The sequence below is a fragment of the Mugil cephalus genome, chromosome 4 (assembly GCF_022458985.1).
Source record: "Mugil cephalus isolate CIBA_MC_2020 chromosome 4, CIBA_Mcephalus_1.1, whole genome shotgun sequence".
Classification (NCBI taxonomy): Eukaryota; Metazoa; Chordata; class Actinopteri; order Mugiliformes; family Mugilidae; genus Mugil; species Mugil cephalus.
This window is the reverse complement of record NC_061773.1, coordinates 2,309,507-2,574,091: the sequence shown is the minus strand read 5'-3', so window position 1 is coordinate 2,574,091 and position 264,585 is coordinate 2,309,507. Positions and strand designations below refer to the sequence as shown.

The window sequence follows — 264,585 nt, the reverse complement described above, 5'->3', positions numbered from 1 at the left end:
CTGTCAAAAAAGACACAGCGTCAACTAGTGTTTGGATGGTGCAGTTAAATGGCTTGCGGCATTGGCAACATGCGTACGTTACTGCGTCTATGTCCCACAGTAATCTAAACGCGCCTTAACAGTTCCTCAAAAGTGAAGCCAAAGCTTCAAGTAGAGCTCCCCCTGGTGACTGGCTGCAGTATAGGTCACAAGCTCCACCCCCTCTGTGTTAGAACGGTTTCCGTCATTGATATTGCAGACTGTTCTCCAGGAATTCTATGTGTGACGTTGCAAAGGGTTCATCCATCTGTATATACAGTTCACGATTGTCAACTTCTTTATGAGGCATTATGTATACTGTCGAGAAAACATGCAATGTGGTAGCTCCTGAAGCACTAGAATGCATATCAGCACCTGAGAGCACCATACATACGTGGTATTCTATTTTTCACATAGTATTTATCAGAGCTTAAGTAGCTAACCTATGAGGAAAAACTGTGGCTGTGGCTGTTGGTTTTGCCAGTGGAAACTGAGTCACATGATTTGTGGAATGTAGCAGCTTGGCCTGCAGTGTTCAGATACACACAGAGTCTGGATAGAGGTGGTCGAATGTTAGGGCTGTTTTTGTCAGGGCTGAATTCAACCTGTTGATTCAGGAAGAGAGATATTTATAGGGCTGAAAACCTGCTTTTATTGCAGGAAATCTTTAAGTAGCAGTCAGAGCTATTGCATACTGTAGCAGCTGTTTTCCAAGCAGATGGAGAGAGGGGCAGGCTCAGGCTCAAGTCCAAAATGACTTGATGTGTATAATAATCTGAGGACTTTCCAAGAACGGCCTGTTCTGTCATCCGCAAAGTGTTTTGGATGATTGAACTGTTTAGTTTAAAGGAGTCGCACATGAGTGTCAGTCAGAAATGTTCCCAGAGGAAGTGCAGCCAAAGGAATACTAATAGTTACCCCGATGTTTACAGACAGCTTTTTAATCTGTTTCACTGCAGCAACAAGATGATACAGCTTCCTCTGAGCACTGTGTACATCTATGTCCTGCATGATGTGCCCACTTTTTTCTTTCATGAGTAAATTCAAGATCCAAAGCTTTGGACGCTCATCCTGGCAAAACTCATGTTTGTGCCCAACTAACAGATAACTGACTCGTTAATCACTGACTCGTTAATCATCTTAATCATTGTAGAAATGACATTAGTAGTAATCAATCACAGGAAGGAACATGACTTAAAACAATGCAGAGTGTTTATGGGAATAAAACAGAGGGATTTAGTGTATAAACTGAGAGCAGATGGAATGTGAAAACACAGTCTCCACTCCAGTAGGCTCCCATCAATACACACACAGAGCACACAATACAGAGTTAAGCTTTTCCTGCTTTAGTATAGGATGCTGGAAATCACTTTGTTTATCTATGAATTCATGAGGAAGAAATTTATGACATAATGTTGGGAAAGATTGCTTCCTGCTAATGTCTGCTTCCCGTCTGTCTAAGCCTAATCAAATTAATGAATTTAAAAAAAATGCCACACTGCACATATGCCAATCAACCATAACATTATGACCACTGACATGTGATGTTAATGACATCTCGTGACAATTCAGCGTTCTACTGGGAAACGTTTGGACCTGGGATTCATTCATGTGGATGTTATTTAGACATGTAGCACCCCCCAGACCAGACCAGACACTCCCACCTCATAGTAATGACACTCCTTGATGGCAGCATCCATCCCCAGCAGGATGCAGCCTGACACAGACACAAAAACACAACTCAAAATAACATGAAGAACAGCACAAGGTGTTGACCTGGCCTCCAAATTTACTAGATCCCTAAAATACGGCTGGTGTGGGATGATCCACAGAGGCCCCTCCCCTCAACCCCAAAGCCCCCACTAACAACATCCTGTTACCAGACACCACAGGACACCCTCAGAAGACCTATGTCCATCCTCTGATGAGACACAACTGTTTTGGAGGCACTAGGAAGAGCTACACAATATAAGGAAGATGGTCATAATGTTATGCCTTATTGGTGTACATTGAACTGTTCACAGTCCCATGTGTTATAACAGACACTGAGCACCATTAGTTACTGTGGACCCCAAAAGCAGCTAAACTTTTCCTCCTCTTCCATCTCCTTCTTATTTTTTTTAATGCCTCTCTACCAGGCCATTCTAGAGCAGGGGGCTCCACCCATACGAGTTGCAGCTTCTTCTGGTTAAAAGCTAAAACATTTTGCTTGCCACCTTCTATGTAGTGTTTTCTCTGGTTGTGATGCTGGTGATGTTTCTGATCGCTAGTGACGCATAATAAATCAAATTTATTGAATTACTGTTTTTGGAGTTAACTGAAAGAAACCACCTGTGGACGCTTTCAAATCAAAGCTCCTCCATCATGCACTAAATTAAACATCCTCCGGCACAGACAGGCTTCAGCTCACACAGTTTACACCCGAGGTTTGATGAGCTGCAGGCTTTGTTTTTTCAGGGATGGCATTCTTCAGAGACTATGAAAAATGCATAAAGATGTATTGTGTGCATTATAGCCTTTTTTTCATCTGAAGTCACAGCCTGACAGTCTTTTCATTCTTCTTTTCAATTTAATCAGTTATAACAATGTTAGCTAAACTAATGTTAGCATACCATCAATGGAATCATTTTAAAGCAGTGAAAGCTAATCCTGATCCAACACTCACTTTCACTCTGAGAAATCCAATACTTGGCAGACCCGCTATGCCTTCACTTGGACTCAAGGTTCTGACTTAACTTCAGAAGCCACTTAGGTTTTTAACATTTTTAATGCATACGGATGCAAGACTGGAAGACTGAAGATGTTTGCACAGATGGATTCCTTTATAGACAAAAAAAAAAGAAAAAAGAGAGAGGTCGTGCCCATGTGCCTTTATAAGCTATAAGTAGTACTGGTGCAGTTCAGCAGTGTGTGTGTTTGTGTGTCTGTGTGTGTGTGTGTGTGTGTGTGTGTGTGTGTGTGTGTGTGTGTGTGTGGTTGCTCATATTGTGTTGGCTAAGCTGCATGTGTTTCACATATGAGGGTGCGTCGGTCCTTTGGTTAAATAAAGAACGTCTGCTATAGATTCCATAAGAGGTCGAAACCCTCCTCTCACACGCAACGCACATACTTTATACATACTGTTCAATGGTCAGTCTCACACCTTTGATCACTCTGAGACACCTCCCTCACATCTTACTGTTTAGTGAGAAAGACAAGTCATTTAGGGAAATAAAGTAGAAATAGGAACAAAATATAGAAAAATACTCCCTCATCTGTCTAAACACAGTCCTGTGAATATTTCGCAGTGAAATGTCCCAGCCGGGCATCAACCAGTCCCGTGGAAAAAACCTCAGGAACTCGAGTTGTAAGCAGTCCCTTCCAGTATCATGACAAACTGTGTGGTATCACAAATCACAAATAAACAAAATCCTTTTCCATCACTTTTATGTTTGATATCAAGAACCATTCCAAATAATAAAAAATAAAAGATGTGATAGTTAAATGCCAAATTTGGCATTTGAACAAAAGAAAGTGTTGCTTGTTTCCTTGTCTAAGGATGGTGGCCTCAGTAAAAGATTTTGTGAAGATTATATCTACCTTGCCATATTATTAGGACCCACTACTGTAAGCCAGAGGCCTTCCCTATTTTTTAAGCTTTGTTTGAATATTCATTACTGCTAGAAGCCGAGGATTGTGAGCCTCCTGTCATGTAATGTGTACAGTTGTTCCAGGTGTCGTATGACTTTATTAAGGAGTAAAAACCCTCCTCAGGCTTGAAGGGAAAGACAAGACAGCATAGTCAGCATCTGTGTGTGTGAGTGTTTGTATGTGGCTGTCTAATAAGAGGCCTGCAGGTCTTAGTCTTGCTTGTAAACAGGCCTGTAAATGTAACTCACAGCTTCCTCAGCCATCGAGCCAAAACCACTAAAGCATCACAAGTCTGCACTGGGATAGAGCCAACCTCCTCAGTACAAGCAGACTCCTAACATAGCTGGGAGGTACCAACATGTCTGTGTATTATGGGTCAGTTTGAGTCACTTGGTCAATCAGACTATGCATTAGTGTTGTCTGACACATGTCTCAGCATCAGAAAAAACACAAATTAGCAGACGAGTTACCAGCAGTGTAGCCTGCAGCATAGTGGCAATCTTCTTCTTTGTCTTAAGACAATGGAGGACAATGATAATCTCCTCTGTTTTAGTCTGTAAAGTTGAGGGACTGGTCAAAAATATACTTGTTTGAGACTTTTCTCTAATCTTTTAATTTTTCCTCATAAAATCTGATGTATTTTGTTGCCTCTACAAGGAGCCCAGTTTCAACATGGCCACCATGTCCCCTCACAAAATCACACAGGCCCGTAAAAAAGTACTTTTCCAGTTTAGCCTCGACCCTGGATCTCGACCTTTGAATGGAAGGACAAGAATATCAACTGCAAGAATGAACCAACATCACTCTTGAACCTCACCAACACTCTGCTGTCTGAAATCCATGCAGTAAGTCACGCAGTCCAATTCATGAAACCACAGCTACCTTAAGTTGGCAGTCAAACATGTATCCCTTCTTTTCTCCCTCTGCTGCAGATGTGGATGGATTCTCTGCTACACAGACGAGAAGAGGAGCTGCTTTGTCTCAGCCTTTGGTCTCTGTGAATTCAATTAATTTTCATAAACACCAATAATTTCACTCAGCCAATAAAGCGGTGGTGAAGGGCACATTCCACTCATAAAGTTAACATCAGCTTTGTAACTAAAGTGAAGTTTGCTCAAGCTCTAGCTACTGTATGACATTAAAAAGTATCACTGTCTGATGTTTTTGACAAAGCTACTAATAGCTGGCATCAAATGTAATTTTTGGCATCAGGGTAATTGCACAACACATCATATCCAGTATATGAAGCAATACTAAGCAATTCTGTATTGGGATTGACTTATGTCCAACATTCCCTCCCTTTACCACTCTTATGATGCTGGGGTTGTGGCACACTAAGCCAGTGTTTTTTGCCAGCAGTTGTTTGCCAGTCTCTGACTATCTGAGGGTCTAGTTTTTGCTGTGTGTCACTAGCTGGAACCCTCTGGGCAGACACAGCATTTTGATTTATCAGCAGAGAGCGATGGTGATAGAGACCACCCTGATTGGCTTAACAGCTTAACAACCCATATCAAGGAAGTCACACAAGTAAATTAAAGTTTGTAGGGTACACTTCTTGTTCTTTGTCTTCATCTCACCTGAACAGAAAAATGCACAAATGTTTTCACGAACTGTAGAATAACAAGAGATATCAGAGCTGTATGCCAGTTTGTGGTTCCTTCCTCAGCCTGCAGCCACAAGAACCCCCGTCCACAGATGTTTTGTAGTGGAATATTGCTCTGGAATCCCTCTGTTGCACACTGATAATGCTTTAGCGAAGATCTGCTATGCCAATCAAACTTTTAGGCATGCTTCATGCAATGAAGGACATGAGATATTTTTTCTCCATTGGTTGAAACACAGCATATAATGAAATTCAAATGGTGTATAATCAGACTCATATTCTGATAGCTAGTTTTGTGTAGCTTCCAGGATAATTGTAGCCCTTCTAGTTTCCACTTTTGAATAATGAATACAAATTACCTGCTGGTATGATAGTATCACCACTGACAGAAGAAATAAATAAAATCATCTTGTCACAACAACAGCACAAGGTGTTGACCTGGCCTCTAATTTCACAAGATCCCAAACAGATCAAGTGTCTGTGGGATGATCCACAGAGTCCCCTCCCCTCAACCCATAGGACCCAAAGACCCCCACTAACAACTCCCTGTTACCAGACACTAAAACCTCGTAGCAGTGAATTCAATTCTAATGAGAATCAAAAGATTTGACACTTCTAGAAATGTTTTGTACTGATAGAAAGTGAGTGTCTGTATACAGAGGGGATGTGATAAGAGAGGTAGAGAGACCTCTGCAGCTCTTAACGTTGACACAGCGAAGAGCTTCCTAGCAGACTGTTTTCACTGGCAGTTTCCATGGCAGAGTTCAGAGGAAAGGAACGGCCAGAGCTTTAATGATCCTACCAGCTAGAGTTTTATTCAGTCTTCAATGCTTGTAACAATAATCTCTTGACTATGAAAAGAAGAAACATGAATTACTGTTGTTCCTACAATTTAATGAATAAGAACTCACATCGTCTGTTTAAATTTCACAGTAAGTCACATACTCCTTTGGAGCAGATTGTTATGTCAACCATTTTTAACATCAGTTCTTAGATATATTTTCACTTAACTTTATCTTCATTGAGGTTCTCAAAGCCACAAGCTTGTGGTGGTCTCTTAGTGGCCATTACTGATTATTTATTACTATAATAAGAACAATGATGGCCTTGAGAAGCACCTTCACTTAGTGGTTCACAACTACCATTTATGTACTGGGCAAATATAGGCTATACAGTGCACCCTCATGCAGCATAAATTCCAAACCAGAAGACGATTCCTGAAAAACTTACGCATCTGTATATTCCTCCTTGAGCTGGAGACACCTAGTGAGGATTCAATAATACAAGCACCGTGCCATATTTCAAATGTGGTTCCTTTTAAAATACGGCTGTTGATGCCCTATAAATCTTGCTTTCATTTTGGATCGGTGCTCCATGGCTCTGAAAAGGAGGAATGTGGTACAACAGTGGTCCCCAACCCCTGGGCCGCGGACTGGTACCGGTCCATGGGTCAATTGGTATCAGGCCGCACAGAAAGAATACATAACTCACACAAATTCACATCCATTTTATTTAGTATCTGATTCTGAACAAAATTATCGTATTCTCTCCCTCATATCTGTCTATGATTCACTCTTGACACAGGTCAAGATGCTTGCCTCAGTCACATGGCTACCTTTTTAACGGGGCTGCTCCCTCTGGTAGCACATAATCCATTACCGCTTAATTAAAACCCCCAAGCTAGCAAATGAACAAAAAACAAACGTCTTTAGAAAGTTTCTTTGCGCAGGGCAATGTCTCCCATCACCCCTAGATGGGACCGTCTCGTTGCAGAGAAACAAGCTCAGGGCTCCCACTGATATAGTGTTATGGTGAGTTGTATTTTCCATGCACATTATATTTGTTTTTGTGATGTATCTTATGTTGAAGGCATGTTTAACCTTTACTATTTTGATCAGAGAGTGTGGGGCTGAGAGACCGTTACTCATGTTAGGATGTTGACGCGATGTTACAAGGACGCTGCTAATAAAGTTGCAGTAAATGCCACTGGAGCTCCAGGGACACCATACAAACTCAAGTAGCCGTTTTAATACTCTTTGTTTGGTGTTCCTTTAGTGTGTCAGAGCTGCAGTGACCATGTTGGTGGACATGGTCACCGATGTATTTTGAGGGGTGGGGCTTAACTGGAAGCAAAAGATCTCAAACACTATAGCTTGTAAACGGCAGTTAGCATATGGAATGGTTTTGGGAAGAATGGACGAGGAAAACGTATATTTTAGAGAATATAGTAATACACTCACTCTTTGAGACGTGAGTGTTATTTTAAAAAGTTGACTGACTGATGGGACTATATTCACCGACCCCTACACTCACTGGGTGACGATTTGACCAAGGGAGGACACAGAGGGGACGAAGTCTGGTCTGTCTTTATCAAGAGAAGCCTCTCTAACAAAGATATTACAAGAAGTGGAACCACTGTGGAGGGTAAAGTACTAAATGCAACTTCTGCTTGGACACCAATGGATCTAATGTTACAGTAACTCGCAGTTAACATTAACGTGTAACAATAATCCCCCAAATAATGATTAACTCAACTTAATTTGTAAGAACTGCCCACCATGTAATTGCCAGACATTTACAGTACCTAACTGAGAAACCCAGCATCTACACGAAAGAAAAATTATGGTTAGCATTAGCATTAACACGTGACAAGAAACCCCTAAATAAGGCTTAACTTAATGTAATTTCAGTCACGATGTAATCTAACCCATAACGTTTTCCAGGCTGACGCATTACATATTAATCTGACCTGATATAAGAGTGTGCATTGTTGATTGTCTGATTGAAAAAATTCCCCTCCATAATGTTAAGCATTTTAACTGGTTTATAATTGGTTTGATAACCCACGTGTACTCCAGCTCCTCCCACCATCCAAAGACATGTTTGCTAGTTTGATTGGGGATTCTGAATTGGCTGTAGGTGTGAGTGTGGTAGCATATCAGCCAGCTGAGTTAGGCTCCAGGACTTATTTGTGTTTTCTCAAACTGAAGTTCACTGAGCCCAGCCACCAGGACACTGTACTTGTTGCTAGTACTGCATGTCTCATCTCATCTCATCTTCTACAATCGAACTCACTAGGGTCGTGGGGGTTGCTGGAGCCTATCCCAGCTGTCAGCCGAGAGGCAGGGTACACCCTGGACAGGTCGCCAGCCTATTATCACCAGTTAGCCTAACAAGACCTTCTCACTGGGAGGCATCAGTGCTAACCACGAGCTGCTGTGCCACCCTAGCGCTACATGTAACAATGGAAAAAATATTGGTCAAAGTAAATAAGTAAAGTTCTATCATCATGGAAAGTGACTAAGTACACTTCTCGGACTGTTCCTTTAATAATGTGGTTCATATTGTGTTTACAGCCTTTCAGCGGCAACATGGAACCAGTGAGTTTATTCCTCCAACTTGTCTCCTTCCACCATGACTTCAGAAGTATTCGGCAGACTACTGGCTGGTCGTCACTGGAAGAAGTTCATGTAGACTTTTATGGTTTATTCTCACCCGTCAATGGGGCTCTGTGTGTACGACGCCTGTTTCTGTTAAAAGTGGGTCCAGACATAACACAATCTGATCAGACCATCAAACACACTCACAGCATTTTGAAGACATGGTGTCACCTGGAAAATACAGCAGTGAATTTAGTAATGGTACATGGCAGAGAGAGAGAGAACACGTAGTACAGACCATGTTATGTGGTGGTAAGTATCTGTATCCCAGTGTTACACACTTCATCTCCAGGAAAACCATCTGAAGGAAGCATATGATTTAAAAGTCATCAAAGTCATAAATTTTATTGTTGCTTTTAACAAACTTCCAATTTGTCGTTTCCCACAAATTAATCAATGTCGTTTTATGAGTTGTTTTATGAGTTATATGAATATCTATTTATGTATCATTGGACAGTTTTATCTCTTGAAGCCTATTTGAATGAAAACCTATCCTGTGTTAACCTATGTTATGTACAATATATATACAAAGTGTAAATTCAATAACAAGTTATCAAAAACAGACATTGTTTTGTTTTAATGGTCCACAAACCAAAACTGTTTGGGCTCCTTGTTGTATGCAACAGCAAGGAAATCTAAAATTCAGTATTACACATTAAGTATTACTTACACATTACTTACACATTTTGCTCTCTATCGCCATGCAGGCAATATAAACTGAAGCAAACCATCATCATTTTCACCATTCCCTGTTTCAAAAGAACACACCCTTTATATTTACTGCTTGAGCTTTTTTCTAATTATACAGCTCACAATTCTGATTTAGTGTTTCGTAATTATGAGGAAACCCCCTCAGCTCAGAAATGTTCGCCACATACACCAACAGGCACAAACCACTGACAGGAGAAGTAAATAACACTGACCACCTTTTTACAATACAATGTTCTGCTGGGACTGCTAAAACTTTTGGATCTGGTATTCATTCACATGGATGTTACTTAAACATGTAGCACCCACCTAGACCAGGCCAGACACCCCCACTCCACAGTAGTGACACTCCTTGATGACAGCAGCCATCCCCGGCAGGATGCAGCCTGACACAGACACACACACAAAAAAAACTCAGAAAACATGAAGAACAGCACAAATTTACCACAGGACACCCTCTGAAGACCCATGTCCATTCTCTGATGAGTCACAACTGTTTTGGAGGCACAAAGGAGACCTACACTGTATTAGGAGGTGGTCATAATGTTTTGCCGGTCGGTGTATCTTGTAACCATGGGAAAATAGAAGAAGTCGCAATAATGAGCGCTCTAGGTCATTATTATTAGGAAGCACTGTTATTATGAGAAAAGCAACACAAGATTATAACAGTAGTCATTGTTTGTGAGGGTCATTCTTCCATCCCTCATGGTCGGTGAGATGACGCAGATGGTATTTGTTTTGGTATTTCATGTGGCAGGAAATTATAACTCACTTTGGTTTTGCAGACAAACACACTCTCTGATCCACCTCAGACTGTAGCAGCTATAAATATATCTATTAACTCTACGTCAGCTGTAGTCACCTGCTGCATAAATGCAGAGATATGAATGTTACAATTATACGACACTGAATTACAGTTGTAGATTTTTTTATTATTATTATTTTTTTAAATATACACTTCCAAGTATTGCATAGCACTCAAAGAAATCTCAGGTTTTTACCACTATCGGCAATACCTCCATTTTTTGCCACTGACGTCTTTATCTGTCTACACAGGGTTGGAACACAGCCACCAGCTCTACTCATTTGGAAACTTCCTCCAAAACAAACTGTGAGATGATGTTATGATAAAGCACAGGCCTGAGAACCAGAGCACACCAGCGGTACACACAAGTGTAAAGTCAAATCCTTTAATGTATCAGTGAAGACCAAATATCCCAGTATCAAGAAAGAGTCACACTGGACTGTACATTGGGTTTTTTACACTTTACATACTACACTATTATTATTATTATTTGGGGGCTGTCGCTGACATGTCATTGCTGATGCTGATGTCCTCATATGACTCATTTTTTCCATGTATATCTTACACAATGATCTGCTTAATGTAGTTACATTTCAGGTGCCATGTGAACCAGCTTATTGTTCCATATTTAAGATAAGACAAGTACACGGTATATGAAAAGCTATTTTATTTCTCTGTTTTAATGTACATAACAAATTTCATGGCAAGGATCATGAACATCAATCTTCAAGTACCAACATTTTATTTAAACAAGGTTTACAAATGTGTTAATACTTTAATGTCTCAAGTAAAACATGTTTTCTTGCCCAGCTGCGTTGCTGTTGAACATTGTCCAGCTAACCGAGTCAGATTCTGTCACGGAGAAGCTACTGGATTTTACCATTCGGGCATGTTTTCCCTTTCCCCCGACACAGCTCATTGTAACCAGAGCTGAGTATTCAGTGAGGTCAGCAATGAGACGCTGTGCTTGTTTGTTAATAACACACAGATGTAGCAGACTGATGAGGCAGAACTTGGAAAGGATGGAAATATGAGGGAGAGACAGTCATGGGACTGCACTGCTTTGAGAACAGTTTTGATCATTTCTTTTTGCATTGACCTAAAATCAGACTGGTTTAGTGTTGAGTTCAGCCTCTGATGATAAGTTTACTCCGGTGTCCTCTGGTCTTGATTGTTTGACTTTCCAGTCACAAGCTGGAGATCTTGTATATTTATTTCTAAATATTTCAAATGTAAATACTTTGAATCACTCGCAGGCAGAAAACCCAGTCGGGGGGTAGCTGCTGGTAGGACATTTTGTTTCCATCCAGTCGTAAGATCTTGATCCTGGAATAGGACTGAGGTCCCACCTCTCTGCATAAACTGGGCACACTGAACTCTACAGTGAACAGAGAAAAACAGACAAGAATATTTTGTTTTAAAGCTTGTACATTTACCAATGTGATGTCAACCTGGCTATTGTTGTATTTCTAAGAGGCTGTATATACTGAAACAGTCTAGAGGTCTTTAGTTACTCATTGTGTAGCATATATAAATCCTGTTCAAATAAGGTGAAACACTGCAGTCTTGTTATGAGATTTGTCAAATCAAAGGTGCTTTGTGCACTCTGCAAATGTCCCTCTTCCTCTCATAGAGTCTGCATTTACCATTAGACAGGTGCTGTGGTGAAAACGGAGGCAAAGGAAACCACAACACCCCCTCCCGCTTTTTCTCTGACATTTCAGTCATAGAGTTTCTCTCAGCTCAGGGCCTTGGCACACAGGAACGGCGGTAGCTGAGGGCTGCTAGTTAGACGATGAGGTGTATGTTATTGTGGAAGTGTTCTGCTGCCTGTCTGTCTGTCTCGCTCGTGCACTGTCTGCTGCATCATAGATCGAGAAACAAGAGCATACTTTCACTCTGCCAGAAGTCGTGAACCAGAACTGAACACCAGCTCACAGCTGCTGGTTGGTCATGTCAGTCATAGTTTGGCTCCTGGGTAAAGTCTTGCTGCACCATGATATAAGTCCCCTCGGTCAAAGTGATGGCGAGCAGCCAGGGAGAGGAAAGGGGAGACTGAAGGGGGGAACAGTGTGTGCTTCTGGTTCATCTGGCACTCTTACTTCTGAATCCATCACAGATGTTCTCATACCACTCTCCTCGCCTCTTTGCTAACCTACTTTCCCCACATCCATCCAACCAATATTCCCTCCCTGATTCTCTCCTCCGCCTTCTCCTCACTTCTTTTCTTTCCATGTCCCTCCTCTGCCTTTCACTTGCTGCTCAAATGTAACCCCTCCCACATCCGTCATGCAACGACGAGGTTTGGATGTGTTCCAAGAGGCTGCTTCTGTGAAGGTTTCCTGTCACATTTTCCACATTTCTTCTTCTGCATAGCAGGATTGTTTCTTACACTTCCCCAGGTGTTCAGCCACATAACTCACTAACTATGAAAGGTAAAATGCATGAATGTGTGCACATGTGTGAGAAATTAGGTAAATAGTATACTTGCACGTGTTTTCTTTCTGTAGCTGCCCCTCACCTTTTATTTCATTGGCCTCCAGGTATAGGTACTGCAGAGTGGTGGGCACTGTGGGAATTTTGGTCAGTTTGTTATAAGAAAGATCCAGCTCCACCAAGCTGGAGTGGTTGAAGGCCTGTGGGTGGATACTAAGGTTCTTCAGGCCACAGTGACTCAAACGAAGGTACTTGAGGTTGAAAAATCCCTCAAAACTGTTCTCAGCCAGTCCAGAGAGAGAGTTGTTTGACAGATAGAGCTGCTGGATGGAGGGCGGTAGAGGCCTGGGTATGGTTGAAAACAAATTTCCACTGAGGTCCAGCAGGTTCAGACTGACCAGGCCTAGAAGACAACAAGAAGACATCCACACACTCATTCACAAATGATCAGTACTGTACATAATAATCCAACAGTTTTAACTTTCTAAACCAACTAAATGTATTCCCTGCTATTTTAACCAAAAATGTTTTATTGGCTGTATTTTATATACACCATTCATCCATAACATTATGACGGCAGAAGTAAATAACGTTGGCCATCTTGTGACATTTTAGTGTTTTCAAATTTTTAGACCTGGTATTCATTCATGTGGATGTTTCTTAGACATGTAGCACCCACCTAGACCAGACCAGACACCCCCACCTCATAGTAATGACACTCCTTGATGGCAGCAGACATCCCCAGTAGGATGCAGCCTGACACAGAGCTTTTTCACATATTTTAAGTAATTATATTATATTATTATTATAAGTAATTATTATATAGTTTATAGTTATTATAATTAATCACATCACCATTGACTATGACACAAATAGACAGTTGGTTCATCATTTTCCATCCTTAGTTCTGCAAGTACAAAGAAAGAAAGAGACACTTTACACCACCTTTGAGGTCTCCCTCTGTGATGATTTGCAGTTTGTTTCCCTGTAGCAGGAGCAGCGTCAGGTTGTGCAGGTTCTGGAAGGCTCCTGGGGTGATGCTGCTGATTTGGTTGTGGGCCAGTCGTAGCTGCTTGAGTCCGGCTGGTAAATCACTCGGCACCAAAGTCAGTTGGTTGTGGTTGGCAAAAAGGTAAAGCAACTGGGTCTGGTTCTGTAAAGCTGCCTGCTCCAGTGTGTCACTCTGCAGTTTGTTGTTATCCAGGATGAGCCAACGAAGGCTGGTAATGTTGGCCAGGTCAGAAGAGGATAGGGAGGAGATGTTGTTTCCCTGGGAATACATAGTAAAGTGTAGTGTAGATTAACTACTGTGTGAAAGGTACCATGTGAACAGTAAATGGAAAACCACTGTGGGTTTGTGGCTGACCACTGTAAAGATAACACATGCTCAGTGTCCGTGTCTGTGTTTTCCCACCTGTAGAAACAAGTATTCAGTTCGGTCTGGCAGGTGGTCAGGGATGTGCACCAGGCCTCTGTGGTCACAGTAGAGCGCTGTGGGCCACTGGATGGGGCAGTCACACTGTTGAGGGCAGGCCTCTGGGTTATTAGCCCTGAACCAGGCTGGATCCATTCGGCCCTGCAGACTCAGCACACTGGGCTCACCCAGCAGGCGGTTAATCCACAGAGGAATGCCTCCATAGTCTGCGTCAACCACAACGGTGGTCGTGGCAGAACCAAAACCACATAGTAGCACCAACATGGCATAGTGCAAGAGAGCCATGGAGACAACTGGTGTGATGACAATCCTGTAGAATAAATGTTAAGGCAAATCTGAGATTTTACAAGTGGCAATCACAACACTGGTGAAAGTCGTATCTTGTCTTTTGAGGTTTTTTTAAGGGACTTGGTGGCATCTCTGATTTCCAAGGGTGTCTTGACTCGGATTTGGGAACAACATGTTTTTAAAACCTGGGACCATTGAGGTTGAGGTTGAGGTCTGATGTGGGTATTTAGTATTTATTCCCCAGATGTTACCTCTGTTTCTGGATTGCAAGAAAATGAAGCATATTTGTCACTGGGTGAGAGGCAGGGTACATCTTGGAGAAGGCTCCAGTCTATCACTGGGCTAACACAGACAGATATCCATTTACACTCACACCTACAGCCACTTTAGAATCACCAATGAACCTAACAAGCATGTCTTTGGATGGTGGGAAAAAGCCGGAGTTGAACATATTTCAACATTTACAGTTTTGTGGTAAGTAAACTTGCTGGGAAAGATTAGATGGAGACCCGCAGGTGACAGGTTGTGTAGCAGGATAACCAACTTCCATCACTGTGCCGAAGCATAAAGTCAGATCACAGTTGCTCACAGAAAAATGGAAAAAGGCCAATTATTGTCTGGCTAGAATTCTGAGAAATAATTTCCATTTGCTGTTATCGCCAGTAAATACAGTTGCTGCCTTCAAACAGTTTTCAACCTGTTTTGAGATTTTGAGAAACTTCAGATTTGTTTGTTGAAATGGTGTACATTGCCTACTGAAGGTGTAACTGGTTCCATATACAGCTTCATGCATATCTGTAGATGTTTAGTTTTGTCAAATCTGTCTCTGAATGAAAGTGCATCATGGTAAACTCCTGGAGTGACTCTTTAAGTAGTGACTTGGACTTTAAAGAATTTTTGAATATGAAAATGAAAAACTGAGGTAAAACTACATCGTTGAGGTTTGTGTCTATTAAGCAAACTCAGTTAAATGGAAATGCAGTGGATAGATACATTTTTCTTTTGCATGTGTGGTTACAGTAACAATCAAAAACATTTGCACAGAAACACACGCGCACACCAATTTACTGTATAACACACCAATTTGTCAGAAGTATTTGCATCATCAGGAAGTTTGACTGTTGACTGCAAAGTTAAATCTGGCTTTTCTCATTCACTGTTCTGTCTATCTATCTGTCTATAGTGCAGCAGCAGCAGGCTGTTGCCAAGAGATTACTGTAATTCAACAACCACACGTTGTGGTTTTGATCATTTCCAGTTTTGCCTGCCTTGCACTAAGAGGAAATTGAAGCAGACAAGAAACAAACAGCAAACTGGCACTTACCTGTTTGATCAGACGTGACACAACGTAGGCAGGTTGTCTTAAATCCCCAGTGAAACCCTCAGGAGCTGCACAGGAGTGTGTGTCAGTCTACCTGCATTTGGTTGTGTGTGTGTGTGTGTGTGTGTTTTCCAGCTACCAGCGACGGTTGCCTACTCTCTGATACATTCCTTTTCTTCAAACGCTGCCCACATCCCAGACCCCAGACCTCCTCCATAATCTTCCCTAACTCATTTCTTCCTTTCCCCTTCTCGCAGCCTAGCTGAACACATTTGGTGGAAACATGTTTGCTTGCACAGTGGTGATGCACACACACAAAAATAGACTGAAAGAAGTAGAAAGAAACGAGTTGCAGCTGGATTTGAATTGCGTTGGCTCAGTGTTTCATGAAATTTGATATTTTTTTGATCGGTATTCAAGTTTATCTTCTTATGTGCGCGTGAATATCTGTACGGCTGAGTGGAGGGTAGGTGTTCTGCCTGGAGGCGCTAGAGGAACAAAGTACCTGGGGAGCCAAGGAGACCATTCAGTGTGTATGCGTGTGTCTGTCTGAATGTGGGTGTGCATGTGTGTGCGTCTGTCCAGAGGAGAGGAAAACGATTCCAGATTCCTTCCCTAAATCGGAGGGGAGCACTGTGTGAAGAGAGGAGAAAGAGGCTGGGGAGGGAACAAGATGGAAAAATAGGGGTAATTATTTCCTGATCAGAGCTTGTAAAGAGCTCCCTCTAGGAAACCTAAAAAGAATCTCACCCACGGTGGAGTTAAAATTTATGATGAGAACTTTTCAGAACTTCTTTTTTGAGAGGGCAAGGAGCATTTTCTTTCCACCAAAGACTACAAAAGAACATGTGCTTCACTTTCTGCATGTCTTGAATGCAGCTGCAGCATTTTATGTTACAGTTCATAGCTGTGCAGACCAGTATCATACATTACATGCATGTGTGTTCCAGGTGCAGATTTCAGTGAGACCAAGTTGTTAATGGCAAGTTTCCTAAAATGTCAGAAAAATGTCAATTCGTCCCATAGTTACTAGTTACTAGTTAATTTCAATCATTCTTTCTGAGTGAATAGTAAAGATATTATTTCATAACAAGGGAGAGAAATAAAATCATCACATCATCACATTTTACCACTGGACACTGGTGGTGATGACATGAAGGTCTGGATGGGATGAGGAGAGGACTACTGATGAAGACTAGAGGTGAAGACAGTGGAGGAGTGCTGCAGCAGATTTGAACTGAAATGACAGCTGACACCAGTGGATGGAAACATATTTAAAGTTTCACAGCAATAAGTGGCTGATTGCAATGAGGGCTGGTTAGAGAAACAGCAAGAGATAGAGAGTTATGAATAAGTGAGGATAAAGATGGTCTTCCTCAAATACCAGGACTGGCACTAAAGGTAATTCCAGTAGCTCATCAGTGGGATTTATCATCAGTGCACCATGGATATCTGTATCAAATATTATGGCCATGCCAATCGACACATTATTTCTTTTAAAAGTACAGAACATAGCATTGATTTATTATTTGAGATTATTAATTCTGGCCCAAAGTGGTGAACTGCTAGACTATCAACATACGCCGATCAGGCATAACCTTCTGAGGGTGTCCTGTGGTGTCTGGTAACAGGATGTTGTTAGTGGGGGCCTTTGGGTCATATGGGTTAAGGGGAGGGGCCTCTGTGGATCATCCCACAGATACTTGATCAGTTTGGGATCTAGTTTATTTGGAGGCCAGGTCAACACCTGTTCCTAAAGTGTGTGTGTGTGTGTGTGTGTGTGTGTGTGTGTGTGTGTGTGTGTGTGTGTGTGTGTGCGTGTGTGTGTGTGTGAGAGGCTGCATTCTGTTGGGGATGGCTGCTGCCATCAAGGAGTGTCATTACTATGAGGTGGGGGTGTCTGGTCTGGTCTAGGTGGGTGCTACATGTCTAGGTAACATCCATAGTGAATGCCAGGTCCAAAAAATTCCCAGAAGAACAATGAATTGTGTCCTGTCAGTGGTTTTAATATTGTGTGTGATCGGATTTTACATTTCTTCTCTTTCTTGTATGCAGTTTCTGGTTAATAGATGTTGTGTTCCAAATTTAGTTTCTTGTGTACGTTGAATGTTTCTCAAACAAATAAGAGATGAAACAATGCGTCAAAAGCAATTTGCAAGCTCCTCACATCATCCTACACACTGTGTGTTCTGCTGTGTCTCCATCTGGTCATAAACTGGAAAAGGGAAAGGCCTGTTTCCTCCTACTGTTGGCTCTGCTCCAGGGTAACTCCTGTACTCCTGCACGTTGTTTTATATTTTATGTATTCACTGTAGACATTCTTTACAATATGAATAATGTTATTTCTGTCATAAGAAGTGAAGGAACAGGCTCTTAATGCTTAAATCTGAGGATGTAGAACGTATAAACAAAACTCATTTTGCACTTGATCAATGTCCAAGATCTAACACTAAGAAACATCTTCTGTTCAGTATTTGTGGCTAAACAAATGAGGAATTCATTTTTCCGTGAAATCAGTGTGTAAAGAATACACATGGAAATTTGTGTTCAGAAACACTTTTGTGGATCAGAGGCTAGTTAGCATTTATGGACTGGTTTATGACCTTGTGTGCTAAAAACAGCCTCTGTGGCAACCCTGATTATAGTCCAATCCAGGGGCTAGGGACTGTGAAACAATTATTTTAAAGATGCTAAACAGCCCCAGTTACGTAAGAGTAACTGCAGAATCTGGTGATAACTATTCACTGGTGATATAAAATAATGAATTACTGCTCTCAAGATGTCTCATTGATGCTTGCATAACAGTTTCTCATAAATATAAAACACTTTACAGTGTTTGAGTTATGAGTTTGTATATTTAAACTTTTAAAAGAGTATGCTTGGTCTAAAGGTGAGAGTAAGACAAGCAGACATTATGATTAGGGTGAGTATTTTGGAAATGAATGAAAAACCGATGAGCATGATTTTTAATTAATTAATTAATTTATTTTGCAGTTTCTTTCCCAGTAACATCTTACTAAATGGATGCGTGTCCTCCCTCTGTGACTGCGTGTGAACCATCCATCCCTCAGCATTTCCAGTGACTTACACTAGAGGGCCCCATTCCCTCATTAATCAACAGCACACACCTTCTTATCTTATGGGATATGGGCAACACAATAACACATATATAATATCATAGACCGATTTTTTAGCTAGTCCCCATAGCATCATCTCTATGCTTTTTTCTTTTTAACCCATGTTCTTTCTCCGAGTGCTGAATTTCACTTCAGACTTCTCTCTTGCTACCCATGGCTGGGGACACTGCAGCTGCATGCATTTGAGACCACTGTGTCAGTGTGAGTTTAAGGTCCCTCTTTTCAGTTTATCACAGGAGATTTCAAACTGCACTACTTTGCAAAGAAGACGCCACAATTTATCTCAGACCCATGATTAAAACACCCTTACATAAAAAGCTGTAGTATGAGAAAAAGATGAGACGCTTGACGTGGTGTAATCTTGAACATCTGTGTGAGATTTGCGTGTGTGTGTGTGTGTGTGTGTGTGTACATAGACATCTGCTTTCTATTGCTTGGTTCTTCTGCCCCCGTGGCCTGGGGCACCATGGTTCAAGTTACCTTCAGCAGCCACATTGTCCAAGGACCACTAAGACAATCTTTTCATAAACTCTTATCTGTTCAGATTCTCTGTATTACTAAAGTATTGGTGCATCTTCTTCATTGACAAGTGTTTTATAGCATGCGTAACATTGCGAAGGAGGGAAAAATGACAGCATATAGTCAATGAGCAGGGCATGCTTACTTCATAAAGGCTGTTGATGTGTTGCTAGTTTCAGGGTGTGTGTATGTGTGTACTTGCATAAATCACTCTGTGGAGGTAAAAGTCTCACAAGGTTCTCCACTGGCTTCTGGTTAAGGTTTGTAAAAGCTGGGTAAGGCATGTAAAGGTTACGGTTAAGGTCAAAGTCCAGGAAATGAGTGGTGGACTGAGGCTGCTGTGTGTCAAGAACTGTTTGTGATTCTAATTTTATTGATTGTTTCTCTTCAGCATTTAGTCGTTGTAAATTGTGATGCCTTCACATGGTGTTCACAAAAAAAAAAAAAAAAAAAAAAGATTACTCTTGCGGTATTCACAACCTCCTAAGTGGAAGTTTTTAACAAGGTCAGAGTTCACAAGTTGTGTACGTGACTTTCCAGGGTGTGACCACAAACTCATGAGTTCTCTCCGTGCACACAACCTACTTTGGTAACAAGCAACAGGTTTCCAACATCTCATCTCACTTAACTGGGCTTTTTTTATTATTGCAAATGTATTATTGCCTTTTATGAATGTGTATGACAGTCACTTTAGAGAACATCTGAATGCCATAAACAGATAATTGGCACTGCACTGGTTCCTGGAATACTGCTGGCCAAATGCTCCATAGCGTGGAGAGTTTGTGACATCCTTGTTATTAGTTGTATCTAGGCCTGGTTCTTCTTCTGGAGCTGAGTGCCACAGAGCAGAGCAGATTCCCAGGATTCCTGTGAAGAGTTCACAGCCAGAGCTGAAAGGGTTAGATCCTCTGATCTTGTGATCCCTGCCCAGCGCTGCTGTGGGGGGAGATGAGTTTGCAACTACCCAAAGTCTAGTGCGGCCTCTTACTTTGAAGTCTAAGTATCCATTTATGTCAACCTAATTACTTCTGTCCTTTTTATTCCTCTCCCTTTGACATCTCCTCGTGCCATTTGTTTATGCTGATACCTTATCTTTCTGTCCCATGCGCAATCAACTTTATCTGACTAAAAATCTCGTAAAAAAATGAGCAGATCTGTGAAGTTGGATGAAGAATTAACAGGCTCGTAAGGCCGTAAGTGAGGGATAAAGAGTTGAAGTTCAAGCAGGTTCAAGTCACTCTGACCCTAATACCCCCTCTTATCCGTTTAGAGAGACATTAAGATGCTTTGAAAAAAAATGTCTGTTGAGTGTTTTGCATGGCTGGGCAGTACACTGAAATATCTGCTTAGCTGCATCTGGTGTCCACAGACGCCTACGGAAACACAGTCCTCCAGTGTGGACATCTGGTAGTTCCTTTCTTCCTTTTTCTGTTTAAAAACCTTTATTGTCAGACTACAGACGCAATGGCTACAGTAAGAAACACTTCATGGCATGTGTGAATCACACAACCACGCAGACGTTTTCATTCTGTTGATCCACAGGCCCTTTAATAATGACAAGTGTTGACAGGGCTGGTCTTTGATCATGAACCAAGATGGTTGACATTTATTCTGTTAGAAGTCAAAAAGTGATACCACTCTTGCATATGTTCAAGCCATAACTCACTTTGTTTTGCTCAGCTTAGAATAATTAGTGGAAACAAGGCAGTGAGGCCTAGTCACACATTCTCACAGAAAAACTTCAGGCCTATAAGTTATTGATGTTTTCTTTATTTTATAAAGCCAGCTTTCAATTGCCATGACTGAGGTGTGTTGACCACCAAACTGCTACAAAAGTCACTCTGAGTGTAAGAAAGAAAGGATGGGTGAAATGCAGAAAAAGAATTTTCCCATGACAATTCAATAAATGAACATACAGTCGCTGGGAGAGAGGGAAGATAAAAGAGAGAACTGGTTCAGATGGAACTCAAGTTGGAGGAAAGGTAGAGAGATACAGAGGCAGGAAGAGGCCCACGTTAAGCCCAGACAGACAACACATGAAGCCTGTCACACATGTTTTCATTTAACCCTTTACAAGATGTTAGGTTGTCGGAGAGGAACAAAGAGATCCCCCTGATTATTAAACTCTGCCTGGCACAGGGACAAAGGCTAAATACCACGAGAATGATTTGTATATCTTTGTATATATTGATTTATTCTCCTACATCTGCATGTTGTTGTTATTTTTTTCCACACAGAAGTCTCACAAAGCTGTGTGTTGATAAATGCGATAAAGGACAGTGTTACAAACTCCTGCACATTTACTCCACCTGATCCCAAACAATGGACAATGAAGTGTGACTTACAACCTCCAGATTGCTATAAAATGCTGCCTTTTATTTGTTTTTGTTTTTTTCCCCACAGACTTTATATTGTATTGACCATAATAAGAACTGCTGGAACTCTCATATTTACTTTCTCACCGTGCACAAAGTGTGATGCATTTTTTTGTTTGTTTGTTTGTTTGTTTTGCAGAAATACTTAAAAGAAAATAATTAATTTCTCCTAATGTCTAAAATTTCAAAATTCAAGAATGCGTAACACACATCTTCTCCCTCTGCCTACATACGCCTTAGCTCATGTTAAATCTTGAGTCAGTGTTTCTGATCCCTGAGGTGCTTTAACAGTAACTAATGATGTGGGCCATTGTTTCATTTTTATTTATTTATTTTTTTTTTATTTTTTATTTTACCACCACAAAGTACAGTGAGTAAAAGGGCTCAATAGCAAATGTGCAAATGCGTTTAATATGGTGAAGAAAGGTGAACGCAAATGTGCACACAGACAGGGCCAAGCCCTCACAGCCGCAGCATCTCACATCAGTCACGCTGGTCAAAAAGAGGCTCCAGAGTGGCGAGTGGAGAGTGGGGTGCACTGGTGGGCCATTCCTCAACCAACACAATGGGGAGCAGGCGACTGGACAAGGGGGTGGAAGCAATCAAAAGCACAGGAAGAGAAAGAGGGGTGGAGAGGGGGCTGGCACAACAGAAGGGAGAGCAGGGAGGGAAGGAAAGTCATTTTTGTCAGAGTCCTCCAGTCCTGAGCACACTCTGAGAAATAAAGAGAGAGAGAGGGCACAAAGAGGGCCAGTCTTTCTGATCAGGTAGGTCTGTGTGTGTCTGTGTGTGCATACGTGTGTGTGAACATGTATCTGTCTATAAAACCTTAAAGGAGGAGAATGAATGATGTGATGATAGTCAGATAGAGGTTTTTTCAGGTAGAGGGTAATTATTGAATATTTTCCCTCAATTACCGGACAACAATGAGAAGCATCTACAAGACTTGCATTCAAGGCAGGTCTTTCCTTGCTCCCCATGGAATAAGACCCTCAGGAATGTGCCTCTCTGTGGGCAGTTACATTTCCAAAACAACATCACACTGCACTTGAAGTTCAACTGATCATTTAAAATCAGTAGAATAATGGAGAGGTTAAGTTTGAGTGTTCCTGGAATTCCTGAAAGACAACAGCTTGTTATCTAAAAGTGAGATACAGAGTTGTGCTTTGTTGTTGTGCTGAAATTAATTCTGCAAAATTAATGCTTAATCTATATACAGTATCATAGTATGGTAGAGAGGACTTTCAGTAACACATTAATGTATGCTGAGTTTTATGTGTGGAAATTGTGGAAAAAAATAATGCTGTTTTCTGTTTTGTCCTTTACGCCACCGTCTGTCTGTGTTACAGTGAAGATTTGTGTGACCATGCATCTGGTGGCTGTCTTCCTCTTGTCTGCCCTGCTTCCACTCTCTCTCTCCCATGGGAACGACCCGTTAGGCTGGCTGTATGGCCGATGGAGCCACAAATACTCGCTTGCTTCCCTGCAGGCATCCTCCTCAGGAGGGGAGTGTCCTGAGGAGTGTGACTGCCCCCCCACCTTCCCTATTGCCATGTACTGTGATGGGCGGGGCCTGACTGCCATGCCAACCATCCCGTCCCGCATCAAATACTTGTACCTCCAAAACAATGCCATCACGACTGTACCCGATGCAGCTATGGCCAACGCAACTAGTTTGGTGTGGCTCATGCTGCATCACAACCAGCTGACATCTGAAGGCATTGGCAAGAAGGTAAAGCCACATCCACTCAGGCCATTGTGAAAAAAATTGCAGGTTTGATGATGCTTTGTTTTCTGTCTACATATACTTAAGTGATTTAAACATATTTGGGTAAAGTAATGATAAACATAAACAGTGAGGGAGACAGCAACAGCTAGATTCAAGCGACAGATTTTGAAGTCTATTTTATTTGTCATCTTTAGACAAAATGGTAATAGTGTATATCTCACTTTAGACCAATTAAATTAAGTTTATATGTGTAGAAGAAAGTGTAGTTGGATATCAGCCCGACGTACTCACTATGTCCTTGCTTAAGGTTGGATCATACATAACAAACAGGTAAGAAGGAAGCATACACAAGAATTTTGTCCATACATTATGGACAATTTTATTTTTCTAAACACTTAATTATTGTACAGTATTTCAGCAGGAGAAGATTAATTTATTTTTACTTAGAGGACAAAATCTGGGCATTCACATAAGCCTCTCCTATAAAATATGAAAGTGGTACAGGACATACAACTACGAGTTAATTTATCTAAGGACTAAATTGTGATTAGCTGTGTATGACTAATCTGAAGCGGAGTAACCAAACTTACAAATGACAATACTTATTTAAACATGTCTGATATGAAGTATATGCTTTAAATTGTTAATTTTTATTTTTATTTTTTATTTTTTTTAAGTTTTTGTGGATCTTTTTGACTGAGTGTCAGTTGGTACACGGTAATTTCAGTTTGGAGCCAGTAACCATTCTCCTCAGGTTCTGGCACCTGTCAACACAACAAGATGAAATGTTGATGACATGAAGTGTCTAGCCACTTGTTTTGCCTCCAGCTAACCACTGTGATGTAGTCATGATGTAGGACGTACTGGCACTGCTAAAACCACACTCTGCACCCAGTATAAGATGCACGTTTGCTTAGCTTGTCTGTGCTGTCTTGTCTGTGTTTTTTTTTTTTTTTTTTTTTTTGAGGAAACCAACGGAGGCAAAAACTCTAATCTATATGCTTTTTAGGGTGTGGGGGCTATTTTATGTAATGGAATGAGCTATTAGAGCGCTCAGTGTCCTTCTACCCAGACTTGCACACGCTTATTATCACTTTGAACACCAACATGCATTTTCTCTCACCCTTATTTTATTACACGCACACATGCATTGTCCTCTTGACTTGATTTTTAAATTTACTCGACCGCCCATGCAACTTAATGCACAGTGCAGATTTGATAGTGATAAAAACAGCATTCATGCACAAACATAATCATAACCTGTAGAGGCACCTTTGTCTTTTTTTTTTTTTTTTTTTAATAAATACTCCAAATACTCCATCATTGCACATGCTAATTCTGCTAATGAAATGTCAATACAAACTTGCTTATTTGGCATTATTTCACTCAATGGCTTGATGCTACTATGTTGGCCTGAGGCCAAGGGAAACCAACGGTGGCTGGCTTCCCATGGCAAAAGTCCTAGCCAATCACAGGCAAGTAGAGTTATGACAGTAGCCCCACCTGATTGGTTCTTTTTTTTTCACCAAGAGATGCCAACTCTTCTTGGCTTCCCTTCAGACAACAGTGCAGTGCCATATTTGGTGACGTAACATTTAGACGGGCGCTGTTTTACACATCGTAAAATCCTCAATAATTAGAGAAATAAGAAAGAGACAAAATAACACACAGAGAAGTTGTGTTGAGAACTATTAGAAAGAGTGTTTTTTGGCCTTGGCTTCCAGGAGAAAAAACCACTTAATGAAATCTAGCAACAAGGGTCTTTTATTATTGGTTTCATTGTGGTTGGTTTTACTACTATGAAAATGTTAAGTAATTCTCCACTTAAACTTGTAGGTGTTTCTGAAGTTGGAGGGACTCGAGCGTTTGTATCTACAGCACAACAACTTGACCAGCATTCCTGCAAACCTTCCTCGCTCTCTGCGAGATCTGAGAATCAACCATAACAAAATTGAAAAGGTAATGTTTAACACACTTTTATATCCATGTACCATGTCTTAGTTGCATAACAGGAGATAAATTACACTTTAACCCTTTATAGGGCACTCATTAAAATACCAGGAACTTCAAAAATTTCCACTCTAGGATGTCATTTCCAGGGCATAAGAAGACTTTTTTACTTTGTGACATTTTCTGAAACTCAGTCAATCAAATTTTATTTATATAGCACTTCTCATACATAAAAGATGCAGCACAAAGTGCTTTACAGTAAAAAAACAAACACCCCTAACTCCCCATACCCTAGACCCCCATTCATGCAAACACATACACACAAACACACAGCATACTACACATATGCATAGTCCCCAAGCATACAGAGGTGAGGTCAGGACCTTGCAGACCATATCTGACCTGGAAATGTTGCCTTGATGTTCACTGGTTGGCTGGGAGAAAACCATCTCACCAGCAGACCGAGAGGCAGGAATGCAAAAAACATGTGTGCTGAAGTTACCAAATACGCCTCCTCAGCTGATAAAGTGTTAAAATGATGGCAACTGTTGCCCAGGTGACACCTGCAGAACTCGAGGGAATGGATAACCTCACCATCCTGTATCTCCACGATAACGCGATCTCAGACATAGGGTCGTCACTGAAGGCTCTGAAATCCCTCACTCTGCTTGACATCAGTGGCAACAAGTTGACCAAGGTAATTGGTAAGAAGGTGTGTGTGTGATGCCCCATGAAGCAAACATCAGTGACAACATTCTTTTCATAAAATGTCCCAGATCCCGGATGGTCTCCCTGAATATCTGCACCAGCTCTACCTGGAGTTCAACTCCATTGACTCTCTACCTGAGGGCTTCTTGGGCCGTTTCACTCAGCTGCAGTATGTGAGGATGGCCCACAACCAGCTAACAGACAAGGGAATCCCTCCTAACACCTTTAATGTGACTGGGCTGGTGGAGCTGGACCTGAGCTTCAACAAGCTGGAGCGAATCCCATCCATCAGCACCACACTGCAACATCTTTATCTGCAAGCCAACCAGATCAAAGGTAAGAAGATTTCATTGAGTCACTGTTTCACATCAGAGGTTTCACGATCCAGATGTCATGGTTTAAAACCTCTCAATCAGCCATTGTGGAGTTGTTTAGTGGAGGTCTGGTTTTTTTTAGCAGTTACAAACAAGTTTTTTTCCAACTTTTGGTTCTGACTTTGATTGCAGCTATTCATTGCTACAATAAAGTCACAAAATCACAAAACATTACAAAAATATTTACGAATTTAGTGTAAAGTCACTGGAGTAGTTACTGTAAAGCTGTTAGATTTACACAGAATTAACTTCATTAGGCCCTTCTTGTCTGTCCTTAATCTGCAGAGTTCACTCTGGGTAGCTTCTGCAGTGTAGTGGACGTGACAAATTTCTCCAAACTGCAAACCCTGCGACTGGATGGGAACGAGATCAGCCGCCTGGACATCCCTTCAGAGTCAGCCCTTTGCCTGCGCCAGGCTTCCTCCATCGAGGTCTGACCACGCACACCACACAGCTTGCTGCAATCTGCTCTCAAGGCTTAATTTACAACATACACCAACAGTGTAGCACATTTTTTTTTTTTGTGACTAGTGTCAAAACCTAATTACAGAGAGGCGATGGTTTGGTTTACTGCTGACTGATCAGCTTATATGAGCTATTATCCATCAAATAACAGCACATAAGCTCAATAAAGTGTTCCAGCCACACATGGCCTTTCTTGGACCCTGATCCTACTTATACTTTGCTACGAGGATCAATGACCTTTATAACCAATGTTTGTAGTTTGAGGCTATTCTTTTTCTGTGTTTGTCTTCTTGCCTTTTTTTATTTTGTCTCATAAAATGATGATTTCTTTTTTAATATGTATAATCTGAATTATGTTGCTTCATAACAGAATCAGATAGGACACTATAACACTTTATGATGATGTTTGCTGCATGTAAATATCCTACTGCAGTCGGACACGTTATTTTGTCTTGGTGTTAACAATGCTGTGGCTGCTTGTTCCTGCTTCCTCTTTGCACGGTAGTGTCAACTTTCCTCTGAGAAAATATGACGTGAAAAAATCTTTCCATCCTGTATGCATTGAATATTATACAGACAAAGGGTTTTTTGTTTACGAGCCTGTTGTAGAATAAATAAAGGTTGGGATTTAAAGGGAAAAAGATATCTGCATGTTTTTGTCTTATTCATGATGAGTCATAGATCACTAGTCCTACTCTAATCTGTGGTTCAATGATTTTACCATTTTTTTTCACCATTTTTTGAATGACACAGCAAATTGTTGTGGAAATTTACAGTATTTTGAATTATATATATACATAACTCATTCTGAATAATATCTTTTACTATTTGCATCAACAGCTGCCCATTGACTGTGACTTATCTCTTTATGACCTGTAAGCGTGATGTGTGTTTGTTTATGTGAATAATGATGCACTGCTGTATCAGGGCCAAACTCTGTATGTGTCACCTGATTAGGACACAGGATGTCTATATTTATCATTTTTCACTATATCCTTGCATTGTGTCATTACGCATGAGGAATATTTTAGTGGTTAGCTTGTGGTCAAATGTCATCTGCCATAATAGCTAAGGACACACACTGAAAAGCATCAAGCCGCCACAGCTGCAATGACAACACCATGCACACATTAAGTCCCAAGGCTGTCAGAGAAACAAGCAGCACAGGGTAATTCTATTCACTCACTGCTGAAAACATACAGGCTAGGGAATGATTAAAAGGAGGATCTGTGTACAAATAGGGGTAAAACTCAGCTAACATAATTTGAGATGAGCTAGGCCGCTCTTTGTAACATGGTTGACGCTGAAAATCTGAACAAAGAGTAAAAAAGTGTCAAACTAACCCTCAGATAAATCAGTCATTAACCGGACTCGATTTGTTGAACACGTCCTAACGTTTAAAACCAGAGAGTAAATTAACCATTTTCTGTATAGAAACTCGAAAACACTGGACTGGATAAATGCCTTTACTATGCTACCAATTATATCCATTGCCAACAAAGTGGACATACACTGATCAGGCATAACATTATGAGCACCTTCCTAATATTGTGTAGGTCTCCCTTGTGCCTCCAAAACAGGTGTGACTCATTAGAGAATGGACATGGGTCTTCTGAGGGTGTCCTGTGGTGTCTGGTAACACAATGTTGTTAGTGGGGGCTTTGGGGTTGAGGGGAGGGGCCTCTGTGGATCATCCCACAGATACTTGATCAGTTTGGGATCTAGTGAATCTGAGGGCCAGGTCAACACCTTGTGCTGTTCTTCATGTTTTTGAGTTGATCCTAAGCCATTTCTGTGTGTGTGTGTGTGTGTGTGTGTGTGTGTGTCAGGCTGCATCCTGCTGGGGATGGTTGCCGTCATCAAGGAGTGTCATTGCTATGGAGTGGGTGTGCCTAGTCTGGTCTATGTAACATCCATATTTTACATAATACCAGGTGAATACCAGGTCCAAAATTTTCCCACTTAAACATTGTAGATGATCAATGTTATTTACTTCCCCTGGTCATAATGTTGTGACTGACTGGTAAATACACCAAGTTACCTAGCTCACTGACTAAAATGAGGCTGTAATAATTTTGAAAACATGTGTTGGTACAACACGGTACAATTCAACAACAGGACAGACCACAGACTCTGAAATTAAAAACAAAAAAACAAAAAAAAGTTGAATCCACAGGTCTCTCAAATGTTTTAAACAAATGCTAAATACCACAGCCTTTAACGAAGATAAGATTTAGTACAGGACTGTTACATTGCATGCATCTGTTTCTACTCATGTACATAATTTATTAGTTGATTAAACATGAATATTGGAGGATAAACCATTAATAACACTACTTGTAACAATCTAATTACTGCAGAGTGTTTTTTTTTTATATCCATCACTCTTTGTCACTTGACAGGGTTGTGGTCACAAGGCTGTGATTACAGGGGATAGAGACACATGCACGCCAGCAGAATACAGTGGTCATTATTAGCTGATGTCAGTGACCAAAATGAGTCCAGTGCACCATCCATCACATCGGCGGTATTAGGGAGTAGTAATGATGAACAGTTTACTGGTGTAGAGTCACTCACCTGAGTCACAATCACACCACTCAGCACTGAGCGACTCTCCCAGCTCCAGAGTTCCTTCTCTCAATCGGTGAAAACGACATAACGATATTAAGGGGAGGCTGAGGAGAGGACTCGAGTCACCGTGTAGGTCTATTTTACAACATGACATTTTAGGGATGGAAATATTCAGAAACATGATTATCATAAAGAAACACTCAAGAGATAAGGATGAGAATATGTAGGTGAGTCATTATCAATCACTAATGTTATCAGAAGGGAAACTTCCACTCTACTAATGTACATTATGTTCCTGTTTAATAAGACAATATTCAGACTCAACCATGTCAAGGGGGAGGATCCAGGAAGGTGATTGGCCGGGAAACATTCCTCACTTATCTTTGGAGGGGGTGGGGGGACTTTATAAGTAACCCGAGGGAATGATTTGAATTGCTTGTGCAGACCTTAAACACCCAGGTGAACAGACATGAGGAAGTACGGCTGGAAAACTGTCAAGGATTTGATTTTCAAAAATTCTGCCGTGGTTGAACAGGTAGGATTCTACTAGATACTTCACCACTTTACTAAAAACAACTTCTCCTTTGTACTTCAGATCACAACTTTAATTTTTGTAGTAGTAAGTTTTTTAAGTTCTCTGTTTTAATGGTAAGATATTTTGAAAGTTGTGTCGCGTGATCGACTGCTACAGTATAAAGATAAAGATAATCTTAATTAAGCAAAGCGAGTAAATTATGATGGAGATTCTCTTTAAAGACTGAGCAGGTGTTTCTGCTCCCCTATACCAGAAATATCTTACCAGTACTTCATTACAATCATTGTTCAGAAAGTGACTCCTCTGATTAAAAGTTATTTTTCTGAACACATTACATAACTGTGAACATAACTTGACTTCTCAATGAGCAGGACCCAGGTGTGAACAATGGGGATGAGAATACTGAGCGAGGGAACTGGAACAGCAAGAAGGAGTATATGCTCTCTATGATTGGCTATGCTGTTGGTCTGGGAAATATCTGGAGATTTCCATATCTGGCCTACAAAAATGGAGGGGGTAACTACATTAGTATTTGCTGTCCAACACAAAACATCACATAAAAAAAAAAAAAAAAATCTCATCTATAACATGTCCCTGGTCTTCACGATCATTCATTCTGGGCAGGTGCCTTTCTCATCCCCTACTTTCTGATGTTGTTTGTGGCTGGGATTCCTCTTTTCTTCCTGGAAAGTGCCCTCGGCCAATTTAGCAGCCAAGGTCCCGTCAATGTATGGAATGCTGTGCCGTTAATGCAAGGTAAGAATCTATTCAAGCTCTCGCGGTTAATGGTTAATGGTCAACTGTGTATCACGGACCCTCTAACCCTATGGTTTTGTGGTTAGCTAGTTCATTTTAATCACATGAATATATGTTGCCAACATTGCCGTGTTGTACCAGTATTAGTAGAAGCTATTAGTTAAGGTACAGGAGGTTGATAGATAACCACCACACAGACAGCAAACTAGATTCTAATTTGGTTTGTCATAAAAATAATATTGTCTTTTATCCTCCCTCTGCCTCTCCAGGTGTTGGTGTGGCCATGGTCATGGTGACTGTCATAATATCGATTTACTATAACGTCATCATCGCCTACAGTCTGTACTACATGTTTGCTTCCATGCAGTCTGTTCTTCCGTGGTCTGGCTGCTTCAGCTGGTCTAACAGCAACTGCAGCGACACACATGCAGGTACTTATATCATTCCACATTAAAAACTGTGTTGATCAAATCTGCTGCTTGTTAGAAGCTGAAAAGCTTTTCTTTTAGGCTGAGTTGTCAGGATCACAATATTTGATCGAAATGAGAAAATTAGAATGTATTCATCCATCTCACTCTTAGATTCGATTATTTTGGAGAGATTAAAACAACCATTTCAGGTCAATTCAGTGATTTACAACTTCTCCTCTTCTAGGGCATTGTAATGGAACCAATTTTACGATGGCAAACTCGACTCAGGACAACCACACTTGCCCTTCATCCAACTCGATGCAGAGTCCGAGTGAGCAGTACTGGGAGTAAGAATCACAAACTCATGCAAACAAGCACAAACAAGCACCCTTGTCATGTTGCCATGTACAGATATCTGCCCTTTCCTCCTTCTCAGTGTTGTGGTTCTGCAGAGATCCAGTGGTCTAGATGAAACAGGAACAATAGTTTGGCACTTGGCCCTCTGTCTGCTGCTGAGCTCCATAATTGTGTCTGCAGCACTCATCAAGGGCATCAAGTCATCTGGAAAAGTAAGTGCACCTCACATTAGCTTCTCACACTTTGTCTAACAACAGGGATTGTGTACAAATATATGAAAATATTTCTTACAAAAACAAACACTGGATATAACTGCAGTCAAAATGTTTGAAAATATGGTACTTAGTTGCCTCGTGAAGGTAAAAGGCAAGTTATATTCCTCATCACTATCTGTCTTGCCATCAGTTATGTGAATGTGTCAGACGCATTAGGCCGTCCGACACTTATCGCAAATCTAGTATCTTATGCTCGCTGTCTGGTCTGTGATTAAAAGAATAAATAAAATTCATAGATTACTTGGAGATCTCACAGTAATCAGCCCAGCACCCAATGATACCAGACCAGTAACAGCCATAACCACTGCCAAAAAGACTATACTCAGTAACTGGAAAACAAGACTCAAACTTGGCACATCACACTGGTTAAACATCCTCACAGAATACATTTCTATGGAAAAACTCTCAGCCACTCTCCAAGACTAAACTCATTACTTTGAAGCAACCTGGACCCGTCTTCTTCTCAGAGCCTTACATTTACTGCCTGTCTGCGAATACCCTCAACCTCCCTAGCATTGTCTTAAAAACATTAACCTTCTTATTATCATCTATGTATTTGTCATACATTTCTTTTTCAATTGTTTATTGTTTATTATTATTATTTTTTCTATTCTGCATAAGGTTTTTCCCATAAACCACACACACTTCACTTACCCACACACTCAAGCGACAGTATTGCTTCTATTGTACTGACTGATACCACTTTTTTTGCCCTTTTAGTTGTGTTACTATCAATATCCTTTTTAATTTATTTTTTTTTTTTGCTGTTATGCTCTTGTTCCCTGTTGTTGTCTACTGTTGACTTTTTTTTAATCTTGTTTGTATTATTCGTATAGCACTTCACTCCTTTCCATGTCATGTTTAATGGTTGGAAATGAAAAAATAAATAAATATATCATAGAGCACATTGAGCCCACAAACCAGTCATCCATAATAATTTATTTGGAGTAGCATGCAGGACTGTATCTTTTTTTTTTCCAGGTAACCAGGAGACACTCTGTGGGTTAACTGGCTTTGGTCAAGAAATATTCCAGCAGGGAAATAATAAATGGTTTGAGAACAGATTAACTGGGTAGTTTTAGTTTAATGAGTGATTTTAAAGTTCGCTGTGTGGTCTCTGGCTGTTGCCATCTTGACCTGACTCCCATTTTTTTACCAGCTAATTCAAAAGTAGTGGATGAGCTGAGCATGTGAGATGGAGGGGTCACACAGCCAGCAATTTGTGAACTGTGTATGCACAGTTCACTCAGAGCAGACCTTGCGCTTAATTGTCCATAACTTTGAGCCTTGGTATAATTTAAACTTGCGAACATTTCTGCTGTTAAACTGGGAATTTAAACATTAAAGTCCGCGGGCTGATTCACACCTGTCCACAGGCTCCAGTGGTCAGTTCATTAACTAGTTTTGGCACTTCAGCATTGGCTTCATATTTCAGCACTGCAAATTGCAGCTTAATAGAAACATGGAAAACTGCTTCGTTTAACTTCATATGTATGAATATTAGAGTGAGCCCTTTTATTCCTTTTAACAAGATCATAACGTGCACCTTTCACAATTATTTTGTCTTTGCTTGTGTCTTTCCAGGTTGTGTATTTCACAGCCACATTCCCTTACGTGGTGATTGTGATCCTGCTGATCCGAGGTGTGACACTAGAGGGAGCTGGAGATGGGATTGAGTTCTACATAGGTTCCAGGTCCAACCTGACTAAGCTGACTGAAGTGCAGGTAGAGGGTTGTCGCTGTTCAAGAACAACACGTTACACTACTACTCTGAGTCTGCGAAAATTAAATACTTGGTTGATTAAAAGCCTGTCTGCTCGTTTTTAGGTGTGGAAAGATGCTGCAACTCAGACCTTCTACTCTCTCTCTATTGGCTGGGGCGGAGTCATGACTCTTGCTTCCTATAACAACTTTCACAACAATGTGTTCAAGGACTCATTTGCTATAACACTCACTAATGCCGGTAAGAGCTTGACTAACAACATTAATCACAGAAAGATGAAAGATAATATTTAACTAAGTCCATCTTTTTCCAGGGACCAGTGTGTTGGCAGGCTTTGCCATATTTTCCATCCTGGGTCATATGGCTAGAGTCTACAATATACCCGTTGATGAGGTGGTGAAAGAAGGTTAGACAGACAAAACATGATGGCACCAGTTAGCAGAAATATGGAAGACCACCATCTCACCTGTGATGTCTCTCTTTGTGCAGGATTTGGCCTGGCATTCATTGCCTATCCAGATGCTCTGTCTAAGCTTCCCATTTCCCCGCTGTGGTCCATTTTGTTTTTCTTCATGCTTCTGACTGTTGGCCTCGATTCGCAGTTTGCAGGAATAGGTCAGATCTCAAGCTTCCCTTGAACGTTGTGTTTACAGAGCATTGCTGTTAGACTGTACAGTATCCTGAAACCTCTCCTCTCTTCATTAGAGGTGGTCACCACCTGCCTACTTGATACTTTCCCTAAATTCTTCAAATCCAAGCATGCCATATTGACTCTAGCAACGACCTCCATCCTCTATCTCTTGGGCTTGCCATGTATCACAGAGGTGAGTCTGATTTAGTTAAGTCAAAAACTAAATTGCACAACTTATATACAGCACAGTAAATATCATACAATGTATATATCTGTGTGTGTGTGTGTGTGTGTGTGTGTGTGTGTGTGTGTGTGTGTGTGTGTGTGTGTGTGTGTGTGTGAATTAGGCAGGAATATACTGGCTGACACTAATGGACCAGTTTGTTGCCAACTGGGTGCTGCTATTTTTGTCTCTCGTGGAGCTCATTGGTGTCTCCTACATTTACGGTAAATATGAAAATTGGAGGTGCATGCATATAAATTGACCAGTGACCCTAAAGTCCAGTTTATGCATATTATTCTTACACTTGACAGGATGCAACCGTTTCATTAAAGACATTGAGATGATGCTTGGAAAAAAGCATTACACTTTTTGGTTGTGGTGGAGAGCGTGTTGGTTCTTCATCAGCCCCTGCATCATAGTGGTGAGTACAACCCCACATGATCTTTTTGTTTCTTCAGCTTTAAGTGATTGCTGAAATCTTATCTTTATCATACAAAACAGCCGTAGGCGTTTTTGAGTGTACTTGAACTTAAGGCATGTCGGGCAGTGTCATATTTTTCTGAGTGCACATGGTGATGAGTTCCAAACAATCAATAATTTTTCATGTCCTCAAAGGGCAGAGCCGCTGACCCTGCATTTTATGTCACTGTTGTCTAGGTGATCTTGGTGTGGTCTGTGATAAACTTTGTCCCTCCCGCCTATGGAGAAATCCAGTACCCTACATGGGGTTTGGCTCTAGGCTGGTGCATGATTGCGTTCATCCTTATCTGGATCCCTCTTGTTGCTGTTTATAAGTTAACAAAAGCAAGGGGAAACATCTGGAAGGTGTGTACGAGTTTGTGGATGAAAAGATTTGTGTCATTCTATGTTATACAAATGTTCACAGTTTAGATTTTTCCCTCAACTGCAGGAATCCACTCCCAGTACAATAAATAATTTTTTTTTTTCAAATTCTCACTTTTTACATTCTGCAGCGTGTGAAGTCTGTGTGCTCTCCATCTGAAGAATGGCATCCCTACCTGGAAGTCCACCGGGGGGAGCGCTACTCAGCAGAACGCTGCCAACGTAGGCACAACCATGAAAAGAAACCAGAAGTTAATGTAAACGTGATCACCAGCACCTGTCTTTAATATTATTATTATTTTTTATGTGTTTACCTGTTGTTGTTGAATGCCTGGTTCTGAAAGTTAAAGCTACATTAAATGTGTTTTGACCTCTAGGAGGCAGAGAGTGACCTAAATAAAAATAAAAACTGACAGAAGGTTACAAACTTATTAATGCATCCAATTGCAATATCCCTCCTTTATTGTGCTAATCTAATATTCATTTATTTTGTAATTGTGGTTTATTCTACAGTCTGTTTACACAAAAAGAAAGATACTAGTTGAAATGCTACAACTACTGCTGTGATGTATTTTTATTTTTTGTGTACTTTTATTTATAAAATGCACATTGTTTTATGTATAATAGGACTTGGTTATGCCTTAAATTCAGGTAACGTAAGTAATACATTAGCTTTTTATATACTTCTTTGTCTTTTTAATGTAAAATGTGGTTGTTTTTTTCTGTAGCAGTGATTGTGTGTCTGTCATAATCATGCTTGTCTCTATGTGCAAATTTTGTTTCTCGTCCTAATGCAATAAAAACCCTTTCACTAACAAGGACCACACCTTAAATGATGCAATTAAATGTGTTGGTAGGCAGGTGGTAGGACAAATGGAGGGATGAAAAGGGTTAAAAAAATAAGGCACGAAAAGAGGTAGAGTAGATGGGACTGAAAGGGATGAAATGAGGACAGATGCAAGGTATGAAAATGGATTGATGAGAGGAGTGAAAGGGAGTTGAGGGGATGGGATGAAAATGAGGAAAGTGTACACCGGTTCCTGTAATCAAAGGTGGAAATGGGGTACAAGAGGCTGCATGAGAGGGACAGGGAGGGTGGTGGTTGAGAGCTGAGACGAGAAATGAGGGTTAGGTTAATAAAGGAAAGCTCAGGATATAGAATGATATGGGGCATGGTCTAGTTTCTTAACCTAAGTTATAATAACTTTATTTCAATGTCTTATTGGTAATTAATTAAATTAACATGGATGAAGTAAACAAAAACATCATATGATGATTCAGATCATAAACTGGTCTTTTATATGGACTAAATTGACCCAAATGTGCTACATAATCTTGCAGCTATTCTTTAATTTGCATCTGCGTCTCAGTTTCTCCTAACCACAGTGTGCATTGTTTTATGTTGCTGTCTTACTTAATAACTAGGTGTCAGTTTGAAGCTTTAAAGAAAAGAAAGAGAAACCACAAATGAACATAAAATTATACACTGTATATAATATAACTTACCACATGACAACTACACTTTTCACAACGTCACATTAGGACTTCACCAAATCCTTTAGTGAAATACGGAAAAAAGAAAAAAAAACTTCACAAGACTTCAAGGTCACTTTAGACTAAATGTCTAAAGTGGGTGCGTGTGCATGAGTATATTTGTATGTGGATGTGGAATTGATATGCAAGATGGGGGAAGGAAGTGTATGTTTTTCTCTAAGAAGGGCCATCATAATTGTATGCTGCATGTGGACATGCAGTGACAGTAAAAGTCTCGTGATACTGATTCTGGTTCTGAAGGAGGCACAGCTCTGACAAAAGCTGAAAAGCCAGATAAATGGATAGTTTCCAGATGTCTTAGACTTACAGCAGATAGACTTTACAGATCCACATTGAAATTACTTGGTCACAGTAAATCAGTTACGCATAAAAAAGAAAACCGCAAGTGAAATGTAAAGAAGGTAAAGTTAAATAATAAAAATAATAATAATAACAATAATAATAAAAATAATAAAATAAAATGTACAACATATGAACAAATGTACAAGAAATACAGACAGAAGTTAACATGGATAACATGAAGTTATCTATCACAAAGGTAGTTAGTTGTTGTACAGTTCGCTTGAGAATGGTAGGTAAAACATCCTGTAGTATTTACGGAATCAGTTTGCCTATTATGTTTCCAGTCTTTTGGATCAGTTTGTCAATCCTATATATGTGTGTGTGAGATTGTACATACAAACATTTAACCAATGTTTCTCCTTAAACTGCAAGTCTTCTTCTGAATAGACAGTCTCTATGTAACATCCTTTCGTATGTAAAAGTCTCACACTCACAAAAGCTGTGGTATTCACCGTTTGCTTTCAGACTTGAAGTATGACTTAACTGTGCAAACCTGATCAGGTGATTTTTTCCTCAAGCCTTGTTTTAACCACCAGACACGTTCACTGCATATTGTGTGAGTCACAGCAGCAGTGGTGTCAGAGACACGAAAGGACAACCGACATATAGTCCAAACACCGCAAGAGCTTCGCTGGATGCAGTGTAAGTTTTTTTTTTGTTTGTTTTTTGTTTGTTTTTTTGACTGAAATTAAGAATGCAGAATCCACTTGGACACAACTGTTTTTTTTTGTTTGTTTGTTTTTGTTTTGTTTTGTTTTGTTTTGTTTTTGTTTTTGTTTTTTAACTCTGATATACTTCACCCCTGCTTGCAGATGTTATGACAGCAGGCAAAAAACCCCCAAAAAACTAATACTTAAATTTGTAACCTTTTCCACTGGGTCTGCTGCCATAGTAACCACTCTACTACGTTAGCTTTTCTACTGTGAGTTATTCTTGTTTTTTAACCCTTATAGTGTGTTAGAAAGCTTCCAGCCCAAAGTTGTCAAAAAAACAAAAAACAAACAATGTGTATATATCTTTTTATACATCTGTGTGCCCATAGATGATATAAAATGTCAACATACTGTGAGAAAAGTGTTGCCATGGGATTAGGTGTCCAAAGGGGAGACAGGTGCATTGGAATGTAGAGGGAATGGTATGAGACGGGGTGTGATGTGGTAGGGTGACGTTGGAGAGTGTAAAGTGAGTGAGCAAATTTGATCCACAGAGCAACCTAAAACATCTTCTATGATCTACGGTTGCATGCAACTAAATTTACTAAAATTGTGAAACATTTATTTCAGGAATATCAGGAATCCTTGTCCCAATAAAACAAGAAAAAAAATGTGTACACTTTGTTAGAATAACAATGTGTGCAGTATGTTTAAGTCACATGAGTTACATAATCTTAATATGCCACTGGTGTTTACTGCTGTAAAGTTACCTTGATTCTAAACCCTCCCCTTCTTTTTTAAGGACAAATCATTAGAAGCTGCTGAAAAAAAAATGCCAAACTGTGACTCAAAGTCTCCCAAGGATCCACCAGCTGGTCAGGTAAGAGTGCTGACGTCTGTTTTGTCTTAATCTTCACTATGTTAAACTCCATCTTTTATAGAACTGATGTCTTGCCTGTGTCTTTTGCACAACAGGTGGTTACATTTAAAACAGCCAAAGTAAACGTGTCTGGCAGGCTTTAAACTTTGATCTAAACAACCTGCTGCCAACATCATTACGATGCCATTTGGATTGTCTCCACTTCTTCAGAAATAAGTTACTATGATGCGTCATCATTCTTTGGTGTTAGGCAAAACGTTAACAGACGTTTGTGTAAATGTTTGCAGACAGTTTTGCCTTGAGTGACTGCATACACCTTTCATTTGCTGAACACCCTCCATTCCCTCAGTCCCCCACACTCTCCACTGTGTAAATACAACGGTGACAGTTTTTATTCTCATTTGCTTCTGTGCATTTTTTGAATCTTGACTCCAGACCAGTTCTTCATCACAAAGAGGTTGTGGGCCGGGAATTGTCAGGCTGTTTTCTCTATCAGTCGCTAGCTACACTAAGTGCTTCCTAGATTTCAAATCTTGTCAGAATCTTTATCTCACGATAGATAAACATAGATAATTTGTCCATTCACTGTCCAGCATTTTTTTTTAAAGTGGTTCTTTTTCCAAAAATGACCAAAGACAGCTTTTCAGGTGGCACAACCAACCATCTGGTGCATGTCATAGCAATACACAAAAGGAAAAGACAAGACTTGCAGGTTGCGAGTGGCACAACATGCAAGTTTCTTCTTGTGCATAACTTTGCATAATATTTTGTGTCTCACCTGAGATGTCCTTGAGGTGTCCTTTGTACCTTAGCATCTCATGACATACCTTACCCAGTTGAGCAGGTGCCCTGTTAACTGAGGCTCTAGTCTGCATTTCATTTGTATAGGTATGCTTTGGCTATAATAATAATATATAATAATATAATAATAATAATAATAATAATAATAATAATAATAATAATAATAATAATAGTAATAATAATAATAATAACAGCGACCGATATTGCAGAAAACAGTTAGCACATAACCAGTGTCATAATGTAGGAGAAAGGAAATGTAATTCCTGAGTGGACTAGTTGTAATGTTTTTATTCCAGCTGTTTGAATACACATGTGCATATAATAACATTTGAAACTCTCGCTCCCTGTGCTCTTGACCAGGAATCTCTTGTGGATGGTGCAGTGAAGTCTGAGCGTGGAAACTGGACCAACAAGACAGAGTACATACTCACTATGACTGCCTATGCAGTTGGTCTGGGAAATATCTGGAGGTTTCCATACTTAGCTTACAGGAATGGAGGAGGTATTTATGTGGCATCAGTGTTTAGAGGCACACATTTGATAACAGTGTTCCAGGTATTCACAACAGCTTGTTTTCATCCCTATGAACAGCTGCCTTTCTCATCCCCTATTTCCTGACATTGTTTTTGTGTGGAATTCCACTTTACTTCATGGAAAGTGCAGTCGGTCAGTTCTGCAGCCAAGGTCCCTTAAACATGTGGAGAGCAGTGCCAATACTTCAGGGTAAGTCTGAAAGAAATCATTGTTGAGGACCCCATGCTTCTACCCAAAACATGAAATAGAAGCCTGTTTTGAGTTGTACTATTTTTAGTGTAAAAAGAAGTTTTATATTTTTTTGATGGATGGATAAATTAGTTGTTATTGCACATAATGGCAGGAGATATCTCATTTCGTTATTGCTTTGTAATTTATTAAAACTGAATTATAACCTTTATCTTCTACAGGAGTTGGCATAGGCATAATTACATTGAACGCAATAACTGCAATTTACTACAACGTCATCATCGCCTACAGCCTCTTCTACCTCTTTGCCTCCATGCAGTCTACTCTGCCGTGGTCCAGCTGCTCTAGTTGGGCTGACAGCCACTGCAGCAGCACGCCTATAGGTGCTCCTCCGCTCCGTCACCTTTATTCCATTTGCACTGATATTTCAGGTCAAGCCACTCACTGGTCACGTCTCCTCCTGTAGTGTATTGTAATGTAAGCGGCATTCTGATGACTAACTGGACTCAGGAAAACCAAACTTGTCCTTCATCCGACATGATCACAGTTCCAGTGCAGAGTCCGAGTGAGCAGTACTGGGAGTATGAATCGCACACTTTAATGCAAACAAGCACAAATCCACATTTATCGTATCGCAGTGTCTTTACAGATGTTTCTTCTTCTTCTCAGTCGTGTGGCTCTGCAGAGATCCAGTGGTCTAGATGAAACAGGATCAATAGTTTGGCACTTAGCTCTCTGTCTGCTGCTGAGCTCCACCCTTGTCGCTTCTGTTCTCATGTACGGAATCAAGATATCAGGCAAAGCAAGTCAAGTTTATTCTTTTTGTGAGATTTGTTTTGTTCCATTTTGTGAAGACATGTGTTATGGTTCACATCTTTTTTGGCATTTTACTGAGGTTAGCTCATAGGTTCAGTGTATGAATGTGTGACATGTGTCTCTGCAGGTTGTGTATTTCACTGCAACATTCCCTTTTTTGGTGATTCTGATCCTGTTGATCAGAGGTGTGACACTAGAGGGAGCTGAAGAAGGCATCGCTTTCTACATTGGCTCCAAGTCTAATTTCACCAAACTGACTGAGGCCCAGGTAACCCAGACATAACTTCTCACAACCCTCTATGGTCCAAACTCACTTCTTGTTTCTAGATAGGGCCCTCCATAGAGTGTCTAAAAGATAACAAGATAAATAACTCAAGATCTTGAGAAAACAGAGGAAATTAAATTGTTATCACATGAAAACAATACGTGAACTCCTGGCTGCTTAGGACTTCCGTAGGAAATAAAGTAATGTGCACGCCATGGAAACTTACAGAAAGCTGTGCAATGGGCATTGGATTTAATACGTAAAAAAAAAAAATTAAAAACAAAAAAAAAAAAAATCACCCAACAATTGTTCAAACATTTCCATCCTAGATCCACAAGAAACCCACAAGCATTCCCACCCTTGTGGCTTGTTGACAATGTAGATTATTTTTTACATTATATCACCTCTCCTCTTTCTCTTTTCTAAACGTGTGTTTTAGATCTGGACGGATGCAGCGAGTCAGACTTTTTATTCTCTCTCTATTGCTTGGGGTGGAGTCGTGACCCTTTCGTCCTATAACAACTTCCACAACCAAATGGTGCTTTGGGACTCAGTTGCTCTTAGCTTCATTAACCATGGTATAAACACACCTCATTGCTTATCTGTTGTGTAAATATTGAAGCCACTTTGTGTACATTTTGACAACCAGTATTCCAGTGACTTGTTCATGGGTGTTTCTTTTATTTTGTAGGCCATTAGGAAATAGTTTCTGTTTGAAATCATTTAAAGCATTATACTGTATGTCTAAGCTAATTAGTCTGTTTGGCTATTTCCATCTCCTTTTAGGGACCAGTGTGTTTGCAGGCTTTGCTATCTTTTCAGTTTTGGGACATATGGCTCACAACAGTGGAAAGCCTGTAGACGAAGTGGTGGATGACGGTCAGACATCATTAACACCACTTTGTTTTAATTCAAAAGTCCTCTGTGTGTTCTCTGATGTCAGTTGTATCCATTCTTTCTTTTCAGGGTTTGCTCTTGCTTTCATTGCATATCCAGAGGCTCTGGCCACACTTCCCGTTGCCCCAGTGTGGTCCGTTTTGTTCTTCTTAATGCTTTTGATTGTTGGTCTGGACTCTCAATTTACATTCATAGGTGAAATTCATCTTCAGTCATAAGTGCCCACATATATATATATAGAGAGATATCAAACAACCATACTGTTAATTAAGAATCCCTGTTGACCAGCATCATTGACTGTTATCTCTTTATTTGTCATTAGAGGTGATCATGACCACCCTGATGGATTCCTTCCCTGTCTTCAAATCCAAACGTCCCTTATTGTGCATTGGTGTGTGTATCATCGTCTTTCTTCTGGGTCTTCCATGTGTGACAGCGGTATGGTAGGACTCCTGAAATTGATTGAACTACAGATTTCAATCTTTACCCTGCTCACCTGCAATATTTGTGTGTCCGAGGAAGGCAGGAATATACTGGGTAACTCTAATCGACCACTATTGTTCCACCTTTGTGGCTCTTATTTTGGCCTTCCTGGAGATCGTTGGTTTCTGCTACATATATGGTAAATATAAATGTCACAGTGATATGTATGTAACGCTCTCTATGTATGCCTAAAGTAGGATACAGCCACCTGGGTTCTCTTATGCAAAGTACAGCATCTGTACTCATTTACAGTTCACCAGTGGTGAGTAGAGTAAACTGGTACTCAAGTTAAAGTGTTTCTTGTATTTGTAATAATCATTACTCAAGTAGAAGTAAAAGTACTTATAAAAAGTACTTGAGTAAGAGTAAAAAAGAATCTCCAAAAAAACTACTCAAGTAATGAGTAACTTATTGTACATTTCGTTAAGCACCATCAGACAGCAAGGCTAAAACGTATTGAAGTGTACTGTTTTTTGAAATGTATTGACTCTTTAAAGCAGTCTGAGTTGTGCATGTACAATGCACAACCTGAGCAAACATAAAACTGTAAAAATGTGTATTTTCAAAACATCTAAAGCATTTGAACAACAGGCCACACGAAGATAGTGAACACAAAGATAACTCACTGTATATTTAGCAGAGTTTTGGCAAAAAAAAAAGAAAAAAAAAGTATATCTCATGATCTCATAATGTTAACATTTGATGTGATAGATGTGATTTCTCTCTATCATAATATTATTTATTATAGCTCATGTTTAAGACTTTTTTGTACCATAGTTGTGAGTTGTGATAATTATTTTTAAAATAATTTTGACTTAGCTTCACTAACTAACAGTCGTTGTCTTAAAGTTACTTACCATCATGTGCTTTCTGAAATTAGGTTGCACTATGGCTATTATTTTTAGACATTTAGACAAGGCAGATGTGGCCTCAATGCTGGGCCAGGGATGAATATGTTCCCCTGAAGGTGAAGCAGGTGCGTTGGTCCTCGGCCATTAGCTTCAACTACTATTGATTAGGAGGGGGATGGTGGAAGAACATTTTTTTTGGGGAAAAAAAAAATCACGATAGATAAACACAGATAATTTGTCCACTCACTGTCCAGTATTTTTTTTTTAAACTCCAGACAATAACGCATTCTTTCAGTTTTGCATGGATTCTACTGCATTTAACTATGCCAAGGTTTAATTAATGTGAAGGAAGATTGCTTTTTGCTGCTTTCACTTGAACTTGTTCTTGTCATGCACAACAGGTATTAATCGTTTGATTAAAGACATCGAGATGATGATTGAAAAACAGAGCTTCTACTTCTGGTTGTGGTGGAAAGCTAGTTGGCTCGTCATCACCCCATTTATTATACTGGTGAATATATAATTTTTTTTCTGCATTTTTTTTTTTCAACATTGTTGCGTTGTTGCAAAATGCAACAAATCCATCAACATATTTCAACTCTTACCCCTCAACTTACAAAGCGGGTATTGTATACCAAAAAACTGTAACCATTTTAGTTTGTTTTGTCCTGTAGTGTGAGAGAAAGGTGATATAGAAAAATATATTTGAGCAAAAAGTATGAAATTAGGTAACTTAAAACTAATGAATGAACATGTAGGTTTACCAAAATGATAATAGAAGGGCGGCACAGCGGCCCTTTCTGGGTGGAGTTTGCATGTTGTCCCTGTGTCTGCGTGGGTTTTCTGTGGGTACTCTGGCTTCCTCCCACCTCCAAAAGCATGCTCGTTAGGTTAATTGGTGACCCTAAATGGACCCTAGGTGTTTGTCTCTGTGTTAGCCCTGCGATAGGCTGGTGACCTGTCCAGAGTGTACCCTCCCTCAGCTGGGATAGGTTCCAGCAACCCCTGTTATGCTGCGGTTATGTAATGGTTGTATGATTGGTAAAACAATGTTGTAGTTCCCACATAATGAGAGTGAAATTAATTTAATTTGTCATTACATCTTGCAGACATACATTATGTTGTGTGGCATAGTTTGTATTAGGTCAACAAGTGTTTTAAGTACCAATTTCTTTTTTATGTTTGGCACGTTAGGCACAGATATACCACATTCAAGAGCTCTGTTTTCTGTAAACTGCTCTGTATGCCTGCACAGATATGACTCCATGCTCTGTTGGCTCTAGGGGATCTTCGTATGGTCTATGGTGACTTATACAGACCCAACATATGCAGATATCGAGTACCCCTCCTGGGGTTTGGCTCTTGGATGGTGCATGATTGCATTCGTCCTCGTCTGGATCCCTGTTGTTGCTGTGTATAAGATCACAAAAGCGGAGGGAAACCTCTGGAAGGTTTGTTTTTCATGTTTTCTAATAGAGTTAGTATATATTTGTTTGTTTTAAATTTTAGGCTGCTTTGTCTTACAAAATTTTAATTGCACTATACTTTCTACAGCGCTTCCTGTTATTGTGTAATCCCTCTGAGAAATGGCATCCCTACTTGGAAATCAACAGAGGGGAACGCTACTCAGAAGAAAAATGCTGCCAAAAAATTATATTAACAGACAATAAGAAAATGGGTTCATGAAAAAAGATTTTACATTGATATAAGTTTATGTTGACAATAATTCTGCAGCCAAACTGAAATCATTCTGCTCAGAGACTCCAACTTAACTATTAACCTGTACATTAAATAAAGTCATCCAATGATTTATAAGTGTTTACAGGCCTCAAAAACACAAAAATGCTTATCAATGTGAAGCTTTTGACATGCAGAGAATGGTTCTACTGGCTGTGCATCTTTGAATTTGTGGTGAATAGAGATTTTTCACAACTCTATTGACAACACTGAAACTATGCTATAAAAGACCAAGATGGACTGAGACAGAATCATTTTTAGGGTTTTTAAACAGTTTTGTCCACATCTGCTTTGAAAGACATTTTGTCATTTTGCTACTGTTAAAGCTCATGCTGGGCAAACATGTGCGGAAAGAACATATTTATTCAAATCAGAGAACAACGATCATATCAAGTTTTTACTTGGTTATTAATACAAATATTTATTGTGTGGTTATGAAAACGGTTTCCGGCTGCCACCCTAGTTTCATTTGGTTTGGTTATTTGGTTATAAGTTATGCCCTTATTTGCATTTTTAAGCACAGTATTGCAGTTGCAGTCAGAGGAATTGACTGCTACTGTCATGGTAGGCATTTGTAAAGCCTTTCTTTATTGATTTCAGTGTAACTATCTTTTTTTAAAGATAGATTTTTTCTTTTTTTTAAATGTCCCTAGGCCTAATTGAAGTTCTGTGTCTGCAGTTGGAAGTTTGTCTTGTTTGTTGTGTTTTTAACTCCACCATCACCAAATCAACTCATTGTGAAAGACTTTAAGATCTAACTGTAACAGACTCTGTCAACATTCAGATGGTAATTAACAAACATGTTGGCTTTGTGTGCTAAAGAGCTCATAATTTCTCCAAGAGCTCCACCTGGTAGAGAGCAGACATTAAACAAATATCCAGACTACTGAGGGTTCCTCCTTTGTTCTGTTCGATGATCGTTTTATCACCCTTCTCTTTAAATGTACCTCATTAAGTCTATATTTGTTCCATTAATAATAAAAAAGATTTTATCCAAAGTAGTGCTGTCTGCATGTGTTTCAGTGGGAATATGTGCTGTAGGTGTGTCTGTTTTATATATTTTGTGCTTCTTCATTCTTCAAATATCTTCTATTAAATCTTCTATTAAACCAAAATGGCAGTGTAGCTGTATGCAGCAGCTCGAGACTTGAGACTTTTTATGTTCAGATTTGAGTTTTTGTTTGTGTTTTCGCCCGCATTTGAGACTTGAAGCCTTAATCCTGTACAGAATGGCTGTACAGTGGGATATTGGTAACAACCTCTGAACTTCATGCACCCCCGAAACTGGATTATATTCAACCAGAAATGCAGTGGACCACAACGCCCCCTCTGCGGTTTAGGTGATGAAGGACACAACGTAAACAAAAGCAGGGCATGCAGAGTGGGCTGTGTACTAGGCTACATGCTAACCCACACAGACCAGCTCTCCCCAGTCTGCTCTTCACTGATGCTGGGTCACTCGCCAATAAACTGGACAGGATTTGACTGAGGATCGTGTCATGTAAGGCGGGCAGCTGTGTGGTGATTTTCACTGAGACCTTGTTGGATAACAGCATCCCCGTTGCAGCAGCTGAGCTAGCAGGACGCTCTCTGTTCTGGGTCGTCAGGACTGCAGCTTCATTCAAGACCAAAGACGGAGGTTTGGGACTGTACATCCACAACTCACGGTGTACAGTTATGAACATAATAAGATCTTTTTGCTCCTCCGATTTAGAATGTGCTTATATAGAGCATGTATAGCGATATCCCACATTTATTCAACGATCATGGCAATCTGTTATCCGCAAGCTGCATCTGATGAGAAGAGGAGATTCAGCAGCATATTAAGCACTGTGCGAGACCAGTGATTTATTCTAATATCAGCAGCCTTTTGAAAGAGCATTAAAACTGCATTAAAACTGAAAGCATTTAAAAAATACACCCAGGCTGTCAATGGTTTGCCTGCAATGTACGTGATGACGTATTAGACAGAGGAAAGGACAGACATGCACCCGGGACTCCTGGCAATGTGAAAGTGCACCAAAGGCGAGTTGACCCGGGTCTGAAAATGCCAGCGTTTTCGATGTGAAAGGGGTATATCAGACCTGCAGAGTTCCAAGCTACATTTACTGTTGTGGTCTCATCAACCTGCCTAGTCTACATGGCCTCCTGCATCCACTCATACCTGGAGGAACACTTCTCACAACCTGCCCATGATTCTTCTTATACTCTTAAACTATAACATAAGATCATCAGCTATATCTTGTATTATTAGATTGATTCAACATGTTTCCTTCAGCTCGATTTATGTATCTATGACAGGAATTTGTTTATCGCGTTTCTCTTGCTATTCTTTTCGCTCTATCTTCTCTGTTTCCACCTGACTGACTTTTGGAAGATGGGTTCCTCCATATGAGTTGGGTTCTGCTCAGGTTTTTTCCTGTTAAAAGGGAGTTCTTCCTTGCCACTGTAGCATTCAGGCTTCCTCTGGAGGTTTCAGGTCAGTTTTTGTAAAGCGCCTTGAGACAATTTGTATTGTTTTTGACGCTAAATAAATTAAATGGAATTGAATTGGACTGACTCCTGTGCCATCCATCCCACAAACATGGTTGTGTAATTTGCAGACAACACCACCACGGTAAGTCTCATATCCAACAATGACGAGACCTACTACAGAGTACAGATCCAGAATCTGACACAGTGGTGTTCCGGGAATAACCTTCTCCTGAACATCAGCAAGACCAAGGAGGCTATAGTGGATTACAGGAGGTACAGGAAGACTGAACATGCTCCTCTATGCATACATGGGGAGGTGGTGAAGCGTGTGAATAGCATAAAGTTCCAGGGCATCCACATTTCCTCTGACCTATCCTGGACTGAGAACACCTCACACCTGGTGAGGAAGGCCCAACAACAGCTCTTCTTTCTCAGGAAGTTGAAGCGAACTGGACTTTGTTCACAGCTGCTCACAAACTTCTACAGGGCCACAATTGAGAGCATTCTGTGTCTCAGTGAGACAGTGTGGTATGGGAGCTGCACAGCAAAAAACATGATGTCTTGCACGTTTCTGCCAACCATAATGATGGATCCAGAACTTTCAGTGAATGGAACTGCAACTTTTTGAATTGAGGCCTCAGGGTGAAACAGAAAAATACAGAACCTATGTCGTTCCTTTTTTTCAGTGTTTCAGATGTCATCGGCTCACCCCTCACTGTTCTAACCCCCAACGTCAGTGGCGGACTACAGGCTTATGACAGAGCTGCATCAGATATTGACCCTTGTTGCTTCGCCACTACGATGAGGTAAAAAGGATTAAGGACTGTAATCTAGAATGTATGTGTGTATACGGCGTGCAGGGTTAATGTGCTTGCTCCGCCTCTTCTCCTTCTTTTTTTGGCCAAGTTTTGTAGCAGAAAGAGCACCGCGCATAGGCCAGGAATGTGTACTACAGCCTTTCTACAACTGTATGCAGTTTTGCAGTGGATCAACCTTCACAGAGAATTTCTCGAAAGCAGAAAAAAGAAAAAAAATAATTTTTTTTTTTGCTAAGTGTTAACGCAGCCTAAAACAAACACAGCCAGACTCAGGCAGTATGTTTACATGCACGTGAAAAAACAAATTGCAACAACGTAAGTGCATGTAAACACGTTACTCCGACTAAAATCGGAGTTCTCCTTATCCCATTAAGACACCCGGATAATGCGATTTGATAAGTATACAACTTAATCGGACTACAATCAGATAACATGAAACATCGAAGAAAACCGATCGCAGAAGAAGACGGTCAACAGAGCCGGTAGAAGAACCGTCTGAGGGATAGCGCATATCTTACCTGCACCATAAGAAGCGTGCAAATTACGTAGGAGGTTAAAAGAGCTGTACTATTATCCTTCTGGTTGTTTGAAATACCGGTCTGACGCGTGAATGACTCTTTATTATTTATTATATGACGTAATAGGTCAACCGGAAAAATGGACCATATCAATGTGGTATTATCCCGCAGAAAAGACACATATTGCCAACTAGTGTGGAGGAGGAGGACATGTTCCCATCAGTTATTCGATTTTCTTCCGCTGCATGTAAACTGGGACAAAGACTCTAGTCAGAAAGCTCGATTAAGCTCTGCATATAAAACGCACTGAGGGACAGCTTCTTCCCCAGAGCTGTGAAAGCAATCGCCCCCCACCATATTGAAAGACTGACATCCCATCCCCCTACAGAACACATGCACCCTCCCCCCTCCAGCCACACACACTCACCTTCTCACATAAACGCATACCCCTGCTGACAATCAAACAAACCATCAGTCCTCCAATGGAAGGCAATCACATACAACATTTCATGGACTTGCACTAAGCTTCACTTTATGTACATTGCATTATTTCACTGTAAATATTTTTTTTTTCTATGGGTGTTCATATTTTCGTAAGTGTTATATTTAAATGACACTTACATGTTTGCCTTTAAGCCTGGAGTCTCTCATTTTGTCTGTCATTATGTTCTCGTACTGACAATAAAGACTCTTGATTCTTGATATTTACATAGCATTTATTCTAAAGATGTCATGATTTTATCTGCGATTGTGACTATGTTACTATCTGCAGTCTATGTTGCTCCGTAAAAAAAGTGAACATATCAATGCAAAAGTTTGATTGTTCAATTTTGAAAGGTAGGTAACTATCATAGCTTCATGCTGCATTGCTGGGTTGTGGTTTTGTAACTTTACTGAATATGGACATAAACAAACCAGAGCTTCAAACTTGCTTTAAATACTATTTTTATTCAGGTCAGGACAGCGACAGGTGTTACAGAGCTGTTCTTGAAGTGACCTTGTTGGATGGTTCACATTAATATTGATGATTGACTCAGCCCATGACTGATGAGAACAAGAAGTGTAGAGTTTAACTGTGAACTGTTTATGACCAGTTGCAGCACTTGCAGCTGTCATCAAACACCAGGCCAGCAGCACAGTGCTGGGTGTAGGTCTTTCCTTGGTCGCAGTCATAGAAATGGTTCTTGTTGGTTGCATCAGGATAGAGTCCGTTAGCCTTGCCAGTACAGAAGCCAGAGCCTGCACTGCCACCACTGCTGCCGCCACCACCACTGGGCTGGGGCTGAGGTTGAGGTTGATGCGGGGGCTGGCGGGTTGGCTGGACTGGAGGGAGTGGTTGAGTGCGGGGACTGCAGGCTGGAGAGAGAAATTACATTAATTAAAATATGGAACCAGCCTCAAGATGTTTATTAATGAAGAATACGTGGTTCAGGCATACTAGTTCCAGTTCCCAGTCCACTCTTGATAGTGTTGATCAGGGGGTATGCTCCCTGCCCACAGAAAGTGCCACTGAAGTCATCCAGATCCAAACTCCACACCATAGCTCCACCGAAACCACTCTGCTTCAGCCACTGAATCTACACAGCAGAGCAGACACAAAACCAAGTGTTTAATGAGCTTTGCTTAATTTGCTTAATCAGCAACATTTATGACAAGTATTTAAATATCTAAACACGACTTCATACCTTAGTCTGGAAGCTCTTAACATTGTCATATCCAACCCAGGTTCCCTGGTTGTAGGCATAAGGCACACTTTGAGGGGCATCCCAAGCCTGTGTGGCTCCTTGCTTCAGGAAAGTGCAGATCTGATGGGAGGGAGAGATTTTAAGTACTACACACATACATTACATTCACACACAGATTCGGACAAAATGAAGTACATACCTCATAGTATGACCAGAAGCCTGCCTGACGGGTGAAAGTTCCTGCAGATCCAGGTCCACTGGCGGGAGCTCCCACAGCGGTGTCAGAGGAAGCCAGACGGAAGGTGTGACCGTAGGTGGGGAAACCAACCAGCAGTTTCTCAGCTGGTGCACCGTTGCTCTTCCAGTAGTTCATAGCGTAATCCTTGGGGGGAAAAAAGAGCACAGACTGGTAAGAACATCCGCTTTTTATTTATTTATTTTTTTTACTCATTTACAGAATATTATATTTAACATATATAGAGAATGATCCTGACACTAACCACATTGAAGTAGATCATAGATCCCTGATCAGCAGGGCCCTTGTAGAGAGGGCTGTTCTGTCCAACATTGTGCTCCCAGGAACCGTGGAAGTCATAGGTCATAACGTGGAAGTAGTCCAGCACACTGCCAAACACACAAGAGGATTAATGTTCAGTACAGACCACTATCTAACAAAAGAGAGAATGCATGCACTCCATGTACTTACGCTCCAATCTGGGAAATCTGATATCCAGAGTCAATGGTTCCCTTTCCAGCGGAGACAGCAGCAGTCAACATTAGACGAGGACGGTTAGTCTTCTTACCCTCTGCCTCAAAGGCACTCATCATCTCCTACGAATTATGGAGAAGAGAGTCAATGTATGATCATAGCTGATATGTCCCCAATCAGCCTGTTCTCTGGTTTGTGTCATAGCCAATACTACAGTATAACCTAAATTCACATGCACTTGTCTGTTGTCAAAAACCTGACGAACCTGGACCAGGATGGTGTAGCGCTCCTTATCCTCAGGTGGGGAGCCACGAGAGCCAGGGTACTCCCAGTCGATGTCCAGACCATCAAACTGGTACTGACGCAGAAAGGAGATCACACTGTTGATGAAAGTCTGACGATTGGCAGCAGAGGAAACCATGGCTGTGAACCTACGAACAAAAAGACCAGGAATTTCTACCTATGCTACAATGTTCTCTTGGTGAAAGTGTTGACCCTCAGTGCATTACTACTTACTTCTGAGTTCCAAAGTTCCACCCACCAATGGCCAGCAGAGTCTTCAGGTTGCTGTTCCTGTAAGCAGTTACAACATATATGTTCTGTTATCTGTTATCCTCTTACAGAGTTTGTCCATATGCTTCTTTTGTGCATCCCTCTATCACTATCAGCAGTACTAACTGGTTCTTAAGGCCTTGGAACTGTCCGTAGAGTTTCTCATCGTCCCACTCGTAGGTCTTGATCATGTTGTTGTCCATTCCAGCAAAGGCATAGATGAGATGGTCACAGAGACATGGGTCAATGTTGGTGGGAAAATACTTTCCTGCACCAGGACGGTACTGTCCCCAGTTAGTGAAATAACAGGAGAGGATGTAGGATGATCCTGTAACAGAATGAACAATTCTTACATTATGCCACCTCATAAAATGCATCACCAACAGAGGAGTAAATAAAATGTGTTAAATAAAATGTGTACTTACCAAGCTGTGCATGCAGCAGGAGAGCCAATCCTGCAAATATTAGAGACAGGATTAGAAAGGGTGAAGAGATGCAAGGTGAACCACATAATCATCCATGTAAATAAATATTTTCTGTGGAAATGTCTAGTCTTAGACGTTTTTCAGAGAAAGAAGATCAACTTACCGATGCAGATTAGTAGCTTGCCCATGTTGTCTCTGTACAACATACTAAGGACCTGCAGAAGCTTTTATAGTCCTCAGTTGTTCTGCATATCTCTAAACTTTGTTTGATGTAGTTTGACTACTCAGCGAAAGTGAGAAGTCAAACTCATTCAGTTGTTTGGTCAAGACAGGGGTTTCACAGGATTTACTGAAAGCATCGATAACCTTCAAGTGCCCTTTGATAATGATATGATATGATGAAGTTAGATGTTTCCAAGGATACTTTTGTTTAAACCTCCATAGTGTCTGATCTTCCCAAACACTCCTTTTTAATCTTTTTACCTCTAACGCTTACCTGTGTATTCATATGTCAAGTGTCTTTAATCAGGTTTAGTCTTTCTGATGAGGGGTGGGATGAACTTCACAGACGCAGCCAAATTTGAGTTGCATCATTTAACATTTGCACAAGTTGTCTGATAGTGATGTTTGCTTTGCTGACCTTAAGTTCTCTACACCATGCCTTATCGTCCGTAGACATGGTTTAATATCAGTTAAAAACCTTAGACTGCAAATTTAAATGGAAAAAAGGCTTTTGTCCTCTCCTGTCCTTGTAAGCAGATCAGTTGTTTAATGATTAGAGTGTAATGTGGATTCTGTAATAATTGGTTTTACAGTTTTATTTTATTTTTTTTCCAAATCTTCATTGACTGACACTGACTGGTAATGTATAAATGATGCAAATGCTGTAAATACACAGATCAGGCATAACATAATGACCATGGACTTAATGTGGTGTAGGTCCCCTTTGTGCCTCCAAAACAGTTGTGTCTCATCAGAGAATGGGCATGGGCTTTCTGAAGGTGTCCTGTGGTGTCTGGTAACATAACGTTGTTAGTGGGGGCCTTTAGTGTGTCAGGCTGCTGGGGATGGCTGCTGCCATCAAGACTGTCATTCCTATAGGTTGGGGGGTGTCTGGTCTAGGTGGGTGGTACATGTCTAAGTGACTTCCACATGAATGCCAGGTCCAAACGTTTCCCAGGAGAACATTGGATTGTTGCAAGATGGTCAATGTTATTTAGGTCTCCTGTCAATGGAGCAGCAGAGAGTAGCTGCTCTGGAACTGCTTCGAATGCTTCACCCACTCATTTTCCAACCTGGGCATAGACCCATCCTTCCAGTCCCATGCATGTTTAATCATCAGGTGTTTGATGTGTGCTCAACTAAGCCTGATAATGTTCTATGTATATTATAATGTAATCAAAAAAAAAAAAAAAAAAAAAACGACAGGAACTGCTGAGTTCAAAAGTAAAGATAAGCACTCAATGTCAAGGCTAACATGCGTCTATGTGGGAGGTATAATGTTTACCATGTACACCATCATAGTTTAGTGTGTTGAGGCGCTTACAGTTGCAAATATGGCATAAATCTAAATATTTAACTTGCTGGTGGCACCACTGTAATTTAAAAGCCATGTAGTCACTGAGATTCTGGGATCTCTGATGTCTGCAAACCATCTGGAAGTTTCTGTATGTCAAAACTATTTTCCGATAATAGCACCGAAGGATAATGCACCAGAGCTTTTCACTATGTAAGTTAAAGTTATGCGCCAAAAAGCAAAGAGATCGGAGCTTTTGTTAGACTCTGCCCTTCTGACATCACTACATATGTTCATAAACAGTTTATTCAATAGCAGCTGAGCGACTTCAGCCTGGACTGAAGAGGTGGGCTGGCTGACTTTGTGATACCGAGATGTTTACACAAAATCATCGCAGAGCCAGTGGGTGCAGCGTGGATCATTGTACTGCAGGTTTCCACACAATGTTACAAAATGACTTTTCCTAAAACAGCACATTATTATTGCCAAGAAATTCAGGCAATCTCTGCACCAGACTGTAGTTCAGTTTCATTCCACCAATACTTAAATCTATATAAATTGTCACTGTAGTTTTTTGTGGCTACATCATTGTTGCATCATTGCTCAGACTCAATGGCATTTTTTTGAGGGTCCCAAAAAATGTTTTTGTTGTGTCCTTCTTTGAAAGAGGAGAATTTTCTTGTTTGTGGTTAATTTAAAACAAATTTAAAGCATGGTGTTACTCTTATATAGTTGTTGAGTGATGTAGTTGGAGAGAAATATAAATGGGATGAGTGGATGTTTGGTCAGTATTTAAAAATAATTTCCAACATGTTCATGGTTGCTTTGTGAAAACATGAGCACAGTTTCAAATGCAGTAACAACTCTCACCACCAGAGAGCACTAATAAACTGCGTTTTAGTTAGGACCTATTTTGTCTACCATGTTCCATGTACAACAGACTATTTATCCTGGGATCAGTTGAGTCTCCCACGTGAGATTATTTGCTCTTTAAAATAGTCCGGATATTTAAGCTAATGGAACAAAATGTGTTAACAGCATTTTGTTCTTTTTCATTCTTTTTCTGTAGAGGGAAATTGCATTGAACGAATTGAACCGCAAACCTAACTCATCTCTCTGCCTCTCTCACCATGGCAACTATGCTCAGGGAGCCAGCTGATTAACACAAACCTGTTGCCATCTCCCACGCAATACACACAGCCAAATAATGCACACAGACACAGACACAGCCACACACACAGACACACACTAATGCGTGTCACATGAAATTCAAGATTTACCATTATTAATAATGTTGTCTTTTAATTTAGAGAACACAGGATGAAGACACTAAAAATGAGTCTGTCTGCTCTGGCGTATGCAGGACGTGTATTACATTGGGGAGCAGGTGTGATGAAGCTGCACAAATAGTAGTTGCAGAATGTGTGTTTCCTTGTGCACTTCTCACATTATGTAAGACTACATATTTGAAGCAGAAGGAGAAAATGGTATAAACAATGCTCCGTATGTTTTCCTTATCAGTTTGAGCCTTAAGAATTTTATAGCACATCCAACCTATAAATTTTAAAAAACAAAAAACAAACAAACAAACAAAAAAAAAGAAGAAGAAGAAGAAAGAAAGTAAATGTGAGCAGCACTCAGTGTTCAGCTCTGTCCATCCATCTCTGCTCCCCTTCTCTTTCACCGGCCTCTGGCTTCTCAACAACCCGTTGCTATTAGATACTGCTGAGCTTGTCACCATGGCATCAAGTGCTCAATCATTTTGTCTCTGCCATGTTTCTATCAGTTTTTTTTTTTTTTTTTTTGCATGCACAAACCCACCCTACAAACACCTTGTCTATGCACCATAGACTGTAACGACATACGTGACATGAATGTTCACATTTCGTGCACACAATGAAGTTAACATACAGAGAAAGAGGAAAGGTGAGGCAGAGAATGAAGAATTAAAGGAGTGAAAGGACAGTGAGGCAGAAGTATAGGCAGAGCTGATTTTCTTTCTCTGATATAAGCTACAACCCCTCCAGTGTTTCCATGGCAACCCCCCCACCTCCCCTTTCAGCAAGCTACCACTTATCCTTGCTGCCTTTCACTCAGCAAGGCATGTGGGTGTGTGTGTGCTTTTGTGTGTGGGCTCTTGAAAGAATCGAACAAATGAAGGGGAGAGACATAAGAGAGACAAATGTGATATGTACAGACATACATACAGTGTACAGTTAAGCTCAGAAATATGGAGAGTGACATGATTTGGGCTCCGAATGCAACCACATTGGATTTGAAAAGAAACAACTGACATTCTATGGAAAAGCAGACTTTCAGGTTTAATTCAAGTGGTTAAACAAAATTATCTATGAAACCATATATAGCTTATATATATGAAACAGTAAGGAATAGCAATCATTTTAAACAAAATCTCCTCATTTCAGAGTCAGGAAGTAATTGGACAAATTAACATGAATAAAATGTTCATTTTTTAAGTATTGTTGAGAATCCTTCTGCTCAATGACTGCCTGAAGTCTGGAAACTATGGACATCACCAAACGCTGGGTTTTCTTCTTTGATGCTTTGCCAGGCCTTTACTACAGCTGTCTTCGGTTCTTGCTTGTTTGTTAGTATTTCTGCCTTAAGTTTTGTCTTTTTTTGCAAGTGAAATGCATGCTCGATTGGTTTGAAATCTGGTCTAGGGATGTATACCGAGTACCGGCATTGTTTGGTACCTGGACAAATTATACTGTTAACGTTACTTTTTGAACATCTAACTATCTACCTAACTGTCGCGTAATCATAACACTACCACCATCAATAGGTGATGATGCAGCGCCTAGTCAACTGATCACGTCCACAGAAAGGTCTAAGTCAGGCATGACCAAATGGCGGACCACGATCTGTTCTTCTCAGACCCAATGATGGTTCTGCTCAGACCTAATTAAATTCTAATATTAAGACCTAAACATCCGTGTACTCACAAAAAGAAGTATTTGGTATTTGAATTACCGTAACTCACCAATAAAATTCAAAGTGTGGCTGAACATTGGGAAGTTGCACTTTCTGGAAAAAAGCTGCCATTAGGGTAATGCTGATGCACTGCTGCTGATGGTTGCAGGTTGAGGAGTGACACATGATCACAGAGCCCCAGGAAGAGATAGTTGTTTGTAGGAATTTGTTGGTAAAAATTAAGTTAGTCATACACTTGAGATGTCATGAAGGTCTTCCAGACAAAAACACAGCTTCTCAGTGTTCAGCTATACTTTGAAAATTGTCAATAGCGCAAACAACTGTGAGTTATGGTAATTCAAAATCAGTGTGCTTTGACGGATCCTTCAGGCTTTAAATGGTTGATAAAAAGATAATTCATTCCTGCATGCGCTGCTAATCTTGTTTATACGTCAGGAGTCTGTCATCAATGGCCAAGCCAATCAAATCGATTGTAGTTCTATAAGTTCAGACTTACTGGTATGATAAAAGTACAGGCTATTACTTTGAAAACACTTGGAATTTGACAATAAATGATATAGAAATGTACATATGTTGTTGATTTTATTTACATCAGGGTACACTATTTCGAGTGATATTAGATTCGGACCTTCGCTGGGAGGAAATTTTAATAACTGGACCTCTTTGAATCTTAATTGAATACCCCTGGTCTAAAGTGTGGGCCCACTATATCAAAGTTGACAAAGATTTGTCTCGATGTAACATTTGTCTAAAACAAGTTTCGTCCGAGGGAGATAACACCAGCAGCATCATGAAGCACTTGCAGCGCACTCATAAAATAAAACTGAAGGAGTGGGCTGTCTTTGACTGCTTAGACGTGGCAAAAGTTTGTCCGCCAAACGATACTGAGTGTAGTGCTGTGCCATCGGCACCCGGCTTCTTGTCTGAATCTTTTATCACCTTGTAATGTCTTTAGTGTTAACTCTAAATTACATTGTAGTATCAATAAGAGTATTGATAAATATCGGTATCGATAAGGAGTATCTGTATTGGTATCGATAACATCATAACGATATACATCCCTACTGGTGATTGACTCAGACATTGCAGAATATTTCACTTCTTTGCCTTAAAAACTCTTGGGTTGATGGGCTGGGTGTGTTTTGGGTCATTAACATCTGTACTGTGAAGCGCTACAAAGTCTGTAAACTTAGATACTGATACATCTACTTCCTGGAGAATGTTCTTCACTAGGGATAATGTTGTGAAGGGTATTTCCTTTGCCATGGAAAGGATCTGTAGACATCCAGGCCTTTTTGAGATACAGAGCTCACCAGTGCACTCTTTTTTTCTCAATATGTACCAAGCCGATGATGCGGCCAATCTGAACATTTCCACTATCTTTCTGGTGGATTTTGTCTTTTTTCAGCCTAAGGATAGTCTTTTTCACTTCCATTGAGATCTCCTGCATGTTGTGGGTTCAGAGCTTCCAACTACAACAGTTTCCATATGCAAATCCCATCAACTCCAGACCATTTCCCTGCTTAAATGGTGAAGGTTTAGCCTATAGCCCATTCAGCCCATGTAATAGCTGAGGGGGCTACATATTAAAGAGCTTTAATTCCTAAAGCCCTCATATTACACCTGAGAGTCTGTAGTTTAAGCCCATATTGATTATCTAATTGTATCTACAAACTTTAACACTGGGTGGAGTTTTCATGTTCTCCCTGTGCCTGTGTGCGTGTGTTTTCTCTAGGGACTCTGGTTTCCTCTCACCTCCAAAGACATGCTTTTTAGATCGATAGGTGATTCTAAATTGATCCTAGGTGTGAGTGTGAGTGTGAATGGGTGTTTGCCTGCGTTAGCTCTGTGATAGGCTGGTGACCTGCCCAGGGTGTACCCTGCCTTTTGCCCGATGACAGCAGGGATAGGCTCCAGCAAACCCCTCGACCCTAGTGAGGATCAGCGGTAGTAGAAGATGACATGAGATGAGTTGAGACTTCGCTGTTCTTTCCTTTTTTTCACCCATAATCACAGTGCATTCTACAGTACAGTTACCGTACGCCCACTGATATAAACAACCATCCTTTCTACTTCAGCAAAAGTGAACTCAACAAGGAAAGCACACAATGAAGGCAAACACCAAAGAGTATATCTGTGTTTTTCACCATAAAGGAAATATTTTAAAATGAAACGGAACCACAGTCACAAAGTGTCAGCTGCCCCAAAACTGAACTCCCACGCCACTGTTTAAGAATCACATTAGAGAAACAGCTTTAACTTTAATGACACAGGTCCTGGTTTTCACAATGCAAAATTTAAAAGCCACAAAACCATACTCATGTTTGTGTTCAAACTGTAGGGTCTGTTTACCTCACTCACCTCAGGCTGTGTTTCTATCCTGCCACCATCTATTCATTTAACGACTACTAGTAGAACTACAAAAAACATGTGCATCCTTACGCATGTTTCTCACAGCTGACAGGCTGGGAGTACAATTTGACTCACAAAGGTGTTTCAGACTTTTTAAAAATAATATCTACAAATTGATTGCATATAAATATAATGTCTTCTCGACCATTGTTGAATATATTTGCATATTTATCTTGCATATTTTGTGTTTATAGTGCACTACATTGCATTGTGATTGTTCCTGATGCTAATGCTAACAATAATATTGCTGCAAAAAGTTTAAGCTTACACTGCACTGTACCATTGCACCTGTAATAAATAACATTGGCTGGTTATCCAAAACTCTGATAAGACATTACCAGTCAAATGTTTGGACACACCTTCTCATTCAATGTATTTTCTTTATTTGCACTACTTTCTACACTGTATACACACACACGTATCTGGTTGTGTTTAGTTGGACCATCATTTCTTTTTCAACAGGACAATGACCCCATGGGCTATTTGACCAAGAAGGAGTATGTTGGAGTGCTGCTCCAGATGACATTGCCTCCACAGTCACCTGTTCTAAATCTAGGCCGGGTGGTTTTGGATGAGATTGACCACAGAGTAAATGCTAAAGGGACAACAAATGCTCAGAACCTCTGGGAACTCCTTTAAGACTGGTGGAAAACCATTTCCGGTGACTACCTTATGAGCTCATTGAGAGAATGCCAAGAGTGTGCAAAGAAGTAATCAAGGCAAAGGGTGGCTATTTTGAAGAATCTAATATGTAAAACATGTTTTGAGTTGTTTCACACTTTTTTGTTTACTTCATAATTCAATAAAAGTTCATTCATAGTTTTGATGCCTTCAGTAAAAATCTACAATGTAAATAGTCATGTAAAAAAGAAAAACCATTAAATGAGACTGGTAGTGTATGCATTCTCGGAATCCACAAATAAATTGCAAATAACATAGTTGTGGGTGCTCTGATCATACGGATATGATATTTGTATGCGTCAGGATTGAGTCATGATAGTGTTAGGAGTCATTGGGACTTGTGCTCCTGTGGTAACGCAGATAAGAATGAACATACTGTGTCTATTTTTGCATCTGGATATGCAACAGCGTCATTTGAAGTCATGTTTTTTGATTAATTAATTTAAAATAGTAATCAGCTCATGTTCAGTTCAACGCCTCAAGAAATAAAGCGTCACAATGCTTCACTGTGTTCGTCAGTCACTCACCCACAAACACCAACAAATTGTTTGTCAGTTAAAAAGAGGATTCTGATGTTTCATTGACCTATCATCAGCCCTTTCTTTGAGCAGGCTGTAGTGACAATTTGTTGTGTAGTTCTTATGAAGACAAAAGACAAAGGACAAAGCCCTACACCAATCAGACACTACATTATGACCACCTACTTAATACTGTGTAGGTCTCCTTTGTGCCTGAAAGACAGTTGTGACTCATCAGAGAATGAACACGGGTCTTCTGAGGGTGTCCTGTGGTGTCTGAAAACAGGATGTTGTTCTAGGGGGTCTTTGGGTCCTATGAAGGGAGGGGCCTCTGTGGATCATCCCACATATACGTGATCAGTTTGGGATCTAGTGAATTTGGAGGCCAGATCAACACCTTGTGCTGTTCTTTTTTTTTTTCTAGGTGTGTGTGTGTGTGTGTGTGTGTGTGTGTGTGTGTGTGTGTGTGTGTGTGTGTGTGGCTGAGGATGGCTGCTGCCATCAAGGAGTGTCATTGCTATGGGGTGGGGGTGTCTGGTCTGGTCTAGGTGGGTGCTACATGTCTAAGTAACATCCCCATGAATGAATGCCAGGTCCAAAGGTTTCCTAGTTGAACACTGAACTGTCACAAGATGGTCAATGTTATTTACTTCTCCTGTCAGTGGTCGTGCTGTTATATGTGTATATTATGAGACGAGTGTGAAACACTAATCTGCCATGCTGTTTATGTTGCACTGTTTAGGTTTAGGTTTTCAAGACACAATTATTCTCAGCTTTCCAATGCAATTGCAATCACAGAAACTGATGAGCAGTGTCTTTTACTTCCAAGATAATTCCCACAGTGGATTATGTACTCCGCTGCATTCATGCTTTATATATTTTGTCACTGCTGTATTGAAAGATCCCATATAGTAAAGGTTCTGTTTCTCCACTTCCTTCTTTATTTATAAGCAATGACTTATTCCTTGCAGCGTTTCGGCACTATTATTGAAAATATACATTCGGCAGTGAGTCCGACAGCCTCTCAGTGTCTGCAACCAGACTGGACTAAATTGCCAGGCTTCCATACATAAATTACCACCACCTGTCAATGTGACATTAACCTGAAGCTCTTAAAGGAGATGTTCTGCCTTTAAATTACACAGAAACAGGGGACGCAGACACTGCTGAAGTAGTTATTAAATCTGTCAAAGTTGTCTAAACATGATTCAAGCATGCAACCAGAAATCATGTTTCACAGTTTGACAGCAACGAGACCGAACTCTAAACAAGAGGAGAATCAGCAGTAGTGCTGATTTTTTAATGTATACCTCTATTCCTCTCCCCTCTATGAGCAGGTTTTTATTATGCAGACGATTAAAGTTTAAACGCTATAAAGAGCCAAAGAAAACAAAAACACAAAAATAACACGTTATAACTAACACAAGAGGCTTTCTATCTGCTCATGAAAAGAGAAAGAAGGAGAGAGTGAGGCAGGCAATAGAAAGAGAGGAGGAGAGACGAGAGGAACAGAAGCGCTGCTGCAGAACACACCTCATCCCCTCTTTAGCTGGAGGGAGAGAAAGAGAGAGAGAGATTCAGTCTGTGCCAATTTCCTCTTCAGCTTCAGTGACAGAGAGGGCGAGTTAGGGAAGTGATATTTCAGGAATCTTAAAAGATCAGCAAACGTGTGACTGAGAAGGAGAGGAGGAAGAAAACATCCGGGGCATGTGAAGAATTTGCCAAGAACGGGTGAAGACAAATGGAGAAAAGGAAGACATGACAGAGAGAGATGTAGTCGGTGCTTCTGTTGCGGTAAGATACGTGATTTAATTCGACGGTAGATTTGTTAGGACGTTGCAGCACTCACAGAGACATGTAGCCGGTCATGCACACATGCAGCTGTTGGTGCACATTCACTCTGAGAGGAGGTAGTATTGATTCAATCGTGACGGTAGCAGGTGCGTTTGTTTAAAGCCTTAGGGCTTCTGTTGGCAGAGCAAGAAAATAAATCATGAGCTTGTGCATGCTGGAACAGATTCAGTCGCAGAGCAATGCGTCTCTGTTTTGTTTATTTGTTCATTAGTTGTTTTGTCTGCATCCAGCACCTCTATCTCTGTTATACCCTCTTTACTGCTCTCTAAATCCTCCCTCTCACTCTATTCCGCCCTGTTGCAGTGCTTCCCTGTGTCATAGCCGAACAGCACAGACAAACCTTATGTAAAGGACTATTTCATGTCTCTTTTCCTTATGCTGTTTGGATTTCCTTCATGCACCTTGGTTCTCTGCCCGGCTCTGTTAAAAACTTGTTCAGTCTGGGCGTGAACGTGACTGATCTGTGTTTTTATTCACATTCTAATTTGTTCATCTGAAAACTTAAGCTCCCTCTGTTCTTGATAATTGTACAAGGTACAGACCTCCATGTGGCCAATTACCTCAAACCTAAACCAAAACCAGAACCGTAGAACCGTACTCAAAGTACTCTGAACAAGTAGATTTTTTAAGTAAAATCAGATGTAACGTTAGTTAATTGTGTCAAATCTCAAATGTATCTGTCTACAAGCTAATGGTTTGCGTGTGTGTCTGTTTTTAAGCTTTTTTGAAGCCTGTTTGTTTTCACTCTTTTGTTGCATGTATTAAATGTCTGTTACATTTTCAAGTCATTAAACCACTCAATAGAAGAGTATTGATCACAAACAGAAAGTTGGATGCTGAGTTTGTTCTGGGGGGGGGGGGGGGGGGCAACACACAGAGAATGTAAATGCTTCAATTTGTATGTCTGACAGATCTCACCTCCTCAGCATCGCACTTCATCACTAGCGTTGAGCTTTCCGAAACAGTATCACATATTAGAGTGATTTTTGACTGATGATCCAAAGCTTTTCTCTAAAGTCATGAATTGAACCCCCATGTGACTTCCTGTTTTGGGGACCTGTCTGAAAACAGAACAGGGCAATGTCTGCTTTTTAATTAAAAATGAAATAAAATCAGTGTTTTCAGTATTTTAATAATAGATCCTTAGATTATAAAAAAGTGACATAAGAGTCTTGGGGAAAAAGTTCTATGAGTTCTTATGAATCCAGAAAGGTCTGGATAGAGTTAGAGTCAGGAAGAAGCAAACTCACAGGATCTCTGTAGCCTGCTCCTACTAGCATATAAACTCTTGAATTAGAGAGAATGTGTTCTGTCCATTGGATATGTTACCTTGGTACAACTGATCACATTGCAATGAACTGATTAACTTGACTGACTGATTGAGACTGAGGGCGGTGCCATCTTATGTCTTTGGAGAGACAGAGTCTGCGCAGCAGAGGGTCCGAGACAGTGGAGCCATATCAATGACTCACTCACATTTCCGTTTAATTAATACTACACTCTGCTCTACCTCCAGTCACAAGGACATGTTGAATTACACACTGTACTTATTTATTTATTTATTTCTCACACAGTCCTACAGGATCGCTTCACAGTGCGGTTGGCATGGCAACTTGTAGTCATCATGATGTCACATCCTGTTTCTATAGCATCAAATAATTAACTAAAACTAAACTTGTCAGACAAATTGACTCCTGAATATGCATCATTATTACATTAACACATCCCAGCCACTAACATGGAGGCTGTATACTCTGGCAAGTCACCAGGGGGATCTATTTGCTTTGGCTTGTCTTTTGAGGAGCTGCTCTGCCATTGATATACATACTGTCTATGCTTCAAGCAGAATCACTGCTGTCAAAGGTGCTATGAGTGGACCCACAACTAATTTATAGTAAGACACTTATTAGTGAAATGAGTTTGGATCTGGTTGTGCAAGGTAAATACCAGCTGAACACTTGGAATAGAGATTTTATAGGAGCTAGAGACAAAAGCTAAAACAAAAATGGAAATGTAGTTCATTATATAGCTAGAGATGGTCACACTTTCTATTTGGATCAATGCTGTCCTTATGCAACACGGAGCATCTATAGGTTTTAGATTAAAGTCAGTGCGCTGTAGTTATTTTTTCATGACCCATCCTTGCTGTGGATAATATATCAGTTTTTGTGCAAACACATATGAGGAACAGTCTGTGGGGTAATAACAACTACTGAGTGCAAAAGTATTCTCTATTCATCCATATTCAAAACACAGAGACAGTTATGAAAGTAGTCAGTGAGTCACACAGATTTATTCTATGAGCAGATTATACATCAATACACTGTTCTGCTTTCCTGAAACTGCCCAAAACAAGCTTTTGAGAGCAAACGATAAAAATGGAGGCCATCAAAATTCAATGATGAATCCATTATTGAGCAGGTTGCTTGAGAGATGAGAGAGTGGAGATGAAAGTGAATGGCTGATGGAAGAGTGAGAAGAACCCCGGGAGGTGGGAACTGTTCCAGTGTGTTTACTGCTACAGCTCAAACATTAAACTGACTTACACAGAGCACCCAAACCAAAAGTCACACAACTTCGCCCATTTTTTTTTTCTTTTTTCTTTTTTGGTGCACATACATTTAAAACTACACAGAGTTTGGAATGTCTCATCATCCACATAAATATCCTGGATGGAATCTATCACGAACCAACATGAACACAAGTCACTGCAAAGCCTCCAAAGTTGCACATTACTTCCTGTTAGTCACGTAGACTGTACGCCTGTTTTAGCCCACCAGCTGGCAAGATGGAACAACTTTACAAGAGTCAGGGAAGGTTATGAGTTTATCCTATAATTGTACAAAACTTCATTACAGAAATGTCACAGACGGAAGATGCTGTGCAATTTTTTATAGAACAAAAGCTAATTTATGATAGTTTTGTTTTGTCTGCAAAGTGTCTAACACCATTTTACAAGTTAAGACCCTTTGAAAAACAATGCAATTACTCATTTGTGTTATTTCAGTTCATACTTGGTGCAAAAAAAAGAGAGAGAAATAAACTCTTTTTCTGAAAGCATTTCTAACGGCACCAGTTCTCATAGCTACACTGGCACAAAGTGGTTAAAGACCTGCCAGCATGTTGTTTCTTAGAGAACTTGCCACAATTCTTCTGCAGATTCAAGCTGCCTCAGTGTCCTCTTTCTCCTCATTTAATCTCAGACTGACTACAAGATGTTGAGGTCAGAGCTCCGCAGGGGTCAGAACATCAGTTGCAGGATTCCTCAATCTTCTTGTTGATGATAAATCTTTATGGCTGCACGTCTGGGTTCATTTCTGTGGTGCAGAATAAATTGCACTGCTGCCTGATTGTGTTGCATGGTGGATACAAACATAAACATTCAAAGTCTTCCACGCACTTCAGAACGTGTCTTCAGTCCCAGTCAGTGGTGCTGTGCCCGTGTTCTTATCAACTGATACACAGGCTGGACCAAAACGAATCCCAAAGTAAATCTCAAAAGGCTGAGACAGAGTGAGGTTGGGAGATTTGTTTCCATGGAAACTATGCGGCAAGCCTCGCAGGGCTTCTCAGCGTGTGCAAGTGTGTTTGTGTCTCTGAATATGCATTTGATTCTTAATAATAATAAAAAAAATGTTTTCTTTTATTAGCTTTTAATTAGAACTTCAGTGTAACTCCAGTGGTTTTCACAGAACATTTTGGAAACATCTAGAATGCAAAGGGCAGAAAATCTTCACTCTCCAAAAGAGTCTATATGATAATGTTTATGATTTAATCAAAATGTCTGTTTGCCCATATAATTCAAATCATGTGCATTCTACAACCAATAAGTTAAGTTGTGTGTACTAAAATGATACTGAACACACATTTTTTGTGCAGCTACCTGAAAATGACATTATTATGGTCAGTTCTGAAAAATAAATGTTGGTTATTGTCAAAGGATCACACTGATCAAACTTTCTGATCAAAGGAACTTGCATCAAAGGAACCACATCTTGTGTATCTGTCAACTGCAGGATGCAGCAGCTGCTTTACATCCAAAGCCTCTCAGTAAATGTATGATTTAAGGTGATGCTCATAGTTTACATCATGTTGCATCGCTAACTCTCACAAACATCTTTTTGCTTGTGATAGTGGTTATACAGGCTGCAACTTTACTGTTTTGATTCACTTTCACAGCTCTCATGGGCGTAATTTTCACCACAGCAGGCAGGAGCTTTCAGCAAAGACTCCTTAAAAATGAAAGCCTTCCTGCCTTGCACCAAACATCAAAGTTAGCAATTAGCAGGTGAGAACAGTTAGTTACAGTTATTAGCTAAGACCAAAAATAGAGCTAAAGGGAGTCAGTCGGAAAGAGCAATGAATGCTTTGCTGCTCCGTATCTGCAACACTAAATCTGCTGCTTATTTTATTATGAAAAAAAAAAAGAACCTGACCTCCTTTGATTACTGAAATTGTTGAGAACAGCTTGCTTTATTGGTCAGCTAATTACTGGAATGATTTGACTGTTAGTGTGAGGGTTCTGTACCATGAATACTGAGCAGTATTCTGGTTATGAGTCTACTGACTGCTTTAAATGCTGATGTAACTCTGGTGTATGTGCCTTAATATAAAAGATCCTTGGGGTCTTTTTAACTGTTACATAATGAACAAGATTTACAGGACTCAGGACACAGGCAATGAATATGAAGAATGTGATTGAAATATTTACCTACATGCCACATGATTTCATCACTTGTGTGCATATTTGCCTATTCTCCCTTGGGCAGATTAGCAGCATTGTCTTTCTATTGTCTTCCTCCAGTGCTGTCTCGCTTTTCATTCCCTCATTTAAAAAAACAAAACAAAAAAACAAACAAAAAACATTTTTTTTTTTTTACGTCTGCATCTAACTGTAGAAATGGACAGAATAGTCAGTGAAATCTCTTTTTGGAAAAGAGGTGCCCCCCGCCCCCCTTCTGCCTGTCTGCTGCAGAGTGTTTATGAGTCTATCCTTGAAAACTCCCATGACCTTGCTGTAGCATCATTTGTAACACCGCCATGTATTATATCTTCACACACTTCACTTGGTCTGGGAAATGATGATGGATAATGAGTAAAGATGTGTTTGTATCCAAATGACACATTCAGCTGTTTCCTTTCTCTAAATCTCTTTCTTTTTTTCTTGTGTTTCCAGCAAAACAGTGAGCCATTGCACCCCAAGCCATGAGTCCTCCACCTGCTGCCAGGACATGAGATCGATGGTGTCACAGTAAAGGCCATCACTGACCTGCGTCATTCTGTTGTCCCTGTTCTACCACTTCACCTGAAGTCACACAATAAAAAAAAATCACTCTGTGTATTGTAGAACGTTAACAAAGTCAGGAATGGGAAGATACACATTCCTTTTTTTATTTCTGTGTTGAAGCCACTGAAGACTGACCCTTGATGATCCCACTTTTATTGTTAACCACATGATGAATGACGACACTGAACCCTATACATTCAATGCTCACATACTCTGTTAACACCTCAGGATCTCAGGTCTCCTTAACAAACCTCCACCTTATGTGAATCAGCTCCTGTGACCTGTGAGGATTATGAGGCCAGCTTTAGTGCTTTTACAGTCACATTGTCTCTTGTGTGTGTTTGGTGGTGTGTGTTTGCCCGTTGTTGTGGGCTCACTACCCCCTGCACTACCATGGCATGTCTCCTGCCCAGCAAGATGTGCGTGTCAGATCAAGCCATGGTTCTCCCCTGATTCTGTTTACCATGAAGCACCCACAGTGGACTGCAATGACTTGTTGCTGACCAAGCTCCCTTTACCCATACCTCCAAACACTCACACCCTTCGCCTGCAGAGTAACCTCATATCTGTGCTGGACACTGCAGTGTTGCATGGACTCCCCAACCTCACTGACCTTGATCTTTCCCAGAATCGCTTCAGTCATGTCAGGACAATAACTCAGAGTTCCACCCTGCCCTCTCTGCTGTCCCTTCACCTAGAGGAAAACCATCTTACTCACCTCCCAGATGCTTCTTTCTCATCACTGCCAGCTTTGCAAGAGCTCTTTCTCAGCCACAACAACTTACATTCAATAGCACCCAGAGCCTTCATTGGTCTGGACTCTCTGCTCCGTCTTCATATCAACAACAACAGACTCACAACTATTGACCCTCACTGGTTCAGGGCTTTGCCTCACTTGGAAGTTCTCATGCTTGGAGGCAACCCTGTGGAGGCCCTCCCTGAGCGGGGCTTTGCCTCACTAAAGTCTCTCCGGAGTTTGGTCCTTGGTGGTATGGGTTTGAGAGGCCTGGCTGAAAAAGCACTGGAAGAACTGGAGAACCTTGAGAGCCTCTCCTTCTATGACAACCTTCTGACCAAAGTCCCTACTCAGGCCCTGAGGAGAGTGCCAGGACTGAAGTTCCTCGACCTCAACAAGAACCGCATCAAAGTGATTGAGACAGGAGACTTTCAGGATATGGTCCACCTGAAGGAGCTTGGTCTGAATAACATGGATGAATTGGTTTCTATTGAGAAAGCTGCCCTAGCCAACCTTCCAGAGCTAACCAAGCTCGAGATCACCAACAACCCACGTCTGTCCTACATTCATCCCCAGGCTTTCATCCAGCTGAGCAGGCTAGAGAGTCTAATGCTCAACTCCAACTCTCTGAGTGCTCTGCATCAGCACATCATGCTCTCCCTCCCGAGACTTCAGGAGATCAGCTTACACTCTAACCCACTGCGATGTGACTGCCTCTTTCACTGGGCCGCCAAGGAGGCTTCTCATCCTCACATTGAGAAAGACCCTCAAACAGGCACACAAACTGTGCGGGTTGTGCGTTTCATCCAACCCCAAGCAACCTTGTGTTCTGAGCCTCCAGAATTGAGAGCTCGTCGGGTGAGAGAGGTATCCTCAGGAGAAATGTCAGCCTCCTGCCTCCCATTGATTCCTGCCAGCTCCCTGCCCTCCTATGTAGGCATACGAGAAGGGAGTAAACTGGTTTTGCATTGTCGTGCTCTTGCAGATCCACAGCCTGTACTTTACTGGGTGACCCCTTCTGGCATAAAACTTGCTTCAGCTCCGATCCATGCATCCAAAAGGTCACCCACTGCTGTCCTCTGCAACAACCTGACACTGTCTGAAGAATCCAACCGAACCTCTTCCACCAGTGACTATACTCAGTGTCAACCCTTCAAAAACTATCGTGTTCTGCAGGAGGGAACCCTAGAGATCAACAAGATAACCCCCAGAGAGGCAGGATTGTATACCTGTGTGGCTGAGAATGTGCTAGGAGCAGATACACGCACTGTTTCAGTGGGTGTGCATAGCAGAGGGAAAAAAAGGAAGAAGGGGGAAGCAGCTAAAGAAAAGCTCAAGAAAGTTCTGTTATTCAGAGCAGATGCCAGGTTGGAGGTGAGAGAGGTTGGAGAACACTATGCTATCCTGTCCTGGCAGAGCGGACACAACCTCCCTTCAACCCGTTTATCCTGGCAGGCAATCTACTCAAGTGCCCACACACCCACATTCACCACACGCATCCTTGCTGGCACACAGAGCTTCAACCTGACTCACCTGCAGGCAGAGACATTTTACAGAGTGTGTTTGCATTTAGGGATCAGTGAGGGCGCCAGGCATGCCAGCAGAAGGTTAAAAGAAAGCAGAAAGCCTCAGTGCGTTTCATTCAGGACAAAAGATGTTCCTGAGCCGCAGCAAACCCTGCAGTTCAAGCCACAGCTGACATCCACAGCAGTCACTCTCTTGCTTCTTGCACTCATACTGCTGCTGGCAGGGCAGGGCTGGGACACCGAGCCTGGCGACGGGGCAGGAAAGCACCACAATACTCTCCATCAAGATATCAAGGGCCCCATGACACTGATCATCAATCGAAAGACTAAAGGCAATGAACATCAGCCAAGTCAGAGTGAGAAGCTGCTACTACTCCAGGACTGCTGAGATGACTGTGTACACTGAAATGCAGAGAAGAAACACTGACGTACAAAAATACACATGGTTAAGCACCAGACAAAGAGAGGAATCATAGATGAAAGTACTGGTGCAGGAAGAGATTTGTATTTATTTTATATACAGTATAAGGTATATATTGACATTGTTTCTGTGTAAAGATGTGTTGAAAGAATGCAAAGCCCCCAAGCGGGGAAATAAAACCGGACAATCATGTTCCTGCTGCACAGTGAGTGAACACAGGAGAAACGAATGAGGTTGAGCTGCCGCTGACCACTGGACTGAAACTAAAGAGAGTCTGATTCAATGCAAGGGAAAGATATTTACAGATAGAACGGCTGGGACCTCCAGGGTTTTGTCATGTTGTTATCGTCTTAGTGTTCCATGGACTGAAACAAAATGTCTCCAAGCAGATGTAAAATCTGCCTCAAGACCGAAACTGAATGGCATTTTGCTTGTCTGGACTCTGTTAGTCAAAGTGATTGATGTAAACAAAACTTTTCCTTAGCTTTCAGCACCTTGGACTGGGTTGTCGTCCATCCTGCAGTACATATTCAGTATACTCATCCAGATCCCCACCTAACATCTGTCATTCTGTTCTCAAAATAAAAGTGATCTAATAGTGATTGTGTTAAATTCTATTTTGAACTATATACAGTACAATAAAAATAAAAATTAAAAATAATATAATAAATTTTTTTTTTCATTTACTCACTTTTACTGGTTTGTGTTTCCCTTTCTTGCTACAAATTGAATTTAGATGTAAACATAGTAATTACTTGGCAGCAGATTTTTATCAATTAAAGATACCTTTACAGATAACAGTCTTTAACCCAACTCTGCGTCTCAGCAGCGACAGCTTCATTATTCGTATGTATCATACAGTAGTAGGTCCATTGTGGGAATAGACGCCTGACATTTGCTCATTAAACACAAGACACAGTGTGTCCCCTGCTGGATAAGACATGGAACTGAGCCGGGGCTTCAGTTTGAGTAAAAAATACTTTCTATTACTTATTACTGTCTGCATGTACACTGGTTAGAGTAATCATCTTTCCCTCAGTGCTAATAAATCCCTGGATTCCACTGTAAGAGACGAGGGACTGTTACATGTAGAAATGATATCTATCTAATAATATTAGATTAAATAAGATCTCAGCTGCACAAGTCGAACCAAGTCAAAGAAATGTCTTCTCAGTTTGGTGTTTTCAGTATGAAATTCTCCCTTCATGTTTCAATGAACATTTTGTTTCTTCGCTGAGCTGCAGCATAGAAAATCTTGCTCTAAAAAGACTGATAATTAATAGCCAGTGATGAGGGCCATGGATTTGTGATACTTAAGACTGATGAAGCCTTATGACTTCAGGTGAACTTGAGGAGTAATTATTGCTCTGAACAGAGAACAAAGTTATTGTCCCAGTAGAAGACATTAATCAGATGTGCCAGGAAGTAAATCTCAAGTAAATTCACCCAGTTGTCCCTCCTTTCCTTTTGTCCACTCCCTTCAGGGGTTAACATAGTGAATCATCTGCCTCCATCTTGTCCTGTCCTCTGTCCTTACACCAGCTACCTTCATGTCCTCCTTAAAGCTCATTTCTTGTCATCCTCTAGACCTCCTACCAGGCAGCTCTGGCCTCAGCATCCTTCCACCAGTATATTCACTATCCCTGGCTTCTCTAATTTTATCTCCCAAAAAATCTCACAGGAGCTCTGATTCTTGATCTTGTCCTTCCTGATCAAGCCCAGAGGACACCTCAACAGCTTCAGCTCTGCTGCTTCCAGCTCATCCTCAAAGCCACTGTCTCTAAACCATACAACATCACTGGTCTCATAGTGTCTTGTAAACAACGTAAAACATAGTGTCTTGTTTCCTTTCATTCTTGCTGTTACTCTTTTATCACATGACGCACCAGACACATTTCCACCCATTCCATCCCAGCTGCACACACCTCTTCACCTCTTTTCGACACTCCCCATTGCTACTGACTGTTGACTGTACATACTTAACGTCCTGCACCTTCTGTACCTCTGCTCCCTATAACCTTCCCCTTCCAGCACAAATGTTGAATTTCTGACTCACATTTTTTATGATTAAGTGGGTGAATAAACAAGTTTGGTCCTTTGACGCAAAAGATAACACACGTAAAGTAGTTAGATTTTGTATTTATTCACACAAAACATAATACTTTTCTTCAATAAGGCAACACAATACTGTATATACATACAATAATCTATATGTATACCATATTTAAATTTTTATTCATTCTGCCATTCTTTACTATCACTACCAAGTGTAAATAAATAGTTTAGCGAGTCCTGTAAAAGAGTGTCAGATGCAAAAACTTCCAAGTCATACTATTAGTACAACCAATGCAACGAGACTGCAGGTACAGGTCTGTTTTAGCTGCAGTTCATTTCAGTACACATTTTTTAATGATTCAGTGACCTTTTAAATTAATACGGCGCGTCTGAGAGCTCAGAGCATCGCGACTTAAGGAAACACATATACAAAACACAGGCGAACTAAGAAAGCATTTCATGTTGTTCGCAAAATATAAAACATGCATCATAACACAGATGAACAAATATAGAAATGCTGCTGGAAAGAGGAATAAAGAGATGATTCGATGTGCTTGTTGTTGCCATGGTGACTTGAGGAGTTACTAACATCACATGCAAGTCATGTAACTATGTTTTCAGTTTTTATGTTTGAATATATTGATAACATTCAGATATCTGCTGGTACAGCTGTATTGTTTCTGTATTTGGAGGCGTTTCCTTTACTCTCAGAGGGTTTTCTCCCTTTCTGTTTTTGCTTGTGATTTCTTAAGTTGCAGTTGGCTGAACTCTCAGCGTCACCAGAGAACAAACTTTTAACTTGTTAAAACTACAACATCTGGTAAAAACAAAGCAGAAAAAAACAACCTGAACACAAATCATAACCGTACTTCATTTTACAAACAGCAAAAACAGCAATGGCATTTCATTTTTTTTCACAACATTAACACTGACATCATAGTTAGGTGCTGGAGAAGGCGTCTTTCCTAAATCATGTGACATGTTCGTCGTATGAAAATGTGACAGCGTGTTGTATGTGCTAGTGATGCCAAGTGGAAATGCTACGTTAATATCCATTCTCTTCACAGCTGATAGAGTTGTACAATCATTTACAAAAATATAATTCTACTCTGCATTAACACATGACAGCAGTGATTAATACTGGTTTAGAGGACAGAGGGCAGGACAAAATTAGGAAGTGACATCAGGCAACATTGATGTGAGTAATATCACATGTCTGGTAATAGATGTCACTCTCTTTCTGACCTGCTTACACATACACCGATCAGCCACAACATTAAAACCACTGACAGCTGAAGGAACAACTCAAAAAAACATTAAAAACAACACAAGGTGTTGACCTGGCCTCCGGATTCACTAGATCCAAACTGATCAAGTATCTGTGGGATGATCCACAGAGGTCCCTCCCCTCAACCCCAAAGCCCCCACTAAGAACATTCTGTTACCAGACACCTCAGGACACCCTCAGAAGACCCATGTCCATTCTCTGATGAGTCACAACTGTTTTGGAGGCACAAAGGAGACCCACACAATATTGGGAAGGTGGTCATAATGTTATGCCTGGTCGGTGTATTTGATGACTGTGTTTCTGGCACGTTAGCAGAGCTGCCCTTTAATCCTGTTCGCACAGTGTGATGAAACGTCTCAAATCGAGCCTCACATCTGTTACTCACCAACAAGCGGCATATTCATTTTGGAATGTAAGGTAAGTTTTTTTTTTTTTTTTTAAATAAAAAATAAAAACACTGTACCACACCACCTTTCCTAACACAGACACTCTTTATGTTCATGAAAAGCGTATTTAGCTTTAACCTTATAAGCAGTATATAAACAATTCATGGTCTATAATGTAATTGAAGCCGATTTAAGTGCGACTATTACCAATATGTTTGGTAGCAGTTGTCTTCTTCCATGATGTTATATTTTTCAGCATTACACCTATAAATTGTTTTGGTCCTGTTGCATATACAGTAATGTTTTCACAATATGTTTTACAGCATGATACTGTTAACAAAGTAATCGTTAACTTTTCAAGATACAATACCATAAGTTATATTGTGTTATCTAACATAACTGAACTGTCTATACGGTAGTAAAGAATGCATCATAGGAGTTATAGCTAAAACACTTAGAGAAGAAGAGCACTTAAAGTTGCTACAATTACATACACAAAATGTTTGATATACTACTTAGAAATACTAATGACCCCGTCATATAATGACTGTATGACTGATAAGGCAATGCAGTGACAATGACTGAAAATAAGGTTCATATTACTCATGTTGTCTTTTTAAAGATGTTGAATGTCAGAGTTTTGACTTAAATGAGCAACAAGCTCAGGAAATTTTGCGATTATTCCTTAAGTCTCAATAAAAACAAACACGCACAAAACAAAGACATACGCGCTTACAGACAAGGGCATCTTCACACACTTCATTAAGCCAGTGGGAAATATATATATCTACAGTATGCCTAGACTATAACAGGCTATGAAAAGTTGTGTTGGTCTGAGGAGAGAGGTGAGCATGACTGAAGCCATAACAGATATACCACATTCACATGAACACCTCTAGGTAGCTGTTAGTCAATGAAATGATATCAAATAATTTACAAAAAATGTTAACAACTGATTGTTAGATTTTTAAGATACAAATGATTTGACTTCTCAAACGTGACTCTTTTGTTTGCCAACGTTCTGTCCTTTTCTAAGAGCCACTGCATATTTTTTTGGTTTTGTTAAATTGCTCAGTCATCTTCAGACTGTAATATTCTGCAGTTTTCTGTCCCTTGAATAACAGAACAAAAGAAACGTTACTTTAGCTGTTTCCATACATTACAATTACAATTTTTTATCACCAACTTCCATAAGAGATTTGATAATATTACTGAGAGCACAATGTGGAACTTCTTATACTGTGCAGTACTGTACATCTGTACACGTGGAGGTGCTGGCAGCATCGTGGTGAATACAGGAATTAAAACTGCCACTTTGTTCTGAGTTGTCATGGAGACTATTTCAATTTGACTAAAACTGCCTCAAGAAAAATGTGATTTGCAGTTTTGGATCTTTTCATCCATCATTTACACCTTTAAATTGCAAAGGATGAGGAATACAAATCAGGATGCTGCCTTGAGACTTGCTCTGACAAATGAGATTCACTCGCTCAATCTGCAGCAGCTGCAGGGGGACTGCTCCGTGCAAAACCTTAACCTCTGAGGTCCCTGTGAAACTAGAAACACACCTGTCCTATCTGGCAGCCGTATGGCATCGCAAACACGGAAAGAGGAAAGTCTCCAAGGTTCTGAAATGTAAAGAAAACTAAAGTAAGGTAGCCTTTTACTCATTCTCAGCAAACATGTACTTACATGCAATGCAAACACACACACACCCGTACACATCTCAGCTGTAGTTGTAGGTGAAGTTATATGAGCTAGGCTCCTTTGGCACGGGAGGCGGTGCTTCTGGGATTGTGATGTTCTCAAGGTCGAGGAGGCGGAGCTTCATCTCCATGCTGATGAGAGTATCTAGGTCACTGCGCGTCAGATCACTGCCCATCTCTCTGCCCAGCAGCGCACACAGCCCATCAGTCCAGATGCAATACTGCACACAAACATCCAATAAGTGTAACCATTGTGTGTAAAATGCTACCAGTGACAGCAGCTCTATGTAACGAATACCCAACAAGTTGCACATGAATCACTTATCATTAACCCAGAATAAAGCAAATTATCAACATGTATTTGTATTTAAATGTGGATGTTTCTAACTGAGCTGCTATTTGAACTTCAGCTGAACAAATACACAGCCAATACACGAAAAACAAGCTCTTTAGTTAAAGTAGTTAATTGCTTTTCTGGCTTTAGAGATGGAGCAAAACAAGCTCTAAACACAGCGTGAACATTTCATCACCTTATGGCAAATCTGTTGACAATTTACATACGTGGCAAACACTGAACAGCATTAGCATTCATTTGGAGATGTTTCTGGCCACCTGGCAAATGTACGTCTGATATTCATTCACATTCTGCACTCCACCAACCCCTGAGGGAAATATCTGGCTCTTTAGTTACTAAATGCTTCACTGTGCTCACCAGCTGGTTGTTAACTTTGTCTGTGTGCCTTTCCTGCTGGGAAAGTAACTTACAGCACAATTTATTTAGAGGTTTGTCAGTGAAAACGGCTGCTTGACGATTTAAGAGATTAAGAATGATAAGAGAACTGAGACAAAACCACACAAAAGTCAAATAGAAGTGATTTGAGCCAGAGGTAACATAAAAATATTAATCAGTTTAGGTTGAAGACCCACTGGTGTGGTCTTTACCATGAGTTTAATCCACAACTACTGTGATGTCTCGAGTACAAACAGCTTACCTCATATTTGTTGGGTGCAACAAAATTGAGTGTTTCATCTGGATCATAGAGGACAGAGAAGGCCAACTCCAGCACCTCCTGAGAGAATCAGGATAATCAGGTTAAAAACGCAGCTCGTACACTGAGAGATGACAAAGAACGAAGAGACAGCTATGGGTCTGTTCAGACCTGGTGTTAACGTTTGTCCTGGGTGATCTGATTACAGATGAGCAGCTTTAAGGACACAGCTCAAAACAGTTTCTACGATACAAACAGCTCTGTTCAGGGGTCTGAACCAGTGACAGCGGCCTATTGTTTGCAGACAGCAGCTGTTTGTAAACCAACTGATCAGGTCACCCAGGAAGAATATTAATGCCAAGGGTGAACAGGAGCTAAATAAATGACAACGACAGTACCTTGTTTTGTTTTAGAGCACTTTTCTCTTTCATGTGAGGGCAGTCCTTCCCTGTCACCACAGACTTGATATCTGAGACGGGAACTAGGATGAGACAGACCACATAAACACACAATTTATTTAGGTCAACCTCCTGACAGGTGCAGGATTAATATGTTTGATCTGCAAGCTCAGGTGTGACTTGGTATAATATGATAGATTTATTAGCTGAGAGACGGAGCCCCTTGGAGGAATAAAAGTTTCAAGGCATCTTACTCTTGTCACTGAGGAGCTCAAAAGGCACTTCACCCTGAGGTGACTCATCCAAGTCCCCGTAGTGCAGCACTTTGTGATTCAGAGAGAGTCGGCAGAACCAGAACTTCTCTGTGAAGAAGGAAGGGGAACGCAGTGCTTAGTTGATAATCAGAAGCAGTTGTACTCCTTCAGCAGAGAGGGGAACAGAGAGGTGACTGTGTTGACATGTTGTATGCACCTTGCCTGCGGCGGTTCCCCAATTTACGGAAGCAACTCCCTTCGCACAGCCGGTTGAGTCGTTGCTGCTTGATGAGCTCTAGGATCTCAGGCTGAATTCTCTCCCGCAGTTCACTGCAGCACAAACAAAGCATGAGCAACAGGAACACAGGCACACACGTGTACAATACTCTACTATTTACTACCCTAGGGACAGAGAAGAGTTTGGAGCCAAGCAGTATTTTAGTTAGTTAGTTTGTGTCTCCAAAAATGGTGGAAAGAGCCAAGAACACTATAGAGGTGTATCTGAAAAACAGATTCTACCGTTACACCTTCATACGACTGTTGTAGAGTAGCCCCCATACCTGTCCTCTAGTGTAATCTGCACTATTATGGAAAAATAAGCAAAATTGTAATTGCTATTTTTTCTTGTTTATGTAATATTGTTTTAAAATTCTGCATATGAATGTCACTTTACTAATTACATTTATCTGTGTGTTACAATGTGCTTTACTTGTATACATCATATAACATTTTATTGTGTATTGCTGCATGTATATCTTTTTATTTTTATTGCTTTTGAACAAGAGAGCTGCTAAACTGCAATCATTTTTTACCAGACAAAGCCAATAAAAACGTCTTAATCTTATCAATCTAAACTACAATGATGGCAGCAGTAAGAGATTCTAGAAATGACTGACATGATAGGTGGAGACTGGAAGTCATCCTGGCTCATTCTTTCTGACTGCCGCAGACGCAGGATCTCTGAATAGTTGAGGCCTCGCAGTTTGTTCTTCAGCTGATCTATAGACGACGGCTTCATTGCCAGAGCCCTGGTGATTTGCTCACGGACCACTTGCATCACCTGGTGAGGATTTACACACATACAGTCACTTAACATTTTCAGATCTATCTCCTGCTTTTTAATCCACCATGAATAATATCAAAATTACAGAAGCATCATTCTCACATTCACACACTGAGTCTGCTCACAGACATCAATATTTAAAACACTTAATGATCTAAAAGTTTTCATGTTGCCCTGTTCATTTCACTGAATATATGTCTACATACGCAGTAGTTGTCATGTATTATTTAATAAACCAGAAACATTTCAGCAGACTGCTCCACAGCTCAGACACACACAGGAGCACATCAGCAGCTACGGCAGTGAAGTGAAGCAACGTGAAGCCTGTGTACCGAACGAACATCATCTGGACAGATGGTGGGTAATCAGTAATGTGGATCACCTACTGTTGTGACAACCCAGCATGTCATATCATAGCATTACTTGACCAAAAGCATATGACAACATAGAGTTTTATCTTTGAACGAATAAAATGTATCTCATATATAAATCTGAGAGAGGAAAAGTTCTATTTTAATATGACTCACAGCAGCAGAAACCAACATGTAAATGAAAACTGCTATTCAAAGGCACAGTGATACTATTAGCTAAATGCTAACATCAGTATGCAAGCATGCTGAGGGACAACAGATAAAAATAAGCCCTACTCTGGCTAATTCACCAACAGTTTACAGCAGCAGAAAGGAGGTTCAGCATCTTATATCATGGAGCTGCATCAACACCAAGAAAAGAACTTCATCCCACCGCAACTCGTCCACATCAACAGCTACAGGTTTCTTGGCATTAACCTCATATGGTCTCAAAACACATTTTTTTGTAATGTAAAAAAAATAAAAAAAATAAAAAAAACATAGCTCCCAATCCTCAAAAGGCTGAAGAGGGGCCTCTGGCAGTTTGTCAGTTTTTGCATGAGGGAGGATCATCATATCACTTCAATTCAGTTCACTCTTTTAGTCCCCCAGGGGCAATTGTAAGTAGCTCAAAACAGAATCAATCACAATCAATAGACCCACAAAGACATAAAAATAGCACACACTGTACAGCATACAGCAGTCAGTATTTTCTTTTTAAATTAAACATTAAAAAAAAAAAAAAAATTACGATTACGCTTTTTACTTACTTACATTTTTTTTTTAAATTATAAATTTGCTGTTGTGCAGTTTCAGACAAGAAAGTCTTCTAAAAGACGGTCAAGATCACACCGCACATAGTTAATATTACACTGCATACACGCAACAAGACATTTCTAAACTCTGGTTCTTGCAATTTTGGGAGGAGATTTAGGTTTTTCTCCAGATCAGGAGCACAAAACTTGACGAGCAACAGCCGTCAGGCACGTGAACCCCTGAACCCAATCTCTAATTATTTGCTAATAGCACGTTTCGGATAATTGTCTTTGTCAAAGAATAAATTATTTTGTTTTGTGCCCATTTTTTTTTTGTATCTGCTTAAATAAATATTAGTATTAGTCATCAGTAATCTTTCAGACTGGTGTTAAAATGCTGAAAGTGAAAGCTGCTTTAGAGCGCATAATTTAACTTGTGTAAAGCCTGTGGTAGTACTGTAATCTCAGACCTTGTTGAAGTCCTCAGCTGTGGCCCTCATCTCCTTCCAGGTCTTATTAAGAAGCTGGATGCAGACACAAAAGAATTCCTCCCATGCCCGGTCATGGGTGAAGAACATGGGGTGATAGTCATTGCAGCCCTCGTTAGCTATAGGGAAGGTTTACAATTATAAAATAAAAAGACTGGTGTGAGAGAAGCATTCTTCTTCACTATCCTGCACTAAAGTAAGCTTCTGAAAACATCTACAGAATGACTTACGTAGTTCTCCGACCTGGAGTATCTCGCACAGCATTCGAGTGAGTTCGATGGCGCAGCGACCAAAGGGACACTCATGCTTATCCTCACGACTGCTGTTCTCCAGGACAATCTGCAATGAGCAGGGAAACACATTAATTCTGCTATTCTGACTGGGAACCAAGAAAATCTAAAAATATATACTAACCCTGATGTACGTATCCTGGTGAACCTTGGCCAGATACAGCATGTTGTCCAGAGCCAGCATCCCTGGAGGAGTCTGGGTGAAGTCCATAGCCGGGTTCACATGGTTCTACATTTAAAACAGTGATATCATTGTATCTGTTTCTAAAATTATTCCTGTTTATCATTCACTTCAATTGGAACAAACTCAAAGTCCGTGATGGAGACTCACAGTGAAACCCAGCATCTTGTAGTCCTTGGTGTACATGGCCTTTCTCTTCTCCGTGCCAGTGGGGTCATTTTCTCCATCAAAGGCAATTCTACGCAGCTCAAAGATGATGTCTCTCTGAGCCTGGGACAGAAAATCAACATCTTAACAGCACAGAGGCATAAACGGGAACACATTTAACACTACATCAGCAGCATAATAAAAGAAACCATAAAAAGGATAGGTCAATCTGTGGCGAGCAGATGGCTGTGAACAAACACTGGCAAAAATAAGAAAACTTCAATTTTCTGGTCCACTTGTTACACTTGAAGCAGATGTATCGGAGTGTATACTCCACTGGTAGAAGGCTGTCTCTGATTATTACTCTTTTTCAGAATGCAGACTATTAACCATTCAATTAAGCTTGTTCATTTAAGCATATCACACACGACCACTTATGGCACATTTGTTTTACTGCAGTCAGTTTTAATAAGAAATAAATGGAAAGTCTGTTACTTCAGATGCTTACCTGGTCGTTTGGGTCCATTTTGGTCATCATTCTCTCTTCCAAGAGGTTAAAGGTCAGCACCTGCAGCACATACAGCTGATGTGCCATTTCTGCTTTGATTGGTCGATTTCCTCTTATAACATGCTGGAAAAGAAGAGCAATGTTGTTAATGCACTTGGCATGCTTCTGTGTACATAAACAGCTCATCACGGCAAGCAGAAGCAAAAATTAAAAGGCCGAATAGTGTCTCTTCTATTAAATTTAAACACATTGCATCATACTGTACTTGTACTGACACTCTGTATGATGAGTGTCTGCAGTTATCAACTGTCATAAAAACAAAAATAAATGGACTAATGAAACAATACGGCATCCAAAACCAATGATAACACAGAACACTGTCAATGGCCACTAGGTAACCAGGCCTCATTAACAGGGCACACAATGCAGGAGTCACTCCAACAACACTTCCTGGATCCAAGAGGCCAGACTCAAGGGTCTCCCTCATTAGCATTTGCAGCCAGTTCACTCAGCCACTTCCAGACAAGTGCCAAAATGAATCATTTCAGAGCATGTTTTGTTCCACTTCATGGGCTTGGTGCCATATCACATTTGCTGGTTCCGTGTCACAGCTCTCCAAGTGAGCAAAGCTTTCTATTTCCCAAATGCTGACTAACTCTTAGTCCCAGTGAGGAAACTACATCCAAACACAGGATGGTTTCAAAGGAACAGAAATAATTTGTTTACAGAAGCCTTTCCAGCATATTAATTTTACATAGTTGCAAACATAATTTCGCCTGAATAGCTTACAGAGCAGAAAGTTCATTCTGAAGCAGAAATTGGCAGAAATATGTTATTCGTGTTATTCAATTTCAGACACTCACATTTAGGATGATGGACCGCAGGTGCTTCTGAGCCAAAGTGCTTGCCATTTCCTGAGAATAAAGAGATGCATTATGGCAACACACAAATCAAATGATGCTTTACTACACAGAAAATAGTTCAACTTTACTTAAGTGTACCCACAGTAAAAGGTTATTTCTGCAGAAATATCCTTATGCATGGCTTCCATCACTGGTTTAACCCATTTCCCCCAAATAGAACTAGCATAGTTTAACTAAATTAACTCTAACGTCTGCTGCTGCAGCAAGTCGTGGCTCTATGTTCATATGGGATGGATCATGCGATGGTTTTCCATGAAACAAAAAGAGCTAGACAGTGGAGGAGGAGAAGGACTGTGGTGTGGAAAAGATGGCATGTGTTGCTGCTGAGGGATGCGTACTCACAGTGAGGTGCTGCTCCAGCGGGTTAGTATACTCCTCCTGTGGGTTGAGGGCAGGGAGGAGGGACATGGGTGTAACGGTAATGGGGACAAAGAATATACCACACGGACCATGAGATACAGGGACACATCACGGGGCACAGCATGCAGCATGGAATAAGAAAACAGCATCATGTCAAATAGGCATAACACACAGTCACAAAACATCGCCTCGCGTGTCCTGAGCATCTGACAGTCATGCATTTATTCATTTGTCGAGAAACAGTACCAACACTCAGAGGAGGTGGTGTTCCTTAAAACAACCACCATGCATGAAATTCATTGGGGTTGTCCTGGTTCTCCAGCATATTTATCAAGAAATTCATCCTTCCTGCAATTCTTTGTTGTAAGAACAGAGGAATCTACATTTTAACTTTAAACTAATTCAGTAAATAGTGTTAATTGGCAGAGAGAGTTATTTAACAGAACCAGCCACATACAGTGATGCATGTTCTGCACTGTATGTTTCTATCTATTGATACAACTGAGTCATGTCGCCCTCCAGTGGTCAATAATTGGAGCTGACCAACTGTCCAAACATCCTGTTTGTGACAAGGTCATAATGGAAATGTTTGACCCAATATAAAATGAATTCTAACAATACTACACCTCTTCTACCCAGTGTCTTCAAACACTCACTGGAATTTTCAATCTTTCAAAACAGTTCTTTCTGCATTGGGATATTTGCAAAATATTATTGCCATATTTATTTGCACTAAATTCAGTTTGAACTGAATGTTTGTATACACCCCAGGGCTTTGGGTCCTATGGGTTGAGGGGAGAGGCCTCTGTGGATCATCCCACAGATACTTGATCAGTACATGGCACATGTCTAAGTAACATCCACGCGAATGCCAGGTCCGAAGGATTTCCAGCAGAACACTGTACTGTTACATGACGGTCAATGTTATTTACTTTTCCTGTTAGTAGTCAACATGTTGTGGCTGATCAGTGTACATTATGTCTACTGAAGCAAACCTTCCTTCCTTTTGAAAACTGAAAAACAGTTGATTCAACAACTATCTTTGTTATTTTAAACCAACGCTCAAGACCACAGCTTTCACAAAGCTAAGATTTAGTGCAGACTGTTGTATTAGTGGATTTGTTTTTTAACTAGTGTACGTAACGTTTTGATAGCTGCATGTAAATTGTATTGTACATTTTCTAACACAATAAATTCATACACAATTTATCCTCAGTCTCTCATCAGATACTGTTGATGCAGATCAGAGAGATCTTCCCAACAGAAAGAAAATGTTTTTTATGCATCATGTTCAAGGAAAAGGAACAAAAAATGAGCAAAAGCAAAACATTAAAAGAAAAATTACATCTTAATTGTTTATGCAATAATATTTTATGACAGCAATGAGATACATGTTACAGTCATATTTTTTCTTTATATAAATGAGACTTTATCATGTGCTGAAATTAGTTTCTACTGTTCAATTTTCAATCTGTCCTATTCTCATTCGCATTTATTCGTATTGAAAGTCCTCATGCATTAATTCAAAGTTTAGATGAACTTCATAGATCAACAATTTTAAGGTGTCCTAGCGTAAAGATGTTAAAATACAAGAGTAACACGTTATTTAGCTTGACTGGCAAACCTATGTTCATATGAAGTAAGTTTTAGAAACAGTTTTACACAACACAGTGTGTGAAACAGAATTAAATGTAAATGTGGCTATGCAAGTATGCACAATGTGGTCTGGGATAAATGTCAAAGGAGAGCACAGGAAAATAAGACAACGGCGGTGACATACTACACAGAAGCACTCACTCCTTCGGTATTTGTACATTTGTTTGTGTGAAAAAGAAATGATCTTTCTCTTTTTCTAAATTTCAATTTATTAAAGTGTCATTGTAAGAGTAACTAGTTGTTATAATTCAGCTATTTCGGATTCATTTAATGTTGATTTACTATTTCCAAACATCGCTGGGTTGTGGAGCACTGAATAACATTAAATTCAGTCCCTCACGTTAACAGAAAGATTCCTTTTGTTGAATTTCAAATCCTGGTACTTGGTACTCGGTAAGTAAGAGTTTCCTTCCAGGGGTCTATTACAGCTGGGCGACTGGTCTGCCTCACTTAGCTATACTGCAGCATAACAAATGTACAACCTTCAAAGGAAGGTGAGCACTATCTTTGAGTGAGTGTGTCATTACAGCGGTGATAGAATCCACAACATGACAGCTGGCAGACAGACGTGTATTTGTGAGATTAGCTTCAACTAGCCTGTGGTTACAGACATTATCAGTCACAGTGAGCCAGTGTCTGGCTTTTCAGATTGGGACATCAGTATTCCAGTTATGACTATATACACACGGTATCTGGTCCTATTCCTGAATCGGGCTCACTGTGCTGGGAGTGGAGAGCACTAACCTGCCGCCTGTCCTCTGGTGCCTTCAGGAAAAGAGCATTGATGAGGGCGATGGCGTAGGTCTGGATCTCCTGGTTTGACCTGAAGTAACATCCAAGAGCGTAACAACCAGTTAGAAGCATCATGCTCTGAAAATCTCTACACAGGATTTCAACTACAGGCTAACAATAGGATTTAAACAGCTATACTACATTTACACTTACTTTTTCAGTTTAACCCACAAATACAATTCATACAAATGCACCAGATGACTGCAGGGTATTTACAAGTCTCCTTTTCAACAAAACCATTTTAAGAAAATTATTCTTTATTTTACGCTACGATACGATACTAATATAGTAACGTTAAGTAAGGTAAGGTACGATTAGATAAAGTAAGGTAAGGTATGGAATAATATAATACCATAAGCCTGTATTTATTCCATAGCGGGATAGTCAATAGGATAAATAACACCTGCACTGTTGTTGGACTAGCATCTTCATCTAACAACTAAAACTCACCCTTTCAATCACAATATTGCTAGTATAAGCAGTGCTATTTATAAAGTTACCAGAACTGCTACATTCTCCCCTTATACCCCCCATATCAGAGTGCGAGAAGCCCCTGTGCGTGTGTGTGTGCTCACACTTGCAGGTGCCCGATGAGCTGTCCCACAGTGATTTCCTGGGCCACTCGGTGGTAGAGGCTGTGGCTGTTCAGGACCATGCTCTCAAGGATGGCCAGGGAGCGCTGCAGGATGGACACATCCACCATCGGCTGGTTCACGTAGCCCGCAATCTGAATGAGGACAGAGAAGACAGAAAAAAATGGAGGTAACTCTGAATCTTTAACGTATCATTTGTGCTTTTCTCAGTTAGACTCACAATTATTGTCAGATCAGCTTGTAATGTTAAAAAAAAAACAGCAGAATATGTTTTATTCCAATTAACAGGGTATTTGAGAGAGAAGGCCAAATCAATAGGTCTGTAAGTTTCTCTCAAGGCTACAGTGAAGTTTCATAAGAAAACTATTCACATACACACACACTGTAGGACCTGCATATAACGCAAGGAGTTGCTAGGCAACCACACCCACTCATTTCCGGCATTTGGGAAGAACGGAGGATCAAGTGATTAATAAGAGTGCAATGAGAAAAAAGAATGAGACAGACCTTGAAAATTTCAAAAAGAGATTTGTCCAGAGGAGTTACTGTGAAACTCTGATGTGTCTGATGAATTACTGTTTTGTTGGAGGAGGTACCTGTTTGATAAATGAGAGGGAGATAAGGTCCCAGGACACAATGCCATGATCCATTAGCTCCAGGAAGGCAGTGAGAGTGAAGGCCAGCATTTCACCGAAGCTAAAGGAATTGAAGGACAGTCAGTTCCTGCCTTTTCACATCATTTTTTCAACATCTAGTTTGACTTAAAAGGTATACAAACACTGGAACAAAAGGATAATATTATGTCACAATCTAATTATTAGGTTCCAACACTAGCTCTAAACAAAAGCCTGGATTAGAAGTCACGAATTCTACGTAGTCAAAAGTTCACTATTGTCGCTGTCAAACACCAACGTCAAAACTACTACTCACTGGGTGCCGCTCTCTACAAGACGAGCCAGTGTCCCTATGCCCTCCATGTTGATGAACTCTGTGGCAAACGTTGGGTCCGCAGACAGCTTGGCGAGCTCCTTCAGAGCCTCGAGGCGAGCATCGATACCGTGAGACTGGATCCTCTCCAGGAGCTGACGAGCAGCACGAGCCTGCAGAAACTAAAACTTTCATGATACAGTTCGTCTCGCCCATCTGGTCTCTGCATTAATCTAACTTGAACAGAGATCAGCATTCGTCAGAAAATTTTGATTAGGTTAGTCAATACATATATTTAATCGTGATTAATTGCCACTCATATTAACATCTTTTAAAATCTCTTGTAAATATATATACCAGGGATGCAATAATGCAATGTGCATATATGTGTGGCATTAAAAGGAATTTGGATTCATGCATTATCATCGTGTTAATTCTAATTTCAATACACTTTCTTTTATTTTTGCCCAAAATATTATTATTCAGTTACAGGCTCCTGCCATGCCAATTCACATTTCCAACACCTCTCATCCTTTAAGAAGGTTACCACCGGGACATACTGTCAGGTTGGTTAAGAAATAGATATCAGCATGTCCTGAAAGGCTCAATTCACTCAAAGAGGATTCTGGGTAAGAGTGCAAACGGAAACAGGGTCAACTCACGGGAGAAATCGCTAATCGAAGGATTGTCCCATTCTTAATGTCCCCACGGCTCTGAAACATGATAAAGGAAGAACGCTTCAATTCAGTACTGATTTACAATGTCATCCACACACTGTCAGGAAGGAAAAAGGGATGCTCACCTGCTCAGTGATATACAGCTGAGGACCGTCAGCATAACGCAGGGCGAACTGTTCTGATCCTGACAAAGACCAGCTGAGGACACAAACAGAGAAAGGAGTTTTGCTAAGAATTAAAAATTCAGTGTTAGTTTTGAATACAAAAAAAAGAACAGAAAAAAAATCAATTCAACCCAAACGTTATAATGCAGCATGCTGTTGTATGCGTGGACAAAAGGTTGCTCAAAGTCAGATTGTTCCCTCCAGCATTCGTATTTACACGAGTGGCACATTGAGAGATTGTGGAGGAGAGTTATCTGGTGGGTGTTAACAGCAAAGTGCAAAGACTTTTTCATTTCATATGGTAAAGGGAGGCAGTGGGTAGATGCAGCACAGCTGAGAGGCAGATGGGAGAGAGAGAAAATTAGCAGCATTCATTGCTAAACTGCAAAACCATGAGAAACAAAAGCACCAGTGGAGCCAAATAAATACAGCTTATAAATATTTGGTAAGAAGGATTATGTAAAGTGTTGCAGTCAATGACAACATAGGTGTCTACACAAGTGTGAAAGGAGTGAGCACTACAGGAACAAGAGCTGTCATTGCTTTATGCCTTTTTAGTCTTGCATCATAGACATTCCGACTGCCGTCCAATATTTTCACACATGATAATTGAACAGACAATTAAAAAAAACATCTATAAATTCTTAAAATGTAGATCACTCTTACCCATCACATACTTCCCGAATTATTGAGGACAAAGGTCTTTTCTGCAAAGAGAAATGAAGACATATTGAAAATATGCACAAAAGAAATGATCACTACTCACACTGCGATACTTTTTAACATCACAATGACCACTGCTTGTGACGTTTCTTTAATCAGTCCTTTGTCACATTTTATGACTATAATTACAGGCACTTTCCTGTAGTCTGCAAACCCAAAACACTTCACGGCATTAGTCACATCTTTCACATTCAGAACTAATTAAAGCCACGCATAAAGGTTCCCCTTTAATTATCACATTACGCTCTAAAGGCTGGTGGAAAGCTGAGAGGAAAACTGGAGGTGTATTTTACACAAATACAGACCTGGTCCATCTCTATAAGTTGAGCATTGGCACCGGGCCATTCAATGGCCACCTTCACAATGTCAGCTGGGGGAGGCATGGCTATCTGATCGTTAGCGCCCTAAAGGAACAAAACTGTTCTGTCAATTCTGGACTTGAAAACACATTGGAAAACACTGAACAACAATGAGAACAAAAACAAGAATATCCCAGATTTAGCCCAGAATAACATACTGTACATCACCTAATGGATAACTGCTGCTAGGGTCAGTCAGTCTCACCGCTCTGCTGTTTAAACCCCTGTGTCAGCTCCCCTGCAAACACAGAAATACACGTCGTAGTCATGCAAGTGCAAAAACTTAATTTCCATCAAGAACAGTTTACTCCATCCCTGCATTTTCTCTCCTCTGAACTGAATCTGTCAGAGAACACATCAATAAGCATCACTGTTTTACAAAACCACCCACACACGCAGTCACATAAATATCTTGGCTGGGTCAAGGCTTCTTCCTACTGGGTTCTGGATCTGCATCTAAATTCTGACCTACTTATCTTTACACTCAACCCATGTCACATCCTTCTTTAGAAAACCCCTTCTCATTTTATTAAAAACATCACTAAAGTAAATACAGACATCAGCTGAATGAATAAACTGCAGAGATGGTGACAAATTAGAACACAAGGCTCCTGATCATTTAATACCAGCCAATCAGAGTCCTGATCAGATTTTATTTATTTATTTATTTGTTTTGCATGATTAGTTAATGAACTAAATCTCCTCCTCCTGGCGAATTGTTAAAGCTTTTCTTGTCTTACTTGCATTCTCCAAGAACATATGTGCACTATGCAATTATATTACTGTAAGTGTAATAACTTTATTACAACTTTATTATCAATCCAATGCAGGCCTATGTGTTTGACAGCTGAATCGGTTTGCAGCGCATTCAGAAAAAAAATAAAAATAAAAAAATACCTGCCTTCTGTAAAGCCAGTGATTATTTTGTATTTTAGTAAAGAAATTAAAGTATATTGGCTCTTATTATAGATAACTAGCTACCAAGTCTACAAATCATTATTAGTAGTGTGAATGGCTTAATTTGACCATTCCCACTGTTACAATACTAAATTACATATCTGTCAAGACAAACATACTAAAACTCTAGACAGCAGACATAATTATGTTTTCATGCAATCCAAATAAATCAGGCATGGCTATATGCTCAACTCGATCGAGACATCTGTAGTAGTAACTATAACAACATCACATTACATTTTTACTTTTGCAAAGTCATATTCTTACCATCCCTCTTCTATTTCATCAGACCTCACAATTAATACTAATTTTATTAAAACACTGGCATTTATTAAACTCATTTCATACACATAATTGACACACTTGGCTGGTGATTGGAAGACGGCTGTGTAGAAAAGAAATAAAAAGACACAGACTTTCTCCAATTGGTCCTTCGCATTCAAGGTGCTTTCAGGACAGAAAACTATTTTGTACAGTTCACAGTTACTGATTTGAAAAGAAATCTTAATCATTACCCTGCTGTCAAATGTGAAACAAACCTGAACCAACAACAGTCTTCCCTAGAGATTCATCAGAGCTGTAATACTTCCAACACTGCGGCACAGGCTTTCTGACGAGTTTGAATGTTTGTTCTATAAATACGTTTGTTTGCGAGTTTACTTCAACTATGGATGGGACATCTGACACTGCTGTATTTTGATCAGCCATGAAATAAACTACATTTTGTTCTCTAACATAACTTTATTCTCTTGGCAGATGCCTCATGAGGAAATACTCTCAATGTTGGAATAAAAATGTAAGTCGACGTACTGTGAATAATAAGCATGCCTGAATCCTTTCATCTCCATCTGTTTGAGCCATGGGATCACTGAACTGTGTTCTCTGCGTCAGAGCGATGATACACCGATCAGGCATAACATTATGACCACCTTCCTAATATTGTGTAGGTCTCCCTTGTGACTCCAATACAGTTGTGACTTATCAGAGAACGTACATGGGTCTTCTGAGGGTGTCCCGTGGTGTCTGGTAACAGGATGTTGTTAGTGGGGAACTTTGGGTCCTATGGGTTGAGGGGAGGGGCCTCTGTGGATCATCCCACGGATACATGACCAGTTTGGGATCTAGTGAATCTGGAGGCCAGGTCAACACCTTGTGGTGTTTATGTTTTTTTTTTGAGTTGTTCCTAAAGCATTTGTGTGTGTGTCTGTGTCAGGCTGCATCCTGCTGGGGATGGCTACTGCCATCAAGGAGTGTCATTGCTATAAGGTGGGGGTGTCTGGTCTGGTCTAGGTGTCTAAGCTACATGTCTAAGTAGTGTATAGTGCACATGTGATTAACGCAGACTACAAAAAATTAGAGGTGGATTCTACAAATGATACTGAGTGAAAGCTGCCAAATAAATTCAGAGTTCTACCAGCCATCTGACAGAGACTGCACCGCCTACACATCATCAAGCAGACTGTGCATTTTATCACATAATGTGACATCTCTGAGTCTGCCTTGCTAAAAAGTTTAAACAGACTCGACAGAGCTTCCGTGCACAAACACCAAGTAAAAAAATCTAACTATTGAGAAGTACTTCTAAAGAGACACAAAATATGTAGCTTTAGCTATGTTGTTGATGTTCTATTGAAACTATTTAGTCACATATTCAAACATTAATCACAAGGCTGACAGGACAATCAGAACATTTCAGTAAGAGCTTTTTTTTGTCCTTTACTTTTTATTGATTTTGTATAAACAAATAGATAAGTGAAAAAATATCTGGGACACTAACAGCTATTTTTAACACTCAGTTGGTGTTTTCATACTCCGGTTCCCTCCCACCTCCAAATACAGCCTGTTAGGCTAACTGGCAAACCTAAATTGACCCTAGGTGTGAGTGTGAGTGCGAATGGTTGTTTGTCTATGTGTTAGCCCTGCGTTAGGCTGGTGACCCGTCCAGGGTGTACCCCGTCTCTCGCCCAATGACAGCTGGGATGGGCTCCAGCAAACCCCTAAAATGTCCAATTATCTTACTTTAATCAGCCTTTTATTCCTGCTTTATCATAAAATACTACCAAAGAAATCAAGGCAAGTTAAAAGGGCACAGAATAAACCTGCATTGGCCACAGAGGAACACTGCCATTATCCTGGTGCAGCTTAAAATTGCCCAGGACAGGCAATAAAACAAAAGAAATACAAGGAGTTGTTCCCATTAAAATGCTGTTATATGAATGTGTCACTGAATATGAAAAGAGCAGCTGATGCATAGAGTGCTTTATGAATATTTGGGGATATGTGCCAGTAAGTTCACTGTGAAGTCCATGCTGGCTCTAAAGTCAATACATTGTGCTTTCCTTGCTTTAATATTCAGAACTAGAAATCATAATGTCTGCAACAGGTACTATCTCGGTATAAAACATTGTGGCCTCTTATGTATTCATACCAAGCACCTAGAGACAAATCCTGTATACTTTACATGTGTTTTTTAGCATGAAAAGCATATGCGCTACCAATTATGTGAACAATGGTCCCAGTAAGCCATGTGACCCAGCATTCAGACAGGACAATGAAAACAAAGAAGCAAAATGGAATTCAGCTATCATCAATTTTCAAGCTGCTGATTCACAACCACGTAAAGAAGAATTAGTAACATAGTTCATAATAAATTATAAAATATAATTCACAAACCAGAGGGTTAGCAGTTTGATCTCAAATACATGGAGCACATGCTATTGAGCAAGTTGCTCCCAGTGCATGGCGAGGGAGTGACGCATGTGCCAGCATTGGTGCAAACGAATATGTAGATGTAGATGTGTCACTGTGGCTGTACAACACTTTAGATTAGACTAGACTGATTTGGTGGGTAGACATGTTCAGTATAAATACATGATGCATCATTTACATGTGTATTTAATGATCCTTTATGGCTTAGCTTTATTAATCAGTCCTACAAGCTGTACTTCTGCTCACGTGCCAAAATATTAGGTACACATTAGATAATGAAAACAAATTAATTCTAATACAACATCCCTGCGCTATTTTCCCCCTTTGTGACTGCTATAATGTTCAGTTTATGTTGAAATAGTAAAAAAAAAAAGACATTAATTCAACCGTGTAATCATTTTGGAGGATGTAGTTTGTGGTGCTGTTAAACACAAAAGGTGTTTCTGTTGGTTTCGTTGGTTGGTTGTCAACAAAATATAAACAGGTACCAGTACAACAAAATGCCATTATACAGGACTACAGAATGAAAACACGGTTGAATCAGCAGACCTCTCAGTCATACCATAACCCACATGAAGATGTCACTAGTTTTCACTGGAGTACAAAATGAAATGGCATGTGTGTGAATATTCTGCAAATGTGTATTTCTGGTGTCTCTGCGTACAGATGAGACAGGATATCTTGATGCTGAGTAAAGTGACTATGACATGTTTTCCTCCTCCTCTCTCTCACTGGTTGCAGAGCTCCTCTGAGCGTTCCGCTGAGACTAGTTAACAACGTTCAATGTGGCCAGCACGCGCTCTGCTGGTAGCTTAGCAACGACCGCTAAGGAGCTCGAGCCTGAAAAGAAATCCAACAGTGAGGCTGGGGGCTCCATTCAGAGGGACTCCTTCCGCACCCCCCAACCAGCGACTCCTCGCCGCGACCCGGATCTTTCTGACGCCATTTTACTACTCTTTTAAAAGCGGCTCGACGTTTTCTCACAAGAGGCTTTACATAAAGAGATTCGCCCATGTAAAACTTTGATAGCTAGTTAGCTAGTTGAACATTGAGGAGCAGCGCCCCCTATGGCCGCCGGACGCCTATTATTATTAGGAGACGGGCAGCGCTCTGTAAAGACAAACAGCTTTGACAATTTTCATTTATCACCCACATAATATTTAATTGGGGAAATAAATGTTTGTCAATTTATCCCGAAAAGGAGGAGCTGTCATGTCTGGCGCAAATTAAAAGACAGTTTGATCTGTTAGCATCTAATTTGCAGTCCGTGTTAATAACGTGTCTTCTTTTATCACCCACCTGGATCTGGGTAAGTTATAAAAATGTTTCAGGCCTGGTTAAAGCTTAAGAATTAGGCTGGATTGAACCTATGGGAACCAGGCGAAGGAACCCAAAGACTGATGCAGAAACGGCTGCGTTTGTAACCCAGTGGTCTTTGGCTATAATTAATCAAAAACTCGGGATCATCTCGATTCAATAAAAGGCGGCTCACGCAGTCAGCACCACCTCTCGCTATTTTCTGTGTGGAAGTAAATATCAAACAACAGGCTGACTATTACAGGGACTACCAACAGCGTTATTCCTGAAAAGGCGGCTCATGTTATCCAGTCATCCATTCCTGCTTGTCCCTGTCCGCTCCTCCATTGCAGCCAGGATGCAGCCTGTCTCTCGGAGGTAGGGCGATGCTTTCTGGATTCTCTGGATCTTTTGTAGCGAAAGGTTACTCATCTGCTAATGTCAGTACTCGGCGCTACTCACCCCGTGTCTGGGCCATCGATGGTGCTCTCGGTATCCCTCCGTCCCCAGTGAAATGCTTGTGGAAAGGAGACACGATTCCACGCCTTGTAGGCGGGACACAATGTAAATGTCACCGTCTGCAAATGTGAGGCAGACCCTCCATCTCTTCGTCACTTTACTTCTGACATCTTCCTCAAACGCTGCCTGCTCCTGGATGTGACATTACTGTCTCTGATTATTAAACCGTCCATAAAATACCCGACTATAAATAGACGTGGACATCCATGTCAACCATGTTTTGTCAGTGTTCTAGTTTTGATAAACTTTACTATTCCTCTAAGTAGTTTACATTAATTGAGCCGAAATCAAATTCGAGAAACTAAAATGCACTCAAATTTTGTAATGTTTAAGTCAATTTAGTTTAACAACATCACAAACTCCATCCTCCAGAATAACTATGCAGATGACTTACCAATTTTCTTACACCCCTTACTCGATAATAGAACGTACACAGATCAGGCATAACATTATGACCACCTTCCTAATATTGTTTGGGTCTCCCTTGTGCCTCCAATACAGTTGTGACTCATCAGAGAATGGGCATGGGTCTTCTGAGGGTGTCCTGTAGTGTCTGGAAACAGGATGTTGTTAGTGGGGGCCTGTGGGTCCTGTGGGTTGAGGGGAGGGGCCTCTGTGGATCATCCCGCAGATACTTGATCAGTTTGGATCTAGTGAATTTGGAGGCCAGGTCAACACCTTGTGCTGTTCTTCATGTTCTGAGTTGTTCCTAAACTGTTTTTGTGTGTGTGTCTGTGTCAGTCTGCATCCTGCTGGGGATGGCTGCTGCCAGTCATTACCATGGGGTTGGGGTGTCTGGTCTGGCCTAGATGGGTGCCAGGTTCCAGTGTTTCCCTCTGTTAAATCTGGTGTTGCCTTCCTCAGGTGAAGGTGATCTGTGGTAATCAGAAGGATCCAATAAATAGGAGGAGGAACCTTGGCACTCTCCCTCACCTTGTTGTCTCCTGGCCAGAGTAGCAGGAACTATTATTTATGTAGCTTTTGCTTTACTCCTTTATTCTGTGTAGTAGTCTCCTCCTTTCAGTCTTATTTCTATGTTCAGGGTTAGGGTGAAAACACCAGGTCCTAAAGTCCTCTGTGGGCTGGCCTGAGTACCTTCTTAGTTTAGTTTAGTTTATTTGACCCACCCATCTTGTTTCTTTGAGTGTTTAAGTTGTTAAATCATAATAAATTTTAGTTTAAAGCAACTTCTGCTTGTGTTCAATCATTTTGTTTTGAGACAGTCAAATTGGTCGTAAGAAAGTAACATTCACACGAAACATGATGGTTTCGTGGCAGTGGTTTTACTGTTGATTGGTGTAGAATGCATTTGTTTTAACATTTGTGTAGGTAGTAAACTGTCAAGGGACTGTATGTGGCCTTTCTTTGCTCTCTTTCATTGGGCAAGGGGAGTTCACAGCTGTATGTTACTTTAAAAACGCTTGATTCTGAACCAATAATCAAATGGACTTATCAGTTACAGCACCAACAAATGACTTGATTGATTCCGAACCATAAAAACATTCACAGCACAGTACGATTTTTATTTTACACAGAAACCATGTGTACAGGAAAAAAAAAAAATATCCACAGCCTCATCTGAGATGGGTAGGTAACACTGGTTCACCTCATAGGATGGTTGCTGGTGAAACTTGGAGGGATCAAGCAAACAACTGCACTTTAATTCACTGAGGAAACGACCAAATGTATTTAGCTCCATATTACATCTCATGCATGACATCAAAAATAGTACTTTTGACATTATTAGTTTCTTCAACAAACACAGACGTACCCAGTCTACAGGCACAGAGAAAGAGCTCTACCGCTGTTCTGGAAAGTTTAGATTAGATAATGTGTCAAAAAAAGAACACATCTGTATTTATGAATAATAATAATGATAATAATAATAATAATAATAATAATCAACACCAGTTAGATGCATTTCATTCAATGACACATTCTGCAGTTTGTGGATCAAATGAAGCAGTAAGCCCAACATTCACTAAATGAAAAGCTACTGTATTACAAATCAAGGACTGTTCCAATATTCCCCTTTATAAACTTTGGCAAAATGTGTGTTTCATGTCATGACATGATAAAATAAAGAGAAATAAGTGACCTACTCCAAAAGAAAAGTTGATGGGAAGATTTGATATTATCACGTACATGTCACTGCATCATAGTCACACAGGCAGACGGACACTGATATCAACAGAAAGCGAACGCGTCTGTTTAAGGCTTTTAACATGCAACCATACATGGACACGACAGCAGATTTCCAGCAACATAAATGTTCCAGGAGCAATCTTCTTTGCTTTTTTTTTTCTTGCTCTTTAAACAGCACTGCATTGTCAATGAAAACACACCCAACACAGTATAGACTCACACTTGTTGCTTTGATGCTACAAAGCATCAACAAAATGTATCTGTATTCAACAGCAGGAAGTAAACTGAAGACTTCTTGAGAGGTAGGAAAACGAACATGGAATAAAGACAAAAGCTGGGATAGTAAAATATTCTTTCTAACCAATCACGAGGCCCAGGCTGTCTGTCGGAGTGCACCAACATCCAAATAAACCATCCAGTAGCTGTATTGCACTGGTACATCAAGGCTCAAAGAATCAGAAGAATATGTTATGACATCCTCTGATATTAGTTATAAAAATGTAAAAAGTGTAGATCAACATGTAGTTGTAAGCGGTCATTTCTTTTTAGTGATTCAGATCATTCATGCACCATAAATAACTCACAGATGCTCCATAAATAGGAAATTAAAAAGCTTTTCGAGGGTTAAAGGGAATGAAAGGCCCAATGGAAATTCAGTTTAGCAAGTTAGTTTCACACTGAGCACATTTTTACTTGAAATATTTGCATGGATGATGAACAAAGTGAGTGGAGCTGCCATTTAATCTGAGGAAGGCTCTAGGCTGATTAAATTAATTCATAACAAGCGCTTGAGAGCTATGACCATCTAACTGTGAAGCGTATAATGAGGCTCATTAATATTACCAAGTCATTCAGATGTTCATACAAGTGTGAAGATATCTGTGACATTAAATCCTTACAATACGTAAGGACTAGGGCACGATAACACTTGACTCGGTCCATACCAAGTGGCTTCACACACAAGATGAAATTTACAATGACCCGTCAGTTCAGCTGAGGTCACACTACTCCACAGTTCCTTCCCTCTGTCCAGGTATTGAATCACAACCCTCACACTCATACAGGATGCACAGTATTGCTACCATGCCACTTTCATGTGAAAATCAACTACTTTAAGATTTATATAAACTCTAGGCATCAATTATTCACACTTTACCAGAATACACCCTGAAAATAAAACTGCTAAAATTAAAATAAAGCTATTTATTTCCTCCTACAATATGAGCTGTGCCTCTTCATTTCTGAGAGAATACATGTGAGTTGAGAAGCGTGGTCCAGTCTGAGTCCAGTTTAAACTCCTTTACAAGTAAATCCAGCCTGTGCTGACTGTGTGGACCAAATTCAAAGTCGGCAGGACTAAAGTCAATTCGGCCACCTTCAGTCAGGAAGAAATACATACAATAATATTCCAATAAATCCCCTTTCTCCCCCATGCGGTAATGGCAGTTATTTCTGGCATATTTTAGCTTAACAAACAGATGGACTTCAGCTGTGAAGTAAATAAAGAAACAGCACTTTATTTACTTGCAATATAAACCAGTATAAAGAAGGATTACCAGAGAAGATGTATGACAAAAAAAGACAATGGAAAAAGAAAAAGTGGGAATAAAAACATCACTGTGTCAACCAATCAAAATGAATGCAATGTGATGAAAGTCTAAAGTAACCGTTTAAGCAAAGGGGCAGTTATCAGTGCACTTCATTTGTTTTGGATACACAATGCTGATTTTGAATCCCTTGACTATTTTGCACATGTTTAACAAAAATATTCTTAAAATATCAGTAAATACTATGAAGGTAATTTAGCCCTGACCCAATAGACATTCAATTATTTAATTTAACTTTAACTTCTCCACACAGATGGCGATTAATGATTTTCTGTTCCTTCAACATTAACACTGTAATCACAGGATGGGATAGGATTTCCTCAAAAAAAATGCTTTCCTAATTAAAATTTAAACAAAATGTGCAAAACATGTAGGGGCTTGATTTGTTTAAACACAAACAATGATGTATTAGTATTTAGTCAGCCATACTCTATTTACAACGATTCATATTTACAACGTAAATCAGATCTTTTCTTTCATGCATCGTTTCTTTTTCTCCATGTGATGAACTGAAAACCAGTGTCATTACATCCACGATACAGTTATGAATACTGGCTTATTCACCATTCAGAGTATGATATTTGGGGAACCCATATAGTTAATTATGACCTTATCTACACTTGCTGATTTTGATTCCTTGTTCAAGGCAATTTACAATAAAATACAGGACTCTAAGTCAATATATTTAAGTTTTTAAGAATATTCATTTTGTAATGAGCTCAACGTATCCCTGGGCTTCATTCATTATTTCTTGAATGTGTGATATATTTTGAATGCATTAACATGAACTAAACAGACGCAACTCTCTCTTCCTGAGAGTGTCAGTGAGATGAACGGGGGGAGGAGGACAGAAAAAGAAGGCCAGAGTAGGAAAAAAGGGGTAAGGAGGTGTGTGGTTCTGAGGTCACTACCATTCTGCATTATCCCAGGTTTCCTCAGCAGGTTTCGAAGGACTCTTCTTTGTTTTACCCTCCGCGTTGTCCCAGTTGTTGTCCCAGGCCTCCCAGCTCTCTTCTGTGCTGTGTTTGTTGTTGGACGCCGCTTCGGAGCCCCAATTGTCCCAACTGTCAGAGCTCTTCTTTGCAGAATTATCTGCGATGGTCCAGCTGTCACTGCTGGGAGATTTCTTGGCTTTTAAGGAAGTGTTGCTGCCAAAGGTTTCCCAGAAGTCCTTTGACACAGGCTGGCTAGAGCTCCCCTGATAGCCCTCAGTGGCATCCATGTTCTGGTAGCTCTCTCCGGCAGATCTACACACAGCAGAAAACACAAGGAAGTGCTTTAACAGCTCATGTTTATCATTGTTAGATCAATTTAAGTTGTATGAAATAGTTGGATTACCCATCTTCAGGTTTTCCAGAAAATATATTGGACAGCTTAGCACCAGCTCCCTGAACCTAAGGAAAAGAGACATATTTATACAGGTGTAACTTCAAGTCAACACTACCAGACTACATATGGACTAAATTAAAAGAAACTGACAACCGATTAATTAGATACTATTAAAATAATAATTTAAAAAAAAACAAAAACAATAATAGCTACACAACAAATGCATAGATTACAAATTTAGTGTTAGATATTTATAGAAGCTTTATACTAATAATAATGATAATACACCAAAAATTGCAAACTACAGAAGAGTTGTCTACATGTACTCACCACCAAATTACAAATGGCAGCAAGAAAAACAACAAATTAAACTGAATTAGTGTGGTTCAAACTTTCATCAACATTGCAAAACCAGTCTCCATGGAGGATGATTAATCGGGTCGTGGTTCCTCACTCAAGAGACTGGGTTTGCAGTACAGAGTGGCAGTCGTCTGCCAGTCCTACCTTATTTGCCAGCCCCGTGATGCTGACTGCCATTTCATCTAGCAATTTGCCATCTTTCACCTGGATGACCCAAATAATATTAAACAACTGATACAAACAAGAATCTTTATTCAAATATCCTTGTTAAGCACAACTTGAAATGCTCATTTTGATTGTGACAAAAGCTGTCATGTGTTTTGTTAAGACAGGAAAGAGAAAGACGGTAGAAAGACTGTTATAGAAGCACAAACTACAGACACCTTCAATCAGCAATGCCAACTGTACATTAGAAGACAAAAGCCATTTGTTTTCATGTCCATCTTTAACCCTTGTATAGAGCATACACTAGTGCACAGCATAGTGGATGAGATTAACTTATTATTATTACTGTTATGTGCTCCTCTGTACAAAACACATCCAAGAACTGATCACCAGAGAGTCAAAGCTGTTAAGCAGAAGCATTTATGTGGAAAATACTCACTAGTCATATATGACGGCAAAAACAAAGCTTGCGTCTACATAAAAGCTCAAACACACAAAATCTGCAGGAGTGTGCAATATTCTTCAGATGAAGAGCTCCAGGATGTGATATTTCATGTTTAAACAACTGAAAAAGATAATCTCCTAGCATAAGAAGCTTTATTTTCTTTTGCCATTGCTTACATTATTCCAATAATAAAACTGAATTTAAATGCAGCATTGATGTTTGAATTACAATGCTGCCAATGCACCATGCACTAAAATGGCTCCTGTAATGGAACGCTAAGCTCCATTTAACTGATCATTTTAAAAAGTTTTTCTGCAAAGAGAATGCAAGTGAGAATTAAACTTCTTGAAATGAGGAATGATATTTAAACTTACTCCTAAAAATATTTCATTGCACATTAAGCCTCATCCAGTGACTGTGCTGACACGTCACTGACTCACAAATGTTCTCAAATAAACAGCTCAAAGCTGTATGATTCTGCAAATCCTAGTTGAGTCACTGACTGGGAGAATGTATTTGAAGTGTGACGTTTTGTCGTTTAATGCACGCTGGCATAAAGCAGATAAAGTGGCACAGACAAGCAGTGGAGAAAATAGCACATTCACATCTGAAGCTGTTTCATGTCTAAAGCATCGCAACCCACCACCAAACCAACAACTTCAAACATCAATGTTACCTTTTCTTGGGTGGGTTTGATAACATTCTCATTTAATGTATGTCCTAACTCAGTGGCCTAGTTGGAAGTCAAGAGAGGAGAGTTCACTTGAATGAAACAGTTTAACATTCACAGTAGTGCAAGACACCGAGCTGTTTGTGTTGAAGATCATTCCCATTCACCATGACACTGAACAAGCACTGGAGGGCGTAAAGGTTCAAAGCACTTGCATCCGTGTGCAGGAACACATGTAATCCCAAATATCAAAATAGAACAGCTTTGCTTTTTACTCTTCAGAGAATAACATGCTTCATAACAATTTTTTAATTACGTTAACTGAAAACCATTACATCCCTTCAGCACTGTTAGCAATGAACACAAAAACTGTCATGCATGAATGGATAACCCATTATCAAAGGCTGTGAGTGAACAGCTCTTTTGCTCATCTCTATATTAGGGCTAGTAATTACTCATGGCCGCCATCCCATAATATATTCAGTCTCACAATATAGTGATGAGCTGAGCTGTCTTTCAAAGGTTATCCATGAACTTAAAATAGAAAAATGTCATATGTTATTATAACTAAGCAGAAGCATGTGAAGAGGACATTTGCCAACATTTTGCCAAATATTTTAAAAACTAAAAAAAAATGACAAGCTTACAAAACAAAATGTAAAAACTATAAATATGAACTGTGCCTCTTAAAAGAAATAAAAACATGATGTGAAAATAGCGCCATGCACCTATAAACAGCTTTACCGGTTCAGGGGGCGCTTTATAGCCCCTTAACTACATCCAGAGAGGGCAAAGAGATATTAAAGTAATAACATAGTCATTACAGCTTGAAGGATTACATATTAAAAGGTGTACACAGTTTGTGAATGCGGATACCTTTAAGTAAGAAGGCACTATAAAAGAGGACAGAGTAAACCTCTACTAACAGATTATCTATAATTACATTAAACTTACCTTTAAGGTTGCTTGGTTGGCCAGTTTACTCGTCTGTATAGGGAGGAAAGAAAGAATAATTACTTCGTTTTCAATTAATATGATACTGTGAAAATACTTAATTAATACCTAATTTAAATACGCTTACATTATCTTTGGCAATAGAAGCAAACTTGCTAGCTCCAACTGTGAAACTGCTCCAGCCCTACCAGAAAAACAATAAGTTACCAAGAGAAAATACACGCACACACAAAACAAAAATCCCCAGCCAGTCCATCAGTTATACACCTGTTCAACAGATCATTTACACAAATATCAAATCACGTGGCAGCAACTCAGTGCATAGTCAAGACAATCTGCTGTACTTCCAACCGAGCATCAGAGCGGGGACAAAGGTCATTTAAGTCAGACTAGGCCGTATTTTGATGCCAGAGGCTGGTCTGAGTATTTCAGAAACTGCTGATCTACTGGGATTTTACTCAGAACCATCTCTAGGGTTAACAGAAAATGGTCTGAAAAAAATATATCCAGTGAGTGGCAGTTCTCAGAGCAGAAATGACCTGTTAATGCAAGAGGTCAGAGGAGAATGCCCAGAATGGTTTGAGGCTGAAAGGCAACACTGATCTACAGTCATCAGATCTCATTCCGAAAGAGAGATTAGAATCATGGATGTGCAGCCAAGTAATCTGCTGCCATCATGTCAATTTGGACCAAACGCTCTAAGGAATGCGTCCTAAACCGTGAGCCATTAAGGCAACTGTACTAGCATGGTGTACTCAATACACTGGCCAATGAGTGCACAGATAAAAGTATTTACAAATCATGACCTACTGAATAAATAGAAGACATAGCATTGTTCAGAAAGTCATCCTCTTTCTTCTCCGGGGTCACTGTGTTGCCAAAGCCAACGTACCGGTTCTCCTGATTCCCACTGTAACCACCTCCACTGAAGAAGAATCAAGAAACTATTTTTAAAAAACACCCTCCGCTTACAGAAGAGAGTATAACAATTGTTATTATTTATTTTATTTTTTTTACCTTTGATAAGAGTTAACATCATCACTCAACCAATCTTCAAAAGCTTTGTCACCGGATTTTGCTGAGGTCTGTCCAGGTCCCGCAGAGCTACATGAAAGACAGAAACATTCAGTGGATCTGGATTTACACACAGCGTTAAAATCTTCTCCACTCATACCGATGAGAGGATGAAAGGCTGGTCTTAGGTTGAGGAGAAGTCCAGTTTCTGGCAGGGGATGTCTCAATGGACCACTCCTTCCCCTCTGCTAAAGTTGCAACCTGTCATAAACAGTGTTGAGAAAAAAATGAAAGTTTTCTGGAAGCCTTGTATTTATTTGTTTGTTTGATTATCATCATATTTTATCCAATTCTATTAAAAATCCATTCCATATCCAGTTGTATGTCTTTGTTGAACTTTGCAACATACTGATAAAATACTTAATCTGCTTGACAAAAAATTAATTTCTAACTGTGTAATATCTAAGAAATTAACTAAGAGCTGTCTGCAAGAGAACTACACATATTTCAATGGTTGAACTTCAGTGTGTGCGGCTCACCTTGTCTCTAAAAAGTGCAGCGGCTCTGCTGTTGTATTTCTCCTGTAAAGTCCAGTTAGGGTCGTAATCATCTTGGAGTTCAAGAAACAGGCGGAATTTTCCATTTCCTCCAGCTTTCATTTTCTCCAGCTCAATGTCTTTCCACTTGTCCATGGTGACCGAGCGCACAAAACTGCAGACGGGTGCAGGAGAGATGAATGAAACATTGTCAGGCTGTAACAGTTCATTGGTAACAAATTTAAGGTACATGCTGACTTCCCTTGACATATTCAGCTGCAGGTGAACACGGTTTTTATTATAGTGGAACACATTTACACAGCTCATCCATGCATTCCCAAGACATCATTCATCTTGATGCTCTTCTAATACTTTTAACAGCTAAACAGTAAATGCTGGCAAATTGAGTTGGGAAAGAAAAGTCAGTGTACTTTTGTAGTTGGCTGAAAGGGATCTCACATGAGATTAATAGATGCTTAATACCATAATGTGAATGTCCCAAATGTTACTAAGACCATAAAACAACCATATACTTCTCTTACCTGAGATGTACACCCAGGCCTCTATGTTTGCCAGAGCACTCAAGACAAATCCAAATGCCGTACGTCACACTAACCCACTGAGGGTTAAAAGCCCCACACTCAAAACACAGCTGAAAAGAAAACAGGCATTAAAGAGTGTATTATTGTGTTTAAGAAAATATACCAAAATATACCATGATCCTAGTTGTTTAGAAATACGTCTACAGTTACCATTTTCTGTAGGACAAATGTTATATCATTAAACTGGAAGTAAAGGCTTGCATTTTGTCCAAAATGGACACCAAAATAAAAACAATAAAAAATGTTTTATGTTTTACTTCATCATCTGATTCATTCAGACACATTAATTCATTCTTTAAGATAGGACACATTACACCTGTCATTCTGCCAAAGACATGAGCCACCAAATGGCCATGAATGGGTGCTATTTTCTGAAGAAGTGTGAGAAGCTTGCAACATGTAGCCTCTGAAACTCCTGCTCTATCTATGTGAGTTTAAGTATATGGTTTCAGTGAGGTGACATTATTTGGACTAAAAGAATAAGATGATGTGGGCGCTTACATTGTTCTCATCCTCAGTCCGAACTTCCTTCAGAACTCTTCTGGTCCTTGGACTTGCCATGATGACATGCACTAAAAGAGAAACAGAGGGTAATCTTAAGTACACCAGTTATTATTAAAAGCATAGTATTATAATATAAACTCGTGTATAGTATAAACACTTCATGCTACAAAGCAACATCCTAAATAAACAAGTGAACAAATGGCACCACTATCAGATTGCTAATAGGCTGAATAGCAAGGAGAATAAAAAAGTAGTTTTTATGATGTTTTCTAAAGCAAAACTGCTCCACAGACACAGGCTGGTTTGAGATTAATTGTACTTGGCCTTCAGTGAGACAGTAGGTGGCTGCAGCCAGGAGGAGTTACAAAAATCTGCAGTAAACCCTTCACACAAATGGTACAAGAAGAGAATATTAACAAACATTACACACAAGTTGGTGATGAGAAATACAAAAGTTTCCCATGTAATGTATTTTCCAGTCTTTTTTTAAGAGGAAAGGATTCAATTTATCTTAGACTTAGACAGTATTACTACTTTTATCAATTCTTGATTAGCCACCAGGTAAAAAAAAATACAGCAGTGATGGTGATGTGAGAGTATATTCACAACAATGAACGTATTTTAAAAACGTTAACAACAGTTGTGTCTCCGCTGTGGTCGTCATCCAGTAATTTACTGACTTCCACCCGACCCTGATGTGAGGTGTCAAACTTTAATTCATTAAAAAAAACACAATACATGCAATTAGCAACAGTCACTATCTCACTATCATATCAAAACTGTCAACTAATAACACCATCATTGTCTTTATGTGACACCATTTTCACTGTAATCCTTAAATGCATTTTCCTTCAATACTAAGCAAATGTGCACAGTACATTCTGCACTAATGCTGCACAGTGTCCATCATCCTACTGCCATAAACAGTAACTTGATGCTCAAACCAAAAGCAAACGAGAAAGTCATTAACAATTGCAAATCCTACTCTTGTTTAAATATCCCTTCAAACTACAATGCAGTCAGCCATATCAAAAAGTTGCACTACATAAAAAATATAAAGATCAACATCATTTTTCATAGGCAGGATACAGAGTTGTATGGACACACGTTGGTTTCTGGTGTTATCACAGGATTTGCAGACAATAAGAAACATCCTTTGACCTATACGCATTTATTTGTACATAAAATTGAGAACAAAATGAACACACATTTTAACAGAGCCCAATGTGTCACGTTAACATTGCTAAGTTTATCTGAATAACTGCCTAAAAGCATTGGTTTGATATTCAAGAAACTGGAAATGGTGAATGTTTGGTATCGTTGCTGGATAAAGAGCCTTAAGATAAATCATTTGTAAAAATGTCTATCCGGTGCTCTATTAATACATTAACGTTACACACTCAATCTTTAAAGCGGCAGTTTAAAGATGTACTACATTCCAAAGTCACTGAAACGACTGAAGCTACGGTTTAACTTTTCTATTGAACAGGACGATTCTAACGAGCAAGTGTGATGTTTTCAGAGAGGCCTTCCCCTCAAACATATGTGGTAGAATAAGCCTATTGATCTTGATAGGAGAATATTAGCAAATAAAAACCTGTGGTATATATTGTAGATTTAAACACATTCTGCGTCAAAAAGTCGTTTAGTTGTTGTTCCTCCCAGAAGAAAGGCTGTTGTTGCCAAGTCCTTTAATTATTTAATTTGAAAATAATGGTAGGACATCAAGATTCTCTCCAATAATGACCTGAAAATATCTAGCTTCATTAAGATGACTGTTGGCCTTCAATACATATAATGACTGTACGTTAAACCATTGTCTACTCCCAGAGTTGTAGTCGTGTCAATGCTCTTAGAAGAACACTACAGATTTCGTTCATCGGTTGCGGGTATATTTAACAGTAAATCCCTAAGACCAAGTCGTGATTTTGAGACGCCCTGCTCCCGGTAAGGACTTAAATGACCAAATGGTCACAACACAAATGACAACGCTGACGTGCATTGACATAATTTCGTACACTGCTTGCGTTAGTTTTCGAGTGGGCTAACCATAGCTAATAGCCGGTCAGCTAGCTGGTTAGCGTTAGCTCACCTGTCTGTGATAGAAGAACAACAGAGGCGCTGTTTTCAGAGTCTGTGGCCTCTACTGATAAACTTCACAGATACTTTTCCTCTGTCGCGGCAGCACAACAAATGTCGACTTGTCACAGACAGTGTCAAGCAGATAGAAGTGTGTTTTGCAAGCTGCTGATATTAAACACCGGTAGCCATGTTCCTGTTTGCATACGTTGGCAGTGCAATGCATCATGGGACGCCTCTGCCTTCTCCCCGGCTTCTGCTTCTTCGTCTTTGGTTTTTAGCAGTTTAGACGCATCCAAGGTGTATTGCTCCCCTCTACTGTTTCTATGCGATTTCTCATTTCTCATCTCATCTTCTGCTACTACCGCTTATCCTCACTAACCCGAGAAACCAGAGAAAAAACATGCAGACGCAGGGAGCCGTGTGATTTCTGTTAGTGCTGCATAACAGATACTGCAGCAGCTTCTTCATTTTGTCTCAGTCTTCTAGGTTCAGCAGTGTGTACATTTTAAATACGCTCTCTCCAGCCACTCCCATATCTCTGAAAAGTTTCATCCGCTGAGAAGAGCATCTCTTGCAATGTAAAATTACATGTGTCTCAGTCACTTTCCACACTCACATTGTCCACCAGGGCATTTCCCAATCAGAGCCAGACCAAAGACCAGTCTGAGTCTTATCCAGTTCCAAGTTTACTTTTTTGTTTTATTGCATTTTTAGCCAATGCTTCCTCATTTCCCTCTGTACCCACATGTGGTGGTATCCAGATGAACCCCAACTCACAGCCTATTTTACTAATTCTATATAATACTAGACTCTTTTCTCTTATTAAATCAGGTCATTCATTTCTCTTTTTTCCTGTGTTTTGTTATTGTTTGCTTCCTCAGGTTTTCATTTTTGTATTGTGTTGTGCGGATAAATTCTTTGGTAGCAATAGGCTCTATGCACGCATCACTTCCGCCTATATATATATTAACTTTTTGAACATACCTGCTTTCTCCTTATTGTTTTCCGTCTCCTCTCCATTACAATAAAGAACAGGTAAACAGCTCTGAAACATCAGAACCACAATCAGCAGACCTCCAGTCCTGTTCCTCTCATTTTTCTGTCCTCCCCATAACTGATTATGAGCATTGACACCCCCTACCCAGACCACTGGTTTGCTAATAGTGCCGATTACTTCCTGCAAATACTTCCCTTCCATATTATTATTTGAGTTATTCCTGTCTTTATTTTGTGAGTATCTCTTTTGGACCAATCTCATTGGTAACTTTCATTTTGCAAACATTTAGTCCCTCTTTCACACGAGTATGGGTTCGTAATTGGTGACAATGTGGGGCTAAGCAGTCTTTGTTTTACTTTTTAAATGCAGGAACCAGTTTCCTTTTATTCATTAGAGGCAACACAACACAGCCCATATTTCTAAAGGCATATGTTGAACACATTCAGAGTGAAAGCCTTCAGTGTGTGATGATCTAGTTGGGTATTTTTAATAAATTAGAATTTCATTAAATGTTCATATTTCTGGGCTATTTAAAGCAAAGCTTTAAAGGCGTTTTTAGAGGAGATTTGATTCATGTCGTGTGAAAAGAGTCTAAAGAGTCATTATTATGACAAACTAAATATTCGATACATCACATCTAATGACACAGTTTCTGTTTTTTTTCCATTGTGAGATAGCTTTTATTTATTACTTACACGTTTGCTATGCCTACTGTACAAGTTCAAAATTTCTCCAAGAATATTATCTGTTCATACAAGCCCACTATCTTTACCTTATGTAAAATTGTATCTATATCACTTAGTCAATATAGCTCCAGATAACCCTCCTGTAACGTGACCTGCCTCTTAAGACTTATTTTATTGTCTATAATGCCTGTTTAACACCTAAAATTCATTACGTGAATACAAACTGAATGTATTATTAATTTTAATCTATGGCCTATTCCCATTTATTTATATTTTACTGAAAGGTTCATGATAACTTCATAAGTTTCTCTGCCTCTTACACCATGACCATCTTCCTATTTTCACCATTTTGCACATTTTTCCCCACTTTTTAGATATTGTCATCAAAAAACACACATAACACATAAAGAGAAAAAAAATTAATAAACAAACATTATTCTTATAACTTGATTCAGACATTTTTCTCTAGAAACAACATTTCCACCAACGACTTGCTTATATGTGTTCTTATAGCAGCTGCTTTGGACTGTCCTTCATTTTTATTAGTGATATGATATGATTATTTGAGAGACAATTACAAAAGTAATTCTGCATGAAAATGTTTCAGTAGAAATTACTTTTTCTTTTAAAATCTTATCATGAACAAAGGACTTATCTTAGACCCATAAATGAAATGTCAAACAGGACTTTGACGAAAGGCGGAAGGAAAAGAGAAATGTTAAGTCTGAAAAATCTGAGGGATTAAAGTCCTCAGTCGAGGTGCTGCACTGTTAAATAATACTATCCTGTATGGGGTCTTGTTCTTTGCTCTGCCCTATTAGCTGCTCTTATCTGATGAAAACAAGAAGTATAAAAGGGTGTAGTTGGAGCACGGGAAGCATCTTGCTGTACTTGAGTTGTGCATTAGCATGAATTCATCTACAAGTTTGAAGGTGCGCTTGCCAGTGCTCGTGTTAGTGCTGGAGGTTGCAATTGTAACTCTATATGGTTTGTTTGTTACTTACGATGACAATGCCAATGCTAAGCTGCAAAACAATGAGACCAACCCCATGGACAACTCCTTGTACCGTGACTACCCCTACTTTGCTGACGTGCAGGTGATGATCTTCGTTGGCTTCGGCTGCTTGCTCGCCTTTTTCCGATTCTACGGCTTCAGTGGAATGGTCTTCAACTTTCTAACAGCTACATTCGCAATCCAGTGGGCAGTCCTAGTTCAAGGGTTCTTCCAGTTTTACTATGGTGGTAAAATTCATCTGGGGGTGATCAACTTGCTGAATGCAGAGTTTGCCTGTGCTGTGGTCCTCATCTCCTTTGGAGCAGTGCTTGGGAAGACCAGTCCTGTCCAGCTGCTAGTCATGGCTTTGCTGGAGATCCCTGTCTTTTCTGTGACAGAGTGGGCCGTGCTGAAATACATCAGGATCAATGATGCAGGTGGCACTATTCTTATTCACCTGTTTGCCTGCTACTTTGGTCTAGGGGTTACATTTATTCTGTATCGGCCAAAATTAAACGATGGACACCCTAAAGAGATCACTAGTTATCATTCTGACATCCTGTCTGTAATGGGAACTCTTTTCCTCTGGGTCTTCTGGCCTTCATTCAACTCTGCTCTTACTCTTAAGGGCGATGACCAACACAGAGCGATACTCCACACTTTTATAGGTCTGAGCTCATCCACTATGACTGCCTTTGCACTTTCTGCATTGTTCAATAAGAGAGGCAAGCTCACAATGGCTGATATTCAGAATGTGACTCTGGCTGGTGGTGTTACTGTCGGGGCTTCTGTGGACATGATGATTTCCCCTGTAGCTGCGTACGTACTGGGCATCTTGGGTTGTACTGTGTGCTTCTTCGGTTACAAGTACCTCACCCCCTTTTTGGCCACACACATGAGAATCCAAGATCAATGTGGCATTCACAATCTCCACGGACTGACTGGCCTCGTATCGTCCACAGCAGGGATCTGTGCCATCCTGCTAGCCACCGAAGAAACCTACGGTCCCAGCATGTACCAGATCTTTTCCCACAGAGCTCCACCTGAGGGAGATCCAAAGCTGCTTGAGCTGCAGCAGCTGATTCCTGGCCTGAAGCCAGGCTTGGGTCGCAGTGCACAGGAACAAGCTTTATACCAGGTCGCAGCTATCTTCTCCGCAATTGCAGCATCTACAGTTGGTGGGCTGCTCACTGGACTGGTCATGAACTTGCCCTTCATGGCATCGCCGTCTGACAAGGACTGCTTTGATGATGAGCTTTTCTTTGACACCCCCTCTGACTTTGAAAGCATAGATGTGATATCAAAACCCCAAATAAGCTGTGATGATGATGATAAAGCAAAAATGTCTATGAACAGCAAAGTATGAGGAGTCATACAAACAGCTTTTAAGCATTTTGCTGACAGTCAGTATTAATGTAACTTTAAATTTCTAAATTGTTACAAATAAACCAACATGTAGCAACAATTAACATTTTTACCTCAGAGAGTGCAGTGCTGCATAACTGAGAGTGACAAATATAACAGCTGCAAAGGGGTTCTTGATCAGATGTCATGTATTTGGTGCTGTTTCTGTGAATCTTGCTGTTGGTATTTTCCATGTGAAATTATGAATTATATAACCATGGAATGTATTAAATTTACTAATTCCTGTTTCAAATTTTAAATTATGTCATAACCATATCAGTGTCTCTTTTCTACTGTTGCTCTGGAGGTTTCAGACTGATTTTGTGTGTCTTGAGACATTTTGTTATTGAAGTTATATAAATAAAATTGAATTAAACTGAATTGAATGTATACTGGCTTTGTATTCATAAATAATGGCAACTCACTGCCTATTGTGCTCTCTGTTTCAACTCCACAGAACAGAAGTGAAATTAGTATAAAAGAGACAATTTACAGATGTTAAGTGCAATAAATGCACAATGCTTCAAACTAATTTTGACAACGAAACTATCTGACATCTGCTTGGCAAGGAGGTTACAGAAGAACAGTGGCAAACGGGTGCAAAAACAAGAGATCAGCAGTGGGCTGCTCTGTGCAAGGTTCAAACAGAAGCTCAGCAGAATCTCTCCAGATAAGAATCCTTCATGTGAATGGTGTAGGCTTGCAGCAGCATTATTGGACCGCAAGTCAGAGGTTGGAGGACATCGATTATTACAGACATTTTGCTAAGAAATAAGAAAAAGACAATGCATTGCAAAAATTATGCGATAAATGTTGAAACTTTCCATACTGTCCATAGTTACAGGAGTTACAGGGACTGTATTTTAGGTAGCACGGATAATTAATTCTATTAAATAACAAAAGGAGACAAGTGCATAAAAAGGCATGCCAGCAGAAGGGCTTGCTTGAATCAGGGTAGCTTGTTGGCATACTAGTTTATTAATATAAATTATCATTCATAATTAATGTAAACCAATCAATTCAACTGTTACTATAATAATATATTATATACTAATGAAAATAATAATAAGTCATGTACAAGAGCTGCTCTTTCACCAGTTTGCTGTATTGCTGTACTGCTGTATGACCTGATTACATGGAGTCCTCCCTCACATATCATTTTTATTTAGTATATAATTATATTTTTTACCTGAAACTGCTGTCAGGTTACCTGTGTGCATGATTTCTGCAGATAGACCAGTTTACATGTTTTCGCTGAAACAGGTTATTTTGGCTCACAACACCAAGATTAGAAGGACTTTGTATCTGGCCATGTGGGTTTTAGCTGGTCTGAATGACCGATCTAATTGGTTGTTTACATAGTTTGGCTGGTTGATAGGTTTTTAAAAATTGATTATCAGGTCTACTATGTAATCCAGATTACTAATAACAGATTGGGAGTGGGTTTGTCCTGTTCCAATTGCATACCTACATTAAAGTACATGTGGTTACAAAGGTTAACTAGTATCCCTAAAGTGTTTATTATTAACTGACAAGTCAGCAAAGTGCCAGACTTAATCGTGGACAGTTGGAAAGTTGAGTTTTTTGTAGTTTCAGAATAAACTGTAGAACAGAACATTCAGAGTGAATGTGGCACAATTATTTTACACTATTTAGATTCAGCTTTTACAACAACATTATACCTTTGTGAGAGTGGCACATCTGGTGACAATTTCAGTTCATATCCAGATTGCTTTATGTTGAGAAAATGGAAAAACAGCAGTAAAACACATCTATGGACAATGCCAGCAGCTGTGAGTGGCAGTGCTTTGAGCTAACAGCTAACATTAGCATGCAGACACAGTGATGAACATAGCATAATGATTTTTAGCAAGTGTAATTATCCACATCTCATGCTGAGGAAACACTGATACGTGCAGCAAATGTCACAGACTTGTTAAAATATTTCAGTCATAATATAAAGCCAACATATAGCTTCCTACAACCTGCTATTGTGGATGAATATATGTCTTAAATTTGAATTTTTAACCATTTTCACATGGAACACAATGTGACTCACTAATCAAATTTCTATTCATATCTGTCTCCTAAATGTTCGTTTCTTTATGTATTTACAAACAGCTGGTTGTGGTTGACCTGGCACCTATTAGGAAATTACTTCCATCAAAAAATAATGATAAAAACAAAGCAGACAAAAGAATGTCTGGTGTTATGTCACTCTGCTGGAAAATAATTTTACAACCGTCCTGAAACAAGTAGTAATCATTGCAGAAAAAACATCTTATCGCCCGCATTGATTACTGTGTCCTTAGCCCCTGACATTTGAAATGAGGCTGTTTAATAAAGTACATTCCAAGGTGACCTTTCTTCCAAGACACAACTAATAAACTATTGAACCAAATAAACACTAGAAATAATGATACACTGTAACCAAGGTTTACTTTTTTACATAAAAAAGTTCCATTAATCTTTTTTTTTTTTTTTTTTTTTTTTTCATTGAATGAGATCAAAGATCATTTAAGTCTGTCTAAGTCTAAGTCGAAATCAATGTCAACTTTATTATTGGAGTCCTGAGTTAGTGATCAAATTATCAGTGTTTAATCAGGTTCAAGCATTAACATCTCCAGTCATGTGACATTACAAGTGCAAGCAGTGTAATCTTGGATTTTTTTTTTTTTTTTTTTTTTTGTCTGGATTGATTTCACCGCTGAGTGACTTGTCAGGCTATGAACATGCTGGAGGTATCTTAAAGCTTGTTCCATTTAACACATTCAGAGTGTTGTTACAACACATTAGGTAGACAATGTTTACCTATTGGTAATAAAATCTGTCATTTTTACTCCACTAATGCATCAACCTTATCTAAATGACTGTACTAGTGTCGAGCAGCAGACGTAGCCTCGAGCTGCTATCCTTAAGCAGGGATGAGGAGCATTAGTGATGTGCAGGGTTTTTTCAATATCAGGAATCACAACAACTAGTTCATTCAAGAGATCCATTCACCAAATCGTTCAGTTCATAACAAAAGGTAACAGAGCTGAAACAGGTCAAATTATTTACTCTATATTCCTCAGATTCACTGGCCTCTAGAACTGTGAGTTCTGTCCCTTTGATAACTTATCATACTCCTTTTGCCCTGGCCTCACTCAGCTAATTATGTCCTTGCTTTCAAATTTAATGATGTTTCTCCTCTGCTGCTGCAGTCAGACACCACCTCCAGAGTCGAGTTCAAGCTCATCAGAGTCCACTCGTCATCCAATTCAAACTTTGTCTTCTTCTCATCACCACCACCAGTACCTAGATTAAGTGAGGCCTTACAAGCTCCCCTTCAAAAATCTTAATTGGGTTGATGTGACAAAGTGGTTTTGCATGCTTTGTGTACCTACCACGTCCCTTATAGGTGCACCTCAGTTTACCACATTATGTTACGTTTTGTCATAATTAATTGTTATGTTACAGTTTACATTAAAGCATATAAGTAAATTAAAATAAACACACGGCCGTTGGTTGAGTTAAGTTACCTTTACTGGTTACAAGTTTGAGATAACTTTCTTTGTTCCTTTGTTTATACTTACCTTTGCTCGTTCCTTTGCTCAGAGCCAGCATGCTTCCTGCATTCTTCCTGGGTTTTATAGGATTGGTGGTGTCATGACTGAACCATGTGGAGTTGTTTTCATTTGTTGGAGTATTTATTTCGTTTGTTTTGGGTTGGTTTAAGTAATTTTATCATTATTCACTTTACATGGAGCCATTTAGTTGAGTAAATTAGATTATTAGCTAATTATATTATGTTATTTTTCAGTTCTGTGTATTGGTTACTGTGGTAGTCAACCTAGGTGATACAGGTGATATAGGCTTAATTGATGGCAGTATGGCAGAAAGAAGGAAGGCCGTGCAGTTGTGAACATATGCCGTTAGTTTTGATTTTGAATTAGTCTATCTTTGTAGTTATTTGTGTTGAAGTTTTTGCAGTTTTTTTTTTTTTTTAATTTTTACCTGAATATTTTTCACCCAAGTTGCACGTGTTGGCAACCACTGTGAAATAAATGTTCACCATTTTGGGAACCACAGTGTCTGATGAGTCTGCCTACCTAGCACCTTCCTATAGATACTCAAGCCAAAACTATCCTACAGTCAAATTGACAAAAACCTTCACATTTTTTCTACAGTACACTGTAGAATTTTGTTTCCTCTGATTTAAGCCTCTCCTTATTGAGCTACATTTATTGACTCCTGCCATTAGCTTGTAGAGTGTAGCGCTCAGCGATTTAATGTATTGTTGCATGTTTACTTGCAACTGACTGAGTTCAGCAGAAGCCAGAGAGGAAGTGACTCAGTTCAGTCTGTTCAGAGATTTGCAAAACATTACACACAACACAAAGCCAGTAGACCTTCTTTTGAACTCGCTTCAATGGACTCGTTTGATTTTGCCACAACGGGTTTCATGAAAGTTTTTTTCACATATGACGATTTTTTATGAAATAAAACACATTTGTGGATTATGGTTTCTTTAATATACATGCAAAATGTATATTACATGCTGAATACATGTTGTATCAAAATGCCTTATAGAAGCTGTATTTTCTTTAAGTAAAATGCAAAAACAAGAAAACTACATTGAATCTACACAAGACATGTCCTTTACTGCACAGAAGACTAAAGAATCATTTTTCAAATAATAACAGACAGTGCCATCCTGTGGTGGTAGGTCGACCTGCATAAAGGCAGTTCATGTCCCTCCAGCATCAATGCCCTGCAGGATTCAAAGGTGGTTGGCATAGCCCTCATCGATGTCAGCAGTGTCGAGGGTTTTTGCTCGAGTTTGCACAGAAGCATACAGCTCAGACACGGTGGAGAGGATGTCTGTGCTACTGTCTTCCTCCTTGTCAGACTCTGGCGACTCCTCTAAATGCACCACATCTGAGAGCTGTATCTGTGGAGAGCTGCGGCCGGACTGCAGCCTGGGAGCCTTTAGGGTCAGGTTGGCATAGCAGTCCTGACTTTTGGGCTACAAGAGGAAACAAAGTAGGATGAGAGATGTTCTCACAACACTTTAGAACAGGTTAGTACTGCAGTTGTAGTTAAATTACAATCCTCTGAATGCCCTCCTTTTATGTTGGTGATACTGCAGAACCTTTACTGCATCTTTACTTTATTTGTGTGTGTGTGTGTAAAAAAGATTGCTGTGAATGTTTAATGTGTGAATTAATAGCTGATGCAGAGAATGAGCCACTGTTACCTTAATCTCTCCAAAGACATTTAAACACTGTACCTGTGAGTCAGAATTGACTCTCTGTGGATCCCTCACAGATGCAGAGCTGAGTGACGAGTGAGGAAGATCGCTCTCTGTGAACAAAGCTGCACCTGCAGACAACGAGATCTCTCTGTGACCTCGTGTAAAATGGACAGTATAAAGGAGCATGCGCATACATACTCACATGCATACTGCACTCACTTGTGGTGTAGCTTAGGTTTCCATAAATGGGATTTTCTTCCATCTGCCTTGCACTCTGCCTTGGACTTAAGTTTGACATACAAACAGGAAAACTGACTGTCAGTTCTAAAAACAAAGCTTTATCAGGCTGACGTAACTTTGTGTTAGTTTCTTTTGAATAGGAAACAAATAGGTCACATACCTACGTCTTTTCCGTCGACATGTCTGGTTTCCTTTTTCAGCGCAAAGAATAATGAATTGACCATTACATGCAGAAAGCGTATTCATTTTCAGTTGATTTTTAAAAGCAAATAATTGAATTACCTGAACAGTATTTTGAAGCACAGCAATAAATATTCCAGCACAGTGAGACGGCCAGCGCTACACTGAGAACCCCAGAGATCAAATGTGCCACAGATGGAATACATTTAATGTCCCATTCTGAGGGGGAAAAAACACATAAATAAAAAATAAGTGAATTATGGAACATTTAATATAATTGTATCACAAAACACTAAATGAATCCACTTTCAAGCTCGTGTATGAGAAGAAAAATGCACATAAAAAAGGCACGCAAAACAATCCAGCATGCAATTCATCTTATACACCGTCGTGTTTTAAGGATTCGATTATCCTTCCATCCATCAAATACTCCCACTTAGACTGTTTACCATTTACGCCATTTGGGATCAGGTTAGAGTTGACCTGACCACAAGTGATTGAATTGTGGGAGGAAATTGAGGCGGGGTGCGCTCAAACAAACATATCCCACTTGCACAGTGAGGCAGCAGTAACAACCACTGCAACCACTGCATATCAGACAATATATAAACTAAGCATCACTTAGTTTACAGCTTTTTTGCACACCATACATAAAACTTTTCCAACACTACAGTTCTTAATCTGTAGATTTACACTCTGCTAAATTGTCAGCAGCACAAGCTGTGGTTTTACGCAGATATTTTCGTGCATGCATGCATGTGTTAACTATATAATTGCAGGGTTTTGTTGCAAGAATACAAGCTCAGCAAGGCATGTTAGCAGCATTTCCTTCCTCAGAAACCATTGTGTCATCCCATAATGCACTAAACTCATTTAACTGAAGCCCTTTTCATACTAACATAAATTATTCACACTCTCTTTAGCTGTTGTCCTGCCCTTCCATGACTTAGTTTGACATGATGTGTTTGCAAATGTGTGACACCCAGACAAACTACATGTGCAACACTAAGGAGCAAATTGTAATAATATCTGATGATGGGCTCTCTGCTGCAAATATAAGTAAATAACATAACATGAATATTAATGTTCATTCTTTGTCGATGTGTTACCTCATTACAACATGGAACACAATCTCTACACATTGTTGCATTTTGCCTTTGGGCAAAAGTGAACCAAACTAATTAACCCACCGAGAAATACTTAAACATGGGCTCTGTGGGATTTATACAGACTCCTTTGACTTTCTTTTGATTTCTTGACCCTATTGTTGCTATGGTAACATCATTAGAGTACTAGTACAATTAGGAGGTTGTCAGTAGATTTAGATTAGACGTGAATTGCTAAGCTTCAGTAGCTCAGACTGGTGGTAGCTCGTCACAGAAAGACATGATGCCTACATGTGAACACATTTTACCAGATACAATAGTTCACACCACATCACAACACTTGTGTACATGATGTTGATCTATTTTTGAGTGGGAGACAAATGAATATAGCACAGTTTGACCTTTCAGTCCTTCACTCTTACTCTGTTTCACACACAAAATAAAGAGAGACTATTGCAACAGAGATCACACTTCAGAGGTGCTACTTCTGCTCCTCCTTTTTAAAAGTGAACACGAAGACTAACCGGCCTAAGTTTTTCTTTCTTTTTGGAATGCTACAGTAATTAATAAGCATTAATCAATTTCTTTTTTGGGGGGCATCTCCATATAAAGCTGAAAAATGTCTCAACAAACCGACTGCCACCTTGCACATTTAGCAGAGAGATATCGCTCAGTTCCTACTGGTTGATGTCCAATACGGACTCACTTCGAAAGTTTTCTCTCCACCTGGACAATGTTTAAACTCTTGTATGAAAATGCATCAGGTAACAATATAAAATGGACATGGTAAGAGAGAACAGTAAAAACAGAAAAGCTGTCACCAATAAATGAGTAGAAGAAAATAAGACTTGAGGAGAACAGAAGAGTCAAATTATAAGACCCCTTCCAGATTATACATATTAATCCAACCAATTGCTAATGCAAATAAAATATTGATTTCAAGATTAACAATAAATGACTCACAGCTTCTCATGAAGCCTGTCTTTGTGGATTCTTATTTGTCACTACACAGTGACAAGTGTCCTGTTGTAGCACATCAATAAAACCAAAAGTGCAACTGATTGCTGAAATGCAAAAGAATTATACACATCCTCTTAAATTAGTTACTTTACACCACGGTGTTTGGATGATCTCCTAGATCTCCTCCAGTAATCACACAGATTTATCCAAATACACCACATTACACAGTTAAACTGTGTAGTCATGTGCACACATAAGCCAGCTACAATAAGCAAAACTTGACGTGACTGTAGTTGAAATCCTTACTACAAAGGGTAAAACTGTTTCCACTGTATTTTAATGTGTAGATAACAGTACTGGCTGATCAAGATATAACTCTCACCATAATAGAATATATATGCACTTACAGAAACAATTTATTATCTCAATATCGATCATCTTCAATGATCAACATTTAAAATCATAATTAACATCATGTATCTGTTGGAGAAACGTAGCACAACTAACACAACAATATCTTACATCCACTCAACACACGTAGTAAGGATTAAAATTTTGTGAATCATACAGACACGACATTTTCTGACTTACCATTTGTGCAATTACAACAGCGTTCCATAGTAATGAAGCTTTAAACCAGGACAGTTCTTACTATATTATAGTAGAAATTCCTCCCGTGATGTTTCTCTGCTAAACACGACTTCAGAACTACTGCTGCTGCATGTTTATGCTCCCACAACATGGAGCTACTCAAGAGTGTTGTCAGTTGTTTTTTCAAAGGACAGTTACAGGATGTGTGCTTTTGCAGCAAACCACAGCCTTTTTTTAGACTCGAAAAGCATCAGCAAGAAACGTTCACCTGCTCTGAATATCAAGGAAAACTATTTCAATTTAAATAGGAGAACAGGTTGTTGTCAAGGAATTGTTTGATAAGTGCAACAGTCAGTGAAAAATGGAGATTTGGAGTAAGAAAAAGTTGTGTGATCCAAAACATAGAAAATTAACCACAATGAAAATTTTAAGTTTAAATAAACTTCTCTATCAACCATCATCACTGCAATTTTTTGTGTTAATTATAAACACAAGACTGAGACATTGGAGATTAATAAAGCTCAGGAACTAAAATAGTTTAAAGTGACATCTAAATTGGCATGTTATTTAAAGAATTCACAGGAGCTCAGGATATAAGCAGCTTGTCATGACGGGGATTCTGTTGTTGTAATGTCAATGACTCATGGAAACCTAAGTGTAATTACAGAAATCTATTAAAGCCATCCACCAAACACCTCAACACATAACTCGCTCTCCTACAGAGTGCTTGTACACCTACCAGTTAAAATGACAGTACGCCACCATCAATGCCTGAAACCAACACTAACCAGTAAGTGTTGTTAGTCTAATGCCTTCTAATCCCCTGAATTGTTCTCCCGGTACACCAGTGACTGCATCTCCAGCCACTCAATCATCAAGCTGGGTAAGTTTGCGGATGACACCACGGTCCAGGGACTCATTAAGGACGACGATAAGTCAGCTTACAGGAACATGGTGTCACAGCTTGCAGCATGGTGTAGACTATACAACCTGGAGCTAAACACCGACAAGACAGTGGCGTTGGTCTTGGACTTCTGTAGACACTCATCCTCATACACCTCACACACCTCACTTCTCATCAAAAACACTTCAGTACAGGCGGTGGACTAGGTGAAGTTTCTGGGCACCACCAGATACACTCATCTAAGGTCATCAAGCAGGCACACCAGAGGAGGTTTTTCCTCAGGTTGCTCCGCAAGATAAACGTCTCCCCCAAGGTGCACACCCAGTTCTACAGAGCCACCACTAAAAGTGTCCTCACCTTCTCCATCACTGTGTGGTATCCCCCATCCTCTGCCCACACCAAGAACAGACTGGAACAGCCAGTCACCTCACAGGCCTCCAGCAGGAGCCTGTGTGTGTTCTACACAATGTCAGATCCAGGCAGAGGGCTAGAAGGATAGTGGGGGACCCATCACACCCTGCTCACTCCCTCTTCAATATACTCCCGTTAGGTCGCAGGTTCAGGTCCATCAGGACTAGAACCACCCGACACCTGAACAGCTTTTTCCCCAGGCCATCTCTCTCCTGAACAAACCCTCCCAGATCCATACTCCCCGTCATTCCTAAAGACACTTAAAACAGTAGAACACACCCCGCATTTCTGCTTGCATCATCCACAGCAAGGGCCATCTCATGCCTGTATTTATTATGGTCATTACTCACTGTATATCTCCAGTTCACTGTATATCTCCATTTTTTGTTTTTTTGTCTAAATTGTATATATTGTCTTTTTTTCTTGCCAAGTTAACTTTTATTTAATGTTATGTGGTGCTGTTACACCAGGTAAAATTCCTGTGCATTCGGTAGATTAAAGTAGAATAAGAATAAGGAGATACTGATTCTGATTTTCCTCATAAGCAAGACTGTATGAAACTGAAGCAATCATTTCTGCACTAGCTAAATCTTTATAAATCAGTTGAAATCTTACAGAAGCAAGAAATCTAGAGAGATTATGGAGCAGTATATGTTTATAAGTTGTTTTTGGTCATATTGGTTTCTTGTTCTAACATTACCCATTATCCATTGTCTCTGTTGGTGCAGAGATACAGTACTGTGCAAACGTTTTAGACAGGTGTGGGGAAAAAAGCTGTAAGCTAAGAATGCTTTCATAAATATAAATAATGCTACTTTTTTTTTAATCAATTTACAAAATGCAAAGTGAGCAAACAAAAGACAAATCTAAGTCCCATCAACATTTGGTGTTACTACCATTTACTCTTTGCCTTCAAACCAGCATCAATCCTTTTAGTTACACTTGAACAAAGTCAGGGATTTTGTAGGATCATAGACACAGTGGTTGGTCAAGGAAATTTGATGAAAAACACATCAAGCTTATTTCCCTTCAAAATTGGAAGATGTCCAGGAGCAATCGGCTCAGAACTGGTAGAAACCAGTGGGACCCAGGTACACTCATCTACTGTCTGGAAAAGTCTGGCCAGAAGTGGTTTTCATGGAAGAGCTACAGCCAAAAATCCAAACCCCTGATATGGAAACAAGGCCAAGCAACTCAACTATAGGGTGTATGTGTTTTTGTGTTTTCTCTCTCTCTCTGTCTCCAGGCATCACCTTTCCTTACCTCACCTGTTGCAAGCAGCCACAGGTGAAAACACTCCCAACCAAGGCCTGGGGCAGGATATAAGTTGGCGAAGAGCAGCAGTCTTGGTTAGCCAGTGGGTTAAGAAAGCAGCCCACCAACTGAGAGAACTGCGCCAGTTTTGGTGAAATCATAGAGTGTGATCCAGTTTTCTGTGAGCCTACTTCAGTTACTCCAGTTTTGGTGAGACCAGTTTAATTTGAGTCTGATCTGTTCGTTGTGAGTTGCTTTTGTTGCATGTTAGTTTTGTTTTACCTTTTGCTATAATTTACATACACTGATCAGACATAATATTATGACTGAATAACATCTTGTGACAATTCAGTGTTCTTCTGGGAAACTTTTGGACCTGGCATTGATTAATGTGGATGTTATTTAGAGATGTAGCACCCACCCCATCGCAACGACACTCTTTGGTGGCAGCAGTCATCCCCAGCAGGATGCAGCCTGACACAGACATACACACAAAAACACTTTATTAAAAATTCAAAGAACATGAAGAACAGCACAAGGCTTCAAGCACAAGGCAGCACAAGGCTGGCCTCCAAATAGTTCCCAAACTGACTATCTGTGGGATGATCCACAGAGGCCCCTCCCCTCAACCCATAGGACCCAAAGACCCCCACTAACAACATTCTGTTACAAGACACCACAGGACACCCTCAGAAGACCCATGTCCATTCTCTGATGAGTCACAACTGTTTTTGGAGGCACAAAGAAGACCTAGATAATATAGGAAGGTGGTCATAATGTAGTGCCTCGTCAGTGCATTTTAAGATGAGGGCTGTGGTCATCTTTGAGTCCTGATGCTCAACCAAGAATTTAAAGTCTTGAATGATGTATGAAAGTATGAAGGAAACTGTGCACAAGATGCAATTAATTATTTTATATATGCTGTAGCTCTGTGCATCACAATGGATGAGGGACTTCCTTTTCAAGATTCAAGATTCAATTCAAGATCACTTTATTGATCCCCGCAGGGAAATTGTTTTGTCCAAGTCTCCAAGCAAACAGAGAACATAAATGTGACCAGACATAGACATAAGAGTATGAGTCAAGGAGAAAAAATAGAATAAGATAAAAAAAAAAAAAAAAATAGTGTAGTGTAAGAATGATGTAGAAATTACAAGAAAATATTCTGAAAATATACAGTCCAATATACAGCCACAGACATGAGAGATATATATATATGTGTACATTTGTGTCTCAGTGTCTCAGTCCAAATCTGTTTTTCTGTCTGTTTTTCTGTTTGACCCCATCCTGCTGACAACACCACAGTCTGGTCTGTGAGGTTTAGGTTAAGGTGTGTGTGTGTGTGTGTGTGTGTGTGTGTGTGTGTGTGTGTGTGTGTGTGTGTGTGTGTGTGTGAGGGATTAATATTTATTGTGAGGGATCAAAGACAACTGAGATGTTTAACAGAACATATTTATATCAGTAAACGTGGGTGTTACGTTTTGTGGACTGACTCAATATCTGTGAAGCCTCAAAAGCCACAAGTCAACAATAATTTTCCACTTTGAGCGCAGTTCACTTCTGTTCAGCTGATGCTTGAAACATGTTTATGAATGGAGATTTTAATTTCTCAAAAATATTGAAATTTTGAGCAATTCACTTTTCACATTTTATTTAACTTCCTGATTGTTTCATCCATTCTCGCCTCACAACAATTTTATCCTAGTATGCCCTATATTTCTCGGTGAACTCAGTATGACTCAGTATGGGCATTGTCTGTTGCATAGTATCTTCATTTTACTGCACATGCTGATAATGTTTATTCTTGAATAGTATAGTGATCTGATAATACTTAATATTCCATTTTCGAGTGCTCTTCTCTTTCTATGGTGACCCTAATTTGCTGTTATAATTCTTTAGAACATTTGCACATTCTAGCATCCAGGCACGGCGCCAGGATGTTTTCCCTCCCGGTGCAAGGGGGGAGCTTGGGGTGCTAAGAAAATAATTGCTTTTCATGACTTCAGTTACATTGTAACGAGGTCGAGGGGCTTAAATCGGGCTACACGGATTTTTGACGGGGCTATAGCACCCCCTAGCCCCGGTGTAGCGCCATCCCTGCTGGCATCAAGTTATGCATTTATAAAACAGATGATATATTATTATTATTATTATTATTATTATTATTATTATTATAGTGGAGAGAAGAATACTGGATTTAATTACGTCTAAATTAAGTTCTCTCCCTGTCTCACCTTGTGGATGGATGAAATTAATGTTTTTTAAACATAATACATACTGTCATCATGTACCTATTGGCACTTCTGACTGCATATATAATAGTGTATGTCTTGTATTTTCGCCACGTCTATATTTAGAGCTAACGACCACGTTTAGCACACAAAAATGGTTTGATAGACTACTAACACCTGTGAAACAAGCAGTCAGTGGAAATAAGTGAGTAAATAACACGATACCACGTATGTTTTCTCGCGAGACTGACACAGTGAGATGACGTCAAGTCCCGGACAAAAAGGACAACGATCATTTTGTGCTCGTTGTCGTTCTGAAAAATACCACTTTAACGTCAGATAGTTCATAAGATGTGTCGATAAAAGTGGATATAGTACTCAGTTTAGTCAGTATTAGCGAAATAATCTATGTTCCCGTTCACTTTTCCCATCAGAGTGAAAAAGAAACTCAGAAACTTCCGCTAGTTGCAGAAAGGGGCGGGGTTGTAGTGAAACTACGTAACAGAGACGTAGGTGGCTCTTCATGGCGCCGTCTTCTTTCTGAAATGATTCAATCCACTGGAGCTGTAAAACGATTGCTACGTCAACTCGACATCCCCGAGAGGACCCAATAAACTTAACTTAAACTTAATAAACTGCTTTTCACCACCTCCTTTCTGATACGCTAGAAAATTATGATATATATGGTTATATAACATAGCTTTAGCTCCCACAATGTCCCACTATGGAATCATCGAGTCGTATTAAATAGAAGAAAATTTGTATTTATGGAAGACTGGTTGGCAAAAGTGTGGTCAATTGTGCATCTGATGGACGGAAATGGTACTATACTTGAATTGTCTTTATCTTTCTTGAATTATCTTTCTTTAAAATCTATCCAGTTAGGTGTAATCCCAGAGAACAAGCAGATCAAATTTCAAGTTAGTAATATCATTATCATAACCAAGTAATACATAAAAGTCGATGTGGTCAAAATTACAAAGAAAATGAAATTTCTTTGTCATACAAATGTATAAATAAAATTAAAAATCTCCATGCCAAGAAATTCTGTACACTGTTATCCCAATATCTTGTTTTGGAGCTCCTTGTTAAGTTCCCTTTTTTTCTATGTATCTATATTATTATTTTTCTAAATAATAACTATTTTGGGTTATGTTATGAAAGTTACTGTTTGGTATATGTGCCTTATGTAGAGTGTTTGGCTTCGTTTCAGAGGAGGTGTGGTTGTATTTTGAATGTAGGCTTCATGTAGGCCGCATACAGTCAATACACATGACCATCATTGTATTTGTATTTGTTGAATAAAGTTCTTTTTGAATAAAAAAATCCCAGCGAGGCGGGGCTAACCTTCTCTTATCCCGCCCCCTGCTCGGCTGCTGTCCTCTCTTCTCCCAAACGCTGATGTGTTACTAACTTCAGCTTTCAAGTCTGCAAAAATGTTCAATTTCGGATCCAAATTGTTGCTGCTTTTTCTCCTGGCCTTCCCCTGTGGATTAATATCAATCGGTGAGTCATTTTTTAAAACTTTAAAGCAGGCGGTTTAACTCATCGCTCCACTCCGGGAACAGTTAAAAACGTATTAGTGTAACATTGACGTGGCATACTCACATAGCAGCCCACATGCATCTTTCTTCACGCCGCCACTAACACGAACATACTTTTGATTTATTCCCAATGACGTCCACAGAATTAGTTTTTTTTTTTTTTTTTTTTTTTTTTTTTTTTTTTTAATACGCGATGTTGCTTAACGCTTTTATCTGGAATGAATGGATACGATCGCTGCAAAACAGCTGTTGAGTAATTTCTAATGAAAAAGAATAAACACAAGAAGATTGTGCAAATCAGTTTTTTTACTTTTAGTGGTGATTTGCTCTTTACATACAAAGTTATAAAGTGGATGCAGCAGCAGAATAGCGGCGCCCTCTTGCTGGGACACGTCACCATAGATAAGATGGTAACTTGTGTTTGGGGTTGATGTTACCTGCAGTTCGTTTAGTTTTTCTGCACATATGGAAATAGTCTGGCAGGCTGATTATATATTTACACTTGTGTAGGAAATGGACTCAAAGTCATTCTAAGATGAATAATTGACCCCTTGCAACCAGAGCCAGATTTACATGTACATTTTTTTTTCATTTACTGGAGATAAAATGGAAATAAAGTTATGCATCTATTATTTGGTTCATCATCGTCTTGTTAATGAAATGGATAAGATGACTAAATACTGACATGTCATGTCCATGTCGCTCATACTCAGTCGAAAGAAGTTGAAAGCTGAAAAATCACCTTTCAACAGAGTCATGTTGAGACAATAATCAAAATCTTGGAGGAGAAGTTCTTAAAATGCCTTCATTCATATTAAACTCTGTGTGTCTTCTGTCTTCGCAGGCCACGTTTGTGCAGACTCAGACTCTGCAGAGGACGTTGTTGATGACTCGGATGCTGCAGTAGATGAGGAGGAAGATGATGAAGAAGAGGTGCTTGTCGAAGAAGATCAGATACAAACTTCGGTATGTACAGTATTTTTGATCGTGGAGCACTTCGGCAAAGCTCAAAAGATTTTAAAATGATTTCACTGTCATGTTGTGTTCGTCATCAGGAAGGAGACGAAGAGGAGTCTGATGAAGCTGCCGATAAACAGTTCACTGCTCATCTTGATGCCGACACAACCATCGTCTTTACCGCAGGAGAAGGTGATCTTTTTTTTAATTTACATTGTGTTAACTTTATGAACTTACACTTTCTGTATATGTCCACTATATGTGTTATTCAACTGTGTTCATTTCATTTAGAGTTTCCTGCCAATGAAATTGTGAGATTCCTAGTGGGTTTCACCAACAAGGGAAGTCAGGATTTCACTGTTCAGTCACTGGAATCTTCTTTCCGTTACCCCCAAGACTTTCAGTACTACATTCAGAACGTAAGTGTGGTCTGAAATAACCTTCAAACACTTTAATAAGACTTTCATGATGGTATTAGATAAAAAATCTTTCTGAATGATTTAAAATAAATAAAATGTGTGATAAAATAAAAGAATTACAACTGTGTAGATGCCGTTTTTCATTCATTAGTTTTAATGGAATTTCAGTAGCTGAGTTTATATGGACAGTAGCTCCCAACCTGCCTGAAATCCTTCTGATCAGAGAATCCAATTTAAAGTTGACACAGACACTAAATAAAATGATCTGATCATATATTTACGTAAGCCAATACATCAGTCAGAACAAAACTTTTCCCACATGCGTAAAGAGGTTCTGCCTACTGTGTGTCAGAGTGAAATATGCCAGAAATATCATAAAAGAATATTTTTTTTCCCCTTAACTTTATTGGCAACACTTAATTAGAAGAATTTTACTAGGTTACCAGGTGCTAATATTTTCCTGTTGAGGAAATAACCGGTTTGATCAAACCAGTCCATCCTGATTGAGGTGGATACATGAATCATTTTTGATTTGGCAGTTATGATGAGCACTATTGTTCATGTAAACACAGAAAACTGATTTTTAGCTTTTTACTTTTAGTCACGTTTTGTTATGTTGATTCACTACAGCTTGTCAAAGCTTCGAAAAACAGTTTTTCAGTTGTGTTTGTATTTATAGTTCACAGCTTTGCCCCTGAACACTGTAGTGCAGCCGCAGGCTCAGGCCTCCTTCGAGTACTCCTTCATCCCAGCTCAGACCATGGCTGGACGTCCATTTGGTCTCGTTATCCTCCTCAACTACCTCGACGCTGAGGTAAATAAAAATGTTTTATCTTGTAATAAAAATGATTTCTGGGTGTGGTGGTTGCTGCTGGATGTTTAGAGGTAAAATATAGTGTGAATTATGTTTGACAGTGACTGTCATAGTCCACCCTAATATTTTCATGATTCATGAAGAACCTGAAGAAGCCGTCGTCGTCAAGTCTGTTGGTCAACAGCACTACTTTTTCATTTGTTTATTCTCGGGAACACATGTCGCTCCTCACTGTCATAATTTCTCCCTGCTGAACTCTCACTATTTTTTCCCAGACTGTTAACAAATGCTGAGTCACTTTAACTTGATATTTTTAAGGAGCAACTCCTAAAACTTTTTTCTTGTTTTTCATCAGGGCAACGTGTTCCAGACTGCCATTTACAACCAGACTGTCACCATTACTGAGAGGGAAGAAGGACTGGATGGAGAAACGTAAGGCTTTCTTCTGCTGGGTCTGTGTTGTGTCCTACATAGTGACAGTATGTACTTAAGATAAAATGCAGATAACGAGATCTCTGTTCCGGAGGTGATGGCGTGGTCCCAGAACGACTCAGTCAGAGTAGGCAGTGAATTAACGCAGTTTTGTGAAATAATGTATAACTCAAATTATTTCGCCAACCTTCCATTTTAATTGTCCCATCTCTTATGCTTCAAATACCATCTCTCTCAGATAATTACAGCACATGTAAAAACCTGTAAAAAGGAGGTGTGAAATTTGCACAAGGGGATTAGCTGTCAGGATTGTTCTGGTGGTGCGAGACGTGCAAACTGTCACCACCAAATTAGTCCAGGAAAAGGGAAAAAAAAAAAGAGTTTGGATTGTTTTTGTAAAAGAAGAACATTTTAATAAAAATGTTCTGGTTAATTGTTATTTCCTATTTAAATAATGGTTGTGTTTTTATTTGCAGCATGTTCATGTATGTGTTCCTGGTTGGTCTGGTGGCTCTGTTCTTCTTTGCGATGTACCAGGTCCTGGAGACAAGGACGGTACGTGATTGTCACTATATTTTTTATGGCTACACATAAACATAGGCGGCGACATGACCTTCATGGTTTCATCAATTCAAATGTATTTCTGTGAGGTGTTGCCCGTCTTTCACCTTAAAGGGAATACGTTGGGTAGAATAAACGACTCTCTGTGTTATGCAGAAACGGAGGATTCCTGTAAAAATAGAGAAGGGCACTGGTGGAATGAATGATGTGGACATCAGCTGGATTCCTCAGGAGACCCTCAATGCCATGAGTATGTTCATTTCTATCCCCACCTGTTCAGTAATTACACGTTGAAATCAACTATTAGGCTCAACATCCTGTTGAGGTGATGTTTTAGTCTGCCAGGCTTCCTGATGTCTCTGATCTTTACTTCCTGTCTTACAGACAAGGCTTCTCCAAAGACATCGCCACGGAAACGAACCAAGAGGGCAGCCGGGACAGATCAGTAAACCTGCATCATCACACAGTCCATCAGACTTTCACTCTACAACATCCAGCTTCCCACTAACAAAGGATCTATTTTTATGGAATCCACTTTTCAGCCCGAGTTATGAATTGCAGATGTTCACACGGGACTCTGCCTCCTCTCAGTCTGATGTTCCTGCTGGTTTCACCACCAGAGTGTGACTCAACACTAAGGACTGAACTTTAGTTAATTTTTTAAGGGACATTTTTTTTTATCAGTGTGTGTGTCTGTGTGTGTACGAAACATGATAAAAAAAAAAAAAAAAGATAAACCAAAAAGTAATTTTCAAATAAAGTGATGTGGAATAAACTGTCCACTAAACGAGAGCTGAATTACATCCGTGTGAATAATTCGATTTAAGCCGTTTTATCTGCATCGTTAAGACAGCGTGTATTTTATGATCTCAGACCTTAAGTACTTTGTTAGTTCAAGAAAATATGTTTCCCCATTCTCATATCTAAACACCACTTGTGCCTTATCCTGTATTTAGGGCGCCCTGCAGAGACATAAAGCGATAGATGCAATCAATTTAAAGAGGTCCCACTGATCGCCCTCTGGCGTTAACACAGTCACATGAGGCCAGAAGCTTGGAAAACTGTGATGGAAAGATTTGTTTTAGAGCAGGGCTATGGCAGCTGCAAGCACAACAAACATTAAAACAGTGTTATCTCAATGTTCTCAAACACAGGTTTAATCTACCTGGGATTTTTCTGTTTTGAGAGGTTTGGTGGAGCATTTCAGACTTCTTACTGGGTGCAGTCTTGTAATCCATTATTTGTGATGAAAAAAATAAATGGATGAACAAAGGTTTTGTTTCGCTTGGAAACTACTATATTGTCTGCATTTTCTTCCAGCTCGTGGTTCCTGCAGTAATATTGCTAAGCACTGTGTACAATTAATATAATATCAGTGGTGTTACTTGATGACATGCAAACACTTTAAACTACAAATAAATTAATTGAAACCAATAAACAAGAAATGCTCAGCTAAAGTGCCTGAGACAGTCATTTAGTTTGGGGCAAATCAGGAGCAAGTAAATAAAGTAAAGATACTGAGTTGAGAGTTGATCAGTATTGATAAATCAATGTGGCTCAACTGTTCCAATGGTTCACTTGCAGATAATTGCAGTAGCATTGAATGAATCAGCTGCTGGAAGCATTGTCTTGTAACATCAGCTGACCTCAGACAGTGGTTTGGTCAGTTTTTCTTCCTGTTATCACCGATGCAGATTAATTCAGCGACATTACTCCCTGCGTTAGGACCAGGCAGTCACAATGAATTAAAAGCAGCCTCTACAAAGTGTTTATTTTCACCTTTCTCCTTCTCTCTCTCTCTGTTGCTGGCTTTTTACATATGCGGACCTGATTATGACTAATTGGCAAATAATTTACCTCCAGTCCTGAGTAATGCATAGAATAAATCAGTAAATTAACATTTGAACAAAGGATCAGAAATATGTTGCTGTTTCGCAGTTTGAAGTCAGAATTAGAAGGATGGAAAAAGACAGCAGCACACAGAATCAGTTTAAAAAAAAGTGGTAAATCCGAAATAAACATAAATAATTTACATTTTCACAGTTTCACAGTCAGTTCTAAGTGTTGGGTTGGCGTTACTGCATACGAGAAAGGAAACTGAAACAGAGTTTTCAGCTGTTTACTGTGTTAATTATAATAACAAATCTTTACAGGTTTGAATGTTTTTTGTGAGGGGGGTCAACTTAGGTTTACATAAGTTTGCTTTATTTCTGTCTGGTAATGGTGTGGGTGTACTCTTAATTGTAAACATTATACAAACGGTATACAGTGGTGTTCAATTCCCTGATAATTAGCACATAATTTTGCATAATTACATGTCTCCCCAGGAAATAGGTGCATCTTTAAATAAAGCGATACCAAACTGTTTGTTATTATTATTCTGGTACTGATTCTAACATTGTTTTTTTGAGCACATTTGCACAGCCCTGAATTTGCTATAAATTCTGTATAAAGGTCTGCAGTTTCAGTTCTTTCTGCCAAATAATGTTCTATCTATGATTAATAGTTGATGTTGTTGGTGTCTCGTTTGCAAAGACCATATTCATATGTCCTCATGTTATTAATCAGGGAAAAACAGCCCGTGTATCCGTCTTGGCATGGCTGGAAACAGGAGAGACAGTTCTTCAGGACAGGGCTCAGCAGTCCATCTACACCTGTAGGACAATAGGACTATAGGACTCTTTAGACTCAGAGAACAGCATACACATTTTAGACACAAGGTTTGAAAGAGGCATAATGAAGCCATCTATCATCCATATCCACACCACATCGATTTCCTCCATTTATAGATGAGTATCTGGTCAATACAGACCCTAGTCATGTGAATTGAGAATGGCACCACCCAGAGATTTCTTAATCAAACTCCAAACTGTCATTAAGAAGTAATTACTGGTGAAACTATATCTCAAACAAGTCCATTCAGCTTTGGTTTTAGTTTTTTTTTTTTTTCCTTATGGGCATAAGCATATAATTCAACTTCAGACACACTTTCATTAACCTATATGCCGTCAATTTAACCATTTGGGGATAAATTATAGGATGGTTTGATTTGATCTACGTGTATACATAAGCTGATGCAATAATACAATGAATGTCCTGCAACTTGTGAGGATGGAGCCTTCGGGGTTCAGTAAATCGGCTGACAGTGTGAGGAGCTCGCTGGTTCCTGGTTCCTGTTCTGGGTGGTGGGAGCTGTCCGGTGCTGAGGGGGAGATATGAGCTCAGTGCGCGCCAGGGGGCAGGTAACGTCAGCAGTCAGCGGCCGGAGCAGAGAGACCGAGCACACACACCTACTAAGTGTTTACCGCCGCTTCATCACTGATACACACCGCTTCACATTAAGAATGGACAGCTAAAGGGCTCGGCGTGACTCAGTCGCTGCTTCTTCTCCTTCTCCTTTCTTTTTATTTTTAATTTTTAAATCCGATCCCCGAGCGCTTCGATCGGCAGCTTCCGCGCCCTCCGCTTGGCTTGAAATGGGATGATATGGGATTTTTCATGTCGACGAAGATCGGAGGGATCCTTGCCTTTACCTTGGGTGAGACAAGCTCCACCGTTGTTTGAATAAAGGCTGCGAGCCATTTGGGATGGTTTGACACAGAAAGATGCCTCGCGTCTTTTTTAGTATTATTATTTTTTATTTTATCTTAGTGCCTGCATCGATGCTATAACTGTATCTTTATTTATCTCCATCAGTGTGGCATGACGGCTATGAGACCTGTACCACGGCCAACTGTTTGTCTTGTAGTACACCCAGCTAGGATATATTACTGGTATTTAGTGAGTGGATTTACCTAAAACTGAAAAATGTTAAATCCAAGTTTTATTAATAGGCCATTTCATGTTTTATCTTTAATGTTTACTCATGAATTATGCACATTATCATTGACACATCTTCATTTTCAAACAGATGTGAGCAGAGCTTTCCAAGCCATGTGGAAGAAATGTGAGGACTGTAGTGGTCAGGAATACTCCGGTAACATCTGCTCCACATCCTGCTGTCTACTCCCATCTGTTCAAAGTTCAGATGGCAGGATTTGTTAATGTGTCTTATGGTATCAAACAATGCATCAATAATAATGGAGCAGAACACGTGTTTTTGTACAGAAGCTGCAAGAGAAAGTGTGGAAATGGTCTGAAATCTAAATAAAGAGTAAATTAACTGTCTTTCTGATGGCTCCACTCTAACACAAACATGTTCATTAGATGCTGATTCCTCCTTCTGTCCCCTTCTGTCTCTGTTTTGCAGCATTCCTGTCCCTCACTGCATCAGGAGACTCTCCAGATGTGAAGTGTGAGAACATATACAAGGATTTTTCTGAATGTGTCCTGGAGCTGGGGGAGAGCATGGACAACTACCAGGAGAACGTGACCAGTGAGAGCGGAGTGGCAGCCGTGTGCAGGTAATGATAACTTCATTAGTCAGAGAAAGAACGAGTGAACGTTCAGTCTCCACTGGACGTTCACTCATTCTTTCTCCTCAACTTCTTGTTCTCAGCAAACGTCCTATTTGTCATTATAACTGATTAACCAGAGAGGAGAAGGGAGGCCATGAGAAACCAGATTTGGTCGTGCATACGTAATTGGATTGCAGTGCAGTCAGTATGAAATAGTCTATGACTGAGTACAAACAATAAGATGTGCATCTCACAAGGAAATACTGTAGAGGAAAGAGCAGATGCCGTGATCTCAGAGGGAGAATAGAGAAATGAATGGTGCTGAGACACTGAGGCGTAGTACTAAATTATTTATGACTTTGCTGCAGCAGTAATGAAATTCCAGGGACGTTTTTTGTCATTGTTACTGCTCGCGCTCCACAAGCCCAGCACACTATATTGAAGACAAAGATTTACACTTTAGCCTTCTGTTGGAAATTGCCCACTTGCAGCATCATCTGTGATATTGTTTCTCTCGTGGATGCTGGTTGCCATGGTAATTAAAGCTCAGTTTGACTCGTTTGAAGCCTTCCCAGACGCCTGAGTGACAGATTATTGGCAGGAGAATCAATCCATGACAGCCAGGGCACATCCTGTCTGCTGTTGTGGCAGATGAATTCCGTGTGAAATGTCACACACAGCGTTGATATGGTGATCCTTTGTTTGCCACAGCCACTGGGAAGCCTTCCACACATGTGCCCTCACCGCGTTGTCAGACTGTCAGGAGGAAGTCAGCTCCATCTGGGAGACTCTGAGGCAGGACTCCAGGAAGATACGCTTCCAGGGAAGTCTGTTTGACCTGTGCAGCCCCAGCTCCTCCCCCGGTACTAGTTCACCTCTTGCTGCCCTTACATTGCCACTGATGCTGGTTGTAACTACTGGGCCCAGCTGGTGCTCTGTATAGATGGAGGGTGAAGAGGTTTTTCTCTTCACCCGGAGGGTTCAGTTCTCCTAAATTTAAACTTAAAGCCAAGGATTTAAGAGGGGCAAATGTTTTTAAAGGAGCCACAGATGTCTCTGGTAATCAAAAATGTTTGAATAATGTTTGAAATCCTCTCAAATAGCTTTTTTTTTAAATTTTATTTTATTATTATTTCCTTATGTCAAGAAACTTCTGGCGGAGCAAAAAAAATTCCAGTTTAACAATCCAGATTAAAGGAAACAATGGGATCTTAGTCTGATCAGGTCTGGACTCAGACACCTGTGGCTCTGGGTCATTGATATACAAGGGGTGGACACATTATCACATATGTCAGTTCAATATAATGCAATCCAGCACAGCCTGCAGTGTATACCTCTATGTAGATTATAATGTTGAGTTCTTATGGTCTTTTTAAAGCAGTTCTTGTGGAGTTGGTTTTTATTACAGTATATGACAGTGAGGTGTTTCTCTTATTGTGTCCACCCCCTGTTCCATGTATAATGTTTAAATTTTGTCATGACAGTTACAGGAACAGTTTGACATTTTGGTTAACAGATTAGAAAACTAATCACATTTTCATAGTTGCCCAGCAGCACCAGTTAGCTTAGCTTGGTGCACATAAAAGCACAACGGTTCCATCTTTACAAGTTCACACAGTTTGAGGTAAATCAGACAAAAACTGGATTGTGTTCCCTTCACTCAGAGATGCTGGCTACCTTTCCCTTATTTGCGGTCGTTTCAATAGAACTAAGCTGATGAGCTGCTGGCTTTAGCTTCATCTATCGATCAAATATGAGCCACGAAAAAAATGGAAATGTCAAACTGCTCCTTTGATTAGGAGCTACAGTGTGTGTTAGCACCCAGTTTAATCTCTAGTGAGTTTGTATGAACACAGTCAAGCAATGGTTATGTAATTATCTATCATGTTACAAAAAACAGTAAAGGGGCACTTCACCAATATACAACAGCAATATCTTGGCAAATCTTTGCAAAATGACAAGAAACTGTAAACATAAATTAAATTAACTCAGATGGTGTATCGGTGAAATGCCCTTTTAACTTGCAGTAAATGTTGTAGTTAAGTGACAATCAAGAAACTTGTACACAACCCCCCAGCCCCCCCACCCCCACGACACTTTGGCCCACCATGGCTGATCTTGCACGGCTGCTATAAGACACCAAAAACCAGACATCTGACATCTGCGTCACATTCAGTCCATGCTTTAGTTCACTCACAGCTGTCTGCTGACGTCTGAAGAGTGTGAATGTTAAGTGTTGTTTTGCAGATTTGTGTTTCTGTGAAGAAGGAAAAAAAAACTCACCTGCATTTGGCATGATATCACCCATTGCCAAGTATTTTGAATACAGATGGAGATTGGCATTTGTCTTTAGTCATGATGCAAACATCATATTTTTTTATTTATTTTTTATAATTTAAAAAATTATATGTGAGAATTAAGCCTAATAATTTAACAATTTTAATGTTCATCTAGCTAAAACTGGGAATCTGCATTTCATCAGACAGGGAGGGTTTTTTTAGATTCCAGTCAACAATACTAAAATGAGACATACACCTGTCAGTAAATGTTTTTGACTTTTTCCACAGCTGACATCCTGACTTGTCTCAGTACTGAAAGCTGGAAGTATTAGTAATGGCGGCATTCCGCTCAGTGGATGTTCACCTATTGTACACTTCACGGAATTCCAGCGTCATTAATACACCTGTGCTTTCCGTTCTCTGTCAAGTCAAGATGTCTGTCGTGGAAAAAGAAGGTAAATTTAAGAGCCTCACAAACTCCAGTCTGCAATGTGACAGTCGAATTAACAGCAACACAAGGAGAGCTGTATTTTCCATTAGTAGTGTTAGGTATACCTATAAATTGGAAGTTTTAGGTGTATTTCATATTAAAATAACTACAATTAATCAATAATGATGTGTACTTATATGTAACAGCAAAACTGATCACTCCTGAAACACAAGGCAGGGGCCCATTTTTGCCAAGTATCCACCTGTGTCTATGATTTTGTGTCTATAGTGTTAAAATGATGCATCATATAACTGTTATACTGCTTGTTAACTGCTACATGCTTTTAATCAGGCATGTTTTTGGACAAACTTGAGCTTCATTTCACAGAAAAACCACACTACAAACTTCAAAAGCAGTTAAGTAAAACAGTGATACAACACCCATCATTCCCACTCATTTGACTCATTTAGCAAATAAACCTCTTGAGATATCAGTAATTGTAAAGCCCGTTTTACGAATTCTTCACTGGAAACATTCGTAGTTTTCACTCTCACTACAGTAATGACTCGCTACGGTTCACAGCAAATGAGAACGCTTCAGGTTTAATGTCTTGTATGTCTGATATCTGTGTCACCATTTGCATATTTCCTTTTAAAACTGACCACCCTGACAAATGTTATGAAAATGACGTGTTATAAAAACAAGGACAGTTTCTGTGGTCCTGAATATTTTTTTCCTGTGTTCTAGTGCATGGTCATTTTTGTGGCGATGGAGAGTGTTAATTATACCTTGGGTAAAGTGTACAGTGGTCTTGATCTGTGCATGAAGTTAGGTTATAGCTCCCCGGCGTAACAGCATCCTTTGTTATGCAGATTTATTATCCACACGCCCCCATCTCCCTCAACTCCATTAGCATGTTTGTTCTTGCAGTTTCTGTTTATTTTTCCAAGTGGTAGCATCACATCATTCATTGTGTGTCCGGAGGTGACGATACAAATCATTTGTCCTCAAAGCATGAGCAATATACAATCACTTCTTAAGAGAGGACAATGATCCCTTCATACTCTGTCGAAGAAAGCATGAAAATGATTGTGACCATGAGCACTATACCATCAGTATGTATCCCAATGACAGTTTAAACATGGAACGAACTCCTGAATGTAAAATCAAGTTCTGTACCCGTGTTTTTTTGTTTTTGTTTTTTCAGTTCACAGATAAAAAGTACAATATCTAAAGCAATATATGGAACAGTATTGTGTTTGTAATAATAAAGCACCATGTTTGAAACATACAGCATCTGTGTGTGTGTGTGCATCTCTTTCAGTAAAACAACACAGACCCAGAGACATAAAATAGTGGGGCATTAAATCAATGCACAAAGTTGTACGGCTGTACAACTCATTCACTAGAGTTTCTGTTTTTAGTCTACCCTGAAGCAAAGTGTTAGAAATAAGGATTGCAACTAGCTTTTTTTTTTTTTTCTCACTCGTTAGCATTTTCCCATCTGCTACTCTCCACCTGGACGCTTCCCTGCAGAGGCAGAGGTGGGAGAAAATGAAGGATCGTGGCCCGGGGTGGAAAACCTCTGCAGAAGAGAAGACATGCACGTGGAGAGTCCCTCATTAGTCGACCCAAGTTTGACATCTGAAGTGCTACGGCCAATTATTTTCTTCCTCCTACAGTTTCCTGTCCGAGACGTTTCTGATCAGAGTTGTGTTTTACTAAAATAAATGATTCAGAATGGCTTCGTACAACAGCCACACATGTAAAATGTTAAGAAGGGTGGAAAAAAATAAATGCACACATCAAGCTTCCTGCACCAGAGAGTGGGCAGAGGATTTAATGACATGAGTAGGTCCATCTCTTGAGTTGTTCAAATTTAAATACATTATAAACAGATATGTTAAAGAATACAAAATGCGGCATTGGGTGCGAAATCTTTCTGATCAGCCACCATAAGAATAACGGTAGACTTAAAAAGAGAAGTTTGAGTTTTAACACAATATAAATAAATATTCTGACAGTCTGAAGAGGGAAACATATAATGCTTATTCACCTTCTTTTCTGGTATAGATGAGAAGACAGACACTGCTCTGTTGTCTGTGGTCAGCATGAAGCTACTGCTAGCAGCTGGTTAGCTTAGCCTACACATAAAGTCCGTAAATGAATGGAACTGCTAGCCTGACTCTTTCCAAATACTTCTTAGCTCCAAAGCTCCCTGATTAGCATGAAAAACACAAATCTTTAGATGTCAGATAACTAGTCTTTCACATTTGTATATTTTCTCATGAACAAGATATTTTTGTTCCAACTTTCCAGTCTACATAGAGCTGCTCACCATCATCTTGCTGTAGTTTAACAATCAGCTGTAGGCCTCATCCGCCTCTTATCTCTTTAATATCATCCCCTGATGTAAAATTTGTACCAATACCACACTTAAGAAACCTGATATCAAAAGAAGAGAATGCATAGTCCACACTATCAAAGCTGTAAAGGTTTTGAGCCAACAGTCACCAGGCTGATAGAAAGAAAGAAAGAAAGAAAGAAAGAAAGAAAGAAAGAAAGAAAGAAAGAAAGAAAGAAAGAAAGAAACAGGGGTATGTATTACAGGGCTTGCAGTAGATTAAAGATTTTAAAAAATTCAAAAAGTCGACAGAAGGTTTACACAGTTCCAGAAACGATCGGTGCTGCACATCTCAGGACTCGCATCAAATCTCCCTAGATTCTCATAAACAAAGACGCAGCCTGCTGTCAGAACGCAGCTGGTGGCTGACAAACAGTCCCCCAAGTGGTCAAACCGTCTACACGATTTATCAAGACATAAAGAGACAGAGCCAAATAACGCCAGCTCTGCAAAAAGCTGCAAAAGCTCGACAAGGAATAAATATGAGAATTATCCAGAAAGTCAAAGCTAAGCCTGATTCTATTACCACTGACCCATCAGGTGTTGAGATCACAAAACAGAGCAGTTTCTTCCGTCCACTTGGGTTTACAAAATGAGTGTGCGTCTGCAAATGCCCCTTTTAAAGACAAAAATGTTCTTTTAGAAGCAGCTGTAAGAACACACAGAAAGGTCACTTTGCACACTGGCATCTCTACCTTCCAGCGAGAGCAGAACATTTTAATTTGTTCAAAAAGTGTGCTAGCAACTTTTAGCAATGGAGCACAAAGAGAGAGGAAAAAAAGTCTTAAAATGAGGGAATGGGATGCTCACATGTACGTGCTGAATCCTGACAGAAAAGTCAATAAGGGGGGAAATATATATATATGCATATATCTACAGTCGTCAGGTTTAGAAAAGGGTGTAAACTACTTGCTTTCAAAAGCATCTTAATATGCTACAGGGTTAATACTGTCCAACATTTAATGGGCAGCTCTGAATAAATAGCTCCAGTTCCTCTAGTGAATCACTTGATGAGAAGATGCGGGACAGTCCCACATATAAGCTGATGAAGGTTCATGTCCTTTTTAGATTCTCCAAAAGTCGAGTGAGTTCCTTAACCCTCCATAAACTTTTCAGTACAGTGCCAAACATTTCACAGGTTAGATTTGGGTCCACTATTGACTGGAATTGCCCTGAGTTCAGTCCGCATACACAGGTACTCTCCAATTACGGCCATCAGTGCCATGCAGGCTATGTTGACGAGCCACCAGGAGAGGGCAGCTGGAAGGTGAGAATTATAGATCCAGCAGCCGATCATGTGGAAGAAGTGTACGGTGACGGTGAAGTCCAGGCACTGCTTCCCCCGGCGGATGAAGAACCACAGACCAAGGGCACTGCCACAATAATGACACAGACAGAAAAGTTACATTATCAGAGTCGTTTGTGTTTTGTACAACATTGAAGTGACATGCTCAACGAGCTATTTGCATCTGTTCTGGAAGTACAGAGGAACGAATGAAGACATTTCTCACCAGGTAAGAGAGTTCAGGATGAATGCCATCATCGAGAGCCTGCCTTGCAATGACGCAAAACCGAGCGCCTGTCAAAGCACAGCAAATATTTAAATGGCATTTCAAGAGTCAATGAATACAAAACAAAAAAAAATACAAGACAGTATTGACAGAATATGGTAAAAAGGTCAAGACTCTACCAACACATGCAGTGTAAGGAAAACCTTTATTCAAGTGATGCGATTCAGTTTGTGGCATTCCTCTAAGTCACGTGTCTGGGGTCATTCATTGGCTTACTTCACTAGTTTAATGGTCTGCTTCCTTGAGATTTCAATATAGTAAATAATTAAGCTGTAAAACGCTGTTCAAAGTGTACACTAATAGGAACTGGCAGCTGGAGTTGGACCATATTATGCACATTCTCATCACACTGATTTCCATCTTTTGCAAAAGTAAGAACATGAACAAAGAATAACAACGCTCCTGTTTAAGCCATCATTGTAAACGTTGGTGCACACAAACTTAGACTTGACAGACTTCAATGATCCACAAGGGAAATGACTTCGTCACCGTAGCTATCACCCTGTTGCTTAGAGACAATATCTAACAACTTACTTCATAGCTAAAGATCTGGTCCAGTGACCGACTACTTTGCACAAGGCTGTCGACTCCAGCCATCCACAGGCCCAAGAAGCTGTAGTAGATGCATTGCATAAGCACAATCTGGGACACAATGAGGACTGGGTCCCAGATGTAGCTACGGAAGTGGCTGGCCATTGCTGACCGACGTTACACGTACAGGCCCAAAGGATGTTAACAACGGGCCCTGACCAGTTGGTCCATCCAGTGTGGCCTGAGTGTGAGCTCCAAACCTGAAATCAGAAAAAAAAAGTTACATTTAATGAAATCTATTCAATGAGTTCACGTCCTGAGTTTTTAACTCTAGACAGGTTTATTGACAAAAACATAGCAACAACTGTATTGCAGCTATTCCAGTAACAATAAGCTAAGTTAGCTTATTGTTACTGGAAAAGCTACAGTGCTGTGGGGAACATTGTAAGCTGCTGTCTCCATATTTCTCACTAGTTCTATGTAACCCTAGCACACAAAACACTTTGCTTTACTACTTTACTAGTGGAAAAGGATAGGATAATGTAATGTGTCCCACTGAGATTTTATTAAGTTGTGACATGTAAAATCAAATATTTTGTTTGGGTTTTTCAGTGCGAACACGTAAATGGTTCATGCAGTACAAAAACTCCCCAATTACCTTGACCCCCACGCACTCATCAACTACTAATCACTGTCAAAACAACAGAAATCTAAAGAAAGTTATCTTGTAACGATCAGAGACTGTGCTTCCCTATTGTGGCATAATCAATATACACTTACTTGTCAAATCACTGGGTACACTAATTACAACAAATGGTTACTAATAACTTAGTTAATCTTAGTTAATCTTTTATTCATGAAGTTCATGGTATTTGGAAGTAGTTAAAAATAACTACGAGAGATCATGATTCAGCTGTGTTTTAATGCTGGAGGCTGTGGTTTACAGTACTATTGAGCTGCTCTGTGTTATACCAACACGTTTCTATTATTCTGACTAGTCTAAACAACAGCAATGTTTTTGTGTTTAATGGAATGCAGTTTAACAGCTCCACAGACCAAAATTATCTGTGGGTGTATAGCTCAAGCAGTATTAACGTGTATTTTTGGCAGTTTTCCAACCAATGTGTGACTGTATTTTTACATTTTAATAAATTCACTTGTCAATTCTCTCCGGTGCACACACTATACAATGGGAACATTAAAAAATTGCCTCAGAGCTACATATTACTCCAATTTCTTGTTATTTATCAGGCTATACGTCTGCAGTATGCTAATATATCAGTCTGGCTATGTGATGTTTCTATGAACGTAGCAGACGAAAAGTCACATTTATTTGGCTCGTTAATTTTAATGCGAGAATCAGCGTCTGTATGAAGGCAACTGCTCACGACTTCCACGAGACATTGTCAGCCATGGCTTTACTGCAGTAAACAAATACTGTGAGCTTTCATTGACCCCGTAGATATCTGGAGCCAATCCTTCCACACAGTCAAGTCAGCGCAGGCTAGCCGAACACAGGTAGCTTAGCTGTCCTCCAACTACACATCAGCAAAAGCCGATGTTACACGGTGTAGTCGCTGTTTCTTAATTTCGAAACGAAGTGAAACAAATCCCACCATGGCATTCAGTTCAAACAAATAAATAAAAAGAGAAAGGGTAACTCCTGTATATTAACAAAGCCGAGCTCTCTTTCTTGTCTAACGGGAACTTTAAACATCAGGGATGCTGGTCAGCGATGTTACAGCAATTTAGCGTGATTTTATGTGTAATAGATTCAGAAGACATCGACAGAGATGATACAGACCTGAATACTAGATTGGACAGATTCCAGGGGTGTCGTGATCACAATAAACCTTTCGTTTCTTCAAGTTTTTCAAACTCTACTGTTGCCAAACCGGGCCTTGTAGTGGACTAGCAGCTAAACCTGGTTAACAACACGGAAGTCCCAGACCCGGAAGGAAAACTTCAGCTAGCAAAGGAATTTCAATGTAAAATACCTCAGCGCTCTTCCAGGGACAACTCTTTCTTTTCTTCAAACGACCATGAGGGGGAAAAAGTTTCATAATTTATTATATAATTTCTACAACTGCCTCATGCCCTATATAGATTGTAATTGTCCAGTTTGAAAAAGGAAAATAATTTTCTGCATTTATTTTGAATTTTTTTTATTTTTTTTTACTTTTTATATACTGCAAAAATGAATATAAATTGTATTAAACAATTTACGAAATAAAATTGAAAAAAATATGCAGATAGAAATAAGTGGGCGGAGGTATTAGTCTTTTATTTAAATATATTTCTGAAGAATTTGTAGTTTTTCCTCAGAAGTGTAAAGCGAAAGGAACAAAAAACGTATTTCCCCGACCATGAAAAGAAGGAATTTCAAGAAGAACCAAAAGAATACATATGTACTAAACTGAGATTAAAGACCAAAAGGACATTTCTCGCTCACTCTATCTCTAATTAGTCTCATCTGGACAGGAGACTGGTAGGACAACCTGAACAGCCCTCTTCATAAGGATTGCTGGAGATTCCCTCCCTCTGAGCCAGTTTAAGAATCACTTCTTGAGTATAGCAAGTCTTTTCCTGTGCTATCTAAGACTACGCCCCTGTGTCTTTTTTCCTTTTTAGTGCCTCCGATTTTGGATTTTTGTTTTTGTAGAGTTTTTAATGAACTTGGTTTTTGTGCTCCCAAAGCTGAGACGTGCAGAGTGTGACACTGTATACAATGCTCGAGTATTCTACTAGTAGTAAATGGCAAATAAGCCTGTACATTTAATTTCTCAAGACCGATTGTCTTACAGAGTGTTTACTTGAGCAGTCACAAAAATCTCAGGCACTGGCCCAACATGGCCTATTTAACACTAATGATTGCATGCCACTTGCAGTTTCTGAAGGCTTGATTTATATATATATATATAGTTACAACCAGAGATGTGCAGTGTACAAAGGAGAGCAAAATCCTTTAAACTAAGTTAGTTTCACTCCAGTGCAACAACTGAATTTGCCCAACAATACATTTGTTTGCATGTACATGACATTGGTGATAAAGGTCATGTCCTCATTGTCTGTCCGCTGTTACACAATCATGTCTCCAAGATATTTTACTACGCTGCAGGTATTCAAAACTTCACCTGACAGATTAAAGTCAGGAAATGAGACATACGTTTATCTTCCTTAGTCGTGCAGATCGTAATAACACTTTTTGAACAACCTTCATATTACTCTCGGTACTCCGGTTTTCTCTACCTCCAAAGACATGCTCATTAGGCTGATTGGTGACTCTAAAATGACCCTAGGTGTGAATGTGAATGCTTGTTTGTCTCAGTGTTAGCCCTGTGATAGGCTGGAGACCTGTCCAGGGTGTATTCCTCCTCTCGCCTGATGACAACTGGGACAAGTTCAAGCAACCCCCCTGCAACCCTAGTGAGGATTAAGCGGTAGTAGAAGATGAGATGAGATATTTCAGGAGAACGGGAGAGGCTACTTTTTATGGACATGCGCAGCACAGAGTTAATGAGCTCAAGGAGGTCGGGCGCACATCAGCCACTCCCCTTTTTTACTCTACCCATGTTTACCTGAAGTCTAGAGCAGATGTTGTTCTCTTCACCTGTGAACCTTTCTGATTTCATTGCTCCTGCAGTGGTAAGATAACTTTCTAAGTACTTTAGATTTAACGTTTATGTTTGGTGAAACAAGTCACACAAGTCCCGCTCTTTCCAACTGAATAGTTGAGTAGTTTTTTTTTATTTTATTTTTTTTTTAATTATTATTTTATTTGTTTTTTAGCACTCTTGCCTTAAATGCTGCATGCACTCTATTAAACTGGTTTAAAACAGAAATTAAATTTACACTGACTCAAGTACTGTACTTAATTGCAGATTTGAGGTGCTTGTTCTTTGCTTGAGTTGCTTCCTTTTTCTTCTACACTGCATCTCAGAGAGAAACAGTGCACCTTTTATTCACATTTACCTGAAAGCCTTACTTTACAAGACTGTTACACACAAAATAAGTGAGAACGTCTAAGATATGTTTTCTTATCTTAAATTGTTAAAGTATTGCTATTTTAAGACATGATTTTATTTTTTACAAACCAATCAATAGATTAATGGAGAAAATAATCAGCAGATTAAGGCAGAATAAAAAAATCAGGAGGAAAGTTAATATGATTGATATATTAAAATGATCCCTTCCTTAACTGATAATCAGTTACTAACATATAAAAAGCCATGTCTATTTAAAAAGAAACAGAGTAGCGGCAAACAGTCGGAGACACAGTTTAATTCCTGCTATGAGCACAATCAGTAGTTTTGGTTATTATTACATTTCTGAATGTTCACATGCATTTTACAGGCAATGACAGTTCACACGTAACAAGCTCACACAAGCAGTCTGGAAATATGCCCAATATTCAGGACTAAACCAGTTTCTTCTATGCAGGACTATATTGGGACATTAGGTAGGACAAAGTTCTAAGGTTAATTTGTAACACAGCGGCAAGTGTTAGCCAGACAGATCTACAGTTTGTGATTTGCTCTGGATGAGTTGTAGAGTTTGATATTTAACTCCTCCATTCATGCAAGCAGAACCACCTAAACTAAGCTAAACAGATTCCACTGAAATGTTGGACTCTTGGTTTACTTTGATCTTTCTTGAACTCTATATTTCCATTTGCAGGGTAAACAGATACAGCAACATGCTCAGAGTACATATGAGTATGGCAACAATGCGGCAGCTCATAGATAGGAAGGTGATAACACGTCTGAATGTACATAGGAACATGGCTCTGGGTAAGATTATTGTTTGCTCTTTGTTATGTTTTTCTAAAAAATGTCTTATATTTTGTCTGCTTTGTGGATTGACAGCAAGTAAATCTACCACTAAAACAAAATACTGCAGTAGACCCCTTCATGGCCTATCTTTTACTTGGAGGTTTGATTAAGTGTAAAGTAATCACACAAATATACTGTAGAAGTCATACAAAACACAAAAATTAGGATTACTTTTCCAATCATTATTTAGATTCGTGTGTTGCATATGAACTTGGTTGTTTGACTGAAAGACGCCAAAACACCAATTGTTATATTTTTGTAGAAAGCTTTAAATTTTAGGATTATTGTTTTGTTTTGCTAAATAAATATATTTCATTGCACTGTTAACCCTGTATTAATCCTGCACGTGATGTATAAACCTGAGTGTGGTCTCTGAATCGTGGTTTGTAATACCCTTTAGGGTATGTTTATTACTTGACAAGCCTTAGTTTCTTCTTCAGCAGGCACAGTTCGCTGGAGGAGCAGCGTTAGACAAGCTCCACTCCTGACAGCCGTTCCTGCTCGTGCCCTCATAGACGAACAGATCAGCATTGAAGGGCGTTTCCTGCCTCCACACTCTCCTGTTACGCTGTGGGCACGAATGCACAGTGAGGACGGAGACCTGTGGGAGGCTTTCGCCCACTACAATACAAATGCAAAGGGCACAGTCAGCCGTGAGTACAACTTCATTTTGCTGCACTCCGTATTCACAGACGGATTAGAGTTGATGTTTCTGCAGTATAAAGTTTATCATGTCATTGTGTCAGTGACACACACACTCCAATAAATAGTGGAAAATGTCAAATTTAGTGTGAGACTAAGACCGACTTTTAACACATGCTGACTAAATTATGCTTGGTTTTTCACCATTATATTTGCATAAATTACAGATAAAAGTCACATATAACTGTGGAGATATTGTGTTGCACTGTTTCATTTAAGTTAACTCCATCTTCCCGTCCCCTCAACAGTGACCAGTGATCAATCAGTCGGGGGTTCATATTTCGGCTGTGAGCCAATGGGACTCTTCTGGGGTCTGGAGCCGGCTCCCGGATCGAGACAAGGTTTGAGGCAGGTGATTAAAACAAGCCATAAAAAATAAAATTTGTGCCATCAAGCTCAACTCTTTGTCTTCTTACACACTCGTGAAAAGCCCCACATGCCCAAAACAGTAAGTCATGTTACGATTCCAACAGTTGCAGCTGTTCACAAGGTCAGGTGGTTCAAACAACCAACCTGACTGCTATAAACTTCTGATTTAATTGTACTTTTTTTTTTTTTTAACAGGCTTAGGAAAAAGAATGTAGAAACTCCCTTTATAGTACACATCTCCTTACTGGAGGGCCACATTTCACCTGGGGATGGAAAGGTGACTGAGCTGGCAGCTGCAACGACTGAACGCTGGTACATGGCACCAGGCGTGAGGAGAATAGAGGTTCGCCAAAATAGAGTCGTAGGGACTTTATTCCTACCTCCTGGTGAGCAATTAGCACATAAAGTGATTTCATGGCTTTCACAGAGTCATGGTGGATGATAGGAGTATTCACTGAGCAGCTGCTGCTCCACTGATCTCCTGCAGGCCCAGGCCCGTTTCCAGCAATGCTAGATCTGTGGGGAATGGCTGGAGGACTGGTGGAGTACCGTGCTGCCTTGTTTGCATCCAGAGGCTATGCGAGTCTTTCCCTTGCCTACTTTGGGCACAAAGACTTACCTGGTCCACAGAACAGCATCAATGTCGGCGATTTGTATTTTAAGGTAGGATAAGTTGAAGACTCTCCTTTATCTTATGTAATGTGTCTTTCACATAAATTAAACTAATGCTTCTCTTAGTCATTCTCTTAAAATATCCTATTGATGCCTTTTGGACAGTCAGCTTTCCAACTGCTCCAAGATCATTGTCAGGTCTGTGCTGACAGAGTTGGGATCATTAGTCTCTCCTATGGAGTCTACCTGGCTCTTCGTATTGCCACTCAGACTGATGTCAAAGTATGTCACAACTACTTTAACAGTAATAGTGAACAGATATAAAAAAATAAAAAAAATACTGAAATAATGAATGTTTAATGAGGCTACAGTGTCTTGTTCTTCTTTCCAGCCATCCTGTTTGGTTTGTATCAACGGACCAGTAGGAAGTACCACCAAGCTCTCAGATGTAGATGGCAAGACTGAACAATTTGAAATGTAAGTGACTAGTAATTTGAGATGTTATTCGTAGAATATTATTATTACTATGGATTTTTTTTTATCTGTGTAATTTGTGATAATCCAGCCAGTGTCTTAGAAGGAACTGTTAATTTTTGCTTTAAAAATATTGACTATAGAACTTATTATATATTTTTGTGAAATATATTCTTCATAATTATGTTTTTATTAATGTATTACCACCTGAAAATAAGATTTATTGTGTTATAGTTAAATAACAATGAACTGTAAATGTGTACAACGGGAGTGTGTCAGACAATGTTGTGCTGCAGCTCATAGGTTCTACTACATGCTGGCAATGAGTTGGATCAGGCAGAGAGTTTTTTAATTGGTTGCAATCTGCAGTTAGTTTTTCCCTTGATAACACTGAATCCTACACACAAGACCTTAGAAGGAAACACCTGTGATAACATCAGATGCAGGTTGCCAGTACGCTGCTGCTCGGCAACTGTTTGTAGTCCAGGGCTCAAGTTGTCACTCTGTTAGGAACTAATTATGCCCCAGCAAACATCTGCCAGAACTTACTCTGTACATCTGTAGCTAAACTAAATAGCTAAATGAAAACACACTGATCAGAAACAGCATTAAAACCACTAACAGGAATAATAAATAACATTGACCATCTTGTGACAATTTAATGTTCTGCTGGGAAACTTTTGGACCTGACGTTCATTCATGTGGATGTCACTTAAACATGTTCCACCCACCTAGACCAGACCAGACACCCCCACCCCATAGCAATGACACTCCTTGATGGCAGCAGCCATCCCCAGCAGAATGCAGGATTAGGGGGAGGGTTAGGGTTAGGATGATCCACAGAGGTCCCTCCCTTCAACCCATAGGACCCAAAGGCCCTCATAGACACCACAGGATAGCCCCAGAAGACCCATGTCCATTGTTTGATGAGTCTCAACTATTTGGATGCACAAAGAAGACCTGCACATTGTTAGAAAGATGGTCATAATGTTATGCCTGACTGGTGTATAGTATTGCACCATCTACCTCCACTACATCTGAAAACTTCAGTAAACACGTCAAAACATGAGAACTTGGTTGTGAACAACAATGTCTTATGACGTTGTGAATAATACCACATTGACTCCTCGTGTGAACATAGTAAATACAACCGCTTTTAAAGCTTGAAACAACAGCTGACAGACATGTGGTGGATTTTCTGGAATAAAACTTTCATCAAAGGCTGATAACACTGGATTCCTGCTCTTCTGTCTTTTCAGTGAACAGAAGTATTGGTCGTACGACGATCAAGGCCACGTGTCTTTCAGGGAAGTCTCTTTGCCTTCTAATCTTCTCCCTGAGACCATAGTGAAGGTGATGTGTAAGCACAAACACACTAACAGGTGTAAAGATTATCATGCACAAAGACCGAACGTGCCTTGTATAATTTTTACAAACCCTACTATCTAATCACCTCTTGTGTGTTTTTGCAGCTAGAGAACCTCAGCTGTCCATTAATGTACATAGTGGGTGAAGATGATCTGAGCGCTTCCAGCATTGAGAACGCAGACGTGGTAGACTGTCTAATTTATTCTTTGAGACTCATTTGAGAAATGATAATTAAATACCTAGAGAATCTGTTGTACTATACAGTATGTTGCAGTTGAATAGTCTTAATCTTTAAATATCAATAACTCAATCACTTTATCTGCTTTACTGCTCTTTTATGTACAGTAATTGTATCTTTTTGTATTTCTTTAATGTTTATTAATTATACCATCTTATCTTATGACTCTTTTTATGACTGCTTTATTTTTTGACAGATTGAGGAGACCCTGAGGGCTGCAGGTAAACCCCAGCTCTTAACCCGTTTGTCATACCCTGGTGCTGGTCACCTGATTGAGCCGCCTTACTCACCAAACGCAAGATCGTCCCTGTGGAGCTTTAAACCAGTAAAACGTGAGCTTGATCCCAGATTTACTTTTTATATTATTGCTTATGCATTTTATTTGAGCTACACTTCTTTACATCAATTATTATTATTATTATTATTATTATTATTATTATTATTATTATTGTTATTATTAGTATTATTATTATTATCATTATTATTTTACCCCCTGCAGTGATCACTCTGTGGGGAGGTCACCAAGCACAACATGCTGCTGCCCAAGAAGATGCCTGGAAGAAAATCCTTGATTTCCTGGAACGTACTCTGAGGGAGTGAATCTATGTTGAATGTGAACCTCAACATAGTAAGTTCCACATTGTAAATGTGAAATGATCTGAGAGGACAAAGGCAGGAAGAAGAATTGTGTTATTTCATAAACTAAGTAAGGGACCTCCTTGTAATGATAATTAATATTGTGCAGGCTGCAAATTCTCCACAAGGAGGAGCTGTTTGGTCACTTTGTGAAGCTATATGTATGTCCTCCCCCTTCTTGAGATCCCTGAGTACTGATACACTCACACACAAAAACCGGTGCATTCACAAATATCACATTTCTACTCTTCTATGTGAGTGATGGTCTGGTCAGAACCTGCAGTTGTGCCACTGGATTACAGCACATCCAGAAAAGTATTCACAGCATTTCACTTTTTCCACATTTTGCTATGTTACAGCCTTTTTATTTTTTTCTGTGAAGTCTGTGAATACTTTCCACATGCACTGTATATCACCAGAGTTACACTTCAGGTACTTTAAATCAACAAGATTATCTAAGACACAATCCAGTGACAGTTGTTTGAAATGTATGAGTGTGTGATGATCATTTATATGTCAAATTTTAGTCAACAATTACACAACAAATGATACAAGTTGGTCACTCTTATACACTACTGTTGCCCATAAAGTAGGAATCATTTTTCATTTTCACAATCTTTCCATTCCTGTTTATACATATAGCTGATATGAGAGATTAACAATTACAATGTTTTGAGAAGATCTACACTTTCACATCTATCAAAAGTAAATCACACTGTCATAAGGATTTCGGGAGAGGTAAAAAACAAACAAACATCATATTCAGACTTTATGGGCAACAGTGTGCGATCAATCATTGCCCCCGTAGAAAAAGGCTGACACTGCTACTGTGTTCCTCACATTTTTAATGGGTTATGATTACAGATGCTAACTAATTATCATGGTGGCTCGGGACGAAGAGTTCGTGGCATGCTGAGGTGACCATGGCGATGAGGGCAATGAACTCCTTGAAGTCAATCTCCAGGTCTCCATTCTGGTCAAGATCGGCAAACAGCTCATCCAGCGTTTCATTCTCTTGGATTTTCTGTTCAGAAAGATGGACAGTAACTTAAACAAGACTGTACTGAAATGCTCATTACACAGCAGAAAAGTTCATTCTCATAACTTTTAACTTAATGTTCACATGCTACGTCATCTGATGTTTTCTGACAAGTATTTCAAATTCAGCATTTAGTGAACGTAAATGTCAGCCTTATCTATGTGTTGTATTAACAAGTTATCATGATCATTATGCTGCCACAAACGTACCATCTATAACAGCCATAACTCACCATTATGAAATGGTTCATCTCGTTGTTGATGAGTGCTTTAAGCTCCGCTTTCTTCAACTTACACTTGTGACCCGAGTATTTGTGGAAAGCCTGGATAATAGTGACCATGCTGCTCTCCAGGTCTGACATCCTTGACGCCTGCAACAAACAATTTCAATCAACTCTGTCGTATGTTTTACTCCAAACTGTGCGCATGCATTAGTAGCTTAAACTACTGTTTTTTCCATGTATATGATAGATAAGATAAAATTAAATAAATTTTTAGTCTGGAGCATTTAGTCTTACCTCCATCTGAACAAGCTCCTGTCTTGGAAGGATCCGATATGCGACTGAAGACTTATCTTACAGTGTATTATCTGCCTCGCCCATATTACTGTGGACACTAAATGCTATTGATCAACCAGACGAGGCCTCTCATCTGCCATACACTACCTAATGCTCAACTAATGGCAATCAGTGGTCAGAGCTTTGACCAAAAACCATTTGCTCCTAAATGTCATTTCTGCTGTGTGTATTGGTAATGCATCCATTTCCCATTTTTGCTATGAGCTAGTCTATTCAATAGATATAGGTAATAACTGCTACAAGTTGCAAGAGACTAAAAAGGTGATCTTCATTTTCATTCATCATATTTATTTAGTGCTCAAATAAATGTCAAACATATTTAAGTAATGTGCAAATTTATTACACACATTTGTATGAATAATTAAAGCTTGAGACGTGAGAAGTCACTCATATAAAAAGAAAGGCTAAACACATACACACATAAATGTGGATTTTTCTCTCACTTTGGATATGATGTAATTATAAAGCACTTATCTGAGCACATGCAAAACAAATGCATTAACAGTGTATTGGACTCAGGAAACCAGCTTCTCCATAATCCTTTACATAGCACTCAGTGTTGCATTAGTGATCTCTTATGTCTGTATCATTGGGGATGTCTTTGCTTTATATGTGGTTGTCCTGATAACGTAGCAACAACTAAAGCAGGATGTATTTAAATATTTCAGAGTGTGCTTCAGAAAGAGGCAGACTCCTCTTTTTCCAATCTGTTTACGCAGGCTTAATTACTAAATTGTATTATATTTGTAGTAAATATGATGGAAACATACAGCACCCATTTCCTGTCAGTAATTCATCACCCTTCTGGGTCCTGGAAGAAGAGACAGTATTACTCAGTATCATTCATAGACCACTGCCAGCAAATTAAAGCTAAAGCTGTCTTTACTAGTTTACAGCGTTCATGCAGATTTTTAATTTGTTAAGTTTGTCAAAAAGAATATTTAATTGAATTAATTTTTGCAGCTCAAGGCCGCATCATGGAATCATATTTCTTGCATTTACACATCTTAAAGAAAATTATCAGCTTTTAGACAGTAGTTGTGAGATAAAAGAAGCGGAGTCAGGCTGTATTGTCTTGCTTGCTCACTTTATCCAGTGGTGCTTATCATATGATTTGCATAAGTGGGGTACAAAATTAAAAAAAAAAAAAAAAAGAACTTGCCTCAAAAATGTTGCAAAACATCATAAAGTATAAATCATAACATAAAGCTCCAGGAGGAGGAGCTGGGTGGAAGAAATGGAGGCAGGTAGGTAGGCTGTGGGTTGATAAGCGGAGTTACACTGATCAGACGTAGTGTTATGACCACCTCCCAGTTGTACCTAAAGTGTTTTTGTGTGTGTGTCTGTGTCAGGCTGCATCCTGCTGGGGGTGGCTGCTGCCATCAAGGATTGTTTTTACTCTAGGGTGGGGGTGTCTGGTCTGGTCTGGTCTAGGTGGGTGCTACATGTCTAAGTAACATCCATGTGAATGAATACCAAGTCCAAAAGTTTCCCAGCAGAACACTGAATTGTCACACGATGGTCAATGTTATTTATTTTTGTCCTGTCAGTGGTTTTAATTTGAGAAGATAAACTTCAGATTTTCACTTGAACGCACGTTTCCTGTTGTCCGCACCTTAACTATCTAACAAGCACTGCGCTTACTGCGCATGCGTGCCCGTCCTTACCTTGTATTCCTCGGCCTAGATGTGAGCGGTCGGTTCACCCTTCCTTGCTTCCTTCGGTAGGAAACTGACGTCAAGAAACTAGAGCAGGCGGATACCACTGTGTTTAATTAAGAGCTGTAGCTACACTATTTCAGCAAAACCTGCTCCCGTCACACTAAATTATCCGCATTTGGTTGACTACGGCTCTAAAGGGGAAATTCTGCTACCGAGAGCGACGGACGACAGAAGAATAAGGTTTTGTTTTACTCATTCACCTTTAGTTTTTTCTTCTGCATTCCTCTGCTACACTATCTGATCTTATGACCGCCGACCTAAAGCTGTTCTCCGCTGTAGCCGTACGAGCTCAGTGCAGTTAAGCTGTGTGGAGCTACAGGTCAAAACAAATATGATAAAGAAATGTATTTAAAGAATTTAGGTTTCATTAAGGCCCTGTCTGTGGCTGCACAGAGAACATGTAGAGGCTGTGGTGTTTGAACACCACCACCTAAAAAGTGTGTGGGTGTTACTTCATTCACTCCATTTTTATTTCTTCTCAAGCATAACGCTGTAGCTGTAATATATATATGTATATATACATATATATGTGTGTGTATTAGATGATTTTTATAATTGTCAACATTTATGTGGAAATTGGAGGTGATGGTGAGCTGCTCTAGCTCTTCACCCTGCAGCCACATATCTCTCTCACGTTCTTCTTCGACTTTTTTTTCTTCTCTTTAGAAAATGGCCTGTTTTCATTTCCAGGCTATAATTAGCTGAGAGTGCAAGTGTGTCATCTCTATGTTTTTCACACACACACACACACACATCCATACACACACACAGTTTCCATTTCAACTGTTTTTGCATCTGTGCAGCATGGCTGATCTGCTGAGGCTTCTGCTGCGGGTGGCTGAGAAGGCTGCGAATGTGGCCCGGGTCTGCAGGCAGGAGGCTCCCCTCTTCCAGCTCCTCGTCCAAGAGAAGACCGGAGAGGACAAGAACAAGAAGTTCGTCCAGGACTTCAAGACCCTCGCCGACGTTGTGATTCAGGAAATGATCCGGCACGATGTTGGCACTCAGGTGGGGGGAGGCCACACAGGTCAGACACTGTGAGCTGCAAGAATTGGATTTTAATTGTGTCACGTGTCTTTTTATTTGTCTATTTTCGTGCAGTTCCCTGAAATGGCTGGCTTCATTCATGGAGAGGAGTCTAACAAGTTTGAAAACGGACTTGGTAATTATTATTACATAAATGTGTTGTGTTGTTTTGTGAGCCTCATCAATAAGTCAGATTATACAATGCAATAATAACAAATCAGTCTAACAATCATACTGTAAGAGCTAAAAATACACTTATGTTTTGTAATGATCTGCTACTGGAACGCCAAGCCAACATGGTGTCCTAATATTTACGCTCACTGCACCTTGCACTGGATAAATATTTGAAGGAGTCTGTAGTAAGATGATCAAAGCCTCGCTGCCTCTGTGTCTCCAGGAGAGAGTGTGACCGTCACGGTGTGCAGCACAGAGGAGGAGACGGCGGCGTTACTGGCTACGGTGCTGGACGGCGACCACACGGCTGCATCTCTGCTGGCTCGAGCCATCCACCAAGACCCGACGACCATCGACACCAGCACGGATGGCCTGGCAGTTCCCCTCAACCCCTCTGAGCTCGGCGTCTGGATTGACCCCATAGGTAAAACCCTATCTGCTCGTCTAGATCCAGACACACGACGTTAACGCCAGAGCTCAGTCTGTCTCCATTGTTTGTTCATTATTAAGATGCCACCAGCCAGTACATAGAGGGCCGAGAGGAGGCGTTGGATGAGGGCCACTTGTCTCCTTCAGGTCTGCATTGCGCATTGGTTCTGATCGGGGTTTACCTCCGGAGCACGGGTGAGCCTGTCATGGGCGTCATCAACCAGCCGTTTAACCACAGAGATCCTGCAGGTGGACGGTGAGACAATGAATAAAAAACAGAAACTGTGCCAGTACAGAAACATTTCCTCTTCTACCACCTGTCAGAGAGGAAATTCTAGAACTTTTGCTTTTTTAAAAGCTTCATAATTGAGTTGACCATCATATCTGAGTGTGAATGCTGTATTCACTTGCACTGGGAAGGCAGACCTCTCACTGCATCATCTTTTCAATTTGAAGGGGTTTGCATCGCACTCTCAGATTACCAGCAGCGAAGCCTGCAATTCAAACAAGCCAAGACTTGGATTTAACATTACACCCTGTTTGTTTTGCAGCCTTTACAGGAGTCTTGTGACGTAGTCGTGTGCCCTTCGGTAGCAGCCAATTAATGTCATTTCTGTGGTAAATCTGTACTGTATGCACCATTAATTTTCTCTCTGTCTCTGTGTCTCTGAGACCGCTGCTGGTCCGAGTCCATCGTTCTCATGTCCGGATTGCATTTTCATTGAATTTCTGAAAGTCATGAATTAAATAAATACATGACCTGTCATTGTTGCTAATGGAATATGACCATAGCTAACCTGCGTTTCCAGTTTGAATGCTGAACCTCTAACAGATGTTTCTCAGCTTGAAAGAACTAAAATGCGTTGAAAATGTTTGAGTAAAACTAAATGTGACTCTATCTGCCTCTTTGCTGGTTTGAAGTCTCACCTTACTGATTCTTTGCATCCTCAGCTGGAGGGGGAAGCATTTCTGGGGTGTGTCCTACGGCAGCATCAATATCTGCTCAGTGTCCACGACAAAAGATGGACCCAAAGGGGAGCGGGGTCTGTCTGCGGTGCTGAGCTCCAGCGAGAAGCAGGTGGTGAAGGAGACTCTGACGTCCCTGTGCGGCCCTGACAAGCTGATGTACGCCTCTGGAGCCGGCTACAAGATCCTGTGTGTCATCCAGGGCCTGGCTGACGTTTATGTCCTCTCAGAGGGAAGCACCTTTAAGTGGGACTCCTGCGCTCCCCACGCTCTGCTACGAGCCCTGGGAGGAGGGGTGGTGGACTTGACGAAGAGTCTACAGGCCAGCTGTGAAGCTCAGGATTGCAAGACAGAACTGACCTATCACCAGCCGCACAATGAGTGCAAAGGAGCAGACCGCTGGGCTAATCATGGAGGCCTGGTGGCTTATCGGGACTGTTCTCAGCTGCGCAGCATCCTGGGGGCTCTGAGAGACAAACTGTAAGTGCAGTCAGCACAAGCTGAAGCATTTATTGCTGCATATATCAGTGTATTAATGTTTCCTTTAATAGCCCAGAAAGGAGGATGTGAAGGGTTGTCTTATTTTTAACCTGATATGCAAGTTTATATGTAACAAAATGAACTTTAGGTCTGAATCAAATGATGTTTGGTTTTAAGGCGCGAGCTGTACACAGCCAGGAGGAACGTGTTGTGGATTAATAAGATTTATTTGGGAACAATACCACAAGATTCTTGTATTTTGGAAAAAGGGAGGAAATGCAAAAAGGTGACGTTACAGAAATATACAGAAGCTTGTGTTACTCTCAGATTTGAAACTGCTCTCCTCTGGGTTAATTCAGGCCGTTGTCTTCCTACCAACACATGAAACCAACCACATTTGTGAATGTGGTTCAGTTCAGACCTGCTCATCATTTATTAAATGTTTCTCAGACTTTTAACAGCTCCTGCCCATGTTGCATTTAGCTACAAAGAGCTCAGGTGCTCACTGCTGGACAGCTGAGGAACACGTCAGTGCTACAGGGAAGAAATGTAATGTATACATGACATTGTCTTTATTTTAGTGGAGTCACATTTTTCGCTTTATTTAACTTGTCAGAGACAGTAATCAGACTTAAACAGAGCAGTGTGCAGAATCCACACCTCTCTGAAACAACTCCTTGTAAGGAGCAGAGGAACACACGAACCCCTGCCCTCTATTCATGGCCACAGCACCGTTAGTTAAAGGTCAGAGACTGGAAAAGCCATATGAGGTAATACTTTGACACACGGAGTCCTCTTTTTTCACAGTGGGTTTACAGTAAAATGAAATATTAATCCACTTTAAGGATGAGACCTCTGTAGGATCACTGTCTGCTCTGGAGACTGCAACAGATTCGTATTTAGACGTTTTAAGTGTGTCGGGTGTCTTCACACGCTACATGTTTAAAACCTTCATACGCATTGGAACTGAGGAACCACACAAGGAGCAGAAAGCCGAACAAACATTGTGCATATAGGAAATCATCTTTATTTTGAAAACCAGAGTAAGCGGGGGGAAACAAACCCAACAGTGGTATTTTAAAACTGTTCGCCAGCCAGGGAACTCTCCTCCTCATTCCCCACAGAAAACCCCTGATGATTGTCAGATTATTATTCTTTTTTTGCAATAATTCTGCATATTCTGTTAAAAACTCAAAAATAAACAAATTATAATAATCCGGAGTGTTGGCTCTTTCACTGACTCCCTCTTGGACTTTGAACTGCTACCTTTAACGCACAGCACTGCACATTCTCAAGTCAGGAACGACGTGTGGAAAACGAGGCGTTATGTTTCCAGTTTCCTAGACAGGGACTGAAGCAGGTCTTTGACAGCAAGCTGTGATCTGAAAATGCGAGTTAATCCCGGAGAAACAAAAAAAAGAGAGTTCTCACAGCTCTGACTCAGCTGGAAACTACAATCTGTTTGAGATCACTACCTCCAGCCGTGTCTGGAAAACTGGGAAACTATTTTGACACGTGACGAGAAATGAGGCAAACTTATCACTGCTTAAAAAAACCTAAAACCTAAAACAATATTTGCAACAACAGCTTCTCCTTTTCAAGCTTACAAACAACTTCACATTGCCTTTTAAGAGCTAACGGACTTTCCCCAGACTGTAAGGGTTGTGCAATTAGATGAAGCTTTTCAAAAACCTGTCACTGAATTAACATTCAGATCCTACCAAAAAAACAAAAACAAAACTAATGAGCCCATGTCCCTCTGATGTTGGCATTACAGCGGTGGGTGTGCAAATGAACACAAAAGGAAAACGATGAGCCCGGCGCTGATCATGATCAATATAAAAAAATAGCCTTTATCAAATGCCTCGCACATAATTGCTGCATCACTTCACTCTCACAATCTTCACGTCAGGTGTAAACAATAAAAGCTCTGTTTTCTCAACTCAAGCTACAATGAACAAACCAAACTAAGAAATACAAGCAGTCAATCTGACCCTTCATGTTGTTACAGACAGTACGACTGAACTCAGATGTTTAGATTGCGAGTAGCTTTTCACAATGATGGGTGTATTGGAAGATTCTTCGCAAACTGTCTTACTGGCTTGTTCTGAGCTGCCCAACAGTCGCAGGTCAGTCACGGCTTCACAACTGCTGCAAAATGGCACCAAATAATAAGACCTTGATCTGAATGACAAAGTTTTTCAGTAGCTGCCAGGACGACAAGGCTAGAGTTTAGTAGAGATGCGTTTTTAACTAGTGTCATGTCTGTCAGTTTATTTACTGGTCGAGCTGGTGGCAGCACATCAATTAGTTAATTTCTGAGATATATTGTTGAACAAACATTCAGTTGCCAGTTCATTAGGTACGCTAGTGACAATCAGTTCTAATAGAACAGTCCCGCACTGTTACGGCATTGAGCATTAGTTTAAAACAACGGAGAAAGATGTTGATTCAACTGTGACCTTAATTTGGGGGCTGGTTTGAAGAACTGTTTCATTGTATGTGTTGTTTCTATTATTTCATCACTGGGCTAAAGAAAGATTATTTCAATCCAGTTTAACAGCACCACAAACGACATCCTCCAGAATGATCTCACAGTTGAATCACAGCATTTCAATATAAACTGATTAGTCATGAAGGGTGGATCTCCCTTCATGACTAATGTAAAAGCAGGGCTGTTGTTTTAGAAGGGTTTTGTTTTCACTGGTGTGCCTGATGTTTTCTGATAGTAGGACCTGATGCATTAATAGATTTGTTAAAAGTGTGACACAAACTTCAATTTCTGGGTTCTCAAAAATGGTCCTATTGAATTTGGATCAGTCTGTGTGATATGTGTTCAACAAACACAGAGCACGTTGCCTTTCATGGCAAATTTTTTAGTAGTGGACTTAATGGAAAGTGTGGTTCTTTGGTAATGGCAACACAAATTTAAACCACAGTTCTAGTGTCTAGACACCGCACGTGACTGTGTAGCGTGATAGCTTTGTCCAGATGCTTTATCTTCTTCTGTAGTAAAAGGTAAAAGTTAATTATTCAACAACTTTTAAAAAGTAGGTTTCCTTTTTTTAATCAAAAAGAACTTTTCTGCCCTTCCTTGCTGTTTGTGTGCAAGCGACCAGAGAACCACACTGTGGCCTCTTTTAGGCCGGTTGACCAACTGACTAAAATGTGGCTGTGATTAACCTACTAAAGCAAGTTTTCACTCACTTCAGTAGAATGTGTCACGTTTTTGTTGGTTTAGTTCAGATGTGTTGAGTTTGGGCAGCAAGGATTCATTCTTGAAATATCGTGGGCGAGGCGCTGATCCAGAAGTAGATCCTCTGGTAACAGTAACTGACAATATGAAGCTGATCATTATCTTCATTACACAATTACAGGGATCCATAAATCAGTCACACTGACACTCTCTTCAACAGCCGCTTTCTAGAGACGCCGCCTTAAACTGTGTACAGAACACTAATAACAAGAGTGAGAGAACCAAAGTATTAAATGCAGGTGAATAAAATCATGCAATGAAGAATTTGGCAGGAAATTATGAAAAGCAAAATGTTTCAGTACAGTATCCTGAATAGGATTTCAATGCCAAGGCTACAGTCGTCTTTAAGACCAGCAAAAGAAATATGGTGAAGTGAGAGGTAAAGCACCATCGCTGCCACCTCTTCAGCCCTCCTTCAATACTTGTATTCAGTTGACAGGCTCCTCTTCATGATCCAGTCTCTCTCTGCTCTAGGCTGATCTGACCGTAGCCTCAACCACATGAATTTAGTCAGTTCAGATCTTGGCATGCCGACAGGCAGGTGAGAGACAAACATGGCCATTATCAATTGTGTCCCTGCGTTGCTATTTCAATATCACTACCAAGTCAACAAACTTCACCTCTGGAAGGGTTTACGGACCTTCTTTCTTCTTCTGGGGGGTTTACCACTTTCAGCAAATGTCTCGCTGGGCTCTGGACGGTGACCTCCGGGCATGAAGAAACTTGTTGAACCTGGAGGGGGTGAGAACGGAGGTGCTCCAGCACCAGGGGCGTGTGGAGGAGGCGGACCTGAGGGGAAGAAGCTTCCGTTGGCAGCCATATCATTAGGTGGCGCTCCCTTGAAGATTCGGTTGAAGAAATCCTGCAAATCGGGGGGGCTGGTGGGACCTGGAGCGTGCTCCGAGGGCGTCCTGAAAGGAAAGTGTAATGACGCTCTTTTCTCTTTAAAGAAACTCATGTGGAAACAGTATGTGACAAAACAAAAATAGGGGCGAGGTACAGTCACCTATTTAGATTTAAAGTACTATACACTCTAATAAACAACATACTGTATATTGTGTTAGATTAACATCATCCCAATAATACATAAGGGGGAGCTCCTCCTATACTACACAGCTAGTAAAAATTTATATCATAGTTTACTAATATGTATATTTCTCATTAAATAATGGTTTCAATTTTAAATTACCAAAGGCAACTTCAAAGGCTTCATCTGTTCCTAATACATGACAAACTGTATATAGTAGCAGTGTTTACAGTATGCGTCCAGAAACAACACCCACAACAATAAACCAAATATGGAGAAAAAACTATATAAGAAAACATCGAGTGTCCACGACGTACCTGTGTCGTGCTGCGTTGCTGTTGTTCTTTGAACCAAAGGAGATGTGATACGGAACACGGTGTGTGTCAGGAGAAATGCCTATTCTTTGGCAACCTGCCCACTCTGAAACAAGAGAGGATCACATGATGAGAGGAAAAAAGTACAACCTCAAACCACTTTCCTGTAACCTGAAGCATTAAGAGAGACACATACTGATAATGAATGAGCTCATGCAAACTACTACTTCTTATTTACTTATGAGCAGATGATCTTTAGATGAAAGCTCGTGTTCACCTGTGATATCGTACACCTTTCCATCCATACAGGCAAAGTATGTGATGCGTAGGCCCAACATGCTGGACTCTGCCCACAGGTCTCCCTCCTCAGCACTATGGTAACGGCTGCATTCAGCACAGAACCGGGCCTCAGCAGGTTCGCGATCCATCTCGAACCGCCTGTGCACAGACACACGTGTCACAAAGAAAATACGACTGTAATGAAAATCCACAACAAATAAAAAATCAGACTGAGGAAAAGGGGCAGATGGAGATGTTTGACGATGATGATGGGTGTGTAGCGACGTACTTGTGCTTGCCTTCACACTTGGTACACATCATTGTGTTCATGGCTTCCTTCAGGTCATCCTGCAGCTTAGTGAGAAACTCGTTCATGGACTTTGAGAGCTCAGTTGCTGCCATACGCTTCCTGCATGATGACAATACGGATTAATTGTTCATTCAAAACAACAGGAAATAACGTTTTATCAATGTACCATTCTTTCTCTATTAACAAAGGTCAACATCAGACCTTTTTACTATTACCTCAAACTGTCACTATTGTGTATGAATGAATGAATTCTGTTGACATTATGAATATTGAAAGAGTTCTGAGTGTTTGTTCAGGACCTCAATAGAGCAGTGATTGATGATTTCATTAGCTGACAAAGGGTTCAAAACAATTCACTAAATGATTGTGCTTTTACTACACATTGTGTGTACTCACAACTCATACTCTCGTCGTGTCTCTGGGTTACTGACAATATCCCAGGCAGCCCTCAGTACTTTAAACGCCTCTCCAGCTCGTGGGTGTTTATTCTTGTCTGGATGGACCTGAAAGAGAACGCACAGAATAAAAGGTTGCAGGAGTAAATATGAAAAAATATTAGTCATTACTGCAGGCATCCAATGGTGAAATTAAAGTACGAAGCACTTCTGATTGTCTCACACACCTGGACAGCCAGATGTCTGTAGGCCTTCTTTAGCTCGGTCTCAGTGGCGTGCACTTCCACACCAAGCACTGTAAAGGGGTCAAGCTCCTCCTCTGGTATCTCAGCCAATGCCAGTAGTCTCTCCAGTTCCTGTCCTGGCTGACATTTCCCTGCTCTGCCTGGTGACTCGGGCATAGATGGCGATGCATGACCATGCCTCCTGAACAGTCCTCGGACCCTTTCTAGCAAGGACACCACCCCCTTCCAAAACCGTGACTCTTGAAAAGCTGTCCAATAGCGTTTCCCCCTCTCTCCACCAAAGCGAACCAACAAACCCTTTGCCCACTGGGAACTGAAAATAACAAACGCACAGATAATTCTGAAACAAGATAAGGCAGCTGTCTTTATCCACTTCAGTGACCTAACAGTTTTGTCCAGGATGTCTGCTCCTGTGCATTTTGTCCATTTCAGAATCCGACTAGCATCTGCCTTCATTGCCGGTACATCAGTGATCTTTATGAGGAGCTGCTGCATAACATTGTAAAGTTTCACAACTCCTGTCTCCACTCCAACTCCACAATTGTGAGTTAATGTGACAATAATTTCAATCATCATGTGGATGCAAGAGATGCACCAGAGGCTCAGAGACTCCGACAGCATCTCCCTGAATGCCAAGACAAGCTGGTTGCCCGCCCTCCTGCGGCCCCGGTTTGCCTGATGGTGGTGGTTACGTCTGCGTGCCGCTTTGTGTCGACCACCACTTGACATGACATTTTTTTGAAAGGATGAAAAAGCATTCCGGCCGCTCTGCTCTAAAACGGATCCACCGCTCCTCAGTTTACACCTCTTTCCACTCCCCACATTCCTCCAACCAGACTCCCCATTCATATGCTGCTCCTTTGCAGCTTCATCCTCCTCTTGATTTATAACCTGGGAATTCTCATCACCGGTCTTGTCATGCTCCAAGTCGTCTGAAACCTCTTCTGTAATGTCTTTGGCCTCTGGGGATCCACAGTAATCTGCTTCACCAATCCCAGAATCTTGCTGAGCAGCTGGGTTCGGAGTTTCCTGAGATGTCAGATACGTTGTTTTATCCTCCTGCTCGCAGTCATCCTCCTCATCAGTCTCTCTGGACTCCCACTGACTTGAATTGGTCACAAAGGCAGCGACACCATCAGGAATCTCCTCGTCACTGTCAGTGACATCCATTTCCTTCTCAGCTGCTTCTCTCTCCATTCCAGCTGTTCAACTTCAAAATCTGTAAAGTTGGTATATCAAGGATTACAACTTCTTATATCCATAATGTGTGACCACATTTTCCCCAGACTCTCATAAAAAAATGAGACCGGGAAGTTCGGGTCAGGCTCAGGTCCACCATATCAGCAGCTAGTTCAGATTTTCACAGCTCACATGATGCACTGGACAACCTGAAAAATAACAGATAAGCATACATCAACAACTTTGTAGCTAATCTTTTAATATTGTGCTCTAAGTTGCATTAGGCCATTATGAAATGCTTAACAAAGTAGGTAATTCATTCACTAGGTTGTGTTATCTGTAAAACTCTTTCTCAACTATATTGTATATGTGTAAACGTGTACATCAGAACATAAAATTACACATATGTTAGCAGTCCTTAAAGAACTTGTTGACATTGCACATTTTTAAGACTATTGTGACTATTGTGTGAGTGAAATCACTAACACTTTTGACAGGTTGGCACTTTCAAAACTTCTCAAACGGCACCTTTTTTCTGTTCATGAACATGTCACCTACGGTTTTAAAAAATGGTGCCAAGAACATAAACAACACTTAAGGATTAATAAATATAAATAAATAGTGATTCGACTGTAAACATGCTGATCACCAGAGGTCATCGTGACGGGTTAACAGCAACTTTTCCTAAAACTAGATAAACTAAGGACACGTACGGGATGCCATTCATTAATAGTTAACTTTAATTTAAGGTTGCTTCATGAGTTCATAAGTCCAGTCGAAGCAGAGGTGTGTTATTAAAAAGACACTAAACCTCGCGTTAGCACGTACATGTGTAAATATGAAACACAGATTATATTAAATTATCACTGCTAGTTACTTTGTAAATTGAGTTAGCCAAGTAATAGCACAGTGCGTCTAAGAACTGAGTCGAGACAAGCAAAGGGTTCACACTTTAAAACATTATAAAAAGCGACAGGCAGCTATCACGGTAGTCTGACTGACAGCCACATGTAAATGTCACAGTGATAAAAGCACCAGATGTTTTAACGGCGGCTAATGTCAGCAGGCAGTCTGGGTGTTAGCATGACGGTGACAGACATACGGTATATGGGCTAAAATTAGCCTATCCCTTGCTGGCTCACCTGACTTTAGTATTTCTGAGTATTTCGACTAAATTAGCTCTCAAACGAAGGTGAAACGACGACACGGCCAGCAACTACTGACGTCTTTAGCTAGCAGCAGACGATCGTTAGCTACTAAACAGTGACGAGCTGGACTCGCTAATATTAACGACTGGTTCCCCTTCCTGTGGAGCTTTGACGAGGACGCTAAGACATGTTTTGGACACCGGACGAGTCCAGCAAGACACAAAAATCATGTTGCGTTTTGCATTCAAACAAACTAGGTGTCACATATACCTCTCAGATTACTGTGTAACCTTGTTTGTTAACAGACATCCAAGTGCCCGTGTTGTTTTTTTAGCCACTTCTTCTTCGCTCTCTTCGCTTTCCCCACTTTCTTCCGATTTCTTCTTCTTCCTCCTCCAACTTCTTCTTCGCTGCTTCCCGGATGTCAGCAAACAACAGAAGAGCACTACTGCCATCTAACGTTATAGAGAGAGGAGATCATTCAAAATCAACTTTTAAAAAAATTGTATTCTTAATATATTAAACAGACTGTAACATTATTTTTAATCTTTTTCCAATCTTATACCATAAATTTCAACGAGACCCCGTCATACGATTCAAATTCCCCAATCACTGGATCCTATTTTAATAAAACTAATATCATATGCCGAAACAGTCTTCTTATTGCGCTGCTTATGCTTTTGGTTGTATAGCAGTGGCATAAAAACGATATTTGTATTTATATTACTTACTATATTAGGGCCTTTGCAATGGTCTATGTTTCGTATGATACTGAGAAGGGTTTTTGTTGTGTTTTGTTGTTTCTTAATCGTAAACCTGGCATGGCACACTTAAGACTATTCAATAAATGCACAGTAAATGCTATCCATTCACCCTGCAGGCCACGGGCAGCAGAAAAAAAGCTAGTGATGATGATCATTGGTTATTTATTAATATTAAAAGGTGAAGTGTCTCTTTAAATATGCATATGATGTCAATACCGGCTTTTTAAAAATGATGATCATCTGTAGCATACTCTCAAAATCATTTAAGGCCAACCAACTCCCACATAAATAGACATGAAAACCAGTAAAATTCACATATGCTGATCTTTCTCTATGTAAGTATATATTGTGCTGACGTATTATATGGGGGTCTTTGACATGGTAAAACTCTGGGAACCCCCCTAAAGCCTCTGCATAAAGGAACAATCTTGAAGACGCAGAGGGTTAATTTCAAGCCCCCACTACCACCACCCACATCCCCAATTTGAAAGCCGCCTCTCTACCGGGAGAGGAAGGCTCTTTTTCGGTCAGATGGCGTGCTGCAGTCCGCCCCCGTCATTCTCCAGCCCACACAGACAGCAAAAAGGCAGCCAGCAACCAATACGGTGCGCCGGAGGAGGATTTCTGCCAGTGATTTCAGACGAGGTACGATACGCAAAGGGGATTTACTACGCCAATCTGCGACGGGGAAGTTGTCGGCAATAGGCAAGACGGTAAGAAACGAACAGGATCAGGACTGCGATGCGTCTCTGAGCATGGTGTTCTCCTCTAACATCTGGCGCAGGAATAGTTGGCTCCAGTCGATGGTTTTATTTGAACTCCAGCGAGTATTCCGAATGCTTTAGTGTAGTCAGGATGAAACGTGGTTCCGTCTGAGTGATTAAGTGAAACTGATTTTATTATTATTATTGTTTCTTGATCAGTTTCATTCCGGGAAGACCGGCCCCTGGCGTGTTTGGAGAGATATCTTTGCGTAAAAAACAACAACAACAAAAAAGAAGAAAGAAAAGAAAAACAGTCTACCTAACGTGAAGAAGGTAAGAACGACTCGTCTATACTACGACCATTTAGTCATGTAGGATCTTTTGTGAAAATGTAGTAAAATGTGTCTGTGCATAGAGGGACCTCTTCTGCTCCAAAGCATGTATGAACTTTCTTTGAGCTATTGACTTGTTTTTATCAACTCTTTATTAAGACTGGGGATTTCAGAGACATGTATACTAGGTGTGGCCCAGATGACAAAGTCATTAACTGATAGAAATAACTGGTACAGGATTTCTCTACCTGCAGGTTCATGTGTTTCCTTTCTCCTGCCTAAACTTTCCAGTGCTGGGTGCAATGTCTCTGCCGCGCACACTTGGGGAGTTGCAGCTCTATCGTGTGCTGCAGAGGGCCAACCTGCTGGCCTATTATGAAACCTTTATCCAGCAGGGTGGCGACGACGTCCAGCAGCTCTGTGAGGCAGCGGAGGAGGAGTTTCTGGAGATCATGGCACTAGTTGGCATGGCCACCAAGCCACTGCATGTGCGTAGGCTGCAAAAGGCCCTCCGAGACTGGGCGGCGAACCCTGCCCTTTTCAGCCAGCCAGTTGCTAACGTTCCGCTTGGGGGCATACCACTGTTTAAAGTTGATGGGACGGGTACGAGTGGTTCAGCTGGCGGGCCCAGAAAGTCTGTAAGTAACGGGCAGCCAGGGTCGCCATGTGAAAGAGAGGATCGGGCATGCCTTACCCCAATGCACAGTGGGAGTCCAAGAAGCCCCTGCTCTCAGGCCTCTCCACAACCACCAGACACACACTATAGGGAAAAACTGTCACCCATGGACCCACACTGGCTCAGCCCAGAGCCCGACGGAAACTCCACTTTGGCTTCTGCATCTGGAATGGAAGAAGAGTCACAGAGCCCACCTCTGCTGTCAGCAGGTCCTCCGGGACCCTCCACGTCCCCAAGCCCCTCTGCATCATTTACTCCTGCTGTTCTGTCGGCCTGGCCCGGAGGGCAGCTGGACGGGGAGACGGCGAAGGCGGTGGTGGAGAGCGTGGATAGACTCCTCCGGACCCTGCCCAGGTCAGACCCTGCAGAGGTCAAGACTCTGCTCAGGATGAATAAGAAGATGGCAAAAACTGTGGGGCACATCTTCAGAATGGGGGCCCAGGATGTTAACAAGGAAGAGGAGATCCGCAAATACAGTCTCATTTATGGACGCTTTGACTCCAAGAGGAGAGAAGGCAAGCAGCTCACACATCATGAGGTAAAAGCATCAAAGACCCTGATACTTATAGTAATCTAATCCAGAAGTTGGTACACAAAACATTTCTCACAATTTCTTGCCAGGAAGTCAGTTTCAAAGCATCCAGAACTCCTTCATTTGGCATTTTTCTCCTCAGTTGATCATCAATGAAGCGGCAGCCCAGTTCTGCATGCGCGACAATGCTCTCTTGCTGAGACGGGTGGAGCTCTTTTCTTTGGCTCGGCAGGTGGCAAGAAAATGTGCCTACACCTCCACACTGAAACATGCAAGGTAAGGGTACTGCTCTGGGTCTGTTCTCCAGCAACCACTGACTGACACACCTCACACCTGCTGTGTCCTAACTGTGTCCTCTGTCAGGAAAGAAAGAATCAGAAAGTCTTATAGAGTCAGGATCCATATCCTTCACAGCAATCATAACACCGAGGGTAGTGTCACGTGAAATAAATATGAATGATAATAGCTTACATTCCACACATACCAGGTGCTTTATATGAGTCATCTGCCCACCAGTCAATTCATTTTCAGTATAAACAGAGTTGGGATCACAGTGGGAATTAAACTCCAACCTCAGTTTAATGAGCTAACTTTGGAGCCACACAGGAATACACAAACACACTACAAATTCCTTAACGTGCACACAGTCAGCAATATCATAATATCTTATTTCATACTTACTCGATATCCCTTCCAGTAAATTTGTAGGTTTATAGTAAATTAGTTAAATATACCAGGGTTCAGATCAAGTTGAATACAGTTCCTTATCTACTGTGTGAGTATGACTTCCTTTTAATAGCTTTTTCTCAGTATTAGATAGATTAAGGTCCAACACTTTTTTTCATCATTTTGTTAAAATACACTTTCTTCCAGTTGGCTAAACTATTTTGTTCCTGCAGGACAAATGCAGATGAGAACAGCATACTGCCCCAAAAGAGAGCGAGACATGAGGTGAGCCTTCAGAGCTGCAGCCACCAGTGAATAAATCTCACCTTCGCTTATCTTTCATTCAGAGTGGTTCATCAGCAGTGAGCATCATCACACTAATGGTGCGCTTCCTTGTCTGATGTGTTTCAGGTCAATGTGTCAGAGAGTATGCCATCACTCCTTGGAGTGGACGGATCAGAGAGTTTGCCCCACAGGGGAGATGACGACAGCTTATCTGCAGAGAGCGTGGACAGTGGATCACACGGTAAAATCTTCCCATCAGTGTAAAATAAATGTAATCTCAACATCTCCAGTGCCCGAAGACGATGTTTAGACCCGGATCTCTCTGTTCCTTTAGACCTCGGCTCACAGTGCAACCAGTCTCCATCCCCCCGTCCCCACGTTGACACCTCTAACCCCGCCAGCTGGAGTCGCCATCTCATACAGCAAACTCTAATGGACGAAGGACTGCGATTGGCTCGGATGGTGTCTCATGATCGAGCGGGGAAGCTCAGCGTGGCATCTGAAGGAGCTCACTCTACAGGTGACTTTTCAAATAATGACACATGTGTATTATGTACTTAATAACAGACACAAAATAAAAGTGCTTATTGTGACGTTTGTCCATCTCTGAGCTGGGGAGTTAGAGTAATACTCAGAAATGTGTGGCAAATATGATGGTTAGATTGTTCCAAACACGGGAAACATGTTGCCTCATCTCATTTGTTTAGTCATATTCATCTATATGTTTCATAGAGACATGACAAAGGCATCCATATTTTCCTATATGTCACTGCAGTGACAGTGAATTAAGCACATTTTCCCACATGTCACACTACTGCCTGAAGGTGGGGGTGGACAGAGAATCAAAATGGAGGAGATGATGTTGGGGTTGAATTGAAGATGACAGACAGAGACTCCCTAACCTCTCCCTAACAATGAATATTTTATAGCTCTTCAGTTTGAACTCTTGTGAGTCACAATCTCTCTGAGGTGACGCCTCCCACCAGTACCCAGCTGAACTTCACCAGACTGTAAATTAGAGAGGATAGAAGTTAGAAGGGGAAACAGAAGGAGGTGGAGAGCGATATATAGAGAGGAAAAGAGTGAGAGATGGAGGAGAGAGGGGAGGAGGGGGGTGTTACACTGTTATAGCACTTCTTTAATACCCTGATACTGGAGCGTTTTTTATTATTATTATTATTATTATTATTATTTATTTATGTTTTCTAATACATCACAGCTTCTCACAAAAAAAAAAGAAAGAAAGAAGCAAGTTCTGGGCTGCGATCACCAGTCGAGGCGATGAAACGAGGAGAAGGAAGCCAGCAAAGACATGAGGGGGCGGGGAGTGAGGGAGGAGGGGAGGGGGGGTAGGAAGTACTCTGTGGGTGGCAGAATCGGACCCCCCTTCCTCTCAACAGTGACTGACGTCAGAGTGCGTTAGGTGCGTGGGCTGAAGGGCGGGATGGATGGGGCGTGGGGGCGAAGGAGTGGGAGGTAATTGGAGGGGCGTTGCATTGACTCACCAAGCGACAGTGTACAAAAATAAAACCTGTGGGCAGGGAAATGGCACAGTCTTTTTTATGCAGCTTCTCCCTCTACCAAAAGACCTGCGGAAATAACATAAAAAGAAGAAGAAGAAGAAAAATAGACATATGTTTCATCTCTGGTGTCGATCTCCCTCACATTGTCATGTATTTTTTTTTAAAAAAACTTCATCCCTCTTATCCATTGATCTGCCACTTCCTGCCAACGTCACTGTCTTTCCTCCACTGTCTCTTTATCTAGCCAGGATATTACTTCACATTTTAAAATACAGCTACTTTAAAAAAAAAATACAAATGGCATCATTCATATCTGATTATATTACATTATATATTAGGACACAGAGGTATTATAAATAAATTAATAATAATTACACAAATCATTTTTTTTTTTACTCATGATCACAAAAAAACGTCTTGGTCATATTTAGATTTCAGATACTGATATTTCTATCTTGCAAAAATTCACTTTCAATCAACGTTTTGGTGTATTCCCTCACTTTACTCACTGACTTCATCGCTGCCTTATTAGCAACCAAACAAAATGTCATTAAACTCGACGGTAGAGACATTTGGTTATTCGACAGCTTGGGTTGGTCATACAAACCCTGATGACTTCACTCCATGTGGGAGAGGTTCTCGCTGAAACTACGATGCAAAGGTCTTAACTCTACATCCTGATTACCACAGCAACATAACTGTCTATGGAAGTATGGAAAATTTGAATTCACAGCATTAAATGCATATCAAATTCAGCAGATTTCAAAGTTTTACAAATGTGCTCCTGATGGGTTTCTCTTTGCTTCTCTTTTATTACATTATATCTAAGTATTTGTTGTTTGTTTTAGTGTCAGCTCTCATGTAAAATGTACGTCTCCCCACAGACCTTGACAGCAAAGTGGAGAGGCAGAGCGCGGTAACGGCGTGCAGAAGCAGTAGCCCTTGTTTCACCAAAGATGACGCCAACCACCGGGGGAAATGAAACCCTCAGAGGGGTTATCAGGGAACTTGTACTGTGTCCCTTTATAGAGGGCTCATGTACTTCACTGGCATCCAACGTGATGGAAAAGAGACTCCTGACAAAACCCAGTGACTGATATCATAAACCTGCAGTGACTTCTTAAGTTGTGAATGAGCAACGACATGTTTTGATTTTTATATTCAGGAAATAAGCAAGGAAAGACACTCCTTTGACTTTTGAACCAACAGAGGGAAAAATAATATATGGATTTTTATCAGGCAAGGCCTGAATTATTATTTAATGAGGATGTGCCACCTGCTTCAGATGAACTGGACTCGACACAGCAGGGGGCACTGCAACTTTGGAAACCAACTAAGTTCCTCCACAGCGAGCAGCACATGTTAATGATGTAGAGGAATGGTTTGTTTTTTTTGTAGAAGGACTTTAATCAACACTTTAAGAATAGCATCAATACGTCCTCTGAAGCTCCTCAGGAAACAAATGGATGTTCTGGTAGTCAGTCAACTTTTCTGGGAGCATGCACACAAACGTCAGGGTCACAGGCCTTTTTGTCTTTTGTCTTTTGCTGCATCGTCTAATCCACCATCATGAGACGAAAGGCCACAGGCCTTCATCGTCCATCACATCTTTCTCTTTCTCAGCTGCTGATAACGGTGTTTAGAGTCAGGCTTGTGCTAGAGGAATTTCACTATCAACTGTTCTAAGATGGGTCTGTGTAGTGAAATCGAACTTTCAGGGCACTCACTTCAGCAGTGAGGACGCCTTGAGCTCAGCCTAATGAGTTTAATGTACAGCCTTCAAGAAACCTGAAATCAAAGCTAAACATTTGTAACCAATTCCAGAAACGTGTTGATTACTGTAGATTATTGATGGTGCAGTATTTTTACGAATACAGGAAACGTACAGGCGTGTCTTTGGGATGATATTTGTGTAGTCTTAGATTAACAAAGTGAATCTTACATCTTAAAAATGGTCTAATAAATTAGACTAATCTATCTTTTCATTTTAGGTTTTAGAAAAATTAGCAGAAACACAGGAAGTTTACAGATAGACAATCCCATGGTGCTTTGATTTTTGATACAGCAGTTCTTATAAACGACATCAGCTGACAGCTGCTGGTGACAAAATTTGGTAAAACCATTGAAGTGTGCAAATGTATTCAGATGGCTCATGTTGAATATGTCAGTGAGGTAGCTTACTGTGCATCAGTTACATCTGCCTGTCTCTTGAGTGATTACTAACCTCCTCAGTTTATTATGTTGCAAAACAGATTATTTATTTTGTTACAGCTCAATAAATGTTATTTTACTGACTAAAGCCACAGCAAGTTTCATTGTTTTCCATGAAGAATCCTCTTTTTCTTTTTCTTTTTCTTTTTTCTTTTTTTTTTGGTTCTTGGCAGCTCTGATGTGTGGAAGAGGCTGCAGGAGCTGCGTCACACAGCCAGCAACACCTCTGCTGTCGTCTTGTTGGTTGCACTGACACGTCGCATCGAGCCTCAGTGCTGGCATGACTCACCTGTGCCAGTGATATCATCAGCGCTCATGCACATGGTCGATTTTCAGACAGGAGAGAACATAGACACACACAGAGCAGACCTCAGACAACCCCAGTTTAACCCCAGTATCAGCTCCAGGATGTCAAAGCCATTAATGATTGCTAGTTTATTTTATAGCAGATTCTAAAACAAAAAGACTGAATTACTTCCTTGACTATGAATGGATCGCCATGACATTTGGATCAGACATTCGTGGTTCTTCACAGAATAATTTACTAAGTTTTACTATTACTATTAACCACAGTCAGGTCTAATGATCTGTTTGTCCAACTTTCCCATGCTAACATAGAACAAGTGGGTGAAAATGAACTGCATGTTAGCAAGTTGGCATTTTCATTTAGCTCAAAGCCCAGAAGTCTCTTTATACACCGATCAGCCACAACATTAAAACTACTGATAGGTGAAGTAAATAACACTGACCATCCTGTGACAATTCAGTGAAACTTTTGGACCTTGCCTCCAAAGTCACTACATAACTGATTGAATATCCGTTGGATAATTCACAGAGGGGGGCGGCACAGTGGCTCTGTGGTCAGCACTGGTGCTCTGGATGGAGTTTGTATGTTCTCCCTGTGTCTGCGTGGGTTTTCTCTGGGTACTCTGGTTCTCTCCCACCGTCCAAAAGCATGCTCATGATTCTAAATTGCCCATATGTGTTAGTGCAAATGGTTGTTTATCTTTGTGTTAGCCTTGTGTACCCCGCCTCTCACCCGGTACAGTACAGTTGGGATAGGCTTCATCCTAGTGAGGATAAGCGGTAGCAGAGACCCCTCCCCTCAGCCCCAACAAGGCCCATGTCCATTCTCTGTAGAGTGACAGCTGTTTCGGAGGCACAAGGAAGACCTACACAATATTAGGAAGGTGGTCATAATGTTATGCCTAATTGGGATGCTTTTGGTTATACAGGAGCAATTATATCCAAACCGTTTTTATTTATTTATTGTGATTATGAGAGCGACAGTCTATGTGGCAACAGATAAAGGGAGCTGCCATCGTCAATCAGCTGTCTGCACCACTAATTAGGGGAGTTAAGTCTTGGAGGCTATTCTTAGAGCTGGCTCTTTCCTTGGAAACGGCAGCAGACAGCTGATCTGACGACAAACGGCAGACTGACTATTAAAAGTAATGAAAGTAGGAAGTCATATTGTCTGCATTCAGATCTTTTAAATATCTTCAGGATCATGCGGATGAATGTTTGAAATACTCCACTATGAACAAAGGGCAAAGTTTAGGGATGTCTGTGTGCAAAACCACACAAAGAAAGATTTTCAATAATAACAAATTAACTTATTAATATTTATTATTATTTTTATTTTTCTGCCTTATTATTTTTCTTCCTGTCCAAGCTTGAAAAGCACTGTTTACATGGTGGCATAAGCAGACATATTAGGAAGCAATCAAGATCCATATCACCATGATATGAATACTTTACATGCAGCTATGCTCCTTCAGAATACATTTCTGTCCAGAGTGAAGATGATCCTTGAACACTGTAATTTAAGTAAGGCTTCTTAGTTGACACCATAAACCGAGTAAACACCAAATAAACACTGAGGAAGAAGATTTTTGTTCCCTTTACTTGCAACAACGAGAACAACAACGACAAGCAAGTTTGAAGTGTCAGATTAGAAGACAGAACAGTAGACTGAATTATGACATGACATCACCTTGTTTATTAAATAAATCATTCCACTGTGTCTGTGTGTCTACTGGCTGTATTAAAATACCTGAGAGGGATCAGTGTATGTGAACGAGACACTTTCCTTGCAGGTTGAAATTATAAATATTATCTTTACGATATGCACTTTAATTTCAGTAATTTGAATGGAACTACATTAAACCCCTATTAAAAACAGATATAGTCATGGACTGAACAATGGAACTGAAAACAAACTAAATCTGCAAAGACATGCTGTTGTTTTACTGCTCTGATCAACACAAACTGAAAATGCATCCACCCTCATAACCCAGACAAGACCACGGCTAGACACTAGTACCATGGGTGGGAGTGACACAAATATGATTTCCTCTTCAGTTGGTGAACTGAGCTGTTAAAATAACAAAAAAATATTTTCACATATAAATACACCAGTTTCTTCATTATACCTCATATGAGTGATTATGTCAGCATCAGTATCTGAACAGTTCATCCACAACCAAACAGAACGGGCCGATTTCCAGAAGGTCAGTCTAGGTGACGTGGGTGTCGAGGTGTCGTAGGAACTCTCCTCTTGTGGTTGTGTGACCAGGGAAAACCGCCTGGCAGAAGTCACAAACATGTGACTGCAGCGCCACGTCCGACATCAGCGCCCCGCTCGACTGGCAGAAGATGTCACCACCCAGGGAGAGTCTGTCTGTCACAGGCATCTGACACAAACACAGAGTTCAAAAAGAAGTCTGAGTAAAACAGACAGCTTTGTTTTTGTTTTTTTATGAAAATGAAAACACTTACTCTGTAATGAGTCCTGTGTCCACCAAGATGACTTTGTCCTGGATGTCTTTGTTCACAGGGAGATGCTCCATGGCACCTTGAGGCGTCCATGGCAGTCAAGAATTGGGGTTTTTGCTCCACCTTCACATCCTCCTTTCTCTGACAGGATATATCCATACAGAGCTTGGACATATCTTCAGAAAGGAATTCAGAGACAGTTCCCACATTTCTGGAAAGGCGATCAATGCCAGACTGTGCTACAGGGTTTCGTGTTTCAGCCGTTAGTGGTTGAGGCTTTTCATGGAGATACACAGGGATTTCCTGGGTACACTGGACAGGAATCGACATCAAACTGCTCAATTCTCCATTAGGAACAGACACACCTGCAGGCAGAAAACTGTTGCGTAAAGACTGGTACAATAACATCACGAGAATGAGTTTATACACTGACCTTGTTTCTGCAGAGCTGATGTGAGTTGATGCAACAGAGCTGCCTGTTTCAAGCAAAGTGACCTCAGGCAAAGAAACTGCTGGTATAGTTCATTGTATGCGTCCTCCATCTCACCAGCCCAAGTTTTGTGGATACTTGAAGAAGAAGAGGAGAGTATATTGTATATGCAACAATGGTACAGAGACGTTTTTGTTTATATAACTCACTCATCTCGATTGCACATAGACTTGAGTCATAATTAAAAATGTGCCTACTTTAAATAGCAAATGTGTGGCCTCACATATCTCTAGCTGTCAGCCTTGGCATCACCTGTACACGTCAGTTACAGGTGTAACAGTTTTGAATTAGCCAAGATGGCAACGGTCAGAGTCACCACGCTGAGCTTCAAAACCTTCAGAAAAACTTATGAGTGACATCCCTAAGGTCTCATTCATCTTTATAAAGAGTCAATGAACAAGTACTATCGCTGCCTTCGAACATCAAAATTGTCAGCTCATGGTTACAACGTGGGAATTCACAGACACAAAATGCAGCCCTTGGTCGTGAGAACATTGCTTCTATGCAACTGTTTCCATCTAGAGGCTAATAGGATAGCAAGCTAGCAATTTATAGTAGGAAATGCAAAGTCACATTGATAAGAATGAAGTCATTGGTATTATGGACATTTTTAAGAGACAAACAAAACTGCCTATGACTAAATGACAATATATTAACTATATTATTACCTACACCAGTTCTGCAAACATCACCAAATGTGTCTCAACTCAGGCCTTACCACAAAGTCCCACATATAGCGTAAGAGAGAGACGTTAAAATGGACTTTTTTTCCCGCAGACACCGTAAATTCGCCGCAGTTGAAGGCACCATATTAACCAGGTTGACTATCTCAAGACAGCATTCGATAAACCATATTATTGATGCGGGGGGCTTGAAAAGATTTTAACTATCTATCTTGACAACAGCAGTCAGTCTCTAAATTAGTGGGGCTACAGTCTGGGTTGTCAACAATGAAATGTGTTAAAAAAAAAAAAAAAAATCCCAATCCCGGCAGAAACCTGAAGAATGATTGATGCATTTTTATGTAGCGTATGTACTTGAAGAAAGCAACATTTTCTCACAGCAAAGCACAAGGCCGTCAGGATTCAAACGCAGTTTACAGCTTTCAGCCTTCAACCCTAGTGGCCTGCTCTTGGTTTCTTGGATCTTAAAGTATGTAATGTTACTATTGTACCCTATTGTGTCTGTTATTATTATATTATGATTTACTTACCACGAATATGCTTGTCTGCACCCGTTGCTTCAGCACTTCAGGAGTCTTTGTCATTCGTTGCAAAAGTTAGACTCAGAGATTTCTCCATCAGGTCTCCTGTTGTTGTCAAAGAATCAGAATTAAGCATTTAAAGCCAATTGCAAATCTATCTACCACATTAAATTAAAATTAGGTTCTGTCTGTTCTTCAAATGAGGCTGGACCAACTACCGGTAACGTCTGTTGTCTGTCGACTGGATTGTGTTCTGCTAACGTAACAACACATACTGGGAACTGCTAAACATGAGGAAGTAGTTCTAGAAAACAGGGAAGTGAAAACTTTTTAACATAAAAAGGAACTGCACTGCACACTGCATGTCTCAGTTACACTGCAGGGTATTTTTTAGCATCAAAAGAGGAAAGAGACAAGGTTGTTTTTTTTGTTTTTGTTTTTTGAAAAAGAATGCTTTTGTCTATGGTTGGTTCTGAAAAAGAGAAACCTGAATTCTAGGTTTACTTTTCGCTTTTAGGGAAACATCAATATAATGGAAGGTAACTGTGAGACAATAAGAGGTTTCACAACGAGTTCCTCAAAAACTATGTGTCAGGTGTGACTCCTATACTGAGTGACAAGGAACTGTCCTACAGGACTTTGTTGGGTCTGCTTTTGACTTTGTCTGCAATTTGACAACTACTGACAATCATAATAAGACTACCACTCACAAACAGCGTTGCTGTGAAATGTTTAAATGATGAAAACATATCATTTGATAACTATTTTGATGTTTAACTTTAACACACTGACTCTCCTTTTGTCAGGTATTTACCTGCTCAGCAACCGTCTATCAAAAACTCAAGCATGTCCTCTCACAAAGACATTAAATTTAACCAGATTAATTGTCCAAAACAACACGTTACTGCCATCTCACACCAAAAATGAATCCAGTCTTCTCTTTATTTCTATCTTTATGTTCCAGTTTTCCTGCATGCAAGTTTGGTCTACATTACCTTTACCTACTCTGTAAACACTTTTTAAACCGGAAAGCCAGAACAGAAAGTAATAAAAATTTAAGTTCTATGGAGTAAATCTTATTAACTTGTTTTGATTCTTGTAAGTTAGAAGATTGTCTGAATCAAAGGAACCTTAACTCATGTGTAATTTACAGCTGATCTGGTTTTCCATAACGCCTACAATTAAAAAAGAAAAAGATAACTTAAACTTACATTGGTCGATCATTCCCAGACGGAACCGCACGTACGCTAAATGGAGGAAGGAAAACAAGATCCTCGTTTCCCTTCCATGACATCACGGCACGTAAAGCGCTCACCTGCGTCAAACCGGGAAACCTGTCTAAACAACACTTCCTGTTCAAGAGGGATGCCTTCAGATTAAAAGGGAAACCTATTGTGGCGATCAGCAAAGGGCCTTTACTTTGAAAACGGTATGTCAGGAAAGTGACGCAACGTTTCAGAAAAGTATGACCAGATAAAATAGATAGTTCTCAAATTCAAATATGCAGCATAGGTCTATAATTTGCATAAAATTAATAACATACGCGTGACTTTTATTGTTACTTTAGCTCATTTACGATGACATTCTTCAACATTTATACTAAATAATATAGGTTACTACAACACAGATGGATAGGAACATTTAAGATAAAGAATATTTTTGTTTACGTCTTTTTCTTACATAATGTATTTTTTTCCCCCCCAACAGCATTGTACAAGAAACGTCTAATTTTTAAACGTCAAAGGACAAAGTTTTAACACAAAAATGAAAAATGTTGTTGTAGTGATCTCACTGACTGATGATGAAATGTCATTTATAGTCAGTAAGTTTCCACAGAAAAGAGTAGATGTGGGAATTGACCTCTTCCGGACAGCTTTCATTGTCTTTCTTAGGATAATCCTATAATAAATAAATAAATAAATAAACAAAAAAAAAAAAAAAAAAAAAAAAAAAAAACAGTTTTATATTAAGACAATAGGTTACTGCCAGAATTTTCCAGCTGTTTGTTATACAGTGTAATTCAGTTTGGACTGCAGTGGTAATGTCATCAATGTGCTGTTCATGATGAGAGCCGGGTTCAAGTAAATTAGGCTGAAATGATAAAATCTGTCAAATTATCAGGGTTTATCCACAGCTGTCACGTCTTTTATTGAGCTGGAGCCACTCAGTGTGTGCGCTGTGTGTGTGTGGTAGTCTGGATTTTCAGTCACGAGCTGAATGTGACTGGTATTGAATTTAAAATAGATCCACATTAAGACTGCACAGACCTATGGCTACCTTCCAGGCCATCTGTCCAGTTAGGAGGAGCAGCAGAGTGAGCAGTAGTGTCCTTGACAGGCGAGCTGACAGCCAGCACCTTATGATCTGAGAGGGTTGCCAGCTAACTCTGCTTCAGACTGGTGTGAGGGGCCAGGCAGTCTTCGTTTCTACAGTTCTTAGAGAGTCACTTCTCCTGCAGGAGGATCCTCTCAGATTGTTGCCTTATTATATATTTTGCATCATGCAATGTTATAATCAAGGGCCTTGGTCTGAATTTTCTGGTGTCAGGCTGTCAGTGAGTGTCTGTGTCCCCAGTTTTTTGTCGCAGCTGTCTTTGTCATGCTCATTATTGGATGCTTGGATGCTTATTTCAAACTTTTCAGCTGATTAAACGTGTTGAATCGACAGAGAGAAGAGTCTGACAAATGAGTAGTGCACAACAAGAGAAGAGGAAGTGATGAAGGTAGACAAAGCAACAAAGTTCAAAGGGTACACAGTAATACTCATCTAATCTGGACATTGAAATACACTAAGTGGAGACCAAATGATCAGCATAGTTCAGGCAACTTAGTGGCCAATACACAGGGAAAATGCACTAACATGCACTCACTGTCCACCTTTGTTCTTTGGTATTAGTTTGGTGTGTTCTCACATTAAGACATTGCTCACCAACTCAAAGCTCACTACAGTTTTTAATTTATTTATTTATGCTGATTAAAAAAAAAAATCTATGCTAACATCTTGAGCTATTTGTGTCTCCAGTAAGCTATGCTAACTGGTTGTCAGCCATAGCCTGAAGACGTGGAAGTGGTATTGGACTAAAGCACATGCAGATGCATACACTGTGCCAAAGTCTACATTAATTCCTATATTTAACAGCTCCTCCGGTTTCCAAAATGTGATGATTTATCACTTATGAAGTTCTTCATGTAAATGTGTGTATTCAGTTATTCAGTTCAATCAATGTTATCAATACCTATTCAGTTTTTATCAGTGAAGTTGGGACTTATGCAATTATAAATAGGTTTGTTGTATCCTACGTTTGCTGGTTTGCACCATGTGTTTGTGACAACCTTGAACCCCACACCTCCTTGCAAAACACACACACAAACTAAACCGCACCCTGTCTACCAGCCCTTCCCTTCTTCCACCACTTGATCCCTGAGTTGTAGCTCTCTGAAGTGAGCGTGTGTTTTCATGCGTGTTGTTTATGTGTGTGTGTTTGTGTGTGTGTGTGTGTGTGTGTGTGTGTGTGTGTGTGTGTGTGTGTGTGTGTGTGTGTGTGTGTGTGTGTGGGTCGGTGGGTGGGTGTGTAGAGTGTGTGGGCTTTGCTGTGAATAACTTCTAGGCAGGGAGCCAGGAACTGTCATCTGCCAGTGCAACACTATCCATCCTGTCAATCTTGTTTTATAATCGTAACATTCTCATATTCTCTGGCCGAACAGAGACACACACATCACACACACAACTGTGCTTGTCCAGCATATTCACATCTTATCCATCATGTATTTAAAAGCTACCAGGGCCTGTAAAAGGACCTCTACTTTATACCTATGTGTTTGCGCACATAAATAGGTTTTCTAAAAACTAATGTCACACAACGTGTCACCTGTGCTTTTCTTCAGTGTTTTTATGCTTAGTAAACACATCGAGCAGTATTCAACATCACAGAGCAACAAATAAAATACTAAAACTTAAAGTCTATTTAGAACAACAAAAATGGCAACATCTAGAATTTTTCTTTTTCTGATTAAAACTATTTTATGTTTGTATGTTTTTCTTCCAACTTCACCCTGTTAACGTGATAACTATTAGATGAAGGGTATTAGATCCGAAGTACCTCCATGAGTGTGCATCCATTAAAGTTAATACCCAAGGACACAAGAACACAGAGAGAACTAGTTTCCACCGGCTCTCCCTTTCACACACTCCAGTATGATAATTCATTTATGAATTTAATCCTGCTGGGACTAAGAGTTTAAGACAGTGATGTGGAGTGTACAGTTAACACAGGGATGGAATGAACGATGACGTCTGCCAACTCATTTATCACTCTCAGTGAGAGAAACCAGATCCAATTACGGAGGTTTCTATGGGCCCAACAATGGCCTGCTATAAATACACTCAAAGAGGGTTTTCCACATTCACCAACACACCCACACACACATCCTTATACTGCTGCACAAGTACACATACAGCAACTTCTATCCAAACCTGTATTTTATGTCAGAATCAGAGGCGAAGGATTCCTGAGGGATTCACTGTACTGAGATGCTCTGGAAAATAAAACAGAAGAATGTCTGCAGAGTGATATGTGCACCTGTGCGTAGGCGTGTTTGTATAAAAAGGTATAGAAAGAGAACAAGAGTGAAGACAAGAAACGCAGAAGCCCCCACAGAGCCCAAAGTTATTTACAGCTCGATCCATCAACAAGCGACAGGTGCAGCATCCTCACAAACAAACCTATTAGCTTTCCTCCCTCTGGAACAATATCATACAGCAATCAGCTGCTCTCTCTCTCTCACCACACAACCAAACATCCTTGTGCCTGTTAAGTCATGTTACATGCGGCATAATGGCAGAAATTTTCATTTAATTTTATTGCGCTTTAGTCATTTTACATTTTCTACATTCAGGTTGTAACAAGTATCTTTATATTATTATGTTCCATGAATGGCGTTAGTTAGAAGTGACAGAAATGTCGCTACTGGATTCACTGTGTGTGCAGACCTTCATTCATCCCTAGAGGATGAATCCCACTGAGTTGAATGATGGATTGGATTTTGATCCCGTCACAAATGTGGAAAGAGGATTAATTGTAATCCCATCAGCACACATCAATCAATCACAACCTCATGGAGGTGCAAGCCTGCTGCCATGCAGAACTTTTGCTTCTGGCATACGCCTATGCAGTCTGCAGCTCCTCAGAGCCTGGTCTTTTTCCAGCACTCTCCAACAAGGAAAAGCCACAGCTACGGTATCTGTAATTGTCCTCATCATCATTTCCTTTCATTTTTAAACTCTAATCCTTCCTCTTAACGTCAGAGTGTTTTTTTCACCCGGAGCATCAAAAGGTTTTGTTGAATGCAATCATCTCCACCATAGTTGCTCTGGGCTGTTCCAGCTTTGTCACTACAGTTGCAACATTCTTCAGGCCACTCACCACAAAACAATCATTGCTAGTTCGCTACCAAGTGTCACCACAGACCACAGATCTGAAATAGATTTATCTGGTGCTGATTAGCTTGACCAGTAACATGTGAACGTTTTTGTGAAGGCCTTGATGTTCATGAAACATAACAATAAGTAGCATGTTTAAACATGTTAGTTGGTTATCACAATGCTCAGCTTTGCTATCGTATACATTATTGGTTCATTTAAAGCTACAGAACAGGTGGGACAAACTAGAAAAGTAAACTCAGTTCAAATTTGGTTGCAGAAAAGTGACAGTAAACAAGTTAAAGCTTTCATACAGGCTTAGCTTAAGTGTTACAGGCTTCCCACCCTGAGTGTAATGTCAGAGGAAAATCAAAATGATTCTGAAGTCATTTCTTTGGGGCACAGTTGCAATAAATGTATGAGCTGACTATTTGCTTTGTGTTTAAAACATTATTTGTCAACAATTACTATTACCTTGAGTACATCATGAAAATAAAACCTTTGCACAGCAGAATGCACTGAAACCCTTCAGCAGACATTTCACTGTCAAATTCTCAAGTCTTTGCTCTATAGTTAGACAGGATGCAGAAGAGTTCAAAGGGTTAGTCCCACAAATCACCATGACAAGATGGCCACAGATTATTTGTCTGTACATATCACATGTGTGAAATGTGCAAGGCTACAGTTTGTTCCTGAACGTTCGGTGTCAGGTCAAAAGTTAAGGAGCCAATGGCAGCTCCAGATGGTAGCTTTCTACTTTTGGAAAAAGGTGGTGCCAAGAAACACAGCAAGTCTAAACATGAGATATATTGACAGGGGTATGCATTTTGAGTTTGAGCAAAGTCAAGGGGTCACATGCCTGTCACAGATACTTGATCATAAAGAACAGTAAATGTCCAAAGGGATTAACACACCAGATAATCCTGCAACCAGATAAAAATATTCTCACTGTTACAAACAAATCATTTCTTTTAAATGGTCCTTTATGACACTGAATTTGTTGTCGGCTGTTGACATTACATCTGACTCGTGCAGCACACTGGCCAAGCATAATCAACTCCTTAGTGCAAGCTAGCTTTCATATAGCCTCCTCTTCATTTCTCCCTTTATCCCTTTTTCCACTCTGTCTGCCAACACCAAAATCCAGATGACCGGTACGTGGTGTACAGTAGGATCGAGTGTCGAGTGGCTGAATGCAGTCGGTGCTGCAGTCCACTGGGTCACAGAGTGACACAGTATCATCTTCCACTGTTCAAGGATGTCGCCAACATTAACACCATGTGTGACAAGACAACACGGACTCCGTGAAAAAGACTTTGTTTGGCCACTTTTCATCACATCATTAATATGTAACAAGCAGCAGCATAGTATGTCCTGTTTTGAATAAAGTGTGAGCCTGGGTATTGGTTGGCTCTTCTTCAAGGCTGGTGATATTGTGCATTTCTTTTGCCAACAAGGAACAAATTCCAACAACACGTCTGACAAAATAAAAATGTTACTCTGAGATACTGTGGCAGAGTGGTTCACAGTGATGATGCTGATGTGTTATACTGTATTAATAGTTGTAGCATAGAAGAATATGAGTCTGGCAACACTCCATTTGGATTTCATTAGCGTGAGTGTTTCAGCAGATACAGAAAAAAATATATGTTTGCATACAACTGGATAGTCCTCCACCCAATCAGAGACACATTGATGTAAACACACACTCTCCATCACCACATAAAGCCTGTGTAAATGATTTGGTTAGACCAGGAGATTGTTGCCAGCGCATAAGCAATTACAAACTTAGTGGCTCCAGTCAAACAAACTTCATCTCATACAAAAATGTGTGGGTGGAGAATGTTTGGATTGGCTTCGGGACTACCAAGAATATTTGCATGTAATCCATCTGACCATCTTTATCCTTTAAACATTTATGTAAATACTTCTATCAAATATTTAATACAGATTATAGAACCTATGTACTCTGAAGAATGTAGAGATTATTTTTATGTACACTATTGTGCAAAATATTTAGGCAGGTGTGTGTGTGTGTGTGTGTGTGTGTGTTGGGGGGGAAGGGGGGTGCTATAAACTAAGAATGCTTTGAAAAAAACATAAATAATGATTGTTTATTTTTTATCAATATACAAAATACAAAGTGAGCAAACAAAAGAAAAGTCACATTAATATTTGGTGCCACCCTTAGCCTTCAAACCAACATCAATCCTTATAGTTACACTTGCACAAAGTCAGGGATTTTGTAGGATCATTGACACAGTGGTCGGCCAAGGAAACTTAGTGCTGCAGATGAAAAACACATCAAGCTTATTTCTCTTCAAAGTCGGAAGATGTCCAGGAGCGCAATCAGCTCAGAACTGGCAGAAACCAGTGGGACCCAGGTACACTCATCTACTGTCTGGAGAAGTCTGGCCAGAAGTGGTTTTCATGGAAGAGCTACAGCCAAAAATCCAAACCCCTGATATGGAAACAAGCCCAAGCAACTCAACTATGAAGAAAACATAGGAACTGGCGTGCAGAAAAATAGTTGCAGGAAATATTTGTCTGTTGCAGAAGAAGTTTGTTCACTGAAGGGCTGGAGAGAGCAATAATGAGTGTCTGCAGGCAACAGTGAAGCATGGTGGAGGTTGCTGCAAGTTTGGGGCTGCATTTCTGCAAATGGAGTTGGGGATTTGGTCAGGATTAATTATGTCTGTGCTGAGAAATACAGGTAGATCCATCATGGAATTGTATGATTGGCCCCGAATTTATTCTGTAGTATGACAAAGACCCCAAACATACAGTCAAGGTCATTAAGAACTATCTTCAGAGTAAAGAAGAACAAGAAATCCTGGAAGTGATGTCATGGCCCCAGAGAGCCCTGATTTCAACATCAGATTTGAGGAAGCCTACATCCACAGAAGATCTCAAAGATGTTTGGAACAATCTACCAGCTGAGTTCCTTCAAAAACTGTGGACAAGTACCAAGAAGAGTTGATGCTGGTTTGAAGGCAAAGGATAGTGACACCATATATTGATTTGATTTAATTTTCTCTTCTGTTCATTCAGTGCATTTTGTTAATCAATGAAAATAAACTATTAATACTTCTATTTATGAAATCAGTTTACAGCATTTTTTCGCACCTGCCTCAAACTTTTGCACAGTATTGTATGTCATTTCATGTCATTCTGAACTGTAACACTTGCGATGCAAGATTAACTGGCACTTGAATAATGATACAATAATACTCTCACATTAAAATGAGATCAGTGGAGTACTTTCAAAACAATTTAATAGCAAGTATCTCTGCCTTTTAATACGTCTGCACCACTTTACAAAAGGCCTGGCAATACCGTGCACACAAACGTCCCAAAAAACCACATACAGGTTGAAAACACCGTTTCAGGTGCTCTTAGCTGCGCATCTTGTCATCACATTTCACTGTGATCCCCTTAAGAATTTTTTTTTAGTTCGTTTTGAGATTAAAATAATAAAACAAAAAAGTAAAAAAAATAAAATAAAATAAAATCCAGCATATACAAACTGCACAATTCAGAACAAAGTGGAAGACAGGAGGGGAGATGACAGAATTGGTTCAAAACATGTGACACATCTGCACACAAGAACAATTGATGTCAAACAAGAAATATCGAATGTTCGAAATCTCAAGCATTTGTGATGTAGGTGTTTCATAGAGAGGCTAAGAAGACTGTGTGGACATTGTGGATTATTATTGTCATCAAACTGTATGGAGACTTAAAAAAAGAGCAGAAATCTTATCCGGTTTTCTGATGGTGATTTACGTCTGTAATATAATGTCCTTGCTGTATTTGACGTTTGGAATGACAAATTATTTAATGTCACCTAGTGTGGTTCATGGACTGAGACGTTTGTAAAAGGCACTTTGTATTTTCATTCAGCAAGTCCATTTTCATTCTTAAAAGGCCACGAAGCATGTTGTTCCAGGTACATGCAATCTACCGGTAGTTCTGCCAGCACCAGCCTTTACAAGAACTACAGCAGAGTATTTAGGTTAAGGCAATACGGTTTGTAACTGGTGGTATCAAAAAAAAAAACACTTTGGTAAACTTTGGTCCAAGACCTTCCACAGTACACTTAGGACTACAGCTATATATTATGATAAAAAGATATATTATAATATATATTATAATATTTCCCTATTGAAATAAACGTTCTTTGTCATAGACTGGATGTGTGTTGGTCTGCCTGCCTTTTTTTTGCTAGATAATGTACTATCTCAGCTTCGTAGCGGGGCTATAGCAAGCAAGCTTTTAGCGCGCAGTCTTTAAGTAGTTAGTGTGTTTCTGTGTGTTTAACACTGCATTGCATCGACCCAGATATCCAACAAGCTGCATAGCAGGACAAGATTCACATTTCTAGCACAGCAATAAAGTCATTCTACAAATGCACACAAAATATATATATACAGTGTCCTGAAATGTTGATACCATTAGTAGTCACATAGGCACCATACTTAAAAATAATGGTCTCTTGAATGATACCAGACACGTCAGCACACACGTCAGTATGCTAGTTTGTTTATAAAAGCCCACAATGGTGCATTCCACCTACTTTGTGTCTATCATTCTTATAAACAACACATTTGTTTACTCAGAATGGAAGAGTGTCCATAAAGATTTTCTCCACTATTGGTGGAGGAGGGACCAGGTCCTCCAGTTTCAGGTAGAAGATACGCTGCAGGCCTTGCGTGCACAGAGTTCTCAGTTCAGGGAGTTTGCCCAGAAGACGAGACAGGTAGTTAGGATGCGTGCGGCACACTTCTGATCCGCTAACGTGTTCCCTTAAACAAGTGATGAGATGAGTCTGAAAGTCCTCGACCCGTCTGGGCTCTTTGAGGCCATGGCGATCTAAGAGCAAGAAAAGTCAAGCATGAGAAACTTTACATTATGTTCAAAAGCAATCGGAAAAGCAAACAAATGTTTGTTTGTTTGTTTTTTTTACCTGTGATGAGGACCAGTGCTGCGAGGCAAGAAAACAGTGAAATGTCCAAGTTCATGCGGTGAAGGCTCTGGGAGAAGTCCATGATAGAATCGATCCAGCCGCCAAAACTTCGGGCGCATTGCAGTTGGTGAAGAACCACGCCATTACAGAAGATCAACTTTTTCTTCTCTGGATTCGACCTACACAGTTTGTAACCATTACTATGGTTAGAGCATTGAAATACATCGGTGCTGTGAAACATTAGTCAACAGAAGATCTTTTCAACTTTAAAAAAAAAAATCAACAAAAACTTCACCTGTATGCCAAGCGGAGGATGAAGAGCTCAACAAAAGCGGATTCAAGTAGAAGCTCTTGGTCCTCTGTGCAGAAGTCTGTGAATCCTGGGACCGTTTGAGCCCAGTTTCTTATCACTTCTAAGGCACCCGTCAGCAGATCGTAGAACTGCTGGATATCATTGGCATCCTCCTTTTCTTTCAAGTTGTCTGTAGTTTCTTGGTACTGAGAAGGAAAAGAGGGGAAGGGAGAGTATCACCACACTGACTTTTTATAGGACTGTTTCCTGTCGTTGTGATCGTGCAAGTAATCTAATTAGAGTAAAGAAGACCTGATCAGGCTGCAGGTCTGGAGATTTACCATGGAGTAGTCAAGCTTTGCGATGGTTGGGTTTGAGTCTAAATGAGCTCTGACAAGAGAAGTGATGATGTTGACACTTGGGGTTGTGGAGGAAGCCTCGACTGTGGTCTTAGGTTTGGAGGGCAGGCGACCTCTGCGACCTTTAAGGCTGTCTGTGCGAACAACTAAGAGAGTGACAAGGAGAGGAAAACACGGTTGTGAGTCTCACATGGCCGTCGCTGCATATACAGAATTAAAAAAAACAACAACTGCTGTATCAGTTTCACTTTCCCCTTTTTTTCCTGCAGCTGGTGCTCTAAAGCTCCGGTTACATATGTCTGTGCTTCCTAGCTTTGGTTTCACAAGACTGTCATTTCAAACCCCTGTTTCTCCAGATCATACAGTCACTGAAAGCTTTAAGAGAGTCTGACATTTCATTACCTTCTTTGACCATTCCCACTACGAGACATTTCTGGAAGCGGCAGAACTGGCAACGGTTTCTCCTCCTCTTGTCCACTGGGCAGTCTTTATTAGCGAGGCACACATACTTTGCATTTTTCTGGACTGTTCGCTGTCAAGGAATGGAAAAAATCTATAAATTAGTACAAATAGGCATGAATAAAAACATCTCGTTTTCCTTTTCTTTTTTAAATATTTCTCCTGCATTTTTATTCAGTCATTGAGTCTCTAAATACACACACAACACTAGCGCTGATACTGATACATCTGCAGAGGTGATTACTGGCTCTTTTAGTTCTCCTTAGAACAATTATGAACCCTGATGATTGCAGGTTAATGGTTTTCAATTAAACATACCTACAGTAATAAACGTGTGCTTTTTACCTTGAAGAAACCTTTGCATCCCTCACAGGTGCGTACTCCATAGTGCTGACAGGATGCATTGTCACCACAAACTGCGCAGCGGCCCTCACTGGAGCCCGGGTTGGGGGTTTTAGGAGACATCATAGTCCCCTCCATTACCCTGGGGCTTTCCAGAGGTCCGTGCTCCAGAGACATTGGAGGGCAATGAAGTGGGGAGACATGCTGCTGAGGAGACAGGAAGAAAGAGTCGTCTTGGCCCGGGTGAGCATCCTGATGCTGCCCCAGGGGAGAGTGCTGCTCTGTTGCATGGCTGAAGTTGTAAAAGGAGAGTTGCTGAGCCATGGCGGCCTTATCAGCCACAGAGGACGTGGGCGCTGTGGAGTACGAGGTGAAAGGGGAATCCCAAACAGGTGCAGATTCACTCTGAAAGCCTGGCGTTGGAGGAGAAGCAGTGGCATACACGGGGCTACCATAGTAGTCAGAGCCACATGATGACAGTGTTTCATCAAGGCAGCTGAATGCAAAGGATCCTGGGTAGCAGCCATACACCTGGAGATCGTCCAGCTTGAAGGCTTGGTTTTGGGGCTGTAGGCTGGAGCTTTCAGCTACTGTGGCATGGCTGAATGAAACTGTAGAGGCGGGAGGAGAGGTGGTAATCTTGCAGGAATAAGCATCAAACTCCCCCATGTAACCATTTCCCACCAAGGTATTGATACTGGGCAGTGAAGATGTTGACAGCTGCTCCTTTGGGTCACTGATGTCCATCACCAGTTTGGCACTGAGGTCAGGATTCAAGAACTCAGAGCTGAAGAAGCTGTCATGGGGCAGGGATGCATACTGGGTTTGTACACAGGGCATCGCTAGGACAGAGGATAGCAACATTTGAAACGGCTGAAAATAAACTCAAATGTTTGATGTACTTTACTGTTACACTATAGATAATACATTGGAAACTTAAGGAAAAATATTTTCTGCAAAATGCTCTTGTCAAATATATTTTCTTTGATATGTCAATATCAAAGGAGTGCAACGCCTGTGAAATGTCTATACCACAAATTAGTAAGACTGGTTTGATTATATATATATACATATACACATATATATATATATATTTCAAAATAAAAGCCAGAAAGTTAAACCAATCAGATTTTTAATCCTAACACTTCTACAGTCCAAACAGTAGCCAAAATTCACACTTTGAATCTGAATCGTTGCCATTTCTCTATAGTTTCATTGCCAGTCTATCCTGTTTAGAAAATGTACAGGGTGGTCCAGCAGAGAAGTCAGATATTGTCAGATATCATGTTACTGGCTGTTAATGCTATGAAAACCTCCTTCAGCGGAGGGCAACCCTCTTTCAAAGCAACTGTTCCAAGGGAGTGTTGCAGATTGCATTTCACTGTGGGCCGAACGCCAGCAGAAAAGGTGGCAAAGCCTGTTATGTATATGTGCGTGTGTGTTGGTGTGTGTGTGTGTGTGTGGGTGTGTGTGTGTGTGTTAGTCGGTGGGCGTGTATGCATGGCAGAGTGCTAACTTCTTCATTTCAAAGTTTTTTTTCAATATATAAAGTGAAACACATCACACGCGAAGAATTTCTTTGCAAAAACATTTCCAAACTCAAATCTAAACTTACATACACACAGTATTTATGCAGACGTGTTCAACACATATTTTTTCTATCCTTTAAATATACACTCGTCCATTTGTACAAAATGTGCAGTTCAACACGTCAAACCTAGAGAGTCAAGATGTTGATTACATTCTGACATAAGCCTGGACTTGCACAGACTTGTAAGACTGTCAGGAAATCCCAGCAGAGGCAATATCATTATTGCTGACAGGGAAAATGTGCTCGATAATAATAAAATATATTCTGACAACATCATATCTATATCAGATTCCAATCAGATTTGAGTGTGTCTTGTTTATTAGGGATACTGTAATAATGTTCAACTGTAGCTGCAACTGTTGCAGTGAGCTTTTTGCAGCTTTGCGTATTTGTTATATTTTGCCCAAAACAATTTGTAACAAAAAAAGTGTGCTCTTTACTTTATTATCGCACCATTCCATATTGAAGAAATATTTCATAAAGATGTTGGTGACAAAATCAACTCTAGACCTTTCAGAGCACAGCAATTTGCTACACTTAGAAAAGCTGCAGTTTGTAAGACTGACTACCCAGGCATAGGATAACATGCAACTAGAGACTATCCAAGAGTCCAGGTAATTAAAATTAGTAAACAGCTGCAAATGTTCACAGCGTCAGCAGCTCTGCCTGACATGTACCAAATAATTGTAGTAGTAGTTACACAGAAGCATATGGACAAGCACATCTAACAGCAGCATTAATTTGAAACAAGCAGGCAAGTTCACTTACCTGTTTCATGTAAATATCCGGAATTTGAAGGTTTTCATTAAGTCCATAACAGTTAAAACACCAGCAGAATGTCACCCCTGTCAGCACACACACTCATTCAAACACACTCACACACACTCACTGGGTCAGACCAACGCAGGAGGCTCCATGCTCTCTTGTTTTATTTTGTTGGCGTCGACAAAAAGGTGGGTCCATGCCCAAAGATGGTGAACGGGGCGGTGGAACGTTCCGGGTGATCGGCCAATCAGCTTCGCTTTCGACGTAGACGTTCTTCCGTGTGACGCACGCAGAGGGATTCCATTGACGCAAGAGCCGAGGGAACGTGCGTTCTAAATTTAAACTCACAACGACAGCGGCGCTCACGTGGTGCTATTACTGGATGAATAAATGCTAAAAATAACTGCAGCCTGGAGCTGTTTTATGACTGGAAATGTAGATATTATACACGTTTACAGCACTGGGGTGGCTTATCATGTGCCAGACCGGGAAACACCTGGAGGATTGTTTTTTTTTCTTTTCCAAAAGTACACCTTTTTTTTTCATCTTCTGTTCCCATAATGGATACTAATTGCCAACCTTGACAGCTCTCAACCCAAATCTTTAACAAAAGGTTCCTCTTAACATTACAACTCTAAGTAATTTCTGATTATATATTAACTATATTCTTATTTTATACTTTTATTTGCATACAGGACATATGCAAGATGCTTATGAAAGCAGAACATCTTATATAACACGCAAAAATAAAATAAAATAAATAAGCACATTAGAATTAAGTACTGCTGTTATTATGAGTCATGCCTTCATAACTTGTGCTTTTGTCTCATCTCTGAAAACAAACAGGACAAAAAAGTCTTACTCCATGGCCATAACATCTGTTGACATCTATTAAATAATTTGAAATATTTTACCCTAAAACAAAATAATAAAAAAAGATCTGATTTTAAAATATGCAAATACGTAAAGGGAGATATGCTAGTAGATATAAAGGAAATAGATGTCCTTGTCTTGATCCGCAAACTATGGCAATTACAACAATTAACACTCAACACATTTTAGTACTGTAAAGTCATCATCAGAGAATTTACACTTAAGACGTCACAACCTCAGCTGCAGACATCTGTTTGTCCTCCTCAGTCTGAGCAACACTTAATACCGCTTATGTCATAACTTTTCCACAACAACCAGAGAAAAGACAACACACACTAACACTTGAACCCTCACAAGGGATGTCTGGGTGTGATCTGGCTTGTGTGAAGAAAGTGAGAGGGATCATTTGGCACAAGGAGCAGCTGAGACCGAGAAGAACCTCCACCTAATATGACTGCCTAGAGGTTCCTGAAGTTATTAGAGGTAATTAGAAGGGTTTGAGCTTGGCAATGTGTTGAGTATGAATATAGTAACACACCACTCAGACACATTTTGCTCTCTTTCACATTAGACCATACATTAGGGAGACGGACGAAATGGCATGCATGCAACATGCAATTAGCAAATATTGAGTGTATTTAAATAGTGAAGAATCCCTCTCCCCCCTACTTAACTGCTTGTAGTAACCTTTAGTTAAATGTTATCCTCCTGAACACCTCATTTCATAAGCTTGGTTAATATAAAGTATAGTACAATGTAGATCTGCATATTGTTTAAATAGATTTTTATGTGCTTCTGCAGTGGCATGTAGATCCACGTGTCAGTGCAGTGATTCTGAGCTGTTTACACTTCACTAACTAAAAACAGATTTTTTTTCAATCTGAGTAGAAGCTGATGAGGCTGCAGTGATGCTTCATTGTTTAGTAATGGTGGAAAACAACTAAGGGCAATTCCTTTTTCATTTTGCAATACTGCTACTCTGCTGCTTCTTTTGTTTTTACTGACTTCTAATAGACAAGATAGCAAAAATGATACGATTTCAGTGACCTTACATAAAATTTGTAGGGTGTGTTCATCTGTAAATAACTGACATTTCAAATCAATCATAAAAATACAGCTAGGTAATACTTTTTTATTCCATTTCCAAAACAGCTTAGAGGGAGGAACAAATACAATCTTCTATTGTAACTGTTATTCCCTGTGCTCTTTCCTCCATCTTCCATAATCTTACATGTCAGTCACGCCTTCCACTAGTTCACACAGATGTCACACACATGCCACACTGAAGCCTGGGTGTTACCCATTTCCTTTACCACCTCTAGATTAGCCCGCCTGCTCTTCCTCCCACACTGATGCAAAGCCTGTCTCACCACAGGCAGACATTTTTTAGTGTCAGGGAGTTTCCAGAAACTTAAGATTTGACTACTTCAGTAAGCGGGTCGCATGCAAGGTACTTCTTCTGATACACCTTTTCATTGATATATTAATACGCAAGTCAGCACACTGATGTTTATTTGACAGTTTATTCTTAAAGACAGATAAACACATAACTTGAAATTGTCTTTTATAAAGCAAATGCATTTTTGTTTATATAGTAGACTGTTTGTTACTGCTGTGCATCCTCTGTACTGTATTCTCAGTTGTAAATATAAAGTAAAATAAGGATGTAATTTATTCTGTAAATTGTTGGACAGCATGCTGCTGTTTTAACTCTAAATTGTGTAGTTACCATCGTAGCAGCTCCTCATTGTGTCTAAATCTAACATATTCATATTTAGCTGCAAGAGACAAAATAGAAAGACAGATAAATTCAATGACCATGAGGCAGCCGGATTTCATTAGAGGATTTAAGACTATGTCCTTTAAACACATCCCTTCAACGTGCTTCACAGAAAAAGAATCACACAATTTTACATTAAGACAAGACAGTAAATGAGCATACAAGCGTGTTACATATGTACACAAGTACACTATAAATCCAACACAAGACCTATTCGCGGTAGCTGAAGACACATTATGCATATCATTTAAATAATATCAGTTTTTTTTACCTTTCACCACATTTTAGCATGACAGTAATGTACAGGTAGATGTCTGTGTGTTTTGTGGCAGTTTTAAACGTTCACTACATTGATGCAAACATTACAGTAAATAGCCAAAGTTACAGGATAACTGTAACTAAACTTGGGTTTACTAAATTTGGTAAATTTAGGAGAGCTACTTAGAGCCTCACTCTCCACAGCACTTTCAGGTCTCAACTAGAACCACATTCAGTCACATTCACTCCACACCTATTTCAGTAACGGTAAAAAAACACACACAAAAAACAGTGACTGTCATTAACAATTTTCTTTCAACTGGATAAACATTGGCAGTGAAAGTGAACTAACGGGTAGGATCGTGTTGCTGATCAAAGAGAGCTCCTGCAGATTGAACACATCTAACACATCTAACTCTATTATGAATATGATTTACCATTGAAACAATACTCACAAGTAAAGCACAGTTATATACGTTCTTTATCCATATACTGTAGACACACAACATGCTCTGCTCTTTTATTCACAAAAACGTAAGCATTACATTTTAGTTGGCACACAATAGCAACAATCAAAGGAATAATATTTGCACATTTGATTCTGCAAAGCAGATTGCAGAATCTACTGCAAGCAATAATTTAAAACGAAACCAACAGTGATTAAGTGCAGAGGACAGACACATTAAAAACTAAACAATAAAGCACATTCAGCATAGCGCATTTTCTTTTTATCCATTGTGGTGTGCAGTCGCCCTCAGCAGAAGACTGGAGGATGAGGTGGTTTCTCTACTTGAGGTGGAAGAAGCCGGAGGTCTTGGTTGGAGTGGCCATTAGCATGTTAGCTTGGTTCTTGTGAGTTATATGGATCTAAAAGATAGATAGAGTTTGATCACAATTTAAATTCCTTTTAGCAAATTAATTAATTGTTAATAATAATGAATTTGGTATCCCTGGAAGCCCATCTGTACTTCCCCCTCCCACAAAATATTTGCAACAGAAAGCTTGTGTCAATCAAATCATTTGGGCGGGCTTTATAAGGTGAATGGCTCTGATGGGTTGTAGGACTAACCAATTGCATACAGAGATGTTGTTCCTCAGTATGGGTTGAAACTTGCCCCATAATGAAATCCAAATCACCAAACTCATATTCGGATGATAACTGAACCTGCTTCCACCAGGAAAATTTATTAGGTACACCTAGTAAAAATCTAAAGTGGTCTAATACAATTGTACTGCAACAAATCCTCCATTCACGAAGGTTATAAAGCTGCTGTTATTTAGTTTTGTGATGTTTCATTGTGTCAATGTTTCAACAATGTTTCTGTTATTTTGCCCAGCGCATTTGAAACACAGGTGTGAAAGAAAAAATAAATGTTGAGTCTTTTCTATGTTTTATTTAAATATTAAACTGCTGTGAATTGTGGATAAGTGTAGGTGGGAGAAGCACTCTGTATTCGCCATTAATTGCGCAGTAGTAGGTTCACCTTCTAGATTATGTCCTTGAGGAAGAAAGTGAACTTTAAAATGTCTTACAATTTGTGTTTTGAAAAACATAAGTAGCTTTGGATAGACGTGTTAAGTCCAGAGAGGGCTCAAAATGTTTCAAAGCTGGTAACAATAACAGCTCTGGTATTGATTCTGTGTTTTTCTGTGCTGTTGATTGCTACAAGTAATTGCACCCTTTAGCCATCTCTTCATCTCTGCTTTTAAATGCCCACTCTGAAATGCATATTGATTTTTTTGTATTTTACTGTTATTTAATTTGTAGCCCCTATGCTCTGTTCGTTTTAGCTCCGTTTAAGGAAATGTGCCATGCTGAGACTGAACGCTTCAGTGGCTTCAAGCATCACACATGGGTTCTACAGCACATCAGAGTAAGTGTCTGTCAGTGAGCCAGGTGTGAAGACTGCATTGCTCTTCCTCCATAAACATACTGTCTTAACTCTTCACACTTTGGCACTTTGGTTATTAACACTTACAGTACAAGGAGGCTGCATCCAGGGCTCCCCATCAATCTGCATGGGCAAGGCTTTGATCGTCCTGCACACAGGGAGGAGAGACAGTGAACTTTAATATAACCATATCACCATACAGTGTGTGATAATTATGCCCAGCTGTGTGGAGGAATTAAATTGTTTATGATGGCTGCGTTCCTACTGTAGTTATTTTTAAGCCTGTTTTGTATTGCTCGGTGTTCCTGTTATGTAGCAGGTCACAACCTGATGGTTATTTGGGAGGTCTGTGCCAGTCTGTGCCCGGCGTTCTTCAGTCCAGTGTAGATCTGCCCCATCTCTATGGCTCCCTCCAGCCCCACCACCTCCAGACGTTTGTCGCTCATGTCTGTGGAGTCATTAAGCATGTCACACATCAGTTTGAAGCGTTAAAACACAAGTGAGGCACGCTGATAATGATGCTAAGTGATTTAGAAGAGTACAGAAAAAACACGGTGTCACCTTGTGAGGTTGTTTTTAGAATTTCGGGGTCAGTGATAACCTCACTATGCTCCATCACTGGCACGCCATCTGGCTTCTTGGATTCGCCCCAGAGATTGGAGCCTCCGTGCATGCTGGGTATGTTGAGGACAGCTATGCCCTCAAGAGACATGTTCCTCAGGTCCAGAGGTCTCCCACAGCACTAGTGTCACACACAAATAAACATTGAAACGTTAATTACAAATTATTAGCTTTGATGACGCATTTCCATAACTCTGGTTGAAATTCCAACCTCAATTGTGAGACAGTCCTTCAGCTTCTTGCAGGAGGCAGAGATGGTCTCTGAAGTGGCAAACTCAAAATACAAAAGTTTGTTCTTCATCCTTGGAAACATCAGATAATAACAACAAGATGTTCACTTTTCTATGTTAAAAACATTAAATTCTGTTTCACAAAATGTCTTGCAATTCTGACCTGCTGTTGAACCTCTGAGGGTGTTTCTCTCTCATGGAGTGGAAGCGATGAGCAATGGAGGCGTCCTGTTCACATGGACACAGATACATCATTGTCGTATTAAAACATATTTTAGGGAACATATTGTTAGCCAATAACCATCTGTGATGTAAGTTTCCCTTCCTGCTAAGTTAGTGACTCACCACTCCAATAGAGAAGTAGTTATTAATGATCTCGTAGGGCACGGGGTCTCCTGCCTCTTGAGGGTCATCCGGTATCACCTGAATGCTCCAGCGGTCCATGTGAACCAATTCGCTAGCTTCAATCTCCTTCAGGATTTCTTTCAAGTCTGACCCTTCATATCCTTTCATTGGTTTACATTAGAACAGTATGACTATGTATCATATGGCACCAACACAAGGTCCCAGTGATATATGCTTGATTATATGTAATGATCTTACCGCCTCCCCATCGCAGACAGCGAGCCAGGTCATTCCCGGTGCCCAGAGGCAGCACAGCTACTGGAGGATGCACCTGGAGGTCAGCTTTGTCTGAAATCACAGGTATAAGATCTTATTTACTCTCTGTGGAAATGATTATCACAATCAGATCTCTGAAACTCATGCGATACCTATGGCATCCAGGAGCCACCCAACTGTGCCGTCTCCTCCACACACTAAGATCCTGTACTCACGCAGATTACGGAAGAAGTGCAGCCTAAAAAAACAAAGCCAGCTCAATGTTAACGTACAGGGACTTCAATTTAACTGTTAATGTTAAATGTGTAGCGTACCCTGGAGCAGGGCCTCCATTGGACAGATTGTAGACTTGACGAGGGTTTAGCAGGTACTGAAACTTCCTGAGAACTCTACGCAGGAAACGAAAACATGTTAGGTATTTTCATGCTAATAATGAATACTTTTGCACTAAAGGGTATTCCCACAGTAACCACTGGTCCGTGTCCATGACACATTAATAACCCCGCACATGTACTGAGTCACAGTCAGTCTTTTTCAACAAATTCCTTTGTAGCAATACTTCACATGTGACGCTTGATTATGGATCATATGACCTGAGGTGACACCACTATACTGAGAGCCCGTGGCAAAGTTCACAACAATATTCATAATAGATGTGTTTACAGCTATGAATGATGTGCTCCTCACCGTTCGCCTTGCTTTCCTCCACTTTTTGGGTTTACAAACACCAGCAGAGGGTGGGTGTCTGGAATAGGAACAATCTGAAAGAAATACATTGTCATGCTGTTGAATTTTGAATGTTTTGTGTAATCTGTTGTTTTTTTTTTTCCTGGCGTTGTTTCCCGATTTATTTTTATTCATTTTTCTCGTTGAATTTCAGTTTTACTTCCTGTCTTCCTGTTCCACTCACCTGTGGAACCCTTTGCCCACATACTACGCCCTCATTGGTTTCACCCGTCTCTCGTAATTCCATCAGCCCTTGTGTGTGTGCATATATAAATTTCCCTTTGATACTTTGTCCTTTGGCAAGTCATCTGTGATGTTACCCCTATTTGTTTTGGTCCTTACCAGTATTTTAAATTTGTGTTTTTGGTTTACCCTGCCTCTCAGTTGTTGTGCCTTTTGTAACTGTTGAGCAACTTTTCATTAAAACTGTTGTGTTTGTGACCCCCACCTCTCCTTTAACGTCTTGTGTTTGGGTCCTACTGCTACATAACTGTGACATACATGAAAAATTAAGATCCACTTAATTAGATAACTTTTGGATTAATGTAACTATTACAGATGCGTGGTGAATTTTACACTCACTGGCCACTTTATTAGGTACACCTATTAAATTGCTTGTTAACACAAATAGCTAATCAGCCAATGGTGTGACTGAAATTCAATAAATTTAGGTATGTAGTAGCTCAGGAGGTAGAGCAGTTGTCCAGTAATCAAAAGGATGGTGATTCGATTCCGCCCTATCCCCAGTCTGTCTGTCGTGTCCTTCGGCAAGGCACTTAACCCACCTTGCCCCCAGGTCCCTAGTGTATAATAGTGAGTGATGTTGATGGTGGTAGGTGCACATTGGCAGTCACGTTTGCCCCATGCAAATGTAAGCACTTTGAGCATCTAAAAATGGAAAAGCACAATATAAAACCAATGCATTATTATTATATTAATCCAACAGAGCACCTTTGGGATGTGGTGGAACAGGAGATTCACATCATAAATATGCAGCCGACAAATCTGCAGCAACTGTGTGATGCTGTCATGTCAATATGGACCAAAATCTCTGAGGAATGTTTCCAACACAATGAAGAATTAAGGCAGGTCTGAAGGCAAAAGGGGGTCCAACCCTTTACTAGCAAGGTGTACCTAAAAGTGTCCAGTAAGTGTATATGGAGGTGAGCATGTTTAATGAGTACGTGATCATCATGCACCCTGTCAGTGATACAGATTTGCATCCTGTCTTGCACTAAAAAAATACTATTGCTATCTTAGATCGAAAGTGAGCCTGTAACTTTCACAAAGAAAAATGAAGGTACAACGTGGAACGTCTGTAGTCCCCTATTGGCAAAGAGAACCCTTATGTAATATCTTTATCTAATCCTTCCAATATAATCAATTTCTTTCTCTTTTTTTAATGTAGCATTGGTAATTTTTCTAGGACCTTCCTTAGATTCTACTTATTTCATCCTGTCTGCCAGAGACAATGATTCCCATAAAACCCAAACTACATTTGTAACTCTCATTTCTCTTCATACTGCTCTGTATCCGTCACGCTCCCCTCTTACGTTCTGGCACTCCAGCCATTGCTGGTTGGTGTGCTGGGACATGAATGTCACCACAAACGATGGATTTAATTTGCTTAATCATCATTATGTGAACTTATTTGACAATTGTATGTAATGAATGTCCATTGCTTGGAAAATGTCCTGCACTATACCTTTGAATATGGAAATCTCCCCCCAAAAATAACATTCTCCTTGAAGCAATGGTAACTAGACAGACAACTTGAAAGTGACATCTTGAAAGTATGAAGGAATGAATGATAAACCTGCAGGATGTGGCCATCCGGAGTGACATTCAACAGGCTGGAGTCCTCCTCCTACAGGAAATAAAAAAACAAAACAAAAAACAACCAATGATAGTCCTAAATATCTATGTCCACTGTGGCTGCATTCATGCCATTATTTAAAGGAATTTTACCTTTGAGACGGCATAGATGGCCCATGGAGGTAGTATATGATCTTTCAGTGGTCCACACTCGCAGGTCGATATGCCAGAGAAAAGACACTCGTCATGACGCTTTAAAAAGAAACCAGATTCAGTCAGCACAGAGAGGAGGAGTCCATTCTTCAGGTATGTACAAAAGTAAAAGCAAGCCATCCTCACCATTTCCTGGCACCACATGCAGCATCTCCCCGCTAAAGTCTTGATCTTCTTGTGGCAGACCTGACACTTGGTGGAGTTACAGTCAGTTCTGATCCAGTCATGAGCTGCTATCTGAGGCACAGAGGAGGTAAATATGAGGCATTAACTCATTAAGTTTCATTACCTTGTTTTTTATTTTCAGATCATGTATTAACTTGACTGATTTGTCCATTTCAATTTGGCTGTTTTTACATTTTCTTCTACTCATAACATGTAGACAAGAAAGCTTTGTTCATGTTCACTGGAAAACTATAACCCGTCTGTGAGTAACTGCAGGAAACATTAAGACATTGTTGACATCAGCTCTTTTTCTCCAAAGCAGCTGTGGAAGTTAGAGACGGCTCCAGATTTACGACTTTTTGGAAAAACGGGGACTTGGCAAATGTACATCACCAGATAGAATATCCCAAAAACTGCACTGGTACCTCCACCTCCCACAGCTGTGAAGGGAATTTGGGCGCCTCACTGCTGTGATGCATTAAAGATTTACTGAATCTGTGGGTTGTGGCTGTGACAACAGCACCACTGAGCTGATCACTGTCTATGCTTGTGCAAAAATTAGGACATTTAACAGATGTACAAGGCAGACTCTGATAGCTGTAATCTGCGCTGATGGTTAGACGCACTGACTAATGCACTGTGATGTTCCCTCTTGTTAATGTGTTCACTGCCATTTGGGTTTGATCAGAACTGACCTAAATGCACCCTATTAAAGGTCCAGTATGTAGGACTTAGGAAGACCCATTAGCAGAAATTTTTTTTCTGTTTTCAGAACAAAAATACCTCGATTGGGAACAGTGGTCTAATTTGACCTGATCAGACGGAATATTTAATTCCGTTGGGAGGGGTGGTGTAACCTGTTGCTAATCTATTGAACAAGAAAATATTAGGGCTCAACAGCAATGTAAACATTTGATATGATCACTTCTGTCATGTTTCAGGAGAGGGACAGATAAATTGATACAGCAGGTAAAGTATTGAACACATCACAATTTTTCATAGTAAACATATTTCTAAAGGTGCTATTGACATGACATTTTCACCAGGGGCTGGTAACAACCCAAGTAGAAACCAAAATAAATAAGTTCATAAATTGAGTTATGTGTAATAATGTGAAATAACAGAGGGAAATAGTATTGAACATGCTTACTGATATTTAATACTTTGTACAAAAGCCTTTGTTGGTAATGACAGCTACAAGACACCTCCTGTATGGAGAAACTAGTCACATGGATTGCTCAGGTGTGATTTTTGTCTATCCTTCCACATAAATAGTCTTTAAATCTTGAAGGTTCCATGGGCCTCTTCTATGAACTCTAGTTTTAGTTCTTTCTATAGATTCTCAATTGGATTCAAGTCAGGTTGGTTGTGCCATCCTAGCAGCTTTATTCTCTTTCTCTGAAGCCAGTTGAGAGTTTCCTGGGCTCTATGTTTGGGATCATTGTCTTGCTGAAATATCCATTCTCGTTTCATCTTCATCATTCTGGTAGATGGCAACAGATTTTTCTCAAGAATGTCTCAGTACATGTTTCCATTCATCTTCCTTCAGTTATATGAAGTTTGCCAGTACCATATGCAGAAAACAGCCCCACACCATGATGTTCCACCTCCAAACTTCACTGTCGGTATGGTGTTTCTGGGGTGATGTGCAGTGCATTTTGTCCTCCAAACATGGTGTGTGTTATGGCATCCAAAGAGTTCAGTTTTGGTCTCATCTGACCAGACTATGTTCTTCCAGTATTTTACAGGCTTCTAAAAATGTTGTGCAGCAAACTTTAAATGAGCTTCAACATACTTTTTCTTCAGAATGTTTTGCAACAACAAGGTTGTGAAGGTCTTGAGAGAGTTCTTTGCTTTTTCCAATCATGAGATGTTCCTTGTGTGATACCTTAGTAATGACACACCTTTTTATAGGCCATCAGTTTGGACTGAACCAGCTCATATGACTTTCTGATCACTGATAGATTTCAGCTGGTGTCTTGGCTTTCCATGAGTTTTTCCACCTCCCTTTCTGCGTCTGTTCAATACTTCAATACTTTTTCCCTGTGTCACTTCACATTATTACACATAACTTCACACATAAAATTTCTGAACTTATTTGTTTTGGTTTCTTTATGTATGGATTACTTGGGTTGTTACCAAAACCTGGTGAAAAATTCATGTCAATAGCACCTTTAGAAATATGTTCATCATTGTTTTCAGTTGAATAAATTCAGTATTATGAATAAAATTGTGGATTATATTACCACAACCTTCAACACTCCACAAAAAAGTTATTTTCTGATGATATTTTGGGTCACGTAAAAACATTTCTTATTTGATCATTTTGTTTAGTGTCCATGTAAACCAGGGGTGTCAAACTAATTTTAGTTCAGGGGCCACATTCAGCCCAATTTGATGGACCAAGGACCAGTAACACAATACTGCATTAACCCATAAATAATGACAACACCCTTATTTTCCCCTTTGTTTTAGTGTAAATAAGTACATAATGAAAATGTTCACATTTAATGAACTGCATTATTTTTAAGAAAAATTAATTTCTGTGTAGGTCTTGGTCTCAGTGTTATGTCCAGAAGTCTTACTAAAATTTGTGAACCCTAGGAATAGCTACTTTTATTGGATAAATTTTCTCCAATCACTCCAATCACTTTTATCTCTTCAATGTAATTTCTGTACTTGCAAATTCAAATTCAGATCCTGTGGCAGGCCACTTTTGGCTCGCAGGCCATATGCTTGACACCTATAATGTAAACAGTTAAGTCACCATAGGTTCTCAGACATGTGAGAGAAGGGGAATCAGTTGCATTCTGCAGTCTCACCACAAAGTGACACTAATCCTATACACTGGTCCTTTAAGCAAAGTAAAATGATAATTTAACTTAACATGTAAATATAGCCCTGTAAATGTAACTCCAAATATAAGAACATAAATAAAACTAAATAAATGGAAGTATTGAAAATAAAAAGTGATCAATCTGATCCTTACACCAATTTCCTTTTTGGATTTGACAAATGTGCGAGCGCAGGATTCAGGATTCTTGTTGGCGCACTGGCTGTGGATAGTGTACTTGCAGCCTGGGGGAAGAAAAAATATACAGGTTACAAACCACTGTGTCACTGACAAATAGCAGATGGCACAAGTAAACTCATCTCCACTACGCCAGTGGCAGAGGATAAGAGATGCATGGCTGCCCCCTGGTGGTGAGCTCTTACATGTGCAGCAGAGTCCCTGTTTTCCGAGGCCGAGCAGCATGTTCTGACACACGCTGCAGTAGGTTGGCTTGTTAAAATGCTTCATCCTCCAAATGTGCTGCCCATCCCTCTCTGTCACCTGTGAGAAACAGAACCCACAGTTAAGCATTTTGTTCTTGTGGTATTGAGTGGAGTTGAATCTCTCAAAGTTGTGTTAATAACAAAGTGGATGTTATGAAGTTTTGAGTGTGCAGACAAATGTTTGCTTTTCACCTTCAGTCCAAGGAGAACAAGTAAAGGCACATTGTTCATGCCTCCCTTCACCCACTCTTCCAGAGTGACGGTCCCACTGTCATCCACATCGATGGCTGTCATCATGTCTTTAAGCACCTGTCCAATCACAAATCCCTCATTAAATATCATTAAAACTCCTGTGCAGTGAACTTCCTTTTACGTCTCTCACTTGTCATGCTTACACATCCTTATGTGAGAGCAAATGACTTTAAGAGTTTTAAAAATAAATAATGCAGGCTTTAAAAATAAAGAAAATAAAAGCTGAAAAAGAAACTCATACAGGTCTGAGTTCAGTCACATCCCAGCCGAGATAATCAGCAGCGCGCATCATCTGGGTGATTATACGATCCACTTCCTGAAGCAGAGACAACAGAGTTTGGATGGGTTTGGGTGTAACTATATCCATGTTAATCAGTGTGCTGTGTAGTACTGTAACTTAAGACAAAGGTCAGGTACCACAGTACATCGAAAACAACACTGAACCACACAGTTATGAACGTGAGGAGTGGGGAGGTGTAATTCAAGTCTGATGACATAAAAGATGGTTTACTTTGTATAAATTAGGACTTTTAATGACTGACTGTAAATAATGAGATATAAATTATCTGGCTGATTACTGTCAGAAGTGATTTCTGTGCAACTAAATTTTACGTGGCAGAATTTTCAACTCATTCACTCAACAGAAAAGTCAACATATCTGCTGTTTTGAAAGAAAAGCATTCTCAGAATCTGTTTTCAAACATGCAACAGGTTGAGAAACTTACAGAACTGTCCAGGAGTCCGTTGACATCTTTGTCATATAGTTTGAATGTAACTAGAAGCAAACAAAGTGATCCAGACCATCAATCATTATCATTTATCAACAGTAAATGTAGACTGAATGCTCCTGCACTGCAACAAACATGTCAAAAAAATGTTCAAAATGTAGATTAAACCAACATTCAAGCTTCTCCCGTGGCTGTCCTTCCTCCAGCACTGAGAAGTAACAGGACACATCACGTAGAAAGACACCACCTGAAACGAAAGAAACGTACAAACTGAAAAACTTTATTGCATAAATGAGGACTAAAAAAGGAGGCTGTTTGTCCCAGATGACAGTGAATTTATATTATATTTATTGTTATTATAATAGGTGCACTAATCTCGAAGGCTACGTCTACAGCCTCATTTCTGTGACGCAGCACTGCAAGATATACATATATATATAAAACAAATGTGGGCGTTGAACAAACTGTCTCTGTAGCATTCATTCTTTCTTTGATTATTTTCAGGAAGTACATGTGCCAAACACACTCAGAGCCCAAGAGGACTGTAAACAAGGCTTGTCCTCCAAACATCCACAGGCCAAAAAGGAAGAGGCCAGTGGATGAAGAGAAGAGGAGGCATTTCTAATACTTTACCTGCTTTCGACTGAGGGCACTTTGTGGGCCCATTTTGCTCCACATTCCGAAAATAGCGAAAAAGGCGTTGGCAGAAATCTGCAGGGAAGTCATCCACTTCTAGGTAAGTCTTGAGGAAGAGAGAGAAGCCCACGGCATCAACGCACTGAGGAGAGAAATCAGAAATATGATCAGGTTTGTTCAGAACAGAAGTTTGGTGGTTTCTTCTGATGTATATTTTGGAATTGATAACAATTAAATTGGGGTCTCTACATAAGCAAATACATCTACAGTCAAGCAGACAATATGTGAGTCACAGTTCACCAGTCTATCACGGGGCTGACACAGAGAGACAGACAACAATTCACTCTCAGACCAATGGCCTATTTAGAATAATCAATTAACCCAACATTAAAACACAGGCACAGGGAGAACATGCAAACCACAATCACAGTAATGACCAATATGAAATGAATAGCATTTAATAATTATTATTTAATTATTATTAAATGCTATTCATTTCAGTTATCAAGTTTAAATTACTAAAATACTGACTGACCTCCCCAAATCTGTGCTGCGCCAAGCGACCTCCAGGTTGAAACTCCTTAATCACGTCTTTCACCCTTAAGTTGCTGTCTGCAGGGGGAGGGGGTGAAAGGTCAAGATGTGAGCTAATCGTGGCAAACTGATAGCTGAGTGTTTAGGGCTCAGACTACATGGGTGCAAATTCTGTCAGTGATAAGCCACTGGCTTATAAAGGCAAAATAACAGATGAGAATAATAATAAATGAGTGAATTCATGAATCAAAAAGACAAGAAGAAGAATTTAATGCAACTAAGTTTGTTCTAGTCTTATGCATTACATACATAGTTGAGGAGTGCTAAACCATGGATATACCTGACATATAACCTGGGTTCGGGCCCTCCACACAGCAGTGCCTTTCCCATATCCAAAGAGGAACCAGTGTAATTATCCATTCATCCATTATCCACCGTGCAAATACTCTCCTAAAAGCCTTCAGACCCATTTCATTTCTTTCAAAGCCTTTGAGTGGACCGAGGAACATTTTTAGCCCCACCTTTTGTTTCCTGTCAACATATAATTCTGCATTATCTCTGGTGCATGCACTTACATTTTCAGGGTTGTTGTTTGTGTTTTTGTACAGAGGACATTGAGAAGTGCTCTTGTACTGACGGACTTCCCGTGCTCAGTGACTAAAGACACTTTCCCTTGATGTATTACACAGGCTCCTGGTTTTACATTAAAAATAAGTATGTGTTCCAGCAAGAGCAAGAAAAAAACCTGCACACCTAGTTCAGCTAAAACACACTTTTACATCAAATATTTACATTTTTAGTGGGCAAAAAAAGGTAGTTGCTTCTGCTTAAGCTGACTGAAAACTGATCATCCGTCAGTAATTCGCAAAGTAATCTGGTTGATTTGGGTGTGTGCTGTTCTTGTTCCTGCTGGACTTTGATTGTAATGACACTCGCATTTGTTCTTATCTTGTTTTTTTACATTCAGTACAAGTATTCAGATGTTACAGCACAGACTCAAATACAAGCACATTTTAAGCATTTAAAGTCTTAAATAAAAGTAAAAATACACACGTATGTATCACAGACTGTAATTGCTATTGCATTAATGCATTCTGATGTAGCATTTGGCTATTAGTTGGGAAAGTTGGAGCTAATTTCTACAACAGTATGTACAGTTGGATGGTTTAAACTGTTCAGTGAATCATATTTAATAATATGATCTGATGTTTAAAGTAAAAACAAATACATACAAATGTATAAACGCATTACATGAATAGGTCACATTATGTGTATAGTTAGCCAAAATGCTGTAAACTTACCTTCCATGTAATGCTGCAGCTGGATAAAATCCACAGGGGTCAGAGAGCCCTCGGTTTCATCAGATGAGGCCATGGTGATCAGCTGTTACAGAAAAGAGACAACAATGACTGACAGTGATGGGGACAACAGGACGAAGTGGTAACCTCCAGTTAGTCTCCAGAAACAAGTCTCTCTCTAGCAGGTCTTAGGCCATCCTCTGTCACAGCAGTGACTCAGATGAACTGGTTTGCCTCCATTCCTCTGAGTCAAACACTCCTCTCTGAATGGATACTGATCAACCACAGGGCTGTTTGTGCATGCAATTCAAACTGTCTCAGGCTGCCCTGATAACTGAGGACTCCAATGGAACATCAGTGAAAATCGGGACTACTGTACCACGTATGTGGTTCATTTTCTCAGATCATAATAATAAGTCACAGCTTTGAAAAACATAGACATGGGTCAAATATTTAGAAGCAACATCGGGAGCAACACTGTCCACATGTCTACGAGTTTCAGCATATAATGATGGCTCCCTAACTGTCCTGTATCTGTCCCAACAGGTATCCATCTGTTTGACACCGGTCTGTTTGTGTAGGTGGACTACAACTGAAACCATCTTACAATCAGTGCAATCAGCAACGTAGCAGTTCATAAATCAACAATTAAGTCCAGCTTTCAAAAGTCCTGATCAGACAGGATTATAAAGTGAAGTCAGAGTGAAATGACTGAGAGATGTCACCTCTTCACATCTCTTCGGTCTGCACAGGTGTTCAGGCAGAAAGAGGACTGAAGTTAGACGCCCCCAGTATTCTTACCTTCTCTCTGTCCCTGTCCTCAAACCGACAGCAGAAATAAAATAAAAACTGTCCCAAACACGTAGCGGCACAACGCGAAACGCTGACAGTGTTTATAGACGGAAGTTGGTGCTTGTGGGAGAATGTATGCCGCGGTATTAGCGGATATAGAGGATTAGAAATGCGGGAGGAGGAGCTTTGGACACATAATTACAGTTAGTGGCGCCGCCTCGCGCGTGCACGCACGCACAAATACAGTAACGCGCACAGCCACTTGTCTGATCTATTGTACCCATCATCCAAGTCATGCCATTTCCTAAATACTGCGGCTTTAAGCCTGGAAATCACAATGAGGCTCCTGCTCTCTGACCTCCGGCTTTAGGACTGAATGAATTGATGGGAATCTGGAAGTTCACAAGTTGCTTAAAACCCACGGACAAGGCAGTAACCACTCACAACAAAATAAGAATTTATTTTTAAAACTTTGGATAGCAGGTCATATTGGATTTTTGTTATTTCTCGGAACAATAGAAGAAGAAAGTCTGGGGTCAAGAAATCATGTAAAAAAAAAAAAAACAGATAACAGTGGTACAAAGGTTTAAGGATTCATGGCGATACAGTAACAATGTACCAGTAGGCCATTAAGAAATCATAGATTAAAACAATAGCAAAACAATACTGCAAAGTACAGATTGTAGCCTTCATACAAGCAAACTATTATTTCCTTATTGGTCTTTCACATACTGCATTCACTACTTTCATGTGTAGGTAGACACTTACGGTAGACACACACGCATGCACGCACACACAATTGTCAAAAGCAATATTTCTCTCGATATTGACTCTTTTATCACTGCAGCTCAATATATTATTTAACACTGACAAACGTCAGGCTCACTCAGAATTTACTGACTCAGTTAAGCTGATGACTGATAATGCCTCCTTTAATTGATGAGGTTAAATGCTAAAAATGGAACATTTCATTATATGACTTCATTTGTTCTTTTTTTAATGTTGTGCTTTGTTTTGCTATATGTATAGGTACTGTAGATATGGTCCCACACACTGAATCTCTCTCTCTCTCTCTCTCTCTCTTATATATATATATATATATATTTGCTGTCCATTGTAGGCGCTGTATCACGAGTTTTCCTCATTTCCTTATAGTTGAATTATTCATTTTCCATATTTTATGATGCTGCTGTGAATGTGCCACATGACAAAGTAGACAGCAAGACACTGAACCCCCTTTTGCTTCCAGTGCTTGGCAATGCAAATGGATGTGTGTGTGTGCTTGCATGAGCAAATGGGTGTGTGTCTTTGACTGTAAAGCGCTTAGAGTACCAATAGGTAGAAAGGCGCTATATAAAAAATAAGGCCATTTAAAAATTACAAAAGGTCAAACCTTGGTTTAAAAAGTCCTGTTTCTGTTTTTATACTTGCATGAAAACCATGTAAATCTGTGAACAGGTTTCTATTGTTCTTCCCCGGGGCGACAGGAGGCGCTAAGCCACGTTAGTGTCAGATGACAGCAGCAATGACTGAGTAATAGAAGGAAAAGGGGTTTACGCAGGTGTTTACGTTCTTCGACTTCCGTAGCTGCCTGGAGCGAATTAACGTTGTCGATCTGACGTTAAAAAACGACATTTGACAAAAAACTGTCGGTCATGTTTATTCGTTTTAGCTTAAGTACCAGAGATGCTTCGCAAAACAATATGATCGAGGCCGTTTGCTGTCCATTGTAGGCGCTGTATCACGAGTTTTCCTCATCATTCATCGCAGGCAAAGCTAAAGCTAGCGCTGTGTTAACAGCGCGTCAGCGGCTCTGGGCATAATTTAATAAACCATCGCCCGATTCGCACTTTGTCCAGGGTTAGTTTAGATAAAAAAAAAGAAAGGCAGTCATGGCCACTAGGCGTCTGACCGATGCCTTCTTGTTAATGCGGAACAATGCTATCCAAAACCGGCAGATATTGGCTGAGCAAGTGAGTACATACGACCCCCGTCTGAGTACACGTAGCAATGCTGCGGTGAGTGGTCTGCATCGTTTTGACATCTTTTTGTGTGTGTTTGCGAATAGCCAGTTACTGCGTGGTGTTAGCTAGATTCATGTATGTACTAGCAGCTCTTAACTATTATTTAATGGCGCTTTTTACGCCATTGTCACCCTATGTAGCTCGAAATTCCCCCTTAGGACTGACTGATGGATGTGAGATAATAGAGGAGGATGAAGGAGCTGTGCAAGCATGATTTGTAACCCTGCCACTGCTAAATGTCTACAGTAAACTATGGGAGCAACCATTCGTAAAATCTAGGCCAGCACTGCCAAAATGACACATAAATAACGTTAATAATAATGATGTGGAGATTATTTGTAAATTAAAGCATGTTTTCTTTTACGCCCACATGTGTTCCTCACAGATTAAAGCAAAGGTGCGGCCTTTGACTAGTAGTTTAGCTACAGTTGAGCTGTGATTTTCCCCCTGCATTAAAACAAAGGTGTGACACATACAAAGTCAAGGATAATGCTTGATAAGATTCGTGTACTCCTTGCCATCCAGAAAACTTCTATTACTTTGGTTTGTTCAAGCTTTAGTGAAACCATAATTAAAAGCAATATGGTTTTGTGAATTTTCCCCCTCAGCAGTAGACATTAAATGTAATGGCATGCTTTGACTAACTTTGTTTAATGTTGATCAGTCAGTGCGATAAGGTCGGTGTCTGGGCCAACATGAATCCAACAGATAAGAGCAATCCAAAAATGTTGTTCATACAAGAAGTGACTCACTATTCCATCTCTTTCAAAGGATAGCAAAAGGCTTCACCCATATGTGATTTAGTCTGTTTTAATGTTGCTGCACATTTATAGCTGAACTCCACTGCAGATTCTTCCCATTCCCTGTTTAGAGTCAGTGGAAGCAGGCAGGCGAAGCCTACGTGTGACTATTCACACTCTGCAGTGAACATTTTAGTCGGTTACCTGCTCACTGAGGTAGATGTGTTCCTTCCAGCACATAGATGATGAAGATACCATCGGTTGCAAGGACCGCATTTCTGAAAATCAAAGCCATTGCAACAAAACACTGACTCGGCCATTCCTGGTGCAAGGAGTACAGAGAAAAGTGCATCTGGAAAAGTCAACGTTTTAATGATACAAACAATTTCATTTGCACACTACAGAGTGAAGACCTTAAATGGCTGTGACTGCTGGACTGACACTTTATATGAATGCATTTCTCTGCAAGACACAGTGTAGAGTGACATGTTCTCTTTATCTCAGGAACATTAACAGACATGTTTGGAGTATAGAAACTGATGCAGTGGCCCCCAGAGCTGACTTCACTGATTTTGTGAAGGGTGATGCATTCCCAAAAGGGCAGCTGGTGTGGTGGTGCAGATAAACTGCTCATACACTATTGTTTCTCCTACCGAGAGCCCAAAACACATTACTTTCTTATTACTCAGTCAGTCGTCTGCATTTAGTATGACCACATTCAGCTTTAGACTCCCATGTGATGATGCCACTGCACTGTGCACCTGTGTTGTTCTGTGTACGTCTTTGTGCTACAAATAAATGAAGCCACATCTTAACTTTGTTTTATAGGTGGTTTTTATTACTATTGTACAGAATAGTATCTATCTACGTGTGCTCACACAGCAAATCTCTCCCTAATGGACACTTAGAGTTACACTGCTTCAGCCATGTTATATGTTATGTGTCTGAAACTGAAAACATTTAGTATCATCTGTTCACATGCTTTGTCTATTGTCCTTTTGGTCGTGCAATGCTTGTGCTCAGTGCTTGTTTGGTGTCATTGTATTACGCTTCATCCCAATGTTCATACTTGTTAGAGAAGTTGTGAATTAATAATTAAAGTAGAAGTCTGGATGTTAAATTATTTACATGAGGAAATCATTTACAGTCCAGAGGGTCAACCAAAACCCAGGCATCATAGTGAAAGCAGGTGCTTTTCTGTTTGTTACACAAACACATGGACAGATTAAAATAGTTGCATTGTTTACGACAGTGACTCAACTGTAAAACGTTCTTGGCCATAAGAAGATAAACACTCAACTTGCTGACTATGCCGTTGTCCTTTGTCTTAAATGTTTTTAGTGACTGGTCATTTATTAAGGGATGATGATGAATGACTAATAATAACAAACTTTGCTTTCTTCTTCTTTCATCCATTTCAGGTGATTTTAAATCTCATTCACTCATTCTATTGTCATTTTCTGGATGATTTATTCTCACACAAGGCTGGAATTAATATCAGCAGTCAGACCATCATTTCGGATTAATTTGTTGGTGGGACTTGAAAGCAGACAGTCGTTATTTGCTGTTGAATTCCTGGGCCTGACTTTTTATTCCTTCTGTCTTTCCTTCCTTTTCTTTGTTCTTTGTTGGATGGACCATTCTACTATCTTCCAATCACATTAGGAGCTTGATGAGGTACTTCTGCTGTTTCCTTTCTGATAGATTCACCTTAGAAGCATAAAACAATGCACCATCATGGCCTTGCTGTTGAAATATAATGTAAAATGTTTTAATGGAATTGCTTTTCTTTTGAAGTTGGCTGATGATCGGATGGCCCTGGTGTCGGGGATCAGTCTGGATCCTGAAGCTGCCATTGGAGTCACCAAGAAACTGCCTCCTAAATGGATAGAGGGGGTTGATGAGGTAAACCTGAAACTAGATGAGAAATATGCAGAGCAGCGTTCACTAAGAATATGGTTGTGGTTAAACCAGTCATTCCTGCAGTAGCTGACTGCTAACCTCGCCTTTCAGATCCAGTATGAAATCACAAGGGTTCGTCAGAAGATGAAGGATCTGGCCTTACTTCATGACAAGCACATGAATCGTCCCACGCTGGATGACAGCAGTGAAGAGGAGCACGCAATAGAAATCACTACTCAGGAGATCACACAGGTACTCTCACACACTATGATATGCATGATGTTTATTTTAACAGACTTTTGCCAGAAGTCTGACGTCCATTTTGATTTGAAAATAAATGACTGTTACTATTAGTCTTTATGTCACTTATGCGACAGTACATTAAAATGAACGCCTGGCTCTTTTGTGCTCATGCAGATGTTCCATCGATGCCAGCGAGCTGTGACGGGTTTGCAGTCCCGCTGTGGCCACTGCACCGAGCAGGAGGAGAGGCTCTTGAGAAATGTTGTGTCGTCTCTGGCACAGAGCCTGCAGGAGCTCTCCACCAATTTTAGGCACACGCAGTCCAGCTACCTAAAACGTAAGAAGTGCAATGAAGCTGGTCTCATCTTTTACTGTTGTGATTCACATGTCTGTACTATTATCATGGCTCTAGCTCATACTGCATCCGTTTTTTTTTATTATTATTATTTATCAGGTATGAAGAATCGTGAGGAGAGATCAAAGCACTTTTTTGACTCCGGACCCTTAATGGAAGAGGATGAAGATTTAGCTATTTATGACAAAGTGAGTGATTTTTAAGAAGGCTTAAGTCAATATAGACTACACTGTTACATAGGTCTCGGTATACATGGTAAAATAAAAGCAGAAATATTGCATATTTTCATCAACAAGATAAGGAATATATACAAAGGCCCTCAGTGATTCACCTGTTTACTGGACTTCATGACATTACCCTTTATTTTCCAGTCATATATGCAGCATGTTCTCTACTGCAGCAAATGTTGTATTTGAAGTGTTTGAATCTCTTTTCTTTCAGGGGTTCACAGACGATCAATTGATGCTGGTGGAGCAGAACACAGTTATGGTTGAAGAACGAGAGAGAGAGATTCGACAAATAGTTCAGTCCATCTCAGACCTGAATGAGATTTTCCGGGACTTGGCTGGGATGGTGGTGGAGCAGGTATTTGAATCAAAAACAAGTCTTTGAAACTGACTTCTAATGATTGCTCAAACCTGACCACCTGATTATTGACGTCTTTTATTCTTTCATTTTAAATTGTTTTTAGCAGACATTGAATCTAAATAATTTTATGAGAATATATTGAAAATCTTTGAACTGATTTTTAAAGCAGGTGGAAGGTATTTGGCTCCACCGGCCACTGCCAACATACAGAAGTCTCTGTAAAAATGAAATAACCAGCAAGTGAAATGATTTAATTCTTCCTCCTCAAGGGCACCGTTCTTGACAGAATCGACTTCAATGTGGAGCAGGCTTGTGTTAAAACAGATGATGGGTTGAAACAGCTGCAAAAGGTAAACACAGCTTCATGTAATTTCTTATTACTTTTAGTGGGATTTTGGGTCAGCTAGTAAAAAAGACCACAGCTGTGCTGTCCTCTGATGTAGGTCAACCTGGTTGGTTAAACCTGGTTTAGCTTGACACGTATTTGATTAAGATACTGACAGCTTTTTTTAATCACATGCAACACAATGGCAAGTGTTGATTTTTTTCTGCCTCATTTTTGTGTAGAAGCTACTAGTGAATATGTCAGTCAGGCTGACATATTCAGGCTGAAGACACAATTATGATTTTACTGCAGCATGTATCTGTTTTAAGTTATAAAAATAACTTGATTAAGTCAAAAGCACTGAAGTGTAGAATTTGACATTGTTTTGACTTTCTCTACAGGCAGAGCAGTACCAGAAGAAAAACAGAAAGATGCTGGTCATTTTGATCCTCTTTGTCATAGTCATTGTTCTAATTATTATTCTTTTTGGAACAAAGTTTTAATCCTGCATTCCTTTGGCTTGTTTTTCTGTCTGGGTGTTTGTTGTGCATCTGTGTGGACTTGGACTGGCTTCTCCTCTGAACAAGAGTGACTGTCTTTCATCAGCAACCAGGAAACATCACGGTGAACTTTGGGCTTTGCCAAGATGTTTTCTGGTTGATTTTAATGAAAGAAACAATCGACGGTCTGAGCTGTGACTGTGACGGAGGTTTGTCAAACCTGAGCGGGCTGATAGTCATGTCTCAACAAAAGAACACACTCTGTAGTGTAAACAAATGCACTGCTGAGGTCACTTAAGAGAAGCTGCTTTGACTCAAAGCACCAACTGTGACATGGTCTGAAGATAAATTATTTCTGTCTAATATCTTTACAGACGTTTAGGTTCTGTGGAGGAAATGTGACAAGAATGAATGTTTGGAAAAATGCATGCAGTAGGTCCAATAGCACTGCAAACACATTTTGACTCTGGTTCTGGTTCTGGTTCAGTATTTACCTTAAAAGACTAGAGGAGAATAATTTGTATTAGAGCAGCAACAGATACGATTAAAACAGCCATTCAGTACCAAAAATGTTCATTTGGTTTAAGGACCACCTGTTATTTTTATTTCCATTAGCCTTTACTGTATTAGTGATATTATTGAGGTCCTTGTTACTCCACTGAGGAGAGTGTACACAGCCACAAGCCTTTGGTTTTAAATCCATCCCTGTCTCACAGTCACTTATCATGAAGTGCTCCTTTTAAAATATGTTTTGTTGTTATTTTCCATGGTCCTTGCATAAAGTGCTACCTTTTTAAAAACTCTTGCAGTTTGCACATATTGAAGCCTGAGGGGGAGGGGTCGTGTTATGGATGTAATACTACTGTCATCTGTATGATAAAAATAAGAATTTATTTATTTTCTAATGACTTCAGATAATCCAGAGGTGTCCTGTCTCTGACAGATGTGCTGTACATTGAGTCGAGAGTTTGTGTAGCGTGAACCTGAGTTGTTGTCCACTCCACTAAGGAAGCTGTTATGTAGTTCAACACTAGCAGACGGCTGAAGACAGCAATATGATTTTATTTTTTATTTTTCCGGGCGGGACGCATTACATTTAATTTCATCAGACTGTTGGACACTCATGTCCTTGTGTCCTGTAAAGACTGATAAGCTGAAACAACGAAGAGCTTTATTTAACATATCTGTGCTCGACTCTACACTTTATACACCTGTTAAATCATCTCTGTCATTGATGTGAAGTTGTACGTGTGAAAACAAATGTCTTTGTGTTGCCTCCCTTGAGTATTGTTTTTTTCCAAACAAAACAGGTGAGGAAACGGCAACTTCTTTCTTTTTATAAATAAACTTGAAATGTGATGGTGTTTTGTGTGTTTTCACTTGCAGAAAATGGTCTTTGACACAATAATCCCATAGCAAACTTAAATCCCTTATAAACACTTAATAACATGACATTTAACATCTTAAGTCATGCATGTAAATGTGATCAGTTCCTTTATTAGTGGATTCATCACGTACGTCCTGTTTAAGCAAAACAATTTGTGAAGTTTGATTATCGTTAGTATCAGGAGTGAGGATTTGGGGTTGTGTTTGTGATTCAAGGAAAACTTAAATAATCTCCTTCAATTTTTTTCTTCTCTTTTTAAATCTACAATGAAGAGAAATGCGTGATGCAGGTTAATAATCATGTTCATTAGCTTGCATCAAGACCAAAGCCCAGCTGCTTAAGAATGATACTACTTCCTAACTTTTATACATTCACTTGCCAATTCATTAGGGTACACTAGTGAATATGAATTCATTCTAAGATAATAGTCCTGCATTAAATCTTAACATTCAGTTTATGTTGGAACAGCCTCTAAGAGACAGGGGTTCAACTCTATCCCATTCTGGAGGATGTCATTTCTGGTATCGTCAAACTAGATTGAATAAAACGCTACAAATTCCATTATTTGGCCAAGCCCACTGATTAAAATGGGGTTGTCAAAATAACAGAAACAGTAAAACACACAAAAAACAATAAATTACAAACCACAACCTCCCAATGTGAAAAGCTGAATCAGCAACTTTCTCGGTTATTTTTAAAAGGACAAAACATTCATGCAGATAAGCTTTAGCATCATGATATAATATCAATACGGCTGTGTTTAAAGCCTCATGCAATCCTACCTACATTTACAATTCGTGCTTTTACATTCAAAACAGTAATGTCTAAACACAGTTTTACCCCCGCTGATTTTACCTAATAGCGTAGTAGTGCTTTTACATTTCACAGAAGTGGAGAATGATATTAAAGCAGAGCCCTTAGCTAGCTCAAACAACTGGTATGTAGCTAGCAGGCTACCTTATAGTCAGCATAGCAGTGAACGCAGACAACATTCATTCAAAAAGATAACGTTAGCCGGGTTTCGTATCTTTAGTTTATTGTTGAGGAACATTTCGCTAAACTTCCCAACACTGCCTTCAACCTGATGCTAATTATAGCAGCCGTTAGCTAATGCTAACCTAACGTGTGTTGACCTGGAAGTGGCGTTCAAGTAGCCGCCGTTACATCGAGTGAAATAGTTTGTTTTATTCAACATGACATGTGCGGAGGAACAAGACGACCCGTTCCCCGTAGACGACTGCCTCTTCAGTGACACGTTTCACAAGGACTCTGTGTACAACCTGATCGGTGAAGAGCTGAAGATAAGGCAGGTGTTCGGTGCCAACCTCGGCGTGGCTGCTCCGGTCTGGGAGGCTGTAAGAGCAGGCAGCGGTCTTGTTTTCTTTAATTAATAAAGTGTAACGTTGTTATATATTATTATTTCTAAGGTTACAGTTTGTGCAGTGACGTATTGTGTGTACAGGCGTTACATCTGTGTCGTTACTTCGAGGAGCAGTCTGTGGAGTTGAGGGGAAAGCGCATCATAGAGCTGGGAGCAGGCACTGGTGTGGTCGGTATCTTGGCAGCTCGGTTGGGTATGTTTGGGTTTGTTTCATGGTTTGTTTAGCCATGTTCGTGTCAGTTTAAAGTCTTGTGAACTCTGTCTCTATGAGTATTTTAAAAGTGTTGGTCTTTCTTTCTGTCTATTTGGCTCACATGTTCCTGCCCACACCGAGCATTTGTCTATGGCTTCAGCCACGTTTCCAGCCCCGCAGACACTGCAAACAAACTCGTTTAGACGACACATCCCCGCACGCTGCTCGTCCATGTGGCTGATCTGTCTTTAGTTCTAAAGAAGTCTGATGTTGCTATTTATGTGGACGACTCAACAATTTATGCTTCTGCTCCTTTTAATAGATGAACTGAACAACGTTCTTACATTAAAGTTAGTGGTTTAGTGGATAATGAGCAATAAATTAATTCTTAATGTTGAAAAAACTAATTGCTCAAAATATCAGTCCAAAACTGAAGTAACATTGACCTTAAATGTAAGCAATGTGTTGAACATGTATATGAAACAAAAGTCTGTGTTTTATTTATTAATAAGGGACTGTGGCTGTAGTTCATACCTCAGGGAGGATAGGACATGCAGCAAGGGTGCAGGTTTGATTTGAATGCCACCATTTGGTGCATGTCATGTCCTCTCTTTTATTCCATTATTTGCAGTCTATCTCCACTACTACTGTTGAACTATTGAAGTCATGCATAAGTTAGTTTGTAATTGGTCAGGTTTAGTCATTTAACTAGAGGTGCCAGGAAGTGCTGGGGCTGTAGTATAAACAGTCAATGGCTGTACGAGTTTTATTTTGCCGTTAATGAAGAGTAAAGGACTGTTCCAGAAGAAATCCGTCTCTAAGAGTGAGCCACCAACCACTCGCACTAAAGTCAAAAATAAAGGCACAAAAATATCTTTAAAACTGTGGTACATATAAACATGCACAATAAGCCGTAGAGGAAAGAAGCATTTTAAAATGTAATTTTAAAGTAGATACAGATGCTGCAGATCTCAGGTCATCAAGTCATTTGTTGCAAAGAACAATGCTGCTGCAACAAATCGTTACTTAATTGTATTTAACATTAATTCAAGATGCTTTCATCATGTCTGAGGAATATGATCTCACACCAGTAACCAACACTTAACACTCAATGGGCTGAATTCTACTACCACCTCTGTATTATGAATGCACTGGTCCCCATTAAATGCAGGTTGAGCACAGACGTTCATGATTCAGAAGGTCAGTACAACAGCAATACAGTCAACAGCTGCAACTGTTGTCTGCGTTATAATGTGCTGTACCGTGTCCAACACACTAATGTCGGTTTTATTATTGTTTTATGTTTTGTTTTATTATTCTAACATGGAGAAATAAGAGATAACACATTAGACTACAAAACAGAAGAAAGAAAATCCTTTGAATGAGTGGTTGTGTAAGGTGTCTTTAATATCTTTAGTTTTATTGACAGCACATCGAATCAGATATTCATTTCTTTGTCTTTCAGGGGCAGAGGTGACTCTTACAGACCTTCCCCTGGCTCTTCCACAACTTGAATCCAATGTCTCGGCTAACATGCCGCCCAGTGGTTGGCCCTCGGCCCCTCCCACTGTCCTCCCTCTCTCGTGGGGTGAGGACCACACGAATTTCCCCTCTGACTGGGATCTGGTGCTTTGCGCAGATATCATTTATCTCCCAGAAACATACCCGCTGCTCGTCGAGACACTGGCTCACCTGTGCAGTAATGGAGCCTCAGTTTATCTCTCATCCAAAATGCGAAAGGAGCACAAGACTCCAAGTTTCTACCAGGAGCATCTGCCGAGCAGGTTTAACGTGGAGCTGGTGCACCAAGATGAGAAACAAAACAATAACATCTACAAAGCGACACTAAGAACAGGACAGTGACATAAATGAATGACTTTTTAATACAGATTTATTTATATATTTATTTATCTGTTAAGCTATTTTCAGTCACTTCAGGAATGTGTGATGTCCTGTTCATATCTCACTTGTTACAACAATGGTATGTGTTCACGATAAATGTTTTAATGAACAAAACTAAATGTGTCATTTGTCTTGATTGATGTCTTTTAAAGTTTTCTAAAAGTATTATTCTTTTGTAAAACCGTTTAGAAAAAAAAAATCTTAATTTTAAACCAACTGATATTAGGACAGAAAAAAATCCAGCAGCAAATGGAGTGACTTCTTTTCCCCGAGACATGGATCACCTCTGTGTTTACTTCTTCATAATCACCTGACTGAACTTTCCTGGATCTTTCTTTTATCTCATCTTGTAATCACCCGGCATGCAGTTTTCATAGAAGGGTGTGATAAGACTATCAGTGCATTTCATCACCTCATTCCAGGTTTAATCTGTATCCTGTTGGCATACAATTAGAAATACCTGTTGCTGTCGGGCTATGGACACTGCATGTTAGAGGTCCATTTCTAAATCAGGAGGTATAACAGAAGTGCACCCTCATTGTTTCCATGAAGCATATTTTTCTTACCTTAACCTCGACTGTCACTATTTTCGCCATGAATAGTTAGTGTAATGGCAAAATATTTAAATCCAGGTGTTTGGGGGTTTAAATCAAGTTGATACCTTCATACACATGGAGTAGCAACTTATTCAAACATCTTCATCAGCGACACTTCTGCTGCAAAACCTATTTACTTTAAATCAGAGAGAGTCATGTTGTTGCTGGCGTCTTACAGTTTACACGTGTCCCTTGGAGTTTTAAAAAAAAACATCAACATATCTACGAAGGTGCACCTTTCAGCAGTTATTGGACAAGCCCTCAGTTTAAATTCCTTCTCATGATAATAAACCAGGATTTAACAGCACCTTTAGGTATATGGATCAGTGAATAAAAGTAAGTCTTTACTAAGTTTTGTAAAACCCCAAAGAAAACTAGTTTCCACCTGAAACTATTCTGTCAACACCAACAAACTGCCCTCACTGCAACCGGCTGTCTGTACGTGCTTCATCCTGCACTCTGCTGATGTACAGAGTTTCTGTTCAGAAAAGGAAAGCCTGTTTGTTACGCTGGAGAGTTTCAAAGAAAGGGAGACGACCCTAACCGCTGCCCGTCACTCCCTGTGCTACAATTGAGTGGACAAAACAACAGATCCCTATCTCCGTGCAGAGTCTGCTCGCCATCACGGCCCAACACAACTCCCACGCGACTCTTGTGTAAAGTGCAAATCACTGGTTTAGTTGATGTTGTCTGGGCAGAGCCGTGAAAGCTTGCTGGCAAATGTTGATGTCGATTAACAAACATCCAATTACAGATAAGAAATTCTCCAATTAAAAAGGATTTTGATCAAGAGTTAAGCGAGCAGTCATTTAGCCATCATATTTCTTTAGGTATTTTATTAAGTTAATGTTAATCCAAAAATTGTCAAAAAAGTCTTATGCCTACAACATTCATCTAAAGTTTCAAAAGCAAAAACATGAGAGCTGATTTGATCCCTTTCTGCTTCGGACCTAAATCCGTATATAAAAATTCATACTGACATTTTATCTTCACTTTGGTTTAAATGGCTGTAGGAGACAGGGGTATTTAAACTGGGCATGGATGAAAGGAGGATGGGCTTTCAATGGCAAGGGTGTGTGTGTGTGTGTGTGTGGTAGAGGAGTGGGAGGGGGACCGCAAACCACCGTCCTCTTAAAACAAGTTGGCCCATTTGGGCCTCATTAGACTTCATGTCACCTCGAGAGGAGCAAGCACAAGAATCTAAAAAAGAAAAAAGAAAAACAGCAGCTAAAGGTATGTGCTGATGGTTAACCTTTAAATTTGTTTAAGCTTTATGCAATATCAGTGCATGCGTAAAACAGCTGTTATTATTTTTTTTCCCTCTGCATGTTTCAGAACTGTATACAAGACCAAATGATGGAGTTCTGGCAGGAGAATCAGGGTCAATCACACTTATATTCCAACTTTGGTACTGTTCCTGGGAGAAACTGTACACATAAGTAAGTTGAGACTGATGAAAATTGTTCGCGTGAGATGATGAAAGAGTCAGCTGCTATTTTTTAATGCTTCTTTTTTGTTGATTACTATCAAACAAAACAAAAAAGAAATTTCCCAGCAATGGTGTTGCAACCCACTATTTTTTTTTACCAGTGAAAATAATAAGATTCTATTTGAATTTGCTCATGTTTTCCAATATTTTACTCACAGCTATCATGATAGACGTCAGTCAGCCCATTATCCATTGCACTGTGGTGAGCAGCTGGACCAAGGCAAAGAGTCCAGTTACTGGACTTTACCGGGATCAAGGACGGCAGGAGCTCCGCATGAGTTCACCAACTGGAAGGACCAAGAGCTGTCCAACACTTCTTCTTCTTGTTCTTCTTCCTCCCACTTCCCTTTTATTCTGGACCGCAACACTCAGCACCATCGGGACCTGGGAGAATATCAGCCACATGAAGCCAAAGACAGAGAGTGGACAACAGCTCACCGAGCTGCGAGGGATTACGAGAGAGGGTTGAGGGAGGGGTGGCAGAGGAGGTGGGAGCCCTGTAGCCCTGTCCACTACAACAGGGAGAGTTGTGTAAAGCGGAGCGACAGCAGCTACCGAGAGCTGGAGGCTTGGGCAGCTCGATATAGTCACTCTCTGCCGAGGAGGCGACGTATAGAAGCAGAGCTGAGGGGAGCCTCCCAGGGCCTGGTGGAGAGGAGCAGGAGTGGGATGGATCCTCAAGTGGCAGCGCTGCAACATGTCAGGCAATCAGGAAACATCAGAGAATCTGGTCTGTGGGACAGAGGAGTCAGGCAGCAAGCCCCGACCTACTACCCATCACAAAATCCTGACACCAGCCACATGCTGGATATGAAGGGGAACGCCAGCTACCAAAGGAGGACATTCAGCCAACCCCCTGGCTATATTGCTCCTCCTCCTTACAATAGCCCACAAAAAAGTATGCCTCTAACGCACCGCAGTGACACCAGCTATGAGCAGGATGTTAAGAAACATACCTACTGGTCACAACCAACACAGATAAACCAGGATATCTCAGAAGATTTGCAGGATAAAAGAAAGGTAGAGAAAGAAGTATTTACATTGCCAGGTGAAAATACAACCTGCATAAAGTCTGAAGGATTAAAGAACCAAAATCAGGAAGCAAGCAGTCCCATCAGTGTACAGAATACAACCCTACAGCATGAATTGATGCAACAACCAGAAGAAGTCAAGAGTTCAAACATAGTCAAGGAAATATCATCAAATGTCATTGAAGGAAGGAAGTTCAGGCTAAAGAAGAAAACAGGTGGGATGACTATATTTTGCCTGGTGTCTCGAAGAGCTGGGGCCACTGAAGCCTCAACTTTGCCCCTCCAAGCCTCCCAAACAAGTAGCGAAAGCACGGAATTAGGACAGGTTTCTGAAGGTCTAAGAGACACAGGTGAAGCCAGTGAAATGCATGAGGTTGCAGATGAAGTAGACTTCAGAACCCCAACACTTAAAGAGCAGTCTAAAGCCTCTGATGATACACCGACCTGCACAGACAAGGAGATGTTTCAAGGTAATCTCTCAAACAAAGAAGAGACTGATGTTGTATTCCCAGAAAAAGTAGGTCAGTCTGCGTCAGTTAAATATCCTTTATGGAGAGAGCCTAGTTTCACAAGCAGGGCTGACCCTGAGAGCGAGGAGGAAGAACCAGTTCAAAACATAACTAGTCATCCGATAGACATTGAAGTAAGGAGACTAGACATCAAGGAGGACACTAAGGACGGTAATGGTCTCCTGGTTATAGACACAACCTGTGTTGTTGTCAAAATGGAGCTGATTCCATCACCCAAGAAGGAGCATGTCCACTATTTAGGGTCCACAGAACATGCCGAAGAAAGTCCATCAGATATTCAAACAACTGAATTAAACAGTGACCTGAATCAAGATGTGACGACTGATCAAAAAACAGACGTGACTCCCTTGCAAACAAGTCTAGGGACAGAGTTGGTCTCACTTCTTTTGGAAAAAGAGGAACACGAGGAAGAAAGTGAAATCTCTGTCCCTTGCATGACGCTGTTGCCGGTTCCCGGAGGGGAAACCCTAGAGGAGCGTGCTGAAAGAATTCTAGGAATCCCTCTTCACGACTGCATCCCTGAGCACCAACCTAAAAATGTAACTTCAGTCAATGATCCACATTTTGAGGAGGAGGAGGAGCAAAAGGATGAGGAGGAGGAGCAGAAAGATGAGGAGGAGGAGGATGAGGAGCACGAGGAGGAGCAGAAGGAGGAGAAGAAGGATGAGGAGGAGGAGGAGGAGGAGCAGAAGAATGAGGAGGAGGAGGAGGAGCAGAAGGAGGAGCAGAAGGATGAGGAGGAGGAGGAACCCTCTCCAATTAACAATTACGTTCATAATACAATTAAACAAAATGAAACAGAGGAAGCAACAGATGAGGACCAGTCACAGAATCACTTTGAGGTTGTCCAAACAGAGGTGTGTTTGACAGGCAGTGACGTCTCTAGAGATCAGGGGGAAAATGAAGAAGTGGAGGGTTGTGCAGAAATATCTCGAGACAATGACACAGACTCCCAACTCGAAGCATCGATGGAAATCAGAGACGAGCCTCTGCTTGAATCCACTGGTGAAAACGGTACAAGTGAACAGGAGGAAAATCTGCCTGTTGAAGATGATTCATGTAATTCTTCTTCACTCTCACATTTTACGTCTCCCTCATTTATCTCAGACACAGATGAAGGTCCCGATACTGACTTAGCTTCTCATGACGAAACCTCATCCCTTCCTCCTCAGACACCTTTGCACCAGCTGGCATCTCCTCTTCCCCTTGGATCTTCTGACTCTTCTCCAAGCTTATCTCCCCCTACAGACTATTCCCCAAGCCATCCTCCACATCTCGATTTAAGAAATGGAGCTGATGAAGTAATGACCTCTGAGGTCCAGGATGAAGAGGCTGAAACATTACAGCTTCCTGAAAATGAGACCAACAACGTGCCTGCTGCCACGGATATGATGGAGGATATGTTGTCATCACAGCAACAACTTGAATGTGACCAAATGAACGACACTGCCTGTGTCACTGATGAGGGGCAAACAATAGAAGCTGAGGAAGATCCTGCTTTGGAACAAAACCCTGAAACATATGAAGAGAAGGCTGTAGATGCAAACATAATTTTGCACCAACAGGCTGATTGTGTCCCAACAGAAGATACTGCAGGTGTAGAAGAGAGTAATATAACTGAAGAACAACCACCAGCAGAAGTCAGTGAGGATCCCAGAGAGCTTTCAGGACATGTATCTGCACTAGATGAAGAAAACGTGACTGATAGTTTGACAGAAGACATAATTTTACCACAACCCTTTGATTGTGGCCAAAATGAGGAGGCTGTATGTGAAAAAGAGAGTGGCGTGACTGAATCACAAAAAGATCCAGATGAGCTCCCTGTAGATCTTTGGGAACAACAGATGAGGTGCAAAATCAATGCCACAGACTCTCAAACGGAAACAATGGAGGACACTGAGCCCCAGTCTGAACCCTTTAACACTTTTACCCCCTTAACTTCAGACTATGAGTTGTCACCTTTAGATGAACACTCACTCGCTGAGCCTCCCTCACCTCCACATGTACCTCTTGAATCAGACACAGAGTGTGTCTCTCCTTTGGACATGGACTTGGCCTGTCCTTCAACTCTGAACCCTGACTCTGTAGCTGCTGTCATCACAGAAAGTGTCCCTCCTCCTCTTTTTCTGAATCCTTGTGAAGAATTCCTCCAGTTTTCATCTCCCCCTGTCTTTGATTCACCTTCTTCATCTTCTCCACCTCTGCCTCCCAGCTCTCCTCCTCCACCAGAAGAAAATATAAACCTTCTTCCAGATTTTCACCCATCTGCTGACGACAAAGAAACGTCCAATTATCCAAAGTCCCTGTGGGATGTGGTGAATCGCATCAGGAAGCATACAGCACCTGACTCTGAGAACGAAGAGGAGGACATGAGTGAGCTGTGGGATCCAGAGAATGTGGGCGAGGGCTTGGGTTGCCCAGACATGGTAGTGGACATGAATACTGAGAAGATATTCTTTGCTGAGGCAGAGCAACAGGAGGTTTCAAAGTATAACACTGAGATGGGACAAATCAGGTATGACAAACAGCTGAGTGCTGACGACGATACGCTGTCCTGCAGCAGCACCAGCAGCCATGGCTCTGGAGACACCGTTGTTGTAGCAAATGAGAATGAAGACGAGGAACATGATGCACCGACAGAAAGCAAGACAGAGACTGAGGAGTTTCACAAAGCTGAAGTGGAACTCCACTGTTCTGGTGAAGTAAAAGATGAGACCAGAGCTGAGAATATTATAGAGAAAGATGAGACAGATATAAGTGAGCATGTTCAGAGTGAGGAGTGTCCAGTAGAGGTGGCTATGGGAAAGACAGAAACGGAAAACGTCTGATGGGCTCAGGTGGAAGGATGAGAAGAAACAGCTGCAGGATGACTGGAGGTTCATCTGTAAATCAACTGAATAAACAAAATGACTTGTTAAGTCTGCATTGTCCCCGATTATGAACGGAGGCCTTTTCATTAATAACATACACTTACAAGTAGATTTGCAGATTTCTGGTAGAAGATTAGCCTCCGAGGCTAATGTACCTTTAAGCATCAGTGCAGTTTTGGAGCTTTTGTATTTGATGGCTGAAGGGTAAAAGTATGTGATTAACTGTTGTTAAAGTAAAATAGAAATCTGACATTAAAACAGCTTTATTTATTTCACAGAACTATTCTTATAAAGAGAGTTTTCTTGTAATTCTTTCTTCAGATGTTTGTTCCTATTTATCCACTACTTCAAGACATTAGAGTGTGACAGAGTGGAAGTAGCTGGGATTAAACAGTGTATTATTTGGTGTGATTTCTAGCCATTGGAGTCTGTTATATGTAAATAAACACTGAAGTGCGTTGGCAAAAATATTAATAGAAACTTCATATTGTCCTTTAAAGACAGAGTTTTGTCTCTTCTGGTTTCTAAGGAAATCTATCTGAACATGTAGTGTATATTCTCAGCTGGACTGACTTAGTGGTCACTTTCTGTTTGCAAGATCAAAAATGAACTTTCAAAGTTTTTAAATGCACTTTTTGTTGTGTGCATTAACTCTTTTCATAATGTCTTCCTAGTAGGGTATATTCAAAAACTTCATCTGTGCCAGCAGTCCATTAATCTGAAAAGAAACTTTCAAATGAGGTTTAAATTGGTTTATTGAAAGAACATTTTTATTTAGTTAAATGACTCCATGATTAATGTTATTACCAGTCTGTTCCCGAATTGTTCCTTTAGTCATTTTCATGAGCAGAACAAGAGATGCTGCTATGAAAGCTAATCTGAATGTAGTCGTATAAAATGTTTCAGGGACACCAAATGATGATGTAAGTCTTTTATGACTGAAGTTCTCTGGCGTACGGTTGAAAAATCACAATTTTAAGTTGTGCTGATGTTGTACAAACATATTTCCACTGATTGAGGACACAACAGATTGAGAAAACATACAAAGTTTATATAAAAATGAAAATTTCAGGAGAATATTTGCAACATAGTAAATTCATTTTGTTTTTACATAAACGGCACCACAAAGACTTCCTGATATGTCTACAGTACAGCAAATGGACCAATGTGTTTATTACAATAATTATTGTGGACTACAGCACACTCTAGTGGGATTACACAAGAATTCAGTTTTATTAGACTGCCAGCAAAACTAAGGTTTACTATAATCCCGATGCTCATATTCAGATAATCTCTGTACATATTATAAGAAGAACAGGTTTTGGTAGTGTTTTATCAAAAGTGAGCGCAGGCTGTGGATTGTTAGTGCGGCATGTGGAGAAGCTCATCTTTTCCAGACATGATCCGTACTGACCAAACAGATTCAGAAACTTTAACCTGTTTCAACTATTCATTTTACAATAATAATAAACAACACTGAGGATGGAGAGGGATCGGCTTCAAAATAATTTGAAACTACCTTTGTAAACGTTTGTTATCATTATCATTTCTATCACAGTAGTAATTTAACTCAAATCCTAAATTTTTTGTTTATCTGATTTTACATGACGTTTCTTTAAATTGTGGCTGTTAACTTTTCAGTTTTATTTAAAGGAATAATCAGAGACACCTGTTATTTGAAAAAACTCTCTTCTAAAGCTAGAATGTAGCGTAACTGTAAAGTGTAATGTGGCATCAAATAATACCTTCACTGGAGAGCAGGCAGTATAAATATCAATTCATTGTGAATAAAAGAAGCCTATCTGCTATTAGCACACTTCCACTTAGCTTTGGAAGAGAGTTTTTCCACTGTGCATTGATATGGACCTCAGGACCACTTCACTATATTCAACCTGATCTCACTGGTGTTAGAAATCCTGTATCTACTGTAAAAGCCAAGCCTCATTTTTGCTGTTTCACAGTTTTGTTTTAAACTGGCCAAGAATAATAATTTTAAATGAATAATAATTTACTGTATGTGAACAAATGACCAACGAATATGAGATGAAGTCAAAAAAATAGCAAAGTGGTCTTTACATGGTACCTGATCACACGAATAATACAGCCCTGACACAAACAGGTGAGATGTGACGACTGGAAACATTACAGCGCTAACGTCACCTCCGTTTCAGCTGAGGAGACGTCGGCTATGGTGGGAGGATATCAAAGTTCATCACGGGGCATTTTTAGAGCGTGATCACATAGGTCTGCAGAGCACACAGGACAGGGAAACAGTGAGTTACTGTGGTGGAATGACAGAAATGTTCAATAATGCATGAATAACTTACATAACAGGCTTGTTGAGTGAAAACATACCTGTCCTCTTGCTGCACAGTTTGTCTTTAACGTTGTCTGTTTCGTGAGCGAAGAATTCAATGACTTCATCTTCGTGCTGTTCAACAATTGTTTCACACTGCATAAATAAGTCAGGAAAACTGGTTATGAGCTGCACACTTTGGATTTCCGACTGTTAATCTCGAGACATGTAAGGACTTCTGTGTGAAATGTATAGTGATCAAATTGTTCTGTGTACTCACTGCAAATTTTAAGCTGGATGTAACTCTTGAATCCAGTGTGGCCTCTGAGAGGTCCATGGCCTCACCGCTCCGAGACTTGATCCTGACGTAAGACTTCCTGTTTGTGGCAGAATCTGTGCGTTCACCGTAGTCCTGCATCCTCTCGCACACATTTTCCATCAAATCCAGAAGGTTTCCCTCAGAACGCGCCAGAGGGACCTGGAAACATTAAAGGGCATGAAAAAAGCCCAAATTAATTAATAAGGACCTGCGGTTTCTTTGCAGACCATGTGATTATCTGTCCTGCAGCAGAATGCATGCTCATCACAGTGCTCGGAGCAACTCAGCATCACAGAGTCAGCATGCGATTATATGAAAACACATCTTAAAATTATAACTACCTTGAAATCATTTGAGAAACTTGGGTGTTGATCATTATTCAAGTGATCAAATGCTCTTAAGGACTTAACTGATCATAAGGTATGAGCCAAAAATATACTACAGCTATGTACAAATTCTCCAAAGATCACACATATTTGCTCTGGTGTGATTAATCTCTAAATAACACAAACAAAATAGAAAAAATGAGGTTACTGGGATCTACAAGACGAGGTCCATGTTTTACTACGTGGCTGAGCTTTCCTACGCCTCACCTCTCTGATGGACTGGCTGCCGTCTGGGTTGATCCTAAAGGATCCAGTCTGGATCATCTTCTTGGGATCGATCTGGGAGATGGCCCACTCCATTTCATCTACCAGAGCCCTGCAGGCTGAGAGGGCAGCAGGTCACAGACACGTTAGGAGTTCTCTGCGTGCAGACCGTACGAATTAAATATTTGTCCCATACCTCCACATCTGATGTCCTGTCCTTGTCTGGCCGCCTGGCTGAAGCTCAGGAGGAGACACAGAACCACACAGTGCGTCAGCAGGAGAACAGCTTCTCTCATTTTGAATCTAGAAACACACGTTTCATCATCACACGGGTTGTCGGGTAAAAAGCACACCGTAACTTCTCTCACAATCTTCTCACAACCACAATCTTCCACTAGCGATAAAAAAGACAGACATGCGGACACGTTGACAGAGTTAGTTGAACTTTTAATTCAGCTTACATGTTTCCAGTTTCTTCCTCAGCTCTCCTCCACAAGCTCCCATCACAGTCCCGTCAAATGTGGTGACGTAGCAACGGAGCTGGTGGACGGGAAGTGGAGCCAACTCGAGACTCGGAGAGCTCCCCCGCGTGGCCGGGAAGATTCCAATGAGCTCAGCCCGAAACCCCGAAGCGCTCAACGGCGTCCCTATGGTAACCATTCACACCATAGAAGGCTAACGATTTGTAGCATGCTAACAAGAGGCTGACTTAAAGGGGAGTTTACAATTTACAAAGAAAAAAAAACAATTAAAAAAAACAGCCATAACACATATGATTAGATAATAATAATAATTCCCCAAAAAAGAATTTCCTTGAACACTGGTGACACACAAAAAAGTCTGTCTTATTAAATATTTAAGCAACTTAAAATAGAGATATTTTTTGATTAAAAAATTACTTCATAGATACTGTAGAGCTAGAGCAAGAGGTTAATAATCACAAATTTGCATCCTTATTCCTTATATCCAAAGTACAGTAAATAATGATGCTTTAACAATAATGACATGTGCAATTTTACACATTTTATATTATACTGTACACATAGTCCTTGCAGAAAGCCATACAAAATGAAAAAACAAAAAATATCTCGCTTTCCTGTTTTTAGTCTTGCAAAAGGGTCTGATCTGCCTTGTGCTTTTGAGTCATACAGGAAAAGCAACACAGATACACTTTTTTAATTTTAGTGACATTTAATTCAATAAGAGTTTATGGTCTTGGTAGATAGCAGCAAATAAATGTCTGTTTAAAGTTATAGTTGAGTTACAATGGCTGCAGAAAATGAATTGACAATGCCATCACTGATAATCTGAGTATGAAGTCATTTAATGTTAAGTTTTAACTTGCAAGGTGTGTGTTTAAATGTCACATCACAACTTGAGTGAGAAAGAAATCTATGGAGCAATGCTACATACAAGTGTAAAATATGTATTAGTTAGAATTTCAATGAATGGCCCTTTTCTTGCATTAGACTGTTTATCATATTATGCTGAAATAGTTTGAGTTAATAAACTAAAATGACATAAACGCATAGATTTCCTCAAACAGTGTGAGCTGAACTAAAGTCACGCAGCGTGTTTATGAGGGATACGCAATAAAAAGAATGATAGGCAATAAAAGCACCTTAGAGTGAGTAATAGATATTCATGAAAAGCGCCTTCATAAACAGGTGAGGGATGAGCTTCTTCTTCGTGTTCATTAAAAGAAGACAATTTTGAAAAGATTTTTTTATTCAGTAATATTAAGAAATAAAAGACCACAGAAGACAAATTGGCAGAAAACACACTTCTTTAATTCAGAAACTACTTACAATAGTTAAGTTCTCTGTCTGGACATGAAACCAAAACATGGTCTCTGACAGGGGATACCATATTCAAATATTCTTCATAGAACTTCAAGATGCAACAGTCGATGCAGCAGTGTAAAAAAAAAACTGTAGCTACCTAGAAACAAGTTTCTAACACTGCCAGCGTCAAACGGAAATACGCGCCCGACTACATTCAAAAACATGTCGCTAGTGTTGGGATTTGTTCAGTGAATGTTGCATAAGACATCACTCAATAAAACAGCTGCTGTCTGTTTAGCTTTGCTTTGCTTGTCTTATGTTATTTTGTTCATGGTCCTCTAAAAAAAAAAAAGTTAATCCAGAAACTTAACACAATGTTTTAAGTTACACCTTGGGCCATTTGTTTATGTGCAGGTTTGTTTCTATTAAATAGTGAGATCCTATAAAAGAGGCACATTGGTGAATACGAGGCACTGGGTCCACGACACAGTACAAGTGCAGTTTGATATTTGGTCAAGGGAAAGCTATGACTGATCAACCATATCATCCTTCTAAAGTGTTTTAAGTTGGACTAAGTTTCTATGTTTCTAGTGTCTCTATATGACATCATCTGGAAAAGTCTTTGTAACACCGTTCTAGCTAAAGCTAACGACGCAGTCCAGGAGATAAGCAAGTATCAAAGTTTGTTCAAAACTTGCCACAATAGCACTCGTTGTGAAGCCAACATTTGTCTCTGTTAAGAGTTAACTGTTAAGTTTTATATCATTTCAAACTCCCCTGACGCACCGGTTATAAAAACACTCTCCAGGACATGGGAAATCCTGGGAGCAGGTTTCATGCAGCGACTCATGATACATTTCCCAACACTGAAACCACTTTTTTTTCCCACTCTATGGACATGTTTCCCAGAAACAAAGGAGAGCTTTGAACATACCATAATTTTGGCACACTTTGGCAAATCAAAAAAAAAAAAAAAAACTAAACAAAACAAATAAATAAAAAAGAAAAAGAAAACAAAACCTTTACACCAAGTACAATTTGTCCTAAAACAACATACTATGAAAAGATGATAGGATACATGCAAATAAACAGATCATAAAAAAACAAAACTGGCCAAAATTTAACTGAGAAGGGATTTTTAGAAAGAAAGAAAAACTGAAATAAAGAATAATCGGATAAGTTTTAATAAAACAGGAATGTAAATATGTTCTGCAAAATTACTAAAATCCACTGCAGTGAGGAATCCACTGATCTTTTAATTTAATTAACTTTTAATTTTAATTAACTTTTTTAATTTTTTTTATCAACAGATGTGTACATCTACAGGAGCAAAAGATACTCTTAAATACTTTATGTGTCTGTAACACAGAGAGAGTGACATAAAACTGCCATTCTACATTACGTAATATAAAACACGGGCACAAGGTGTGACCAATGACACAGAAATACCATGTTTATATTTTTATAGCATTATCTATATATTAAATATATTATGGCAAATTCTAAAGTCAAAATTAATGTTATTAAACAGAATGACACTTTGTCCTGAACAAATATATAAAAATCACAGTATGACACATGGATCATGCAGCTCAGACTAGCTTTTCTACCCTGTAGTTGTCACTTTGTCTCCTTTTTTCTAAGCTCTATTCCAGTAAACAGAAAGAAGAAAGTTAAGAAGTTAAAAAAATATGTGTATAAAAACTATATATAAAAGAAGAGCCCTTAGTATGCGACAATATGGACATCCAAACTAGTGTGCCACTGACAAAACAGTGTTTCCATATAGTCACCTTATTACGATTGCTCCATCACTGAAGTGTTTGGTTGGCAACTACCACTGATTTAGTAGTTTATTTTTGTCATGGCCACATCAGACTTCTAACGGAGGCCAGATAATTAACTGATATTTCTCTGAATATTTATTTGAATTACATTTAAAACTATCTGAGACTGACTGTGGGTGCATTATAAGGTCACTTAAAAAAAAGGAACATTAGGCACAGAGAGGAGAAGATGAAACATACTGGCTGAGCTTCGGTGGTGCCAGGCTTCAGGTCAGGGGTCCAGCGGCGACTCAGGCCCGTCATCTCTCCACCACCATATCTGTGTCCATGTCGTTCAGTAAGTAAATGTCTGTGTGGCGGGACACTCCCATCTGCATCTGAGAGAGAGGGGGAGAGGCCACATGGAAGTTTTAGTGGAACAACGTCATCATCATGAATATAATTCAGACAAGTTTAATTTCGTCAGTCATAAACCTAAATTTTGTCATCATTTGTGATTTTTCAACTGAATTAAATATTTAAAGGCAAATAGTTCTAGTTATATAGTCTGACCTTCCTCTGCTTACATGAAAACACAAACTACATTAATGACGTCACGTCTTGTGAAAGCATTTGTGTTGCCGCTGCTCATTTTATGAGTGGCATGTTGTGTTGTGTTAAGTGTTGAACGGAGCCCAATCAGCTCCCAGTTTGAATATGACTGTTTGATCATGATGGATTCATTGACGGGGGCTCACCTTGGCTCAAAGTGTTAGTTTCCAAACCTCAACTTTCCTCATTTAATCCTGGAAAGTCCTGAAAAAGAGCATTTTTACTGCCTAGCCATCAGGTAAACGCTAACGCTTTGACGCCTTAACCCAGGAGAGAGGACTGTCTGATATTTTAGAGCTTAAAGATTAATTTAACAGTTAATAATGACAGTAAGTGAAACTTAATTAGGCTATAGAATCAGGCAAGTTACGTGAACATTTTTACAATTAAAATTCAAATCATGTAGATATTTTAAGCATTTTATTATAATTAGAAAAATAGTAGAATTACTCGTAATTCTTTTTTGTCCTATAATTTCTGGTTACCTCACTATTACAAACACACTAGTCACGAGCCCTTTTTTTTTTTTCATCAGAGACAGAAGACACCAACAAATGTCCATATATCCATAATCCATATTTATTTAGGACACATGGTGAGATTTACCAAGGATTAATGAACAGACAGCAGAAATGATTGTGGAGGCTACTACAGTGAACTTTTCTATGTAACAGCAGTGATGTGGTTTGACATGGGGTTTTTTTCAGCAGTGAGGAATTCATGACATTGTATGAACTCACAGCTGCCTGAAAAATGTAAAGAAAACCTTGAGAAACTTCATAAAAGCATTTGAGAACTCTAAACCAAAGACACACCACTCTATAAGATGAACATTTGACAATACTGTAACTTCTGAAAGAACCTGAGAGCTTTATTGTGTCTATGTAACTCTTATTTCTTAATATGTGCGTCTCACTTGGGAATTGCTCCGCTCATTTTAAACTTGCAGACTTGTCTTGACTGTTCACTTACATTCTCTGTGTTTTGCTACAGAGAGTGAAAAGTGTTTGCCGTGCGCTGGTACTAAATAAACTCCATGAAATGTATCTATTGACCATGTGATATTTACTTTGACCTGGATTCTGGTTTGAAGCCCTGTAGACTTTAAAAAGCTACAGTAAAATATAAGTTTATTGTTGATACAAAAGAACAGAAGAACATATATCAAAAAAACAGCCTGACTAAAAAACAAATATGCTCAGGTACAGAAATAAAGGGGAAAAAAATCATATCCACTGCCCATGACTATGAATTATACCATGACTTAGATTTAGTGGAATAAACTCTGACAGTAAACATTGGGAGGGCTTCAATTAACTGACTTTAATTGACAAAATGATTTCTTCTTCTTCTTCTTCTGAGGGTTCAGAGAGGATGGAAGTCCTGAAAAGACTATGAAGCCCTCAGAGAAGCATCTATGAATCTAACTGAATTATTATTTAATCCAACACATAAACATTTCCCTGCACAGCAGTGTTAATAGCTTCAAATGATTTTCTTTCAAACATTAGGACCATATGTATTGTAACAGAACATATAGTTACAATATTTTTCCATTATCAATTATTTATTTATTAACATATCCCAAAGCTATAAAAACAAATGTTTTAAAGAGGTTAAAGTTGGTTTCATGGTAAAATGAAACAACAACAACAACAAAAGAGGTAATCATTTCCTCACATCCACCAAATCTCTGTCAGCCAAGAGGAAATTTAACATCTCCTACGCTCTGCTAAAAAAAAAAAAAAAAAAACTACTATACTCCATTTAGCTGGTGAACATCCTCTCTCTCTGGCATCCTGATTATTGAGGCACTATAATAGGCTCTGAGGACAAAGCCACAGTCAGGTAAAGGTTCACTTCTTGGAATGAATTTCATGCACCAGCAGCGTCTCAATCACATTATTGCGGGAGCTTTCATGAGGCAGACTAATACCGCTTTTAGAAATGACACCTTCACAGAGTAATGGTGACCCTTTTAAAACTGATTTGATGATTTTACAGTCTACGTTTAAAACCATATTTCTTTTCTCACTGACTTGACTGGACGTCCACTCTAGAGTTGTGCGGAACAAAATGTCGACAGGGCCTCCATAAACGTGAAAAAGGAAGAATAATGATATATGTATGACATGTAACGAAAACAACAACCTGTAACCAAATGTTCTTTTCACACACTTAGGGCTGGATATCATGCGGAGCTTTTTAGGACACACTGCTGACTTAATAATTATATTAAGATGTAGAAATCCAGTGATTCAAAGTGATTAGCTACACAGAGATGAATAACACACTGAGGTAGACTGGGCGAAAACTTCCATAAAATGAGAACCAAGTCTGGACCTGTCTTCACATCAGCTAGTGTAAGGAAATGATGTAGACAGTGACGTGAAGACGAGCTCAGAGAGCAGTGTGTTTTTGAGCTCACTCAAAGAGTGACGGTCAAATAAACCAACTAATGTCATGTGATTTGTTCTCCTAGTGCCACAGGTGTATGTTTAGTTTTTGAATATTTTCCTAATGAGTGAACCTGTTCACAAAGGACACAGATATTCATTCTAAACAGCAATTATCTGATGATCTTTTTCTCAGTGCTGGCATGTAATAGGTTGCGTTAGTATTAATATATGTGAGAATGTAAAAAGCAACAAAATCAGATATCCAGTCCTACACAAAATAAACATGTCACATTAGCAAAAATAAACTGTGCGTTCAAGACCCTCCAGGAGCCTGAAAAGTCCTGGTTGTGTACAGGTCTCTCTCCCAGAGGAAAGACAAATGCTGGTGGTTATTGTCGTGCTCAGCTCTAGGAGTCGTACTCAGACTGCTCCTCTATCAACACAGCAGGTCGATTGCTTACCCTGCTGCCAAAGTCCAGACAGGAAACTCCCAGGGCAACCAGACAGTGCCATGCCTGCAGACAACGAGAGCAGAGCAACATCTCAGGACACTTTGGAAAAAATACACTATTGCATGGTGTATTTTTTCCCTTAACGATCAGTTACATACTGTAAACAGAAATACGGAAGTACACAGTTAAGTTCTCAATTAAAACCTGACCAACTCATGGCAATTATATACACACCATTAACTCTTTTTCCATTTCAGTTTGTGTTTTAATTTTTGCTGTTATGGTCCCACATTGTTACACTGGATTTCAAATGGAGGTTCTTCTCTTTATTTAACCTTTCTTAAATCATGTTATTGAAGCTCCATCAACATTTGTCAATCAGAGTTGACTGCTTGTTCAACCTGCTTATTGGTACGTGAGGGTTTCAGAAAAGCTACCAAAGAGCCACGTCACTGAAGGTAAAAATGAGAGTAAAATGTTTCAGTAATGTCACTCACCAGGTAGATCACAAAGCACAGGTAGAGTATGGAGAGGAGAGCAGCAGAAACATACAACGCCATGCTGTCCAGCGCCGTCACATAAACCACCACAAAGTACATGTTGATTGCACAGACCACCAGGATGATGATGCCTCCAGAAATCTTCCACACCCTAAAAAAAAAAAAAAAAGACATTCGATTTGACATCAGACTCAGCTTTACTGGCCAAGTATTTGTGCAGAGACAAGGAATTTAACTCCGGTCACTTTGCTCTCTTAAACAAAAACACAGAACTTTTATAAGAATAACAACTAAAAGTGTAAAACATAAAAAAAATAATAAATATAACTCTTGATTCATCTATAAAAGCATAAAAAATGATCCTTTTAGAAATACAGCCTCCTGAAAATAAATCTTTCTGTGTAGACGACTTGAGAGGATGAGCTGCATTTAAATCAATTGTTTCTTGGCATCCGTCCCATCTGTTCCCTATTTTGAGATCTCATGCAGTGGTCAGAGAAGCTTTGAAGTTTTTCAGACCGGCATCAAAGTCTCAGTGTTGTAGATAATTATTCTGTAAATTAACTGTCCGAACATTTTACCTTCTAGTAGCAAATTTTATTCAGTTAATAGAACTCAAAGAAGGAAGAAAACTATTATTAAATGATATTACTGTACTCACAATCCATTGGCGAAGTCGTTCATTATGGATGTCAGACTGGTGAAAGTCAGGATTGGGATCAGAGCAAATGGAAGCTGTTGGATGAAAAGAGAAATCTCAGTAAATATTGTATTTAACGTTATGTATTACACACAAATAAAACAAACTGCTTAAATGTTCTTGATAATGAGTCCTGACCTGCAAGCTTTGAAGCACATTCAGGAAGTCATTCATCCCTGTGAGATGCTGAACATCCTGGAAAATGGCCACCAGCAGTGTAGGCGTGATGGCAATGGAGCGGGTCAGCAGCACCCGTGCAAAACGAGACCACCGTAGGTTCAGGAAACCCTTAAGCAAATAAGCAGACAAGGTTATATACACACTTGTTTCCTTTTTTAATCTAGAGTAGCGCTACACCTGCAGCAACAAGGTATTCTTACCTCCATCACAAACTGCCCGGAGTAAGTGCCTGTCATGGTGGAGCTCTGTCCAGCTGCCAGAATCCCTATAGCCCAGATGTAGAGAGCTGCAGGGCCAAAGAAACAGCCCAGCACCACTCCCTGAACAGACACATCAACAGAACATGATCTAGCTATTGATCCTTTTGTTTGATCCTAGTAGCGGCAATTATTAACTTTCATGAACTAATTATTAACAAAGAGGTGGAGGAATGGGTTCTGTTTTAAGGTGAATCCAAGGTTAAAGGAATATTTTGTATATATATTCTGCATCAACAAGGTCTTTCAGGTCCCATAATCCACAAACACAGTGTTGCCGATACAGTGTTACTCAGGCACAACATTAAAACCAGTGGCCGCTGGAGCTGAATCAGCTCCAAGAGGACGTGGATCTTACAGAACAGCTGCTACATGTGAATAAAAGTGATTGAGTGACAGTAGGGCAGTGTGCTCAGCTCAAATTCAGCCCGAAGCCACATTCATTTTAAAGCAGCTAATTTAATGCGCTTTACCTGTTGGATAAACACTGGCCTTTTTCTTGTTCTTTCTATCCTGCTAACAATATTTACTTCTCTTGTCCGTGGTTTTAAAGTTTCCTAAAACTAACTCTCTTTCTCTCTTCTCTGTTATTATACTGTTATTTCTGAGTATGGAGCATGTAAACAGTACTAGAGGGGTCCTTGTAAAAACAGGTTTTATTGTTGGAGTGTTGATCCGTACCCCTTTGTAAATGTCCACCTCCAGTGTGCTGTTGTTTAAAGGGAACAGATCTGTGTGAGGACTGCCAGTTGAATTGCACATAGCATTCTGCAAAAACACAATTAAGACCAATTAAATAACACCAAAGCTTCATCAGTCTTCAGTATAGCACATGTTCAATCCGTGTACTCACCACATCCATATTAGTTTTATTATAGAAGGCCTGAGCAAAGACTGCGACAACAAAGACGTTGATGAGGAAGGAGACAAACAGAGCGACTGTTGACTCAATAAAGAAGTACTTGTTGGCTTCCTTTACATCCTTCTTATTTTTGCGATCAATGTCCCGAGACTGAGGGAAAATAGAGAAAAGTGCTCAACTGTGATCAGTGCTCAAATCTGCTCCAAGTTTAATTTTTCTTACAGGAATGTTATTTTTACTGGATGTGATCCAGACATTTTCAAAATGACATTAGAATGTGGTAGAGTTAGGAAAATGTACTGTCAGCCAGCAGACTGCATCTAGTATTTAGTCCGTGTTTCTAACCTTGACCAGTGCAGAGTGCAGGTAGATGTTGTGAGGCATGATGACAGCACCTACGATCCCAACTGCCTGCTCCAGCTGGGCTGGACCACAGTCGGCACAATAGGGTACAAACATCCCCTTTAGCAGCTCCCCTTGGTTTGGCTTCACCAACACGTACTAAAGGCAGACATTACAGAGTCAAATGTTTCAATCGGCTACAAAACACTTGAATTTTGCTGGAGATGTGAGGGAGCCTTACCTCATAACCAAAACTAACAGCCATTACAGTGATCAGAAAGCCAAAGAAAGCTTCAAGTTTCCTCAGACCTACACAGATAGAAAATAGAACACATGCGCATATATATATATATATATATATATGTATATGTAAACACACACACCAGGATGCAATATTGATAACAGCAGTTGTATATCTATAAAGAAGAATCTCATACCGTATTTGTCTAAAAACAGGAACACAAATGTGTCTATGATGGTGATGAGAACACCTCCCCACAACGGGATCCTGGAGGACAAAAAAAAAATTTTTGTCAATAATTTGCCACAGGACTTTCTGTAAAACTGTACAATTTCACGGGCAAGCTTTGAACTTGTTACCTGCCCACTGAGAGAAGATTGAGAGCTATGGCGCAGCCAATGACCTCCTGCATGTCTGAGCCAATAATGGCCAGTTCGACCATCAGCCAGAGGATGATCCGAGGAACCTGAAAAAAAAACAAAAAACAATTACAGATGTCACTGGAATAACACAGATAATACCATTTAGCAGAATTGTATTTCTTTGACCGCCAACAATACATAGAATAGATTATGAAATAAAAATCATGTTTCAATTAAAGCTCCAGGCAACGAGTTAATGTGTTATGAGAGTGGGGAAAGCTCACAGGGCGATACTGGCGGTTGCAGACTTCAGCCAGGTGCATCCCTGTGACAACCCCGAGGCGAGCAGCCAACCTCTGTAACAGCAGCCCGATAATGGTGGCCACCAGGAGCACCCATAGGAGCTGGGAAAGAAAGACAACACTAGCACAGTTATTGTATGCATCGTCTATTGATCATTCAAAACAAAACAGTAACATTTTCATAGAAAGCCAGAGACCTTTATACAGCGTGTATCAGGGTTAAGAGAACAACACAAATCTGTAGAACCACTTCCCTAAATAGGTTAGGTTTTGAAACAAGCAACTTTGACATAAGCCGGATTTCCATACACAGCCTACCTCCACACTGCTCTGCACCGCCCCCTTTAAATCGCTATTTCCATTGTTAGAAGGTGGGCGGACCAGGGAGCGCTGGCAGTTTTGCGTTGAACCCATTACACCATTGATGCAGTTTATTTATTATTACGTTCATTGTGCTCTGCTTGAAAGTTCATAACTGCATAACGGTTGTTTTCTTTCGTTCACTGGTTGTTGGAACATAACTTTACTGTATAGCCCTCTGGTGCTAGTAGCAACAAGCGTGGGTGTGGCTAAAGCCTGCAAAACTGGGGGGGGGGGGGGGTCGCTGCTAAGCAATGGAAATGGTAGTTAAAAAAAGCTAGTGGGGCGGTGTAGAGGTAGGGCGCGCATGGAAATCCGGCTATAGCTCTCACAGCTCGTAGTCTGAAGGAAATGAGAATGACTGTAGTTCTTACTACTTCATTTTAGAAGCATTTTTCAAATTGACTTTTTTCTGTCTCAGTACAAGAGGAACATTGTCTTGTAAGTGTATGCTGAGTTTGCAGAACATGTGAATGAAGAACCAGCGAGCACCACTGAAAACACTGTTAAGCCTTGTAAAATATCAGCCTTAAAAAATTAACAAACGCAGATGTGGATGGACTGTAAAGTCCAGGCATCACTCATCCTATATACAACATGTTGTTTATGGAACAGAGGTAAAAGGCGTTGCTATACCAACCGCCAGCTGGCTAATACCTCTTAATACAGCTATTTGTATTGATGGTGTGAATAAAACATAAAGGTTCCAGGAAGATTACACAATATGCAGCTACGCTGAATACTCAGTTGTTGGGGAAAAAGTTCAAAGGAATGAAAAATGTTAAAAGAGCTAGTGTGTATCTTATTCATCACCTTAAACCCAGCTACAGCTCCAGACTGCAAGTCGGACTCGATGTTCCCTGGATCCAAATAAGCAATGCTCATCAAAAACCCTGGTCCAGTGAAGGCCCAGAGTTTACGGAAGCTGAAGACCTGAAAGGAAGAGCCAGGAAGATTGTATTATTATTATTGCATTATTAATGCATGTGTTTTCATTTGCATGATACACAAACAAAATAAGCTATCCCATCTCTGTTTTTCTGCTCACATCACATGAAACAGTGGTTGTATGATGGGTTACCTGGTTGACACTCTCTGGAATTTGCACCTTCTCCTCAAAGTATGTGGAGAAAGGTTCGTCCTGTGCCTCGGGTGAGGCAGGAGGAGAGATGGCGCTGTATTGGTTGGTCTGGACTCCATTCTCTTGAGGGGAGTCCTCTAGCAAAACCACAGACAGAAAAACACAAGGACCATCATTAGTGGTCAGAGAAGAGGCAGACTAATGCTGTTCACATTCCCATTATCAGCAAAAGAGCAATATGAAACGTGAAACCTTTTCAACTAATAAACTGACCACACTTGACCATTTCAGAACTTTGTTGCTTGTACATTACAAAAAATAGTTGTATTGGAAGAGTCAACATATGTCTGATGAATACAGTGACATGCTTTCTGTCATCCCTTATCATGCAACAGTCATCTTTATCTTTTCCTCAGGGTTACTGCTGAATGTTGGAGACGTGGCATGATCATTACCACTGAGTCACCTGCACAATAAATAAAAGGTGGGCGACGAAATGCCTTCCTCAATCCATACGTTCATAAAACAGTAAGTAGAGTTGGATTTCTAGTGCACAGAGGATGGAAAGAAATATAATGTGGTCAACAAACACTTATTACTTTTTTCACCTGATGTTTTTCCAACAAATCCTAAACCTCTACTTCAAATGTGATTTCAAAAACAAAAGAAGAGAAAGGAAGGTGTCACCCAATGACTTTTCTTTGGTTGTACAAGTTTGTCTTAAACCAGTATTAAAGAAAATTAACAGCATTTACTCCATAAAAATATTTTAATTAAAAAAGAATAGATAAGTTTCAGATTACTAAGACATTTCTCAAGGATTTACAACTTTATTAAAAAAGAAATTAAAAAATGTCATAAATAAAAGAACAGTATTCACTTTTAAGATCAGACATATAAACCTCAGTGCTGATAAGCAAACAGAAATTCAATGCATTTCATTGTTTTTGCTCAGTCAACAACAGAACGTTACAGACCCACTAAAACATTTTATGAGAAGACAGCAAAAGAGCAATATTACATAAAAACACCTTTTATGTTTAAAAAAAAAAAAAAAAAAAAAAGAACGCACAGAAACTAGCCCAGGCCTTTAATTAGGATTTAGCATTCCTGAAAATTATACTTAGTTACTGCCACAAATGGTATGAATAAACTACTCACTGAGTCTGGACTTTTCGTTCGTTCTTTCTGTCATCTCCAACTCACTGCTGGTCTCAGAGTCCACTGTTGCCTAACAAGATCTCTGCTTTTATATGACACAGCCCAAGTCAGGTTTTCTTTTTTTGTTCTTAGATGTCACAACGACACTCAGACGTCTTGTTCATCTAAAAATTAAGCCAATAAAGAGAAGTAGGGACAGCTAACAAACCGCACATGCGGAGGAGGATGTCAATGAAGCACAAGACCCGCCCTTGACTCACACTGATTGGGACGAGCGCTGAAACTAACACCAAAGACCAAATAAAAACTGCATCTCCCCACATCACTGAACCCACAAGCCCACAGAAACCAAGAGTCTGCCAAGTGTCTGTGCATGTCAAAATACACCAATCAGCCACAAAATTAAAACCACTTGTTTAATATTGTGTAGGTCTCCCTTGTGCGTCCAAAACAGTTGTGACTCATTAGAGAGTGGACATGGGTCTTCTGAGGGTGTCCTGTGGTGTCTGGTAACATAATGTTGTTAGTGGGGGCCTTTGGATCCTATGGGTTGAGGGGAGGGGCCTTGGGGTCACATTTCACCTATCATAAGCAGTTACCTTCCAGGGCGTCATCCACAACATTCATCACAAGCTGAAGGATCCCCGGAAAGTTGAGGGATGAATTTCAGCCTCCCTGCAAAAAAGATAACAACCGTTACATAGTCTTTGTGAGGAAAAATAACAGGCTCCTCTATAATGTGAGAATCTGTGTAAAACTAATCTGGTTAGCAGGTTATTCAAACACAAGACATGACTGTGCAACTATTTTAATTTTACTTCCCTCATTCACAAAAAGAAAATATAAAAGTCACAAGTCATACTAATGACTAAGCAACATGATGGTAAGTCAGAAGGACACTGCATTAGCAAGAACACAGGAAATATTGAGAAAACCACTGGTTTCACTTCCACTAGAGTGGATACAGTACAAGGATGGTTCCTCTTATCTCAAAACACTGGTGGTACTGGTAGAAGAAACGTGCGACCAAAAACCTAGAATCTCAGCCAGGCAAAGCAAGTGAATTTTATAATACCACGATGTCTGACGGAGAGAGTGCAGGCTTTCTGAAATCACGTGACTGTGGGATCACAAGGGGCAAAAGACATGCTGAGGCATCAAGGTTTCCAGACGATAGTTTCCAAAGCCACTTCCTCTAGCTCAGCATGTGCGTTATTAAAGTGTGTCTTGGAACTTTCCTTTTGATTTTGAGTAATTATATTATAACAAATGATTTCGCCAAAAGTCTGTGTAAAATGTAACTCAAATCTGAATGTGATGATTTGCACATCATTTAAACTTTAAATTAAAGTAGTAGCAGTGCTGAATTAAACGCGGACATGGTTCACTGCATGGAATCAGAGCCCTTCAAACTGTACCACACGAAGTAGAAACGCAAATAACCACTGCTGCCTTTTCTGGTGTAAGTTCATTCAATACTCAACAAGTGAGTTCAGCAATACTCAGGTAAGGTGTGGTATTTCTCAATTTGTACTAAGGGGCCCAAAATGTGCCGAGAAAATATCCCCCACACCATTAGACCACCACCAGCAGCCTGAACCTTTGATACAAGACAAAATGGATCCATGCTTTCATGTTGTTTATGCCAAATTTGGACCCTGCCATCCGAATGTCAAAGCAGAAATTGAGACTCATCAGACCAGGCAACATTTCCAATCTTCTATTGTCCAATTTTAGTGAGCCTGTGAGAACTGTAGTCTCAGTTTCCTGTTCTTAGTTGACAGGAGTGGCACCTGGTGTGGTCTTTTGCTGCTGTAGCCCATCTTCTTCAAGGTTGGACGTGTTGCTTTCAGAGATGGTATTCTGCATTCCGTGGTTGTAACCAGTGGTTATTTGAGTTACTGTTGCCTTTCTATCATCGTGAACCAGTCTGCCCATTCTCCTCTGACCCCACACATCAACAAGGCATTTTCGTCCACATAGCTGCTGCTCACTGGACACTTTAGCTTTTCTGGACCATTCTCTGTAAACCCTTGAGATGGTTGGGTGTGAAAATTCCAGTAGATCAGCAGTTTCTGAAATACTCAGACCAGCCTGTCTGGCACCAACAACCACACCACCAACAACCATATCACCATACCAACTCAAATCCCCCTTCTTCCCCATTCTGATCCTTCGAGCCATGTGATTGGCTGATTAGCTATTTGTGTTAACAAGCAAATTAACCTGTGTACCTAATAAAGTGGCAAGTAAGTGTGCGCGTATGTGTGTGTGTGTGTGTGTTTGGAGCAACACATGCTGCCATTCAGATGACGAATCTGGGCAAATTGTGGGCAGCAGCAGATGAGAAGGTAGAGTGGTCGTCCAATAAAGGTTGGTGGTTTAATTCTGTCTTATCCCTAGTCTGTCCATAGTGTCCATGGGCAAGACACTTAACCCACCTTTCTCCCAGTATTAACTGTGAATTGGCAGCCATGTTTCCGTCAGTCTGCCCCAGGGCAGCTGTGACTACCAAGGTAGTTTACCACCACCAGGGTGTGACTGTGTGAGTGAATGAACAGTGCGTTCAATTGCTTTGAGCATCTAATGGAAAAGCGCCATATAAAATGCATTATTATTATTATTATTGTTATCTATCCAAGATAGGACTCCAAGCTCAGAGTTCATAAACTGAAAAACATTTTTGGAACATAGTGAAACAAAAAAAACATGGGAACTATTGATATGCTAAAATCCTACCTGAAATTTGAAAGTGAAAACTTGTCACTTAACAACACTTTAATAAAGAAATCATTCTCAAACAGCTATGCATTCTAGAAGGAAGAGTTGATGAAGCCTCAGTAAACAATACCTCTCTCACATATTTTTTTTAAAAAAAATGTGCAGTAGACATCAAACTCAAAATGAACAATGTTTTCAAAATGTGTCAGTTTCAGGGTCTGAAGGATTTGCAGACCAGTTTTTTTGTTTTGTTTTGTTTTACATAAAATGCAACAACTCAATGTTTGTTTTTTTTGCTTATCTTTTGGTTACAGTTACCAGACAATTTTGGTCAAAAAATGTGATGTGAAAATCAATCAGCTTTCTCACAAGATATCAGGTTTACATCTGTGGGGAATGACTGGCATTTTCTAACTAGATCATCAAAATAAGGTCATTTCCATCTCCTATAGGGTAGTGTATTGATGGATACTGCTGTTAATAATACTGCAATGATAATATTGCGTGTTTTGTTTTTTTGTGCCTTCGACAATGAGCCCCTCAGGTTTCTCTCCATTCTCCCTTACGCGACCAAAGCTCTGCACGGTTAGCAGCACAACTCTGTTTGTGTTTCTGGGTGAAGATAACTTTTACACAGCCCACAAGGGGAAACAGTCACAAGTAAACTATTCAAAGAAAATAAAAATTACACACCTCTTAAAATGATGTATGTTGTTTCTTGTAGGTTTAGAAAGAAAGATTTTGGATGCAGCTAACTAAATATTGTTTGTTTTGCACCTGTTAACAAAAAAATTAGAGTTGGACTGAAATAAAAATTGGAAACTTATTTTAAAGAATTAATTTACAGAGTCTCATGATTCATGTGAGCAGCCTTGTGAAACTGTCTTGGGGCAGGATACGGCCCACAGCTGACTGGTACTGATTACTGGGTCACAGCACACTTTGATTTTCTCCATCTCTGACTGTGACCTATTTGTCATGTGTTCTCATGTGGCCGCAGTCAGCAGGCACAGTTACTCAACACACCAGAAACACAATGAAAAGAGAGTTGTTTCACCTGGTTTCTGCCACTATACAACGTGGTAATGGCACCTGGTTGAAGCTGTAGATGGCATCATTTCTGTTTTCTCTTTTTTTTTTTTTTTTTTTTTTACAAATAGCAGTTGGTCAAGTCCTATACTTCTTTATAATAAACCTTGCTGCAATCTTATAGGCTTATAATTTCACTGCACTGAGAAGTTTATGACTCATAACATTATGATCACCTTCCTAATATTGTGTTGGTCTCCCTTCTGCTTCGGAAACATTTGTGACTCATCAGAGAATGGACACTGTCCAGGAGGAGGGCAACAGAATATTGTTAGTGGGGACCTTTGGGTCATATGGGTTAAGGGGAGGGGCCTCTGTGTGACCTCTGTTACTTGATCAGTTTAAGATCTAGCAAATTTGGAGGCTAGGTCAACACCTACATGTTTCTTCTTTTGTGTTTTTGAATTGTTCACCTCAACACTTTAATTATTTGTCTCACTAATAGAAATATGCAAAAGCCTCAAACATGCCTTGATTTAGTCACCATTTCTCTTGTAAATCTGTGTAGAGCCTCACGTGCTGTTATGTGCTGTACTGGTCCTGGTGTGGCCTGGTTTACAGTCCTAAATTGAGTAACTCTACTATCAATACTAATCTTGTCAAGTTGCCAACCTTGTATGTGGTGATAATAGACATTCAGACTGACCAAGGTTCCCAGGAGATAAAACTTGAATAAAACTGAAGCAACATGATGTCCTTAACAACAATGAATAACAGTTTCAATATGATGTTCATCAGGAAAGATCTACTCACGTCATATGATTCATGCTGACATTATCAAATGCTGTAAAACTTGAAGATCCCATTTAAAATGAGAAAGTAAGAAAGCACAATTAGTCACCCGTTCACTCAACTTCCCTCTAAGTCTAAAAGAACATTAACGAAAACTTATCGGCATGAAACAGCTTCCACTATCACTACATCTACAACAACTCCCAAACTGACAAACGATCTCCAATGTAACACCCCTTAATCTGTGACTCTTGTGGACTACATTACATTGACACTGTCAGAAGAAAGTAAACACTAAAGTAAACAGGTTACAAATTTGAAGCTGTAATCCGACTTCACTACGTATATTTGTTCATGGATTATTAATGAATTGTTAGAGACAGGTTCTGATCAAAAATCAAATCATCTAAATAATATTTTGAGATTTTTAAGTGAGCAGGACCACCAACATCTAAGAGAGCTCAGATCTGATCTTAATAATCACAAATACACAAAATAAATAAGCATATGTGGTTTAAAGTTAAATTCAAATCAACTCCTGTATGCATTTGAATGAAAGAGCTACCACCAACGTTTATTTTACAATGCAAATGACAAGAAGTCTGTCAGTGGCATGACTATCATGGCAGTTCCTCCTTTTTACAACAGCCTCGTCTGTCACAAGAGACAGTCAGTAGGAAGGTAACATTTCATATGTAGGCAGATTCAAGGTAGATTTGTATCACAAAATTACATGTGAGCAGCTGCTTTGGGACCGTGGGGTCATTGCTGCAGTACCCACCATGTCCATGTCTGAGGTGCCTTGACTGAGCACCAGGACCCCCACAAACTACTCCCTTGGCATCTAGCAGGGCAACACATTGCTTCACATATGCTCATCCTTCGTGTACTAAGCCTATAAAGATAACTGATTTTGACTTAGTTGATTTAGGAATATTTATTATAGCTGTTAGGTGAACTGTCCTACTTGTGATGGGTTGAACCTTAATTACACATAGCTTAAAGCTGCATGAATGAATGAAAGGAATGAATAAAATATTGCTCTTAATTCTACAAGAACCATTTCTTATACGTGTTGCTAAAGTGTTGACACTTCCCAAACACTTCAGATAACATCATTTCTCAAGTATAACAGGTAATTTCTGTAATATTGTTACATTCAGTTTAATAAGACTTGTAAAACAGCTTAATTGTAGCGATCATTTCTAATGGCCAACCATAATAACTACCAACTGATGACTAGATTTGAGCTCTTACACGTGAATCAACACCTTGACTTTAATAAGCTCACTCAAAAGCAAACGCTGTTGATGGCTAAATTTAGCATTTGAGTGTATCGGCAAACTAGGCAAACTAGTCAAACAAGTCTTGGTAGAAGTCAATATTATAACGCAAGAACAGCTTTAGTACACAGAAAATGATAAGGAGTAGTATGACGCTAATCCGAGCTGAACTCAAAATAATGAATGACCTTTCGTCCGCTGGATCGTGTAGCGGCTACATGGTGATGCAACTTAAAAAACGAAAGAAACTGCTAGTTGTCCTTCAGGATGTGTACATTATAACGCCTCACTTCACACAAAATCGCAACATAAACCTCACAGCGCTAACACTGTAGCTGTGAATGTACCGTTGCTAAGTGTCATGAAGCTAACGACTTTCCATAATGTAATAGGTGCCTGGTCGGGTCTGTTCACCTTACCCTCGTCAAAGTATGAAAACGCTCTTACCTGTATGTATTTTATGGGAGGATAAAATCAAATGCTGTATTTTGGTTATTATCTTTTCCTTTAAAATGCCACCATTTGTTTAATGGAGCTAGGTATGCACGTTATCAGGCTAAAATCCGGTAAAGTCCTATCTTTCCATGTCAACTGTCGAGTCAGTGTACACTGCGCATGTGCATTAACCCTAAACTCTTTTGATTGGTTGTAAATACTCATGAGACGTGAACCCCGATACAGTCAATGGTACTATGGCAAGCCATTTGGATAGGAAGAGTGGAGTTGCGGATATCTGAAATGCTGTTTTTGACTAGGCAAAACTGAATTACAGATATCTGCAACACATATCCAGTCTGACTTTTAAATGTTAAAATGGCTTGCCATAGAGTTGAGTCTGGCCATTAGGCACAGTGAACAGTCGGTAAATGAATAAAATCATTCAAATGAAATTTAAAGTATTTACTACAGAAAGAAAAAACGAAGAGGTACAATATGAGTGAAATTATGTCTTCCTAAGTGCGGTGAAGTTGTTATTTTATTAGATAATACTTGTATTTTATTTTTTTATCTTTTAGTCTTTCTTTTTATTAGTGCTTTTTAAGAGAGTTTCTTTTATATGCAACTAAGCTACTGTGGACAAGTAATGTCCCTTGATAATTAAATTCTATCTAAGTCTAATTGCGGGGAAAGTAAAATACAAGTATCTAAAATAAGATATAAAGACACAATCTATAGAGTAGCCTGCCACCACACCATTTACCATTTTACTTATTTTCGTTAGCCCATTGACGAAATTAACTGAACTCATAAATTCAGATTTATCTACCTGATTTTTAGGTTATACAGATATATATAGATCTCTCATTTTAGAGATCTATCATTTCAACCAAAACCAAATGAATATAATAATAAAAATAATAATAATAATAATAAATGTTTACATTGCTGTGTAAAAAACGTAGTGTAGTGTAGTGCAGTGTAAAAAAATAATAAAAAATAAATAAATAAAAAATCAAAACCTCTCAAAATCACGTCTCTTCAACTTCTCTCGCGATGTTCTGGCAATTGTGCCGTACACGTCATATATACCAATTGCTAAATAAGCTAAAGCTAGGCTAACTAGCTGCTACAAAGTAACATGTAGTTGGATTTACTGAAATTGTCAACGAAGGAGCTTCCAGAGTGATCGGGACATGGAATTGAGAAATATCAAGGACCAGGTATTAAATGAATCTTTTTGCTGTTGTCTTACTTACCGTTAGAGAACCAGGAGTACTTCTCACTCCTGCAGACCTCTGGCTAGTAATGTTAGCGACATGACGAGGAAAGTTTTCTAAAAGGCATTTTAATGTCACGAATTCGTTGCCAAGGCAAGATAGACAAATAATAGTTTAGGGAGATATTTGCAGCATCGGTTCCTGTATAATTTGATGTTTGAATTTGGATAAATGTGTTTAAATACTGGGACAATTCAGGCTCCAGGTACACAAAGTACAAATACAACCAAAACATTTTACACATCCATGACACATTTAATTCTCGACTATCTTTTAGTTAAGATGCATTAGTCATTGCTCAAATTTCCCTCAAAAATCCTCAACATTCACAAAGAGTGCGTGGTGTTTGCAAAAGTTTTAAAAATACATTTTTCTTCTGTAAAATACATGGCAACACTATTAAAAAATACTTTTTTGTTATGTTGTTGTTTTTCCATTTAAAATGCTTCACAGAGGTCAGCTCATTCATTTAGATTATTCCTGGAGAAGTTAGTCAGAAAAATGGCATCCCGGCTAAGTTATAAACAGTTTTATTACCTCCAGTGGGTCACAAAAAGGTTGCAGATGAAAGCCATTCATCTAAAATTACTCCTGTATTATCACTGCCTCTCGTGGCCTGCTCCTTTTCTGCAATAACACTATTTTAGATATCATATTAAACAGATTTTAATTTCATTTGTTGCTAATTTTTCACATCTGTCAAATGTGTGTTTCAGTCTCCACTGGTCCAGGCCATATTCAGCCGCAACGTAGAAGATGTGACATTTTTGCTGAACCACAACGAAGATGTGAATTCACAGGTAGAATTACAAATTACCTCTGCACTCATGATGTCTTTATAAGCTGCAGGGTTTTATGGTCCACTTGTGTTTCAGCAGCCTGTGTAGATTTTCTTGTGGATGTATATATACCAGTATATATGTTTGTTCAAATACAATGACACTTTTATGCTAAAATATAAAGCAAGAGTGGAAAAAAGATAAAGTTTTATGTCAAACTCTAGCTAAGATTACACATTATATAAAAAAGAAAAAAGCATTGTCTGCCACTACATTGTTTGCTTTTTCTCATAGGACCAAGAACAAAGCACACCACTGCATGCTGCTGCTTATTTGGGTGATGTCCATATTATGGAGTTACTTATTAGTTCAGGTAAAAAAAATAAATCTTTTTGGAAATATGTCCCACTAAATCATTAATCCAACAAATCAGTCACATAGAATAGAATTAAAACACATCAATAAATGTTTTTGTTTTATCATTTTGCTTCAGGTGCTGATGTCAACGCTAAGGACCAGGACTTGTTGACTCCTTTACATAGAGCTGCTGCCTCGCGAAATGAAGTATGTTCATATTTTCATAATGCAAAAGAGTAAAGTCACTAACGACCAGATCTTCATGTTTGACTCTTATTCTGTAATGTTTTTTCTTATCAGAGGGCTGTTGAGCTGCTGTTAAAACACAATGCGGAGGTCAACTCACGGGACAAATTCTGGCATACACCTTTACACATGGCTGCTGCAAACTGGGCGATAGGCTGTGCCAGAGCCTTGATACCACATGCTTGCAGCTTGGATGTAACTGACAGGTCAGGAAGGACAGCACTACATCATGCAGCGCACAGCGGCCACAGAGAGGTAAACTGTAAAGTCAGCAGCATCCGTTTGAACCTTTCAGTTTGATAAGTTATCAATGCTTAACAGTAATTAACAGTAATTATGATCGGATTGTCTTAGTTCCTGGCAGCATTCTGGAAAAATATATTAATTAATTAATCATCATTTGCGCTTCTGTGTAACCGAAATATGAAATAATTCTTTTAGAATAAATGTTAAAGTATGTATTCAAGACAATAATTACACTGTCCACTGGATCATAACCATTGACATGAGTTTAATAGACACACTGGTTTATAGAGCTATCATGTTCCTGCAGATGGTGAACTTGTTCCTGTCTAAAGGTGCCAGTGTAAATGCCAAAGATAAAAAGGACAGGCAGCCCATCCACTGGGCAGCATACCTCGGTGAGTGACATCACTTCATTGTTTTTACTGTTTTACGGAACATCTGTCTCCATCTCAGGATTCTTAAGTATTGTTCATTTGCATCACACTCTATATTGTAGTTGTATCTCAGAGAGTTCATATATAATTGTGAGAGAATATTGTAAGTAGTAGAAATGTAATATTATTTCATCAGCTGAGTGTAGAGTGCTTGAAGGGAAAGGCTGATTGATTTAGAGCACTAAATTGGACATTCATAAAAACAGTTCAGTTGGTTTAAATTGGGCTTATTGTTGAGAGAAATGTTGCCAACTGTGTGTCAGTGTGCAGGTTACAGGCTTGCAGGTGAATGTAGGTTGGATGTGCTTTGGGCAATTAAATTCAGACACTGGAGCTCAATGTTTAGCTCTTCTTTCAGGACATGTGGAGGTTGTGAAGCTGCTCGTGTCTCACAGTGCAGATGTGATGTGCAAGGACAAACGTGGTTACACTTCGCTCCATGCTGCAGCTGCCAGCGGACAAATAGATGTGGTCAAATACCTGTTGAGACTGGGAGTTGAGGTAAGGTGGCTGTGGCTTGGTATTATTATAGTATGTGTATTATGTGCATACACCGATCAGATGCAACTTTAAAACCACTGACATAAGAAGTGAATAACATTGACCATCTTCTGTCAGTCCAATGTGATATTCATTCGCGTGGATGTTACTTAGACATGTATCACCCACCTAGAGCAGACCAGACACCCCCACCCCATAGCAATGACACTCCTTGATGGCAGCAGACATCCTCAGCATGATGCAGCCTGACACAGACACAAAAACACAGTTCAGGAGCAACATGAAGAACAGTACAAGGTGTTGACCTGGCCTTAAATTCACTAGATCCCAAACTGATCAAGTATCTGTGGGAAGATCCACAGAGGCCCCTCCCCTCAACCCATAGGACCCAGAGACCCACAGGACACCCTCAGAAGGCTCATGTCCATTCTCTGATGAGTCACAACTCATCATGGTCATAATGTTATGCCTGATCAGTGTACAGATTGTGTTTGTGGGATTTTTCCTCTCGTACTTTCTCTTAAGTCTGCCATCTGTGTTATACTCATTAGTGTTTTTTTCCCCCTCTCCAACTCAGGCTGATGAGCCTAATGTTTTTGGGAACACAGCACTCCACATGGCTTGTTACACGGGTCAGGACACTGTAGCCACTGAACTGGTGAACTGTGGTGCCAACATCAACCAGCCCAACTACCACGGCAACACGCCGCTGCATCTAGCCGCCGCCTCCTCCAGTGGGGTGCTGTGTCTCGAGCTGCTCGTCAACAATGGTGCTGATGTCAACATTCAGGTAAAGAGGATGAAAAAAGAGGAAATAATTTATAAAGAATAATTCAGTATTGCTTGTGTCTTTGGTTAGACATGTTTTTTTTTCTTTGTTTAACAGAATAAAGAGGGGAAGAGCTCTTTGCATATCGCTGCAATGTATGGGCGCTTTACAGGCTCCCAGATTCTGATCCAAAATGGTAAAATATTTTACATGAACTCTCCATACGTATCTAAACCTGAAGAATATGTGTTGATATGTATGTATTTTCCTTCTGTGCACAGGTTCAGAGATTGACTGCGTTGACATGCATGGAAACTCTCCTCTTCATGTTGCTGCCAGATATGGTCAGGAGTTATTGATCAGTACTCTGCTGACTAACGGTGCTGAGAAAACCAGGTAATCCCTGTTAGAATGGTGGCAAAAACTCAGTAACTTTAGAAAGAATTTGATTTTCTAATTAACGAGTTGGTGTTTGGCTTTTAATTAGTGACACATGTTACGTCTGGGAGATTTAATTCAGTGTCATTGAATCTGTCAGATTTTATTCAGTGAAATTAGAAAATATTTTAAAATCTAACTCAACAACAGAAGTTCAATAAGGAGAGACCTAGTGCAGAATGGGCATTTGTTGTACTGTACTATTGTAAGTGTATTGAAGACTATATAGAGGGACGGTATCATGGATGATGATGAAGGCAGGTAGTAGCATAGCCAGTAATGGTGGGAGCAGGTGGTGGAGTTAGCAGGTGTCAGATGGAGACTTATGACTCTTCAGACTTAGAACAAGAAGAGGTGGAGATGGACCAGACAGATGACCTAAAAGCAGAATGACAGATTTAAAGTGAATTTAAAGAAGAAGGGGAAACAGGAATTGATGTGTTCACCTTGGAGGGAGAAATACAGAACACGACGGGACAGATGTTCCTTATTGAACTCTTTCAGTCTCAGAGTTTAATTATTGTGGTCTGTAATTACAATTTGATGTGATTATCTCTAAAGACAGGGCGTTCATGGGATGCTTCCACTGCATTTGGCTTCGCTCTATGGTTTTCCAGACTGTTGTCGCAAGTTACTGTCTAACGGTGAGAATGTGTTTCATCTCATCAAGCTCAGTTTTTCCATTTTAAACCCCTTTTAAGTCTAGCTTCCAAGTCACCTCATTAAGTGTTTCACTTGTAACATATTTCAAACAGGACAGTTTTACAACACCATGCCAACTCTGACCGTTGGTCCAACGCCAGCAGTGGGGTTTGATATCAACACGTTGGACGATCACGGGAGGACCTGTCTGCATGCAGCCGCCTCTGGAGGGTCAGTGATGAACACGCATAGTGCCTCTGACTATTTTTGCTCTCTGAATTTATCTGTTAAGGCCTGGGCTAAACCCAGACAGATAAATATAGTATGAGCTGCAGCAGTCCTTGTCAGTACCACTAACTACTGTAACAAGTAATTGCATTTGTTTTTATTTTCCAACTGCACATTGATGATATTGTCATCTATTAGAGTTACTTTCCTCTGCATGCAGCAGAAAACTTTACATATGTTTGTGGGCTCTTATGAGAAACTTGGTTCTTAAACTAAATGAATGTATAATTTTGTTTTCTAGAAATGTCGAGTGCCTCAACTTGCTGTTAAACAGTGGTGCTGAACTGGATATTAAGGATGATTTGGGAAGGTACGCAGTGCCGAGCTGAACGTCTGGATGTAAGAACTGAGCTGTGTGCTGGTGTTAACCTGATATCACGGCTGTGCTCTGTCCTTGCAGATCTCCTCTGCACTATGCTGCAGCAAACGGGAACAGCCAATGCACAGTCTCTCTTGTGAGAGCCGGCGCAGAGGTCAATGAGCTGGACGTGACGGGCTGCAGCCCTCTGCACTACACCGCTGCTTCGCACACCTTCTGTGGGTGAGGGGCTTTACCTTTTATAACTTTAGTCAGCTGCTTGGCTGGTTGGTCGATGTGCTCTCCTCCAAACAAATGCTCAGTCATGGTTTTCAGCAGCATTTTGTCCTTTGTAAACAGGATGTTTGCATAAAGCACCTGACAAACAACATGATACGTATTCTAAGAATAGTTAGCTGGCTTGTTTTAGTGCCCTGATAACCTTTGTGTGTGTAGGTTTTATTGAAAACATATGAGCAGAATGTAACGGTGCACGCTCACTGCCTCTGAATATTTTTCACTACAAAACAATTTAGTCAAATTGATTCAATGTGCTGCACATCTTTATTATTCATTAAAAAATACAATGTTAGTGGTCAGAATCCACTCAATGCACCATTGCAGATTAATTCATCTTTCTTCAAGTGCTCGTCTTTCTTTTTCCACAGAGGGGAGTCTGAACAAGACCTCATCGTGGAAAAGGAACAAGAAGCCTCTCTGTAAGTCACAGGTTGTTTATTGTGAACACAAACCAGATTCTTTTCTATTTCTATCATTATACTACTAATGTCCTCTAGTGTATGAGGATCCACTCATCTTCTCATCATTAATATAATATATAAAGGGCTCTAGAAAATCATATTGCTTATTTCGTATTAAAACTAGGGCCAGGACTCGATTAAAAAAATTAATCTAATTAATTAGAAGCTTTGTAACTAATTAATCGAAATTAATCGCATCACTTAAAAATATTTGACCTGAGAACAGTGAGAAGCATTTTTTTTCACTTGGATTTTGGTATCTACATTGAGTATTGACTGAATACATAAGCTTAAGTAACAAAACACTGTTTACTTTTTTTACAAGGTGGTACTTAACCAAGACCAACAGACTAGGGGTGCAAATCACAGTAGCATAAACTGATTTTGAACTCAGCTTGATGTAAACATTAATAAAACTCAGTAACCAATCACACAGGCTCCATGTTGTCCCCGTGTGATGTTCTGGGACAGGTCAGGACAGTCTGAAGACAGAGAGCTCTGAGGCTGAAGTCCTATAATAATGAAGTGCACCGTGAGACAGAGAGAGGTCTGTACCTATGTCTGAGCACATGTCAGCTGTTCAGCTGCAGCTGAGGAAGCTCCGCCACCACAACGAGTGCTTTTTTTTTTTCTTTTTTTTTTAAGAAGCTCCGGTAGCGAGCGGCAAAATACGGGAGGATACTGTAAACCAGCGTGGATCCGGTGTGTTATCAAGGCTTGGTTGCCGTGCTGAGGCACCAGGTCGGTTTGAGCTGCGTTCGGGCTACATCAAAACTCCTCAGGCAGTGTCATTGTCGGCGGCTGTTTTTGTGCTCCAGTAGGCCTATAATCAGTTTACCTCAAACTCGTCCAGTGAGAGACGTTCCATGGTGCAAAAATAAGTGTCATTAAAATGCGTTTTTGTGTAGTTAATTAATCTTAATTAACGCGTTAAAGTCCTGGCCCTAATTAAGACACATTTTTTTATCAAAATCAAGTGGAAAGTGCCGCAAATGATACAGATATTCTGAAAATGAATAACACATAAAGCAAGGGATCCTAATCTTCCTTGACTCTTTGTGTCCAGGTGTTTAGACTACTTGCTTGACAACGGGGCGAACCCAACTCTGAAGAACAGCAAGGGTTACAGCGCAGTCCACTATGCTGCAGCTTATGGGAACAAACAGCATCTCGAACTGGTCGGTAGATGATGTAGTTTTCAGAATTTGTCTCTGATTAACTGACTGCCGCCTGGCTCTAATCAAAGCTTTATTCCTCTTGCAGCTCTTGGAGATTTCTTTCAACTGTCTCGAAGAAGCTGAAAGTAATATTCCAGTCAGTCCTTTGCACTTAGCTGTAAGTATAAATATACTGAATGTGACTTCTATATGAAGCTCTTCCTGTTAACATGTGTTTGACCCTGTCGTCATGTTGCTACAGGCCTATTATGGTCATTGTGAGGCGCTGCATTTGCTTTGTGAGACGCTGGTGAGTCTGGATGTGCGGGACATCGAAGGCCAAACTGCTCTCCACCTGGCGGCTCAGAGAGGCTTTTCCACATGCGTGGACGTCCTGTTGAAGCACCAAGCCTCCTACACCCTGAAGGAGCACAAGCACAAGTGGACGCCGCTCCACGCTGCAGGTGTGGATGTGTTTGGAACCTGTTGAGATTAAACATGAACAATTATACAATGCATGTTTTGTTTTAGTGTCCTGTAAATGTTTATGTTGAACAAACTTAGTGGGAACTTCTAAAGAACAAATGTTTCATTTTATTCTCCATTTCCTGTGTGCAGCCGCTGAGGGCCAAGTGGACTGTCTGCTTTTATTAGTCAACGGGGAACAAAGTGCCGACATCATTGACAGTCCAGACACACAGGGACAGTGAGTCACTTCACATTTCAGATTATTATTTGTCTCCTATTAATTTATTGACTAAGAAAACATCAAAAATGAAGATTTGTGGCATGACAGACTGAATCTCTCATTTTGAAAATTTCCATGAATAACTGAGCAAAGGTCCAGATAAATGTCTTCGTCACTGACAGTGTGTTGTCATTTTCTTAGTCTGTTTGAGTCTAGAATGGGAAGTAGGTATGATTATAAGTTTGGGGGGGTCCTTGGCCCGAAAAACGTTGAAGACACATGTCCTATGGTGCTGAATTCCGCGTGTTGTCTTTGTCAGGACTGCTCTCATGCTGGCAGCTCTGGGACGTCACACCGATTGTGTCCATGTCCTGCTGGAGAAAAAAGCAAAGGCAGATGCTGCAGACAAACAGGGCTTCACTGCATTACACAGAGCTGTGAGTGTGTACACATCTCTCTTTTTTAATTCTGCTTTATTCTCTAATTGAATTGAAAATCAGACCTTTACAACCTCGCCAACACATCTCATTTTCCCCCTTGTGTCCTACAGGCCATGCTGGGGAGTGAGGATTGTGTTTCTGCTCTGTTGGAACATGGGGCTTCTGCCCTGTGTAGAGACTCTCAGGGAAGGACTCCTCTGCACCTGGCAGCGTCCTGCGGTCACACAGAGCTGCTTCACACTTTGCTTATGGCTGCTAAGAGGTTGGACCCTCTGGACTCCATGTTGGACTACAGAGGCTACACGCCCACTCACTGGGCTGCCTACCACGGTGAGGCCTCTGAACAAAGTTAACAACAGGCTTTAGTTCAGGGTTATATATACACCGATCAGCCACAACATTATACAACATAGACCATACCAGGCACCCCCACCCCATAGCAATACCACACTCCTTGACAGCGCAATGTGTTGATCATTTTGGGATCTAGTGAATTTGAAGGCCAGGTCATGTATCTGTGGGATGATCCACAGAGGCCCCTCCCCTCAACCCATAGGACCCAAAGACCCCCACTAACAACATTATGTTATCAGACACCACAGGACACCCTCAGAAGACCCATGTCCATTTTAATGGGTAGCTGATTGGTGTACATAATAACATACATGAATAGACAGACATTTTTAGAGCAGCGCTCTGTTCTGTATTAACTAATGCATGAAGGTTTTAATAATAATCATCTGTTTATTGTTTCTGATCTTCTACAGGGCATGAAGGGTGTTTACACATTTTACTTGAAAACAAACTTTTTAGCAACCAGGAAGGAAACTTATTCACCCCATTGCACTGTGCTCTGTGAGTACTGTAATGCATACATATATTTATATACATACAAACGTAGACTTAAGTTACAATAAACATCTTGTCTGTTCTTCCCTCCACATAGAGTTAATGGACACGATGTTGCTGCTGGACTTCTTGTGAAAGCTGTTGGTTCCCAGATAGGCAGTGTTAGTGATGCCAAAGGAAGGTGGGTTTAAATAGAAGTCTAAAATGTTTAGTTTCATTTTAAATCTGCAAAGAAATGATCTGACTAGTGATATATCCTTTCAAATCATTTGCAACATGATTGTTACCTACAAGTTCTTCATACCCAAAGAAGTGTTTAAAAATGATATGACATGTAAAGTTTTATCAAATCATTTTGCGTTTGTTGAAGGATTTCTAAATTCAACTTTTATACGATTTGTTTCCCGCCGCTGTATGCAGAAAGATACAGACTGAACAGTATTTCAGACTCTGACTGTGTCATCCTGTGTTTTGGTGTGTGCTGTGCAGGACTCCGCTGCATGCAGCTGCTTATTCAGGAAGTGTTGCTGGGCTCCAGCTGGTCCTGGCCCAGGGAGCAGAGGTCAATGCTGTGGACAGCAGTGGATGCTCTGCTCTGATGGTTGCTGCCGACTGTGGACAGACCATGGCTGTTGGTATGTGATTGTGGCAAGGTCACATAAAGATGCATGTGCACCTTTAAGAAGTTTCTCATGTGTACCCTTTCATTATTTTTGTTGCACCAAGCCTTGTCGTGTTTACGGCCTGTGTTCGCTCTTGTTTATTCTCTTCATTTTAGAGTTCTTGCTGCACAATGCCAAGCCAGACCTGACCCTGGTGGATGTCAATAATAACACAGCCCTTCATTTAGCCTGCAGCAAGGTCTCACACACACACACACACAGACGAATGGACTGAATGGACTGCATGCAGTGGCACATGAACTTTTGCATGATAGTAGCAGCAAGAGATTATTTTACTATCTCACAGATCCGGTGATGGCTTGTTAAAAATCTACTCTGCAGGGTCATGAGATGTGTGCCCTGTTGATCCTGGGAGAGATCACCGACCCATCCCTCATAAATGCAAGAAACAATGCTCTCCAAATGTGAGTTTTTCTAATGGCACTAGCATCTGCATGCTGTTATTTCAAAATACATCCTATCAAAACTTGGAACAATGAAATAATGGAAATAATCAGCAGTCAGACATGCCTCTGTGTCTGTTTTTCATGCAGGCCCCTTCACATTGCAGCAAGAAAAGGCCTGGCCACAGTAGTGCAGGTGTTACTGAGCAGAGGAGCCGCAGTCATGGCCGTAGACGAGGAAGGTATGCTGGAATAATTAATGTTTAAGTGACGGAATGTCATTTGAGTGCATGCTTCCAGCCAGAAACTGTGTAACACTTTCCCTGTGGATCGTCTGCAGGCCACACACCAGCTCTGGCCTGTGCCCCAAATAAAAACGTAGCTGACTGCCTGGCCCTGATCCTCTCCACCATGAAGCCTTTCCCTCCCAGAGAGGCCAGCACAGCCACCCACTTCAACCCCATCCTGAAAAACTGTGGCATCGCTGCCACCTGTGGCTCCGGTGGAAACTTGTGTCATGCCTGAGTTCATTAAGGTTTCGGCCAACGCTACTGTGTCGTCCCAGTGTAGACAGCTGCACATATTGCATTAACTCATGTACCAGTAGCAGTGACTGCTTTTCTAAAATCTAGTCTTAGGCATTACTTAAATTAGTAGACCGGTTACGAGTTATTTGAATGAAGCACTAACTGTTCGAAATTAATGGAAGTTTAAACGTGAGCACACTACACAAGCCTTCCCACTTGAACCTCTTTCAGTGTTTTTTTTTTTTTTTTTATATATATTTGAGCTCTTTAACCAAGAAAGCCAATCTCCATCTTTGTCCTCAGCTGATACGAGAATCCTCATGCATTTGTTGTGTGCATGTTTTATTTACGTCTGTGTCTAATATTAGACACTGCTTCTTAACATACTTATAATATCTAACAGGTGCTGTGAACCTTTTATGCAATTAATAAGACACTATTTTCTTATCCAGACCAGGGTGTAGCAAACACTATGCTAGTATATATAACTAATAATGTTATCATTTACTGATTTACATTTCGAAGTATCAGTCACAAGCATGTCTCTAGTTTTAGTATTATAGTTTACCAGGTCTAGTGTATATATAGTTCTTAAAACAAAGTCGAAGCTTTTACTTGTATTATGTTGAAAATCCCAAATGATTGAGAATAAACCTCAGGTCAGTGAGTACTGTATAGTAGGTGCAATAAGAAGCACATGTTGAGCTGGATGCTACCAAGTGAAAAAGATATATTTCAGTTAAATAAGCCAGGAAGAGAAAGATCAGAGAAATAAAAATCATGTGTTGCACAGGAAGAAAATCATTCAGGCTTTGAGCTTAAAATGTATTTTTAGTGAATGTGATTTTCAACTGTGTTCCTATATAAAAGTTTTTTTGTTTTTGTTTTTTTAAATATAAACCAACACAGTGCAAAACACAGATGTTTGGCATTTTAGTTTCAAGAGTCAATATCTTATCAAATGTTTGGTTTGACCAATCAGTCACTTGTTTCAGCTCTACATCTGATGTTTAATTATTGAAATGAAATTGCCACAATTTCTATGAAGCACCAAAAAAAAACCCTGACATTTTGTGTATTTTATAATTATTTCTTTGTGATTTTGTACTACAATGTTCTCTGTGTTTTAAGTGGAAACGATCCCCAAAGTGACTGGTAACATTTGAGCATCCAGTATTTGACATTCAGTGAAACTTTACATATTAAATGTTTCAAATGTTGTAAGATTTCAAATTAAATTGGCAGCGTCTTCAATCTTTTTAATGAGTTTCTAACTTATTATTCATAAACTAACACAATACACCTGTCACTGCCTCTGTCTTTAAAGATCCCTTGTATTTTTTAAATGGTGTTGTATATTAAATATTTTCTTTTTTTCCAGCATTGTAAGCCACATACAATCTTGTCCTAAGAAAACCTGAAACGCTTTAAGCTGTTTGCACATTGACACGAGAGTGCGTTTTGCAGCAAGTGTCATTTGTAGTATTCTGCAAATGTTTGTTTCTGCACTTAAAATTAGTGTTTAATTAACTGCAGCAGTCTGTCTGACATTTCTAAACATATGTCGCCCTGAAATAATGGAAGTCAGGATTTTTTTTCTGATGCTGCATTTCATTTCAATAATCTGTGTCTTCCAAACAGTTTACTGAGGTTTAGATGAAATAACTTGAATACTCTGTGGTTCTCTTGTGATTATAATTCATATGACAGAAAATAAATAAATTACTACCATCTCTAAGGTTTGTGCAGTTTTTGTTCTCAGATTTAAGTTTATTTAAATGTGAGAAATGTTTGAGAAATGATGAATTGTGTGGTGGTTTTAAATGAAGCAGGTAGAGCATGAAATAGAAAATTCTATTTCTGAATACTTTGCAAATTTCTAATGTGACAGAGTGAAACACACAGAAACCTTAATATCCTGGTTTAAATATTTAAATGAATCGTTTCTATAAAACTTTTGTTCTGTTCTCTTGAGATCTCGAGTTAATGTTGCGCCATTTGTAATGTTGTGTTGAAATGAACACAATTTTTCTTAAGTTTAGCACCAAAATGCTAAAAAAAAATGAGGTGAGATTCTTATCACATTTGCTAAATGTTTAACTGTTAAAGTTAATTCTAAATATAAAATGTAAAATCTTAATGTTCTAAATGTAAATATTAAATCTAAATGTTAAATGTAGCACTTGGGTGAGAGGTACCCACCTGCAGCCAAGGTGGATGACAAGGGCGCTGCCATGCCTCAACTCCATGTTGGATCTCCAAAGTGGAAGTTTGAGAAGACAGTAAGAAAAACAGTCTTTTAATTATCAGCCAATGAGTGTTATATGGTCTCTTAAATGTAATTTGTGCCATTTGCAAATGTGATGTGTTGAACAGTTAGTGCCCTGATGCTTGAACTTTGTTTTTCTGGTCCAGGCTATTGTTAGCTTAGATCCTACAGGGTAGAAAATGTGCTAATGTGCTCAACACACTTCTGCTGCACAGCTCTACTAGAAAGGACGATAATGGATTTGGGAGATTTTATCAGCTGTTTTGGTGTGTTGTGGCATAAAACATGTGCACACTACACTTACATTCGTATACACATGCACTCGTGCAGGGGAGAAGGTCAGTCTAGCTTGCTTGGGAAATGGAAGGAAACTATTGGGTCAATTGTTTTCCTTTGAAAAGCAGAAAAACAAAAGAGTGTACTCTTTACAGCATCACAAGGTATGACTGAATCTTGTTACTATTTTTCAGTCTTGATCAAAGTGCTTCAGGAAGAGGGGATGACTAGGCTCAAAGCAGAGACCAAGATGCCTCCCTACAATCCACCCCGTAAGATCAGGGTGGCCAGTGGGAGCCTGCGACTTCATCAATTGTCTTTTCATTTTTGTTTGTTCATTTATTTGTTTGTCTGTTCTCTGTTTTGTGCTTTTACGTTACGGAATTACGTTTACTCCAAGTCTAGTTATTATTGGCAGTATGATAGAATGCAGAGCAAAATTACACACTTGCCACCATATCCTGATAAAACATCTGCAGCATCTTACTACAGTTCTCCAAAGATGTGATGTACATTAAGAAAAATAGACAGCTCAGACAGCACAGTTCCTCAACCTGACAAACTGTGGCCTTCCTGTCACGTAACCTGTGATCATATGACCAATGCATAATGTCTGACTGTTACTACCAATGATTTACAGTGGCCTTTTTTTCTATTCTGTTAACATAAATGATTATTAAAGTGAAGGTAAGTGTGACATTTGTTGTGACTGTGAGTGCATGTTGCAGCTGCTGCATAATCTGAAAATGCTTGGTTGTGTAAATTCTTATTTTATTAATCCTCGGTTAATTTAATGTGAGGATTCAGTTTATTTTTTAGTTTTAATTTTAATTTTGTGATTATTGTAGGCTTCTAACTAACTTCTGAGTTTTACAATATATGTGAACTTGTGCAGTCAATTAATTAGTCAATTATACTGATAAGATACATATCTATTTTCTCCGTTTTCACCTGGCTGACTTTCAGCAGATGGGTTCCTCCTTATGAGCTGGGTTCTGCTTAAGGTTTCTTCCTGTTTAAAGGGAGTTCTTCCTTGCCACCGTCACCCTCAGGCTGCTCTGGAGGTGGCAGGCTGTTTTTTGTAAAGTGTCTTGAGACAATTTGTATCGTTATTGGCGCTATATAAATAATATTGAATTGAACTGAATTGAATATCTAACTGCCAAAAAAATAATAGAAGTATGTGTAAATGTATGACATATGATTTCCGGCATATTTCTGGGCTCGAGTGGCGATTAACTTTATTTTCATTATTAGCAAGAACAATAAAAAAAATAAAAAAAAACAAGAATAGAAAGAATCTCTTTAAGAATAAGTTTTAAGTCATTTTTAAGGATTAAGTGGCGATTAATTAACTTCAGCTATGGAGATCTGACATGGAGTTGGGGTAATTGATGGATTTGATTTGACACGGTCTTAGTTTGAAACATGCTGACGCTGCAGCTTGGAATCATGGGTGTTTTTTTTTGTTTTTTCGTTTGTTTGAATTATCGCATCATATCTGTAAAATATATTCAGATATCTCAGATGGACTCTATTTACTTTTACAATTTCCTGTGGAAATCTCCTTACTAATTTATTACTAATTACTATTAACAGGGTTTCCAGTCAATTTTATCATTCATAATACATGTTGCTGTTGTAGTTGCACACCAGATACTGTATGTGAACAAGGGTTTACATACTTTTGAAACACACACAAATACTGTATATACAAATAATTAATTTTTGTGAATAAATAAATTCAGAAGTATAACATATATGTTTGCTTTGTTCAATTGGGTTAGGATGGATGCTGGACTGCAGTCTGTCCATATCTAACACCATGATAAGGCTGTTCATTGGTGCTCTTGGCACTATGGTGACCTAGGTCAAAGACACCTCATAGACCTGGTAGTCTCAAACGAATAGTGAGGAACCTGTCAGGATGGTCTTCAAATCCCACCTCAGAGCTTCAATCGCGTCCTGGGGGCAGTGAGGGACACTGAGTCCAAATTGGCCATGTTCCGCTCTGCCATTGTTGAGGCGGCTGTTGCAAGTTGCAGCCGCAAAGTCACTGGTGCTGGTCGTGGCAGTAATTCCCAAACCCACTGGTGAACCCCAGGGGTGAGGGGAGCCGTCAGGCTGAAGAAGGAGGCCCTAGAAGGAGGGCATGGTTGGTCTGTGGGTTTCTGCAACCAGTTGACCAGTACTGGATAGCTAGGCAGTCCATGGCCAGGGCAGTCGCTGAGGCAAAAACTCGGCCATGGGAGGATTTCGGTGAGGCAATGGAATAAGATTGTCTGACGCCTCAGGAGTGGTAGGCAGCAACTTGCCCGCACTGTTTTCAGTGGGGCCGGGGAGTCGCTGACGTTAACTGGGGATATTGTCCGGCAGTGGATGGAATACTTTGGTGAAGTCCTCACTCCCACCAATATGTAGGTTTGGGCCATCCAATCTTCAGGGTATAAGTCTCTGAGGTAGTGAAACAGCTCCACTGCAGTGGAGCTCCACAAGTGGATGAATTGTAGAGCTGCCCTGGCTGACAGCCTCTGCAGTGGCAGACCGTGGTGGTGGTGGAGGAGTAAGGATGCCTTCCAGACGCCTCCCGTTAGAGGTGTTTTGGGCATGTCCTTCCGAGGGAGGCCTCAAGGCCGACCCAGGACACAATGAAGGGATTACATCTCTCGTCTGGCCTGGGAAAGCCTGGGGGTTCCTGTCTGGACTTCCCTG

At 40.0% G+C, this 264,585-nt stretch overlaps 27 protein-coding genes across 52 annotated transcripts; 14 read left to right on the top strand and 13 right to left on the bottom strand.

Annotated features, from left to right (window-relative positions):
* Positions 1 to 10,854: 10,854 nt before the first annotated feature.
* On the bottom strand, positions 10,855 to 16,150 carry zgc:113307 (uncharacterized protein LOC553753 homolog). Its single transcript, XM_047583216.1, has 5 exons — positions 15,688 to 16,150; positions 14,055 to 14,385; positions 13,586 to 13,910; positions 12,726 to 13,043; positions 10,855 to 11,582 (listed from the first exon to the last, which is right to left on the bottom strand). Exons 2-5 carry the CDS (start codon positions 14,358 to 14,360, stop codon positions 11,431 to 11,433), a joined length of 1,101 nt encoding a protein of 366 aa, XP_047439172.1. The 5' UTR covers positions 14,361 to 14,385; positions 15,688 to 16,150; the 3' UTR covers positions 10,855 to 11,430.
* A 6,163-nt stretch (positions 16,151 to 22,313) lies between these two features.
* fmoda (fibromodulin a) lies at positions 22,314 to 27,582 on the top strand. Of its 2 annotated transcripts, XM_047581800.1 has the most exons (6): positions 22,315 to 22,482; positions 23,065 to 23,447; positions 25,281 to 25,403; positions 25,951 to 26,091; positions 26,171 to 26,438; positions 26,762 to 27,582. In XM_047581800.1, exons 2-6 carry the CDS (start codon positions 23,082 to 23,084, stop codon positions 26,911 to 26,913), a joined length of 1,050 nt encoding a protein of 349 aa, XP_047437756.1. In that variant the 5' UTR covers positions 22,315 to 22,482; positions 23,065 to 23,081; the 3' UTR covers positions 26,914 to 27,582. The 2 variants fall into 2 exon arrangements, with proteins under 2 accessions (XP_047437759.1, XP_047437756.1); XM_047581803.1 differs by lacking the exon at positions 25,951 to 26,091 and having other exon boundaries at positions 22,314 to 22,482.
* A 2,332-nt stretch (positions 27,583 to 29,914) lies between these two features.
* Positions 29,915 to 36,080, top strand: slc6a14 (solute carrier family 6 member 14). The gene is made up of 15 exons (XM_047584180.1): positions 29,915 to 30,047; positions 30,419 to 30,563; positions 30,672 to 30,803; positions 31,073 to 31,234; positions 31,458 to 31,560; positions 31,650 to 31,782; positions 33,430 to 33,570; positions 33,673 to 33,808; positions 33,882 to 33,974; positions 34,058 to 34,183; positions 34,274 to 34,392; positions 34,547 to 34,646; positions 34,734 to 34,843; positions 35,080 to 35,247; positions 35,397 to 36,080. Exons 1-15 carry the CDS (start codon positions 29,982 to 29,984, stop codon positions 35,550 to 35,552), a joined length of 1,890 nt encoding a protein of 629 aa, XP_047440136.1. The 5' UTR covers positions 29,915 to 29,981; the 3' UTR covers positions 35,553 to 36,080.
* A 1,582-nt stretch (positions 36,081 to 37,662) lies between these two features.
* LOC125007371 (sodium- and chloride-dependent neutral and basic amino acid transporter B(0+)-like) lies at positions 37,663 to 46,382 on the top strand. The gene is made up of 16 exons (XM_047584181.1): positions 37,663 to 37,803; positions 38,617 to 38,694; positions 39,856 to 39,997; positions 40,087 to 40,218; positions 40,440 to 40,601; positions 40,685 to 40,799; positions 40,888 to 41,020; positions 41,162 to 41,302; positions 41,739 to 41,877; positions 42,086 to 42,178; positions 42,266 to 42,391; positions 42,519 to 42,634; positions 42,719 to 42,818; positions 43,932 to 44,041; positions 44,814 to 44,981; positions 45,085 to 46,382. Exons 2-16 carry the CDS (start codon positions 38,647 to 38,649, stop codon positions 45,214 to 45,216), a joined length of 1,857 nt encoding a protein of 618 aa, XP_047440137.1. The 5' UTR covers positions 37,663 to 37,803; positions 38,617 to 38,646; the 3' UTR covers positions 45,217 to 46,382.
* Positions 46,383 to 50,006: 3,624 nt separating this feature from the next.
* On the bottom strand, positions 50,007 to 52,672 carry LOC125006810 (acidic mammalian chitinase-like). Its single transcript, XM_047583214.1, has 11 exons — positions 52,613 to 52,672; positions 52,450 to 52,479; positions 52,151 to 52,352; positions 51,989 to 52,045; positions 51,738 to 51,903; positions 51,470 to 51,594; positions 51,264 to 51,387; positions 50,963 to 51,145; positions 50,764 to 50,883; positions 50,517 to 50,655; positions 50,007 to 50,434 (listed from the first exon to the last, which is right to left on the bottom strand). Exons 1-11 carry the CDS (start codon positions 52,653 to 52,655, stop codon positions 50,163 to 50,165), a joined length of 1,461 nt encoding a protein of 486 aa, XP_047439170.1. The 5' UTR covers positions 52,656 to 52,672; the 3' UTR covers positions 50,007 to 50,162.
* Positions 52,673 to 62,035: 9,363 nt separating this feature from the next.
* Positions 62,036 to 70,995, top strand: lrrn2 (leucine rich repeat neuronal 2). The gene is made up of 2 exons (XM_047584238.1): positions 62,036 to 62,325; positions 67,562 to 70,995. The coding sequence occupies exon 2, from the start codon at positions 67,965 to 67,967 to the stop codon at positions 70,320 to 70,322; it is 2,358 nt and encodes a 785-aa protein (XP_047440194.1). The 5' UTR covers positions 62,036 to 62,325; positions 67,562 to 67,964; the 3' UTR covers positions 70,323 to 70,995.
* Positions 70,996 to 74,044: 3,049 nt separating this feature from the next.
* On the bottom strand, positions 74,045 to 94,325 carry elmo2 (engulfment and cell motility 2). Of its 7 annotated transcripts, XM_047583898.1 has the most exons (24): positions 94,263 to 94,325; positions 93,812 to 93,894; positions 88,556 to 88,625; positions 88,334 to 88,432; positions 87,972 to 88,012; positions 87,267 to 87,339; positions 87,127 to 87,177; positions 86,468 to 86,646; positions 86,134 to 86,233; positions 85,520 to 85,671; positions 84,897 to 84,975; positions 82,479 to 82,514; positions 82,077 to 82,127; positions 81,214 to 81,336; positions 80,709 to 80,828; positions 80,502 to 80,606; positions 80,318 to 80,426; positions 80,070 to 80,206; positions 78,328 to 78,491; positions 77,649 to 77,761; positions 77,432 to 77,539; positions 77,178 to 77,260; positions 76,783 to 76,860; positions 74,045 to 76,011 (listed from the first exon to the last, which is right to left on the bottom strand). In XM_047583898.1, the coding sequence occupies exons 4-24, from the start codon at positions 88,409 to 88,411 to the stop codon at positions 75,811 to 75,813; spliced, it is 2,181 nt and encodes a 726-aa protein (XP_047439854.1). In that variant the 5' UTR covers positions 88,412 to 88,432; positions 88,556 to 88,625; positions 93,812 to 93,894; positions 94,263 to 94,325; the 3' UTR covers positions 74,045 to 75,810. The 7 variants fall into 7 exon arrangements, with proteins under 7 accessions (XP_047439854.1, XP_047439855.1, XP_047439856.1 ...); XM_047583899.1 differs by lacking the exon at positions 94,263 to 94,325 and having other exon boundaries at positions 85,526 to 85,671; positions 93,812 to 94,224; XM_047583900.1 differs by lacking the exon at positions 94,263 to 94,325 and having other exon boundaries at positions 86,468 to 86,637; positions 93,812 to 94,222.
* Positions 94,326 to 95,366: 1,041 nt separating this feature from the next.
* On the bottom strand, positions 95,367 to 106,534 carry arfgap1 (ADP-ribosylation factor GTPase activating protein 1). 7 transcript variants are annotated; one of them, XM_047582741.1, is made up of 14 exons: positions 106,292 to 106,534; positions 104,197 to 104,267; positions 103,636 to 103,745; positions 103,097 to 103,268; positions 102,718 to 102,818; positions 102,561 to 102,647; positions 102,354 to 102,468; positions 101,671 to 101,727; positions 101,544 to 101,576; positions 101,334 to 101,363; positions 100,596 to 100,652; positions 99,454 to 99,513; positions 98,959 to 99,014; positions 95,367 to 98,867 (listed from the first exon to the last, which is right to left on the bottom strand). In XM_047582741.1, exons 2-14 carry the CDS (start codon positions 104,254 to 104,256, stop codon positions 98,528 to 98,530), a joined length of 1,278 nt encoding a protein of 425 aa, XP_047438697.1. In that variant the 5' UTR covers positions 104,257 to 104,267; positions 106,292 to 106,534; the 3' UTR covers positions 95,367 to 98,527. The 7 variants fall into 7 exon arrangements, with proteins under 7 accessions (XP_047438697.1, XP_047438699.1, XP_047438698.1 ...); XM_047582743.1 differs by lacking the exon at positions 99,454 to 99,513 and having other exon boundaries at positions 98,959 to 99,008; XM_047582742.1 differs by lacking the exon at positions 101,334 to 101,363 and having other exon boundaries at positions 106,292 to 106,532.
* Positions 106,535 to 108,836: 2,302 nt separating this feature from the next.
* On the top strand, positions 108,837 to 110,752 carry LOC125006830 (ammonium transporter Rh type B-like). Its single transcript, XM_047583250.1, has one exon. The coding sequence runs from the start codon at positions 108,873 to 108,875 to the stop codon at positions 110,322 to 110,324; it is 1,452 nt and encodes a 483-aa protein (XP_047439206.1). The 5' UTR covers positions 108,837 to 108,872; the 3' UTR covers positions 110,325 to 110,752.
* Positions 110,753 to 114,859: 4,107 nt separating this feature from the next.
* LOC125006882 (signaling threshold-regulating transmembrane adapter 1-like) lies at positions 114,860 to 118,825 on the bottom strand. Its single transcript, XM_047583366.1, has 6 exons — positions 118,676 to 118,825; positions 116,121 to 116,237; positions 115,999 to 116,029; positions 115,818 to 115,882; positions 115,635 to 115,726; positions 114,860 to 115,370 (listed from the first exon to the last, which is right to left on the bottom strand). The coding sequence occupies exons 1-6, from the start codon at positions 118,701 to 118,703 to the stop codon at positions 115,125 to 115,127; spliced, it is 579 nt and encodes a 192-aa protein (XP_047439322.1). The 5' UTR covers positions 118,704 to 118,825; the 3' UTR covers positions 114,860 to 115,124.
* A 6,000-nt stretch (positions 118,826 to 124,825) lies between these two features.
* On the top strand, positions 124,826 to 129,497 carry LOC125006881 (translocon-associated protein subunit alpha-like). The gene is made up of 9 exons (XM_047583365.1): positions 124,826 to 124,981; positions 125,864 to 125,985; positions 126,075 to 126,168; positions 126,268 to 126,395; positions 127,075 to 127,209; positions 127,565 to 127,641; positions 128,118 to 128,196; positions 128,359 to 128,452; positions 128,587 to 129,497. Exons 1-9 carry the CDS (start codon positions 124,912 to 124,914, stop codon positions 128,649 to 128,651), a joined length of 864 nt encoding a protein of 287 aa, XP_047439321.1. The 5' UTR covers positions 124,826 to 124,911; the 3' UTR covers positions 128,652 to 129,497.
* Positions 129,498 to 131,353: 1,856 nt separating this feature from the next.
* Positions 131,354 to 136,599, top strand: LOC125006735 (neuritin-like). Of its 2 annotated transcripts, none has more exons than XM_047583055.1 (3): positions 131,354 to 131,740; positions 132,452 to 132,605; positions 133,311 to 136,599. In XM_047583055.1, exons 1-3 carry the CDS (start codon positions 131,689 to 131,691, stop codon positions 133,540 to 133,542), a joined length of 438 nt encoding a protein of 145 aa, XP_047439011.1. In that variant the 5' UTR covers positions 131,354 to 131,688; the 3' UTR covers positions 133,543 to 136,599. The 2 variants fall into 2 exon arrangements, with proteins under 2 accessions (XP_047439011.1, XP_047439010.1); XM_047583054.1 differs by lacking the exon at positions 131,354 to 131,740 and adding an exon at positions 131,754 to 132,178.
* A 514-nt stretch (positions 136,600 to 137,113) lies between these two features.
* Positions 137,114 to 141,782, bottom strand: sys1 (SYS1 golgi trafficking protein). Its single transcript, XM_047583056.1, has 4 exons — positions 141,619 to 141,782; positions 139,818 to 140,074; positions 139,224 to 139,291; positions 137,114 to 139,085 (listed from the first exon to the last, which is right to left on the bottom strand). Exons 2-4 carry the CDS (start codon positions 139,977 to 139,979, stop codon positions 138,845 to 138,847), a joined length of 471 nt encoding a protein of 156 aa, XP_047439012.1. The 5' UTR covers positions 139,980 to 140,074; positions 141,619 to 141,782; the 3' UTR covers positions 137,114 to 138,844.
* Positions 141,783 to 143,376: 1,594 nt separating this feature from the next.
* LOC125006140 (bile acid-CoA:amino acid N-acyltransferase-like) lies at positions 143,377 to 150,587 on the top strand. Its single transcript, XM_047581903.1, has 13 exons — positions 143,377 to 143,459; positions 144,492 to 144,604; positions 145,087 to 145,299; positions 145,597 to 145,696; positions 145,913 to 146,103; positions 146,205 to 146,380; positions 146,495 to 146,611; positions 146,721 to 146,806; positions 148,063 to 148,156; positions 148,276 to 148,356; positions 148,606 to 148,741; positions 148,909 to 149,037; positions 149,910 to 150,587. Exons 2-12 carry the CDS (start codon positions 144,511 to 144,513, stop codon positions 149,007 to 149,009), a joined length of 1,389 nt encoding a protein of 462 aa, XP_047437859.1. The 5' UTR covers positions 143,377 to 143,459; positions 144,492 to 144,510; the 3' UTR covers positions 149,010 to 149,037; positions 149,910 to 150,587.
* Positions 149,917 to 151,437, bottom strand: LOC125006142 (protein S100-B-like). Its single transcript, XM_047581905.1, has 3 exons — positions 150,602 to 151,437; positions 150,317 to 150,454; positions 149,917 to 150,069 (listed from the first exon to the last, which is right to left on the bottom strand). The coding sequence occupies exons 1-3, from the start codon at positions 150,605 to 150,607 to the stop codon at positions 149,917 to 149,919; spliced, it is 297 nt and encodes a 98-aa protein (XP_047437861.1). The 5' UTR covers positions 150,608 to 151,437.
* An 889-nt stretch (positions 151,438 to 152,326) lies between these two features.
* Positions 152,327 to 156,678, top strand: inpp1 (inositol polyphosphate-1-phosphatase). The gene is made up of 6 exons (XM_047581904.1): positions 152,327 to 152,562; positions 153,186 to 153,390; positions 153,484 to 153,544; positions 153,806 to 154,006; positions 154,093 to 154,267; positions 154,963 to 156,678. Exons 2-6 carry the CDS (start codon positions 153,187 to 153,189, stop codon positions 155,459 to 155,461), a joined length of 1,140 nt encoding a protein of 379 aa, XP_047437860.1. The 5' UTR covers positions 152,327 to 152,562; position 153,186; the 3' UTR covers positions 155,462 to 156,678.
* On the bottom strand, positions 156,465 to 164,007 carry dnajc14 (DnaJ (Hsp40) homolog, subfamily C, member 14). The gene is made up of 7 exons (XM_047581897.1): positions 163,881 to 164,007; positions 161,266 to 162,671; positions 161,040 to 161,146; positions 160,623 to 160,742; positions 160,332 to 160,492; positions 160,058 to 160,160; positions 156,465 to 159,624 (listed from the first exon to the last, which is right to left on the bottom strand). The coding sequence occupies exons 2-7, from the start codon at positions 162,478 to 162,480 to the stop codon at positions 159,330 to 159,332; spliced, it is 2,001 nt and encodes a 666-aa protein (XP_047437853.1). The 5' UTR covers positions 162,481 to 162,671; positions 163,881 to 164,007; the 3' UTR covers positions 156,465 to 159,329.
* An 847-nt stretch (positions 164,008 to 164,854) lies between these two features.
* On the top strand, positions 164,855 to 171,397 carry nab2 (NGFI-A binding protein 2 (EGR1 binding protein 2)). Of its 4 annotated transcripts, none has more exons than XM_047581899.1 (8): positions 164,855 to 165,087; positions 165,298 to 165,411; positions 165,665 to 166,624; positions 166,761 to 166,894; positions 167,518 to 167,569; positions 167,696 to 167,810; positions 167,904 to 168,089; positions 169,977 to 171,397. In XM_047581899.1, exons 3-8 carry the CDS (start codon positions 165,713 to 165,715, stop codon positions 170,072 to 170,074), a joined length of 1,497 nt encoding a protein of 498 aa, XP_047437855.1. In that variant the 5' UTR covers positions 164,855 to 165,087; positions 165,298 to 165,411; positions 165,665 to 165,712; the 3' UTR covers positions 170,075 to 171,397. The 4 variants fall into 4 exon arrangements, with proteins under 4 accessions (XP_047437855.1, XP_047437854.1, XP_047437856.1 ...); XM_047581898.1 differs by having other exon boundaries at positions 164,857 to 165,087; positions 165,702 to 166,624; XM_047581900.1 differs by lacking the exon at positions 164,855 to 165,087 and having other exon boundaries at positions 165,095 to 165,411; positions 165,702 to 166,624.
* A 1,793-nt stretch (positions 171,398 to 173,190) lies between these two features.
* zgc:113184 (uncharacterized protein LOC553745 homolog) lies at positions 173,191 to 177,095 on the bottom strand. 2 transcript variants are annotated; one of them, XM_047581920.1, is made up of 5 exons: positions 176,987 to 177,095; positions 175,785 to 175,880; positions 174,515 to 174,648; positions 174,085 to 174,446; positions 173,191 to 173,999 (listed from the first exon to the last, which is right to left on the bottom strand). In XM_047581920.1, the coding sequence occupies exons 3-5, from the start codon at positions 174,621 to 174,623 to the stop codon at positions 173,823 to 173,825; spliced, it is 648 nt and encodes a 215-aa protein (XP_047437876.1). In that variant the 5' UTR covers positions 174,624 to 174,648; positions 175,785 to 175,880; positions 176,987 to 177,095; the 3' UTR covers positions 173,191 to 173,822. The 2 variants fall into 2 exon arrangements, with proteins under 2 accessions (XP_047437876.1, XP_047437877.1); XM_047581921.1 differs by lacking the exon at positions 176,987 to 177,095 and adding an exon at positions 175,994 to 176,053.
* Positions 177,096 to 184,451: 7,356 nt separating this feature from the next.
* On the bottom strand, positions 184,452 to 190,133 carry LOC125006514 (probable nuclear hormone receptor HR38). Of its 2 annotated transcripts, none has more exons than XM_047582593.1 (7): positions 189,971 to 190,133; positions 187,615 to 188,453; positions 187,213 to 187,342; positions 186,793 to 186,956; positions 186,455 to 186,657; positions 186,160 to 186,338; positions 184,452 to 186,065 (listed from the first exon to the last, which is right to left on the bottom strand). In XM_047582593.1, exons 2-7 carry the CDS (start codon positions 188,449 to 188,451, stop codon positions 185,809 to 185,811), a joined length of 1,770 nt encoding a protein of 589 aa, XP_047438549.1. In that variant the 5' UTR covers positions 188,452 to 188,453; positions 189,971 to 190,133; the 3' UTR covers positions 184,452 to 185,808. The 2 variants fall into 2 exon arrangements, with proteins under 2 accessions (XP_047438549.1, XP_047438550.1); XM_047582594.1 differs by having other exon boundaries at positions 187,615 to 188,407; positions 189,971 to 190,113.
* A 2,540-nt stretch (positions 190,134 to 192,673) lies between these two features.
* Positions 192,674 to 206,815, bottom strand: dgkab (diacylglycerol kinase, alpha b). The gene is made up of 24 exons (XM_047582592.1): positions 206,687 to 206,815; positions 205,889 to 205,970; positions 204,589 to 204,665; positions 204,051 to 204,195; positions 203,590 to 203,664; positions 203,415 to 203,464; positions 202,931 to 203,005; positions 202,630 to 202,746; positions 202,378 to 202,495; positions 202,151 to 202,239; positions 199,123 to 199,233; positions 198,937 to 199,035; positions 198,785 to 198,835; positions 196,930 to 197,003; positions 196,557 to 196,631; positions 196,395 to 196,480; positions 196,225 to 196,314; positions 195,967 to 196,127; positions 195,785 to 195,849; positions 195,603 to 195,693; positions 195,332 to 195,512; positions 195,098 to 195,218; positions 194,858 to 194,918; positions 192,674 to 193,745 (listed from the first exon to the last, which is right to left on the bottom strand). Exons 2-24 carry the CDS (start codon positions 205,959 to 205,961, stop codon positions 193,665 to 193,667), a joined length of 2,166 nt encoding a protein of 721 aa, XP_047438548.1. The 5' UTR covers positions 205,962 to 205,970; positions 206,687 to 206,815; the 3' UTR covers positions 192,674 to 193,664.
* A 1,406-nt stretch (positions 206,816 to 208,221) lies between these two features.
* Positions 208,222 to 214,718, top strand: stx16 (syntaxin 16). 4 transcript variants are annotated; one of them, XM_047582601.1, is made up of 9 exons: positions 208,222 to 208,650; positions 211,107 to 211,118; positions 211,239 to 211,346; positions 211,455 to 211,595; positions 211,761 to 211,923; positions 212,041 to 212,129; positions 212,383 to 212,526; positions 212,799 to 212,879; positions 213,256 to 214,718. In XM_047582601.1, the coding sequence occupies exons 1-9, from the start codon at positions 208,570 to 208,572 to the stop codon at positions 213,355 to 213,357; spliced, it is 921 nt and encodes a 306-aa protein (XP_047438557.1). In that variant the 5' UTR covers positions 208,222 to 208,569; the 3' UTR covers positions 213,358 to 214,718. The 4 variants fall into 4 exon arrangements, with proteins under 4 accessions (XP_047438557.1, XP_047438555.1, XP_047438558.1 ...); XM_047582599.1 differs by having other exon boundaries at positions 208,222 to 208,695; XM_047582602.1 differs by lacking the exon at positions 211,107 to 211,118.
* A 947-nt stretch (positions 214,719 to 215,665) lies between these two features.
* Positions 215,666 to 218,331, top strand: LOC125006518 (EEF1A lysine methyltransferase 3-like). The gene is made up of 3 exons (XM_047582603.1): positions 215,666 to 216,096; positions 216,204 to 216,315; positions 217,781 to 218,331. The coding sequence occupies exons 1-3, from the start codon at positions 215,935 to 215,937 to the stop codon at positions 218,176 to 218,178; spliced, it is 672 nt and encodes a 223-aa protein (XP_047438559.1). The 5' UTR covers positions 215,666 to 215,934; the 3' UTR covers positions 218,179 to 218,331.
* A 1,602-nt stretch (positions 218,332 to 219,933) lies between these two features.
* On the top strand, positions 219,934 to 225,207 carry si:ch211-159e12.5 (enolase-phosphatase E1). The gene is made up of 3 exons (XM_047582591.1): positions 219,934 to 220,046; positions 220,149 to 220,252; positions 220,461 to 225,207. The coding sequence occupies exons 2-3, from the start codon at positions 220,167 to 220,169 to the stop codon at positions 224,689 to 224,691; spliced, it is 4,317 nt and encodes a 1,438-aa protein (XP_047438547.1). The 5' UTR covers positions 219,934 to 220,046; positions 220,149 to 220,166; the 3' UTR covers positions 224,692 to 225,207.
* A 556-nt stretch (positions 225,208 to 225,763) lies between these two features.
* cnpy2 (canopy FGF signaling regulator 2) lies at positions 225,764 to 228,523 on the bottom strand. The gene is made up of 6 exons (XM_047582604.1): positions 228,400 to 228,523; positions 228,135 to 228,241; positions 227,942 to 228,057; positions 227,310 to 227,507; positions 227,089 to 227,185; positions 225,764 to 226,979 (listed from the first exon to the last, which is right to left on the bottom strand). The coding sequence occupies exons 2-6, from the start codon at positions 228,232 to 228,234 to the stop codon at positions 226,936 to 226,938; spliced, it is 555 nt and encodes a 184-aa protein (XP_047438560.1). The 5' UTR covers positions 228,235 to 228,241; positions 228,400 to 228,523; the 3' UTR covers positions 225,764 to 226,935.
* Positions 228,524 to 229,706: 1,183 nt separating this feature from the next.
* LOC125006515 (natural resistance-associated macrophage protein 2-like) lies at positions 229,707 to 247,721 on the bottom strand. Of its 4 annotated transcripts, none has more exons than XM_047582597.1 (17): positions 247,572 to 247,721; positions 241,899 to 241,974; positions 240,139 to 240,275; positions 239,871 to 239,990; positions 238,680 to 238,799; positions 238,393 to 238,499; positions 238,230 to 238,300; positions 238,034 to 238,101; positions 237,796 to 237,951; positions 237,442 to 237,600; positions 237,270 to 237,356; positions 236,532 to 236,651; positions 236,290 to 236,439; positions 236,113 to 236,186; positions 235,449 to 235,602; positions 234,961 to 235,014; positions 229,707 to 231,886 (listed from the first exon to the last, which is right to left on the bottom strand). In XM_047582597.1, exons 2-17 carry the CDS (start codon positions 241,924 to 241,926, stop codon positions 231,809 to 231,811), a joined length of 1,683 nt encoding a protein of 560 aa, XP_047438553.1. In that variant the 5' UTR covers positions 241,927 to 241,974; positions 247,572 to 247,721; the 3' UTR covers positions 229,707 to 231,808. The 4 variants fall into 4 exon arrangements, with proteins under 4 accessions (XP_047438553.1, XP_047438554.1, XP_047438552.1 ...); XM_047582598.1 differs by lacking the exon at positions 247,572 to 247,721 and adding an exon at positions 245,863 to 246,535; XM_047582596.1 differs by lacking the exons at positions 241,899 to 241,974; positions 247,572 to 247,721 and adding an exon at positions 241,300 to 241,801 and having other exon boundaries at positions 229,707 to 231,880.
* A 919-nt stretch (positions 247,722 to 248,640) lies between these two features.
* On the top strand, positions 248,641 to 261,066 carry LOC125007145 (serine/threonine-protein phosphatase 6 regulatory ankyrin repeat subunit C-like). The gene is made up of 28 exons (XM_047583758.1): positions 248,641 to 248,785; positions 249,559 to 249,642; positions 249,916 to 249,994; positions 250,115 to 250,185; positions 250,279 to 250,479; positions 250,778 to 250,865; positions 251,263 to 251,405; positions 251,983 to 252,195; positions 252,292 to 252,370; positions 252,456 to 252,570; positions 253,174 to 253,256; positions 253,368 to 253,485; positions 253,784 to 253,852; positions 253,943 to 254,083; positions 254,509 to 254,559; positions 255,668 to 255,779; positions 255,865 to 255,936; positions 256,021 to 256,222; positions 256,377 to 256,464; positions 256,766 to 256,883; positions 256,997 to 257,216; positions 257,654 to 257,741; positions 257,833 to 257,916; positions 258,225 to 258,370; positions 258,514 to 258,596; positions 258,740 to 258,822; positions 258,952 to 259,043; positions 259,142 to 261,066. The coding sequence occupies exons 1-28, from the start codon at positions 248,759 to 248,761 to the stop codon at positions 259,324 to 259,326; spliced, it is 3,135 nt and encodes a 1,044-aa protein (XP_047439714.1). The 5' UTR covers positions 248,641 to 248,758; the 3' UTR covers positions 259,327 to 261,066.
* The last annotated feature ends 3,519 nt before the right edge of the window (positions 261,067 to 264,585 follow it).

Excerpts from the sequence above, each read along its gene's own strand:
- zgc:113307 (XM_047583216.1), bottom strand. The coding sequence starts at position 14,360 with ATGGCTCTCTTGCACTATGCCATGTTGGTGCTACTATGTGGTTTTGGT. Across the intron at positions 13,911-14,054 it reads CTGAATACTTGTTTCTACAG|GGAAACAACATCTCCTCCCT; the intron begins GTGGGAAAACAC and ends ATGTATTCCCAG. Across the intron at positions 11,583-12,725 it reads GGAGGCCAATGAAATAAAAG|AGTTCAGTGTGCCCAGTTTA; the intron begins GTGAGGGGCAGC and ends TGTTCACTGTAG.
- fmoda (XM_047581800.1), top strand. The coding sequence starts at position 23,082 with ATGCATCTGGTGGCTGTCTTCCTCTTGTCTGCCCTGCTTCCACTCTCT. Across the intron at positions 25,404-25,950 it reads ACCATAACAAAATTGAAAAG|GTGACACCTGCAGAACTCGA; the intron begins GTAATGTTTAAC and ends ACTGTTGCCCAG. Across the intron at positions 26,092-26,170 it reads GTGGCAACAAGTTGACCAAG|ATCCCGGATGGTCTCCCTGA; the intron begins GTAATTGGTAAG and ends AAAATGTCCCAG.
- slc6a14 (XM_047584180.1), top strand. The coding sequence starts at position 29,982 with ATGAGGAAGTACGGCTGGAAAACTGTCAAGGATTTGATTTTCAAAAAT. Across the intron at positions 31,235-31,457 it reads CTGCAGCGACACACATGCAG|GGCATTGTAATGGAACCAAT; the intron begins GTACTTATATCA and ends CTCCTCTTCTAG. Across the intron at positions 35,248-35,396 it reads CAAGGGGAAACATCTGGAAG|CGTGTGAAGTCTGTGTGCTC; the intron begins GTGTGTACGAGT and ends TACATTCTGCAG.
- LOC125007371 (XM_047584181.1), top strand. The coding sequence starts at position 38,647 with ATGCCAAACTGTGACTCAAAGTCTCCCAAGGATCCACCAGCTGGTCAG. Across the intron at positions 42,179-42,265 it reads AGACGAAGTGGTGGATGACG|GGTTTGCTCTTGCTTTCATT; the intron begins GTCAGACATCAT and ends CTTTCTTTTCAG. Across the intron at positions 42,819-43,931 it reads TGGTTTCTGCTACATATATG|GTATTAATCGTTTGATTAAA; the intron begins GTAAATATAAAT and ends CATGCACAACAG.
- LOC125006810 (XM_047583214.1), bottom strand. The coding sequence starts at position 52,655 with ATGTTGTACAGAGACAACATGGGCAAGCTACTAATCTGCATCG. Across the intron at positions 50,656-50,763 it reads TTAAGAGCTTCCAGACTAAG|ATTCAGTGGCTGAAGCAGAG; the intron begins GTATGAAGTCGT and ends TCTGCTGTGTAG. Across the intron at positions 50,435-50,516 it reads TGGACTGGGAACTGGAACTA|CCTGCAGTCCCCGCACTCAA; the intron begins GTATGCCTGAAC and ends TTCTCTCTCCAG.
- lrrn2 (XM_047584238.1), top strand. The coding sequence starts at position 67,965 with ATGAGGCCAGCTTTAGTGCTTTTACAGTCACATTGTCTCTTGTGTGTG.
- elmo2 (XM_047583898.1), bottom strand. The coding sequence starts at position 88,411 with ATGCCTCCCCCAGCTGACATTGTGAAGGTGGCCATTGAATGGCCCGGT. Across the intron at positions 80,207-80,317 it reads ACTCCAGGTCGGAGAACTAC|CTAACGAGGGCTGCAATGAC; the intron begins GTAAGTCATTCT and ends CCTTCCCTATAG. Across the intron at positions 78,492-80,069 it reads CAGCTGAGGACTTCAACAAG|GTGATGCAAGTGGTCCGTGA; the intron begins GTCTGAGATTAC and ends AATCCTCACCAG.
- arfgap1 (XM_047582741.1), bottom strand. The coding sequence starts at position 104,256 with ATGGCAAGTCCAAGGACCAGAAGAGTTCTGAAGGAAGTTCGGACTGAG. Across the intron at positions 103,269-103,635 it reads GGCCTGGGTGTACATCTCAG|TTTTGTGCGCTCGGTCACCA; the intron begins GTAAGAGAAGTA and ends ACCCGTCTGCAG. Across the intron at positions 100,653-101,333 it reads ATAAAGCGCCCCCTGAACCG|GCCACTGAGTTAGGACATAC; the intron begins GTAAAGCTGTTT and ends ACTTCCAACTAG.
- LOC125006830 (XM_047583250.1), top strand. The coding sequence starts at position 108,873 with ATGAATTCATCTACAAGTTTGAAGGTGCGCTTGCCAGTGCTCGTGTTA.
- LOC125006882 (XM_047583366.1), bottom strand. The coding sequence starts at position 118,703 with ATGGAACGCTGTTGTAATTGCACAAATG. Across the intron at positions 115,883-115,998 it reads TGTCGACGGAAAAGACGTAG|TCCAAGGCAGAGTGCAAGGC; the intron begins GTATGTGACCTA and ends GTCAAACTTAAG. Across the intron at positions 115,727-115,817 it reads AAACCTAAGCTACACCACAA|GTGCAGCTTTGTTCACAGAG; the intron begins GTGAGTGCAGTA and ends CGTTGTCTGCAG.
- LOC125006881 (XM_047583365.1), top strand. The coding sequence starts at position 124,912 with ATGTTCAATTTCGGATCCAAATTGTTGCTGCTTTTTCTCCTGGCCTTC. Across the intron at positions 126,169-126,267 it reads CGTCTTTACCGCAGGAGAAG|AGTTTCCTGCCAATGAAATT; the intron begins GTGATCTTTTTT and ends CATTTCATTTAG. Across the intron at positions 128,197-128,358 it reads AGGTCCTGGAGACAAGGACG|AAACGGAGGATTCCTGTAAA; the intron begins GTACGTGATTGT and ends TGTGTTATGCAG.
- LOC125006735 (XM_047583054.1), top strand. The coding sequence starts at position 132,010 with ATGTTAAATCCAAGTTTTATTAATAGGCCATTTCATGTTTTATCTTTA. Across the intron at positions 132,179-132,451 it reads TAGTGGTCAGGAATACTCCG|CATTCCTGTCCCTCACTGCA; the intron begins GTAACATCTGCT and ends TCTGTTTTGCAG. Across the intron at positions 132,606-133,310 it reads GGAGTGGCAGCCGTGTGCAG|CCACTGGGAAGCCTTCCACA; the intron begins GTAATGATAACT and ends TGTTTGCCACAG.
- sys1 (XM_047583056.1), bottom strand. The coding sequence starts at position 139,979 with ATGGCCAGCCACTTCCGTAGCTACATCTGGGACCCAGTCCTCATTGTG. Across the intron at positions 139,292-139,817 it reads ACCAGATCTTTAGCTATGAA|GCGCTCGGTTTTGCGTCATT; the intron begins GTAAGTTGTTAG and ends GTGCTTTGACAG. Across the intron at positions 139,086-139,223 it reads ATCCTGAACTCTCTTACCTG|TGCCCTTGGTCTGTGGTTCT; the intron begins GTGAGAAATGTC and ends TTATTGTGGCAG.
- LOC125006140 (XM_047581903.1), top strand. The coding sequence starts at position 144,511 with ATGCTCAGAGTACATATGAGTATGGCAACAATGCGGCAGCTCATAGAT. Across the intron at positions 146,104-146,204 it reads GACTTTATTCCTACCTCCTG|GCCCAGGCCCGTTTCCAGCA; the intron begins GTGAGCAATTAG and ends GATCTCCTGCAG. Across the intron at positions 146,381-146,494 it reads TCGGCGATTTGTATTTTAAG|TCAGCTTTCCAACTGCTCCA; the intron begins GTAGGATAAGTT and ends CCTTTTGGACAG.
- LOC125006142 (XM_047581905.1), bottom strand. Across the intron at positions 150,070-150,316 it reads AGATGAACCATTTCATAATG|AAAATCCAAGAGAATGAAAC; the intron begins GTGAGTTATGGC and ends CTTTCTGAACAG.
- inpp1 (XM_047581904.1), top strand. The coding sequence starts at position 153,187 with ATGGCTGATCTGCTGAGGCTTCTGCTGCGGGTGGCTGAGAAGGCTGCG. Across the intron at positions 153,545-153,805 it reads CAAGTTTGAAAACGGACTTG|GAGAGAGTGTGACCGTCACG; the intron begins GTAATTATTATT and ends CTGTGTCTCCAG. Across the intron at positions 154,007-154,092 it reads CGTCTGGATTGACCCCATAG|ATGCCACCAGCCAGTACATA; the intron begins GTAAAACCCTAT and ends TTCATTATTAAG.
- dnajc14 (XM_047581897.1), bottom strand. The coding sequence starts at position 162,480 with ATGGAGAGAGAAGCAGCTGAGAAGGAAATGGATGTCACTGACAGTGAC. Across the intron at positions 160,493-160,622 it reads AAGTGTGAAGGCAAGCACAA|GCGGTTCGAGATGGATCGCG; the intron begins GTACGTCGCTAC and ends GTCTGTGCACAG. Across the intron at positions 159,625-160,057 it reads AGCAACGCAGCACGACACAG|GACGCCCTCGGAGCACGCTC; the intron begins GTACGTCGTGGA and ends CTTTCCTTTCAG.
- nab2 (XM_047581899.1), top strand. The coding sequence starts at position 165,713 with ATGTCTCTGCCGCGCACACTTGGGGAGTTGCAGCTCTATCGTGTGCTG. Across the intron at positions 166,895-167,517 it reads TCCACACTGAAACATGCAAG|GACAAATGCAGATGAGAACA; the intron begins GTAAGGGTACTG and ends TTGTTCCTGCAG. Across the intron at positions 167,811-167,903 it reads CGTGGACAGTGGATCACACG|ACCTCGGCTCACAGTGCAAC; the intron begins GTAAAATCTTCC and ends CTGTTCCTTTAG.
- zgc:113184 (XM_047581920.1), bottom strand. The coding sequence starts at position 174,623 with ATGGAGGACGCATACAATGAACTATACCAGCAGTTTCTTTGCCTGAGG. Across the intron at positions 174,447-174,514 it reads ATCAGCTCTGCAGAAACAAG|GTGTGTCTGTTCCTAATGGA; the intron begins GTCAGTGTATAA and ends TTCTGCCTGCAG. Across the intron at positions 174,000-174,084 it reads GACACAGGACTCATTACAGA|ATGCCTGTGACAGACAGACT; the intron begins GTAAGTGTTTTC and ends TGTTTGTGTCAG.
- LOC125006514 (XM_047582593.1), bottom strand. The coding sequence starts at position 188,451 with ATGCCCTGTGTACAAACCCAGTATGCATCCCTGCCCCATGACAGCTTC. Across the intron at positions 186,339-186,454 it reads ATCCTCCGCTTGGCATACAG|GTCGAATCCAGAGAAGAAAA; the intron begins GTGAAGTTTTTG and ends CAAACTGTGTAG. Across the intron at positions 186,066-186,159 it reads AGCACTGGTCCTCATCACAG|ATCGCCATGGCCTCAAAGAG; the intron begins GTAAAAAAAACA and ends TCTTGCTCTTAG.
- dgkab (XM_047582592.1), bottom strand. The coding sequence starts at position 205,961 with ATGGCCTCATCTGATGAAACCGAGGGCTCTCTGACCCCTGTGGATTTT. Across the intron at positions 204,196-204,588 it reads CGCAGCACAGATTTGGGGAG|TGCGTTGATGCCGTGGGCTT; the intron begins GTCAGTCAGTAT and ends TTCTCTCCTCAG. Across the intron at positions 195,694-195,784 it reads CCTCAGAGGTTCAACAGCAG|GATGAAGAACAAACTTTTGT; the intron begins GTCAGAATTGCA and ends GATGTTTCCAAG.
- stx16 (XM_047582599.1), top strand. The coding sequence starts at position 208,570 with ATGGCCACTAGGCGTCTGACCGATGCCTTCTTGTTAATGCGGAACAAT. Across the intron at positions 211,924-212,040 it reads GCAGTCCAGCTACCTAAAAC|GTATGAAGAATCGTGAGGAG; the intron begins GTAAGAAGTGCA and ends ATTATTTATCAG. Across the intron at positions 212,880-213,255 it reads GGTTGAAACAGCTGCAAAAG|GCAGAGCAGTACCAGAAGAA; the intron begins GTAAACACAGCT and ends CTTTCTCTACAG.
- LOC125006518 (XM_047582603.1), top strand. The coding sequence starts at position 215,935 with ATGACATGTGCGGAGGAACAAGACGACCCGTTCCCCGTAGACGACTGC. Across the intron at positions 216,097-216,203 it reads CTGCTCCGGTCTGGGAGGCT|GCGTTACATCTGTGTCGTTA; the intron begins GTAAGAGCAGGC and ends TTGTGTGTACAG. Across the intron at positions 216,316-217,780 it reads TATCTTGGCAGCTCGGTTGG|GGGCAGAGGTGACTCTTACA; the intron begins GTATGTTTGGGT and ends TTTGTCTTTCAG.
- si:ch211-159e12.5 (XM_047582591.1), top strand. The coding sequence starts at position 220,167 with ATGATGGAGTTCTGGCAGGAGAATCAGGGTCAATCACACTTATATTCC. Across the intron at positions 220,253-220,460 it reads GGGAGAAACTGTACACATAA|CTATCATGATAGACGTCAGT; the intron begins GTAAGTTGAGAC and ends TTTTACTCACAG.
- cnpy2 (XM_047582604.1), bottom strand. The coding sequence starts at position 228,234 with ATGAGAGAAGCTGTTCTCCTGCTGACGCACTGTGTGGTTCTGTGTCTC. Across the intron at positions 227,508-227,941 it reads GCAGCCAGTCCATCAGAGAG|GTCCCTCTGGCGCGTTCTGA; the intron begins GTGAGGCGTAGG and ends TAATGTTTCCAG. Across the intron at positions 227,186-227,309 it reads CATCCAGCTTAAAATTTGCA|TGTGAAACAATTGTTGAACA; the intron begins GTGAGTACACAG and ends TTATTTATGCAG.
- LOC125006515 (XM_047582595.1), bottom strand. The coding sequence starts at position 241,333 with ATGACAGAAAGAACGAACGAAAAGTCCAGACTCA. Across the intron at positions 238,301-238,392 it reads AATCTTCTCTCAGTGGGCAG|GATCCCGTTGTGGGGAGGTG; the intron begins GTAACAAGTTCA and ends TTTGTCCTCCAG. Across the intron at positions 235,603-236,112 it reads AACGACTTCGCCAATGGATT|GGTGTGGAAGATTTCTGGAG; the intron begins GTGAGTACAGTA and ends TTTTTTTTTTAG.
- LOC125007145 (XM_047583758.1), top strand. The coding sequence starts at position 248,759 with ATGGAATTGAGAAATATCAAGGACCAG. Across the intron at positions 252,571-253,173 it reads AACGGTGCTGAGAAAACCAG|ACAGGGCGTTCATGGGATGC; the intron begins GTAATCCCTGTT and ends TTATCTCTAAAG. Across the intron at positions 258,597-258,739 it reads TTCATTTAGCCTGCAGCAAG|GGTCATGAGATGTGTGCCCT; the intron begins GTCTCACACACA and ends TCTACTCTGCAG.